The 288,358-nt window shown below is 40.8% G+C and overlaps 8 protein-coding genes across 35 annotated transcripts in view; 3 read left to right on the forward strand and 5 right to left on the reverse strand.

Moving 5' to 3' along the window:
* Positions 1 to 27,454: 27,454 nt before the first annotated feature.
* On the forward strand, positions 27,455 to 91,548 carry LOC129191424 (elastin-like). 12 transcript variants are annotated; one of them, XM_054794770.1, is made up of 57 exons: positions 27,455 to 28,026; positions 40,976 to 41,035; positions 43,059 to 43,154; positions 43,944 to 43,970; positions 63,162 to 63,227; positions 63,324 to 63,395; positions 64,538 to 64,567; positions 65,741 to 65,782; positions 65,850 to 65,924; positions 66,440 to 66,487; positions 66,566 to 66,628; positions 67,198 to 67,230; positions 67,315 to 67,380; positions 67,524 to 67,565; positions 67,659 to 67,745; positions 67,829 to 67,879; positions 67,961 to 68,050; positions 68,258 to 68,293; positions 68,405 to 68,566; positions 68,746 to 68,943; positions 69,123 to 69,272; positions 69,362 to 69,463; positions 69,633 to 69,758; positions 69,888 to 70,037; positions 70,213 to 70,308; positions 70,746 to 70,802; positions 70,930 to 71,055; positions 71,196 to 71,321; positions 71,464 to 71,589; positions 71,761 to 71,910; positions 72,688 to 72,882; positions 73,075 to 73,218; positions 75,576 to 75,704; positions 75,802 to 75,936; positions 76,050 to 76,178; positions 77,968 to 78,102; positions 78,213 to 78,338; positions 78,443 to 78,565; positions 78,674 to 78,808; positions 78,930 to 79,061; positions 79,178 to 79,303; positions 79,391 to 79,516; positions 79,630 to 79,935; positions 80,019 to 80,054; positions 82,015 to 82,041; positions 83,263 to 83,289; positions 83,436 to 83,462; positions 83,879 to 83,926; positions 84,308 to 84,349; positions 84,426 to 84,506; positions 84,632 to 84,691; positions 84,918 to 84,953; positions 85,211 to 85,279; positions 87,136 to 87,180; positions 87,572 to 87,607; positions 88,755 to 88,826; positions 90,244 to 91,548. In XM_054794770.1, exons 1-57 carry the CDS (start codon positions 27,951 to 27,953, stop codon positions 90,288 to 90,290), a joined length of 5,223 nt encoding a protein of 1,740 aa, XP_054650745.1. In that variant the 5' UTR covers positions 27,455 to 27,950; the 3' UTR covers positions 90,291 to 91,548. The 12 variants fall into 12 exon arrangements, 11 of the variants coding, with proteins under 11 accessions (XP_054650745.1, XP_054650744.1, XP_054650751.1 ...); XM_054794769.1 differs by having other exon boundaries at positions 27,456 to 28,026; positions 77,974 to 78,102; positions 78,437 to 78,565; XM_054794766.1 differs by having other exon boundaries at positions 27,457 to 28,026; positions 78,437 to 78,565; positions 90,244 to 91,547.
* Positions 91,549 to 94,759: 3,211 nt separating this feature from the next.
* On the forward strand, positions 94,760 to 148,074 carry limk1a (LIM domain kinase 1a). Of its 4 annotated transcripts, XM_054794596.1 has the most exons (16): positions 94,760 to 94,961; positions 98,659 to 98,758; positions 118,512 to 118,650; positions 134,929 to 135,038; positions 136,745 to 136,957; positions 137,089 to 137,194; positions 138,947 to 139,161; positions 139,258 to 139,444; positions 139,579 to 139,665; positions 141,722 to 141,853; positions 141,974 to 142,033; positions 142,237 to 142,302; positions 143,324 to 143,492; positions 143,587 to 143,642; positions 144,224 to 144,381; positions 145,472 to 148,067. In XM_054794596.1, exons 1-16 carry the CDS (start codon positions 94,904 to 94,906, stop codon positions 145,638 to 145,640), a joined length of 2,025 nt encoding a protein of 674 aa, XP_054650571.1. In that variant the 5' UTR covers positions 94,760 to 94,903; the 3' UTR covers positions 145,641 to 148,067. The 4 variants fall into 4 exon arrangements, with proteins under 4 accessions (XP_054650571.1, XP_054650570.1, XP_054650572.1 ...); XM_054794595.1 differs by lacking the exons at positions 94,760 to 94,961; positions 98,659 to 98,758 and adding an exon at positions 104,860 to 105,182 and having other exon boundaries at positions 145,472 to 148,074; XM_054794597.1 differs by lacking the exons at positions 94,760 to 94,961; positions 98,659 to 98,758 and adding an exon at positions 118,319 to 118,342 and having other exon boundaries at positions 145,472 to 148,064.
* A 2,462-nt stretch (positions 148,075 to 150,536) lies between these two features.
* On the forward strand, positions 150,537 to 188,790 carry septin4b (septin 4b). 9 transcript variants are annotated; one of them, XM_054793531.1, is made up of 13 exons: positions 173,964 to 179,033; positions 179,463 to 179,535; positions 179,686 to 179,812; positions 180,275 to 180,619; positions 181,215 to 181,311; positions 181,401 to 181,487; positions 183,232 to 183,355; positions 183,432 to 183,566; positions 183,967 to 184,084; positions 184,173 to 184,274; positions 184,681 to 184,777; positions 184,857 to 185,019; positions 186,503 to 188,512. In XM_054793531.1, exons 3-13 carry the CDS (start codon positions 179,717 to 179,719, stop codon positions 186,753 to 186,755), a joined length of 1,617 nt encoding a protein of 538 aa, XP_054649506.1. In that variant the 5' UTR covers positions 173,964 to 179,033; positions 179,463 to 179,535; positions 179,686 to 179,716; the 3' UTR covers positions 186,756 to 188,512. The 9 variants fall into 9 exon arrangements, 6 of the variants coding, with proteins under 6 accessions (XP_054649510.1, XP_054649509.1, XP_054649506.1 ...); XM_054793530.1 differs by having other exon boundaries at positions 179,693 to 179,812; XR_008573094.1 differs by adding an exon at positions 188,734 to 188,783 and having other exon boundaries at positions 173,961 to 179,812; positions 184,922 to 185,019; positions 186,503 to 186,602.
* A 3,203-nt stretch (positions 188,791 to 191,993) lies between these two features.
* Positions 191,994 to 204,820, reverse strand: mnta (MAX network transcriptional repressor a). Of its 2 annotated transcripts, none has more exons than XM_054793528.1 (6): positions 204,532 to 204,820; positions 202,442 to 203,036; positions 201,593 to 201,634; positions 201,344 to 201,455; positions 194,614 to 194,806; positions 191,994 to 194,101 (listed from the first exon to the last, which is right to left on the reverse strand). In XM_054793528.1, exons 1-6 carry the CDS (start codon positions 204,596 to 204,598, stop codon positions 193,350 to 193,352), a joined length of 1,761 nt encoding a protein of 586 aa, XP_054649503.1. In that variant the 5' UTR covers positions 204,599 to 204,820; the 3' UTR covers positions 191,994 to 193,349. The 2 variants fall into 2 exon arrangements, with proteins under 2 accessions (XP_054649503.1, XP_054649502.1); XM_054793527.1 differs by having other exon boundaries at positions 204,529 to 204,820.
* A 569-nt stretch (positions 204,821 to 205,389) lies between these two features.
* mettl16 (methyltransferase 16, N6-methyladenosin) lies at positions 205,390 to 220,497 on the reverse strand. Of its 2 annotated transcripts, XM_054793971.1 has the most exons (10): positions 220,245 to 220,497; positions 219,856 to 219,993; positions 214,173 to 214,360; positions 213,865 to 214,005; positions 213,523 to 213,638; positions 213,199 to 213,341; positions 210,869 to 210,938; positions 208,818 to 208,907; positions 206,224 to 206,397; positions 205,390 to 206,140 (listed from the first exon to the last, which is right to left on the reverse strand). In XM_054793971.1, the coding sequence occupies exons 2-10, from the start codon at positions 219,981 to 219,983 to the stop codon at positions 205,538 to 205,540; spliced, it is 1,653 nt and encodes a 550-aa protein (XP_054649946.1). In that variant the 5' UTR covers positions 219,984 to 219,993; positions 220,245 to 220,497; the 3' UTR covers positions 205,390 to 205,537. The 2 variants fall into 2 exon arrangements, with proteins under 2 accessions (XP_054649946.1, XP_054649945.1); XM_054793970.1 differs by having other exon boundaries at positions 219,856 to 220,497.
* Positions 220,498 to 220,639: 142 nt separating this feature from the next.
* pafah1b1a (platelet-activating factor acetylhydrolase 1b, regulatory subunit 1a) lies at positions 220,640 to 253,707 on the reverse strand. 2 transcript variants are annotated; one of them, XM_054793972.1, is made up of 11 exons: positions 253,517 to 253,706; positions 246,215 to 246,507; positions 233,985 to 234,069; positions 230,911 to 230,985; positions 230,455 to 230,661; positions 227,212 to 227,380; positions 225,478 to 225,580; positions 225,115 to 225,343; positions 224,870 to 224,971; positions 224,626 to 224,782; positions 220,640 to 223,353 (listed from the first exon to the last, which is right to left on the reverse strand). In XM_054793972.1, the coding sequence occupies exons 2-11, from the start codon at positions 246,244 to 246,246 to the stop codon at positions 223,280 to 223,282; spliced, it is 1,233 nt and encodes a 410-aa protein (XP_054649947.1). In that variant the 5' UTR covers positions 246,247 to 246,507; positions 253,517 to 253,706; the 3' UTR covers positions 220,640 to 223,279. The 2 variants fall into 2 exon arrangements, with proteins under 2 accessions (XP_054649947.1, XP_054649948.1); XM_054793973.1 differs by lacking the exon at positions 230,911 to 230,985 and having other exon boundaries at positions 253,517 to 253,707.
* A 1,492-nt stretch (positions 253,708 to 255,199) lies between these two features.
* Positions 255,200 to 279,041, reverse strand: cluha (clustered mitochondria (cluA/CLU1) homolog a). 3 transcript variants are annotated; one of them, XM_054795002.1, is made up of 27 exons: positions 278,731 to 279,041; positions 272,322 to 272,515; positions 272,068 to 272,239; positions 269,013 to 269,156; positions 268,678 to 268,805; positions 268,395 to 268,549; positions 267,403 to 267,528; positions 267,120 to 267,267; positions 266,888 to 266,980; positions 265,717 to 266,151; positions 264,396 to 264,655; positions 263,776 to 264,071; positions 263,110 to 263,211; positions 262,279 to 262,379; positions 262,016 to 262,168; positions 260,328 to 260,390; positions 259,995 to 260,239; positions 259,833 to 259,917; positions 259,599 to 259,752; positions 259,070 to 259,209; positions 258,813 to 258,893; positions 258,613 to 258,738; positions 257,479 to 257,600; positions 257,309 to 257,402; positions 257,098 to 257,232; positions 256,948 to 257,021; positions 255,200 to 256,267 (listed from the first exon to the last, which is right to left on the reverse strand). In XM_054795002.1, exons 1-27 carry the CDS (start codon positions 278,864 to 278,866, stop codon positions 256,141 to 256,143), a joined length of 4,089 nt encoding a protein of 1,362 aa, XP_054650977.1. In that variant the 5' UTR covers positions 278,867 to 279,041; the 3' UTR covers positions 255,200 to 256,140. The 3 variants fall into 3 exon arrangements, with proteins under 3 accessions (XP_054650977.1, XP_054650975.1, XP_054650976.1); XM_054795000.1 differs by having other exon boundaries at positions 263,689 to 264,071; XM_054795001.1 differs by lacking the exon at positions 278,731 to 279,041 and adding an exon at positions 277,909 to 278,031 and having other exon boundaries at positions 263,689 to 264,071.
* A 1,664-nt stretch (positions 279,042 to 280,705) lies between these two features.
* The window catches only part of ccdc92ba (coiled-coil domain containing 92Ba), a 14,383-nt gene continuing 6,730 nt past the window's right edge, over positions 280,706 to 288,358 (reverse strand). Inside the window, exons 4-5 of the mRNA XM_054795182.1 lie at positions 288,233 to 288,280; positions 280,706 to 283,506 (exon numbers count right to left, since the gene is read on the reverse strand). Coding sequence (XP_054651157.1) covers positions 282,794 to 283,506; positions 288,233 to 288,280 — 761 coding nt within the window. The 3' untranslated portion in view covers positions 280,706 to 282,793. The remainder of the gene's footprint in view (positions 283,507 to 288,232; positions 288,281 to 288,358) is intronic.

A 288,358-nucleotide genomic window follows, 5' to 3' on the forward strand; every position in this document is an offset into this window, starting at 1 on the left:
CAACCGAACAAAAAATGGCGTTTTTAAATGAAACTTTTTATTATTAAGGGAGAAAGAGCCAAACTCAAGACTCCACAACAACATCCACAGAACTGCAGGCCTCACTTGCCTCAGTTAAGGTTCAGGCCCTGGAAGACTTGCTGTGATAAATGGAACCATGAATTCGGAAGGAGAATGTCCGGCCGCCTCTTCATGACCTCAAGCTGAATCGAACTTAGTCTCTGCAGCAGGACAATGATCCAAAACACAATATTATTGGTGACATGCTGACAAACACTGGCAGATCCCACTCAGAGTGCGCTCAGATGGTAGGCAGTGCTTGTGCACAAAGCCGAGAGGAGACACTCGCAGCAGGTTCACCTTTTTTCCTTTCAGGTTTCTTTCCTGTATTTGAGCAGGAAATGTGCAAATTCTGCCATTTTTACTTGAGAAAATGTTAAAAACGATTGTAATCATACAGAAAATCCATTTGTAATACAGTTCAGTGGACAAATATTTGTATTTATTTAGTGTTATTATTCATTCTTTTTATTTTTCATCATGCCTGACGCATGTCACTGAGTTCAGTATAGGTGAATATGCTGTATTATAAGCTATATACGCTTTGTGTTGTGAGTGACAAAGCAAATGAGTGTAATTAGTGCAAATGAGTGTAATCTACTAGTACATCTCATTAATACTTTTATTTTTAGAATAAGATGAGGACCATTAAAAGAACAAGCTGCAGGCTGAATTGGCCTTCAGCGCTGCACTTTGGACTCCCCTAATTTACAGTGATTTTTTTTTAAGCCAGTGTATTGATGCAGACAAGGAACAGTGACAGTTTGAACAGTTTTAATATATTTTTATTTTAGTAAATTAAAGTTCCTTACTGCCTTGAGTGCAGCATTAATAGTTCCAGATTGTAGCACTGTTCCCAGTCTCTACTGATTTACGTATTTCACCGAGAAGGCCAAATGTTCCCAAACAGGAGACTTGACGGAAGAGGTTCTTCAGAGTCTCCTTAGCACTATCACTAGCCATGACTCCCGGTAGCCAAAGGTTGAGTTGTACAGTTTTCATCCATCTCCGTTTACACACCAAATACGCATTTATGCACATTTTCTGGGCTTGTAGAGGTGCATTGCAAAGCCAGATGTACATTTCTTGACCCTCGCTTTCAGTGTGTACCGTGTGGGAATTTGCTACGCTGCTGTGCTGAACTGAAGACTCCGTGCTGGAAAATCCACAGATTAATACGTGTACCATTACACCCCTAGTTTAAAACATAACGTACGTACATTCTCCAAGGTTCTCTGCACTTGGTTTATTAAAACAAAGTAATAACAGTCAACTCCATTCTTGATGGTGTTGAGAGCTCTTTATCCCCCTGAAAAAAACAGCATGTACTGTAGTGGAGCAGCCAAACACGACGTAATCGAACATGTTTTCACTGGGTGTTTAGATTTGCAGTGTTGACAGAAGATAGAACACTGACATTTACATCACATTAAAAAGGCCAACTTGCCAGCAAGTACGTAATTGAACGCAAGTGAGCGTACACCTGATGTTGGGGCAGCTATACTGTACCGTGAAAAATAATGATACTGTGTACGGGTAATACTAATATAGTGGATTTAGATATTTTGTCCCACCCCTGGTACTCATGAGGGTACACCATGTTTTAGAACCAGTTAATCCTCTCTATTTCAGTGTTACACTAGTCCTTCATACAGTAAATGTCACGTGTAAATTGTGGTAAATGTAGGTGTGAATGAATGAATGTTTGAGACTAAAAATACGAATTGGGAGCAGCACTCTTGAGCCAGGTCTTATTTCATCGACTTGGCTGGAAGCAGTCACCCTCTACCTTAATTCTTGCCTGGAAGCAGTTCAGACTTTACCTCACATCTAAAGGCACACACAAAGGTATCTACAGACTGCTGCAGTTTTTTTCTTACAGGCACTACTGAGGTCAGCTTTAGATTTTCAACCAAATGGCAACGAAAGTGCACAGGCTGTCGTCACACTACTAAAAAGTAGACATTTTTTGGGAATATGTTTTCAAGATATGATGGATGAATTTGGAGGAATTCTACAAAGGGAATTCAATATTTTCTTATTGTTTTTATCCCAAGCTTTCTTACAATTTTCATGGGAAAGTAAGTTGTCTTGGAAACAGTGAGGGTGCTTTTTGATTTTGAGTAGGATTTTGCTAAAAGTACTTTGATCCTTATGATGTGTATAAAATTTTGATGGGCCAACGTAATACGTTTTGTTGCAGATCCAAAAAGGAAATAAAAAGGTACAAATCCAGGATTGTTCCATTAATGATTCATTAATGTTCAGTCTGTGCTCTCCTCCTGAGTATTCCAGTCTTGTTCCAGTCTTCCAGTTTTGTTTCATACTTGATTAAATACTGTGACATTAGACCTAAGAAGTTAAAATAAATAAAAAAGTAAAGTCGACATATATTCAAAATAGGATTCAGAAACATAAGGACAGTAATGTGGTCAAATCATTAGACCTGAAACAGATGTTGGCAACAGGTGACTACTGTCATAATTTGGTCCAAAAGCAGTAACCGCAAATGGTTTTTGAGAGCAAGAGAAGGCTCAGCCTGTCCAGCAATGCTCGTCAGTAATTCCATTAATGCTTCAGAAGATTTGTATATTTCACCATCTGCGGAACTGTAATGAAAGAATTCATGGAATCCAGGGAAATTTATGGCTGCACAAGCCTGAGCTGAACACCTGTTCCTGCATTTGGAGAAATTATTCATCGAGGCTATATTCACACTGCAGGCCTGTTCCGATTGTTTTGCTCAGATGTGACCTGGATCAAATGCTTTCATGTCAGCATGAACAGTACAATCCTGATTTTTTTCAAATGTGACTCAGGCCTTGTTCGTATGTAGATATAAATCCGATATGTATCCGATGCTACTGCAGTCTCAACGGTCAGGTCACACACTGTATATCTGACATATGCGTTATTGAAAGGCATGGTTTAAGGTACTCTTGGATAAAGGTACTCACCGATGTAGGCAAAAGTTGTTCTTCTCATCCGAAAATTATTTTAAAAAGGTGCTACTGAAGCAGCTCTCGTCAATGTCCCAACACTCCTGCCTCCGAAATCCACCCACACGCTCCTTGGAACAGACATCGCAGCAAGTTGTCTACGAACTGCCATAGACCAAATTCTTGCCCTCGTTCTTTTTAATCTCCTACACGGAATCATTTGGTTGAGAAAATATTGACTCCCGTTGCACAAAATCCTTGAAATTGCCACAAACGCGTTAAGGAGAGCATGCTAGTGTTGTGCGGATCAGTACTGAAATATCAATACTTCTGATACCAGCTCTTCATGCTCTAAAGTCGATTTTTAAATCAAAATATTAATACTTAAGAAATATGATTTTGTCCTTTGTTTTTTCTGATGTTGCATATTAGCTTGGCTATATTCTAAATCGCCTCGCTACCTCAATATACTTCAGGGTTTAAAATAAATCAATAAATTACTATGATGTCTTGATTTTTTTATGCTATGATTGGAAATACTGTACACTACTTTTTAAAATTTGCCAGACACATTAGGTGTATTTGCATAGTATCGGATTGACATTGCCTGAATTTTACCCAGTATCGGATCGGAAATGAAATCAGTGGTACTGCACATCACTAGAGCACACATATTGCAGCAATCATTACTTCCGTAAACACACGGAAATACGTGTGACGTTGTGCTTTTGCGCATGCACGTCACTTTCCGGACGCTTTGCTTTCACATTAACAAGTCACATTTTTTTCGGGAATGTGAACGACCACACAAAAAATCTGATTTAAACAAATAATCCAAACTGGCCATAATACCCTCCAGTGGGAACGTAACCCTGCACTTTTTGACCCCTCATGGCTTCAAAATAAATGATGCATGTGTATGAAGTAGCCAAAATCTACCGGTATCGCTCCTGGCCTATCTGGAGAGTCTAATTGATTGATTTGATCTTTACACATTTTCTGTCAAGGTTTCAGTATGTTTTAATTAATGCAGTGCAATATCTTCATGTGCATACAAGAGAAAAAGAGGTTCATAACACATACTGACATGTCATTCTTGGATACTAATTTCATATCATTTTTAAGGCTGTCAAAAATAGCGCTTTAACAGCGGTAACTACAGTCATCCCTCGTTTGTCTCGATTAATTGGTTCCAGACCTGACCATGATCAGTGAATTTCCACAAAGTAGCATTCAATATTAATAAATGGAACATTTTTGTAGTTAAAGGGATAATTCAGATTTTTTGACATGAAGTTGTATGACATCCCCATCAGCACTGTGGTCCAATAACAGCTACTTACCCCCCACTTGGTCTCCTAAGTCCAGTTCTGGTTAGATTTCGGTGATGAAGAACGTAGTTCCACTTAGTTGCTGGGGACAATTAAGTCAAAACTTTGGCTTCTCAAAACAATATGCGTTCAAAATAGTAATACATTTGCGTGACAAAAAGGCCTTCTCAAAAAAATCAGACCTCAGTCAAACTCTTTACTTAATTGTCCCCAGCAACTAAGTGGAACTACATTCTTCATCACATAAATCTGACCAGAACTGGACTTAGGAGACCAAGTGGGGGGTAGGTCGCTGTTATTGGACTACAATGCTGATGGGGATGTCATATAACTTCATGTCAAAAAATCCAAACTATCCCTTTAAGAGCATAGAAGCTTGACCATTATTCGAGTGCCCTATAGACATGAAATAACACCCTGTGGTCACCTTCACACTACTATTATTCTTTGTTTACACCACATTGCTCAACTGTAATGCGCAGGCTGCGGAATCACTGCAAGGACACAAGAGACAACCATGTTTAACCACTAGCAATATATTATTATTATAAATTATTAATTCATGCATTAATACATTTTTGAAAAACCGCAATAGAGCCGTTTAAATTTTTTGTGTAATTAACGCATGCACATCATGGCACGCCACGCCTCTGTGGCCTAGTGTAGCGTCCCCACAGTCACACACAGTCTGACGCTCATTTATAACTTTGTTCTGATCTGAACACATCAACAGCAGTGCAATGCCAACACCAGCCATTGAACGACACTTCCTCATTGTCACTAGACAACGCAAGGTGCATTCAAGGACTCTCTGAACATCACAACAGCGTCTTTATTACGCGTGTATGTGTGGTCGAAATAAACAGGAACACAAAGAAAAAAAAAAAAAGATAATAAAATAACGAGTCAATTGTCTTTCTGTTCATAAAATACAGTAAAAATGAGCATATTTCACACGTAGTTGCAAATGGTGATCAATCATGATGCATTAATTTGAAAACTGTAGTTAAAATTTTTTTATCATATGACAGCCCTAATCATTTTGTTAAAATGGTCAAATTCAAATGCTGTATTTATCTTGACACAGCATACATCAACACATCCGTAGGGATTTAACTTGAGCAATTGATAGATATATAATAAACGCTTTAATCCCAGCCAGATTCAACACAACACATTTTTGGAAGACCAAACCAAACGCTGAAAGACAAAACCTTGGCAAATGTCAACTCATTTTTGGACCTTCTGCGAGAATAGTTCCCAGATCCCTCAGACTTGTCTGAAACATATTATTTCCTGAATAACTAGCAAATCATTTACAAAACGTGTGTGTGTGTGATTATAACTTCTTGTGTACCTTCTTGCAAAAGTATGGAAGAGTTATGACAGTACCATGGCAGCTCAGCTGTGGCTATAACTTCAAGTTATCAATCTACATACAGTATACAGTATCTCACAAAAGTGAGTATGCCCCTTACATTTCAGCAATATTTTTGTTACTCTATATCGTCTCAAGGGTCAATACAATAGAAATGAAACTTCAGTATACAGTACTTATCGTCAGTATACAGCTTGTCTAGCAGAATATATTTACTATCCACTGAAAATGACTCAGCACACATCCATTATTGGTAAAAATTTCAGGTGCATCGGATTTTACCTTGTATCGATTAAATTCGTTTTTTAATGTAAAAATATAATAATAATAATTACCCAAATTACGTCTTATATCTTAAACACTTGCATTAACTGTGGATGGTTCGACATCCATTGTTTTTATGTCCGACTTGAAAAATGTATCCTTGTACTGTTAATTATGCTGAATTTCGAATGGTAAAAATGTTCACAATTTTACAATACTCAGCACAGTGAAAGGCCTCATGAGGAAACGTCCATTTATTTATTTATTTTTTTAATTTATTCTGTATCCATATGTTTCTCCTAAAAGACGCTGGTCAAAACACCGCTATGGTGAACGGGAGTAGCGGGAATGTAAAAAAAAAACCCAGCGGAAATAGGGACAGTCGCGTCGGAATGTGCGGCGGGAAATACACTTTAATAGTGGAGAAGGCAGCAGTGGTGTTCCAAGAAGCCGCTGTAAATGATAATGATGATTGCTGTGGTTGCATGAGAGATGAGGAAGAGTATCACAAGTGGATTAGACATTTTGATGAGCTTGTTGGGTATTGTGGAGACGAGGATTTGACAATTTCTGAGCCTGGTGACATCAGGATATGCAAATTTAGATTAGTGAATTTACTCCCATCACAAACTTTGGGTCATACTGATGATTTTTATAGTTTCATTTATAGTATGCCTTTATCGCTAACCATTTTCAAGCTCCAACCGTTTGAAATAGTAATATCAAAAGGGAATATTTTCTTGAAAAAGCTCTGGCGCCTAAAGGGTTCATTCAGATGTACAATTTGCTACATTTACTGTAAGTATGCCAGTGACACGAGCCGTTTTCAACTCTGTCTTGTCAAATGCACTGTGTACTCTCCCTGGCTGTAGGGAGTTTCTCTAAGGAGGGGCGGTCGCTGTGTGTGACTGGCCAATCCCAGAGCGTGAAGAGTGAATACATAAGTAGTTACCCAATGAGGATTTTCCTTCATCAGGATTATGGGTAATGATGAGTTGTACTTGTTTCATGCTCGTACTCGGCAAAAATGCATTATCTGTAACGGATACTTGTATAAAACAAGTATCCGGCTCATCCCTAGTGATAATGGCCAAATATAAAGTTTTTTTTTCAGTCTTGCTTGTGCAAAGTAATGCCTTGAGATCTTGTTTGGACTATAAACCGGTTGGTACAATTTCATGCGCAACATCTTCCCCTTTCTGTCTTGCCACATGCGGCATCTACGTCACCCAATAAACCCGTGAGACCCCGTCAGGTTCACGACTCACTTGAGTCACCAGTCACAGAGTGCATGCGCGGAAACTCACAGATTTAATTGAAGTATGACAAATACGCAAGTTAACTACTCACTGCGAAGATCAAATTATTGACTCTATACCATTGTGGAAAAAAAATAAAGCTCAGTCTATGGTGACCCGCAATTAAGTTAAGACAAATTCACCAAGCAGTCATGCCTTGGGGGAGGGTTTTCAATTTGTTGTAGCGAATGAGCCGTTGATAAGGTATGGTTGTTGTCTTTCTCTCTGCCTGTTGGCCCCTTATGCACTGTCTCCCCCCTTGTCCTGTGAGCAAGGACTCCTGTGGAAAGAAACTTCAGATCATTTATATTAAAGTTGAATGGTTTGATACCATATTTACAGTATATACTATGAATCTGAACCGGAATCATTCAAGTTTGACAGCAACCCTAAAGCGAATATTGATATGCTTCGTGCAACTAATGATGCCCATATAAAGGTGTATTAAATGAGGCAGCAAAAAAATTCTGTATCTTCGCTTTGTAATAATTTCCACAGATTTGACTATTCATTGGCTTTTGTGATAAATTTGTTAAATTGTTAAAAGACTTCATGGACACTCCTGTACGCCTGTAGTGAATGCATCTTGGATGAACGTATGCGGTCACATTTATAGTTTGCACAGATACGGTATCTATAATGTGTCATCATCATGTGGTTTCAGTTGTAGCTTTGCATTTAATAGAAGAGTGGGCTTTTGGCCACTTTGGAGGTCTGCACTCTCCAAGGCTTTCAAGTTAAGACTTTTGTCACATTGTTTGGCAGTCCTCTAAATCTCATACAGATGCTAAACTGTACCTTGTCCATGGCTATCACAATTGCGGAGAACTGTCACTTTTAGACCACCCAGGATATCTGTCAATCTATCTATCTGTTCATCCATCCATTCAACAATCCATCTAGCTATCGATCTATCTTCTGGTTTCTACACTGCATGATCAAGCATGGTGTGTGTATTATCCAGTGCTGGCCCTGGCCACATTGGGGCCCTAAATAGAATTTTATTTGGAGCCCTGCAAATGATCAAATGATCATATTTCTACAGTACTACTGTTTTCCTCCTCTGGTACTCCTCTTTGTTCTTCACATCTCACTTCATGGTTACTCTTATGTAGATTAGAAACATTAAACATCAGTGGGAGGGATAGAAGGAAAAGAGTTCCTCTCCCATCAGCAGATGCGTTGTTTTTGCAAGAGACATGCACAAGAATGGCAGACGAGACTGATTGGCGGCTTCGGTGGGGTGACACGTGCTTTTAGCCATTAAAGAAATGTAAGTGCAGTACTCATTAGTAGATCTGCCAATATAACACTGTTGTTTTCCACAGAGGTAGAAAAGGGCCAGGCATTGATAGTAATGGTAATAATTAACAGATAAGTTCTGGCGCATCTATTTGGGGAACTGTCCTTTTCGAGAGGAAAACTGAGACGGAGTGGAGGCAAAAGTGTACACTCAGTTGTCTAAATGGAAAAGGCTGCTGCCCCACTTCAGTTGTTTTAGAGGGGAACAGTCTTCGCTGTCAATTGACACAGATGGAAACAGAGGTCTGTGCCTACCTGCCACCCCCGATGAGGGCTTCTCCTCAGAGCCATACTCATTGAGCCTGTGGTTAGCCCAAATTATGTTTTTTGTTCAAAGGAAGAGAATTTTCTTTAATTTGTACGGTGTCCCAGGCTTGAACCATTTATTTATCTATCATTATATTCATTCTGTCATTCATATCTAATATCTATCTAGCTTTCATTCATTGTAAAGTAACAAACTAGTCTATGTCCTAGCCTGTCAACACTTCGTAGATGTTACCTTTCACTAAGCCTGGTGTTTGCAGGAGTACTGTAGGTCAGTAGGCTTTTCCAAAACATAGAGCAGGACAGCACATCTGAATGTTATTACCTAACAACATAGGTTCCATGAATGAAATTAAGATGTATAGGGAGTTTTGCTGGGTTCCAGACCTTTGAATCTGCCGGCTCCAGCAAATTGACTGATGCGTCTGGTGTCGTGACATTAAACACCAGGGTTTTTGGTAGAAAAAAAAAAGATTGATCCAATGGGGACCGTGGGGAGACTGATGCGCTCATGCATTGTCAATTTGTGCGTCATGTTTTTTCCCAATCAACCCATACTGTACCTTTCTTTACAGTCTCCAAATCTTGGCAAAAACTACTACATCTGTATAGCTGCTCTGACTTTGGAGCCAGATTTAAAAAAGATAGTGTTGATCCCTACAGTGATTGATTAGGTATAATGTAATTACCTTCTCTTGTGGAACTTGGCAGAGTAGAAGCACGGGCCTGACTATAGATGGAAAGCCAATGTAATGAGTCATTTCTTGATTATATCAGTCAAAGGTACCTTTTTAACTGGTAGTTTTAGGTTAATTGGTCATTTAGTGCCCAAAAAACTCCAGACCACAGCAAAATGAAACAAATCAAGTGTCACCCCAGGTTCACTAGGTACATCTGTATAATCGATTGAGATTCATTACAAGAATTATATTAAAAAGAAAAAATCTGCCTTTACAAAGATAGCAGAGAGGTGTTTGTAATATGTTGCACCTAAGTTGTAAGGTATTACTAATGCATAATAAACAAAGATGTGGTGAAAGTTCTCCATTCTGTGTTGTAGATAACAACACATGGTTTTACTTGAAGAGGAAATCCTATTGGATTTATTTTTATATGACTTGTGCTCTTCTTCCATAAACTTCTCAGAGCGCATTGTGTTTATTATGCTTATGCATGCATCTTTGGACCAAATGGGTGTTCCAATAAGGTTATGAAAGACTGGTACATAAGAGATGATTGTGTCAATATCGCGGAAAAATAATCTGACAGACTATGGCAAACAATACCTCCATATGAGAGTGATTTCCTGATTTCCTGCTTTAAGTTAGCAGCAGCCTTTAAGAAAAAGACCCCCACAAGGCGATTAACTTTATTATAATGTTTCCCTGGTGATCATACAGTAGATAAATATAATGTTAGTCAGCTATGACAGACTTCTTGGAATAACATTACTTTAAAAATAACATTTATTAAATGGGAAAGCTTGTTGCTACTAGGGTTATGTGAAATGTTCTTTTCTGGGTAGACATTTTAGTTTGTTCATAAGATGAACACTATTTGTATAACTAGATGTCACGGAGTGTTATCAAAGTGTTATTATTTTCTTCATTTCAGCTGCTTTGAACATCTTGCTTCTTAGGAGGATTTCCAATCAGAATTTGTCACGTGTTTTAGTGATGTAATGTTTCAGTGTGTTAATCAGAAACACTTCTTGTCTTTCACTTTGCGCACCCCTACACGGGGCCCTACGCACAGTGCATCTTCTGCGTGTACAGAGGGTCGGGCAGGGGCGGTCCTGCCCGCACCAATTTCAGTTGCCATTTCTGTTTCCAAAAGAAGCAATGATCTTTAATCAGTTGGTGGACAGAAAATTAAACACCACGGTTTCGTCTGAGGAGACTGTTTAAAAATCCTATACCGTACACAATTGTGGTGATGTCTTCAGCTCATTTTATAATCTTTTTACCTGCTTATGTCCAGTGCACTATACTGTACCTTGTACCTGTCTGTGCACACATCAAAATGCACTGTGAAGCCTCTAAGGTTGAATACATTACATGTGAGAACCTTGGTCTGTTTTGAAGAACATATTTTCCCAAGGGACATAATGAATATAGAAATAATCAGAGGTGTGAATACTTATGCAAAGCTATTTGACTTTTTTATTTTTAATAATTTGCAAACATGTGAGGGTCACTGAAGTCTCATGTTGTGTGATGTCATGCATGATGGTGGTTTGTAGTCATATTTGTACCCCAAATTTTGGTTGACTTCCAAATTATACAACCTAAGGCGTGTTCGACTTTAGAGGTTCCACTGTATTGTTAGCAACATAGTGGCGCCGTTAATAAAAATAAAAAAAAAGAAAAAACGTATAAACCAGAGAATGTATGATGTTTTTACTTCTGCACATATTAGGGCAGCTAATGGGCATGAGGGATTTCAGCGTAGACTCCTCTAACCATTTTTTCCAACTGAAATTGAAAACTATTGTAATGAAGTCTTTCAAAACACACAACATTCTTTAGGGATACAGTTTCGAGATGTTTATTGACTATGCAGTGGGCATTTGTCTCAACATCTAAACGGCCAACATTTCAACACACACAGTGTTCTCTATTCAACAAAACCTTGAAATAAAATACTGAGTCTTTCTTGTGATGTTACCCAGATGGTAATCATTTCAGTGTATGTTTTTATTCATATTTTTTTACATAACCATGTTTCTCTTATAAACATTTGTTATCAAGTTAGATGACGTATTAACATCAGTGTTTATTTTCATTACATCCTGTTTTTTCCTGGAATCTTACAGGCTTTTTTTTTTCTGATCATCCATTGAATGTAAACATTTTGTAAGTGTCGCATGTCCATTTTTTCCTTCCACATTTGTGCTAGTGAAATTAACTATTGAATGACATGCTGTTGTTTAAATTGATTGCCGATACATATTTTTACTCTAAACTCACTCAACTAAAATCTATAAGATAGAAGTGTGCAGGAGTGAAGGTACAAGGTACAAATGTCTGAAGGGGTACGTGACTGTAAAAGATTTGGAAACCACTGTTGTAGATTATTCATTGGTATCCTCCCAGACATAAAAAAAAATAACAGCACTTTATGTGTTTTATGCCACTTGAGTCGCCAGTAGTGGACCTGGTGTGTAATGATTTAAGAGCTGAGGTATGAGCGGACACCGAGAGGTTTCCAAGTGATGATGTAAAGACAGGAAACAGGGACCTTAAATTAGGCCACAAGCTTTCCACTGTTGTTTTGCACCTTGTTCAGTGAGGTGACAAAGCTCTGACAGTTTTCGCTTGTGCTGTAGCCAGGGACCTCCTTAGTCAGGCATTGGATTGCCAAAAGTAAACAAAGCGCACATTTTCTTTCATTGCAGCTGGCAGAAAATGTTAGCACCTCTGAACTTTGCAAGAGACGGCTGTAAATGCAGCAAATAAATGTAAGACAGTACCGCCTTTTGTACGCCTAATATTGGTGGCCAGTATGTCTTCAACTAAAAAAGTGAAAAAGATGTTGTCTGTTTCCATTTTCATTTTGTTGACTGGGCTTGTTATCACAGGAATGACCTCTGTGCACCTGCATACCACTGCCAAGTGCAATTGGCACCACCAAACCCACTATTTGGACACTCAACAGGATAAGCGAGCAGATAGATAGAGCTGATCACTGAAAGGCTGATTACAAACTGAAAATTGAGTTTCGTATAAAAAATGCTAGTTGATGACGTAGGTTACCCTGTCTAATTAATCAGATTGTTGGGTCTGGGGAGGTGGTTGGATTAGCCAGTCAGGTTTATGCCTGTCAACCCTCCCGCTTACACCGGGAAAACACCATATCTCGCCCTTCTTTCCTTTTAATTAGAGATGCCCGATATTGTCTTACTGATAGACGATTAACAATGCCAATATCGGTAGCAGAGGAGAAGCGGTATGGAAAATGGATGGATGGATGGATATCGTTAGCAGCTCTTCCCCCAACCTAATGTTGTGTAATGAAGTGATGAGAAAATGATAAGGCAGTATAACAATGTGGCACAAAAGGAGTGAAGGTTTATAATCACTGTAAACGGATTATATAACAGTCATAATAGATAATAATAAATATATAAGTGCTGAAAGGGTTAACAGTTGACAGAAACGTAGTTGGATGATGTGTGAGTACAGACAATGTTCTCATAAAGGAATAAAGACTTAGTAAGTGTAGAAGTGATTAGACATTATGTTGTATGTACACAGTGGTTCAGAACTCTTTTTTTTTCCTTGTACTTTGTAAACATCAACTGCTTACACAGTTTCTTGAAATCTTCATTTTAGTGCATTGCTTGAGTCCTTTACTCCATCCGTTCCATAATGTGATTCTACTGGTGGCAATTTCTTCTTGGTGCTACTATTTAGGCGGAGCCGCATTACGCACAAACAATACAACTTAAGCCATTACAAACTGAATATTTGCAATCAGAAGGTGAAACTTGACCGTGGACATACTGAGCTTCTTTCTCTGTGGAGCACGGTGTAGTTTGATGAGGTCTTACTTGCGTGCCAATATCATTATATAATATAGAAAAACTGATACCGATATGATCCGGGATCAAATTTTTATGCCACTGTTGGCCGATAATATCGTTGTCCTATATTTTTCCGCTATTGGAACTTTCGTGAAATAAAAAATCCTCTCCGGTTATGCAAGAGCAGCACAGCTTCCAGTCCGCTCGGCAACACTTGGGAAACATCGGCATAAGACATCCTGTAGTCAGTAAAGTTAGGCCTTCATCATCCTGCATCACAGGAATAGGCATTGGGGTCCCCTCAAGGGGATGCTGGTGCTGGGGGTGCTGATAGAAATTCTGCAGGAAGACCTTTACTTTCACCGTACTTGTGACAAGCAACAGTTGATGATGAACCACACATATGGTCTTTAAATGTTGCTTAACGTATTCTTACTTCAGACATAATGTTGGTGGGGGAAAATGCTCACTTCATAAGCCTATGAAATCAGTGGGGATCATCACAATCATGACAAAACAGTAAAAAGATCCTGTCTCGTCAAGGGTGTGGTATCAGAGAACTGCGGGGTCAGAGAGATGACGTCCAAAAACAACATCCTTGACACATTTGGTGCTTTTCATGTTTTAGGATCCGTCACTCTTTGTTGCAATAAACACTAGTGAATTGTTTGAACCGTGGTAATATCCTCTTTCTTTTCTTTCCTAGAGATTTATGCTTGGCCTTGGACAAGAGCTGCTGTGATGATGGAACCTCAATTTTTATACACAGCTGGTTAAAGGTCAAATCTAATTAGATTATACCTTTTCCATCAGTAGTAACACTAGTAGTACTGCAGTTCTACACCACTGCAAACAACAACCACAATAATGAACATACTGTTAAATTAGTACCTCAGTCCAAAATGACATTACTTGTTGAGGTTGTCATACAGTTGTAGTCAGTCAGTGTATGTGAGAAGATAGCACATCAGTTTTTTTTTTGTTGTTTTTTTACTTTTATGGTACATATTGTATAAATACAGCATCTTAAGCAATTGTGAGTATTTGTGCCCATGATGTTTTATAGCCATACAACAGTAGTTTTCAAAGTGTAAAATCTAAAGAAAACATTTTGTCAAACCTGCTAAGCTAATTACAGTTACTGTATGCTTAAAGGCAAAATGAAGTGATTTTTTTTTCCAGAAATATTCTCCAAAAAATCATTTGAGGGAGTGTGGTAGTAGGGGACGTCCCCGCCGTGTTATTTTCCCGTCGACTCACTGTGCCATACTTTGAAAACCCCTGATGTAAGAGGTTAAACAATAGCTTAAAGAGGCAAACCTAAATCAAGTCTTTTAAACTGTACTTAAGAGATGAACCTCATCCCCACTGCATTATCTACCTTTTCCTAAAGGCTTCAATGCGTTTTCATGTATATTTGTCCTCCACTCAGACTTGTGTGCTCAATATCAAGTATTACAAATCTTCTGAGCAGACCATTTTACAGAATTACAGCTCTCGAGGGTAGCATTCCTCTTTTATCTCTTGTTGACAATATCTTAAAATAAAAAAAATGTGATCGAGATGAAACATTACTCGGAATTTATTGCAAGTTTATTTGGATTTGCAAACAGAAAGTCCCTTTACTGCTATAAAGTCAAAATCTGTTTTCTGAATAAGACCTCCTGAAGATAAGAAAACCTTTTGATGGAAGCTCATTCTTCTGTTTTTCTTGCAGTTGTTTTCTCAGCAAATATTGAATCCCCCTTTAGTGAACTAATATCCAAATATTGTGACAAATAATGCTTTTTAAAATGTTGCCTAAACTAATTCTTAAGTAGAGTTTCTTAAAGTGTAAAAGGTGCTTTTTACACTTACTTTAGAATGCAATTTTTTTTATCATAATAATGGAAGATTGAAATCAGCTCAGAGCAGCATGGTGGTGCATCTGGTTAGCAGGTCTGCTAGACAGCCAGAATGTTCTGGGATTGAATATCAGCTGAGACCGCTCTTATGTGGAGTTTGCAAGCTCTCCTCATCCTTGCGTGGGTTTATCTGTGTACTCTAGTTTCCTCCCACGGTCAAAATAAATGTACGGTAGGTGCGAATGGTTGTTTGTCTATACCTGCCCTGTGATTGACTGGTGACCAGTCCGGGTTGAACCCCGTCTCTTAACAGGTTAAGTGGTAGAAAAGAAATGAGTGACTGAAATCAGTTCAAGCTACTGGAAGTCTGATAGTGACCCTGGTGAAACATAACAAAGTGGGGAAAAAAACGTAATAATCAGTTTTGCAATACAATGGGTTAATGAGACCTGAAAAGAGATGCATAAGGAGCCGGAATGTTTGGGTTTCTCCAGTCACAACAATCTCACTTAAGTGGCATGCAGGTAATTAGATGTAGTGCATAACAATAATGCCAAACCCTTCCTGAAACACTTTCAGAGGACCGTTCACAGACATGACGCAGTGGTTGTGTGTCATTAAACATCCATATCACCATGCCAAAAACCACACAACCACAGAAATGAACATGCCAACCCAAAGTTATTTGAACGTGCGAAAACAATGTGGTCAATGGAGGGCTCGGAAAAGGCCCCTACTGCTGAATCGTGCATCTGTTTCATGAGGAAATGTTCATGGATAGGAACATTTATTGTACTGTAATTCCATGTGCTTAAAGTATTTGGAATTTAATCACAGTTTTCCTGAAAAACATGTCTTAAAAGTTGCACAAAACTTGATTGGATTTCACACGATTGCAGGAGATTTCAGCACAACAACATACCTCATGAGGAAATAGTGGTTAATTTTTTTACATTTGTAAAAGTAAAGAAAAGAGTTCAAATGTTCCCTAAAACGTTGCCTGTGCAATAATTATAAAATGGTTTTATTTACTTCTGATTTAAAAAAATTGAAAGATGAATTAATTATGATATGTAATTAATTGATCTAAATAACGTCTTTTTTGCTGTCGCCTACAAATTGCTGAGAAAAACCCTCATCTTGATGTATTTTTATTAAAATTCATTACATATACTGTATATATTGTGGCAAACCAAAATCTTGATATACTAGAGAAGCACTAGAGAAGCCAACCACCATAGTTCCCTCTATATAGTGATTCACTATTGATTTTTTTGGATTGATATTTTGTAGAACCTGTTGGAAACTTGTCCTGTATTTTTTTTGTCTAAGTGCTGACCATTTTTTGTGGTGCTTTATGCACAAATGGCAAAAATGTTACTATCTCGCAATATTAAAGAATCCTTTAAAAAATTCCTGGATCCAGACGGATCACTTGTAAAATGTAATCAGTTCTTCCATATCCTGTTTCCGACAATTCCTGAATTTCATTCAAATCCATTCAGAACTTTTCAAGTTATTTTGAACTGAACCACACAAACCGATAAACACCGGCATAAACACAACCCGCCGCGCTTGCGCTGTGCTTGGCAGAGGTAAAAATAGGGGAGTCGCAACATCTTGTGAGATTAAAATGTAACAAGATATCAAGGGCATTAGGACTGGGACGATAATCAATAAATTATTTAATCACACAATAAGCACCTTGGCGTGTTTGTTACATAAAACGACAGCATGAACGGAGTGAGCCCTTTTGTCAGTCATACAGTCTCTTTGTCTTGGTGGGCCGCTAGCATACACACAGAGCGCAGAAGCCTTTAACGTAGTAGAAAGTAAATTAGTAGATTGCAATATAGTTTCATTTTTTTTTTTTCATTGTACTTTTCTTAAAAGTAGTGTTAGTGTCTCTTAGACCCAGTCTTGTGTTTCATCTCGTGAACTGCGTGTCTCATGACACCCCTAATGTATAAGAAAAAAAATCTTGTTTTTAACAGACTTGAATACTATAATAGTTACTACTGTATAATAGATGCTGTAATAGCCATTTAATTTCCATATCATTCTACCTTTATCAATGGGGCCATCAGAATGTTTTAAAATGTAAATTTCCCATTCAGCGGACCGACAACTCTCTCATATTCCTTAATTTTCTGGTCTACTCTCCGCTACTCACCGCTTCTCACATTGCCCTCCCAACTACATTGAGAGCCTCCCAGTTTATGCTAAACAAGCCCAAACACAATGACAGCCAATCAATGTCCAATTCAGCGTGTGACTGACCATTGTTTTCCACCCCCAACAACTCAATCACAAGAAGCCCATCGCATAAAAGCAGATTTTATAAAACGGCAACTTGCATACAGAAACTGTAAATTTAGAAGTTCAAAATTAGGTTAATGCAATAAAAATGCATTAAATACAGTATGACAGTAATTAATTAACCCCTAGTTAAAATTTTTGAATGGAGAGCAAATCATTTCCATCCATCCATCCATTTTCTATACCGGTGGTCCTCATTAGGGTCACGGGTGAGCTGGAGCCTGTCTCAGAAGACTTGCGAGAGGCGGGGTACAGATTAATTAAGTTATAATTCTTTCCCACACAGTGTCCAGCAATGGAGTGTGTTCAAGCTTAGGTTCTGTTGTATTTATAAAAATCCCATTGCCTAATATTCCTCACTAAAAGCTGACATTATATTTACAGTATGTGGAAAATCCCCTTTTATCTGCTCGAAGAATCCCGTTCAGGGGCGGCATAAGGAAGTTTTAACAATGTCAAGGAAGTGTGTTTGCGTGCATGTGGGAGATGAGTGTCACAGTACTTAAGTATCGTTGAGAAGTGCTAGCCCAATATTACAGTATAGTTTGCACACAATATAAGTACCAAAATTATGCTGCAGCAGGAAATTTCACTGTTATCCTCCAATGATAAGAGAATGTTTTCCCATGTCTTAAGTTACGCCCACAATGGCTTGTCACCATCTCACTTAATGATTATGGTCCCCTAAGTGTGTCTTTCACTGGACATCAAGTGACATGGTGAAAAGTCGTGTCATCAGTGTCTTATATGGCCTAAGAATTCAGCTTCCTGCTCTCGCTTTCTCTCAGACAATCTCAGTGGTGTATCAAAGATTACTGACTGTTTGCTGAAAAAACCCTGAGAACTACGATAAGCTTAAAATCTAACATCCTACAAGTATTACATGACCAAATGCAACTGTATCTGTGCATTGTCTTTGATGGGCATGGGGAGAGGTTGTTTGGTGCCACTTGTTGGATTGCTTGTATAATTCTCTGGATCCCAAATATACGACTTTTCAGACTTTTTTCTTGGGAAAAAATACCTTCTTAGCGAGTCATGGCTTCTAGCCTGGCACTCTTTTTGACATAGCTTAGCTCAGCATTTCCGCAGTGTACCTTGTGTACGTAAGCACTCCAATTGTCCCTGTGAGGCTATCACCTGTGCACAGCCCTTTTCAGGTCACCTCACAGATTAACGTTGAACATTTCAAGCCATTAACCATACCTGTAAACTTGTAAACTCCCGCATTTTGTCCTTCTTTACTGGCACACTCCCATTTTAACAGTTTCCCGTATTTTTTGGTGTACCTTAATGAAAAACTGCACTTTTTTGGGAATTTTGCCCATCACTATTTTTTTTCCTTCAATGGTGGAAAGACCAGAATTATCCTTATTTTCCAGAAAATATCCCATATTTTCAGATGCAAATGTCTGTTATGCCATCCACTTATTCCAATAGTCGTCCCTCGTTTATCGGGGTTAATTGGTTCCAAACTTGACCGCGATAAGTGAATTTCCGTAAAGTGGATTCAATATTAATAAGTAAAAGATTTTCGTAGGTGGAGCATAGAAAACCTGTTTATGACTTTCTAAATCCATATTTTTACCATTATTCGAGCCCTGTAGACGTTAAATAATACCCCTGTAGTCACAGTTACACTATTCTTTGTTTACACCACTTTGCTAATGCGCAGGCTACGGGATCACTGCAGGGACACAAGAGATGGCCACGTCTTTAAGCATAGCATGCTAGCAAGCTTACTAGTTAGCCTCTAATTTATTTATTCTAAAATTAAGAAAGGGTTACAAATGGCGTGGGGAAGAAGAACAAAGGAAGAAGCTAAAAACTTACCACTTCCATATGGAATGGGAGAAATTTTTTCACTCTAACTTGTCGGACATGCCATGGCTGACTACAAGCAGTGTGAAGGTATTGTCATATAATGTCATGTCTCATCAGTGTTTTGTTGTATTACTGAGGCCTAGTGACCGAAATACAACATATTGTTAGACTAATAATGGGCCATAGTCAACCACAAACGAGATATCATTAATTTTGTTTTATTTTTATTTTTTTTAACGGGATAGCGTGAGGGAGCAATGTTCAACCTTCTATGTAGCGAGGGACGACTGTACAGTGAATTCTTTAACACCAAACATAATCTGGACACTGGTCGACCTTCAGTTTGTTCAGATTTCGAAACAATTTCTCCAATAGGAAATACAGGAAATACAAATATTATATTCAGTGTCAAACTGTCACACTTGTATTAACGTACAATTCTTGAAGTAATAGTTTAACCTTGTTAATCTTCATCTTCTTAAAGGGAACCTATCACATAAATTGCCTTTGTATTGAGTTCTGGACTCCTACAGAGCAACCACAACCGATAACCCACACAGAAAGCTTTCTAGATCTCCCTGACTCTGCACCTCTTCATGCAGTGTTTCCTGCCTCCCGCCCAAATGGTCTGTGTAATTTACTCCACCCCTGGCCCTCCTCCAGGTACGCCTCCCGCCGAGCCCACTCTGCTGTGATTGGTCACACTCCCAAGCGCTCCTGAGGACTTCCGGACAGCTGACGAACCCCTTTGTCCGAATACTTACACAAAATAAACACAGTTAGGACACTGATAAATTGTTACTTACAGGTTGCTCTTCTGACTCTTCAACACAACCAAGTAATGTTGAAAAGGCGTCGGACTTCAACAATTTGGCGGATATTCCAGCTTCGTGTTGGCCCATGTTTACCAAACAGTCCCGTGTGAATTGCTGTTGACCGATGAGCATATTTTTCTCTTGCTGGCCGAGAATCAGCAACTCCAACCACTTCTGCCTGATGCTTGACTCTTTAGGCACACCCGAACAAACATTTCCTGGGAGCCCTTGCTCGACGCGGTAACACTGTGAATAGAGTAAAGCAGAGCGGGGGTGCTGGGCATGCCCATACAAGGAAGTCCGGGTTACATTGACGTCAATGGAACTTGGTGTTAAAAAAACTCTGTAAAAGACAGCGTGCAGAAGAGCCGTCCAAAAGTGCTTTCATTATCTGACGCGTTGGTATCGTTAAACATGAGAATACAACATTGTAAGAACATTTATAGGCAGAAATTAGGAAAAGCATAATAGGTCCCCTTTAACTGTCAAACTATTCATACTTTTAACAGTAAAGCAAAGTCAAAACATGCACTCAAGGTGAAATTTGAGGATGTGTGTATGGACTTTAAATGAATTGTACAACCCCAGGGCTGTTTGACTGTAGTTTCTACTGTGTAAAATTCCATCTATGTTTTGTAATGCTCATGAAATCACACTCATGAAGAAATCCTATGACTTAAGATTCAAATGAGCCATAGCATGTAAATGAAAACCAAAATTTGGCACTGACAATCTCATTATGAGGACAAATGATGTGCCTACTTACAATGTGAATTTACTACCAAAAATGTACTTGATACATGACAGACCTGAGGGCAAAGACCCAAAAGATCTCACAGTGAAACAATGAAACCATGTTATGACTAAAAGAAATAATTGATAATATCCATTATGACAGTGCATACATTCCAGGTCAGTTATTTTCTTTTGGCTGCATTAAAAATGCAATCAAATTCATTAAATCGGATTGGGCACATGGACACTTGGATGTTCTGCTCGAGCGCATGCACGGACGGCTCTCCTGCAGGTTGTTTTTGAAAACGTAGATGCCAAACATGAGTCACTGTGTGAGACTGGTCTGGCCCTTACAAGAGCTCATCAGTTCTCCTCGGGTGCCTGATGTTCACTACCACATCTGGAACATAGTCCGGGGGAATGTATCACACTTTTGGAAGTGGGCCAGTCTGCTTGTCTGCGGGCATTAAAAGAAGACAATGTACAGCAGCATGGGACTTGTCACCTGCCAGTATGTGGTTTCCTCTACAAAGTATCCACTCGCTAAACACAGTGGCAGTCAGGAGCAGCTTGCTGGATGCCTCTTTTAAGTTTTGTATTGTTTAATAGCGGTGTAACTGTTCACAAGGATGTATGGAACAGTTTCGGTTCTGCATGTTCGGTTTTGTCCACTACCGTTTTGGTTATATTTCATGCTATTTTTCTCATTAAATTTATTACTAGAGTGATAACACGGAACTAAAGTCTTGTGGGTGAGTTTCCACGCGGCGCCTCAGATTGTCGGACACTATTGACTGAGGGGGAGGAACGCTAGCTCGCAGGCATAACAAATGGCATCATGGCAAATGAAAACCCCTGGTTTAAATGCTCTTCTTAATTTTCTATTACATTGTGGTGGTGTTTAAAGGCAAAATCAAACATCCATCCATCCATCCATCCATCCATTTTCCTCCGCTTATCCGGGTCCGGGTCACAGGGGCAGCAGTCTCAGTAGGGAAGCCCAGACTTCCCAGTCCCTGGCCACCTGTTCCAGTTCCACTGGGAGAACAGGCCTTCCCAGGCCAACTGTGAGACATAATCCCTCCAACGTGTCCTAGGTCTGCCCCGGGGCCTTGTGCATTACTGCAGACGCTGTGCCGATCTGCCTGTCGACCTCACGCCCCAACCTTCCCTCACTCGTGAACAAGCCATCCAGATACTTGAACTTCTCAACCTGGGACAGGATGTTATTCCCAACCTGGAGGGTGCAATCCATCCTTTTCCGACTGAGAACCATAGCCTTGGATTTGGAGGTACTGAGTCCTATCCCAGAAGCTTCACACTCAGCTGCAAACCGCCCCAGAAAACACTGAAGTTCACAGCCCGGTGAGGCCCTCAGGACCACGTCATCTGCAAATAGCAGAGACGAGCTCCTCAGATCCCCGAACTGGACTCCCTCAACACCTTGGCTGCGCCTAGAAATTCTGTCCATGAAAATTATGAACAGAATCTGTGATAAACGGCAGCCTTGGCGGAGGCCAACATTCACCAGAAACAGGCTCTACTCACTGCTGCAATCATTTATTAACTAATTAATATTTTAAAAACCACAATAGAGTGAGAGAGTGATGTTCGAACCATGACGGAAAGAGCGATCACTGCAGTGCAAAAATAGTGACACTGTTTTAGTGCAACATAACTGTAAACATGATTTTTTGAGGGTGTCTGACAAACAGTGACACTATTTTAAACTCATTCCGAACACACAGCATTTCATGTCCCTCAAGTAGATCAAATCTATCCAGTAGAAGCATACAAAAATAAATTCAGAGAGACTATTCTCCTCATTAGCCAAAGTAGCATAAAAAGGACTCTAAAGATGTTTATTTTAAGGTAAAAAAAACATTATTATTATTATTATTGTTGCTTTAAGAGTGACTATTCAGTAACTGCTTCTAGTATGAATAAACAGAAATTTGTCATTGCAAGTTTTTCTTAGTGAGACATACATACCTACTGAAGGTGACACCTTACTTAAACATACTGAACATGACATAATTGCATGAAAAGAAAACAAGGTGGCAGAGCAAGTACTGTACATAAAAAGTGTTGGTAGACTTGCTTGTTAACTTTGCATAAGTGTTATATACCTTTGCAGAATTTATGACGTTTAATCAAACAATTCAATTCATTTTTCACGCTAGGTCCCACTGCAGCAGGTTACCGCATTCAAAGCCAATCACAACTTACGTGTGCAGTACAATATTCCGAACACAAACATTACATTCAATAACAAACCACCTCGAAGCACATATGATTGCAGTAAATTATGAATTAGAAAACAAAACACAGTGAGGGCATTGAGCTAATGTTGTAGTCTGCATGTGACCATTCTTTCCATGTTTGACTAGTGACAAACTGGACCAGATGACTGGAGGCACAAGTGTATTCTGGACGTGAAAAGTGTTTGTCTTCTTTCATTTGGACCCTATTTAAGCTCCGTCTGGTCCCCTTCCTTTGGACAAAGTTGAATGTTGTTTTTGTCAAAAAGGCGGTGATTGAATGCTGAAGGATTGGGAGGGAGGTCGCGTTGGACTTTACTGCACTCCAAACTGGGACTTCTTTATGGTCATGCTGCTGTAATGGAATATTGGTATTTACATTGACCATATGCTGGAGAAAGCTGCATTATTTTGTTTGCGTTGAAAGTATGAAACTCCATTCTTCATTCAAAACGGCATCTCATTGTGACCCAAGAATAATGCATGAACATGAGGTCACATAGGAATAAGCCAACATCTGCTCCCTGAACAGAAACACATTATCTTTATTGGTAGCATCTACAGTCATCTCCCTTCCCCGACTGTGTTGGTTCCATGTTCAAATGACAAGTACGTGTGTGCAGATGGTGTCGTTTTCGTCTTTTCCTCTGTCGTGTACTTCTTGTACGCATTAGTGGCAAATTGCTGTGTAACACTAAACACATGGGTCACATTGGTACAATAAACCCTTGTTCACTGGGTAAGTGTTTGCATCTTCCTATGGGGTGCTGTACTGGATAACCACTCACTCCAACGTTATCGTGCAGTGATCCCAGAGTGGTTGAATATCAACTGAGTCGTTCAAAATTCACGTGTTTTTTAGGTGGATCGGGTCTGCAGTAATGCATTCTCTGACCGTTGTGGTGAAAAGAGAGCTGAGCCGGAAGGCAAAGCTCTCAATTTACAGGTCAATCTATTTTCCCACCCTCACCTATGGTCATGACCTTTGTGCCGTGGCTGAACGAACGAGATCGCGGATACAAGTGGCTATAATGAGTTTCCTCTGTAGTGCAGCTGGTCTCACACTAAGAGATAGAGTGAGGAGCTCAGTCATCCGGGAGGGGCTCAGCATAGAGCCACTGCTCCTTCACATCGAGAGGAGTCAGTTGAGGTGGCTCGGGCATCTAGTCCAGATGCCTCCCGGCGGATGCCTCCGGTAATAACAATAATTGTCATCATCATCATAACTACGGCTGCTGTTGTGGCTGTTCTGGAAGACATTTATTGAAACACATGAGCACAAGTTTTATTTATATTATTGTTTATTTATTTAATGGCTTTTTTTCTGCTATATATGCTATATTGAGTAGTATGAGTTTAAAGGTGGCTATAGGGGTGTTATTTCATATCTAGAGGGCAGGTAATAATGGTAACAATCGTATTAAAAAAGTCATAAACAGGTTGGCTAAGTACGAAAATATTCTGTTTATTAATATTGAATCCTACTTTGTGGAAATTCACTTGGCGCAAAACAATTAATCGCGATAAACGAGGGCTTACTGTATTGCTCTTTGCACTCAAGTTGAGTTATGCTGTGTTTGTTTCACCCTATCACTGCATCGAGATATTATCGTTATCGTCAGCCATGTATCGCAAATCGTATCGTATCGTGAGGTACTCTAACCCAGTCCTATTGGTCGTCACCTCTGAAGTTGTGTTTGCGCTAACATTAAAAATGGCTTTGGCTTACTCCAATGTTAAACAGTCATCCCTCACTACTTTGCGCCCTCACGCTATACTGTAGTGTTTTTTCAAAAGCTAATTAATTAATAAATGATCGCTGTTTCATGGTTGACTATAGCCTATTATTGGTCAAATATATTGAAAGACAAGACATATGCAGTTTTCTGGTCACCGGGCGTCAGTAATGACACAAAACATTGATGAGACATGACTTTATACATTGTAGTCAGCCATGGCATGTCTCCCATTCTGGGTGGAAGTGGTAAGTCTTTGGCTTCTTCCTTTGTCCTTCCCCACTCCCTTTGAAACCTTTTCTTAAGTTTGTAACAAATAAATAGGAGGCTAAATAGTTAGCTCGCTAGAATGCTATGCTTAAAGCCGTGGACGTCTCTTGTGTCCCGCATTGAGCATTAGCAATGTGGTGTAAACAAGGAATAATTGAAGTGTAACAGTGACTATGGAGTGTTATTTCATGTCTACAAGGCTCTAATAATGGTCAAAAACATATTTAGAAGGTCATAAAACAGGATTTCTATCCTCTAAAAACAAAAACATTCCATTTATTAATATTGAATCCTACTTCGCAGAAGTTTGCCTATCGCAAGCCAATTAATCGTAATAAATGAGGGACGACTGTACATAGAACAATTCAATTTGTTGATAAGGATGGTATTTGCTGGCAGACACAGTGATTGAAGTGAGCTTATTGATTTTATTGGGTTCTTGACTTCATAAGCAAGTGAAACATGCCTTGTATTTAGTCTGACCAGCTGAGTTTTGCCCCAGCTTCACACAAATCAGCATGTGGAAGTATGAACACTAACAGTGAATGTCACTGCTATGACGAATGTTGTGTGTTTTGGAACGCACATCCCATTAGCCTTGGTGTAACATGCAGGTCTGTCAGGTTTGTGTCAGTTAGAGTAATGTCTTTGCCTGCAGCTCCTAGTCTCTTCTATTTTAAGCCCCGAAACGATAACAAAAATATGGAGGATGACATTCTTGTCAGCGCTGAGATATTTCCAGAGTAATGTTTGGACGTTTTTGAGCCAAGACGAGCATGTAGACATGGTGTCAATGTTGTGGTAGCTCTAGTGAGTCCGAATGGCATCTTAAGCTAGGCATGCACTGTACGATTTTAGAAGTGTTCTCCCAGTGCGCCAGTTAATTGTCTGTGACAGAAAGTGAAAAGCAAATGACCAACTAAATGCATGACTGCTCACTGTGTGCATTCGAGTCGTGTGCCGTTCCACTTACGTCTTTTAGAGCGGGGCTGACAGAATAATTTAGGGGAGGCTTGAGAAAAATAAAGAAAAATATAATTTATAAAACCTGCGAATCTAACTTCAGTTATATCAAAGGCAAAGTGAATAGATTTTTAGTCCCTACAATGAGCGATTACACAAAAACTGAGGTGAGCAGAATGTTTTTCGGAGACTAAGGAAGGCCCTGAAAGTATTATATTCTCTGCTCACTGTGCCACACTATGAAAACCTCTACTTTAGATGATTGAATATGAATTTTAACCTTTTGCCAGTTGTCAAATATGTTCACATGTCAAACCTGCCAAAGACTCAATTGGTATTGGCCTTAATAGACACTCACAGCGTGATGTGTAAATGTTGGTCATCCATGTAGGGGCAGTTAGTGGGGTAAAAGGCTAAGGGTTCAAGAAATCTATTCACATCTCAGCTTTAACTATGCAAAACCACTGTTACATCAGCATTATGACTCCACAGACAGCTGACATGACTTTTTTGGGGATTTGTCTGACAGTTGGCAACAGTCTGAAACATGCATTAACGCCATCCTTAGACATAAACGAAACAGCATGTACAGTATGTGGCTCGTGTGAGTGAGTTGTACGAGCACCAAGACATTTTTCTGTCCAACAAAGGTGATTAACTTGTGCAGTTTCAAAACTGCACCAACTTCGAGATCCTTTGCCTCATGTGGCTCATTTGCAAAGACCTGGCTTGGGGACTGGAATGTTGGGATTCATGACCTGATCGACGTACAAAAAGATCCGCCATGAATACTTAAAACAGTGGACCATGCAAAGAGAATTTATTAAAGACTGTCTTTTTTAGCAAAGCAACAAAGGTCAACTGCCAAGTGCCCGACTCACTCCCAAAATCCCATTGCTTGTTTTGGTGATACTAGTGTCTACTGATGTACAGGTTAGGGACACGGGCCATCACGTTTTGGCTCCACAGAACATTCTGCACTTGAGAAATGAGTCATAAGCACAATGTGTTTATGCTCTGCTCTCTTGTCAGACAATCTCAAGAGTCCTGTAAATGTCATAATGGACCAAAGCTCTGGTGCCTCAACTTTTAATTGTTGTGACCACACTGACGGTTGCCATTACCTTAGAGAACTGGCTCTGAGATGCAGCACAAGACAAACAGGTTGGTGTTTCATACAATTGGCTGGCTTATCTCTGCGTGATGCCAATGGTGTCCTCATTTCTTTTACCATTACGTCCAAGACCGCTTCCCCTGCACGTGCCATTCACTATGTCCCTCTGTTTGCGGCGTCTTTGGGCCTACGATGACTTCATGTGACCTGTTGTCACTTTTCCTTAGTAACAAGTGTTAACACTGCAAATTCAAGCAGCTGAAAATGTAGAGTTAATTGTCTGGCTGTGTGGGTTGTTTTTTCTCTGTCTTGTAGCTGACGCTCTCAGATAAGTATGCTTTGTATCCATGCAAGTGTTTGGCAAGTAGTTCAATTCCTTCTTGATGGGGGACTTTCTCTCTCCCACTAAATGTGTCTCGTTGCCTCTCTCTCCCCCCCTGTCCTTGCTGGCAGCAGCTCTAATACTGTTGGCAAGAGTGACCAGAATAAAAACAGCAACAACAGACAGGGAAGAGGGGAAAAGCAAAGCAATCCATTGAAACAGAGCTTTTGCCGTGTTTTAATCCCATATCTCTCTCCTTTTAAAAAAAAAAAAAAAAAAAAGGGTTTTCCCTCATCTATCTTCAAGACGACGTGCTCTTGTTAATTAGGTAGCAGAGAATAAAACCAGCTCATCTGGAGAGAGGTGGTGCATTTGGGAGCGAGATGGCTAACGGGAAGGTTCGGCTGCTCCTTCATGGACTCTTCCTCGTAGCAGTGATTCAGCCCACTCTGCAAGGAGGTAAGCGTGTGTCACAGCTCAACTGAACACTTAGCTGCATCTGTCTGAGTAAGAGCAGGTGCAAGGCTTTTTGTGCATGTTTGTCCCTTTTTTAGACATCATTCCTTCAAAATTAGAAGATGGTTTGAATATTGATTCATAAGTTTTGCAGTGGCATTCCTTTTTTCATGGGTTCTCCAGTATGATTTTAATATATTGATACAATAATGCTTCTATGCAGCTTTTGTAAAAGTTGTGTTACTTGGGCTTTTCCTCTGCACACTTGATAAATCACACTGCATAGTTGTGAAATCAAACCTCTGTTGAGGACATTCCTGTTAATACATTGGAAGACATTCTTGGCACTGTATTCATATACACGGTTCTAATAAGTTGAAGATGAAGCTCAGTACTATGCTGGCCTTCTCTGCTTTTATTTAGATGTACTATACTCAACCAGAAGCTTAACAGCAGCTTAAAGTGCACATCACTAACAAAAAAAATATGTGTCACACTATTTACTTCTAATATGCTGGATGAATTATTGCAGGTCTTCAGTCAGATGTGCAATTGTAGCATGGCTATACCTTGTGTGAAATCCTTTTTTGCATGCAAAGGTGCTCTCCAAAATTCCACCACTTCACAACCTGTGCAAAATTAATTTTCCTGTTTGCAATGATGGGAATTTCAGCTGTTTTAAGGGAGCCGGTTCTTTTGCCTCGACTCCCTAAAATGAGCCGTCTCTTTTGGCTCCCAAATCACTCCTGAGATTTTTTGTTGCTTGAATTCATTTATTACCAAAATACAGTATGTATAACATGAATGTCTACTGAAAAAGTATAGGTATACTGTATGTGATATATGACTGCTACAAGAAATACAAAAACACAGACCCATCTCAGTCAGACCAAACGTCCAATCTGATTGTGTGTATTGTTTACAGTGAAATAACACAATATCAGCAAAACATTACACAATAAAATATAAATTAAAATGTACAAAACTAAAACCATCCATCCATCCATCCATCTTCTTCCGCTTATCCTTTACTAGTCATTAGTGAAGAGTGGCATTCAGAAACACAGAGTGCCTCAGATTTTGTTTCCTGATACTCATTTTCCTCACCTTCCCAGCTTGCGTGCGTGTGTGTGTGTGAAACCCCTCCCTCTCCATTCTGCTCAGTGTCTACACAAACGGCACCACACATTTATACTAATCACGTGTGACTTTAACAGAAAAACAGACCCCCCCAAAAAAGCTGGCTCGTTCATAGAGAGAGACCCATCACTACCAAATTGATGCTGCATTGACTCTATATGTGCTGTAACTACGCCTGTAAGCGGACACAACATTAGGTACGTCTGCACGATCTAATGAGATTAAAAAAAAATCAGCCTTTGGCAAAGTTTTGGTTGTAGTTGACAGTGAGGTAGAACTGCACTTCATCAAACTGAGTGGTGTTTCTAATATTTTGGTTTTAGTTACATGAGAGGGGCAAACTATTACCTCTGCAACAAGAAACACACTTGTAAGACACCATTTAAAGCAGCTTTTTATACAACTCTTGTATTAGATTTCATTTAATTGTGCAGGTGCCCCTAATATTGTGGCTCGTGTTTACTTGAGCTTTACAATATGTGGACCAATCGGGGCATCAGATTGACTCTTGAATGTCTTGTTTTCTGGCGGTTATCTCTTGTAATTACCATCTGTCTCACTTACTGTTTTATCACCACTTTAATGTAAAACAGAAGCAGCAGCTGCTTCCCATGCTGGTATCACACATATAGCATTGCCAGTGTTCTTGCTTAAAGCCACGTTTTTATTATAAACTTTACATTTTTACAAGAATGCCAGTGTGGTATTCACCTCAAAAGAGTGTCTTCACACATAAGCAGACAGTGTATGTAGACCATGTGTGTTGCTATAACGTGAAGGAGCCAATGTATACTTTGTGAACTCCCAGGTGGACAAATGGAGAATACGAGTGTCTCTATTGACTGCATGAAGCTACCTGGTCTTGCATTTGAATGTAAAACCACCATAAGGCAGAGACATGTTTATTTGATAGGTTCATTTCAAGAGCCATTTGACTTTACAGCTTATCTGTTACAGACACAGAGAGACATTGTATGTGCATGCCTTTCCTCCCACTCTCACTCAGTCTGTGTGTTTACTTTTTAGCCCTTTTTACACTACTTTGATTTGTTTCTCAATCTCTGTTTGGGCTATCTGTCCTTGTCAGCCCACAAAAAAAAAAAAAAAAAAAATGTCACATCACATCTCAAGTCAGTAAACCATTGATATAATATCTCCCAAGGAAGCATTTATTTGTGAGTGTCTCTGTGTGGGAATCGTAAAAACGAGTTGGATGCTTTTCACCAAACTCAGTGGAGGTATGTGACATCAGCCAAGAAAGGAACCATTACATTTGCAGCCAATCAATCATTTTTTACACTGAATATGGTGGTCCTTCCCTTTTCCCAGTAGGATTATAGGGATTATGTGGAAACAGGGCTTCCTTGGCGGAGGTTTGCACTCTCTGAGGGCTTGTTTTAGTATTCTCCCTTCCTCATGCAAGTGGCATTTCAAATGCAGGGAGATTAAATTATTCTCCATATAAAGTATCATTTTTCTAAGCTGACGGCCTTGAGTCCAATGCTGTTTTCCCATCAAACTATGTAGCAGGTCAGGGGACAATAATTATCAGTGTTGGCTTAGGGTGAATTTATTCAAAGTCCTTACTAGATCCACCCATAACATCATATGGTTCGCAAACCAGCTCCATCTGTGTGTGCACTCAAACTTGAAGAAAAACCTGAACTCAGCATAGTCCAAGGGTCAAGTATCTGTGAACAACATGAACATTATTAGCACTACATTCACTCATATCATGCATCTGATTTTTTTTCCTTTGACAAGTGTAAATGAGTTCTGGTCCTCAAGGAAACAACTAGAAAGGAGTTTGTTGATAAATATGTCCCCTGTTGAGTTACAAAACCATATGGTTGGACTGAAGATTTGTTTGCAGCACTCATACAAAAAATCAGATAGATTTGCCTTGCCAGGACAATTTAACAACAAACAGCATTTTCCATACTACTCAAATCCAGACATTTTGGCTGCATTGTTAATACCAGGGGTTCCCAACTAGTGGGTCGCAGGTCTTAATCTTGCGCTTTTATTCTCAAGGGCCTTTTTTTTTAATCCAGTGGAGTGTCGTCTATTAATACAACCACAGGTAATGGCAACGCTCTGTAGTGCTTTTTGAACGCTGCTGTCATGGAAAACCAACAACATTTGTTAGTACTGGACTACCATTAAGATGTTGACTGTGTCAGACCAGTCTCTTGTTGAGCCTTAGAGAGTGTTTGCTGGGATTTTTAACTTGGACTTGGAATTTGCATCTTAGTTATCTATTAATTGTGGGTTTTCTCCAGGTGCTCCAGCTCCACATTCCAAAAATATATATGTTAGTTTAATTGGAGAGTCTAAATTGTCCATAGGTGTGAATGGTTGTTTGTCTATGTGTGCCCTGCGATTGGCTGGCGACCAGTCCAGGTCATACCTCGCCCGAAGACAGCTGGGATAGGCTGCAGCACACCCGGGACCCTAATGAGTACAAGCGGTATAGAAAATGGATGGATGGATGGATGGATAAAAACCTATAGTTCCTAAAATGTTTATTAAACGTGTTTTGTGCTGGCACATATTTTGCATTACCTCAAATTCCATCTGCACTGTCTTTTCATCAAATATAAGACATTTGAAACATCTGAGTTGAAAAATTTCTGAAATTTGGGTCACTCAGGGGTGACAACAAGTGGTTTATATGTAGTGTATTAACTTTTTAATTCTTGCATTCTCTTGATATATGGTAAGCAGTAATGCAAGCCCCGTCTCAATCCTGACAGTCTCAGTAATTAGCTGTTAAAAATAAATCCAAAGTCTTACATTGACCCAAATAAAAAAACTACACCTTTTTTTTAATACTAGTTTTTTAAGACAAAACAGAAAATAAATAGTCGTTTCAATCATGTTTTGATATCAGTGAGATAATAATTGGTAGATTGCAATAAAAAAATATATTAATGGCTGCTTGACAGCTATTTGATGACTCTTCATTGATCATAAGTATCTTAAAATTGGCATCGTAACGCCTCCTCTGCCAACTTGCCCAACCTTTCAGACATGTTTTCGAGCAGCTCTCAGGTCACTGCCGTGTGTGTGTGATAAGAAGAAAAGCTCTGACTGGGGAGAAGTTAGGCGGCACCTTCTAGTTTGCATGTAAACCTCAGTTTTCGTACAGCCCAGTTTTCATATGATTTGTTTTTTTGTCTCAGTTTTCATACAGTATTGCACGTAACAAACTAGTCCGTTTGCACGGACAGCCCGCCATCAGGCCAAAGAAAGTTGCGAGTGCCAGCAAGTTCCATCCATTTGGCTTTTTTTGCATTGTTTTCTGCATGTAAAACTATAATTAATCTTTATAAAATGTTTGTTAATGTTTTTGGGTGTCTGGAACTGATCAATTGGATTGGCTTTATTACCTATGCGAAAAGTTGCCTCGGTTTTTTTTACATTTTGGTTTTCGTCTGACCTTTTGTAATGGATTAATGACAAAAACCGAGATTCCACTGTTTAAAGTTGTAGACCCCGACTATAAGAGGAAATGGTTCCATCCCTGCTAATTAATAATCAATCAATCTTGATTAAAAACAGTGCACTTGGCTTAGGTAAAAATGTGATTTTTTCCAATAAATGGTTAATGATGGACACATTTTGGGCATGGCACGAGTCATTGGACAAAAAATGAAAATTGCACTTCTCTGACTTCACTATCCTAATAAAATGAAAGTGGCTGTGGGTTCTTTTTGCACTGCTGGAAGTCAGTTTGGCTCATTTAACTCAATCAATGCAGATTGCATGGCATGACCTTGCTGTCCGAAACAGTGAGGAATGCCAACATTAGCTCATGACTGCTGGTTGATACCCAAAGTGATTGTCTCCATTCCCAAGGTCAGTGCTTCAGATTTTATTGACAGAGACTCGTGAATCCAGGTCTCAATCCCTTTTTGGCTCACGTGAGTGGCGACCACAATTTGTTGGATTCAAGTGACGCACTGGGATCCCAGTGCTCATCAAGTCCACTCTGCAATCAGAGAAATCATCTGATCGCGATACAGGTTTCTCTGTAGCTTTCCAGTGCTGCGTTCATGAATACATTTCAGTTTGATGACGTTTAGCGGCTAGGTGACTTCACCCGTGTGGCCAGGAGCCTGCTTAAAAGCTTTGAATGACTTGGATTGGCTGTTGAGAAAGAAACAGTTATGAGCATTTATGTCTCTCTGGCACTGGCTGTGTACTGGGTAAGTCCTTGTAGATTTGACAGGTTTATCCACCGCATGCAGTTTTTTATTAAAGCGTATGTGGGCTGGCTGAAGTCTCTGTAAAGCAGAAGCCAGAAGCACTTAACTTTTTGGCAAACAGATTTTTTTGCCACCAAGACTACTGTGAAAAGTGTTGGAGGGTTTAGACCAGTGGTTTGGATTGAGTTGTTTTAATATAACTTTATAGTTTCACTGTCTGGGATATAAAACATTTCTATTACCTATTTATTCAACTCTAATCTGTCCATCCATCCATCTATTTTCTATGCCGCTTATCCTCATTAGGGTCGCGGGGGTATGCTGGAGCCTATCCCAGCTGACTTTGGGCGAGAGGCAGGGTACACCATGGACTGGTCGCCAGCCAATGGCAGGGCACATATAGAACCACAACTATTCACACTCACATTCATACCAACTCTAATCTATAAACTGCATCTATAGAAATGCATAATAGCATTGTATATGTTTTTGGCTCGTCACTAAGCCAAGATGTACGCTTCTCTACACTGTGTTCACAGCAATTATGAGGATTTTTATACAATATAAATGATCACGTTCCAGCACATACAAATAATGATGTTTTTGTAAGTATAGTTTAGTTGTAACTGTAGTTGTGGATACATTTAAAATAAGTTTCAAAAGATTGTGTCTGAGTATTGGCCACCATTGCAGACTCCTTTGGCTGCATGAATCAATTGCATAGAAGTCCACTGGCATTCTGTTGTTTTGCAGCGTTATGGGTATGTGCATTATGCAGGTTGTTTCATTTTTCATTGAATGTAAGCACAGAAAGATCGGAGCGTCCATTTCAAAGTGCTGTAGAGCTAGACCCAGATACAGTATCTCACAGAAGTAAGTCCACGCGTCAATTTCACCTTTCTTGCACTTTTACTACAGCATATCTTCTCCATGGACAATACTATGGAAATTAAACGTGGATATACTTTAGATTAGTCAAGGTACAGTTTGTCTAATATAGATTTCATCCACTAGAAATGAGTCAACACATTACTGTGTTAATACAGTATCTGGCAATACAAGTGAGTAGCAAGATAAGTGTGTCTTGACAGCAGTCAAGGATGGTGACAGTAGTATTGTGGTCTGGGGCTGCCAGTACTGGGGAGCTGCGGTTCATTGAGGGAAACATGAATTCCAACATGTACTGTGTAGGGGTGTCACGAGACACTCACGAGCCAAGAGCATACACAAGATTGGGTCTACGAGGCGAGATTTTAATATTACTTTTAAGAAAAGGACAATGAACAAATATAAAAAAATATATGACAATATATTGAAATTTACTAATTAAATTTCTACTATGTTACACATTAATTCATTATCGTCCCAGGCACACAAGATTTTGTGACACCCCTAGTACTGTGACAAGAACCCCTCCCTTGGAGAACTGTTTTCCAACATGATAAGGATGCCAAGATGACAAGTGGCCAAGTACTGTATGTCTTCTCCAGACCTGAACCCGCTTGAGTACATGTGGGACATCCTCAGACTGAACGTGCATGACCGTAAGGTATCTTAACATCCACCAGCTCCACCAGTTATGTTATCATAGAAGAGTAGAAGAAGATTCCAATAACAACCTGTGCAGCTCTGGTCAATTCCATGCCCAGGAGGATTAAGGCAGTATTAGATAGCAATGCTGCTCACACTAAATATTAACAAATTTGGACATGTTCACTGTGAGGTACAGTCATGGGCAAAAATTTGGGAGTGGCTTAATGTTTGTGCTTCAACAACGTTGCTGCCTCAGTATTTTTAAGAAAGCATTTTACTTAAAAAAAAAAAAAATCACAAAAATTAATCAGCAAAATGAAGCAGAAAAAGTTCAGTCACTCCCAAAATATTTGGCTGTATACCAAGGATGTCACCAGACACCAGATCTCACAAAATTAAAACGTGACAAAATTTTTTGTTCAGAAAAAAGCTGTCTGGTGAGAACAGGGCAACCAGAAGTCAGTCAGAATGTGAACAATGGGATCGCTGCCATGAATGATAATACACGTAATATGGAAGTGGCAGTGTGTGAGGCAGGATTGGAACCGCACATTAAGTGCTTTGTGCACACTATAAACCTTGCAATCCAGCCTATCCCGGTGTTTCCAGTGTCACTCGGTGGGTGCTTTTTTTCACTGGAGTTCAATAGCTGCGGTGTTGGTAATGACCAAGCAGAAGTTGTAGTAATTCTACTTTTGATCAAACTTACTTAAGAGATGTCAAATCAAAACACAACGGCAGCATAGGACATGTGATATTAGCTTCTATTTGGGAAATGCACCTCTTTCTGTTTTGGCACTTTAAGCATCATGGGTTATTCTTTTAGAGTAAACACAAAACTACAATCTGCAGTCTGTTTTGCGTCTTTTACTATCTTTTCATAACTACACGTCAACATAAATGATTGGCAGTAGCAGCTACAACTGCCGTCATTATTTTAATTTTTTTATTTTTTCAACAGTTGAAAAGCAGGCCATGCGTGCAACGTTATAAAACATTTAAAAATGTACCTGCATTGTTTTGTGACTCAGTTGAATAAAAAAAGTCAGTTTGTCCAGTCCTATATTTTGTTGTTTTGTTTTCTTAAAAGTAATATTAATATATCCTCTTGTCTTGTTCTCGTGACCCCAATATTGTGTGAGCTAAGTGCTGAGTGTGACACACCTAATGTATACTCACTTGTATACTTATACAGTATCTCTTTCATCTGGTTTCATAGTTTCATAATGTGTGATTTTATCTTTTATTTAGTGTTTGCAATGCAGGGCTTTTAGATTTAAATGCAGCTGTAACTGCACCTCCTGTTAGCTTCATTTAAAATGCATAACCCAACACGGGTGACCTGCTGAACACCACCAAGATCTGCTTCTTGATCTAGCACCATCTATACAAGGTCTACTTTGCCAGTGCATTCGTCAAGCTGGCACTCAGGCTCAAGTGACTCTGACACCAAGTCAGAATGGAGAGTCATATTGTGTCACGATAAGATAAGTGAGTGCATTTTTTCATCATTAGATGCTCTTACCACTCTCCTCATCCAACATGCAGTGGAAGGAGTGACAGTGATAGTGGGGACTGTCACATGCTTTATAATGTTAGGGCGCCAGGAGCCACACTGTTGCTTGTTTGGATTTGTGTGAGTTCTGCCAAAAATTGGTATGTTTTAGATTTGTTTTATGGCTTGCACAAACCAAGTGTCAGGTGTTACTTTTCCTGATGATGTTGACCTGGCACTTACCAGTAATGAATGGGATTGCAAGCATAAGTATACGAGCAGTTATTGAGCAACCACAGCACAGGGTGGTGGAAATGGCACATTATGCACTAGCTTGTTTTTTCAAATGAAGCAAAGCTGCACTCCTACGGGTCACAAAGAGCAATTGTGAAAACTGTTCTTAGCATGGGAGGCACTACGGAAAAAAAACATCATTTCTATGACTTGATTCATCAAAACAAAACAAGTTGTGACTTACTATTTCCTAACTCCTCTGCTATTCATTCATGTAACACGTGCACACAGTGTAATGAATTAGTCTGTTCTCGGTTAGTTGTTCAAGCAAGATTATTGTATATCATTGTTTTATTGCCCACATTTATCCGCCATCAGAAAATAATTTACATTTAGCATTTAACAGTTGATCCGAAGCAGAAGATATGATCAGAGACTGCAAGTTGATGGGGTATTTATTTTTCTACCTTGTGGAGTAGTTTTTTTTTGTCGTGATGTGCATTGACACCAAAATATCCGATCAGTGTTTCGGATACGAATATTATTATTTTGACACAAGTACGTTTGACAGTAACAGTTGTAATTAATCATGTGATATTATCTAATTATGGGCCCGCAAGCAAAGCGTAGCAGCTCATACTACTATTCCAAATTTATTCTTTATTATTACAATGATATCTTATTCTGCTACCGCTAATGCTGGACAATCTGTCCACCGAACCCCAGCATATATCACATCATTGAAGAGGTCTTGATCATGGGTAGTGTGCTATTTATAGCGTGCAACATTTTGTGTAACCGTGGCAAAGTAATTGACAAAAAAAGGCGTATTCTGGGGCAACAGCTGTGCTGAACGCGTGGGTGACAGTCGTTTAGCTCAGTAGTATTGTTCTTGCCTCCCATTCCAAAGGTTAAGTGTCCACTTGCATCATGGATATGATATACGAAAAAACATTTATAGAGTCCAACTTTTTGTGTAACCGTGACCGGTAAACATTCCTTCAAAATAAAAGCATCTTTAAACTTCAAAATAAAGCCGAGACTTTAGTGAACTGAAATTGCAACTCTACTCTTCTAATTACAAACACACCTATCTAAATGCAACAATTATATAGTCTTTAACCGTTTCTTCACTTCATTCTGAGTTCATTCTGAAGTAAACATTCTTCAGGCAATGAACCAAACGTATTTCCATTGATGAACTTTATAATGCACACAATAAAGTAGAATTAGCAGGGTGCTACGGTAATGCTGTCTTTTTCCATAAAATAACTTTGATAGAGTAATTATTGAGGAATACCGTACTCACTGCGTCTTGCGGAGAGCAATCGCAAACCATAAAAAGAGGTGGGTGGAACGATCCCAACGTCGACATTACCGATGGTTGTGATAACTTAGTGACCTGGAAGGATGTAGTGCCGTACCGGGCTAATTGCAAGGACAGGCCCATTCAAAATTTCTACTGAATTTTTTTATAGTTTGAGAAGTACAATTTGAACACAGCTACAGGGTCTTAATGGTGAGGTTGGAAGGACCTACTTTGCCTTCTGCCTGCCATTGTTGGTATCAGATTTAGTGCTTATTCAGATTAAATTGGCCCACTTTTCAGTTCATAGAAATATATGAAATTATATATATATATATATATAACTTACCACTTCCACACTGAATGGGAGGATAACTTTTCACTCTATCATGTCAGACCTGACATGGCTGACTACATGCAGTGTGACTGTACGTCACACTGTATTTAATGCCATGTCTCAATAATGGAACATTACGCCTAGTGGCCTGAATACTACATATACCTTTGATTTCAACATTTTTTGACTAATAATACGCCATAGTCAACCATGAAACAGCGATCATTTATTAATTAATTAACATTTGAAAAAATGCGATAGAGCAAGAGAGCGATAATCGAACATTGATATTGGAAGGTACGACTGTAAATGCATAAAATGTTGAATGAAAGGGATAGCAGATGAACATTTAATGTCAATTTTACCTTAGTTGAACACTTAATTGTTGACAAAGACAGCAAGGAGACCACACGGACAACACCTTTGTGTTTTGCTAAGAGTTATTTCTTAACTTCAACAGTGGGTCTCGCCTTCTTTATCAAAGTTCTGGCACTTGCAACTTTGTTTGGCTCAACTGTGTGTTATTTTACAGCGGTGATCCATAAGAAAAGCAAAGACTTGTGGTACAACTGTATTAGTCAACCGCTGATGACATCATAGATGGGCGACAGCGCTGTGTTATTAACACACTTGAACTCATGCAATGTATAAATAACACGACAAGACACACGTAACATTGTATGCTAACCAAGAAATGTACGCAGACAGGGGCAAAATATTTGTGTACATTTTCGACATAAACCGGAAAATATATTCCACTCTATGGTTTTTGGTTTCTCAGCCAACATAACTGATATTTGTAGTGTGTTACTTTTGGACATAGGGAGATAAACAGAGTGGATAAAGAGTGCTAGTACCTAGTACTCGCTGTAGTTGATCTAAACACCCGCAGCCACTGTTTGAGGAAACTATGTTATGCCTTTGGAGAAATACCCTCATGAAGAAATACTCAAATACAGAATAGGTCACATGTCAGAGATCAGTGTATGGTAGACAAACACTGTCACTCTGACAGTGAACTTGATGCCCTCTATAAAAGTGGCACAGTAGCATGACGCGGCCCCGAAACAGAGGAACAGTGGGGCAGACACATTCCAGCTTGCCTCGCTATAGCAAAGCCCAGACAGGAAATCCTTCTGATTGTGCGACGAAGGAACAACCTCTCCAACCCCGGTTGGGTGGTGCCAGCACCTGACACATCTGTCATGGTGGCAGTGGCTCTGAACACACATGCACAAATCTTCCCAAAACATTAGGTACGTCTGCACCATCTAAGGAGATCCAATACAAGAGCTGTATCAAAATATGTGCCTTTCAAGATGATCATGCACTGTTTGATAGATGAAGTATGTTTACTACACATTCCAAAAACATGCATGTTAGGTTAATTGGCGACTCTAAACTGTCCATAGGTATGAATGTGAGTGTGAATGGTTGTTTGTCTATATGTGCCCTGCGATTGGTTGGCGACCAGTCCAGGGTGTACCCCGCCTGTCGCCCGAACTGTTCATACACACTGAATTACAAAATACACTGAATTTCAATACCAGCCAAAACTTTGGACTCTCCTTTGTCTTTCACCAGCATGAGCCAATCTGTCCAAACGTTTAACGGATAACGCTATATGTAATCTGTGCAAACATAATTAACATACTGTTAGTGCACAGACATACAGTATAACAGCATGTTAAAGTGATGGAAATATACAGTCACTAGTGTAGCATGAATATGCTTTTCTTCTTATCATAATAATATCCAGTGCACAGTATGTTACAACTTCTTCACAACCCCACCTTCTCACTTTTTTTTTTAACAGTAGGCACTTCAATAGTGTTGACATTTAGTTCTAACCTCAACTGTATTCTTATGGCAGAAAGTCATTAAATATTTCACTACTTGTTAGTGAAAGCCTTCTGCCGCGCCATAGATAATATGTTTAGATTTTGGGATTTTTCTTCTGGCACTTTTCGGTGGCTTACGTCATACATTTTCATTCCGCAGGTTCAGACAGTAATGCCTTGTAAGTGTCCATGCGGACGAAGCACAAAGTGCGGCGTTCACATAGAATGTGCTAATAAACACACGAACGCCTTTGACATGTGCTTTAAATTAATTGGCCTCCTTGCGCATGTAAGGACCATTAAACAAAACCACTGTGGTCCCCTTAGTACAATTCTCTCCATTGTGTTGTGTTTGTGGTGATACAAACCAGGTTTCTCCCTCACAACACAGAAAGCTGTCGTTTAGGTCTTAGCTCACCACTTCCTGAGGATTTTGTCCTCAGTTGTCCCACACTGGGGTCATTTTTTTTCATTCTTCTCTTTTCTCCGTGTTGTTGTAGCTCACATGATGCGAGGGTGTAGGTGACCATGCAACTCTTTTCTCCTGAACTTTGACTTATATTTTTATATAAACTTTTATAACGGGATCCTCACAGCAACAGATCATGTTTCACTGTAAAACCATCACAGCCATGACCTGAGATAGTGTTTTATTTTGCTGTCTGGGTCAAATGTGAGAAAGATGTTTGGGAAAGTGTGGATAGTAAATGTGGTCATGCAATGGGCTTCATAAATTCTCTTACAAGCATTGCAGTAAAAACATATTTCATCACTATCTCTTTGGATTTATTTTTGGTTGGGTTGCAAGTGCTGGTGACCAAGAATGACCTTTTGATTTCTTGTTGTGTGTTGCAGGCGTGTATGTACCACCTGGTGCTGGGATAGGCAGCGGACCAGGAACTGGATTCTATCCAGGTAAAAAAAAGACTCCAAAGTCTGCTGGAAGAGTTTTGAATAATAAACTTGAGCAGCCGCAATTGACTGCAGTAAAAGTAATATTTAAAAAAAATGTAATAAAGCATGAAAGTGAAACAGAAATGAAACTAATGTAGACATGTAGTGAATGGCAAAGGATTTGGCAATGCTAATCGTAACCCTGAGGACGGTGTATTATTTTTCCCTCTCATAATACATAGCTCCCAATTGAGCAATGTGAAAAAATGCCAGTACATTTTCTAAGATTGATAACTGCACTGACCACACATAGTGACATCTGTTTGTACTTTGTACATTCTTGCCCCTAACCAATAGTAAAAGACACATGGACGCATCATTGCATCGTAGAGCTTCTGCTAACATATAACAAAAATATTCATAACAGCAGGCAGTAGGGGGCAGACCTCTGCCATGATTTTACTGTTAACAAAGGTAAGGGGGAAAAAATCATGCATTGTTGGATTTGTGTCAGTTTCAGCAATCAGCAGTGTGCCCTCTGACAATAATGAGGCAATAAATGTCCTTTATCATAAAGGCACACACATTACGTATGTCAACAAAAATCAAGAAATCCAACTCTGTTAACACCAATAATAATGTGCGGTACACAAAAGCTGATGGGACTGTACCATTTTTAGTCTAGGGAGATTGCTTTCAGCTTGACCTAAAAGGCAAACAGAAAAAAGGAATTATTCTTACAGGTAACAAAAATCATATAATGCTGTATTAGTGTTCGTCTGGTCACTTTGTAGTCAGTGGCGGATTCTACAATCCACAGTCTCTGCAATGACAATACCGAAGCAGTAGATGTCTTGATTGTGAAGCCACACACATACACAACTTAAAGGGACGTATGCGGCTGGCTCAACATTTTTAAAACGAAACCAAAAATAATAATAACACCACCATTGGCGAGCATATGTTAAATAGTAACAGTAATGGTAACGAGAGGAGAGGAGGGGATCCACAACAGCTTCTTTCGTTTGTGACACCTTTACCCCGTCTTCCTTGATTTATTTTTACTTTGCTAGCATGGGACTCATTGTTGATGCACCAAATGGACTAGTTTCTGTAACATTCTCATTTGAGTTTCTTACAGGACACCGTAGTATTGTGTAAACTAAGTATTGCAAGACTTGTGTTTGGCTGCGTGATTCCTGAATAAACAAGCAATGGTAGTAGTCCGTCTGCATCGTAAAATACAACACTTTGTCATGCGCATTGTTGTACGATAACCGAGACAGTGTACGAGAACCGAGGCAACATTTTGGCAACGGAATCATACAAAAACTGGGGCATTCGAAAACAGAGGTTTGACTGTATATGAGGCTCCATATGGAGAACACCTTCACAAAGCTGAGTACACCCCTCACATATGGGGATCGTGCGCTGCTTCAGAATGTCACAGTACATGTTGGAATTCCCTCAAGGAGCCACAGTGCTGGCAGCACTCATGCAGTCCCAAGCCATTCCTGTATTAGTATCCCTTGTAAAGCTATACTGTAATGAAATGTGAGGTTTGTGTTCACTTTGTATTTCACTTATGGGTTCTCTTTGGCTTCCTCCTCCAATCAAAAAGATTTAGTGTATGTTAGGCGAGTAGCTCCATTGTCCATTGGTGTAAAATCGGAGTGTGACTGATGCCTGTCTCTGTATGCCAGCCCTGTAATTAAACGGTGCACCCCTTCTCTGTGATGAGACTAACATATCTCGACATACAAAGTTTGACTAGCCAATTGTAACATTTGTGTTAAAGACAAGCAGAGAACAGATTTCAGCTCCCTGCCAGCTTTAATTAGGTCAACCCCGGAGAAACAGAGAGTGAAACAGTGTCATGTCACTACAAGCAGAGAACAATTATGTTGAAAGAATACACTGGAGCAACCAGTGCTGTCAAGCAAAATTAATCATCAGACCATTTACTTGCTCAGTTCTCTCAACATTACACTATAAGCATGATAATGATATGTTGACTAGTTTGTTACTTTATTCCTTGCATTAGGAGGTTATGGAGGTGGAGGGCAAGGAGGCGTCCCTGGAGGTCTGGTCCCTGGAGGTGTCGGCCAGACTGGCTTTGGTCTTGGAGGACTCGGAACAGGTATGAAGATAACAACAAAAAAACTAGCAGCGTCAGTCGGCAACAATGTGCCGTCAGTGGGCATGAACTATGTGCAGCTGTACAGTGAATCTAAATTAGTGATGGGCGTATCAGTGGTATTGATATATATGTAGATGCTCACACGAGTATCAAATGAGTATCAATGACTCCCATAAAGTATCAATATCCACATCTTTTAGGGTAACTTGCTGCATACAGGCTGTCATGCTGCAACACCCCGCCAGCGTGAAATTGAACTGATCCATTTACTGTATGTCACATGACCACTGACAAGAAGAGGCGACTCTGTGCTCGAGTTGACTAGCAGCACAACAAAAGCAATGTGTTAATAAAGTACCACTATTAAACTACTCGTGATATTTCAAGTAGAAATCCTATATCACTCTATTTTAACATGTGCAACCTACTTATTTATACATGAATCTTCAGTTTTCAACATAAATACCAGATATTTAACTGATTTCAGAATTTTTAAACGTCATGATCAGGACCGAGTTGATCAAAAGATATGAAAAATGCTGTTATGATTCTCTGTCTCTTAATGGTAGCCAATAAACTTTTTATTTTGTTACACATTAAAATGGTTAAATGACCATTATTTTTCGTGTGTTTTATTGGGACAAAAATGCCAAAACTGTAATCGATGTTGATATAAAAAAAAAGGCAAAAAAGTCATCAGTATCGTATCGGAAAAAAATATGGTCGCGCCCATCACTAATTCAAATATGGGCAAATGTATAACCTCCCTTATTTGTATTTATTTAATAGGACAAGGTGGGAAAGGCCCTAAACCAGGTAAGACTATATTTTTGTGCGGTACTTAATGTTATGTCTAGTATGAGAGGACTCATATTTGCAATGGGATTTTTTTTTAAATCATCACTAACCTGCATGTGTTCCTAGCATTCATGGGTGTAAAAGCTGTGCAGTCATATTTTATTGGGTGCCATGGAAAGTTCTTGACTGCTGCTTGCTCTCAGGGTAAACGAATGCATTGGTAATGGGTGGATGAAGTACTTTACAGTTTACACTGCATTATGTTCTGACAGCTTAAGTCATGGCCCAGACACTGGACAAACAAAGGTCAACGCTTTTTAGAGGAGTTGTCACCAAAATGCTCTTATCACCCTGTGCTATAGGTTTACATTAGTGTGGTTAATATTTAAGGCATTCTGATTGGGTGTGGCTTTACAGAGATTGTACTCCTGCTACAACTCTGTTGCAGTGGGGAGTGATGATTGAGTATAAATGAACATCAACGCCTGTTTAACAATGGTGCCCGAGGACTGATTGGTGTTTTTGTAATGTCGGACCCTCACAATATCTGGAAACCTCCAAGTTCAAATTCGCCACAGCCCTTCTCTCCAGTACTGTACAATAAATATTTTCCATTGCTGTATTTGTGTCTACACCTCACCGGTTGCTTTAGCAGGTTTTTGGCCATCGTTTAATTTCCGCAAGCGCGTATTGATAGGATCTAGGCATACCTCTATGTGTTTGGAAAGATAAGGAAGCAAGCAAATGTCGTACAGGCCTGATAACACAAGGCTCCCTCTGGAGTGCCACACCCCTGCCCTCATCTGAGATTGGCAGGGCAGCCACTTTGTGAAAATGACCACATTTCCAGCGCTGGATGGAAGTGGAAGTTGATTTTGGCAGGGAATATTTGGAAAGCATTGACCACGATTTTTCATACATGTGCTGTGGCTCCTGCCACTGTTTCACATGCTTATTGCTGCTATGAGTTGAGATCATGGACAGAACAGTAATGATGCAGAGATTATGTCATGGTATTGGCTGAAGATCATAGCATTTAGTAAATAGCTAATCAGATTGCTCTGATGTCATCCTGCTCGATCTCCACTCAGATTTCTCTTTAACCGCCCTTAAAATGCTCACTGCCCCTACAGGGGACCTACAATGGAACCTCCAAGGTGGAACCATTCATTCTTGAATGCTGATCGACTTCCAAAATGTTCTAACTTCAAAACCATTTATAATCGGAATAATCCATTCCAGCACCAACTGTCCCATTCATACATTACAGTTGTCCCTCGTTTATCGTGGTTAATTGGTTCCAGACCTGACCGCGATAAGTGAATTTCCATGAAGAAGGATTCAATATTAATAAACGGAATATTTTCGTAGCTAGAGCATAAAAAGCCAGTTTGTGAGTTTTGTTTTTAACATAATTGGAGCCCTGTAGACATCAAATAACACCGCTATAGTCACATTTACACTCTATTATTCTTTATTTGCATCACATTGCGCAACTGTAATGCTGCAGGGACAAGCAAGCTACCGAGCTAACTCGTTAGCCTCTCCAATGTACTTATTCTAAACTTAAGAAAGGGTTTTAAATGGAGTCGGGAAGAATAACCACGCAATGACGCCAAATTGTTGGTTGCTTCTCTGAGACGCCTTTACCGTATGTGCACATGCCACGGACATTTACTGTACCTGAATACCAGACAACGGTAAGTGAAATCCGAAAAAGGTAATCACCTCATTCGGGTCGAACGAAAGTTGAATTTTAACTACAAATTATGACAAATATAGGCATTTATTTGTTCAGTTTGTTCTTTTTAACCACTATTGGTACCATCTGCTAGCCAAGGGAGGTGTTCTTATATTTTTTGTTTGAAAAAAGATCCAAATTGTACAGCTTTAAAAAGCATTGAACTGTGGAGGTTCCACTGCATTTAGTGCAGCATCACAAAGGGTGGCTAAAATTTCATTTTGACCCACAATTGACAAAATATTGAGAAGTAGCAGCACTGTTCTCGTGTCATGTGATCAAAAAAGATATGCTGAAAGATAAAGACAAACTTTATTCACAATAGTGCAGGATATGCTGCTGGATAATGCGTCGCTGAACTCTATTAACAATACGGATTCATTTTGTAGCTCTTGAGTTTGCTGCTACGCGACTGTCGCAAATAAAGAATGTATTGCATTTACTTGTATTATTTAATGCATTCAACTAGTAGCCTGCCTCAGGCATTTAGGCTCAGCTTTTGTCATCTGTAGCATGCAATTTATGGGGTAATTACTATTTGTGTTTTTTCATGATTCCTTGGCTTCATAGGAACAGTGCTGAAACAGTCTTAGACATACACTATACCTGTGCACATGGAGCTGCCAATCATTTTTCAATGAAAGCCCAAAAGTGATGCTGCATTCCGATGGCAAGCACCTTGCTTGACCTGGACTGCAATGCGGGGCAACAGCTGGTGAAGTGAGTAGCGTGACTACAGTGAATTTCAGTCGAGCTCATGCAAAACCTTGTAAACGTCACACTAATTGTGAAGTATCTAGTTTTGACACCGCTCTGAACCCTGGAAAGAACTTTCCTTTTATGAGCAGAGGTTGCACGCCATCATCTTTTCTGTGTTCCTTCAAAGGTAGATTCAACCCTTGATGATGTGATTGCCGAAACTTGGCGTTTATAGCTTTCTGTCTCTTTTAAGCAGTGTGAAGGTAATAGGAAACTTCCAAGTTAACATTTACCTCCACACTGATTTACAAACTAAATCACTGCCATCCCCTTTGTGGAACCTTGGTTAGCGTCATTAATCCGTTCCAGAAGTCCGGCTCTAACCAAAACATACTCTAAATGAATACATTTTTTCCCTAACAAATGTAAATCCAATTAATCTGTTCCAGAAAGCCAAAGATGTTAACACAAAACACATTTTTATAGTTTTACAATAACAGTTTTACATGTAGAAAACTATTACAAATGCATATAAATACATATAAATGGTAAATGAGAGGGGAAAATGAGCATTAAAGGTTACTTTTACCTTTATTGAAAACATGATTGTTGACAAAGACACGATGTGGCAGTGGGATCAACACGGACTCCACCTTTGTGTTTTGCCATGAGTTATTTCTTGTATTCAGAGTGTTTCTCACCTCAAGTCTCCACTTTTCTTTTGGTTACGGCTGCAAAATAACCCAAAATGGAGCCAAAGAAACTTGCAAGTGCCAGCATTTGATAAAGAAGGTGAGAAACACTACTACTGTGTCTGTGTTCATCTTGCTGCCATATCGTGTCTTTGGCAACAATCACGTCGTCAATGAAGGTAAAAGTAACCTTAAATGTTAATTTATCCCTTTAATTTGTCATTTATATGCATTTAGTACTGTTTAATGCATGTGAAACTATAATTGTAAAACTATAAAAACGAGTTTTCAGTTAACATTTTTGAAGACTTGTTGTGTAACTGTGTTAGTTAGCAAAGAACTCAGAAAGTTAACTGATGATGACATCATATATGGGCGACGGCGCTGACTTGTTGCCATTTATTAACTAGCTGCAAACAAGGATTTTGTGATAAAAATACATTAAGAACACAGTTGCACTCACACAGTGTATTAATAACACAACAAGACACGCACCATACACTAAGTGGAAAATGTACGCGACCTGAGGCAAAATTTTGACATAATTTTTTTTACATTAACTAGCTAACCGGGGCATACGCAAACCGGTCTCACTGTATTCCATTCCTCTGTTTCATCTGTCTGATCTGGTGAATGGTTGTGTGTCTACATGTGCCGTGTGATTGACTGGTGACCAGTTCTGGGTGTACCCCAACTCTCACCCAAAATCAGCTGGGATAGGCTCCAGCTCACCCGTGACCCTCAACAGAATAGAAAATGAATGAGCGAATGACCTCCACAGCATGTGACCATGTGTAACTGTTAGAAAGGTTTGGCGGCTTAACTTCTTACTTGGTGTTTTTGTAACCTTCCGAAAGGCATCCCATTAATCAATTTTAACGATTAAAAATGATTGTACTAATAATACTAATGTGAGAATTGCTATAACCACATCTGGATAACAAGAAGTTTGTAAGGGGGAGGAGTAATCCTTCACCTTCTAGTTGAGGACAGCCCAGTCTGCACTAGAACCAAAAGTTGTAGCATCGCTTTGGACTTTTGACAGCCAGTTTCCACACTTTAATCTGTTCCAAAGCTCAATGTGTCAACTGGAATTACAACCCTATCCTCAAACTCTTTCTTTTGCAAAATTTGGACCGTGTCAAACTTTGTAAGCGCCGTTCTCTGATTTGAAGCCCGGAGCACCTGCTTTGATTACCGAAGCCCGCTAGTTAATGTCAGGGTTATTTCTTTGTCTGTTTAGCAACAGGCCGAGCGGAGGAAATGAAAGGTAGCGTGAAGGTTATGACAATGAGAGGAGACAAGGAGATTGTAAATGGCAAATCCTGCACATATGATGTACATAAAGCCACGAGTCACAACCTAAAAACACCTGCACAAACGATCCAGTACTTAAGTAGAAATACATCTTCAGAAAGAATAAAACTGACAAAGAGGTATAATCTTGTACACCTTCTTCAGCGTCCCCATCAGGTAGAAAAACTACACTCCAGTTATACTTTGACTGTCCTGTATTGAATCGCATATGCTTGTTAGTGGAGCTGTCTGCATCATAGCCAGAGATCTTTCTATGTTTTGGTCATCCTAATGATCTGAGATGCAAAACAGCTCTGAGTGATGCAGTGCAAGTTTACACCGCTGCAAACTTCAACTGCAATAATAAACAAACTCTTAAATTAATGCTTCAAGGGCAGAATTTGTGATACAGCGTACCTAATAAAGTGACTGACAACTCTAGGGCACATTGCTCTTCTTATAGCGCCAGAAGTCAATGTATCCCCACAACACGTTCAACCAAACCCTCGGAGAAAGATAGAAATGTTGTGGAGCCCAGTGGTCGGCGACCCGCGGCTCCGGAGCCGCATGTGGCTCTTCAGCCTCCTTGTTGCGGCTCCCACGCCGATATAATCCTTCACTGCCCATGACGCTGGCTTACCCACCTGTGTGCTTGATATGTGGTGAGAAATTAGCAAACAACAAAGACATTTTCAAAACGAGCACCCAGCTTTTTCTGAAAAGTACCCAACTGCAGATGGGCGTAAGTGAGCGATTTCGGAACTAGTACGGAAGCTTGAGCAGAGCAAACCTACTTTCAAGAAGCGGATGACTACAGCTGCTCGTGGAGATCATAAGGAAGAGGTGGCCATTCACAGATGGAGAATAAATGAAAGAATCGCTCATAAAAATATCACAGCATCTCCGAATAAAAAAAAAATAAACAAGAAAAAATAAACAAGAAATTATTATTACTATTAATTATTCAGAAAATGACTCCCTGCAAAGACAATCAACAACAGGACCAATAGAATGTCAACAAACAAGTTTAATTCAGTGCAAGCATATTGAATTGCCTGTGCTGAGTCAAGTCATGTAAAGGATATTGAGCAGACACACTGATACACAGCTACGTCAGCTATAATGGGCTTTTTATGGTCAAACTGACTGTTTTATTTTATTTTTACATAAAGACGAGAACGACTCAAAAAAGCCTACATAGTTCAGTGTTTAAATAAATTACTTTAAAATAGGCCTCCACCTGCACTCTGCACTTCTGTTAGTTGAATTCTGTTGTTGTAACAGGTAACATTTAAAAGTTTATAAGCTGTGTCATGCTTTGCAGCTCCAGACTGTTTTTCTTTACTGGGAGAGGAGGCAAAATGGCTCTTTTGATGCTAAAGGTTGCCGACCCCTGGTTTAGCCAAAAGAAGATGAGCTTGCCTGGGATGTGAGACCCCTGGAGCACATGTGTTTTTCATTAGTGGAGCTCAGACCTGTGCTCTGAGCTGCCAGAGACGAGAAAGCCTCTGCATGTAAATGCAGCTGACTGACAGCAAACGTTCCCTAAATATCTACATGATCCTCACAGGCCTCATAATTTGTCAGCACATCTGCACACACAGACACATCAATAATGAATGAGTTGAAGACATAATGCAGAGTTCTGGGATCTGAACTTTAGCTGTTCAGCCCCAATTCAGAATGTGAAGCATACAGTTCCATGTAGTTGGTATACTGTATTTATAAAACACCAGGTAGGTGGTACTGTAGGACTGTAGCACTGCTGCCCAGAGTAGTTGCATATTGTGCCTCTAGCTCAACTTCCCATAGCCGACATCATGTTGTTCTTCTAGTTTAGACTGAATTAAAAACTTTGCTGGTTGCAGCCAAGTAATGTTCTTACACACATGCATTATTAATCACAATTCAATGCACAGGATACTTAACTATCTCTAACTTAATCTGCCTGCAGCATATTGTCATTCTTTTTTTGTGTGCTGTTTTTTAAGATGTGCTACAAGTGGTTACTGACAATTGCTAGTCAGATATGTAGCGTCATTTTATTCACTAGGTTTGAGCTGGCCTCTGCGTACATTTTTGCAGAGTACGAGCACGAAACGAGTAAAGCTCATCATTATCCGTAATCGTGATGAAGGAAAATCCTCATATCGTGTCTTTGGCAACAATCACGTCGCCAATGAAGGTAAAAGTAACCTTAAATGTTAATTTATCCCCTTAATTTGTCATTTATATGCATTTAGAATTGTTTAATGCATGTAAAACTGTAATTGTAAAACTATAAAAACGTGTTTTCAGTTAACATTTTTGAGACTTAGTTAGCAAAGAACTCAGAAAGTCAACTGATGATGACATCCGTAATCGTGATGGGTAACGACTTATGGATTTACTCTTCATGCTGTGATTGACCGCCTCTCCCTAGACAGACTCCCTGCAGCCAGAGAGAGGAGTACGTGGTGCATTTGACAAGACAGAGTTGAAAAGGACTCTTGTCGCATTGGTCACTGCCTCTACTCCGGATGTTTTTTTTTTAGGTTTTCCTCAGCTCAGCTCATATCTAAAGTTACTTGGTAAACTTGTTTTGTTAAGTACTGACAGATTATTTCCCAGTTTGCCACGACTGGATGCTTGCATGAATCACCAATTTCACGCAGATTATGAAAAAATAATTCAATAATAAAGTCTAAACCACGCCCACGTCTGGTTTATGCCCCGCCCACTCAGAGTACAGCTACGGATCCAGATAACTGAGGTGGGCGTACAGATACAGATAGTGGTGTACTTGCTCATCCCTATCATCCACATTTAAACCAATTAAGTAAAAAATGCAATACACGCATTATCATGACTATTTTACTATTACTACTGACGTTTGGGGAGGTGCTGAGATGAAATTTGAGGTCTAAAAAAGAAGGCGGTCTCGAAACACCAGAATGTTGATTACTTTTATTGGGTGCAAAGTCACTCTGTCATACAGTATGCCATACAGTGTTCAGTATTAATTAACTGACTAGTCTTTATCTAATTCTCCATTGTCCTGTCAATGAACAATGCACACATTGCAGCCTGTTTGGTTTTCTTGAATGATGTAATCCCATTTTCTTAGCATCATAATCCTACCAAATATTCTCTAAAGGTGCGGTAATTGAAAAGCAGTGATAGGAAAGCCATGGCTTTTATTAGTTTTTGTTGGTGTCTAATCATTTACACATGCTACATGTCTCAAGCTAATGTTATCCCCATGTGGAACCGAGCGTCTTGCCACAGTTGTTATTTGTTTTTTGTTTTTTTAATGTTCTCTGTGTGAGTTTATGAGCCATCCCTTGGCAAAGTCAAACAAATCTTCCCAGCTTTTGTTTTCCAGCAAGTCTGGAGTATGAAACACTGTCCTTGTGCATCTGGCAACATCATCTCGAAAAAGGAAGACGAAAAAAATATTTACAGTCAACAGGATTTAGACAAAACACAAACCTGGTTTAATTGCACTGTATTGTTGCACAATGTTATATCGTGCTGGCTCCGCTGTCCATGTCAGTGACAAAGCTGAAATGTGAATGATGCCACTGACATAGTAACTTGTAAGGTAACTTTTATATTTTATATTTATATTAAAGGTAATTACATATTAACCCTTTAAAGACACCAAACTTTTCTGCAAGCTTTGCAAAGATGAAAGGAGATGTACTGTATTTGGGACAATTTGTAACGTATGTAACAGAGTGACGGTAATGCGATCACTGCTGGCCAATTATACACTCCTGATCAACATTTTAAGACCACTTGGAAAATTGCAAGAATTTACATTATGCACTGGTGGACAGCCTATTGCAGTTTGATGGTTGTTTGAAATAAATTGCTCACTCACATTTTTTTTTTGTCGCGGTGGTTAGCATGTTGGCCACACAGTCAAGGGATCAGGAAGATCGGGGTTTGAATCTCCGTTGGGCATCTTTGTGTGGAGTGTGCATGTTCTCCCCGTGCATGCGTGAGTTTTCTGCAGCTACTCCTGTTTCCTCCCACATTCCAAAAACCTGCATGTTAGGTTAATTAGCGACTCTAAATTGTCCATCGGTATGAATGTGAGAGTGAATGGTTGTTCGTCTACATGCGCCGGCGACCAGTCCAGGGTGTACTCCGCCTCTCGCCCGAAGTCAGCTGGGATAGGCTCCAGCATACCACCAGCGACGCTAGTGAGGATAAGCGGCATGGAAGATGGATGGATGCACATTTTTTTGTCTCATTCCCTTTTCTTCTTTTTGCATTTTGAAACTCTACTTAGAACCTCCTTAAGATCCAACATTGCAAAATGCAAATTCTTGCAATTTTTCATCTGGTCATAAAATTTTGATTAGCAGTGTACAGCATATGATGACTACCACCTAAGTAAATAGAAAAACTCATAATCATCCATAAAGTGAAAATCCAAGGCCGACTACATTTGTGTCAGTTTAATGTGAGGCCGCACGGTGACCAAGTGGTTAGCATTTTGGCTGCACAGTCAGGAGATCGAGGGTTTGAATCTCCATTTGGGCATGTGCATGTGAAGTTTACATGTTCTTCCTGTGCGTGTGTGGTTTTCTCTGGGTGCTCCGCTTCTTCCCATATTCCAAAAAAGCATGCATGTTAGGTTAACTGGAGATTGTAAATTGTCCATGTGTGTGAATGTGAGTGTTAATGCTTGTTTGTCTCCATGTAACCTGCGATTGGCTGGCAACCAGTCCAGAGTGCACCCAGCCTCTTGCTCAACGTCAGCTGGGATAGGCCCCAGCTTCCCCTGATGAGGACAAGCAGTATAGAAAATAGATTGATGATTAATGTGATTGCTCCTCTCGCTAGTTGTAAATTATAACAACCATCTTGACTTGAAATAATCCACAAAGTCACGAAAGTTGCAGTAATCCAGTGGTGCACAAGTGATGCTGCAGGCAAAAGTCAAAACACGAATGTTCAGAGTGCGCAAAGACCAGAGTGGTCCTCAGTCCATTACAGTACAAATGGCGTAGTTGAGTACAGTAATCCCTTGTTTATTGCGGTTAACTGGTTCCGGACCGTGATGAGTGAATTTCCACAAAGTAGGTTTACTAAATTAGTATTATTATTAAATCAAATATTTTTGTAGTTAGAGCATAGAAAACTTGGTTATGACCTTCTATATACGTTTTTTTCACATTATTAGAACCCTCTATACATGAAATAACACCCCTGTAATCACCTTTACATTGATATTAACCAATATAGTGGATATAATCAGAGAAAATATGACATTTAAAGCATAAATAAGACTCATGCTCGTGTGTGTTGCAATAAATGTCTTCCAGGCATGTGGACAGGAAGTGACGTCTACAGGTTTACATTTGAGTCTTAGCCGGATTATGGCCGTGTAGTAGCCTGTGTTATTATAATTATTATGATTATGGTTACGATTATTATTATTATTATTATGTTTTAATTGTGCCTGTTGTGAAATCATTCAAACCTGCACTTTAAGCCTGTTACACCTGCAATCAAGTCTGGTGCATGTGTCAGCTAGTGACCAGTGTAGAACACTATATTTCATCAACATCTTCATGCCTTATCCTGTATTGGTATTTTAGTTCATTTAAGCATTTTTACACTTGAAAATGCTTAATTTAGGCCAAGAATATGTAATATTTGCTTAAATATGCATATAATATGATAGTATATAGTAGTAGTAATAACAATAGGCCGTAGTCAACTACGATACAGCGATCATTTATTAATTATTACATTTTTGAAAAAAACACAATAGAGTGAGGTCGCGATGTTCGAACCGCAAGTGGCGAGGGACGACTGTACACCCTAAATTGTGCTTTGTTTTGTCAAATTGTCATGGCCCCACACGTTTTGCAGAGGGAAGTGGGAGGTTCTCAAAGTGGAAAATGGTACTAGCTGAAATTAACTTGTTTTAACACAGTATTTGGTTGCCCTCAGCAGTCGCCCACTTACTTGCTGTATTGGGCTTCAGAGTGTGTGTGCCGGGGTTATTGGTGCTACAGTGGTCACTTTCACAATACCCCGATCAAATTTGGCTTGCAGTCTATTCTAGAATTTAGTTTGCCTTCTGCCCTAAGTCAAATGAGACTCCAGCGACTCCAGCCCCTGCCATGACCCTGAACAGAATAAGTTGAAGAAAACGTATGAATGAATGATTGTAGAGTCTGCAGATACAGATGCAATGTGGGATGACTGTTTTATTCCCAAACGAGCTACTCAATTTGACAGCCCAAAGAGCAACACAGCCAGCTGGGAAAACTCCCAATGCTCCCAGTGTCCTCTGTGCCTCTGGTCAGGAATGTATTTGGACTAAAACGGTTGAAAGGTTGAGTACGTTTTAACCTTCTGCAGGTTTCAAGGTGTCGCTGGCGGTTGAGCCACAGAGTTCAATGTGCTTGTTTAAGAACTTTTTTCTCCATCGGTGACATTATTTATCTCAAATTGTTTCCCTTTGTATTGTATTCCCAGTGATTGCGGCAGTGACATGCAACAGATGGCTGTGCTGTGTTCACAACCTCTCTAATGAGTGAGGAACTTGGAAACTGCTTTGGAGCCAGTGCATCTAACGTCAGTGTTTCAATGTGCGCGTTAGGAAGCGACCTGTCCAACACTGGTCTTCTGTCTCAACCCTGACTTGTCAGAAAAGTATTCAGCACAATGGCAGTCAGATGCACATGTGGACCATCTGGGAGAGGAAACACACTTGGCCCAACTGTACATACCATGCCTCCAGGCTTAGCATTTTGACATGAGTTCTAACCCGATTCATAGTTTGTACAATTAATCTTGCTCAGATATGTGATGTTTCTCCACATGTTTTCTGTGTTCCATAATCTAATGCTTGCAATGTGTTTCTGCCTTGTCTGAATCCCTTTGGTGAACATGCTGCATGTTTGTGTGCCAAGCTCAAATGGTTGATGAGCACCGACTTGGAGATACTGCTCAGATATGTTCAGGGGCTCGGAGTTGGCAGAGCAGCTGGGACATTCCTTCAAAGTGGATAAAGAGTTCTAACAAAAACCAGGAAAGGGCAAAAACTCTGTGGTGTGGTGTGGTTGAAAGCGTTCGGTCTGCTGTTGTCTGCTTTGAAAAGTAAACACTGACATCATAGACTGGATAATGGTGTAATGCTTGGTTTACAAATTAGTAGTTTCAAATCTAAACAGGAACAACAACTGTCACCGCAGATGGAGCGACACTGTTGGGTGGAAAACAGAGTTCTTGTTTGTAGTTCTTCCTACAATTAGGAGAAAATATTAGTGTAGTTTTGCAATATATTTTACCGTGCCTTTCAGTAAATATTTCTGCAAATATTATGTTTAAACATTAATTTTGGCTGCATTTTTGATCAGTTTGAGTGTTTCTGTGCTGTGGCTCAGTCGAACTGTGGATGTTTGTGGTGGGAAGTGAGTTTTTCCTAGTGTGTGTGAGAAGTAGCAGCACTTTGCAATGACCTCAAGTGTATTAGTTTTTCTTTTTTTTTTAAAGCTTTGGCATGGAAAGCAGCGCAAAGAACACTTACCTGTGGAAGTGCTGCAGACAGTCAGACTAACAAACAAGTGGACAACATAAACCGGAGGTAATTAAAGGTAATACACAGTAGCAAGGCTTTAAACTACCATAGGCTGTCAAGATTACTGTTAATATGGAGCCATTTTAAAGCATTGGGCAATGCATAAACGAGTTTACATGTGTGTGTTTTGCATTCCCATATTTTGGTTGATTGCAAAATTGATAAGTTTAGATTCTTGCCATGTACAGTATATGGACATACTGGGAGACATAACCATTGCACCAACTGGAAGTGACAGTTAGGCCAGGGGTGGGCAAACTGTTTGAATCCCAGGCCGCTATGAGTTAACAAAATTGGCCCGGGGGCCAGACTATATATTTGATACACACTAGTTTAAGCTTATAATTCTAACTGTGCTTGCTTGTGTCTCTTTTTTCAGCAGCACTTTAAACATCAGACCACATCAAATGACGAAATTGAATGTGACAGTTTTGTTTTCGGAATAAGACACCTGGAATGTACACGAATAAAGGATGTGTGACATACAATATGAACTATGAACGATAAAACACTGACTACTACAGAGTATGTGAACGTCCCTCCTTTTTTACTTCCCAGACAGTGCAGTGGGTAGGTTACGTTGTGTGTCACATATTTGTTGACTTGTGTTTGGCACCGTGAGTGAGGTAGTTGTCTGGATCGCCACTTAAACCACCAAAAGCTTGTCTCACATTGACTGGCTCTAATTACTTGCAAGTCATGTTGCCAGCTTGTATTTTAAAAGTTTAAATTAAATACTGTGGAAGCAACTGGCGGGCAACTTTTTGAAAAGCTGCTTTGAAATCAGTCATTTTAGGCCCCAAGAATCGGCAAAAAACCTACAAAATCCTGCAGGGACGGAAAATATTTTTTTCAATATGTCGGAGTAAATGTGTGGGAATTTTCATCCATTCATCCAGAGTTGGGCGAATCCGCCACTAAAATCTTATGTTTGTTTTCTTTTCACCGTCCTACATCTTGGACTTGGATTTTGGTCATCACTGTAGTTCTGCACAGTGGCTTGTCTGATGGGTCATTGGACGCAGTTTGCAACACTCTGCTATGTTCATCATCCTGCAGCAACGACATTCGTCAGCCTGTCAGTCGCAGACTTGCTCATACGTGGGGCGTTCTCAAGTTTAGTTTTGTCAAAGAGCTTTGCTATGGCTCGCTAAATTGCTAATGTCTTCGCTGCTAACATTAGCCGTGGCTGCACTCGTGACTGGGTGCTTTGCTTGATGTGGTAGGCTAAACTTGAGCTGCTTTGACAAAGCATTCCTTCTTACAAAGTAGGCATACCACTATACCTTTATCAATGGTGCCGGCGGAGTGTTTTTGAAATGTAAATTTCCCATTCCTTGGGCCGACGACTCTTACATCCTCCTCCATTTTCACGTCTCCTCTCAGAGAGAAAGACGTGAGACGCAGAAAGACGTGAGACTGAAACTGTGACATAAAATGATTGTTGAAGAGAACCCGATTTGCCTCCAGAGCACCCTTAGGCTTTCCATTCAGCAAGGCGCCGAACCCTTCAAATTAATCAGCAAAAAACAACATTTTTTTGTGGTCTAAGGGAGGCCCCAATTATATTATATTCTCTGAGGGGAGGCTCACTGTGTCACACTTTGAAAACCGCTGATGTAACCCAAATAACAGTCTAAGCTGAGGAAAAATAAAGTCTAATACAATGATGACAGAGTGTTTGTTTCCCCATCTGTTTTGTAGTTGGCAGGCGACTTCTTGCCTCACAGAAAATGACAAAAGAGAACAGGCCAGTGGTGCCATTTATGATTCTGGATGCCATCAATGGTTCCAGTCAGTCGTGGTTCAAATCACAAAAATCTATTCCTGATTGCATACTTTCTCTTTCCTCCTTGACCTATGCACCACCTCTCTACAAAGTTTAGCAACATCGTCACAGTGGAGCTAACAAACAAACCTACCGACAACTGAAATCATAATACAGTCATCCCTCGTTTTCCCGACCTTGATTTGTGGATTTCCGTGAAATAGAATTCAATATTAATAAATGAAATACTTCCGTAGTTAGAGTATAGAAAACCTGTTTATGACTTTCTAAATACATTTTTTTACCATGAAATTGACAAAATAACATTATTCTTTGTTTACACCACATTATGCGCGCTGCAGGGACACAAGAGACAGCCGCCGCTTTAGGCAGTAGCATTTTACCGAGCTAACTAGTTAGTCTTCAATTCATTTATTAAAGGTTTTCAAACGGAGTGGGGAAGAAGGACACAGTAAGAAGCCAAACACTTACCACTTCCACACGGAATGTGAGGAGAACTTTTTTTCACTATGTCATGTCCGACATGCCTTGGCTGACTCCATGCAGTGTTAAGGTAATGTAATCTAAGGTAATGTCTCGTCAGTGTAACATTACTGCCGCCTAGTGACCAGAATACTAAATAGGACTTGTCTTTCAACATTTTTGACTAATAATAGGCCATAGTCAACCATGAAACAGCAGTCATTTATTCCTTTTTTTTTTTTAAACCGTGATAGAGTGAGGGAGTGATGTTCGAACCGCGGAGTGGCGAGGGACGCCTGTACCTCACTTGCTTTGTGGTTTTGCAATTGTCTAAGGTAATAACCAGCCACCTGCACAGGAGCCACCCCACCGTTGTCGTTTGAAAGTCCTGTTTACTTACATCGATGAGAGTTGTTCCTACCAGAGATCTTGAAAGAAAATTAAGCAACCCCAGAAACATTTGTAGCAGGAGGAACTCACTCGGGATCACCTGACAAACAGGGAGACTGAGGGCTTTTGGAAAACCCATTGATAGCGTCATGACTCCATGGAAAAATGAAAGCAAAAACAATAGGAGGCTTGCTGCCAAAGTTGACTGGCTCATACCATTTAGTAAAGGAGAGACAATATGTGCAGTAGAGTGTGAACACATAATTAGTCCAACATGTGCACAACTTTGCACCTCACTGTTCGTTGCCCGTGACGGATAGCATGGGGAGCCTAGAAGTGACAAGGACAATTGGAGGTCACAGGAAAAGGGAGGAGAGAGAAAGCAAGGGAAAGCTTCAGTGCATCCACTTGTCTCACGCAACGTGGAATTACTACAGCACCTCGCATCACTCTACTTTCATCCATCTCGCTCTGCATCACCTCACAAAAATGCAATGTATCCACTGACTTGGAGGAGAAACGGTGTGATAATTTGATACTGATAAAAATCGGGTGTCATGACTACGGAGGATATAATGATGGGCTTACTTTTCAAAGTAAAAATGTTTTTGGGACCACAGCTAAAAGAAAGCAACCTGTCAATCAAAGAAAAATGCTGAATCTTTAGGGAATTCGCCAAGTCTTAGAAGATGAAGTTATTGACAAGAATTGCAGCGCTGCGCTTTGCCAAAGCACGTCTCTTCATTCCGTGCACCTTTTGGCGCGATGATGATGTCATGGTTAGCGTGGCTCACACGAGCAACTCAACATATGTGTCGTACTTTTCTTTCTGCATGAGATGACAGGTGGAAAGGGGCATGAGTTCAAACGGTCGCCTGCTGCTTCCCTGCAAGCTAACAGAGGAAAAGCACAGAATAAAAAAAGGGAAATGTGTGTATAACTTCTCTGAGACATTTCAGAGGTCTGCCTTCGTTGGGTTTGAATGAGAAAGCCTGCACAAGGCCCAGGTGGCGAAGGGAAGCTGCAAATCCATGGTGCACTCACTCACCTGCGACAGTTAACACCTCTTGTCTGCTCTCTACAACACCTTAGAAAGAGTGGAGAAGCATAATAGAGAAAAGCAGTGAGGGGAGAGAGTGAAGAGTGAAGACAGTGTTTTGATTAATGGCTTTTGTATCCCCACGGTTCTCAAACAGGATTGTCTGACCTCGCCCCAATGGAGAATGAGCAAGGCGTTTGAGGGGTGAGATTGAAACCAGATATTACTGTTCACACTGGCTCATATCCATCACTTAGGATGAGGACACGACCGGTGACTGAGAGTGTTAGCTACATCGTCTGGACAGCATCATTCTTCTATGGTACAACAATGAAAAACGTAGACCATTGTACTTTTAGGGCTAGACTGGCTTATCACTGGGGTGGTGCAATACCCCTTTTTACATGACTTTTACAGACTGGGAACATGGTTGTACCTTGGAAAAGGTACAACCGGTTATCTTGAAGGCCTTTGCAACCTGATGTTGCACTGTCACTGCGCTGATTTTCTTTTTCAAATGAAAACAGGCTTTGCAATTGCACTGATATCGCTCTGATTTTACAAAATCTTAATGGAAGGAAACTGTGATGCATCACAGTATTTTATCACTCACCTTCCCATTTCTCTGGCCCCCATTCTCTGGTGTAGTATCGAGTTTCCGTCCCTTCCATCTTGTACTGGATCATTGACCTGTCATTGGGTTGTTCTGTCCATGGTCCAAAGATTGTGTGGGGTTACCGAGAAATATATCTACAATGCAGATATACAGATATCCTTCATCTTGTCAGCAATGAAATAAATACCAGGGGAAAGAACCAAAGTGAAGTGATAATTTGATATCAGGTCCATTATACAGACTTTCCATGTGTGGTTCTTTGACAACAAACAAAACTGGTGTAGACTTTCAATCTAATCTGCATACTATGTTTGTGTGAGTTGAGGTCCTGCTGTAATACATGTCCAACAAAAACATAGCTGTTTAGGCTGACAGGGTGCTGTAAATATGGTCAAACAGGGAACTTTTGTTCAAAACCCAAAGCCATGATCTCGCAAATATAAAGCAGATCATTCAAGCCATCACATGTCCAGAATTGCAATTTGTCAAATAGCTCAACGGTGTCCTCTTTGACCCCTAAAATGAATTACTTCCAGAAGAGTCATTGCGTAACTCTGTGTGATATTACATCACTTATACACTATGTGTATGTATGGTCTTAATGCTCAAATGTCATCCGTGGCTACTAGAACAATAGAATAGATTAGCTATATGTTATTTATTTCAGTATTGCCCTTAATTCAGTCTTACTTACTGTATGTCTTAAATGCCTTATTTACTCTTATTATGTCTATGGGGTGTTATGTCATGTCTAGAGGGCTCTAATAATGTTAAAAAAATATATTTAGAAAGTCGTAAACAGGTGTTCTATAAATACTCCATTCATAAGTAAGGAATCATACTTGCGGAAATGTACTTATCACGGTTGGGTCTGGAACCAGTCAACCGCAATAATCGAAGGATTACTGTAGTAGCGAATGTGATAGACTGGTGACTAGTCCAGGCTGGGATAGGCCCCAGCTTACAGTTGACATTGAACAGTATAAGAGGTACGAAATGAATGAATGACTGAATGAATGAAAAACTGTGCCATAACTGCTGTCTCCTGAATGCAGCGTTACCACTGAACCTGGTGTTAAAGGCACTTCGAGATACGCTACATGTCCATGTTTAAAGCCTGGGAGAAGGAGATTACTGAGGAACTCTTAGCTCAGCGCCGAGGCTTGTGTTGCATGCTTTGTGTGTTTGTCAAGACCTTGGCAAGAACCACTGTGCACTTTTGCTCTCTGAACACATTCCTCTCGGTCATCATCAGTATCATTACCTGCACTCTGAACATTACTGAATGAACTCCAAGGTCTCATCCTGTCTGTCTAGCTCCCTTGTTCGACTTGCTTCCCATGCTCACTTGGAGTTCTTGTTCTTGTTCTTGTTCCAAAAACCAGTTCCAAAAACTGCTCCGGCATGCTTGCTCCTGCGCAGCTATTTTGAAGATACAATGTGCATATTTCCTAAAACGGTGTTCTCCCAAAGCAGCTTTTGCCAATGAGGGATACTCAATCTATGTCCTTGTGTTTCCATGTCTCTGCATATTTTACTTGCTCTTCAAAATAAAATCAGATCAAGCCAAGAAGGGACTTTGTTTAACCAACAATTTCTGTCATTGGACAGCTTGTTGCCAGAAAGTGTTTAGAATACAACATAATGACTGTTTTGATTGAACTGTAGCACTGCAAAAAAATAAGCAGAATTTGGGATTTAATTGTTAATCGTTGCCACTAACCTCAAGCTAAAGGAACTGAAACGCTAAATAAGTAATGATGAAACATGACCAAATATATTACAATAGTATATAATAAATCCTTATTATTGCATGTGAAAGCGTTTTTTAAAAATGGCTATTTCACTCGCAACATGAAAAGGTAGCACTGATGCTCCTGCTAACGAATTAAAGGAAAACTTTTTTGTTTAATTTTGCCCATCATCCACAATCCTTATATGAGACATGAGCACACGTCTTTCTCTTTTCTGCGTGTTCTAAAGATCTGAAAACATATAAAAAGAGACAGCTCAATAGTGCACGTAATGGGACACACCTATGCTGCCTAGACTGCAATTAAAACCCCTCCAAAAACTTCCAAAAAGGTTTTCTGGTTTTGTTTCTGTAATCGTGTAGTAGCAGGTACATTCATGATAACATGTAATACTTTCTACTACGCATGTAATACTACACATGTAATACTACGCATTGATTTCACATAGAAAACATAGAAACGAACACCACCACCTAGCATTAACTTTTCCAAACACAAACACAAAAACACAGCAGCAGTAGCAGCAGCTCCAATGTGTAGCGTTACCTTTTGGTGGTGCCGTGAAGCGCTGTGCACTAGTTGCTAGCTGGCTAGTAGCTAGCCGATGCGGTGTGGCAAGGTGTCAGTGCGGGAGTAACGTAGTTCAATCGGCGTAGCAGTGTTAATAATAATAATAACAATGTCGCTGTAGCTTGGTTAATATGCATGTCACATCATATGTAAATGGAGCGTTGCTGCTGCTTTTTGGAGTTCACGGTCAGAAGGATTTATAGGCGGAATAAGTGTTTCCCATTACGTGCATTTGTAGCTGTGTCTTTTTTTAGCTGTTTTTATATCTTTAGAACACACAGAAAACAGAAACCATGTGCTCATGTCTCACATAAAGATGGTGGATGATGGGTAAAATTCCCAAAAAAGTGCAGTTTTCCTTTAAGGTGAGTGGTGTCCAGACTAGTACACTAATATTATTGAACACCAAACTAGGTGACTCAGTGTTGCTATGGCAATGACACAAACTGAATTCTCATTTTAAGGTAATATTACAAACAATTAACTAACCGATCTCATCGGAACTTTACGCAGTGTATTGTTGTGTTTGCTCTTTTATTTAAACTCTGACCTTTCTATTTCTTCCTTTCCTAGGTTATGGTAATCTAGGCGCTGGCGGTCGTGGAGGTGGTGGTTATGGGACTGGAGTCCTAGGTGGTGGTGAGTACTTTTCTTTATTATTAGTAGTATTAGCTTCATTTGGATTGAACCATACGGTATGAAGCTGATTGACATTAGCGCCATCTTCCCAAATAGGTGATTATGGAGGATATGGTGCAGTCTCAGGTGGAATCTTTCCAGGAGCTGGACAGAAGGCTGGTAAAAGAGGTATACTTGTGGCAAATTGAACTGACATTCATTATTTGGTGCACCTATTCAAACTGAGACTGTATAAAACGTTGTTGGAGTGACACTCAGGTATAGGGAGAGGATTTAGCAATACAGTGGGACCCTGGTTAGCGGTAGCGTGGCATTAATTTGTTCCAGAAGGTTTGACTGTAACCGAAACGCACATTAACTGAATCACTTTTTCCCATAAGAAATCAAGTAAGTCCAATTAATCCATTCCAGAAAGTCAAAAAATATTTACACAAAACACGTTTTTATAGTTTTACAATTATAGATTTACATGCAGAAAACAATTTGAAATGCATATAAATACATATCAATGATGAATGAACATTTAAGGTTACTTTTACCTTCATTGAAGATGTGGTTCTTGACGTGATTGAAAACAGGAAGGCGATGGTGGTTGATCTCGCTGCCACGTCGTGTCTTTGGGAACAGTCACGGTAAAAGCAACCTTAAATGTTCATTTATCATTTTAATTCGTCATTTATATGCAATAAAATTATTGTATCTATGTAAAACTATAATTGTAAATGTATAAAAACGTGTTTTGTGTCACCATTTTTGAGAGTCAAGCGCTGATGACCTCGTAGACGGACGACGCAGCTGACTTCCAGTTCCTGTTTCCAAGTAGTAGTGATGTGTCGGTCGCGAGAGTTATTTCTTGAATTAGTTTCGGTTACAGTCGGACCTTATGGATTGGATTAATGATGCTAACCAAAGTTCCACAGTATTTGTTCTGTTGCTACTGTGTTTTGTTAATAAATAACCATGTGGTCAAAGAGAGCTACGGTTCCCTTTCCACTTTCTCATGAAGTCTAAATCGTTATTATTAAAATGATAAAACTAATTTGTTACACAAATGCACTTTAGGAAGTGTTGTTTAGTAAATTAATTTTAAAAAAGGATCTGTTTCAGTGTCAAACTGTCACCAATATACTTATTAGTAACTATACTGTAGTGTAGTTTTTAAGTAACTCAGCATCCTTTTAACGGAGATTGCCCATTGCTAAAACAACTGTTTTGGTGTTTTTAGGGCACGAGCATAGGGTTAGTTGTTTGATATTTTGCTAAACGTCAATTAGCATCTTCTGGTGAAATTGGTGATGTCTCCCTCACAGGTGCTGGAGGCCCACTGCTACCATTTGGAGGTGAGAGGGACAACAGTGCAAATGCCAGCACAATGCACACTTGCTTGTTAATAACCAAAAGCCAAAATGCATGTATCATAATCAGCATGGAAAAATAATGTATTGGACAGAAACATACTCCCACAGAGATTATTGTGACCTCACTGTCTGTGCTGTTTATGTCCATATGATCGACTGTAAATTAGGCAGCTTGATGAGGCATGGACTCCAGGGTGCACTCATGATGAGGGCTTTGGCGAACGACTTACACTTAAATTGGTTGGCAGAAAGAAAACTTCCCTCAAATAAGTCTGGCCTTTTTTCATCATGATGCTCAGAATAACAACTCCTTCCCCCAAACAGCGAAGATAAAACAGCGTTCCTTTGCCAAAACTTTCCTCAACAAATCTCCAGAGCCCACATACTTACAGGTAGTGCGCAATGTCTATCTGAGTAAAGTATGGGGAATGTAAGAATAAAGTCTCAAACACAAATAAATGATTGTGTCGTGTGCGTGGCCAACCTCCCCTACTAGTGAGGCTGACGGTTCATTTCCTGCATGAGAGGCTCGCCAGTGAAATGAGGCACTTGATGATGCAAAGCTAATGACATTTATGGTGGCTGCTCCTCATAGTTAGATTAAAAGTCAGCCATGTTACTTAAAGTCATGAAGGTGATGACAAGCTCTGAACGCTGAGTCAAGGCTGGAGTCATGTGATTAAGCCTATTTGTTTTCCATACCTGCACTACAGGGGCCTCTAGTGGCCAAACACACATGCAAATCTGATAATACAGTAGTAGGCCTTTGCGGTTGACACTGCATGCTTTTGTTTAGTTTCCAGGAAAAAACAAATTTGAAATAATAATCTGTCCCAAAGTCAAACTGTTGCCATCATCAAACTTTTGCTCTCAACACATAGTTTAAATTTTAACAGTCATGCAAATGTAAAACTGCTATCTGCTTACACGTGTTTCTCATTCTTTCTTGTTGCACAAGTGTAAAAAGAAGTTAGCCACCGGAAAGAGAAAAAGAACGGCACGCACACGCAGTTGATCCGTCGATGTTCATCGACTTAAACATGTGGTCAAATTATAAAATGTTACTATCTTAGGGAGATTTGACTTTACAGATTTCACTGTTCACTGAGTAGAAACAACAGGACTTTTACTTCATTGCATTGTGTTGTACCACAGGGGCAGGAACTGGAACTGGAACTGGAACTCTGCCTGGTGGAGGTACGACTTTGTATATTGTTTCATTTGAAATGACATTAGTGTTTTAACATTCTGTCTTTGTTTTCAGGCCCTGTTATTCCTCAGACAGGCCTTCCGGGAGGGGCTGGTGCTGGATTAGGGAAGAAAGCTTCCAAAGTACCAGGTTCTGTAAAGTTGCTTCAAATCTTCTTGGCAAACAGGATGTTATTTCATGATACAATAGATTATATTATATACTGTATATAGTGGATAGGAAATGTATCAAGTTCTTGTGCATTGGAGATGTTTGATGTAAAACCAAATATGTGTCAGTTTGTCAGAATGATCCGACAGTTTGAACTCCTGATATCAGACGGAAATAAGGAAGGTCGACTCGTTCCAGGAGTCAAGCGTATTACAATGTAAAACAACTACTTTCTCTTGTCATGCCCTGTTTTAGCACTTGGTCCAATTCTGAGTAGTTCATTTGCTGAACTATTCCAGTCCCAAGGATCAACTGGAAGGGCAGACTAAAGAGCAACTAAATAAAGACAGAGAATGAAATATATAGAGAATATTTTGGAACACTGGTTTGAATCCATACATACAATATCCCTAGAAAGACTGTTTCTGCATTTTCATGACACATTTTAATAAACATAGAGTTGCATTAATGTTGTCCCATTGGCTGTGTGACAGGTGTGGGTGTACCTGGGCTTTATCAAGGTGGACTGGTACCTGGAAATGGTATGTCGCTTTCACTGGCAGATGGTCAATGTGTTCTTCTCTCATGTAATGCAAGCGTTTTGTAACATGCTCTTTAAGGCTTTGGTAGTCGTGGAGTTCTACCAGGAGTTGCTACTGGCACCGGCCTCAGTCAAAAATCACGTAAGAATTTAACACCTATTCATTTCAAGAGATGGCATAAAAACGTGAGGACTTTGGCAGCTTTGCAGATGGTATTACGCAGGCATTCCCAACCTTTTTTGCCACACTAAAACTGTTGAGGTCGATAGGTGGTGTTTCACACCCATAAAAGATACCCTTGTATGAAGGAAATGTATGAAGCTAAACCATATAATGCTTACTTACTGGACACTTTATTAGGTACATTTTGCTAGTTGCAAACCTTCAGAACTACCTTATGATGTAATTCATGCATTTATTATCAAATAAAAATTATAATATTTATTATTTATTATATTTTTTCTGATAACTGTACACACAGAAAACAGTCATACAGATGTACTCCAAAACACCACTAGGATTATAACATATGTTTCTGGATGTACATTAATTTTGCAGCATTTTGCTGGAGCCAGTGGGGCACCAGATGCCTTTTTAAAGCTCAAAATAAAGTCAGACATTGTCATAATTATTACATCATTTTTTATTTTTCAAAGAGTGTCCGTTTGATTTAACAAGGTAATTGGGATGACGTGTTTTTCCTTCTGCAGTTGGAGGAGGAGGACAGGGTGGTGCAGGAGCAGGTCAGTTCTTGCAGCATATAAAATTCATATACAGCATCTTATGTCTTATGTATTTAAATATACAGTATATTTTTCCTTGATCAGGCTATGGTGGACAGATGCAGCCTGGAGTGTTCCATGGATATCCACTCAAATCACCAAAGACACAAGGTGGGAATCGTATTTTTGGGAATGCATTGAGCTTTATGGAGGAATGTCATTACAAATAATGGCCCAAATGAATTCTTGTATTTTTGTTGTGGTGTTTTTCACCACATATATCATCTCATTAATGAGCTTGTATTTGTCCTTAGGTGGCTACGGAGCAAAACCTGGAGGTGGCAAACTTCCCTTTGGTACAAAAGCTTCTGTTTCATTTATGCATAATGCCAAAGTATTCATACATCAGCCGGATGTTCGTGATGATGTCACCTTGCAATGTTTCCCAGGCTATGGGGGCTTTGGTAATCAAGGGGCTGGGCTCCCAGGAGGTAAAGGTGGCGCTGGATCAAAGCCTGGGTATCCTTTTGGAACTGGTGTGTATTCTAATGTGTCATTTGTTCATGTGGTGCAACACAAGACCCGAAAAGAATGTCATATTGTGTTTTGTTTTTGTCAGGAGTGGGCGCCGGGGGCATCTCACCTGGACAGGCTAAATCGGCCAAATATGGTGGTGTTCATCTTCAAAACCAAAGAGAATGTTGTGGACCATCTATCAGTTTATATCATATCTGTGTTTACTGTGCTCTAGGTTTGGGTGGTGCCGGTGGTTTTGGAGCTGTCGCTGGTGGTGCTGGTGCTTATGGTGGCGCAGGTGGACTATATCCAGGGCAGATACCAGGTGGTATCATGTTTAATACTGAAATGATAACACTATTTAAAAGCACTAGTTGTCTAAAGAGATGTACTGTATATTACCAATGTATATGTATATAACCAATGTATATGTATATTACCAATGTATATTTATATTACCAAGGTTTATGTTTCATCTTTTGTATGTACTGCATCTGAATTCATACACTGAAATGCATCCCTGTTTCACCAGCTGGCTATGGACCTGGAGCCAAAGCTGCCAAATATGGCAAGTAAAGTTCCAAGTCTTATCTTGATTTTATTTTTAACATGAAAACATTACATTTGACATAATTACATCTTTCTATCCATATTGACATACTTGTTGACCGCAAACCAGGAGGTGTACCAGGTGGTGTACCAGGTGGTGTACCAGGTGGTGTACCAGGTGGTGTACCAGGTGGTGTACCAGGTGGTGTACCAGGAGGCGTACCAGGTGGCGTACCAGGTGGCGTACCAGGGTTTGGTGGATATCAGCCATCAGCCAAAGCCGCTAAATACGGTATGGGTGCAATGTTATGTGTGATTTCTCCATGTTGATTAAGTATGGGCATACATATGGGTGTAGGAAGTGCTTTAGCAGTTGTAATTCTCCTTGGTAGGGCAGATACCCTAATGTTCCATGTTTAAAAATGATGTCAAGATTGTGCATTTATACAATCAACATCATTGTTTTGACAGGTGGTGTGCCTGGTGGTGTAGCAGGTGGCATACCAGGTGGTGTGCCTGGTGGTGTTCCAGGTGGCGTACCAGGTGGCGTACCAGGGGGTGTACCAGGTGGTGTACCAGGTGGTGTACCAGGAGGCGTACCAGGTGGCGTACCAGGTGGCGTACCAGGGTTTGGTGGATATCAGCCATCAGCCAAAGCCGCTAAATACGGTATGGGTGCAATGTTATGTGTGATTTCTCCATGTTGATTAAGTATGGGCATACATATGGGTGTAGGAAGTGCTTTAGCAGTTGTAATTCTCCTTGGTAGGGCAGATACCCTAATGTTCCATGTTTAAAAATGATGTCAAGATTGTGCATTTATACAATCAACATCATTGTTTTGACAGGTGGTGTGCCTGGTGGTGTAGCAGGTGGCATACCAGGTGGTGTGCCTGGTGGTGTTCCAGGTGGTGTACCAGGTGGCGTACCAGGGGGTGTACCTGGGGGTGTACCAGGAGCTGGTGGATATCTACCATCAGCCAAAGCAGCTAAATATGGTATGGGTAGTGTACTGCTAGTTGTACAGTACATATCATGTGTGAAATGTATGCACTTACACAATATCTTTCTGGTATCCCTTTGGCAGGTGGCGTACCTGGTGGCGTGGCAGGTGGTGTACCCGGTGGCGTACCCGGTGGCGTACCAGGTCTTGGTGGATATCAGCCATCAGCCAAAGCAGCTAAATATGGTATGCGAAGTGCGACAGCATTTTCAATTGTCTCTGTTGGTAGCGTTGCTATTGAAGATAGCGTTGATCATGCGGGTAAACTGTATCTAGGATGGATACCTTAATGTTTCATGTTTATAAATAATGCAAAGATTGTTTATTTATACAAGCAACAACATCTTTTTCACAGGTGGTGTTCCAGGTGGCGTACCAGGTGGCGTACCAGGGGGCGTACCAGGGGGCGTACCAGGGGGCGTACCAGGGGGTGTACCAGGAGCTGGTGGATATCTACCGTTAGCCAAAGCAGCTAAACACGGTATGGGTACTGCACTGTTAATTGTTAATGTTGATTATATTGCTTGTGGAGCATCTGCATCTTAGGCAGTATGTATTATGTGTGAAAAGTATGCACTTATATACCATCTTTCTTGTATCCCTTCGGCAGATGGTGTACTTGGTGGCGTACCTGGTGGCGTACCCGGTGGCGTACCCGGTGGCGTACCTGGTGGCGTACCCGGTGGCATACCCGGTGGCATACCCGGTGGCGTACCAGGGTTTGGTGGCTATCAGCCATCAGCCAAAGCAGCTAAATATGGTATAGGAAGTGCCATAGCAGTTTTAATTCTCAGTTTTAATTAATTGTTGGTAGCGATGTTATTGGTGATACGGGTGAACTCTATCCAGGACAGATACCATAATGTTTTATGTTTCATGTTTTTAAAAAATGTAAAGATCATGCATTTATACAATCAACACCAACTTTTGCACAGGTGGCGTACCAGGTGGCGTACCAGGTGGCATACCAGGTGGTGTACCAGGCGGCGTTCCAGGTGGCGTTCCAGGTGGAGTACCAGGTGGAGTACCAGGTGGCATGCCAGGGGGTGTGCCAGGGGGCTTACCAGGAGCTCACATCAGCCAAAGCAGCTCAATACTGCAGTGCTAGTGATTCTCAATTTTGGTGATATTGCTTGTGGAACAGTTCTCAGGGCATTGAATTGGACTGTTCAGGTTGTCTTAGAAGAGGTTTTGAGTAGAGCTGTCCTATCATGTCAGACTAGTTTTCCCACCTAGTCTTTGAGCCTGAACTGATGAAGCCTGCTCAGATGAGAGGTGAAATGTCTTCTACGACAACCTTAACAGTCGAGTTGAAATCAATTCCCTGAGAATACAATTACCTGGCAGAATGAGAATATTCAAAGGCTTGTGGAACAGTTGAACTGCATCCAGGGCAGATGTACAGTTGTCATTTGTCAAAAGCATGCACTTACCAGACACCATTTTTCTTGTATCTTTTCTTTGGCAGGTGGTTTACCAGGGGGTGTGCCTGGTGGTCTACCATCAGCCAAAGCAGCTAAATATGGTATGAGCTGCTGCTCTGTCGGTCGGAATTAAAATTTGTATTGGCATTACTAGTGGTGTTGGTGTTACAGTTCTGTCATGTGTTGAAATCATGTCAGTATTCACACAGCCTTGTGTCTTCTTGTCAGGTGGGGTACCAGGTGGTGTACCAGGGAGTGTGCCCGGTGGTGTTCCCGGTGGTGTACCAGGGGGTGTGCCAGGTGGTGTATCAGGGCTCGGTGGTTATTCGCCAGCAGCCAAAGCAGCTAAATATGGTATGCGGCACTGCTCTGCCAGTCAGAATCTACAATTTTGCTGGCAGTAGGGTTGGGGACTTACATCTTTGGTATATTCAATGATGAATTATGGCTAGAAATCATGTCAGCATTCATACAACCTTCTTTATCTCTGACAGGTGGAGTTCCTGGTGGTGTGCCAGGTGGTCTACCAAGTGGTGTGCCAGGTGGTGTACCAGGTGGTGTGCCCAGTGGTGTACCAGGGTTTGGTGGCTATTCACCAGCAGCCAAAGCAGCTAAATATGGTGCGATCCGCTGCTCCACTGGTTACAATTTACATTTTTTTCCGGCATTTGTGTTACTGTTGGTGGCATAGGTAGACCACTGTATCATGTATCATGTGTAGAAATCGTATCAGCATTTGTTCCGCCTTATGTATCAATCCAGGTGGTGTACCAGGTGGTGTGCCAGGTGGTGTGCCAGGCGGTGTGCCAGGCGGCGTGCCAGGTGGTGTACCCGGTGGTTTCCCAGGCTTTGGTGGTTTTTCACCAGCAGCCAAAGCAGCTAAATATGGTATGAGCCAGTGCTCTAATAGCTGCAATTTACAGTTTTGCTTTCATTGCTGGTATTGTTGGTGAAATAGGAAAATGATACCCTGGTCATATACTGTACAATAATGTATCATGTGTAGAAATCATGTCAAAACTGATACAACCTTGCATATCCATACATGTGGCGTACCAGGTAGCCTTCCCGGTGGTGTTCTCGGAGGCGTTCCCGGTGGTGTTCCCGGTGGTGTGCTGGGTGGTGTTCCCGGCGGTGTGCCAGGTGCTGTTGCTGCTGGTGTGCCAGGATTTGGTGGTTATTCACCAGCAGCCAAAGCAGCTAAATATGGTATGAGCCACTGGTCTAACAATTGCAATTTACAGTTTTGCTGGCATTCCTGGTTGTGTTGGTGGCACAGGTGAACTACTGTAAATTGCAGTCATACAGGAAATTATATATTATGTGGAGAAATCAGCATTCATACAACCTTGCGTGTTACCTTCCATAAAGTAGCTGCAGCGTGCAGCACCGTTCTCATCACTACTGAACAATGGCAGTGCGCCGCTTGCATCGCATGCACTCATCCTTTGTCCTGTTCAAAAACACATACACCTTTGAGGTAGGGGCCAAGAGGCGGGAGGCCCGGCAGGCACTGTAGCTGAGGAGATCCACCAGGTCTGAGTTGCCTCCGTGCATCGGTGACACAGTCGGGCCGTGCGGCTGTTGTCGCCTATACTCTCCGCTTCAGCGCTTCGCCTTTTTGTCCGCTTTTCCTTCGCTCGGAATATGCACAGTGTGGGAAATGGGATGTTACTTCGCGGGGAGGGCTTTTCTCTAACCTGGAAAAGCATGTGCACACATACAGTGCAAAATTAATTGCAAACCCAGGGTCCTTAAAGGGCAGATTGTCCCATGTGCCTTGTCCCATGCAGGGCTGACCGAAAGGTCTTCTATATTTCCATGTACCGTTACATCCCTAGCATGGGTATATTAAGTGTTGCTACTTCCTTTTGGTGGTTTAGGTGGGGCACATGGACTACATCCAAAGCAGACACCTCTATGCATCATGTGTAAAAATCATGCATGAACACAATCAACATCTATTTTTCTTTTTCTCCTTGACAGGTGGCGTACCAGGTGGCGTACCTGGTGGAGTACCGGGTGGCGTACCTGGTGGCATACCAGGTGGTGTACCTGGTGGCATACCAGGTGGCATACCAGGTGGCATACCTGGTGGTGTACCTGGCGGTGTACCTGGCGGCGTACCTGGGGGTGTACCAGGCGGTGGATATCTACCATCAGCCAAAGCAGCTAAATATGGTATGAGAAGTGCTCTAACAGAAACAGTTGTGCAATTGTTTTTTAATTTGTTGTACTGCAGTGTTTCCCAATGATTTTCTGTCATGCCCACTTCCCCAGTCAACACGTTATTACATTTATTACAATTTTTTTATATTTAGTAGTAACATTTTCTTATTACCAAATACCATCTTTCATGCGTCTGCTTGACAGGAGGCGTACCAGGAGGTGTACCAGGAGGAGTGCCCGGTGGTGTACCAGGTGGTGTTCCAGGAGGGGCACCATTTGCAGTACCAGGAGGATATCCAAGACCAGGGACTGGTACATATTCTCCAGCAGCCAAAGCAGCAAAATATGGTATGGGCAGTGTCTACCAGCTGTAATTCACAGTCAATATTAGTCAAAGCAAGCACATTAGTCAAAGCAAGGGCACTATTTATTTTTTATAACAATTAGTAAAGTAAATATACTGGATCCCCACATATTCAGCATTCACATATTTTTTACATTTTATTTTTTTTCTGCAAAGATAGTTTTTTGCCGAAAACACAAGTCATTCACTTTAAATCAATAATCATTTATAAGATTCAAGATTCAAGATTCAAGATTCAAGAGAGTTTTATTGTCATGTGCATGGTAAAACAGCAGTTATACCATGCAATGAAAATCTTATTCTGTTCATTCTCCCAAGAAAAGAAAGAAAACAAATGAAAGAATAAGAACATAAGAAACATAAACACATAAACATATATACCAATAAATTAAGCAACAACAGAAGAGACATTAATACAAGTAAATAATACAAATAAATAAATAAATAAAGTGCTATGAGTGTGTGCGTGTGTTGCGTGCGCCGTGTGCGAGTGCTTCGTTGAGGAGCCTGATGGCCTGTGGGTAAAAGCTGTTTGCCAGCCTTGTGGTCCTGGACTTCAAACTCCTGTAGCGTCTGCCTGACGGTAGGAGTGTGAATAATGAGATGTTGTGGATGTGTGCTGTCCTTGATGAGGTTGTGTGTTCTGCGTAGGACTCTAGATGTATAAATGTCATGCAGTGAGGGGAGGGCTGCCCCAACAATGTTCTGTGAGGTCTTGATCACACGCTGGAGTGCCTTCCTATCACGTGTTGTACAGTTACCGTACCAAACAGTGATGGAGGCGGTAAGGACACTTTCGATAGTGCATCTGTAGAAGCAACTCAGGATTGTGGTGGACATGCCAAATTTCCTCAGTCTTCTCAGGAAGTACAGTCTCCTTTGGGACTTCTTCATAATTTGTTGGGTGTTGTGAGACCAGGTGAGGTCCTCGCTGATGTGTGTGCCAAGGAACTTGAAGGTTTTCACCCTCTCCACCTCAGTCTCATCAATAAACAGGGGTCTATGCGGCTCCTTTTCCCTTGTTCTTGGGTCAATGATCATCTCTTTAGTCTTATCTGTATTGAGAAGGAGATTGTTATCACGACACCAAGCTATGAGGTCCGCCACCTCTCTTCTGTATGATGTTTCAACACCACCAGTGATCAGTCCGATGACTGTAGTGTCATCCGCAAATTTAATGATGCTGGTGTTGTTCTGGGAGGCCACGCAATCGTAGGTGAAGAGCGTGTAGAGGAGTGGACTCAGCACACACCCCTGTGGGGTCCCAGTGCTCACAATTCTTGAGCTGGATGTGCGGTTGTGGACTCTGACTGACTGGGGCCTGCCTGTGAGAAAGTTAAACACCCAGTTACAGAGGGAGGGAGACAGGCCAAGTGTGAGGAGCTTATTTGTGAGTTTGTGGGGGCAGACTGTATTAAAAGCAGAGCTATAGTCTATAAATAGCATTCTGACGTATGTGTCCTGGCCCTGTAGGTGAGAAAGGGCTGTGTGGATGGCAGTGTTGACTGCATCATCCGTGGACCGGTTCTGGCGATATGCAAACTGTAGAGGGTCCACAGTTGCCGCCGGGATGCTCTTTTTGATGTGGGTCATGACTATTCTTTCAAAGCACTTCATAACAATAGGAGTGAGTGCTATAGGGCGATAGTCATTCAAGCAGGTCACGTTCCTCTTCTTGGGTACGGGCACTATGGTGACTAAAGACATGTTAATGGATGATTGTAAGTCAGACCTGAAGTTACAACAGGAAAGTAATAGTAGGCTATTCGTGGATGGTCTTAGATCGTAACCCCCGCGAATCTACAACTTCTGTACGATACATACTGTATACCACCCTAGAATCAGCTATTCTAGGTTCATGTTTAAATTGATTTCTAATAATTGTGGCTTCCGGGTGGCACAGTAGCAGGATTTGGAACAGGAGGCCTGGGGGGAACAGGAGTAGTGGGAGGAGCAGAAGTAGGAGGAGTACATGGTTTGGTGCCAGGGGGTGTTGGAGGAGGACAATACTCTGCTGCTGCAAAAGCTGCTAAATATGGTACAGTAGTTTAAACATATAATATGTAATTATATATAATTTATAAAATATATAAATATATTATATATAATTATCATAATTATTATTATAATTGGCAACTCAATATTGCCCATAGGTGTGAATGTCAGTGTGAATGTTTGTTTGTACCCTGCGATTCACTGGCGACCAGTCCAGGGTGTACCTCTGGCCCGACGTCAGCTGGGATAGGCTCCAGCATACCCACGACCCCAGTGAGGATAAGCAGGATAGAAGATGGATGGTTTAGGTTTTAAAAACATGCTTGCTCATAATTGTGTGTTACAGGAGGAGCAGGAGCAGGGTTAGGGGCAGGAGGACTGGGAGGAACAGGAGTAGGAGGAGGAGCTGGTTTGGTACCAGGAGGAGCTGTCGGTGGACAGTACCCTGCTGCTGCTGCAAAAGCTGCTAAATATGGTACTATATATAAAACACATAATACTCTCGTATAGCTATTTGTCTAATTTAATCTATAAAAACAACATTCTCGATTTATCTTTATTTGGAATTACAGGAGGAGCAGGAGCAGGGTTTGGAACAGGAGGGCTGGGAGGAACAGGAGTAGGAGGAGGAGCTGGTTTGGTACCAGGAGGAGTTGGAGGTGGACAGTACCCTGCTGGGGCTGCTGCTGCAAAAGCTGCTAAATACGGTATAATACATAAAGCACAAAATACACAGTTATAGTACTATTCACTGGTAAAACTATTTGTCTTATTTGAACCTTAAACAACATCCTTCATTTATCTTTACTGGGAATTACAGGAGGAGCAGGGTTTGGAACAGGAGGGCTGGGAGGAACAGGAGTAGGAGGAGGAGCTGGTTTAGTACCAGGAGGAGTTGGAGGTGGACAGTACCCTGCTGGGGCTGCTGCTGCAAAAGCTGCTAAATACGGTATCATACATAAAGCACAAAATATACAGTTATAGTACTATTCACTGGTAAAACTACAGTCAAACCTGTCTTAGCGGCCACCTTTATAGAACGGTCACCTGCCTATAGCAGCCACTGAAAAATCCCCCGCAGCAAATTTACATGTTATAGAGCCTGTGTATAGCAGTCACCTGTCTAACGCGGCCAGCGGCCACCCATTTTGTTTCCCTTGGTCAAATTACCAACTCAAGTAGAAGCTTCATGCACGAAAAAGTTTTGTTTTTCAATCAATGAAGCCGTCGTGTGTAGACTTTAATTACTGAGTCCTAGCTCAGTCACAATCATTCACAAGATCCACACAAACTGTCAGTTGTTCCACATAAAAAAAACGTCTTCTTTTGAGCTTGCTATTTCCTGGTCAAACATGTAACTTTAAGAGCATTTGCACCAAAACATTACTGCAAAGTAGGCTGGGAACAGGACGTGCTCCCAGCGACGCTACAATAAAAAAAAACACACGCTAGCATGCATGTAGCAGCGGGAGCAAAACTGAGTTCGGTTGTACTCGGTTCGGTTCTAAATATTTTAGAATGTACTCACGTTATTTTTGATCAATCCTCATCCACAAATCCATCAAAGTCCTCATCTTCTGTATTCGACACAAACAAAGCCGCCTTCTTTTCCGTTCGCTACTAGTCTGTTAACTTGTCAGTGTTATTCAGCTCCGAAGCAAAGAAGGAAACTTCTCCTGTTGCTTCTGCCAACTTTATTTATTGAACGCGGCCACCAGACAGCAGCTCAGAACACACACACATCTCTCAGCATCGTCTCTCTTTCCTGCTTGCCCACAAGGCAAAGGTTAAACAAGCCCCACTACATAGCTGTCCCGGCAATGCCTGTAAGAAATGACACAGTTTATTTCCTGGTGTGCACCGGTCAATACTGTAATGCCGCTTGTTGTGGGGAAGGAGAGACTCACGTCGCCGATGCACTTTAATGGCTTTATTAACAGCGGAGAACACTGCAGGACTTTACATCCACGCCAACGTAAACACACTTCCCAACTCTCTCGAAACTCACAGCTAGCACTGAGCCTAGCTCTCCTGCATGGGATGCCCACCGTCACTTCCCGTCACTTCTTGATGAACTAAAGCTGTAATGACACTCTGCCGTATAAAAAGTAAAATATTAAAAACAAGCGTAAGACATTACTAGCACAGCTTTGTTCTGTGGGTTGTGGATATATTCTATCAGTTATTATTAATCCTCTAGCTTCCTTTTAGGAAGTAAAAACCTTGGCTATGATTGCACTACATTGTCATGTAGACCTACAAAGTACACTTGGAAGAACAAGAGGTGAATAAATGTATTGCAACTGATGTGAAACTGATGAGGGGTAGGATTAAATAAGCTTTGCTTCTTCATACTCCTTTTTGGACATGCAAAATTGTGAATTGTACTATTTGATGTGCTACTGTCTGACTCATGCATGTTCAGGATTAAAACCATGAACCATGAACCATGATCGTAACAAGCCTAGCAGTGCTGTACAACTTTTATCCGCAGTCCGCAGTGCCCTCTACTGGTCAACATTATTATTATTATTATTATTTTCCCTTTTTTTTTTCTTCTTTTTTTTCCTCTACTGGTCAACATTCAAACTGGACGCCAACCTGTCTATAAAGGCCACCTGTCTATAGCGGCCACTTTTGCAGACTCCCTCTAGTGGCCGCTATAGACAAGTTTGACTGTATTTGTCTCATTTGAACCTTAAACAACATCCTTCATTTATCTTTATTTGGAATTACAGGAGGAGCAGGAGCAGGGTTTGGAACAGGAGGGCTGGGAGGAACAGGAGTAGGAGGAGGAGCTGGTTTAATACCAGGAGGAGTTGGAGGTGGACAGTACCCTGCTGGGGCTGCTGCTGCAAAAGCTGCTAAATACGGTATCATACAAACACAAAATGCATAGTTATAGTACTATTCACTGGTAAAACTATTTGTCTCATTTCAACCTGAAACAACATCCTTGATTTATCTTTATTGGGAATTACAGGAGGAGCAGGAGCAAGGTTTGGAACAGGAGTCTTCGGGGGAACAGGAGTGCTTGGAGGAGCTGGAGTAGTACCAGGAGGAGTTGGAGGTGGACAATACTCTGCTGCCGCAAAAGCTGCCAAATATGGTACAGATAACATAAAGTGCACATTCATCTACATCAATACATTCATAATCATCTTGTGTTTACGATTATTGCTGTGGCATGTTCCCTTCATTTTTGAGGTCCAGGAGCAGCAGGAACAGGGTTTGCACAACAAGGACTTGGGGGAATAGGAACAGGAGTTGGGGGAGTACCAGGTTTAGTACCAGGAGGTGGACAATACTCTGCTGCCGGAAAAGCTGCCAAATACGGTACAGTAACGAATACAGTAAAAGCACCACACATACGCTAGCAAATGTATGTACAGTTGTTCTAGTTTTAAGATTTGAAACATTGATTAATTCATTTTGTCTTTACAGGAGGAGCAGGAGCAGGGTTAGGAGGCGGAGGACTGGGAGGAATAGGAACAGGAGTAGGAGGGGGACCTGGTTTGGTACCAGGAGGAGTTGGAGGTGGACAATATCCTGCTGCTGCTGCCAAAGCTGCCAAATATGGTAAAGTATGAACAATGTATTGCACATTCTGTAAAATATACACATGCATTATTATTATTATTATTATTATTATTATTATTATTATTATAAATTGTCATGTTTCCTCCCTCTTAATTGTGAGTTACAGGAGGAGGAGGAGCAGCGTTAGGAGGCGAAGGACTGGGAGGCACAGGAGTAGGAGGAGGACCTGGCTTGGTGCCAGGAGGAGTTGGTGGTGGACAATATTCTGCTGCTGCAAAAGCTGCCAAATATGGTACAATAAATAGATCAAAAGTATACCTAGATTATCATATGTGATTTTTTTGGGGATATTTAAGTTTAAATGAAATGTTCAATTTATGTCATAATTCATTTGATTGTTTGTTACAGGAGGAGCAGGAGCAGGGTTAGGAACAGGAGGGCTGGGAGGAACAGGAGTTGGAGGAGGAGCTGGTTTAGTTCCAGGAGGATTTGGAGGTGGACAAGACGCTGCTGGTGCAAAAGCTGCCAAATATGGTACAAAAAATAAAGAAATAATGCACTGTACATAGATTATCATGTGTGTACAATTGGCAACAACATTGATGACTGATTGGGTTACAGGAGGAGCAGGAGCAGGGTTAGGAACAGGAGGCCTTGGGGGAACAGGATTAGGAGGAGTACCTGGTTTGGTTCCAGGAGGAGTCGGAGGTGGACAGTACTCTGCTGCTGCAAAAGCTGCTAAATATGGTACAGTAAATAAAACACACTAACTTTCCAATCTTAATTTTCTCACATTATAACAGTTCATTTACTTAAATGAACTTCACATTTCTTTGCAATCTCGTAATTTCCTGAATTAGGGGTTTCAACAGGAGCCGGGGCAGGGGTTGGAGTAGGAGGAGCAGGAGGAGTAGGACCAGGAGGTATAGGACCAGGAGGCGTAGGACCAGGAGGCGTAGGACCAGGAGGCATAGGACCAGGAGGCGTAGGACCAGGGGGTGTAGGACCAGGAGGTGTAGGACCAGGAGGAGTGGGCGGTGGTCAGTACTCTGCTGCTGCAAAAGCTGCCAAATATCTGCCAGGAGCAACGCCGTATCCAGCTGTTCCGGATGGTTCTGCTGGTGTGTTGCCAGGTAGCACGGGTGTTCCTGTAGCTGGAAAGCCACGTAAGGCATACTGGAGAGTCACTTATTGTCTCAAATGGGTCGTTTTAGACGTATTATCAGTAATCTTGCTGTTGTTTCTACAGCAAAGGTTGTTGGTCCTTCTGGAACCAGTGGTCCAGGTACTGTTAAATTGCATTTACAACTTTTACACATTATTATTAGAAGTAACTTTTAACAGACATTTTAAACGAGGCATGCATTTAAATTAATAATGAATATACAGTCATCCCTTGCCACATCGCGCTTCGAATTTAGCGGCTTCACTCTATCATGGTTTTTCAAAAGTATATTAATTAATAAGTTTTGTGGTTGAATACAACCGATTAGTAGTCCAAAAATGTGCATATTTAAGCAAATTTTACATATTGTTTGGCCTAAATTGAGCATTTTCAAGCATAAAAATTACTAAATGAACTCAAATACAAGTATAAGGCATTCAGAAGACGCATTCAAAGACAGCATGAATGATATGTAGTATTCTACACTAGTCAGTAATGTTACTGTAATGTTCAGTGAGACACACAAGCACCAGACTTGATCACTGGAACAACAAGCTTTTATGCAGCTTTGAATTATCACACAACAGGCACAATAATCCCTATTAAAAAATTCAAATAAAAACACGGACTACTGTTGTGGCCATTACCCACGCCAAGGTGGTAGAACTCTGAATCATGTTGAGAGGGCTCTAATAATGTTAAAAAACTTATTTAGAGGGTCATCTATCTATGAAAATACTCCATTTATAAGTAAGGAATCCTTCTTTGAGGAAATTCACTTATTACGGTCGGGTCTGGAACCAGTAAACCGTGATAAACGAGGGATTACTGTACTCTAGTTTCACACATTGAGAAACACTCATGCAGTAACAAACACACCCACCTGACCTACTACCACACTGGCTGGAACTCACATTTTTATTGCTTCTTTTCCCACCTGTTGACCACCTTTAGTTTACAGCCTCGCAGCTGTGGCAGCGACAGCTTTCTACCTTTGTAGTCAAACCAAACTGTGCTCCATTTCTTCTGGCAGGGCCCACAGCTATTGCCACAAATGGCAAGGCACCAGACCTCCCACAGCCCAGTAAGACCATTTGTTTGCATGCAATCTATATTTTCTTCCAGCATCTGTATATAGCTTGTGCATTGTTCAAAAGATGGAGTTCAATCAGCAAAGACCACCAACCAAGTGATGGTTTTCATTGGAAAAAAAAATGGTGGGGCAGCAGTCCGTCCTTAATAGCACTTAATATCTAGTAGACACAGCAATTTGATGAACTAAACCATTTTAAACTATGGGCTGGCTGCACTTTAAAGATTATATGAAATGCATATTGTAGGATTGTCAAAAATAATGCTTTAACGGCAGTAACTAAATTATTTATTTAACTGCGTTACATTTTTTAACATAATGCATGCACATCATGGCATGCCACCTCTCTGCCACCTCAAGCACCTCTCTGTTCTGACGGCAGAAGGAGGCACAGTGGAGCGTCCCCACTGAGTCACACATAGTCTGATAGTCTTTTATAGCTTTATTCGGACCTGAAATACACCCAAAACATGCATGTTTGTTTGAAGTTTGGTTTGACAATGAGGATGCTTGCACTTATGCAAAACAGAAGGCTACCTGCTACCTTTAAAATTCTACAGCAGGGCTATTCATGACCTTCAGTTTCATGCACCATTATGCGTCTCTTAAAATAACATTTTTTTTTGGATGGCCACTGGAAATGTGATGTCCCTGCTGTAGGACACTGCAATATTTGCTTTATGTTATTTTAAAAGCGACTTATATTCTGCTTGTGTTTGTTTGTTAGGCCCATACGCAACAGATAAAACAGCAAATCCAATCATATTAAAGCACCAATCAAAACAGTCATTCAATCATTTCAACTTTTCAAAAGATAAATTCACTAATTTATGTTTTTTATTGTTTTGTTTTGCTTTTTTGCGCCCTTCTGATGGATGTGAAAAAATAAGGCGGTAGGTTCATATTCCTATCCTATTCATTATAATTGTGTGGTAGTGGTAGTTAATAGTTGCTTTAATATGCGTTCATTGCTTCCTTTTGTTACAGCTGGTGCTGGAATTATTCAACCAAGTGGTGAGTTGAACATCTGTAAAACAATCATTGTACTTACAGCAAATCCTCATTAGGGTCGCGGGGGTATGCTGGAGCCTTTCCCAGCTGATTTCGGGCAAGAGGACTGGTCGCCACAGCCAATCGCATATAGACAAACAATCGTTCATGCTCACATTCATACCTATGGACAATTTCGAGTTGCCAATTAACCTAACATGCATGTTTTTGGAATGTGGGAGGAAAGCCAGTCTCCTGACTATGTGGCCAACATGCTAACCACTTGGCCCCCGTGCGGCCCCTAGTGTGCATAATTTGACTCACTGACTGTATTTATTTAAAAACTTTGTTATTAGCTCTGAAAACACTGTTTTTAAATTTTTTTGTAAATGTATTCATTAAATTTTAGGGGTGTCACAAAATATTGTGTCACGAGATCTCAAGATTTCTTGTTCAGAACAAAAATGTCTAAAATTATAAATAAATACATTAATTAATTAATGAATTAATTAATCACTCGATAAATGAAAATGAACTCGAGAATTTTGCCAGCCTCCATATATTGCCATGTGCATGCTTGCTTGTTTTCCTCGTCTCTCACCTTCAAACAGGCAGGAGGAGGTTTCACTCTGTGCATTGGTTCAGTACCTGGACACTTCATAGAACAATGGCAAACAGAGTGAGCCCTCTTGTCAGTCATACAGATGCTTTGCCTCTGTGAAGGGAGGCGGGGTCTCTAGCACACACACTGCAAAAGAGTGAAGCTTGGTGAGGAGCAATGCAAGGTAACGTAGTAGAAGTTAGGAGGGAAAAAGGTGCTTACAAAGCCAAATGCCACAGCCCCCCGTGTGGAAATAATAATAAGCAAGGTGAGCCCATCAACACGATCCAGCCAGAATGCCAAATGTATTTCAAAGTGGTAGCAGCATAAAAGGCCACAAAACAAACTTGCCTACCTTAGACATATCCAGCCGACCCAGTTTTCCCATCTGGGGGGAAAAAACATCCACATCAAGATGCAGAGCCTCCGTCCCAACAGTCAACACTCACTGAGACGTTTGGTCGGCATAGCAAATACAAACGGAACAGCGCAAAAATTGTGCACGTTCACACAACGCTTCGTCCCGTCTCGTGAGTTGGTTGTCTCGTGTCGTCCCTATTAAATTTACAGGCAACATCATGCATCATCTCCTACCGTATTTATTACTGCTTGAGTTTAACTGTGATATTATCTGTCTTTTTTAGCTGATACTAAAGGCCAAGGTCCGCCTGGTAAGTGTGAACCAACTCTTATTGTCATTACAACTCTGTCTATGCCAATTACAGTATCCTCATCAACATTGCAGGGGGTGAGGTGGTCATTGGTGTCAATATTTTAGATGTCGTTCATGATTTATGTTAAGTCTCTTCTCTTACAGTTGGACCTGGGGGACAACAACTTGCAGGTAATTAATTATACATTTTTGGGCTGCCCCTCCCGACATGCAGATCCAGCCAGCCAGCCCACGGCTGCTGCCTAAGGCAGAGGGCGAGGGTTAGATACCACCCCTGAACATTTGTTTTTCTATTAATTTGTTATATTGCTAAAAAAAAATTATAATTTATTGAACAATTTGTTTAAAGAAAATACATTTTTACATTTTATTCATTTCAACCCTAAACATACATCTAACTACATTTGGGAGGGGGCGTGTAAAAAAAAAAATGTGTAAAAAAATAAAATTCTGCTACAGTACATTAACTTGTACAACGTCGTTTCCTTCCATTTTGATTGCAACTTTAAGAGATGCAATACACGCTTGTGGCCACATGATGGTAACATATACCAAGAAAACTGCTTTGGCTTTATGGCTTCCTGCAGGTGTTGGTGTTGGTGCTTCAGGCAAAGGACCGAAACCAATCCCACAAGGTACAGAAGAGCAATGTTTACTAAATAATCTCATGTTTCAGTACAGCATCATGCATGCACAAAATGTATCCCCATGCTGTTAACTCATCACAGCGATGTTCATTTTCACCATTAGTGCCATTTCAGCTCCTTCTCTTTACATTTTGCCTTTATTTTTCAATTTTTTGCTGGGTTTTTTGGTTAAATTTTATTTCTACAATGAAAAACAAGCTGCGGGCTGCAAATGGCCGCCGGGCCGAAATTTGGACGCCCGTGCCATACAGTGAACACACGTCATTTCTGATATAGTAGCACTGATATACACACTCAGATGTGTTCGTTGTAAGACAAGGTCTTCAGCAAAAAGGAACTACTTTACACTCGTAGTCTTCTGCTCCACAGGTGCTGGAACAGGTATTGGTCCAGATGGTTATCCTTATGGAGGCAGGTTACCCTTTGTTGTATTTTCACCTCAAAATGTATCCTTTGACTAACTAGCGTATGTCCTTGTTCCTGTTAGTTCCTTATGGACCTGGAACTGGTATTGGAACTGGAACAGGAGCAGCGGTGCTCCCTGGTGCGAAGCCTTTGAAACCTCCTGGTGTGTACGCATGCAAGGCAAACATAAAAGCTGTTACTCATTTCCAGTATATTTTATTTGAACAAACAAACAAAATGCAAGAACTGGAGATTTTCTACTCATTTGTTTTATTTGGTCTTTCAAAGCTGTCGGTGGAGCAGGAGGTGGTGCAGGAATCCCACTGTCTGGAGGTCAAGGTTATCAAGGTTGGACGTCACATGCATTTATGTATTGTAGCATCAGTTGTGAGGTTTAATTGAATGCCTCAAACTTATTCTTGTTTTACAAAAAACACATTGACATTCTAATGAGATGAAATGTCTGATCTGTTTAAGTAAGGGAGTCACAAACACATGAAATACAAACGGTGCTGTGGGAGGTTGGTTAACCTGCCAGACAGTCACGCTCCTTTTTTCTGTCATTGTGATTCAGCGGGATACAGTCCATATCAACGAGGGTATAGACAGGGTATGTATGAATGGAGAGGTTTTTTCAGAGAGTTCAGATTGTTATTTCAGATTGTTCTGGCCACTGACTAAAGTGACAGTTGGTCAGGAAGAAGCCATCACTTTGGCATTTCCTATGCAGGGAACAGGCCGACATGCTGATAGGTTTTTTCTTTTTACAGGCGTGAAGTCAGAGTAAACAGTTTTTTTAGATCAACCTTTTACATATTTTCATTCTAATCAGCTTAGTAATTGTGTTTTGTTTTTGTTTTTTGACAGGTGGTTTGTCATATCCCTCTGCGATTGGACTGGGCGGTGCTGGGGGAGGAGCTAAAGCACCAAAACCAGGTACTTGAAGACACCTGCAGCTCTTGTACTGTTATTATCTACCCAGAAAATGTGTTTAAAATGCACTTTATAGCTAAATAGAAATAGTGCTTGCAGTTTATTTCTATAGCAAGTATGAGGTTTGAGGTATGAGGTTTATTCGAGGTAAGGCATTTATCACAGTACATGGGCTGCCTTTATTAGTATTACAGTTTAAAATTATATTTAATTACATCATATTCTTCAATTATATTTCATATTATAAAGAAATAATATAAAGTATATTATCATAATGTGTATTAGTACGGACATAACACCTTCATCATCAGTACATCATCCATCCGTCCATTTTCTTTCCCGCTTATCCTCATTAGGGTCGCGGGGGTATGCTGGAGCGTATGGGTACACCCTGGTCTGGTCGCCAGCCAATCACAGGGCACGTATAGACAAACAACCATTCACACTCACATTCATACCTATGGACAATTTAGAGTCTCTAATTAACCTAACATGCATGTTTTTGGAATGTGGGAGGAAACCAGAGTATCCGGAGAAAACGTGCACACGCACGCAACTGCACACAGAAATGCCCAACGGAGATTCGAACCGATCTCTTCCCGATCTCCTGACTGTGACTGTGTGGCCAACATGCTAACCACTAGATCAGGGGTCACCAGCGTTTTTCCTTGCGAGAGCTACTTTTACAAAATGAAAACGGCCACGAGCTACTCATTTTTGTAGAAATGATTTTCACACCTTATTTCAACCCAAACAAATCAAATATGCTCTTTTTACCAGAACATTCCCAAAATGCTGGTATCCACAACTCACATTTTATGTTTCAGAATACTTTTCTTTCTAGTGTTCTCACATTATTAACTGAAAACCTGAATGAAAAGTAGGCCTGCGGGCGCCTCATGTGGTCGTGGGGGGGGCTACCTGGTGTGTTGGTGACCCCTGCACAAGACCACCTCACTTCATAATATTTCACTATAATATTATATTATTATCATGCCAGCTGCATAGCTGAATATTTTTTCCACCATCCACCTCTTCCAAAGATTCCTGAACCATTGCAGTGTTTGTTAGGTTGGGCAAAATGCATGACGTCAACACATTTCCCCAGTAGACACTGATGACTGTTAGATTGTGCACAGCATCAAAGTGTGACTGCTCGAAGACTGTTTGAAGATCCAAGCCCTGGAGAGTCCTGCCCTAAATTACCGGTAGCCAAATCTTGACTCATGTTGAGTCAATTCAGTTGAGATAAAAACACAACAAACAAATTACACAATCTTACTTATTTATTCAAGTACAGTAATCCCTCTTTTATCAGAGTTAATTGGTTCCAGACCCAACCGTGCTAAGTGAATTACCATGAAGTAGGATTCCTTATATATAAATTGAATATTTTCATAGTTTCTAAATATGGGTTTTAACATTATTAGAGCCAGGAAATGACAGCCAACAACACCTCTATAGTCACCTTTACACTTGTATTATCCAATATCGTAGATATAATCTGAGAAAATAAGTCGTTTAAGACATAAATAAAACTTGAAGTGAGTTTTTGAGTTTTTGCTGGATTATGGCTGCAACAGTAGCCCGTGTTATTATGATTATTATTATTATTGTGTTATTATTGTGCTTGCTGTGAGATAATTCAACCCAGCAACTGTGTAAAATACTGCATATTGAATATGTCTTCTGAATATGTCTTCTTCAGCCTTATATTTGTATTTTAGTTAATTTAGCCATTTTTATGCTGGAAAATGCCGTGATGTAGAGTCAAGCCACTAAATTTTAACCCCCCGATGTGCCGAGGTACAACTGTAATGCGTTCACAATGGAATGACCGTTTTGACTTGTTTTTGCAGGCTATGGAAATCTGGGAGGTGGTGGTGGATATCAGCCTCAGCCAGGTGACGACCACGACACATGTTTTGTACAATGTTCTCCATGTTGTCCCCATCAGCTTTATCCATTCCTCATTGCCCTAATCCTCCTCTCAAAATGACACAGATGGCTTCAATAAGCTGTATGTCATTTGTGGATATGTCCTATTAAAGTATGTATTATTGAAGGTTATTACTAACTTGCTCAAGCTCCAGTTAATAATGAGATCCCATACAAGAGCTGTATTAGGAATGTCATTACTGCCACCTACAGGACTGGAGGTGAATGTATTTCATGAATTGTACTGTGTGTCAAATAACAAAAGTAAAACAAATTACACTAAATGCAACACTCTGGCAGGTAACATTTAACTTGAGATTAATGGCAATGCCTTTTTGTCCCCCTGCTTGCACACAGGTGGATATGTCCCAGCCCCGCTGACTCCTCAACAAGGTACCTAGGGACCGCCATTTTCCTTACACCAATTGTCCAATTTCAGTTAGCTGCATGTCAGATTCCACCCTGCGTCTTGTGTGTTTTTCCCCTGCTGATTTTCAAATTTGTCCTAAAAATCCCTTTTTTTATTTGATTTGATTTGATTTGATTTTTTTTGTACAAATTCTGAATTTATCTGTCCATATTGATAAATAGGAATACAATAGTAAAGCGGCATAGAAAATGGACGGCATACAATAGCACCTCGGTTTTTGCACACCCCAGTTTCAACAAAAATGATTACCAAAAATATGTCTTCCTTGGCACACTTCCACAGAATCAAGTGCCCAAAAAAAGCAACCACGTTGGTGACTGAAATGGAGAGTGTTTCTTTTAGAGCTGGGACACTAAACAGGAAATCCTTTAATCATCTTTATTATGCATGTAACTCTGTGTCTGTCTCCTTGCTTCGTATCAGTCAGGCACCGTTCTCCCTGTGCTGTCAGTGTGGCTGTTCATGTGATGAAGCCTTCCAGTGCAACTCTGAGTGTGTTAGGCAAATCAGCTTTCAGACAGTCTGTGCTTTTTTTTTATGGAGTACGGCTGCAAAATAACCCACCATAAAGCCATAGAAACTTGCAAATTGTACAGACACGACTTGACATCCAATCACGAATGAGATGTTTGGGTTCAGCACCCAAAAACGACTTTAAATCAGCTCTTAGTCAGCAAAATCATGCAGAACAGTGTTGTTTGGATGAGTCTATGCAGTGTGTGTGTGTGTGTGTGTGTGTGTGTGTGTGGTGTATATGCTCAACAGTGCAGATGGCACGACACAATCAGTCAGTGTGAATGCATGATAATCTGTATTTTCCTGAACATTGGAGATTACCGCTAGTGGGATTATTTCGAGGAGAACACGTCTCCTTTCTTGCTTTGCTGAATTGATGTTTTACAGGGTTGCCCCAAACTTACCAAACTGCACAGCTTGACTTGTAGTCTTAAAACTTGTTGTTAGCGTGCTGATCAGTGTGACACTTATTCATGTCACACTGCCTCTGTGTGTACACAGCCGTAAATTACACAGTCAAATAAACAATACTGTACTGTATGTACTAATTGGGATCAAGTGTTCTGATGATTTGATGTTTTTGTTGTTTTGCAGCCAAAGCCGCCAAGTACAACGGAAATCCATTGCAAGGCTTCCTTGGTGGGGCAGGAGGAGGAGCCTACAGAGGTAATACATTCTACTGTATGTACAATCCACAAATGAGTTTACAATATGTGTACATATCGATTACATTCCAGTGAAACATTGTGGGAAAAAAACTGCTCAGTTTTGTAATATAGGACTGACTGTCAAATGATTGCATTGCATTTGCATCAATGACAACAATAACATCATATGTATACGCAGCAATGCCTCGTTTATCATGGTTAATTGTTTCCAGAGCCGACCGTGATCAGTGGGTTTCCGCGAAGCAGGATTCCATATTTATAAATGGAGCAGTTATGGCAAAGACAAACCTTTCATGATCTTCTAAATAAGTTTTAAATATGATCAGAGAAAATAAACAATCTAAGACATGAATAAGACTTACCAATAAATATGTTGCAATAAATGTCTTCCGGCCGCATGGACAGGAAGTGACGTAGGGGCTTCACAGTTGAGTTTTAGCTGGATTACAGCCACAACAGTAGCGCATGTTGGTATTACTGTATATCAGTATGATGATTATTATTATTAACTCATTTAATCCTAGACATTTTTCAAAAGACAACCCCTTGATTTGTCAAGGCACACAGAATATAAGTTGTTCTACCTTTTTGCCATTCTTTAGAATTCAGCAGTAGAACATACGTCAGTTTCAGGGAAATGTCAGTTCCCAACAAGAAACGCTACATTTCTAGCATCACTTTCACTTTGACACTTTTTTTTTTGCTTTTGTGACAGCTCAAATATCTAAACAACTGTACCACAACGTAAACAACACAAAAATGTTTCTTTTACATCAAAATAACAATTTATTTACAAATATATCACCATGAACTATTTACAGTTTTCACATTTGGAACTAAACTGCGTGTGTGCACGAGTGCGTGCGTGCGTGCATGTGCATGCATGTGCAAGCATTAAAACTTCCCTGCTATGCATAACCTTCTGCTCGCTACACTCCTCCATGCTCTTCCACTTCCTCCTTGCTATCAAGTGTGTTAATACATGCAAATGATTCATGCTGAGCTCTTATCAAATGCACTTCTGCCACCTTGTAGCCGTTTTTATGGCTTAAAACTGCTTTAACAGCGGCATCTCTTAGTGTGCACTTGCATCACCACCTCTTTTTGCCTCTCGCGCGATCGGGCAAACGGGTTTATAATAACTTCTAAATACATCTTTGTTATTGAATGAGTTAGTATGATCCACTCATTTTCCATGCCGCTTATCCTAATTAGGGTCGCGGGGGTATGCTGTATAAGTCACATGTCATGCAAATGTACAAATAAGTCGCTTCCAGCTTAAAATGACTTTTGATGCAGTGGTAACTGAGCCCAGGTGAAGTATGCACATGCCATGCATCACGACGGTCAAACTTTGATTTCAGCTTCATTGTAAAGCGCTAACGTGCTGTGTTCATGTCGATTGTTTGCTCCAGGCGGAGCAGGAGCATGCCAGGGGAAATACTGCGGGAGGAGGAAGTAGATGACCTCCCGGTGTGACCTGAAGAAACCATGGTGCTACTGCATGAACTAGAATGTACATTTTATACACAAACGATTTTTTTTTTTACTTGACTTCTGCTCTTATGCGAACCCACCGACCAAGAAATAAGTACTTTTTTTTTTTTACATTTATCACCGACAGTGCCTTTACTCATAAGTGTGTCAAAATAATTGGCTTAAAGTTCCCCTTTTTCTCTGTGCTGTCTTTCCTAAGCATACAACTGTGTGTTCTTTATGCGGCACGCACACGTAGTGATGCTGTTGTGTGAAACGCAGCGCTGAACCTCTTAAAACAAGGCCAGCTGAAAGCACACCACCTCTCTGACCCGTCAGAAGGCTTTTTTGTTTTGTTTTTGTGGCCAATCTGAGCATCGTCTCCAGCCCTCTTCCTCCCTCGCTGCTATTTTTAGCCCCATTGGGTATAAAGCAGTGGGAAATGGGACTCAGGCCAGCCCATCTGTTCTCATTGACTTTTTGCTGATTCTGTTTGCTGAAGCGATTCTCAGCACTTCCACGCGTTTTAATGAGATAAACTGTGTTGCCATTAATATTTTTATCCCTTGGATTGTTTGATTTGCAGGTGAATGCTTAGTCATGTGTCACTTTTCCACTTCAGGAGTTATTTTCATGTATGTGATGTCATAACAGGATTATCCACCATGCTTTGACGCATATCTTATTGTTATTATAAATGAAGTATCCTTTCATTTATTCACTGTCGTAGAATAACAGTTTGTTTCATGAGGCCACAGAAGCCCCACTTGTTCCTTTACTTGAGCTGCTTTCGGGAATTTCAAAAAGAAGAAAATGCTTAACTGACCAAAGGTTCATGGGTGCTGTTGCCAAGTGACCCTTTTTTCTTTGTGTAATTGTGTACTGTATTTTGTACTAATATGTAGGTTGCTGGCATATCGGTTCGTCCACCCTGAGCTGTGTGAGAACTGTCTTTGAGCCTCACTGGGTCAAGCATGTGCCATGGGATACGCTTCATCTTTATTTAAAACTATTTCTGTAAGGAGGAACAGTGTGGTTTTGCACTTTTTTATTTGTTTCCATGACACACACACACGCACACACACACACAACTTGATATATCCTACCTTTGTATTTGCTTTAACGAAATAAAATGTGTTCAAACATGTCTCCTTTGTGTCAATTCACAAGCTAAAATGTCTTTTTCCTTCTGTTTTGTAACTTTGTTGGTCCAGCTGGAAATAATAAAACGGTGCTGGTGAGAGCCACTGAGCCCCGGCCCTGATGTGTACAGGGCTGCAGGAATCAAACCTGCGGCCTTTCAATCACATGCCACACTCTTGACCATTTAGCTGTTTATTAGCACACGTCATTCATTTGTATTTACATGGATTATACAGTACAAAATGTGACCTCTGCATATAATCTATACTGTTGTGCCTCGCCACTCAGTTCGAATTTTGCGCTTTTTTTAACAGTTTTTCAAAAATATATTCATAAATATGCTGTTTTGTGGTTGAATACAGCATATCATAAGTCAAAATATACATATTGAAGCAAATTGTACATATTTTTGCCTAAATTAAGCATTTTAGAGCATACAAACATGTAAGGCGTTCAGAAGCCGCTGTGAATCATATGTAGTATTCTACACTGGTCACTAGGTGTCAGTAATGTTTGGTGAGATATAAACACCAGACTTGATTGCTGGAACAGCAGGCTTTTATTGCAGGTTTGAATGATCTCACAACAGGTACAATAATCCCTGATAAAAACACGGGCTGCCGTTGCGGCTCTAACCCACACCAAGCTAAAACTCAACTCTGAACCCCAAACGTCACTTCCTGTAAGACATTTATAGGAACGCACATCTGTCAAATGTTTTGTTTTCTCTATATATGTCTACTATATTGGGTAATACGACTGCAAAGGTGACTATAGGCGTGTTAGTTCATGTGTAGAGGGCTCTAATAATGTTAAAAACCATATTTAGAAGGTGATAAACAGGTTTTCGATGCCCTAACTATAAAAATATTCATACATAAGGAACCCTGCTTTGTGGAAATTCACTTAAGTCACAGTCGAGTCTTCAACCAATTAACCATGACAAATGAGGGATTACCTACAGCAAGTGCACTTTGTCAGGGACTCACAAATGAGAGAGGGAGTCAAACATGCGACATACTGATTGCAGGCCATATTTTTAAGTATTCAACTAACTACCCCAAAGACGCAGATGTTAATTTGCAATTACTGCCTGCATCCAATGCAGTTTCAGTAAATAATAAATAAGATTCTTGTTTATAATTTGAGCATTACAGCACCTCTATTGCAGAAGTGTTCAGTTAAATGTTTGTTTATGTAGTTTACAGGTTCACATTGGCAAAATGTAATTAAAATCTACTTGTATAATGTTACACATTTCATTTGTCAAGCCATCTGGCTTCTGTCAGGCCACAAGCGGCCGTGACGAGGACGATTTACACGTATCCTTGCTCTTTCAGCACGCATAGTACAGGGCAGTCACACGCCACAAGGGGGCGGTATAACCTTTATGACGTGCAGGATTACATTGCACATGTTTTGTTAGTGGATTTTCGAAGGCTTGAAGGTAGGTAATTGCACTTTTTGGCATTTTAAAGACGTTCTAACATAAAATGTGTCCCTAGGGTGTGTTTACGAGCACCAGATGTGAGAAAAATATATCAGTTCCCTTCACTTGTTTGCTCCAGTTTTGAGAGAAGAGGCGATCAAATGCATTTGAAGTTCCGCGTTTTTATGACGTCATGTACACAATACCCCATACACACGCACTGTAGCCTATCCGTGGGCTAACTATGGTTTGTGAATTGTGTTTTAAGTTTGATCTCACAGTAGTGGATATTAAAAGGCAGGCCCCTGAAATAGACTATGACACAGCTATTGTCATTTCAGGTTACTTCAAAAGAATCACTAAGGCTACTGTACACTAATAAACAACCACACGAGACTCACCAGTCTGTAAGATTTTACTTTCAAAACAAACAGGTTTTAGTGTGACAAATGTGCATCTATCAACAATAAAATTCTACATACCCTTATAGGAAAACTGCACTTTTTAAAATTTTTGCCCACCATCCACAATCCTTATGTGAGACATGAACACATGTCTTTCTCTTTTCTGTGCATTCTAAAGATATAAAAACAGATAAGATGCAAGTAATGAATGCACATAATGGTACACACCTATTCCGCCTACAAAGCCCGCTATTAGAACACCTCCAACAAGGTTTTATGGTTTTATATACTGTACATGCTGTGGCCATGCAGTAGCAGGTACATTCATGACAACATGTAATACTTACAGTGTTTTGCTGTATTTTGGTCATTTTAAGCATTACCGGAACTCACTCCCCGGGCGCATCGAATTCACATAGCAACATAGAAACGAACGCCTACACCTGGCGTTAACTGTTCGAAACTCAAGAACAAAATAATAACAATGTAGCAGTAGCAAGACGGGTGTGTCTGCAGTCTCAGACAGTCTTCATTTCATGAAAGCAACCTTATTATTGAACTTTCACAACAAAATGTATTTTATCTTAACATTTATGACGTCGGTCTTTCTAACTTTTATAACACCCTTTGACACTCCTATCACTTCTGACTTGCCCCTAGCCGAATGAGCCCACTTAATACTTTCTACACATCTTAAAATGAATCATGGCGCTGTGCCGCACGGTGACCTAGTGGTTAGCATGTTGGCCACACAGTCAGGAGATCGGGAAGGTCTGGGTTTGAATCTCTGTTGGGCATCTCTGTGTGAAGTTTACACATTCTTTTCTTTTACTCCGGTGTCCTCCCACATTCCACAATGCATGTTAGGTTAATTGGCGACTCTAAATTGTCCATAGGCATGAATATGAGAGTGAATGATTATTTGTCTATATTTGCCATGCGATTGACTGGCGACTAGTCCAGGGTGTACCCCGCCTCTGGCCTGAAGTCAGCTGGGATAGGCTCCAGCATACCCACGACCCTAGTGAGGATAAGCAGCATTGAAGATGGCTGGATGGAGCTGTGCCAGCTGTCTGTCAGTCAGCTATAGAGCTTTAGGTTTGTTGTTTTTCAGCGAATGGGCTAAACAACATGATAAAAATGTAATGCAGCTGTGAAATGTAAAATGGGTGGGATGTGGGAGGCATGTTGTATGGTTTACAATACTGCTTCAAAATATTGATATTGAATTGTGCTAATTGGTATCACCTTAATAGCTACTTTTGATTTCCTAGACTTACTTTAAAAAAGAGCCATTGACAGTGTGTCCATTGTTTAGTAAGTACACAAAAAGTGTAACTGTTAAACTCCAAATTGTATTGAGTGCCCCCCATGAAACCAGGAAGGAGGGCTCCTGTTTGGCCAATCAGCGTCGTCCTGAGGCTGGCAGAGTATCTTTATTGGTCGGCGGCCCTCTTGAATGAAACTCCGCATACACGAACCAGGCAGCAGGACGAAAGGAGAAGCTGACTACGCCAAAGTGAGAAGCGAGCGACCCGCCGCCAAGACACCGCTAGCCGGAGGTGGTTAGTCACCACCGGTTATCCTTCTACCAGAGGCAGCTGGCTCTCTAGCGGAGAGTGAATGCGGTTGATGCTGCTCTGCTGTACCTGGAAGGACGAACGAATGGGAGAGGAGGAAGGTAAGAAAAATAAAAGAGGGATGTTTGTAATATGTCGCCTGCATGTGCCGCTTGGGCGGAACTTGCACACATAATTGAGATGCTGGTTTAAAAAACAAAAAACAAAAACAAGGCTAGCTTGTTCTCCACATATTACTGTACATTTATTTGCAAAGAGTCTCCAGATGGTTGTCTAAATGTGGCCATGCTGTCTCCTTCGTCATGCTTGCGTGCAAGTGTTTACCTCCAGGTCATACACACTCCTTTTCTCAAGCAGATTGTCAAGCATATTTTCTTTATCCTCATGACTGAAACGGTTAGTACACTGCATTGGGTATGTGTGCACATACCATTGAGATCCAAGAGAGTTGTATAAAAAATAGGTCTGTAATTGACGGACAGAGGTTTTACTGTAATTGTTTTTATATGTTGCTGTGGCCTGAACTGCAACTACAGGATGTTTGTTCTTCTCTATCTACCTGGCAACCTATCCACTGACCCAGCTAGTCTTGCAATAGGTACTGTATGCCCTGCAGTAGGTATAGTACCTATTAGGGGGGTCATGAGACACCCAACTCATGAGATTGGCTCACGGAGAACGATACAAGACGAGATTTTAACATTGCTTTTAAGAAGAGCACAATGAAAAAAATATGACTGGACAAACAACCTTTTTATTGAGCCCAGTCACAAAACAATGCGGGTGTGTTTTGAAATGTTGATTGTCCCACAAATTGACGCTAATAATATATCATAATAATGCAATGTTTCCTTTTAATATGTCTTTCACTCTGTAAAACTGTGGAATTGGTGTTTGTGACATGTATTTTCTCACAGGCAATTTGTGCTGTCTGTCAAACATTTGCAGCATTTCCTGAAATGCTGGCTTTTCAGCTGTAATAAAGAGCAGCATTTCTTTGGCCGTGTATTAAACTACCCCCTCTGTGAACGCACACCATTTTGCGCTGTTCTCACCAGTGTTGACTGTCCATGTGTATTTTTTTGGATGGATATGTTTTGGTGGGCAGGTTTGTTTTGTTTATGTTGCCACCACTTTAGAACAAATTCGGCATACATGCTCTTTCGGTTTGATGGGCTCACCTTGCTTATTGTTAATATTTCCACACGGGGGCTGTGGCATTTGGCTTTGCAATCATTTTTTTTTCCCTTCTAACTTCTACTTGCGTTGCTCCTCACGAGGCTCCACTCTTGTGCTGCGTTTTGCTGTGACAGAACGACTGTCTGACTGAGAAGAGGTCTCACTCTGGCTCACAGCGCCTCAAGCCGTTCTATGAAGCGCCTAGGTGCTGAAACCAGTGCACAGAGTGAACTCTCTTCCTGCCTGTTTGGAGGCAAGATATGAGGAAAACAGATGCACATGGCAATATATCGAAGCCTGCAACATTATTGAGTTCATTTTCGTTTATGTTGTGGTTAATTAATTTATCTATTATCACGAGACAGTTTTTCTTGAATGTGGAATCTTGTCACTTCTCAAATCTTGACACCCCTACTACCTATAGTAGGTAACTGGGTGTCTATTTGTCCAGCTACTCACCAAGCTAGTTATCCTCCTCCATGCCCATCCTGCAATCTAGTTTGATAGCCAAACTGACCTTTGTAGCAACCTGGTTTACTACCCAATCTTTGCATCTGAACTCCCTAGCTGCTCATCAGAATATTTTACCGTCAGTGTCTTCCCCCCCATCGCATGTTGTGAGTTCAGAACACCAAATAGTGAGTAATTGTCCTGCAGTGGTGGCAACTCAGGCGGGACCAAGTTGAATGTGATGACTCACTATATGTTTCATGAGTCAGGAGGAATGAAGTGTGTCCACTGTTGTGTATTTGTTTGCATTTTACTGAGCTATTAGTGTCTTTAGTGGCCTTCGCAGGCACGTGAATCTGCAATAATGAGCAAGTGAAGTGCTCCCTAATAAAGAGATGAGGTGATAAACATAAATTAATGGAGGTCTGACAGTGGAGAGGCATTAGTGGGCATCAGCATGACCAACCTTGTCAAGCTGATCAATAAAACTACTACAGCAAGCCATTACAGAAATAAGCTGTGGATACAAAAGTGGTACACAAGGACTTTTACAAATGTCTCCCCACCATGATATAAAACATTACAGTACCCTATTTAATATACAGTCGTCCCTCGCCACGTTGCGGTTAGAATTTTGAGGATTCATTTATCATGGTTTTCAAATATATACTAATTAATAAATCAGGCTGTTTCGAGGTTGAATACAGCCTCTTAGTTGTCAAAAAATACACATATTTAAGCAAATGTTACTTTTTTGTGCCTAAATTAAGGATTTGCTAGCATAAAAATTAGGGGTGTCTTGATACAACTTTCCCACCTCTGATCCGATACCGATTTTGCAGCCTTGAATATCGGTCGTCACCGATATTGATCTCATTTCAGCACAGATCACACATACTTTTATTTGTTTAGTAGCGTGGGATGTTAGAAAAGGCTTGATCAAGTGGTATTACTCAAACTGAGAATAATAATTAGCAACAGTAGGTATAAGAAAAATGGATTCATTTACTTCAGGATGCATCTGGTGTATTAGTTTATCCACCGTAGGTATAATTTAGCATTTCAACCCGACATTACTCACCACCGACAGGGACCGCCTCTTTGCTCTTCCAGCCGGTGACTTTTTGCCATCCCCTGGGAGTTTGTCACGTTTTGCAAATGTTTCAAACTGCAGTGGATGTTTCAGGAAGCCGTGGCGTTTTGCGAAAATCCTTTTTGAAATGCGCGATGAGATTGGTCGCGTTCGACTTCACGGTGAACCTGTGCGTGACAAGTCTTGCAAACAGGTTTTCTATGCCATAATATGACGTTATTCCATTTATAAATAAGGATACTTGGCGGAGGTTCGCGTATCACATTTGAATCTGGGGCCAGTTAACCGTGATAAAGGAGGGATTACTGTATAGAAAGTAGTACGAAGTTACTGTACTGACCCAAATATAAGACTATTTTATCTAGAAAAGGGCAAATGTTCTTATATTCGGGGTCTAGAGCTTTATGAACACAAACCAACAGTTGTTGCCACGTGATTTCTCCCCAAGTGAATCAGAGCTTTTCTTCCTGTCATTCACACACACGCACACCATCTACGAGTTGTTATTTCACTGATGTCGAAAGCATGATTCAAATCATTTTAAATGCATTTTGCTTCTCAAGTATTTATTTTAAATGGGTCTTCTTCTGGTCAGGGTTGTCTTACATTCAGGCCAACAACGTACCGTTATGTTGGTGCTCAGCATGTAGCAACATATGTATTCAGTACTGAAACTCCTGTAAAGCTTCAAGACTACAGTGGACCGCACCATTCACAACAAAACTACATATTGAATGATGCGGTACACTAACATCTCTTACTTGCCTTTAAAAGCATTTATGCCTCCTCGTGGCCTCAGATGTAAAAGGGTGTGTGATGTGCTTTTAGCTCAATTAACTTTAAAATGCGCTTTAGTAAATAATGCTTTGCTGTCTCTTGGCTCGTTCCCATCATGATTTACATCAGCATTTCTTTAATGTGACTCTGAAAGAAACTTTCCCAGCACAGCTAATGTTACTCTTTACAAACTTAACTGCTTCCTTTTTAAATGAAGGAACTAACGATGAGACCGTCCGAGAGGTATGCATTAACAATGTGTTCATTATTGTGGTTTTAATGTGTTCCTCTTGTTCCAGCTGGAGGAAGTTTGCCCGTGTGTACAGCGTGCAAACAGAGGATCTACGATGAGCAGTACCTTCAAGCTCTCAACACTGACTGGCACACCTTCTGCTTCAGGTACATGAATAAACATGAAATCATTAAAGGACCTATTCTGCACATACACTTGTTTGGATTAATACAGTTAGCTTTGGGCTCATGGGCCACTTTTGTGGCTCGGGCTGTGGAAAAATGAGCAAGCAAACTTGCGAGCTTCCACGTTGTTAATTGCATTTTGGCTGCATTTATGTAATGCATTTGTCCAAAGCACTTTCGTCATTGCCTGTTCGCTCACATTTTTACACGAATAGTCAGCACAGCAAGGAACCCGCACACACTCACTTGGAACCATTCTGACACTTGAGCAGTGTCTGTTGACGATGTAGATCTTGATACATGAGTGCATGTGCACGTGTGGGCGGTGCGAGTGCACGTGTGGCTTTGTGAGAAAGACATCTATTCATGCTTTTTAATATGTATGTAAAACAGAAACACAATACTGAAGAAATCATGTTGATAGGGCAGCGCAATGGCCTAGTGGTTAGTACAGCTGCCTCCCAGTCGGGGGATCAGGTTTTGAATCTTCATTGGAACAGCTGTGTTTCCATGCTCTCTGAGTAGAGAACCTTGTGTGGGTTTTCTCCTGGTACCGTATTTTCCGGACTATAAGTCACTCCAAAGTATAAGTCGCACAAGCCAAAAATACACAGTGAAGAAGAAAAAAACATACATAAGTCGCACTGGAGTAAAAGTTGCATTTTTGGGGGGGAAACAGAAAACAGGCTAAATAGGCGCCTGTTAACGTAACGTGTATAGTTGGTATGTTAACGTAACATAAGTCGCTCCGGAGTATAAGCCGCATGACCAGCCACACCATCAAAAAAAGTGCGATTTATAGTCCGGAAAATACAGTACTTTGTCTTCCTCCAACATTCCATGCACGTTAGGTTACTTGAAGACCCTAAATTGTTTAGAGGTGTGAATGTGAGTGTGAATGGTTGTTATATGTTTGTACAGTATATACAGTATGTGCTGGGGTAGGCCCCAGCGGACCCACGACTATAATGATGACAAGCACTATAGAAAATGGATGAATAGCACACTGTGTACTATGTTAATTTATGTGCTGTTTCAATACAAACAGGAGCAATCTTATTTTCAAACAGTACAAAAAAGGCATTTTATATATTTTAAAAACAAACTTGGTGGCAAAATGTACTTTTAGTCTCATCAGTACCAAAATGTACACTTCCTTGTTACATTACACCTTTTTGCTGTTTTTTTTATTGTTACAGTTGCTTTTGGAGTTTTTTTTGTAAATTTTGTAAAAAAAAAAAAAAAAAACTTTAAAGGCTGCAAAGAAAAAAAATAGCCTGCATGTCTGCTGTGTGTTATAGGTGACATAGCGTATTATTCTTATTCTTATTCTTATTCTTATTAAGCCTTTTTCTTCTCTTTTTAAAGTTTTATTTTATTTCTTTGTACTGCAGGCCAATTAAAAAAATAAGCTTTCAGTCGCAAATGGCCCTGGGCTTACAGAAACAATAAAACACTTACTTTGGTAATTAACAATGCTGTTAATGTTGGTCAGCTGTGGCATGAACTTTTTCTCAGAACCTTTTTTTGTCTTTTCACAATGTCTCCTAAAACTCCTTGCAATGTTCTGATGCGGGCCATCTTTAATTTCATTCTTAGTATATGCCGCGGGCCAATGAAAAACGAGCTGTGGGCTGCAAATGGTCCCCGGGCCGCACTTTGGACAACACTGCAGCCCAACATCGACCTACTGTATATTTGTGTTTGTCCGATCGCATTGTGCAATCAGCAGTGTGTGCTCTGACAAGAACTAGGCAGTAGACGTCAATAAGTAGCCTCGAAGCTACACACAAACACGAAAGGAAAGGATCACTGTGCTGCTCACAGCAACTTCTGATGCGACATCAAATCGGGGAGAACTTGGAACTATATGTGGAGTTCAGAATCTATAATATATGTATTGCTTTCGCAGCTCTGGTTCAGTTTCCTCTTCCTCCCCATACTACTTTCCCTTCCTTTCACTTTGTTCATCCGAGCCGCTCATCTAAATGACTCTCGCTTTGTGGAAAACTCACCTCATTACATCATAAGTGACTTCCATCAACATGGTGGGTAATCTGAGGAGGGTGTCTGGACATGTGGCAGCGATGCTTTTGTGTGAGCTTCAGCAGGCGTGTGGCTTCACTATTGATAGTCATTATTCTCCATCACTGCCTTTGTCAACAGGCTGCTGTTGCCTGGTGTGAGTGTTGCATCGGCTCCTTTACACTCGTTTGAGGTGTCAGGTGTCAGCCTGGAGCGTCTGTCCATTCTAGTTTAATACATTGGAACAGATTTAGTAGGGGGAAAGCAACAGTATGCACTTGACGTCTGAGAGGATGTGTAATTCTTTAAATTCTTTAAAAATCTGTCTTGTTTTGAAGTGCGGCATGTTAAATACTCATAATTAATCAGAAGCTTTTTTAAAGAATGACAGCCCCACATTCACGTCCTGAATGATTGTCATGGCAGTAGACTTGGCTTTGCAAATAAAGCCTGCACAGAAAATGTAAATCCAGTTGGACAGAAGCTTACATTTAAACAAAAAATGTCCTGCTCGTGCAGTACGGAAGTGAGCATTTCAGTTGAGGTGAGACATTTAATAAAAAAAAACAAAAAAAACCGTAACTGACTTCTGCCTAAACATGATCGACAGTACACAGCGTGGGACTGAGCCAAAGCATTGTTTTTATTTGGAATGAACAACTTGTACTATAATAATACCTTGCTCGTATTTCACTGCTAGTATTGTATTATTACCTCAGCATTCTTGCCACCAAAATTAAACATTTTTATATGGTCTTTGCAACTGCAAAGATGGACGCTTTCATTCTTTTTTCAGTGATGTCCTTGCATAGTTTGCCCAGCAGAGGGCACACTGCAACTGCATCGCCACAGCATCGCATAAATGCTGTATAGTGATGCATCATTTCATGTGCGAGTCAGAGTTGGTACTAGCAATACTCGGGTGTTGTTTATTACATATCACGGCATCTATTTTGTCATCTCATTTTCAGTTGATCCGTTGGAATATTTATGGCATGCATTTATTTTAAAAATGAATTTGTTTGGCCGTGAGTAGTCACTGACACACATTTTGTTTTAGCGAGGCTCAGAAGCTTTCATAAAAACACCACCCGATGTGGTTCGGAGGTGTAAAAACATAACTAAATCCCAGCCTCCTCTTACAGGGTTGGAATGAAAATCTTATGAGATTTCATGTCTTCTGTTGTTAACAGCTTGCAGACCATTTGTTTCTTTGCTATAGACTTACAGCACACCCTGTGAGATGATCCAGTACAAGAGTTCCTTTTAATGTTAATGTACAGTATGATACATATTGTACAATAACAATACAACAATACCATACGATGGAACCCAGAGCCGCCCCTGGCCAAATTGAGGCCATTAGCAGTATTTTATTTGGAGGCCATTTATCTGCCATTTTTGGCATTTTACTCTCTTGTTCTGCTGCATGCTTTCAATCAGTCCAGCAGCAATCATGGTGTCAGATTGTGTTTCTTTTTTTTTTCTTTCCTGCCTCGGGCTGACTTGGTGCTCGATGCCTCACTGCAGCGATGCACATCCTTTGGGCATTTGCTGTCAATGCGCCCCTTTGCACAAACTTCAGCCCCACTTGGATTGTGGGGCCCTACGCACAGCGCGTGTTCTGCGTGTAGGGAGGTGGAACCCCTAATGTCTGACATCCCCGAAGTTGTACACAATTTTACCAAATACTTGCTTTGAAAAATACACAAGACATCACTGTAGTTCTTGAGACCTTAGTTCAATCATTATGCCCATCCTTTGTTTATATCATTTGCCTAATTTACTTTAAAGATTGAAGGTATAGTTAATAAAGGTTTGATGATGGCTACAGTTTGAGACGTTTTGTTCCGCATGTTCTCCTATGGGGAAAACTGTTAGGAAATGAGACATGGAACAGCAAGAATTGGACCTACAAGGTGTAATTTGTATTGATACTGTTCATTATGGTTGCAGTTTGCAGTCCTGCAGTGTGACCTATTTAGTGGTGTTTGGAAATATCCATTTTGCAGCATTCTGCTTCCATAAAGCTAAGCCAGCTCCACACTCAGCACTTTGACAGTCATCCCTGATGATCATGCCTTGTTTGCACTTTTGTCTTCATTGCGTTGCTTGTGCTGCTGGTTTATAGGAAAAAGATGTCCTCTGATGACACTAAGGGTTATCTTACTGATAATAAAATGTCAAAATGGCACGGCACGGTTGAAGATAGTGATGTTCATCAGAACCTGTCTGATGTCGCTTTGGGTTACTTTGAGGTTTGCCTCAGCAGCAGAGAACAAGAAGAGGCAGCAGTGACTCAGCTGTTTCTTGCTGCGCACCAACTCTGCCTGGCAACACAAGCTGCAGCACATCAACAAGTCACTGGGGAAGATGTGAAGCTGTAGCTGTGAACAGTGAACCTAGAATAATAATTGCGACATTTTGTACATTGTATGGTCTTCTTGTGTCACAGTTACAGTTCCACAATTAGTGCAGGCTTGTGTGTGTGTGTGTGTGTGTGTGTGTGTATGCGTGTGAGTATTGTTATATATATATTGTAGCTATAGTGATGCTTAGATGGGATTCTTATACCATCTTTTCCCTCCGCACATCCTAGTTCAAATGTGCATAGTCAAACTTGTTGTTAGATTGAATATACACACACTAAATGTGTGTTTCCTTCAATTTTCTTGAGAGTTAGCGTTTGTCTCATATAACGTCTTATTCGACTAAATTTGGATCATTTTCTACTTTTAGCTAATCACCTGAGCCTGACGAATTTGTCACAGATTTGTGACTTAAGCCTGAATTATGCGCCAGGAATGCCAGCAGGCTCCGCCTCCTCCCCCGGTGGAGGTTGGCGTGCACCTCCAAAAAAACTCTTAACTTTGGTGAACGGTGTTGCATACCGTCTAGCTGTGATTGGTTGGCTTTTCCATGTTCATCATTTACAGTTCTGCCCTCTCACAGAAGCGCCAAACAGTCAGCGTTAACAAAACAAACAATGGAGCAAGTTGAGGAGCGTCTGAGCTACTTACTTGCATCAAACCAAATCTGCTCTCCTTGAAAATGTACCATTGTTTACTACTACAACGCTAAAGCTAAATAGCTAGTCAGAAGAGAAAAGGGAATTGGGGTTGATTACTCTCAGGGAAACACTGCCTCTAGCGTTTTGGTGGAGAATTGAACATCCAGCGCTCTCCCCCCAGCCAAAGAGCTATAAACAGCCGGCGTAGTGACTTTACTTTAGCATAATTCAGCCTTAAGGGCATGGGTGGCCAATCTTTTTCGACCGAGGGCCACATACTGAAAAATGATTGCAATGGCCACTTTTGATATTTTGTTAAAAATTACAACTTTATTTTGTTTTGTTTGTTTCTCATAATATTACAATAATACATAACATTACAAAAATACATAACATTACCCTGCCTCTCGCCCAAAGTCAGGTGGGATAGGCTCCAGCATACCCCTGTGACCATAATGAGGACAGGCGACATATTACGATATATACGATTTCAATGTTGCACCCTATTGGTGGACATTTACATTACATGGAAAAATTCTGCTTATTCTGTGCACAGTGGCATGGCTCCCGTCAAATGAATAGGAGCCCCTGATTGGTGAAAAATCCTTTTACGTTACCGTAACATTCAATTTGATGTACAGGGGGACATTTCTCTGATATTTCTACATTCATTCTACATTTCAGTTCAGCATTCACGCTCAATTTCTTCACAAATTGCTTCATGTAGTTTTTATTGTTTTTGTTTTGGTTTTTTTACTCAAGTTTATTTAAATGTCATGGGTTTTAGAGGATGTTTTTCCTCACTTGAGGCCTGAACAAAGAAAGAAATATGATGGTCCAAAATGCACAGTCATGGAGAATATCTAGAGAATATGACCAGAATCCCTTAAGTTCTTACATAGCTATAGAATTGCACTGCCAAAAAATGTAACGCTTATGAGTTATTTTTGTTGTCATTGTTATGTTTGTCCAAACAAAGGTACCTTTAGTTGGATCAGGCATTAAAATGAACAAGAAACTGAAGAAACAAGGGTGGTCTCATCATTTTTTTCCGTGACTGTATTTTCCACTGACCGAGCCTGTGATGTCACAGAGTCAAGTGTGCTCCCACTGGACCGGGCCGTTACAGGAAGTAGTTGAGGACAAAAAGGCATCTGCTTTGTGGGAGGAAACAAAAGGAGGGAGAGATAGAGCAGAGAGCAAGAGTGCAATTGATGACAACGAGGCTGTGAGACTCGTCACGCTTTGTGAGTTCAGCATCAGCACGGTGGACATGAGTGTGGTTTTTAAGTGCCAAAATAACACCCTTGGTCCTGTGGGTGAAATGTCAGCAAAGACTGAGCACAGCAAGACGCAGCTTCAGCGCACCAAGTAAGTGGAATGGCTGGAATCGTGTCATGGAGTTAACTTTTTGATACTAGAAAGTTTTTAGAGTTAAAGATTGTAATATATCATGAATATGAACATGAGATTTAAGTATTTTTTTGCTCATGTCATTTCAATGTTGTAATTTTAATAGTACCAGTGTGTTAAAATGTGGAACACCATTTTTTAAAGCAAACTTCTTCCCGTGACCCAGAATCCCCCCATAAATACGTGTACATGCCGTAGCATCAAAAAATACATACAAATTAAAGATAAAGAACACATTTGAGGGCCGCACGGTGGCCGAGTTGACCACACAGTCAGGAGATCAGGAAGATCTGGGTACGAATCTCCGTTGGGCATCTCTGTGTGGAGTTTGCATGTTCTCCCCGTGCGTGCGTGGCTTTTCTCCGGGTACTCCGGTTTCCTCCCACATTCCAAAAACATGCATGTTAGGTTAATTGGTGACTCTAAATTGTCCATAGGTATGAATGTGAGTGTGAACGGTTGTCTATACTGTATGTGCACCGCAATTGACTGACGACCAGTCCAGGGTGTACCCCGCCTCTCGCCTGAAGACAGCTGGGATAGGCCCCAGCATGCCTGCGACCCTAATGAGGATAAGCCACATAGAAGATGGATGGAACACATTTGAATTTATTAGAACAAACATGACTGACTCCATATCCGTTTATCTTAATGCATGAATAAAAATACTGTATGCATTATTCATTGTAATTTCTTGAATTAGCACTCACCAAAAACAGCACATTAAATTATGATGAAATGTGTGCTTTTAGAGAGGTTTGGACACGCATAGCCCAGCCGTTTGTCAAGTTTCAAGAACTATGTTTCATAAAAGGTTCCTCATGGGCAACACAAATGCTACAGTCATGGACAAAAATATTGGCATTGCCATGGCCATAAACATTGGCATCTTCCATCCATCCAGTTTCTATGCCGCTTATCCTCTTTAGGGTTGCACATTGGCATCTTTGGCATGCCGATATTTTTGGCCATGACTGTATTTCATGTATTTTGGGCACTGATCTTGTGGAACTTTCAAATGTTACAAATCAATAATAGAGAGACATGTAGAATATAAACTATCCTAATCTAAAAATTGATCTGTGGTGGTGACTGCCTTCAGGTGATGCAGCTGACTGTGTCTCACTTCCCTTTGTGGTTTCACACTTACGGGAACTGCTTACTTAGGTTATGCTGTATGGTTATAAGGACCAGATGGTGCAGAGTGTAAAACTGAAGGCATTCGGCTATTAAAAAATGTTTGCGTGTCTTTCCAATAGGGTTCTTTCAGAGGGTTGTAGCTACTGGAATGGTTCATTGTGTAAAGATCATATTTTCCTTCACTTCCTTAAATTTGTTGCTTGCCTGGCATCTGCTCTTTGCCACTTCAACTTTGCTCATCTGGATGCAAAAAAAAATTCATTGTTATTTTTAATCTCCCTGGTGTCTTTTGTAGTGTATTATTGTGTGTCATTTCTTGATTGTTGCTAAAACTTCTTCAGTGGCTGTGATTAAATGTTGTGTACACAGCTGTGTTCTAACACGTTATAATCCAGTTTTAGCAGTTAGAGATTATATGCAACTCGCTCCAAATTTGATTTTTTTTTTAACCCAAAAAATATAAGAACACCACCACCAGCTAGCATATGTTACCAATAGTGGTTTAAAAGAACAGATTCTACAAAAAAAGTGTTTAGATTTTTCACAATTACGAATTGAACTGCATAAAAATTGTCGTACATTTTCGTTCGGCCCGAATGAAATAACTGGCTTTTATGGCTGTCTGGTATACACGTACATTTCCATGGCATGTGCACATACACAAAAGCAGTCTCAGAGGAGCAGCCGGAAATTGGTAGTCATTGCGTTGTTATGATAGGCTACACATTCAATGATAGCTAGCGTTAGTTAGTAGCTAAACTTTGCCAAATTGCTATCATGAGCTGACAACAAACTTAACTAGTACATGCGTTACAGTCCCTTTTTAAAAGGTCAAATTAACATAAACATAAAGTTTTGCATTGTAGAGTATACTAAAAGGATGTTTAGTCTCAAAGTTTATTCCAAGACAAGTAAATGCTCACTTCTAAATCATGACAGGAGCCCTGGAGTAAGACTGCATAATTCCTTACTACAACTTAAAAGTTTGGGATAATGAAAGTAAAAAATGTGTCGACTGTTTATTTGTACTTTGAAATTTCTGAAATTCTGCTCTTCCTCATTGTTACTTCCCAAGGTCCGTAATGTCTGATAACATTTGCACAGGCTAAAAATTAGTCATCCTCTCCTGTGTGTTAAGTCTTGTTTTATTCATCACTTCTTGAAAATACAAATATGTCATGTATGTTAGAAAGCCACATTCCTGAATATTCTAGTCCATGTAAAAGTAATATGAAAATAATATTTCATGAATAACAATTGAGTTGTTGTTGTTTTTGTGTGGTCAAGTAAATTTAGTAGGAACGAGTGGAGTTGCCGTCTACTGGACCTTAACTTGCTCACTTGAGTTGCATTACAACAGTAATTTGCAGAGGTGGGAGCAAGTCTTTTGCAAGTCCCAAGTAAGTGTCAAGTCTTTAATCACAAGTCTCAAGGAAAGACGTGCAAATCCATGTCAAATCTCAACTAAAGAATGACAGGTCGAGCGAGTCAAGTCCCAAATCATAGGCTTCAAATTTTCAAATCCTATCCAGTCATAACCAATGTTTACTGTCCCAAATAAAATGCAATTTTAACAATCTATTAATTTTTGCAAATACAATGAATGCATTTTTAATTGTTTTATTTTTTAAATAAAATAAGACCAGTGTGACAAGACTTACTCTCAGAAAAAAAGAGTACTGACATAACATTCAGGATTTAGAGATTCAGGATTTTTAGTACACAGAAATCTAATCCACACATTTGTTGTTTGTTCTTAAACCTGATTGGACGTTAATAGATGCATTCCACGTGGCAGATTCAAAGGGGAAAAAAATGCAGTCTAGCTGGAAATGACATAATAACGATCATGTTGTTAATACTTTGAATGGGGACACATTTTACTCAACACATTCACAGAACAGCACAGAACAGTATTTCAAGTCATCAGACTGAAGTCCAAGTTAAGTTGCAAGTATTTGTCAAACGGAGTCCTATGTCATCAAACTTGTGACTTGAGGTCAAGTTGCGTGACTCGAGTCCGCACCTGTGGTAATTTGTAATGACGCTATTTCCAGGTTTGTTCGCTGGTGATCATTATCGCTCGTGTGTTCTTGCAAAAGCTGATTTGTGTTTTGTAAAAATCAATAAATACAAGCGCAGCAGGGTGGGAGGGGCAACCGGAAAGAAACTTGCATTTCCCTTTAAAGGTTTGTTTTGTGTATTCAGGTGATCTTTTAGCTCCTAACAAAATGCACCCATTTAAATTTTGCACAAATGGAGGAACACGATGTCAACAAAATGCTGTAGGTTCAAAAATATTTTATTATCGCCTATGATTCTTATGTCTCTGGTGGCAGTCATAACTATATGTGCAACCAATGGCTCTTTTCACATATGTCGGTAGCCGCTTGTGGACGTGAGTCAGTCATTCTGAGGGATGTTGACTTAAACGCCTTCCACTGTATTACCTTTGTCTTCCCGTTGTCTCTCCTGAATCCAGCTGAACCACAATCACAATTACCAGAGCTTGCTTTTATTGTTTCCCCTGCCAATGGAACAAGCGAGAAGGACCCAGACTGACCAACAGCTTAACTCGCACAAAGAAAACTGCTGCTGTGCAAAGCCTTTACTCATGGTTTTCCCGTGCTTCTGTTGACCAGCGAAACGGAGCCACGAATACAGACATTGTCACCCTGAAGCGTTTGTTCACGCTTCTCTCAGGGCAAAGGCAGTGGTAACATGGACGAGCTATTTCTCTCCTGTTTGGTCTCAATGCTTGAAATGATGCACATTTTCAACCATGAATGTAGATTTGCCCTTTGATGTGCCAATGTCACAAGAGTCCTAAAGTCATTGGCTGAGGGATTTCCTGGTTTGAAGCCACCCAGTAGAAAAAAGCATGATGAGCTGATGCCTTTTCTCAGTGAGGGGGGTGACATCATTGCTGTGGCATTTCTGGTTGCCATGGGGAGAGAGAGGAGGAGAAAAAAGGGGGATAAAAGATGGGGTGCAGAAAGGGGCACAGTGATTTGGGGATGAATCTTTGGGAGTGTGTGAGAGCCGAGTGACATTAAACCTGAATTTTAAATGGTGTCCCTTTGGGAATATTGTTGTCTGTGTTCAGGAATCCTCCCTGCATTTATGCTAATGTGGATATTTTGGAATTGATGCCTTAATCCTCCTTAATTTAGATGATTCTAAAAAGGGGAAGAAATGTCTTCCCCGGGCAGAATGTGTGTGTTTTTGTGTGTACATATGTGAGTGAGGAGTTAATCTTTGCAAGAAACACCAGTCACACAATACTACATTTTCTAGAGCAGTCACATTTGTTTTCATCAACAAATGTTGCAACAATGCTAAACGAAAAGCGAAATGATACCGGCCCTGGAAATCCGGGTTCGAAATCAGAAACAGGGCCAGTCTGGCTGTTGGATGAGGAGGATGGGACCTCAAATGTAAAACCTGTTCCAGAATTGGAAGATCTTCTCGAGAGCAATATTTGATGCTATTTCACGCCTTGAAGCGGGAGATGAGAGAGCTACAAGAGCAAACTGCAGCATAAACAAAGCTCAAGATCTAAGAGGCCAGCTAGTACAGATTGGATATGTACAATCGCAGAAAGACAGCCTCTACGAAAAACTCATGGAGATCCATGATGAAGTCATAAACCTCAAGGAGGAAAATAGACCACTGTGCAAGGATACAAAGGCACTACGATATCAAGGTACTACAGTATGATAATGCTGCCTTGCGCGCTACTCTGAAGGAGGTTATAAACCCTTTGGACAAAAATAGTGCACTACGTAATGATATCAAGGTTCTACAGGACGATATCAAGGCACTATTGGAAGATAATGCTGCCTTGCATGGCACTCTTGAGGAAGAGAAAGAAGCAAAAGAAAATATCACTGAGCAAATGAAAAATATAATTGATGAGATGGCTCAGCATGCACGAATGAAAGCAGTGATCCTCACAGGGCTCCGAATTACACCCAGGTCAACAGACAGGGCAGTCCAAAACAGAAGCGAACCAGATTATGTTTCTTCAACAAAGTAACGATCAAATTTGGTGGAGATAGCTATGGACACTATCGATACTTGCATCCAACAACACCACACCCGTCATCATCGTTATGTTCACCACCAGGGATTTCAAAACTGCACTGCTGAAACATGGAAAGAAGCTGAAAGCTACAACCGTCTACATGGATGAGCATCTTACAAAACGCAATGCTGACAAGCACAAGACTTGAGGAAGCAGGGAAAGATACAAAGCACTTGGAGCACCAACGCAAAATCTACATCAAGCTAAAAGGAGGACCAGTAGAAGCAAAAGTGCAAAGATATCAACGATCTGAATAAATATTAAAGATCACATTGCATGTTGAACGCAGGAAGTGAACAAATGTCTTAGCAATTGACGTGAAACGGAGAGCGGACAGGATTAAATAAACTCTGCTTCTTCCTGCTCCTTTTCGGACATGTGGAATTGTAAATTGTAACATGAAGCATTTCAGTGTAAACTGTATGCAAGTTAAAATAAATTAAACCCTAGCCATAACATCATTCAAATAATGTATACTATACATTCTTTATATGTACACAATGTATTTCATATTTTCTGGTTCTATTGGCATATTGATCAGAAGTCCTTAGCAGCATTCCTGCATTCCTTGCAGATTGAGAAGACATGGATGTCCCTGTGGGTTTTACAGAAGATGATGGAAGCTTAAATAATTAATAAGCAGCTACATTTGTGTGTGTGTGTGTGTGTGTGTGTGTGTGTAAGAGTATGTGTGTCTTGCTATGAGTTATGTGCTGGTGAGTTTGTTGCACGCATGCTTGCATTGTGGAAACATCTTTTCAAGGCGAAAAAGAATCTCTTTGAACGTTCTGAACGCCTGTTTCCAAGCCGGTGTTAGGTTGAGTAGAATAATGAGTTGCGCTGCAGCAGAGGTTTTTGTGGATGTAGCTCAATTTCCCGCAGCTGATCAAATGTTATACTATACTCAATAGTAATTATATCTAATGTAATATTTCTTAAGTATCATTTAATCAATTATTATGCTCATCCCTAGCCTGGAATTGCTCTTCCTGTTAGTTTTCTGTCTCAGGTCACGTCAATTCCTAGTTTGTCATTCGGGGGTGTCGTGGCTACAACACACATTTTGAAGTTATACTGTGTGTGTATCAACTGCTTGTCCTTCAAATCGAGGGAGCAAAAACACAAATCACATCATGACAAAGTATTTGCATATGTGGAGGAGTTCATGCAGCCACCATTTGTGACTTGAGGACCCTACAATATACAAGTAGCTGTAATCTCCTGCACACGTTCAGAATCAGAAGTTGGCGATGTAGTACGTAACCACGAGATTGGCTTAAGAACTAGTTACAGCCACGTAGCGGAAGAATACGCAGCACGCGTCAAAAATGCAAAACTATACAGTGTGTGCCTGCGCAGCTAAACTGAGGAAGGTTTATGTTGCAAATTAATATAGGAAGCTCCGATCAGGGTTTGATGTTGATGATTCCTAGCATCGATCATCCAGGAGTGAAATCGGCCGATACAGATCACGTGGATTAACTGTACATTTTTCAATGTATTTATGATGAGTGCTATTGTTCAGGGGCACCATTACACATTTGCAAGGACCTCTGGCAAATACGTAAATATTACAAAAATAAACATTTTGGCGGGTTGTCTTTTTTTTTTTTGTGAAATTTTTGTGCTATTTGACACAAACCTGAATTTAATTTTCATGCATGTTTTGGAGTAATATGAATACATGGAAAATAAACTGTTTAATTATTTTTTACTAGTTCAAGATAACAAAATTAACAGAATAAAATCCATCCATCCATTTTGTATTCCGCTTATCCTCATTAGGGTCGCAGGGGTATGCTGGAGCCTATCCCAGCTGACTTCAGGCGAGAGGCGGGGTACACCCTCGACTGGTCGTCAGCCAATCGCAGGGCACCATTTACACTCACATGCATACCTATGGACAATTTAGAGTCTCTGATTAACCTAACATGCATGTTTTTGGAATGTGGGAGGAAACCGCAGTACCCACAGAAAACCCAACGTACGCACGGGGAGAACATGCAAACTCCACACATGCCCAACAGAGATTCAAACCCAGGTCTTCCCGATCTCCTGACTGTGTGGCCAACATGCTAGCCCCTCGGCCACGGTGCGGCCCGATACAAATAAATATCTTTATTAAATTGCAATCTGTCCTGCTCAACTTCAAACAGAATAAGTTCAGTGTCCAAGTTGCAGGGGTGTCCAACATTCATCACTATTAGAGCTGTCAGCTATTGGTGTTTTATTTATGACTGGCAACATTTAAATTGTACACTACTTTATTGACCAAGCAGATCTCCACTCAAACAGTGTGGCCATCGTCTTTATGCTATTTTGTGCTCATTTGTCATTACCCCATGAATGTGATATCCACTTGTGGCTTTCCCGTGGGACAAAAACGAGCGTTGCTTGTTTGTTTTAAAAACAAAACGTCACTGTGGTAAAAATTTGGAGTTCGAAGACCAGAAGCTAGGCAGATAATGCTAGCTTGCTAGTTAGCTGCCGCCAGCGACAGCTAGGCAAAGCGTGTAAACAAAGATGTAAAAATAGTCGAACGGAAATACAGTAGGTTTGATAAGGGTGTGATCAAACACTCTGGCATCGATTGGCATAGCATGTGGCAAGCTCATTACAAGACGTGTCATTTTGTTGGCTACCCTACTTGACTCAGCAGGCATGTAGTATTAACCGATCGGTTTTTGTGATCGGCTTTGAAATGCGTTTATAGGCATACGCCGATCACGTGTTTTTTATGGAAATTGGCCGATACTGATTGGTGGCCGAATGATGGGAGAATCCATACTTATTAGTTAACTTTGTGCACTTTATTATGTCTCCCAAGCGGCAGTGCGTCAAGGAAAAGGAAGGCCATGGAAGTGAAAGTAAACATCATAAAAAGCTCCAAGAGAGGAGATACGCCCTCCAATATGCTGTTTTGGTCTCAACTGCTCAACCGTGTGCGTGTGTGTGTGTGTGTGTGTGTGTGTGTGTGTGTGTGTGTGTGTGTGTGTGTGTGTGTGTGTGTGTGTGTGTGTGTGTTTTGACAAGTGTGTCTCCTCATAAATGTTTCAGGTTTGCATCTGTCAGCTGATAGTGATCCTTTCCACACATCTACCAGGTCCATTTGTTCCTTCCACTTCCTGTGGCAGTGTCACTGCGCACGTCATTTGATGACCCAGGCCAACATCTGTACTCACAAACTCTTGTGAGAGCTCTCTGCTCTGTAACTCTTGTGTCATATGTCCAAATGTTCTAAAATTACAATTTGAAAGTGAAGACAGCACCTTTTTATTACATATTTTTATTTCATATTGAAAAATCTTCTCTTCCACACTTTATAGTCTCATGGGAGTTAAATACAATGAATGGACATTTTCTTTCATCGTTTTTTTTCATCTAACCATCGCTCATCCATCGCACTTGGGACAAATGAATCATGTCCGCTATTGACCTGACTCTGGCTATCCTAATGATTAATAGGATGGACAGATGTTCAATATATTATTACATCACAGAACTGTCTTAAAACATTACCTCAGTGGCTGTAATAAATACGAATGGGGCAACCAATAAAGAGAACCTTATGGAGGTCATTATGTATTTAAAATGATTTTAACCAAAGCAATACACATCTACATGTAATCCTGATTGTGGTTTAGGGTTGTTTGTCATTGGTAGCTACAGCATGTCGTTAGCTCTTCTGCTATGACCCCTTTGTGGTAAATAGTTTTTACCAAAACATCTCGTATCAAGAAAACAAGAATGAAAATGGGGGATAACCATTTCTAAAAGTCTTTTTGTTGTGAATTTTTCTTGGATGGATGTGGATTCCACTTGGAGATCAATAAACAACCTACAGTATCAATCTATTTATTTAGTCATCTAGTTAGCTAAATAGCTAGCTTGTTATGCTACCAAACTAGTTGAATGTATAATGAGCAAACTTTTTTACAAAATTGAATTGAACAGAAGGTTTTTTTAGTTTGGCTTTTTTAAACAATTGGCCTAAAGAAGCAAATATGTGTACATAAGAAGCATTTTTATATCATTTCACTTTGTTGGACAATCACTGCACACAACTCTGAACAGTAAAATAAAGCCTCAATTACACTGCAGTGTCACGGCACCCGCATAAGCTACGGCGGTTTTTCCCTTCCGGGAAAGCCTCAAAAAGTCCACCAAAAAAAAAAAAAACAGTGGTGCAAATTGAGTGAAGAAATATACAAATCTGAGCAGTCATATGAATATGATATAAATATGAGCAGTTTCAGAGCAACGTGTACAATGTACAGTGACTGATGTTCCACATCAGTTAGTTTAATCTTCAACAACGATTTGGTTGTCACAGTCACCAGTGGTTGCTACGACACCGGAAGCTAAATAGCTAGTCATAGCTATTTAGTCATCGTCATAGAGAGTTGTTTTGTTGGAGAAGAGCTATAAAGTAATCACGATGCCGTCAGAAGGCCGGGGTAATGACTACGATGAAGCTTAATTAAGGCTTTAGGCTGACACTAGTTCAGTTAGCTTGCACGATGGGATCTGGTCCAACAGTATTTTTGGATGTAAGCAATCTAAGGTCACTATGACAATGATGCTACAAGGCAGTGGACAATCCAAATATATATTTTTTTAATTTAAGCGGAAAAACCTGGGCTGGCGACTTGGGACATGCCTGATTGATGGCGTGTGATCTAAGAGCTCTGCCTGATAACAAGAATATATGTTCTTCGCCACTGGTAGTCAGCAGAGTGCAGAACTTTGGCATTTATACACCATAGGAATTCAAATGACAGGAGAGTCAGTCCTGTCAACAATGCTGTATTTTTAACTGTTAGAAATTTAAGTTGTTTCTTAAAACAATAACTTACAGGGACGTTTTAAAATGGCACTTCCTGGCAAAAAGGTTGCCAACCCCTGCAGTGGACTGCCTTAGTTATATGACAAAACTCTACTTCGGTTACCCTTCGGAGGGTCTTCCAGTTTTTTTTTTGTGTGTGATCTCAGACAGAAAAAAGATGAGAGACTTGGGAGCCAAGGAATTTATGACTCTGTCAGATACTTTCAGTTCATTCCACTGAGGATTTCAACAGGAGGGAGGTGACGGTTTTAGATTTACGAACTCTACTCCTCCATTTTCATCTCCTCTGCTATTGGCTGATTTCAGACCTTTTGGTGGATTCCAGCTGAGTTTCTTAAAATCTCCTCGATTTCCCCTTTCCCTTTTCCACGCTTGTGAATTCCATCCCAGTGTGCTACTTTTCATCTTTCAACATATCATGTTTCTAACGCCCCCCCCAAGTTCATGTTGATGTTTTCACATACTTGTGCACGTTGTGCATGTGTGAGTGTGTGTGTGCACATGGAATCATAAGTGGGCAGAGACTCTGAGTATTTCACGCTGATAATCCTCTTACAGTCCATGCAGCTTCAAATTCTGTCACGCAAAAAAAAAAAATCCCCAAATGAGAGCTCCTAGAAGTGCATTAGCACACTAACCACCGTTCTACTATTATTAATTAAACATCTAAATCCTGATACAAATTATACATTGTGTACATCTTGATCTGGGTGTCAGTAATGCATTTACTCATATACCGTATTAAGTATGTTTCCGCTATTCTCAGCTGCAGAGTGTGCATATGTGAATCTCCACTAGGTATGACTTTGTAGCACAGGTTTGAAGGTTGTGTGTGTGTGTGTGTGTGTGTGTGTGAGACTCCATTGTAGTTATTAAATGACGCAGAGCAAGGACAGCAAAGTCGCTCCTGTCTGGATGCTGCTGACATCTCCTGAAAGCCTTGACCCACTTCCAGATCTCTCCCCCACCCAAACATGCTGCATACTGAAACAGCTCTGCTACAGTTTGCCTTAAGGCACTGCATGCAGATGCTCGGGAGAAAGGGTGTGTCTGTGCCAGTGCCTGATGAATAAATTGTGAATCACGGCACTAGAAGGTGAGCGTGCCAGCAGCCTTGCAGAGAGAGACGACCTTGGTCAAAGTCATACAAAAATGCTGCACTTGCAAAGTGTATGAAGTTCTTCACTGCTTGACAAGTATATACTGTATACTAGCAACACTGGTGTAGTTACTGAATAAAATAGTTTTTTTTAACCTTGAGTTACACATTTTTTGTATAAACAATTTAACTTTATGTGAGCACACAACATCACAAATAAACCTGGAAAATAAAGTTGCATAATATTTTTTAAATAGTTACATTAGAGCCACAAAAAGCAAGCTGAGGAATGCCAGGAAATGAGACGTATTTGGAAACTAGGTCTGGGATTGATCCAGACAGCCATCTGATAAGAGGGAGCCTCCACTGGGAAGTGGGGGAGACACTCACTTAGTCACAGCTGGTAGACACACAGATTTAGACAGATTACAAATAATAAAACACTAGCTAGCTTTGCACATGCACGCACGTTAGTGTATCATACAAAATGGGGATTAGCACACATTTTCAATACTCTAACTCACATTCCGTTCATCAATCCATCTATTTTCTATGCCGCCACCTCCTCATAAGCACCTAAGTGTAAGACACTACCTGAATGGCTGAGCCTAAACTCCGACCCGCACCCGCTCCATCTAAAGCGAGCATCTGGAAGCACTTTGGCTTTCACGTACTTCAAGGTAAAAATGAGCCTGGTAAGAACCAGACAATATTCAACCTTTGTTATACAAGCTTAAAATATTTTTGGAACACGACAAATATGAGAAACCACATAGCACGTTTCCACCCGAACCAGGAGGAAAAACAGCCATCGGAAGTTGCTGCCGACCAGAGAACCATCAAGAAGGTGATAACTAATTTTCCACCCAACTCGGAAAAGGCGAAGAGAATCACAAAGTCAGGCAATCGCAACTTTTATTGTCGTATTCGGTTGTTGAGAAGCAGGGCTTTTGTGCTTTGTTGCGCACTTTGGAATCCAAATACAACATCCCATCGCAACGTTATTTCACTGACACTGCAATTGTGAATAAGGGCAGCCTAGTGTTTTTTGTTATTCATAATATACTGATGTCTGCAAGCATTATTCTTGTATGTGAGCTGCCGGTACAGAAATCTATATTTTATATGAAAGCTGTTTTTGACTTTTGTATACAGCAAAAATATGATTTTGTCAGAGATTATATGCTTAGGATTTTAGTTTTAATTCAGAAGTCTATCATTTATTTGTGAATAATGGTAGATTTTTAATGTTGGTTAGTCAGAATCTTAATAGCTTAAATTTTTGTTCATTAAGCCATTTTGATACTTGAAAATGCTTAATTTGGGCAAAAAATATGTACAATTAGCTTACATGTGGATATTTTTTTACTAATAGGCCATAGTCAACCACAAGACAGCATAATTTATTAATTAATGTTTGAAAACCACGATAGAGTGAGAGAGTGATGTGCAAACCGCGATGTAACGAGGGACGACGGTATTCCCTTCGCATTTCAGCAAGCTTTTTCATTGCACTATATCTTCTCAGGGATCACATTTGGTAATAGTCAGTACAGCATCATCAAACAACATTTCAATGAATGAATGCAACCCAGTCGTTAATGTTACATTGAATGGACGATGCTGCACTCTAGTTGTGATTATGTTGCAGATGACAGCATTGCTTTGTCTTTGAAAAACAGTCAGTGCAAGCAAACACAGGCACAAAGGCCCAGTCATAGCTGTGTGTTTTTATGTGATCTCATTTGTCTGTCTGTCCACCTCATTAGAGCAGCCTTACAAAGACGCTCATTATCACCCACGGCACTATCATTTGGGACATCGTTCTCACAGCACCGAAACTTCTTTAGTTTGTGTAAAGAAGCTCATGGAAATGTAAACCGTAGCTTCATGTGGTTTACTGTATAACCTGCTGGTGTTTGAGTCAGATGTTGGAAAATGCTGCAGTGAGTCACTTTCACGTAGTTCAGCTACAAGCAAGCATGCCATCCAGCCTCGTAACTTGAGCATCTATTTGTCCTGAATATCACTGGCAACTGGATGCCCAAAAAAACATGTCACACTTCCATTAACAAAAATGTCATTGTTTTGGTTTTTTATATTCTCTTTTTTTAGGTGCTGTGAGTGCAGCAGCTCGCTGGCCCACTGGTACTATGAAAAAGATGGACAGCTCTTCTGCAAAAAGGACTACTGGGCCAAGTTTGGGGAGCTCTGCCATGGCTGCAACGACCTTATCACCACTGGCCTCATTATGGTAAGAGGATTAAACCACTAACGCTCATCTTCCCTTACCTCTGGGGCCTTGCTTTGCACAATTCGAAGCGCTGCCATTTAATGTGCAAAAAAAAAAAATGGTGATTCTTCTTCGCTAGGCGATTTTGGAGAAGTAATCCTTTTTGAGTTTACAGTCGGGTTTGCTATCGGTGACAAATCGTTACTTTTAAAACTGTCAATGCTTGAACGGTACCCAAACCTGTATTTAAAAAAAAAATGGAAAAAATGCAAATTTTGTCTAAAAATGATACGTTTTTTATTTTATGACATGCAAGTTGAACAGAATAGTAACTTAAATACTTCAATAACATATATATAAAATTGGAACTAAGTCATAAATTTACCAATAATAAAATCCACAACAGATATCATAAATATCACAACAAAACCAGCAGCAATACAGAACACAGGGATTGTGCAAAAAATAAACAAGGTTTTACAGTACTTTTAAGTTCATACATTCTGCTTTTAAGTGCATACATTTTGCGCAATTTGAGCAAAAATTGATAACTAATACCCCATTCTGGCGACCTGCTTGTTGATTTTGATGTTCAGAATCACGTTTTTTGTGAAGGCACCTTGGTTGTTGTGAATGTGATTATTATAATAATACAATTATTATCCTTTTCTTTTGCTATCTTGATACAGAACGTGGATAATTAGAATAAAATCGGATGGATTCATTGCACTTAAATACCTTTTTTGGCACATTTGCTTCCTGGTCTAATATTGTAGCTAAAAGCCCGTGGTTTTGTACGTGTGTGTTCTTTGCAGTGCAATCTCAGTAATGAAACATGGGAGGGGCACATTTACTTCTGTGTCCTCTAGTTTATTGGTCTTCTGACAAGGTAAAGACTGATGACGTTCTTTGCCCTTTCTACAATACCACACCAATATACTGTAAAGTTGCATGCTGAGTGCATGGAGAATGTAGAGAATAGAGCATTATGTGGTTTAATATGTTGTTCTGCTGCGTGTGTTCATCGAAATAAAATGTCATCAGAAGCACTGCATCTCTCATCTCTACGACAGATGAATGCCTTGACTTCTCGCACACAGCATTTCCCTGACGTTGTTGATTATTTCCAGTCTCATTTTAAGTCGTTCTGATTATTTATTTTGTGCAAGGTGGCGGCTATCATTAACTACTAGTGAGAGCAGCGGCCATATTAATTAAATGACACGTCTTTATTAAGCACAGGAATGTAATTGTGGTGAGTATGCCTGTTGTAATGTTTTGAGGATTTATTTATATTATGAAATGTGACGTTATTAGAACTTGCGAGGAGGAATTGCATTACAGTTGCTCTATGAGTCTTCCACCTTGCACATGCAATATTGCCGTGCCCTGGCCCACCTCTTCCAATTGTGCCAGAGAAGATGGAAGTGTACTGAGGCTGAGCACATGGTACTACTTGCTTAGTGTGGGTACACCCTCAAATGGCTGTGAGAGATTTTATTGGCCACTTAAGGAGACTTGTGTAGAAGTTAAGAACAGCGAGGCTTATAGTATCGCACAAAAGTTAGTACACCCCTCATATTTGAGCAAGCATTTTATTACATCTTCTCAAGAGACAATACCATAGAATTGGAGCTTGGATATTACTTAGAGTTGTCAGCGTACAGCTTGGAAAGCCGTACAGATTCACTGTCCTCTGAAAATAATTCAACAGACAGCCATTATTTTCTCAATATTTGCTTCCAATGAAGCAATTATGTAGATACTCTACAAATGTTCCTCTCAGCTTTTCATGAGATAGCAAGGTCACCATATATACTACATATTTCTAGTAAATTCCAAAGTTAATCACAGCATTGCATTATCTTATAATGAAATCAGCATAATTCGTAATAACTAATTGAGTCACCCAACACTGACTGTGCATCAGTCTGAATTGGTTTTAGCACAATTAGAATTTATGATGTCTCCTCAGCTTAAACCAATGTACATTATTCAGGATTGTAGACAGTTAGAGTGGTAAAACAAAGTATATGAAGAGTGGCTCTGCGTAGGCATTTTAATCAGACTGGCTGCAAATAAAGTTGGCCGAATGGGCTGTGGCTTGGGGATGTCATGGTACATAAATGCAAGTCATACACAATACACAAAACATTTTTATACACCGTGTTGATACAATCTTAGCAATAATTGGTGCCATCTCTATTGTGTGTACCTGCAAAAACATGTGTCCGAAATATGGAGAGCACAAACTTACTTGCCAGACATTACTCAGGTAATTTATAACCTTTACTGAGGATATATGGGCTCAACTGAGGCTTCCACTCTGGTAATTGAAGTATACCTCATCCCATCCTCGCTCTGTTCTGTCCAATCTTTTAACAAGACACATCTGCAGACTCAATGAAAAAGCTGCAGAAGGATGGTATTCTAAAATACTGCTGCGTTTTGCTTTTTGTAACTCAATATCAAGACCACCACTTGCAGACATTGTTGACATTGATTCATGATGATGAATTAGCTCAACTCCTCTTGTACCATAATTAAATGATTTTACAGTTAGTCAGGTAAAGTTGCCGACCTCTACTGGTCACCATTATTTATTTGAAACATCTCATTTAAACATTGGGACTTTCGCTTATGTCATTTAAAAAAAAGCCTCAAACAGTGGAGGGGGATTTCAAAAGTCACAGGGTTTTTTTAGCAAATTTTTTTAGCAATCCAAATCACATGAGGTAAACGTTACATCATGAGTTTTCAACTTGTTTTCTGTTTCACTCTGAAAAATGCATCGAAAATGAACTTGTTTCAACGCTGTGCCTCGTGCGTGTCACAGCGAGTAATTGACCACCAAAAAAATGTGAAGAATACAAAGTGAAATAAATCACTATTGTATTTATAATCAGTGACGTGCGGTCAGGGGTGCCAGGTGAGGCAGAGCCTCACTTGTCATGATGAAAAAAAAAAAAACAATAATAACATCAAATAAATATTAATATTTTTCCATTGAACTGTATTATAAATGTATTTTTTGTATGATTCCAATCATTTTTAACATTGTATTAAGTACAAATTTTTCACATTTCCTGATCAAATACAGGGAACAAACCTAAGGTGAGAGTTGCTTCTCGGCTTAGTGCGGAAGCCCTGCCTACCGTCTGAGTGCACACTGAGTGGGTTCATGGCACCTGCATTTCTGTTTGTCAGCATGCCACTAATATATTGTTGCAGAAACATTTAATATATGCCATGACTTTCTACCGCCTTTTTAATGTCTTTAACGTCTTTGTGACATCATTATTCTTGCTAATCAGACAATAAAATACACAGAAATGTCATACGGGAGGCGGTGCAGTACCGATGCAGCCTGAAGGGGTTAGGTGTGCGTGAGCTGGAAGGTGCTTGTCAATTGCCGTCCTCGCATAGAGATAAAGCCTGCATTTTTTTATTTTTATTTTTTACTTGAAAGACACCAACAGCAGTGCCGGCTAGAGATTTACAGACAAGTCAAAGGCAAAATATTTTTATGCCCTCCTGAATTTGACTGCCACGCAAGCTCACCAGGAGGTGATTAGACTTTTACAACAAAGTATCACAACACATCTTGGAAAAGGAGGGTGCATGTACTTCATATACAGATAAAAGGTAGGAACACAAATGGTTTTCAGTTAATAAAAAAATTTACTAGAAAAGTACTCAGAGCGTGCAGACCTCCGCCAAGCGCCATACTTCCCCCCCGTGTTGTGATGCACACCAAAATAATAATCCTACATTTTTTGGATCAGTCTTTGATATTTTGTAGAACCTGTTAGAAACTTGTCCTGTATTTTTTTTTCCAAGTGCTCTGACCCATTTTTTGTGGAGTTATATGCACAAATGGCGAAAATGGTCCTACTGTATCTGGCTATATTAAAGAATATCCAGACGGTGATCCGGATCACCTCCAAAATGTAATCAGTTCTTTCATGTCCCATTTCCGACAGTTCCTGAAAATTTCATCCAAATCCATTCAGAACTTTGAGTTTGAGCACAAACAGACAAACAGATAAATGCCGGCAAAAACATAACCTCCGCGCTTGCATTGGCGGAGGTAAAAAAACACCAAGGGAGTCAGTGCCTCACCAGCCATGAACCTCACTAATTGTCACTGTTTATAATACAACGGACCTTCTGACTTTTTCATAGGTAAAACTTAAAGAATGTTTAGTGGACAAAACAAAGGCAGCCTGATTGTCTGCTCTTCACTGTTTTATAGTTTTGATTTCACTTTCTTGTGTTTTGTAGGAGGAACACCAACACAATGTAAATGTGCGGTAAAAGTTGGGAAACTTTGGTAGGAAACTGAAACAATGGAAAGTTCCAGATGTGATACTGAACTATTTTAATAACTGCTGGGTGGGGGTGAGGTGCTTTTGTGTTTTACAGAACCTCTTAGTGATGCCTGATAACATGAAGACACATCTGTTTTTAATTGTTGAGCAATCCGGTGTAATGTGGTTGGTCAGTAATATATCATGTTAACATGATCTCATCAGACAGTGAATGCAACACAAGAGGAATATCTCGACTAAATGAAACAATGACTGAAAACATTGTAATATGTATGCCAGAACAGTAATACCTCTTTTAGCATTTACACGGGAAAGGGAACACAATATTGTTCTTATTAGTGATGGGAAACTCAGTTTCTTTTAATGACTCAAATTTTTTTGAGTCACTTATTGAATTGAATGAATGAATTGGGTACTCGATTCACTCATTTCACTCGCCACTGTCAACCGATTGTTTCTCTCGCGATACTCGGTGCATGTCTTCACAATCGATGAATCTAAAGAATTATGGCTGATTATTATCGATACAGCATTCTTTTATCGGCTAATCGGAATCGTTACTCCTCAAATCGACTATCCGGTCACATCGGTTTATCGTTCACATCCCTCGGTACAACCCACCTGTTTATAATCCCCTATGAACCAGGAAATAGCCTGCCAACAGACAAAACGGATGGATACACAAATACAAAGATGACGCTCAACCAGCTTTTCTGTCACTTTTTTTACAGTTTAGTCTTGGTGGAGTGTTATTCTAGTTGCATATTATCATAATGGCATTGGTAAAACAACCAATCAAACAAACTAAAGGAGGTAATCCGTGGTCGCCATGGGAATGAGATTAAGGTTACTTTGAAGTTGTGGTAGTCAGATTAAAATTAGCACATATTGTTTCATAGCATTTCCTCTTTTCTGAGGAATCAGTTATTCTATTAGCTTTTAGGAAATCCCCTGTTTTGGCAACAGGCTGATAGGTTTCACTTCTGAACTGCTAGTTCTTTTTCTGCCTTACAATATAGAAGGGACACCAAAATATTGAGCGTTATTTTGAACTTGTAAATTGTCCACGTCTCTCACTGCTATGTTGAGGCTTTTGAATAATATTAATTAATATTTTACTGGATTAAAAACTCAAGAGCCGTTCACAGTACAGTATCAACATTTCAGCTTTTTCTTGTTACATTGTGTCTTTTTACTCTATTTTTCCTTTGTTGCTGTGTTTTTTGTTTGTTTTATTGTTATGATGTTCCAATGGCCCCTAAAAATTGTAGTGGTCCACAAATGGTCCAGGGCCGCACTTTGGACACCCCTTACGTATTTCACCAGGAAAGCGAAGTGTTACCAAACAACATCGGAGTGTGTCCAGACTCAATAATGCTCGATAAATGCACAATAATAAATGCACAATTATTATTATTGCTAGTCATGACTGCTACTAGTGTTGTATACGCTTCCGCATCTTGTACACTCCCCGGACTTGTGGAGGTGCCCTGCATGTCTGGATACTTCGCCTTTCGTGACCGCTTGTACAGTATTTGATTACAGAGTAAATACATGATGCAAGAAACACTTCCTGTCTTTCCTTTTAGCACGTGCCGCCAACTGTAACAGGTAGCTCCAAAACCATTTGCGGCCACCCAAATGCTTTAGTGGCGAGCTGCCACAAATAAATGAATGTAGGGGTAACGCTTAAGCTTAAGTTTTTCATGAACTGTCAGCATCCCTCCCTCTGTGCAGAAGCAACCTGCAGTGTGTCTGGCCACCTATTAATATCTCACCAGTCATAGCCTTGATCCCATGCTCGTAACAAGGAGCGGGGTCAGCGCAATGTGTGACGACAAGGACAAGCCTGACACTGAGCTGGCGTAGGAGTGACACAGCAGCAAAGGGAGTGTGTGGACTATAGCTGCATGCAGAGAGGAAAAAAAGCAGAAGCAGTGCTAACGGGATTAACAGAGTGCACACACACGTTGTATATCACATGTCCGATGACATCATTGATACGGGCCGTCAGCACTGTCTGTTTTGGCTCTCTTTGCTAATATGGTGAATTCCTTCTGGCTCGTGTTGTGTTTTTGTGGGTAGGGGACACTTCCTTCCTTCTACTTCCTCTTTATTTTAATATCTGCTCTTCTAAAAACGCTAAATGCGTCCATACAACACACGTTGTATCAAAGGGTTTGCTTAAGTGTGGTACGATGATGAAGTAATGTCAGGTTTTTTTTATTGCAGTTGTTGACTACATTGGTAATATAAACACCTAAACAATAGAAACATTTGAAACAAGTATGAGTCAGTACTTTTCTGACACTATGAAAACTGAACATTTTAGTGTATTGTATATAATGTATATTTGATTACACAATACTTTTTTTCATATTTAGTACAATACATAACAACATTGGCATTGCACTAAGCTAACAACAAAATGACATTGGGACAGCCTGAGTGTAAATAGTAGGGATGCACAATGTATATCTTTTTCAAGCCGACACCGTTAACTTCCTGCTTCTCCATACCGATACTGATACTGTTACCAATAACCGATATCTTTTTATTTCTATTATATTTTTCCATTTAAATTTAACAGTAGTTTATGCACACCTGGAGGTAAGAATGACTCAAACAGAGTCGAATTTGACAAACTGTACCTGTAGATTTGTCCTAACCAAGTATCATGACATCACTACTATTAACAAGCCATTAAAAAAATAGTGCTCAGAAGTACAAACTGTGGCTCCGAGTTTACTAGCTGACAAAAGCTAGTATCTTCAACAATGGTAAAGGGCTGGTCATCCAGTGCCATTATTTATTTATTTCCATGATAAAATCACAGATAGCTTTAGCACTCGTCTCGTCTCTTACAAATGTTTTTTTCCAATTTTCAAACGCTAAGGAGGTAGGAACAAGCCCTGTGCTTGGCCGTCGTAGTGAAGCCGGCATTTCAGGTGGCTGATAAAGTTTGATGTGTTGAAGCTCGATGTTTTTTTTTCCCTCATCGTGGGTCGCATGTTTGCAGAGCATTTTGAGCATTTTGTGCAATGTCTGAAACAGTGAGATGTCCCACATGGTCGACGGCATGTGTGTTGATAAATGAGCTCAGGGGAAGTTATGACAGCTTTGCAGAACGTCACAGAAAAAGAGCTCTTGATTTGCTCACGCTAACCCAGCAATAGCACAATCATTGGAGTGTTTGTTTTTTTAATCGATTATTGGAGCTATTCTTTACTGTTATGTGATGTATCAGTATGATGTCATAATGCGTCATCGGCCCGATAATGATCGTGCACCCCTAGTAAATAGGAAAAGGTTCAGCAGGTTAAAAGGACATTTGACTAAATTACCTTGGTATTTTAAAAATATTTTTGTAGGATGGTACTGTAGTACTGTATGACGTGGTCGTATCCCAACCTTCTTCTTTAGACCACAATCCAGATGAGATGGAATCAGCAGTGCCTCAGTGCCTCCAAGTCGTTCACTCCATTTTGCCTCATTTCCTTCATAACAGGATTAAACAACAATTATGATATTGACCTGAGTGCAAGGCGCTATTTTTTCTCAAGAAAATATTCGGACAGAGTCATCTTGTATCTGGAATTTAGAGATTCATGTATGTAAACCAATAGTTGGTGGCAAACAAGAACTATTCTTCCTGTAACTCACACACAGCAGTGACCTGGAGAAATGCATCCACGACATCGAGAGACTCGCTCTACAAAAATATCTCATTGGTTGTTAATCGGTTGCTAATTATTGTTAATGTTGAGCGGCTAAGAAATAGGACTATTTTATTGCAATTGACCAGTTGTTACTTTGTGCTTTGGCTGTGTTATGTCTCTTTTTTAATTTTTTGTTTTGCCATAAAAGTATTTTTTCCAAAAACGGATCTTGAAAAAGAAGTGACGTCTGGAAAAATTCATCCTTACTAAGTAGCCATTAATGACTAGTTATTTGTATAAAGATTATAATACATTACACATTGGATATCGCATCGCAGCACAGTAAAAAACAAAAAAACATATTTAGATGTTAACTGTGTCATTTTGCAAAAATATGCTTGACTCCATATAAATGTATCAAAATTGCTTAAGACCTTTGGTTTACACTTCTGCATGTGAGTATTAAGTGGTGAGAATGTGCCTTTCAGAAGACTAGAAGAAGAATTTGCTGATAGCACGAGGGAGTGTGTGTGTGTGTGTGTGTGTGTTTGGAGCGGGGGCGGGGCCAAACAGGAAGCGATGAGGTCATTGCTAAAGTAGGAGAGGAGGGTGGGTGTGTGTGTGTGTGTGTGTGTGTGTGTAGGAGGGCAGACAGGAGGGGATGAGCTCAGCTGCAGAGGCGTGGGTTTGCTCGCCTCCCGCCCTCCCTGTGCAGCTTTCCACCACACTGTGACCGCTGCCTGCCCGTGTGTGTTGTGCGTTGTGACCGCCTGTTCTTTTTTAGAATGAAATAGAACAGCACAGAGACTCCGGCTCAAGGTGGCTGTCATGGTGGGAGACTTGTTTTTCTGGAGCTTCTGCTGTCTCAGGCTGTGGAAAAGGGATAAGAAGGTGAGTGGGAGCACTGGTGCTGATGTGTATGTACAGTATGGATGCATGAGCCGGCGAGAAGACAAGTGGCCGACGTGGTTCGCCGGCTGCTGCGTGCACGTCCTCCATCTTTTGAAGCCGGTGCAGTATATGTGTCATTTAAATGTGGGTCACTTTTTTGCTGTGTAATTCCATAGCTCCCCTCTTTTCAGTGAGGCGCTCTCTTCACGTAAAACTGATGAGCCTTGCCAGATAAGACCGTTAGAGAGAATGGATGGTTTTATCAGTATTTTTTAATTGGCATGTTTAACCCGTTTCTCTGCCTTGCCTGACCATAATTTCTTATATTATCACAGCGGATGTGAGCTCTCCAGTGCGAAAGACTCGGCTGAATACATTAGCAGGGTCTTTAAAGCCAGGCCTGTATGTACTGTGCTGCTCTACTGTTAGAAGCAAAAGGGGCTTTCCATTCTGAGCATCAATGTCGCCTACTGTCTTCTTCCTGGCTCTCTTAATTCTGTTTGCCTAAATAATGTCATCTGTAACAGCATCACTGAGGTCTAAGCTTGGTCGCGTTTACTTTTTCTAGCAGGAAATGGTTTTGACATGTTTGTCAAGCATGACTGAGGTGTAGCTGTCCCTGTGAGGCAGTATCTGTTACCACTTTGCGTGTGTTGTTTTGGCTTTAGTGTCAAAACAGCAGCAGGATGTGACTGAAGACATGGGCGCACAAATGCATCGGTTCTGCATGTGGACTTTTGTTTCTAAAGGCCATTACAACAAGATCACGTTTAAGCGCTTTAATTTGGTGAGGCCCATAAGAAAGGCCGCGTCCACTGTTAATATGAGCTCGTTTTGGTTTACTTAGCTTATGGTAGTCCATCGTATCAGATCATGACTTCAACTTCTTCTGTTGGTGAGTTTTGAGGTGTCTGAAAAGTCCAATACGGGAGCTGCAGGGTCTATTGCAATGGGGGTGTATGAAGTTAGTGTTTGTTGTGGTCTTGGCTGCAGAGACCATCTTCCTCCGTGCCCTCATTTTGGTTTATATTTAGCCAGACTGGGGTTAATGGAATTTTATGCTTGTGATAACATTATCCTGTATACACAAAAACGTCTACACCAGGGGTAGGGAACCTATGGCTCGGGAGCCAGATGTGGCTCTTTTGATGACTGCATCTGGCTCTCAGACATTTCTTAACAACACCATAAAATGTGTTTATTTTAATTTGTTTTCCTGACATTTTAAAGTAAAACATTACAGAAACAGAAACATTACAAAATTCAAAATATGCATTGTAATGCATTTTAACCCATCCATTTTTTTTTCTAGCGCAATGCCAGCTGTCCTTCCCATGTTTTCCGTGTCAGACACCAAAACTTGATTATTATTGGGGTTGTCCCTCATTTAATCAAACCTTCTTCAATCAAATAGTCAGCTAGCTAATTGTGCAGAGACAACCCTTTTGATGAAAAAGGAAAAGAAAGAAAGATACGGAGTAGGGCACAAAACCATGCAGCACCAGAAGTTGCATTAATGGTAAAAAGCAATTTATTTATTATTGGTTAGCTTCAATATAACAACATTATTACAAAGAATACATTCAGAGACTGATATTCTAAAATTGCTAGTATTCCTTAAATACTGTATTCACACATTTGGTTGTATTCGGTGTTAAAAAATATGATATGGCTCTCACGGAAATACATTTTAAAATATGTGGCTTTCATGGCTCTCTTAGCCAAAAAGGTTCCCGACCCCTGGTCTACACCCTCCTTTACAGGTGCTGATCATTGTTATTGGCAATAACACTCATTAGCTAAACTCATACATTCCCGATCAGTAAAGTAATCTAAATGATTTAGAAGTATTTTAAATGCAATGTTTTTCATTCTCCTTTTTATTAATCAATAATATTGTGTGATCCACAACATCAACCTCTTATCAAGTGTTCATTGAAATACCACCCATCCACTTTCTATGCCGCTTATCCTCACTAAGGTCGCGGGGGTACACTGACTATGCTGACTTTGGGCGAGAGGCGGGGTACACACTGGACTGGTCGCCAGCCAATCCCAGGGCACATATAGACAAACAACCATTCACACCTATGGACAATTTAGAGACCCTAACTCCACACAAGTCGAGATTCGAACCCGGGTCTTCCCGATCTCCTGATTGAAATACAAAAATGTAAATTAAAACATGTAAGCTTAAATAAAAATTTCCCACAAATTATTTGTTGTTATTGTTATAATTGTTATCCTTTTTTATAACAGACATAGTTGTAAAAATTGGTTTAGTATGCTTTTCTTACAATACAATACTTTTTTATTAACGTTTCCACCCAAATTCATAGTTATTAGTACTGTAATTAGTGCTGTAATTATATGTAGAAAACATATTAATTGGTATGATATAATATGCATTTCTTATTAGCCAAGACTTTTTTAAATGTACCCTTCCCAATTGATGCAGTGATTTTTACATTATTTTAATGATTTTTTTCAATTTTATTTTGGATTTTCCATTACTTTTTAATGGATTCCTAACTTTAAAAACAAAATTGTCATTAATTGTTTAATTTGGTTCCTTTTGTTAATTTTCTCTGATTTATTTTCCAAATGTTTGTCCTCAACGGGGGAGCTCATTGCGCTTAACCCCAGACAAGTGGTCACTCACAGAATGTTAAGATTGGCCACTAATAGTATGAAGCAGATGTCAAGCATCTCTGACTTACCACCAACATGTTTTTCACATTTTAGTGTTGCCAAGAGGCCTTATGGAGTCTGGCATAAATGACTAGTGATTGGCTTAAAAGTCATGTTTGTTCACATTCCTCAGCCAAGCATAGGTCACACATGTTAATCATTTCAAAACAAATAAAGTTTTAGGGCTCCTGACACGTTAAGTTGACCTCATCTGTGGTTGCTCGGTGTCACAATGACAGTCAAAGTCTGACTCGTATACTGTTTTCACACAAATTTTAGGTTCTATGGTCATCATCACACGTGTCCTGTTTGATCACTAAAAAGAAACACCTTTGTAATATATTGAAGTCTTGGGGGATTTTGCAGGGGTCTAGTGCTCACTTTATGTTTTAATACTGAAATCCAGTTTAGTAAATTTCAATTCTCCAAAGAAAACAAGCAGTTTTATGGCTCTGTAACGCAACATGCAGCATTTTGATCAAAACAAGCTGAAGTGAAACAGTTAAATGATCATATCCTGTCGATGTGACTTTAAGGCCAGCAGCCGTTGAAATAGAACGCTCTGTTGCAAAATAACAAGCTTTCTCCTGAACCCATCCAGCCTTCCCCTGGGGGGGGGGTGTACATTTGGTCCCACTTTGTTTAGCTGCTAATAGAAGGAGCCACAAGGCGTCATGGTCGTCCAGCATTCAGTCAGTCACACACTGATGAGCTCATAATACACAGTGGATGAAATACAGCTGCCTGAATGCAGGCATGAAATATCTTAAGGCCGTGGTGCATTAAATACATGTGATGTTTGTCAACAGTCACATGGTGGACACCACATGGAATAATGCTTTTATTTTGAAGTTTTACAGCAGCTTTCCTCCTGGTATTGCTTTCAACCATTAATGTTTTTCTCCCCTGTAATTGCCACCTTGGGATGGAAGTGTTTCCCAAACATAACGACGACAGCTGCCGTCTGTCATATGTGGTCCTAGTGTATGTGTGTGTGTGTGCGTGTGTGTGTGTGTGTGTGTGTGTGTAAGTAAATGGCAGCCACAGTGTCAGATTATATAAAGTCACACACCCTTTTCATCCTTGCCCAGCTGTCCTCGCTTCTTCCTGTATCCCATTTGGGGGCGTCTACACTCACATACATGTGCACGCACGCACACACACGTACACACGTGTCATGTTTCCTTCACAACCCAGACACTTTGTTGACATTACATTCATTTCCTGAACCCTGGATTTGTTTTGTTATCCTAATATCCCATAATAGATTACATCTACTCATCTGCCCATAAAATGATTCATTTGCTACCCATGATGTGACTCCTTTGTACTGCTCTCTCTCCTTCATAATTATGGTGTTTACATCCACGCAAATGTTCAGTGTTAGAAAATAACTGTTTTTGGCTCCTGGTTGATTATTAAACGATCAGAGCTTTTCAGTCTCTGCCAAATGTCATTTTACATGCAAATTTGACTTCCAAAGCCGTAAATAAATATGCCTGTGCAGTGTCTTGCTTCTTTGCCATTTGCTTAGCTTTGTGTGTGCGTGCGCGTGTGAGCTGGCTCATGTTATCCGTGCTGCTCTCCCAGTAGGGCGGGGCAGGAGGCATACGGCCGGGGATATTGATTTCATTGATTCTTCTTGTAATGATGCTGCACATGTTTCTTCCGCTTTGTCTCGGGTTCCAGTTTTCATTTCGTTTCAGTTCAATGAGACTCACCAGTGATCGTTTTTTGGGAGGGCAAATACTTTTTAAAGCAATTTAACACCCATTTTATTATGTTTTAGAATATTTTTCCTGTAACTGTAACTATCACCACAGAACACAAAATTAGGTATACCTGCAGATCTAATGTAGTTAATGAAAATTCTGCCTTTACAAAGATGACAACACCCTGTGTTGTAGGTTTACTATAGTTTTAGTTTCCAGTGGCATAGAACTATTACGACTTTAAATGAAATGAAATGACTTTAATACAGCTTATGCATCTTTAAAGTGTTCAGAGAGTGTGGCCATTGATTGTTGATGACATTTAGACAGTGCGAGCCAACAACAAAATTACATTTTTTTAATATGGCCTCAATATTTAGTGGTTTATCTCTTGGCAAATGCTGTAGTTAGGACAATTTAGCGTTTCATTTTGCTTAAAATACACCTGCTACTTGGCTGTTTTTTTTAGTGGCCCTCTGCACATTCTAAAAATACGATTTAAACAAGAAAAGTAAAAAAGAAACAACAGCAAAAAAAAGAGCAGTAATTTTATGAGAATAGAGAAAAAATGAAGGAAAAAAGTTGTAATATGAGAAACCAACAAAACAAAGAATAAAGTTGCAATGTTAGGGGAAATGAGGTTGAGTAAAAGTCATCATATTACGATAATAATGTCAAAATATTATGAGAATAAAGACATTAAGAGAAAAAATGTACAAGAACAAAGTTAAAATATTTGTAAAATCAAAAAAACATCAGGAATGAAAAAGTATTTAATGAGAAACATACTAATAACTAATATACCTAATACTAATATACCATACCAATAACTAGATAGATACAAGAAACCTCTTTGAATATCTACATGAGTTGTTTTAAAAAATGTCATCGTCACCCCGCATCCTTTGATTTTTCAGTATCTAGCCCTCAGTGGAAAATTTTGGACACCCCTGATTTATTTGATTTACTGATTGTTAAGGATTCTCTCAATTATGTAGAGTTGAGTACTGATGAATCCCTTAAAGAAAATGAGGTTAAATGGAGTGCACTACTTGGCTGCAACCAGCAGAGGCGCTGTACATTCACGCTGGACTAGTTTGTAATCTAAACAACAACAAAACTTCAGCTGTGTTTTTGTATGTGTTGCTTGACTGTTAAAACAATTGTAAAAAATATTCTTGAAATATAAATATACACGTTGAAAAACCCTGTTTTAAAAAAATCCAATAAATGAATTAGTCACTCATATTAAGTCAAATGTCCATCAGTTCTTCTTTTGTACTTGACTTTGTGATTTCAATGTGTCCAGCAGATGTTTTATTTTGATAGTACAAACATGGTAACTGCAAGGTAGAGAGAGCGTCTTAGACCATCAAAGGAATTGAAACCTCTTGGGAAAACTTGGGTTTAATCTTGGCAGGTGCAGTGTATTGAAAAAAGCATTTGCATAAAGAGCAGATAATTAACTGCAGTAATTAAAAAGGGGTGGTATTGATGACTTGATTGCCATTAAATCTCTCTCACAAATGAGGAAAGGGATTGAACGAGCAACATTAAAATTGGACTAGAAAAAAACAGCATAAGGTGTCACATTGTTTTTCTTTGTTCAGTTCAGGGTTTCCCCTAGGATTTTTGAAGCTGTGGTGGTGGGCTGCATGGGAGGGCGAACTGCCATCGCTGTGTCTTTCCGCTGCTGCGTCTGCATTTTTTATTTGTTTTGTTAATAACAAATAGCATTTTTTTACAACTTAGGTTTAGGCTTAATTTAAAGGTAAAGTTGCTGAGAGCACATCTCCACTCTGTGTGCTCATTTGTGATTAAATACAGGTGCCATGTTTGAATAGAACACTTACAAAAATGCTAAAAGGTAAAGCAAATATTCTTTGGTGAACTACTGCTAGCTTAAGAGCTACCTGTTGGAGACCCCTGTGATAGCATCACTGTCTAAAGCTGTTCACACTACGTGTTTCTGTTGCACAGCTTCGACACAACTAGTATTTTGAAGACAAGCCATAAGTATTATAATGATAACAAGAGCGCAAGATTGTTAAGTGACACTTTAAAAAGGTAAGTTGTGATAACGATTGTAGCTCGACAAAAACGAGCTAGCTAGATGCCGCCAGCCAGGCATGTAAACAAAATTGACAGAAAGTGGAATGAGATTGAAACATGAACGATCACACACACTGGCATAGATAAAGTTAGCATGTGGCAAGCTGTCGTCAATTGACTACACATTTTACGGGTAATTGTTCATTCTCCAGATCGTAAGAAACAAAGTGAAAGTCAACACAAGATGCATCGCATATCTGGTCACATGTGCACGTGCCAGCAAGACAGACAGACGATTCCCGTACGTGCTTATCAAAATAAAGCGCAGTGAAACATTTTTATGATATTTTAAATTGTTTTCAAACTCATTGTGCACAATATGTGCATAAACAATAAGCTATATACTGTACTGCATGTATCTTTATAGCATATATATATATATATATATATATATATATATATATATATACACACATTCATACAATATATTACTTAACATTGTTTTCAAGTTTTAAAAAAACAAATTTTTAAGGTGTGGTGGCTTTTATTCTGTAGTGGCCAACCGCCACGGTCATTTACATGAGGCGGAAACTCTGCAGTTAATCCATAGTCTGAAGCACACTGCAGTAAAATCATACAGCCAGAGCATTCATTTCCAGATTTGCTGGGCAGATTGATTCATGTGCTCATTGCCTGCTCTGTTTTTGGCCATAACTCAATTCTTCCAATGGCCCTAAGCTCTAGAGGAAATCTGGCACCATCAAACCTAATCTACCAGACCTTGCCCTACTTTTCAAGCCAGTAACATGCCTTTTGTTGCATCCTTTTTGTGCACAATACTGCTGTGGCTTGTATCCATTGTAACATTTTCATTGTATGTGATTGGTTTCATGTTCAGCAGTGTTGCTTACATGTGGTAGAAAGGCAAAAAGCCAACTTTGAATGTTTTGTTTTTTCTGTCAGGTTGCAGGGGAACAAAAGTATCATCCAGAGTGCTTCACCTGTCTGAATTGTAGGACGTTTATCGGTGATGGGGACACATATGCTCTGGTGGAGAGATCCAAACTCTACTGGTGAGTTGGTATATAAAAAAAAATGTTTTTGTAAGTCTTTTTTCTTTTCTTTTCTTTTTTTTTCAAGATTTGATTTCAAAGATAATATCTTTGCCATCTTGTGGCGTGAATTAAAAAATATGTCAGGAGGTTGCCTCCAGCCACAGCTGTTAATGCCAATATTTTTTTGTCCTGGAGCTAATGATTATTTGATTTTTATAGAGATTATTTGCTTTTCTAGACGATGCACCCAGCGACTACATAAGACTTTGTGGTTAATAGAATGCCACTGACAGTGTCCACTTATCTTTGTAAATGTAAAATATTTGATACCATACTACCTTGTTAATACTTGATAGTATTTTACAGTACAGTCATCCCTTGTTTATCGCAGTTAATTGGTTTCAGGCCCGACCGCGAGAAGTGAATTTCCGCGAAGTAGTATTCAATATTGTCTTATTAAATGGAATATTTTCATAGTCGGAGCATAGCAAACCTGGTTTGTTTTATTTTTATCATTATGAGAGCCATGTAGACCTGAAATAACACCCTTATAGACCCCTTTACACTCCTATTAATCTTTGTTTACACCAGGCTACGGTACCACTGCAGGAACATAAGCATAGCATGCTACCGAGCTAACTAGTTAACCTCAAATGTATTTATTCTAAACTTAAGACAGGGTTTCGAACGGAGTCGGCAAGAAGGGCAAAGTAAGAAGCCAAAAACTTACCACTTCCACATGGAATGGGAGAACTTTTCACTATGTTGAACATGCCATGGCTGACTCCGTGCAGTGCTAAAGTAATGTAATGTAAGTTGTCAATGTAACATTACTAATGCCTAGTGACTAGAATTCTACATGACTCGTCTTTCAATATTTTTGACTTATGATAGGCCATAGTCAACCACGAAACAGCGATCATTTATGATTACATTTTGAAGTTTGAAGACCACAATAGAGGGAGCGATGTTTGGATCGCGAAGTGGCGAGGGATGAATTTCCTTAGATTGGATCAGATTGTGCAGGAGTACACTTGGCCGCTGAGTAAATAATGCAGTTCATGGTGTGGCTCCTAAAGTGCTTACCCAAGAGCTGTTCATTTTGGGCTGCTGTGTTTTAAACTAAAATGATAAAACATGTATTGAAATATTTCTGAGCCCTTTGAAGTGCATCCAAAACCGCAAATGAAAGACCGAAAACAAATGCATTTTTCATGAGCTGTAAGCTTGTGTAATGCATGAGCTCATATTTCAGAACAGAACATTTTCTGACTTTTTCTCCCAAGTGCATTAGACACCAAACACATATTTTAGTGATTAATGATGTTCAGAAATATAAAAAACAGTCTGTATCAGTCATCTGGACACAATTTCAATGTGGCAACAATTGATTTGGGCTTGCAGTTTGAGCAAAGTTGCCCTCCAGGTTGGCGTGTATGGTTTTGTGGATGTGTTGAATGTGTGAATGTCATTAGCCTCAGGTAAAAAAAAAAAAAAAAATGCTGGTTCAATGTGAAATTAGGTGCTCTACACAAGCCACAGAGACCCTCAAGGTCTTCTTTCTGAGAGGATGTAGGTGACTAATGTGTGGTGTTTTCTGTGTCTTGGATCTATTTGTTAATATTTTCATGCTCATTAGGCCCTCATCATTTAGACGGATTAAAAAGTATTAAATAGACTTTTGCAATCAAAACTAGTTCAGTGTTTCTCTTCTCTTCCTCCAGTGGTCACTGCTACTACCAGACCGTGGTCACCCCCGTTTCATTGCCTGACTCACCATGCTCGCACATCCCTCACACCGTCACGCTGGTGTCAATCCCCGCCTCCGAAGAGGGTACCGGACACCGGGGAAGGGGCTTCTCTGTGGCTATCGACCAGCCGCTCAGCCCGACCGACAATTACAGTCCAGAACATGGCCGCACCGTCAGGGTCTCTCAGTGAGTTCATGTTTGTGAGCAACGCACCGTTATGTGATTTGTTGGCAATGATTGCAGAGAGACGACAAATCAGACTGTATCAGGTGATGAAGGTACGTTTGTACAAGTGCTTTTTGTTCCACATTTTTCAGGGTGGATGCTGACTGCATCAGTCCAGATGTGAAAAATTCCATCCATGTCGGCGACAGGATCCTAGAAATCAATGGGACGCCAATTCACAACGTTCCTCTGGATGAGGTATCCACTGCACAGCACACAAACTTGAAATTAAAATATATTAATTTTATGCCACTGGTGTAACAATTATGGTCATTCATGTGCCAATTGCCAAAGAATGTTTGTCCTGAATTTAATAAACACTAATTCCTCGTTTATCGTGGTTAATTGGTTCCAGACTGGACCACAATAAGTGAATTTCCATGATGTTTTTTAACATTATTAGAGCCATCTAGACATTAAATAACACCCATATAGTCACCTTTACGTTTGTCTTACCCAATATAGTAAATATTCATTCATTCATTGTATCGAGGGTATGTAGCCCAGCTGACTTCGGGCGAAAGGCGGGGTACACCCAATCGCAGGACACACATAGACAAACAACCATTCACACTCGCAGTCACACCTGGGCAAATTAGAGTCTCGAATTAACCTAACATGCATATTACATTATGCATATTTTTGGAATGTGGGAATACCCCGAAAAAACCCACACACGCACGGGGAGAACATGCAAACTCCACACAGATGCCCAAACGGAGGTACGAACCCAGATCTTCTAGATCTCCTGACTGCGTGGCCAACATGCTTATTATGATGATAATTATTATTATTATTATGTTATTATTATTGTGTCTGTTGTGAGATCATTTAAACCAGCAATACAAGCTGTGGTCCTTCGGTGGTGGTCTCGCCAAACAATTACAGACACCTAGTAATCAATGTAGAATACTACATTCACAAGTGGGTGGTCTTCATCGCTTATACTGTATTTGTATTTTAGTTCATTTAGCCATTTTTATGCTTGATAATGCCTAATTTGGGCAAAAAAGATGTACAATTTGCTTAAATATGCATTGTTGTGACTAATAATAGGCCATAGACAACCACGAAACAGCGATCATTTATTAATTAATGTTTGAAAAACTGTGATAATGTAGCGAGGGACGACTGTACAGCACACTGTCAAGGAGCCATGTGGGCCTGGACAATAGGTGGCAGTATTGTGCATTAGAAGCTTGGGACATGCATTGTCTACAGTCACCTGTGGAATCCATTGATTTTGGTTTTGAGACTCCAGTGTTGCATGATGTGAAGATGAACATCACAGTTTGTACTGATTGTTCAAAAATACACGTGTTATTTTGCCAAAGCCATTAACGGATGTACATAAGTCAATTTGGAGGTAAGTTATACAATAGCCTATAAATTACGCAGATATTAATATCATGAGGTGTGTGAAAAATTGTACCATGCTACATAACTTCACAAGCCCATGAAAAAATTCTCTCATGAGAAAATGTTTTACATTTCAGTTGCTATATGAAATGTTTTGCTTTGAAAGTGGATGTATTATGCCATAAACAGGATTTGGTTCGTCATATGTGGTTTCAGAGGCTGACAATATGTTTAAAAAAAAAAAAGAAAATAGAACGATTATTACGAGCTTTAGACATAAAAATGGTGAAAATGGTTGTTTTTTTAAATCATAAATGTACAGAAGAGAATGGGAGGATGACAGGTGAGAAACATTATAATAGTCTACATTCAACAATTTGAGAAGGAATTGCATATATTCACTCTTTCTCCACTCAGTTTAAACCTTGGCAGTTAATAACAATATGAAAAACATATACTACCGTAAATGCTCCAATGAACGCCTCTGTTCAATTAATCGCAGAGTTGAAATCAGCAGGAAAACAATGAGGAGCTAGTTGAATGCACTGCTTCTCTTTGTTTAGCGCTAACGTTTATTCTTATCCTCTCCAGATTGACCTGCTGATCCAGGAGACGAGTCGGCGGCTCCAGCTCACCATTGAACACGACCCTCACAGTCGGGGCCAGGAGGGAGGCTCCTCTTCAGAGACTGGGGAGCAGGTGGATGGCCCCCTGTCCACTCCACTATCTGGGGTGCCCAGCCCCATCCTGCCCATCACCCAACCTCCCCTCCCTGACATCAGCAACCTGAAATCCCGCATAGTCACGTAAGACATATTTAATCTTACTTGGTTGTACTTAATATTATGGCCATTGAGTGAATGTACTTTACCAAAAACTTATCTTATCTTCTCGTTGTCCAGGCGGAGCTACAGCATAGACAAGTCCCCAGGCTCCAGCAAAGCAGCTTCCCCCATCTCACCAAGGAAGGACATCAATCGCTCCGAGTCTCTTCGAGTCGTCTCCAACCGGACACACCGAATCTTTCGCCCATCTGACCTAATCCACGGAGAAGTGCTCGGGAAGGGATGCTTTGGACAGGCCATCAAGGTACATATAGTATGAAGCTATTTGGCTTCATTATTTGTAGTCATACTCACAATCCCCACAAGGGGGAGACTTGAAACGTGTCAGAATGGGAGGATTTAATGCCTAGGACTAATTCCAATTGCACCCACTTCCAGGTGACCCACAGGGAGACGGGGGAGGTGATGGTGATGAAAGAACTAATCCGCTTTGATGACGAGACACAAAGAACGTTCCTAAAAGAGGTGCGTAGATGTGAACAGCCTCTCATTCCTCCGTTAACTGCAGTAGATGTGATGATTTGTGTTCTGACCTCCCCTCATAAAAGAATCCATGCTGTCGTCATTGCACAAAGGCCAGATCAAGTTGCAGGGATTTTATTGTGAAGAATGACTTGAAATGGCTCGATAATATCAGGCCCTGCCTGCTGACGACAGTAGGCGGGGGTCCTCTGGGATTCAAATGTTAACGATGGCGGGTTAGAGTCAGAACACAGGATGGAACCTCCCAGAATAATTTCCTGGATATTTGCAATAAAAAGGCACCACCTAGAGGCAACAAAAAAGCATAAAGACCTTGCTGTTGACCTTGGTGAATTTAAATAGGTATTTGTTGTACCTATTGGCATAGAACTGATTAATAACGTTCGAAATTACATTACGATTATTTATGCATAGCAATTAAGCATAACTACTGTAGATCAAGTGGTTAGAATGAATGAAAACAGCATTGTGCTACTAAGGCAAACATAGGGATAGTAGTTAATTTGTTACGATGTGAGGAGCTGTCGGATGCTTGACCCCCGGTATGCAGAAACAGAAGCAGTAGCATGCAAATAAAAGTCTTTAATTATGCACGAGCAGGCGCGGGTACTCACAGTTGTACAGGAACAAACAACAAAAGGTGACAGAGGGAAAGGCTCTGTGAAACAATACAAGTGGCAGTCTAGGGCAGTAGCAACAGGTAAGAAAACCTTTTACCTGACAGCACAGGCGAGGAGAGCAGAGGCAATTAGTGGGGATTTTAAACCCCGCTAATTGCCATTGCTGCCAGCTGCACAACAAACCACTGGGGTGAAGCGGCTGCAGCTTCCTCCCAGCAGGAAGTGCAGCACACCAAAGTAAGAGCGCAGGACAGGAAGTGCTCGCTCCTGAACATGACATAATTCATTTAATGAATAAGTGAAATAGCTTTCCCACTTAACACTGACAATTCCATGTTTCATTCATTGGTAAGATGGCAGGAAGTGGCTCATTCTGTTGTGTGGTCATCATCCCCAAGTAGACTAATAGAGTATAATACAAACAACAGGTTGCACTTGGCAATGATCTACTTTCCATTGATTATTTGTGCAAAAGCAAACGTGACTGTTTTATTGCCTAAAATTAAAAAGTCAGTTGCTCAAATCAGCCATCTTCCCCCCCTCCCTCTGCTATAGCTTACTTCCAGAAAATGCCTTTACTCCAGACTTGGCTGAACTACGGCCCGCAGGTCATATACGGCAGTTAAGCTTTTGAACCCTTGCCGCCAGATGTTTCCTTTTTTTTTTTTTAAACCTTAGACTAGGACAGACTTTATTGATCCACAAGGGAAATTGCTTGGCTAAAGTAGCTCAATTTCAGAAGAAAAACACTCTTAAATAAAGTGCTATGCAATATGTATCAAATATAAACATAAACAAGATTTTCATATTTACAAATAGTGGGTAAAAATATGACTAAATACAAGTAAATTTACACTTTATACAAGGGAGGACAGACAGTACAGCGCAATAGTATTGTGAATTATCTTTTTCAGACAGGTGTGGTATTGTAGAGCTGGAAGGCGTATGGAATGATTGAAGTCCTGTAGCGTTCGCTGTGGGAACGGAACCGGAGGAGTTTGTTGAAGAATGAGCTCCGCTGCCCCTCAGCGGCTGGGAGGGGTTGTTCGTGATGGAGGGCAGTTTGTCCAGTGGCCTCCTTTCTCTCACTGTTACAAACGCCTCTAAAACTTGTTCAGCTTTCCGGATCCGTTTGTCCATCCGGTTTATGTCCTTTTCGCGGGTGCTGATCCCCCAACAAAAACACAGGTGGTTTCTGAAGCGAGAGAATCTGCACTTATATACAGATCATTACGATAATGATAGGGACTGCGTCACAGCAGCTCCAGCAAGATGAAGCTTTGATAGAAAGCAGAGTGGTATATCATATACAATTTTGGCCTTACATTACACTTTACTATAATTAAAAAGTAAAAATGCCGTAGAGTCATGAGGGCTGAGTCATTTGACATCTCTAAAACTGCCATGTGATGTCTCAGGTGAAGGTCATGCGATGCTTGGATCATCCCAACGTGCTCAAGTTCATTGGAGTGCTCTACAAAGACAAGCGCCTCAACTTCATAGCAGAGTACATAAAGGGAGGCACCTTGAGGGACATCATCAAGAAAATGGTGAGATGATTGAGTGTGTATGCAGGCATCAGCAATTGGTAGCAAGATTTCAAGTCTGTGCCAAGGGATAGGGTTCTTGTAAAATAAAGCTGTGTCTAACAGTTGAATTTCCTTTCACAGGATAGCAACTACCCTTGGAACCAGCGGGTCAGTTTTGCCAAGGACATAGCTGCTGGGATGGTGAGTTCAAAGACACAAATAAGATGGCTACAGCCACGTAGCACCCTCTAGTGGTGATAGAAGTTCAGTTTAGGTTAGCACAGTGATTAATGCCATGCATGACCAGGATTGCTGCTGTTACAATGCCAGCATGTTGAACTGAAATAAGGCACTTTTGTTCACTCTTGACAGTAAAACCTTTTGTTTTCTTATCTGTCATGTAGTCATATCTTCATTCCATGAACATCATCCACCGAGATCTTAACTCTCACAACTGCCTTGTCCGGGAGGTAAGAGCTTTTCAAGGGCATGTTTTCTTTGCACATTCAACACAGTAGTGGGCTTTGTCAACAAGAGCTACACTACGCTTACCATGCATTCCTTAAGTCTAACTCTCTCAAAGATAATTGAGAGCTTTCAAAATACGTTAGCAACACTAGACAAAGGAAACTAAGAAGCTAAATGCATAGAAGCACAATCCAGGTTAGCATATGTAACCTGCCTTTTCCAGCCAGCCCCACGCTGGGCTCGAACACAGGACCTTCGGAATGGGAGTCAAGAGCGCTGACCGTTGAGCTAAAAGGCCGGACTGTCAACCTGGCGTTCAGCACAGCTCTTAAAGCTGAGGGACTGAAGTTTTACTATTGTACACTTGTGCAGCCACATTGGTCGGCATCCGTTACACATAGAATACCATTGGTATGTGAGCTACAGTGCTTAACAGCAACCTCATGCAGAGCTTTGGATCAACATTTGCAATAAAAGTGTTGTAATTTCAACAGTGTAATAGATTAGATTGAGCTCCAGAACCCTCTCTGTCGCTCTTCAATTGCCATTGTTCACTCTTGATGAGGAAAACTAACAAACTAAATGCATAGAACCACAATAAAGGTTAGCATCGCATACAGTAGCTATGTGAGCGACAGTGCTTAACAGCAACATCATCCTGAGTTAGCCTATTCGCTGAAGAAACATGTAATTATCTCATGTACAGCTCCCTTGTCTGTAGCTAACTGATGGACAGTTGCAGAGCTTCAGATTTTATTTTAAGATGTGGAGTGAAGCCTGTTATATACACGGGGTGGAGTTTGCGTCACGTCCATGTGTAAGAAGGAATTTCGCTGACGATGTCATGAGAACTTTCAAAAGTGGAGCAAACAAGTGAGGTTTTTCATCCTTATGACTGTTGTACCATCATTAAAAAGTCAATTTTGCATACCAGGGGGCCTTTTAATAGTCACTTATATACTTACCTTTTACTCAAACTAGGCGTACATTTGTGACATGAATGCAATTTGTGTGTTTGTGAAGAACAATACCGTGGTGGTGGCAGACTTTGGGCTTGCTCGCCTCATGGTGGACGACAAACATGAGGAGAAGTTTTCACAGGGTAAACTGTCAGGTTTGAAGAGGCCTGACCGCAGGAAGAGGTACACAGTGGTGGGGAACCCCTACTGGATGGCTCCTGAAATGATACATGGTATGAATGCAGAGAGATCTCCATTATTTTTTTTTACGTGACAAACTCAGTGGTAGATGGTCACAGTCCTGTTTTTGTTTTTTCTCCTACCCAGGAAAGAGTTATGATGAGAGGGTGGACATCTTCTCATTTGGCATAATGCTCTGTGAGGTAAGTCACCTACTATCGTAGTAAAAATGTATGTGTCAATCAGTGGTGCCCTATCGGGTGTCCCCTTTCTGGCGGGCCGAGCAAAGCTATGCTGCAACTAATTGAATATAAAAAGTAAAACATGAAAATGTTAGGAAAATTAGACCCAAGTACAAACAGTACCTTTTCAACTGTATTTGCCCCACCAGATTGTGCAGTCTTCCTTAAGAATGTTTTTTATTTAATTTATAACAAACAGTGATTTCATTTGAGAATTTTAAAAACAACAAAAAAAGCATGTTACCGTTTTTCAAAGAAAGAAGAAACTTTCCAGCTGGTGGCTTCTGTTCTGGCCGCACTCCATTAACCTAAATCTGGGCTCAGTTCAGTCACTGAAGGGCTTTTCCAGATGGGCTGTTATAACGAGAATGGTGGAGGCTGAAAGTTGTCTTCATGTGGTTACTGCCAGGCAGGCAAAAGGCAGCTGCGGTCTGCTGGAAACAATCAGTTTCGGTCTGGAAGTTTCATTGGTTTAAAACCGCTAAGTAAAGGGCATGATTTCTTCTTTTTTTGCTCACTCTTATGTTTGTGGTTCCTTTTAGATCATTGGCAGGGTCAATGCTGATCCAGACTACCTCCCCAGGGCGGTGGACTTTGGGCTGAACGTGTCGGGCTTCCTGGAGCATTACTGTCCCCCTGATTGTCCTCGCGCCTTCTTCCCCATTGCTGCTGTGTGCTGCGACCTTGACGCTGACAAACGGTCAGATATCCCATGAATGTAACAACAACTTTGGGGACCCTACCATTTGTGGGGCTTATGATCTAAGACCACCCACGAGTAGCGTAATTGAGATACCTATAAAAATGTCTATTTTTCACACGAATAACCACCATATGCTAAACCTGCTCACTCCTCCCCCTCTAAAGCCTCCTGCTAGCTTGATGTTGACGCTGTCCAGATTAGATTGAGCTGCAGAACCCTCCCCGCCTCTCTTCAATTGCCATTGTTCACTCGCAACGAAGGAAACTAACAAGCTAAATGCATAGAAGCACAGTGCAGGTTTAAGCCCTCAGTTTGCGTCACACACTTATTAAACACATTTTAAATGATAAAATGTATAGGTACCCACAACGAATGAACAATGATGTAAGATGGAATCGGGACTCCTGGCTACGCTTTAGCGCTACGATCGTGCTTCCATCTGCTGCGGGGCTGTAGCGGTTCCGCTGCTCCGCAGGCCGCTAGGTTGTCCCAGCTAACTGTCGGAGACGGCGTCTACATAGTCCACTCTGCTTGCCAGTTGTAATTCCATTAACAGCTTACGTGCGATCATATATTAACTTGTGCTCACCTTGCTACAAGTTTTGAGGCCGAATTTTAAGGAAGTTGATGAAGCTGGTGCTTTTGTAGCCACACAGGGCGCTGCCATCTTGCACTGATGTCATGTTGTTACGTCGTACATATACGCTGTAATATTATGATGTACATTTTATGCTTTACAGTACTATCACGTATTTATAAATTACTACTGACTTAGGGTGAATGAGATGTGTTTTGTGCAGGGAAAAAAAAACTGCCTTTTTTCGGAGACAAAATAAAATCATGTTATTTGAACAAAAGCCCTGCAATTGTTCGGGGTTGTGAATGCTGAATCGTGAATCTGCCGTGATTCACTGTACTTCCTTACTTCAGGTATAAGGTATAATGTAACTTGTCACGTGAGCTCACCAACTGCTTGTCCTCCCGGTCGTAATCTAATTATGGTTATTTTTAGGCCAGTGAGATTCCAAAAATGATTACAAAACGGCTGATTATGTTCGAAAACTGACTGTTACTTTTGTTTTCACAGCCCGCCATTCTCCAAACTGGAGGAGTGGTTGGAGAACCTGAAGATGCACTTGGACATTGGCCTGCCGCTTGTGTCTGAAGTGGAGCAGCTGCACAAGACCTTCTGGGAGAACAACAGCGTCACACGGTCCGAGAACGGCCTGCACGTCCACCCTGAGCAGCCAGAATAAGGCCGGATTACAGAGGAGGGCCTCTCTCTGTTGGTGAAGGAATCATCGTGTATTATTGGAAACACACCTCCATGCCCCACGATGACGCAGTGGATGCAGCCTGGCTCAGGCCCGGCTGGTAGACTCAGGGGGACAAACGTGTGTCAGGAGAGCCGCTAAAAAGAAACTTTGACGACAATAGCTTGACTCGGCTGCACCTGATGCTTAAACTAGAGCATGCCGTATGCAATCAGATCCTTCTTTCAAATAATGTAGATTTCCATTGGCATAAATTGTCTAGCATAAATTAGGTCTTCAAGCTTGGGCAGAAACAAGTGTCACATAATGCAAATAGACACCCATCTCTACAGCTTACTAGAGAGTGCATGTGCGTACAGTACTGTACTTCAGGTCAAGTCCTGCTTTGTGATGTTTCAAAATTGATCCGACTGCACAAGCAGACTGGAGTGCCTCCTTTGTGATTGTGTAGCAAGTGAGTCCATCATGACACACCTTAGGCTGAAATGTCTGCTTCATCGTGATGTGGCATCCTCGATAGTCCAACGTGCACTAGTTTGTACATAGCTGGCAACATTGTAAATGTGTTAAATATTGTAAAATGTAAAGACATATTTTATATACATATTGCAGCATTGCCATATTTTTCTATGGCTGACCTATCGAAAATAATGGAGATTGAAAGATTTGACTGCAGTTTATGAGGGGTCAGCATTTGATCGACGAATCTTAACATCTCCTGCATTTAATCTCATTCTGTCATCTGGTTGATGGTCGTTTTACAGTTTTCATTAATTGTAGCGTTTGGAATAAGATAGACATCTCCTTCAAATTCTAATATAAGCGATATATATACACCGTATATCTTTTTATTGTTCTCCTTAATGGTACCAAATACTGTCTTATAGTGACTGCCCACCTACTGTAATGTCACCCCCTGTTTGTTTACATGGATACATTCTAGCTGTAAATACCACTTTATATGTCTTACGTGCATTGCGATGATAAGTGCAATGGCACCGCTTCGGAAATAATTGCTTCCACTTCCACAAATGTCTCTCCAGTATATGGCACCTTTCAAAATCTGTTGGCTGTATACTAAACGTATTTTATTTTTGGCTTATGTTCTCACAGGTTGCATGGTACAGTAGCTACAGTACGGTATGTTCGCCTTCTAAAAGCCTGAGTATTGTGATGTTAAATAAGACCTTTTTTTAACAAGACAGGTGAAATGTTGTGAAGATTTAAAAAAAAAAAAAAAAAAAAAAAACAGCATCTGTTTTATATATACAGCATATAGAACCACTGAAATCTTTTGTATGGATTTTTGTTTGCACTATATTAACCAAATGGCTGGTTTAAGCCATGATTTGTTTTATTTCCTCTCTTGGGCTACTTGTGATTAAGGAAATAATGTGGGTTCAGGTTGATATAATGATGCAAGACACTGGTCAAGCCTGTTCTGGAAAATTCCTCTTTGCATCAAACTGGACTTGATTTGTGACGATATTTGTTGCTCAACAACATCATACAACTGTGATGACAATTACTGTATTTTATGCAAGCGTGTCCAGTTTCAATGCTCCCGAGGATCAACTTTTCTGGTCTTCGCTTCTCTGAAGATGTGATGTCCCAGCTCTGCTTGCTGCCTTGCTCAATGGTCCTTTGTCAACCATGTAGTGTGTAGTGTCTGGTGGCTTGGCTGCAACCATTAACCTGGACTGTCTCACCTCTTTATCACTCTTCTGGCTCAGGGCCATCATTTCTTGGTGTTCCTTCACCCTTAAATCAATTCAGAATCCACTAGTAACAGTAAAACGTAAAGCGCATGTGATCACTATTAATGCTTGATATACAAAAGTAGGCTTCTGTAACGAAAACCACTCCTGGGTGATGTGTTCTTTGTGTTCTCTTAATTACTCTTAGAGCCATGTGAGCATGTTGGATGTCTCCGTGAGGACGTTGTGATGATCAATTAGAATGTTGCCGCAGCACTTCTTTGCAAAGGATCAATACCTCTGATCAATGCTGTGCCTTTGTTGTAAGCTAGCCTTGCCAACGACTTGAATCGTGACCTGATTTCCTGATGGGTTTTTTTTTTTATATAATGTATCTTAAGTGGATTTCAGTGGACTGAATATCATTGCTGATACTGTTTGTATGAGTTTTTCTTCTATTCATGTATCATATTTATATTTTCCTGAGCTTCACTCTGTTTTGATATTTTATTAATATTATAGTTTTTCTTTTGTTCTCTTTATTTAATTTGTACACAAGCTGTGAAAGCAATTCTGCACTTTAACCTTGAACGTGAACATTCTGACTCTTGAGGAGATGAGTGTTTTATTTTGTTTTTTCTTTTTGTCACGGCTGAAAATAAAATTGTTGCTCCTTAAAGAAACCGGTTTTCGTGTTTATACAGTATATAATAAAGAAGACACAAGAGGGCTCTACAATGAGCAGCCACATAAGGGTGTACACTTGCAAAATATAAGGAGATCTACACCTACAGTCATGGAAAAAATGATTAGACCACCCTTGTTTCTTCAGTTTATTGATCCGTTTTAATTCCTGGTACAACTAAAGGTACATTTCTTAGGACAAATATAATGATGATAACAAATATAGCTCATAAGAGCTGATTTCTAGCAACTTCCATGGTTTTCTTGATAACAACAAAATCACTCAAGTTCTTACATTAATAGCTATAGCATTATACTGCCAAAAAATCTAACTCTTATGATACATTTTTGTTGTCATTGGTATATTTGTCCAAACAAGGGTACCTTTAGTTGTATCAGGCTTTAAAATGAACAAACTGAAGAAACAAGGGTGGTCTAATCATTTTTTCCATGACCGTAAATACTGAGAATAAAGAGACATCTTGCACTATACAAATTTAATTTAGCTCTGAAAACACAAGACTCGCACTTGACTGCTGCAACCATCAATAAGGGTAAAGATCGTCTTTTAATGTCTACCCAGACATTGTAAGGATGGCGAGAAGGTTGTCAAAACTGTCTCTTCGTTGCGAAAACAAAACCGTCTACTGTCTGCCAAACCGTGCCAAAACAACATCAGCAAACTGCATGCAGCCATCATCCTCAGCCTGCAACCCCCCTCCCAACACACACACACACACACACACACACAGTCAGGACTCATGTCACCTTTACAGACACTCGGAAATCACAAAACTCTTTGACAATACACGTAACTACCAAGTCACTGATCCTCTAAAAGTGACAGAAATAAACAAGCAGTGTAGTGGTCTTATTATTGACATGTCTCTGTATTTGATGTCCTTCATGTGTCCTGTTTACAGTGTGACTGACTTACGAGTCCAACTTAACACCAAAACTCGACTTACTGTACATCGGAGTCTAGGAACGGAACTCGTACATACAGCGAGGACCACCTTTATTGTGGCTGTGCTTAATTTATTTATTAGAGCTATTTAACATTACTAATCAGTGTAAGGCAAGGGTGGCCAGACTTTCCACCAAGGGCTGCATATGGAAAAGTCAGCATACATTTTTTGTTAAAAGGCTAAAAAAATAAATTAAGTTGTTTAAAATGTATGTAAAGGCAAACCTTTGTGTTATATTTTGTGTTATAGGTGACAAAGCATATTATTGGCACCTATTATTTCACCTTTTCGCTCTTTTTTCCCCATTCTTGCTGGGTTTCTTAAATTTATTTTTTAGAATGTGCCGTGGGCCAATAAAAAATGAGCTGCAGGCTGTACATGCCCCCCGGGCCGAAGTTTGGACACCCCTGGTGTAAGGCATTACAGTTCTACAAAATACAATCACATGAATAATACATTAACTTTAATACAGCTCTAGTATTGGATTCTCATTAGATTTTGCAACACAGTGGTCATGAAGTACTTCTACCACAAGATGTCACTATTTCAAATGTTATTCAAACTCAGCCGCGGTACAGTTTGTTGCAGGCAGGTGACTTGTGATTGATATGACCAAAATGTGTATAAAATGTATCGAAAAGGAATATGTTTTACTTTTGATGTTTCTGTGGGTTGAAAACAAAATTCTCGTAACATTTGCAGATATTCCAGTGATAGGTGATTTGTTGGGGTGTGTCCAACGAAATAGAAAATCTGTCTTGCTATGGCGAACTGCATGTTCTATGGGCACAATTACATTTATATGTGTTTTGAGTGTAAGGTTTTGTTCAATTGGGGTTTTCAAACTTTTTTGAAAGTTTGTTTTTTTGTTTCTTTAGTTGAAGTTTACTTAAATATATATATACAAGTAGAGTTGTAAACTGCTTGTTTGTTAAATTTTTCCACGTCAAAACTATGCCATTCTCCACTGAGGAAATTGTATTAAAACGTTGTGTAAATTGTGATTCACACGCTACTTTTACAAAATGAAAAGACGGGTAAGCCACTTGTGTTTCATGTGTATGACTGCCAACATTTAATTGCACTTTATGCTCGTTTTTTTCCTCTTATTCTGTGGTGACTGGGCATAAAAACAGCCAACACAATCCTGAATTAACAGTGATAAAAACAGTTTATACACATATTCTTGACCCTTTTGGTGAGGTATTGCTCGCGCTGAGCTGCCTGTTGGAGACCGGCCTTAATTCGTGGCAATGTGTAGCATTTCATATTAGCCATAGCATGTGTCAGCATCCACATTCACAATTCTATAAAATACGTAATTAAAAATGTGAACAATTTGCCAATAAACCCTTTCAATGCGTTACAGTTATCATTTAACAAATAACGTTATTGCTGGTTTCCGCCGGTAAATGGTTGTTTGCTTGTTCACGTGACTCCTCTAGCGTCTTACGCACGTGCGATTGTTTTCATTCCGACGCAGCTGCGGCAAGAGCCTGCCTTGTGACGTCATCAGCCGAGACACACACACACACACACACACACACACACGCACACACGCGCGCACATCTACTCATTTAAACACACAACACAGTGACACGGGAAAACGACGGGTTTGTCTGGTCGGACACGACAACTGTCAACCTCCATTACGGCTTCTAGCTGAGAGGGAAACACCGACGACGAAGAAGAAGAAACAGAGGGAGACGAAGAAGAAGAAGACGAAGAGGGTTGCGACCGCTGACGTGAAGTGAAAGTTGGCGAGATGGAATATTCGTCCAGCCGCAATCGCCTTCGATCGGCGATGTTCAACCACGGTAAGTTCTGACTCGTATCAAGTCCTGTCTCATATGTTAAGGTTCCCTTTCAATGGTGTCATCATGGTGCCGGAGTAAAAACGTTACTAGAGTAAATTGAGTGTCAACACTACATTCAGGTGTTTGCAGCCTCTCACCGGCCTCATTAGTAAATCCTTTAAAAAAAAACATGGCAGTTTTTTCTTTAATCCTCCTGCAGTTATGCAAGAGTAGTACCACACTAAACTGTTTCTACAGCAAGAATACCGAGGGGGGGAAAAAAGAAGACTGCATTGGCATGTGTGGAATACTGTGCATGCTTGTTTAGTCTGCAGTAATCTGAACACAAGCAGATGTGTTATTTGTACACTTAAGAAGCTTTCAGCTGCGTACAATAAGAGATTTCCACTTGATTTGACCCCCTTTTATTGGTACAAGCAGGCACCGAATGACGTGACTTGTCTTCACTCAAATGTGTTAACTTTGCTGTCAAAATACTGTCTACATCTGTCAAACACTAATTCAGTATGCAGCTGCATATATATGGCATGCATTCACTGATCAATCATCATTGCTTTAAGACACATTTATTTCCATCTATAGTTGCAATAAATGATTGCATTGTCTTGTAAAAGAGCTGACCGCTGTCTAAAGTCTCTTCTTGCACATCCTAAATATTCCCACTGGAATTGCGGTCTGAAGTAGACCAGGCTTCCTCTAACTGTTTCATCTGGTGGTTCCTCCCAAGGACCTTATCTTACAGAAATGGCCAATATATTGCTGTAACATTGGCACATAGATGTGAATTAATGTGGATGTGGAAATTAACAAACGATACGGAACACAACAGACAGTCGTTTATGACAAGAACTGAAAGCCAAAACAACTTAAACGTACCAATCAATACGATGGCAATAGAAATACAGCAGTGAACACATTTTGGGGTTGCTAATTTCAGAAGAAAAAGATACAGTAGTAGTAGTAGTAGTAGTAGTAGTAGAAGTTGGAGTAGTTGTCATGTTTTTTTTTTACAATTATGATGTCAGAGTTGCAACAAGCCTAATGATAGGCATCAGCTGCTGACTCACCCCTCCCCTACCCATGTAAGAGTCCCTGTCCGTCATGCCAGTAGCCAACTATGACATCTTCAACCACAGTGTTTATTTTACTTTTTAGACTGATGCATGCATTATATGTGTACCATAAACACTCTGATTTTAGCCGGGGCGTTTATTTGCCTGAACTACAAAGACGATGGTAATTGGAGAGCGGTGGAGATTTCTGACATTTTAAACCTCATTTTTTAAAAACTTGAATAATGATTTGGGGTGCATGATGAGTTGGGAAGGAAAATGTAGCTCTCTTGGACCACACGGTCATTTATTACCAATTACTCTATATTGCATAATAAAGGACCAGAACCAATGTTGCCTGCATTAATAGCACTCATGACTTCACTGTAAACAACAGTACTGCAAGTGTAAAGTGCATGAGTTTGCCGTTTGCGTGCAGAAGTAGATAAAGTAACAGGCAGCTGCATTCATTTGAAACAAAAATGCCCTTTTGGATTGGTACTTGTCAAAACGTCTAAGTACCATAAATTGCAACGGCTTAACTCAAGCACATATTTTTTAATACTGACCACTCACGGTACTTCAAATGCAGCTACTGCCATCTTAAGGAGTTAGTTAATTTAAAAAAAAACAACATCAAAACCTTTTTTGACCTAGAGATCCTGCCAAGTATTTGCTTTTGTAGACCACCACCCCGGCGACTATAAAAGGTTAATTGAATGGAGGGGTTATGGAGCATTTATGGCAGGGATTTCCAAACCTTTTTCCACTGAGGGCCGCATACTGAAAATCCAAGGATGCGGAGGGCCACTTTCGTATTTTTATGTATTTTAAAAATGTTGAAAAAAGGCTAAAAAATACAAACTTCATGTATATTTAACGACAATGCTTTGTTTTATTATTAGTTGTTAGTATCAACATTTCAAATTTAATTGTCTCTATACAATGTGCCTCTGGACAGTAAGAAAACAATCTGCGGGACGCCAATGGCCTCCGGGCCGCACTTTGGACACCCCTTATTTATGGTATGTAATTGGACATGTGCCTTAAATGGTCAATATTGGGCTGATGGAAGAGTCCCATGTCACATTCCACACATACCTATTTTCTTAGTTTATCCAGGTGGTGTCTTTTTCTCAGCCGGTAGGAATAATCATTCCATGTTGCTTCCCATTTTAAATTGAAGGCAAAGATGTCATCAAATAATTTAGACTGCACAAAAGTACAATCAACTGCGTCTTAACAAATTGGAAAACTCTGTTAGCTCTCTGCCTGGTGTCATGGGCTCTCCATCTGGGCGGGTAAAGTTGTTTGGAGAACAGAAGTCTCATGATGCAGAGGCGGCCAGAGGCACACTGAAATGTCGTCCAAAGCGGAGGGAGGTGGTGGTTGCATGGAGGTAAATGTGGGAGATGAACAGAGCTTTAATTCAGAGAGTGGGCATAGATGTGTTCTTTCTGGAGCTATTCATCAGTTTAGTCATCTTTTACAGTCTTCTGTATCAAAAACATCTACATTTGCAAATATAATAGCACTCGATCGACAGTGACAGAGATATTCATTTAACAATATTTTTATTCATGGAGTTGTAGTTTACGTTGGTATAGAGAGGCATTCTAGTTACATGAGAGGGGTAGACATTACTCACAAAAAGTTATGGGTATTGGGTTTTTGATTGCAATTTCAAGATGAAGCTGATATACACTGTAAGCTTTGCAGAAGAACTTAATTTGACTTCCTCGAAACCTTTGAATGCACATGTCCAACTGTTCAGTGTTTCAGTACTTGCTGTAGTGATGGGAAACTCGATTCCTCTTACTGACTCAAGCGTTTATGACTCCCTCACTAATGTGAATCGAGTACTCGGTTCACTTGAGTCGGGTGTCACAGCATGCATGCTCAAAAAAAATTAAAACTCACACGGATACTCCTATAGACATATATACCCACTAAGCAAACACCTTATTGAGATTGTTGGCCCGTTGCAGTCATACGCTTTGATGTGGCAGATTGCCTTTCAAGAAAATGGACCAACCAAGGAGGCTGATCTTACCATAATCTACATTACGCCACAAAGTCAATCAATTCTGTTCATAAAATGATTTTATGATAGCCAAATACAATCAAAAGTTTTTTTTTCCAGCCTTACCTGTGAAAGGCATCTTCCCCGTTCCCCCTTGCCACATCCAATGTAGTGGTGATATCCACGTCCGATTCTGCGCTCAATGTAGCATCTGCATCACTCGAGAAATTTGTTCACGATTCACTTGTCAGCTCCCTCATGCCGGCATTGGCGAGTGAGTCTAGGCTCGCGAGTGCCCGAGTTCGTAGACAGCTCAGACAGGAGCAGGAAGTGGAAAGGAGAATTGATTTGAGGCAAGGAGCAGAACTGTTGCTTCTTCCGCGGGGTTAATACATTTATCCAAATGCGGTCAGAGTAAAAGTTGCACAATTAATGCCATGTTACCTGGTTTCCTTTTTAATTTAGCTAGCGGCAACACAGTTAGTGAACAAGTTTGACCAACACCCATCTTTCCCCCTCTGTCAATCGTTTTTGACCCTTTTAAGATTTAACATCTTGGTGATATGTTCAAATGTTAGTTTTTACAAGCCTGGCTTTTGAGTGTGTTGAGAATGCTGGAACTATCCCAGAAAACAAGCTTTTTAGGATGATTAAATGTGACATTTAGTTGAGAAACAAATCAACCGGCTATCTATGTCTGCCAGCCAAGAAACACTTGCAATCAAGGCCGTAGTAGTGCAATCAAACATCTAACCCAGAAGCCTTTTAAATTAATAAAGCATCACATTTCTTCTTAGCGTCCGCCTAGAATATTTTTAAAAATGAAGTGCGGCTGGAAAAGGAAGGAGAGCGGTATAGATGGGTGGCACAGTGAGCAGCGGCATTCTGAGATGGAACCATCCTTGCATGCCGTCTGTGGCTGCCTGACAGCATCGCTGGTTGAGTGTCTTGGCATGTAGGTCAAGGGAGGGACCGCTAGAGAAAGGAACAAGTCAAGCAAATTGCCATCGGAGAACAGCTCAGGAATGTCAGGCACACCACGTGTGTTGCAGCTCTGTTATAAGATTCGATCTTGTTTTTAAATTGGAAAGTATGTTTGCATTGTGGGATGTTTTAAAGAAAGGCAGCAATTATACAGCTCATATATTATTTATGTAACTACAGTCTGTGTAACTAAAGCACTGCGCGTCAGCTATCATCAAATGGCGTAAGTCTGGTGATATTTCTGCAAGGCCTGAATTTTCATGTAATAAAACAAACCTCCAGCCTGGCAAACTAGTCCCAATATACTGTATGTATATCTGCAGGAATGAGCATTTGACTGTCTTTGATCAACTACGAAGAAAATGAATCATATATTGTTTTTAATGGGAAATGGAACATCTCTCTCAGTGTTCTGAGCTCCTATTTCCATGCTAGTGTTGTATTGAGCTTATGTTGTTGCCTGCCTATGTGGATGTAACTCAACTTCCCAACTCCCAGGTCTGCTGGTTGCAGCCAAATAATGCACTTGTCTCTAAATTGCTTCTGTTTATAAGCAACAGAGATGTGGACTCAAGTCCTGTGACTTGGACTCAAGTCAGACTTGAGTCACATTTTTGATGACTTCAGACTTGACTTGGCAATACAATCAAAGACTTGCAACTCGACTTGGACTTCACTGGCTCGGGACTTGACTCGACTTTAGTCTGTCGACTTGAAAATACTTGAGATTTAATGTGACCGTCATTATTTCATTTCCAGCGAGACAACAGACAACAGCCATCTACCTAACGTCCAATCAGGTTTAAGAACAAACAACGAGGGTGTGGATTGCATTTCTGTGAGAGCTAGGCTGCTGGAGAGTGGCAGTGATTAACACCGGGATGTGTCAACATGCTACCAAGGATCATATCATTTGCATTCGCAAATTACAAGGTCATAAACAAAAAATGAATTGCTTGTGAATACGAGAATAACTAGACGGAGAAACGACAACTTTTAACTTTGTTTGACACCTCAAGTAGCATCAAGAACGCTAAGTTGGACTGATACCTGTTGTGAGCTAATGCTTTGCGTAACTCTAGCTTAGCATCCATTTTGTCAAAAGTACATCCTCTCTTGTAAAATAGCTGTGGCTAGAAAATGTGACACTGAAATTAAGGTAGCTGAAGTGGATAAGTAGAAGAAGATGGGATGGATGGATGGTAAATAACGTCACGTGAATGTGCTCCAGGGCCGGACAGGAAGTGACATTGGGGGTTCAGCGTTGAGTTTAGTTGCAAGTAGCCCGTGTTTTTATATTTTTTTTAATTATATACTATGAATTATTGTGCCTGTTGTGAAATAATTCAAACCTGCAATAAAAGCCTGTCGTTCCGGTGTCGTCAGTACCACCTACCGCTACTGCCCATGCGTGTGCAAAAACAGCTGTTTTGACTAGTGATGTGCGATACCACCGATTTCCTTTCCAATCCAATACCGAGTACAATTCAGGCTGGTATCAGCGATCCAATAATGTCTGGTAAATTTTGAAAGGTAATATACTTTCAAATCATAGCATAGCTCATACCATAAAAATACAATACATCACAGCAATATATTTATTTACTTTAAACTTTAGAGTGTATTGAAGTATGGCCATGTTATTTACAGTACAGCCAAGCCAAGAAACAACCGAAAAAACAGAGGGCTAAATCATATAGAATATTTGGAAAATTGTGTTTTTAAAAAAAAAGAAAATAAGTAAAATGATAAACCCATAAAAGTCAGCTAATTTATCATAGTCCTAGTGCCATCGTAAATGTTGCAGTTTTTAATAGCTTGAAAAAAAGCAATATTTCATTATAACAAGTGCTGCTTCGTGTTGTGAAAGATGGCGATTTTTGACACGTTCACATGAATAGCATCATACATCATAAATGTCATCGTTTAACAAGAGGTAGTGTATATTAAATGACAAAATACATTCATGTTGGGTTATTTTGAACAAGTATGAGCCTTGTGTGCTACCAGGTAATGTTTGGTAATGTTGCCAAACATTACAGTATTACTGGCGACACCTACTGAATACTAATACTACATTTTATCGTCACTGAATCCGTCTTTATATGAGTTTTATATTTGTATTTTATTTCCTTTAGTCATTTTTGTGCTTGAAAATTAGGGAAAAAATTCACATTTGCTTAAATATGCATATGTTTTGACTAATACGCTGTATGCAACCACTAAACTGTATGATTTAATTAATTAATATATTTTTGAAAAACCAGGAGAGTGAGACTACAAAATTAGAAATGGCATTTTATTTGGTAAACACTTAACCGTGCTTATGACTCGAAAGGACTTAAAATTGGAATAAAAATGTTCAAGTCTCTCACTTCAGACTTGACTTGAACTGTCTTGTCTTGACTTTAGACTTGGCTTGGACTTGCACGTCTTTTACTGTATTTGAGAACTGACTTGAGACTTGGAATTAAAGACTTGAGATTTGCAAAACACTGGCTTTCTCCCACTTCTGATAACTAATATTATACCATAAATGTACCACAAAACAATCACGTTTGAATGAAATTGTTACTTGTTTTTTGAATGCAACTGGGGGGAGGGGGAATGTCAGAATTTCATCAAAGTTGAAGAACGTGATAACATTTTTGGCGTACGTTAAGATCCCAAATGTGAGAGCAACTTGACCCGAATCAAACCCGTGTCAGATGACGACAGTATGAATCTAATAACCCTATGTCAAAAGATTTTGTTGTTTAATATGTTGACATTATTTTTTTTCTCTCCCATGTGCCCCCACTCCACTGGACATGGGTTCTCACATCTGGGCGTTTGCTGATGATTCAACCGCTGACCAGACGAAGAGGTAAGAAGCCAGCTGATCCCACAACTAGATGGGAAGTAGGTCGGTGTTGGGGTGACCAAAAATGATGACATGAAGGTTTGAATGGTCACTTTTGTGTCATATGATCACTGCAGCACATCTTTAGACCTAACATACATCATGTTAGTGTTTTATGGAGAAATCCTGTATTTTCCTTCCATATTTTCTCGGTGTGTCAATTGGGATTTTTTGCTTAGACGTCATCTGTGGTGCTCAGCTGACTGCACGTAGAAAAGGCGTGTTGTCAGAGCCCAGATTTTCTTGTTCTTCTTTAGACAAGGCGACATTCTGTTTGTGGGTGCGTCTTCGGTGTTTGTGTTGTTGCCTTGTTGGTGTGCATGTGGTCGGCGCTCACATTAAGCAACTCAACCATCCTCTGACACTGAGGTTTATTGCTGTTTGTGATGGTGATGCTGTTCGTCGATGTCCATTTTCCCCGAGGTTAACAGCTGACTGTCACCCCCGTGGCAAATCTGCCCTTCCTCTCTTGTCCTTTCCATGATCTCAAAGCTTGACAGCTGTGTTTGACCCCTGGATGGCCATGAAAGGAGTGTGTGTTTGTTTTCTAACCCTAGTAGTTTCACAGGTGGGTGAATGGATTTGGCAAACGCGAACCTCTTTCACATGGCGATCCTTCAAAATTGCTGCATCAGAGGCGTAGCAGTAGAGTCGGCATGTATTTTCCTTTACACAGAACCAATTGAAGCAGCATATTGGCGTAACCCTTACACATCTGTGGCATTTATACAGAACAGTGACATGGGCACATGGAAAATGCCAAAACTACTTTGTGACGAAGTTGACATGTCTGTTGAAGTAATGCTGATATTTTCATTCATTTTGGTATTGTAGTGCTTCACGTAGCTGATCTTGTGGGGGCGGCATGGCTCAGGTGGTAGGGTTAGAGTTTCTGAGACGACCCGACCTGATGGTGATGAGTTTGATCCTCCAGTTCTTTCGTGACCATGTTGAAGTATCCTTTGGCGAGATACTGAACCCCCAGTTGCTCCTGATGCTGCGTCATCTATAGGTGAATGAGGTAACATTCTCAAAGGTAGAAAAGCGCTTCGAGTGAAAGCCCATTTTCTGTTTACCTAAGTGCAACTGATGTGGGATAGATTCCCACCAATTACAATCAATAGAAAGTGTGTGATGAACTGATGACTCATTCAAGTAGAGAACGCAGGAAACTGTAAACAGACCATGGATTGCTGTTACAAGACACCAGGAGCACTGAAATCAACACTGAAGACTTTCAATGAGAGTCTGCCAAGTGACACACGACACACACAACCTTTTTAGTGTTATTGACTTGCACACCTCTGAGTCTCGCCGCATGCGCCTGTTTGAGGTGGAGAAATAACAGGTTGGCTGCTCAAAGTGAGACGTCCCTGTTGGCGCCGTTCTAGAAAAGGTCTATCCCATTTGTGGCTTGGCATGGCCATTGGTCTTTTTAAATTGTTAATTGAAATATGTAACAGCACAAAGATGCTACCTTTTTCTGGACTTTTGAAATCGGTTTAAGATGTACAAGTTCATAATGCTGTGTGGTGAAGACTCCAAAGACAGCTTGACACTTGCTATGCTTGACATCTGATTACACAAATAGATGTCCAAGTCTGCATATATCTAACAAAATGCTCTGTCATTAGATGTGCCATCTTTTTCCCCTGAATGCAATCATTCAATCCAGCCTGACATAATTGATGCGCCCTTTCTTGCGCCAACACCCTGTGGCTGAAAACCAGGACTCCGGGTGTGGTTGAGCAAGAGGGTGGCTGTGATTTGCTAAAATGCCTCACAGCAATCACTTAAATACACACGTACTGTACATGGTATGATCAACGGATATGGTGTTGGAATCTTTAATAGACTTTGGAGTGTGTCTGCGGGAATTGTCCATTCATACATTTACATCCATTTGCGTCCATACAACAGTTGTGAGGTCACTCAGAGGGTGCAATTCACAATTTCTGTTGTAGTTAATCCCAAAAGGTGTTTTAATAGGTCTTGGGTCAGGAATCTTCCAAAAACTTTCTGCACCTTGCTTTGTGCACTGGGGTATTGGTACGTGTGCCTCAAAAGCACTTGTCCATGTAGTATTCATCTAGTATGTGATCATGTCGCCTGGGCAGTACCGGCTTTGTACTGAGAAGCATGGAGAAGGAAAGCACTCGTCTCTTCGCTCACCCACACATTCAGAGTGGTGTGCTCCGCTGTGGCTTTTGCTCAACTAGCCATTAACTTCCTCGGCCTTCATTTGCAGCTGGCCACTGTATCCAAAGAGTATGCCAGGCTATACTTGGACTTTATTAGCCTGTCTATTAGCTTGCTAGCTTCCCTCCGTAGTGCTGTTTTTCAAATTTGCAACTGTCAAACCACAGTCATCCTTCAAACTGGAATAGCAGAATTTGCAGATATGAAAGGCCACACCCTATCAACCTTGACTGACACTGCACTGTTGAACCAACCAACGTGTTATTATAAAGGGAACGCCACCCAGAATTAAACCTAGGATATGTCGAAAGAAGGGTGTGATCTGATCATTTACATACTACACTCCTCTAATGTTTCTTGTATAAGCATTTCAAGCCCCTTCATAGATGAAGTCATATTCATTGACAAGTAAGTGCCCCAGGCACAGTTAGTTATGCAGACATTGAGGACAGTGGCAATGGGGTTTTGGCCTGTGGGACTGGCTCTGACAGGCGGCCCTGTGGGCTTTTACAGTTTGATGAGAGGACAAACAATTGGGTTAGGGAGCAAGCACGCAACACTTCAATGAACACGCTGCCACTGTAACAACACACATGGTGAGGGATGAATGTTTAAAGAGGGGGCATCCTCATGCATGCACCACTTCTCATTTCCATTACATCATTACAAAGATACATTTTGGTAGGTTTTGTCTTGGAATTTGGCATGGCTACGGCAAAAACATCATAAAACCCTTCACTTACCGTGCAGGCATTTTCAAGTATCATTTTAACTTTCAGAATTGTCTTAACTTTAAAATAGAAAGATGAGGGCATAATGTAAAGGTGATTTGTCACAGATAAGCCACACATCATTTTTTTAACATTCCTAATTAAAAAAAGGCCAGCCTCAGCCCTTTGCAGACGTTTTGGTCAAAGAGCAACCTTACAAATTCCTCCAAAGCCTCATAGATGTGGACCTTGCCAAGCCCCCAACCCGCTATAAATAATGTCAGCCCAGTTCCCATGGCCCCCCATCGGGTCGCGCTGCTAGCAAAGCCCAAATGCTCTGGCCACATCAGAGAATCAGATTATCTTTTGTACTGAAGGCAATTTGCAGTGTAGGAGAAAGCAATCTGAGGTCATGATAGCAGCTTTCAAACTCGTCCACCCAGTCTGACCACCATGATGACTAGAAAGAACAAAGCCCTCCTCATGCATCTCTCCAGCCGAGGAGCTTTTTTTTCTTCACTAACGTAGTGGTACAACTGACTTCATGTCTTTAATCACACTGACACTGAAATTGACACCTCTAGCAATTTTTTGTTTTATTTTACTTCACACCCACTGTTCATGTCTACAGTGTTCGCGTATTTAGGGGATATATTTACAGTGGAATTTCATTCCTGACCTCTAACCGCTTTCAGTTTTCCTTGAGTATTTCCGTCTGGCACGTGGAGTTGATGCTGTAAGATGGATAGACATTTTCATCAGCAACAGACAGTAAATGGAGCGTTAGTACTGCAGTGGAAAAGTACTGAGTTTTTGCAAAACTGTATAATGTATGTGTAATTTCCATATCTTGGAACTGAATGTTTGTGGGTATAGAAATTGTTAAAATAGACTACTGCCTCACTAAAACAACCCAATGTAAGGAAGCATGCCCAGTTTGGTACAGACCTAAATTGACTTTGTGATATTGGATACACTGTACATATTGTATGTAATTGGGAACCACCTTAATTTGCATGACTTTTACTCCTGCAATGAAGCTCCATGCATCAACCTTACTCACGCTTAATATAGGTCAGAAGACTAGATGACTTTTTAATATTATATTAAAGTCTGGGCACAAAGTATTAACTATTTATTGACTTGAATTTTGCATTAAAAAATCACTGTTGTGTGCTAATGCAAAATGGTAAAATAACAGTGTTCAGAACTAGCTTGGTCGTCAGCTTCTCAACCTTTCACTCCCTTAAGAAATGATGTCCAGATGCTCCCATGATGCCGCAGGACAGTCGGAGGAAATGCCAGGCAAGCCTAGAGGAAGAGCAGGAAGAGATGGTGGAGATGTAGTGAAAGATGTTTATTTCCCCAGAGCACAAACCATCCCTTACATTTCTCGCCCAGTTGATAAGACAGAACAAATTGACATCATATCTTCATCTGAGATCTGTGAGTATTAAAAGCAATGAATATGGGTGAACCCAGTCACCCGGTTTCTTTTTATACAGTGTATAGGTGCAATTAGTTAGGATGGCTCACCTTACCATCTTGTTGTATTCACACTGTCGGCATTGTCAGCTGACTCGCAGACAAAGCAAGCACTCCGGCGGTGTCAAATTTAAGCACTTGTAGGTAATGGGTAATTTAGAGCATATTGGCATGCGGTGTCATGATGATGATGATTAATAAAGAGAGTTGGCAACAAGTGGGAGACACAAACAAGCATCTAGTCTCTTTTATATCCGTTAGATATAAGAGATGCCCGAGAATTTTTTTTATTATTTCATTTATTTTAAAAAAGTTTTTTTTTTTTTTTTTTTTTTTTTTACACCAAAACAGTAACTTTTGTGGCAGGTTCATATCCCAATTTCTATATATAATTTACCTGTAATTTTATTGTAAAACCCTGTTTTGCATTGATTTACATAATCTGGATGATTTGTGTTGGTTTGTGGTCATTCTCTTCTGTAGTCTAGTAAATCCTTTGAAAAGTGTTAGAAAAAGGAGATGTGAGTGCACTAGTTAAGGAAGGAAGCCTCCAAAATGTGCTTCTGTGAGAATTCCAAGCCACAACATATGGGTCTCATTGAAGGATCAAAGCAGAGCATGTGGCTCCGGCCGCACTAGAGCACGCCGTCTTTGAGCCCTACCTTCTCTCCGGTGTGTGTTGTTTTTCTTCTCCCCCTGGCCTTCGCTGGTGTCTCCTTTATGGTGTTCCATGGTCTGTCTGAAATAGTCTATCACACTTACATGGATCACTCCCTTGGGTTTCAGCGTTGCTTTCTTTCATGTCCACAAAAACACGGTTACATACCTGTGGCGTACATTGACCTCATCCTTTTTCCGAGAGCTAAAGCCACACCGGGATTCTCTTTCTATACGTGGGTCTCCACCCTCAATTCCCTAAAGAAAACCTAGGCTAAAAATAGTTTCATTTATAATTCTTATCCAATTCAAGTATGACAGATTAAAAGTAAATTCACCAATAAGCACCCATATTGTATGTTCACGTAACAATGTAGTCAGTCTATTGCAATGTTTACAGCTCAACAGTCTTCTGAACTATTTGCTGTTCCTGGCTACTCTGAGCGCACAACATTTCACTAGGCAAAAAAAATCGATTTAAAAATCATTCTCGGACAGAATGCGAAGCGATATACATGTACACTGTAGCTCTGCACTTTTCCAATGTAATAGATACCATATATCACATAGAACAATAAGGTTGGGTATAGAGTCTTAAGCATTGATGAGAACTGGGACTAACATTGTGATTCAAATGTTTTTATTTGGAGTCGTAGTTTCGATGCCCACTTCGCCCATCGGAAGAAATAGCGATGAACACCAACGAAGAGAAAGCGGTTTCATAAAAATGAAAGGTTGGCTCAGTACAACATTTGCAACACAATGATATCATGCAAAGGAGGGTGCACGACCAACATGATTAAACGTCCCAGCAACAAGCAGAACTACGTTCCTCATCACGGAAATCCGACCAGAACTGGACTTGCGGGACCAATTAGCGGGTAAGCCACTGGTAAGCCAATGTAGTACACTGCTGATGGGGATGTCATACAACTTCGTGTCAGAAAATACGAACTATCCCTTTAAAAATGGGTCTGGAAACTTATTTCACACAGTGTATGCACAACATATTAACTAATGATAACTACCCACAAGTGTGGCTCGGACTTGGATCCAACTTAGCTTACGACTGGTTGTGCCCCCCCACCCACCCCAAACTCTCCAAGAGGCAGCTGCTTTCAATTCAACTGCAAAGCAATGATACTACTTAAGATACAACCCAAACCAAATTGCTGTGTTTAAGGTCCTGTGTGTTTCAGAAAATCACATACTCATTAGCTGTTGCTGTGTGTGTGTGTGTGTGTGTGTGTGTGTGTGTGTGTGTGTGTGGTATCGTTTTAATTACAGGTGTCTGCTTTATTTTGCGTGCATATGTGTAGTCTGTACGCATAGCAAACCTCCAAATAAGTGTGCACAGAGCATGGTTGCTCATTACTGACTTCTTTATGGAGCCACCTCTAGTACTTAAGTGCCATAAGCAGCTAATGACTTCCTTATTTTTACTATTCGAAATCCCCTTCCTGTATCCTTTAGACTCCCAGTCATAAGGACGACGAGTTGGAAAAACATCTGATAGTTGTAGCACTTTACGGCTTGATCTACTGTGACAGCTCTTTTTCAGATGCCTTGTAAGGTATTCATTTCTTTTTCTTTAGGTTTCTTTTCATGAAACTTTTTGACAAAAACACAGGAAACTTGGTATTTACAGCAGGTGGCCCTCTGTTTTACTGCTTCCCACTGGACACGTGGACTCATCCCACTGCCCATCTAATAGAAAGGGGATAAAGCTATAACACGATTGGGCTAAAAGCGTCTTGTTTTTTTTTTTTTTTTTTTTTTTTTTTTTTTTTTTTTTTTTTTTTGCAAAATGAAGGAAAGTTTGAACTTATTTCCAACTATCTTATGTTAATATTTTCTTGACAAGTGTTGGGGTTTTTTATGGTCATGGGGACAAAAGCCTTGTGTCACTGGTCTGAATGAGCAGTCGCAGTGTTGTATAGCCCTCCTCTCTCTCACCCGTCTCTCTTGTTTTGCTGCCCGATCTCCCTGGGCCTTGTGCCAGCAGGGGCGCCCCTCTCTCTGCAGCATCGCCATGAGAGGCAAACCTAGAATGCTTGGTTATATCATTTTGAAAGCATGCAGTTGTGATGTCAGAAGCATGGGAATTAAATGGCAATTGTCATTTTTTTGCCAGGATGCAACTAAACTGTAATATTGTCACTGAAACTACTGTAGCAGGTTGATAACTCTGTTAGTGAGTCTTGTTTTTCTTTCTAATCAACAATGTTGTCCATGTTGGGCCAAACTAAAGGGGACCCTGGTGAACAAGCACCGACTGCTGACTTGGGAGTCTTCCGCTTGCTAGAGTGTGGGCTATTATTAGATTTAGCCTGAGAATTCAGACTAAGGTCAGCAATCAAATTCTTGCTCCAATATGGTGGAAGGAAAATAAGTAGGAAAAGTAGCTCTGTGGAAGTGTGCATTTTTAACATTTCAGTTCATTTATGCAAACTTTCAGTCCTCTTTAGTGTCTGCATTGTGACATGACGACCTACGCGCTCCTTCCCTACCACTATGCATTCATATTATTAATTTTGCTCGCTCTGTGCTCTCACTTGTATTGTGTCTTTAGTTATCCTGACTTGTAAAGAGGCTTCAGTTGAGAGGACAGTATTGTCAAGCGTTATAGGGCAATGATTGTGTTATTTGTATGACAGATGTTGTACAGGTACCTATCAATGACCATGAAGGTAAGACGGACTCTTTACAGAGCCTACAGGTGTACTTTGTCCCCTTTTAATTATACAAATTGGCATTCTAGCTCTGCAACAAGGTACAACTTATATGGATGGTGCATTTGACACAGCTAAAAGTGTGTCTAACACTGCCAAATAATGTGCCAAAATCACCTACAATATTCTCTGGCTACCCACACGTTTATCTGTGTTGCTTATTCAACATAAGTGACTAATCAGACTTTCCAGTGATAGATAGATAGATAGATAGATAGATAGATAGATAGATATAGATATATATATAGATATAGATATAGATATAGATATAGATATATAGATATAGAGATATATATATATATATATACACACAGTATATATATGCATAGAATATACTACACCGATTTGTATTATAAAAGGGGAGACATTATTTGACTAATTTATTACGGAGAACTTACTATCTCACCAAAAGTTCAAGCATTAAATGCCACTTTTCTCCACACACCTTGTTTGTATGCCAACCAAAGCAGTATCCATACAACCAAGCATTTTTTTCATAATTCATTATCTATTTATTTAGTAGTTGCACTCATTTAAAATGCACGCACAGTGAGTCAGCAAGGCGTAGAGGGCTTTGTTTGCGCACTCGATTCCGCAGAATGATACAGTACAGGGCAAACGGACCAGCTTATTAGGCGGAATATATTGTACGAAAATCGAGACAGTATACGAAAACTGAGGTAAAATTTTGGCAAAAATTTCCGTCAAAAACCAAAAGTACGAAAACCAGTTTGACTGAACCAGTTTTATGGGTTATCATTTTCAGTATGTTGCTGTATAAACAAAAGTGACATTGTATAGTTGATGAGTTATGTTACAATATGTGCGGACACTTCTAGCACTTTTAATCATGTTACTTTTCGTGTTTCATTCCCGCTCATCTTTTTATTGCCTATATCTGCTATGGTATTTGATAAATCCATCCTTCCATCTTCCACCGCTTATCTGAGGTCGAGTCGCGGTGGCAGCATCAGGGGAGCCTAGACTTCTCTCTCCCCGGCCACATCGTCCAGCTCCTCCCGGCCGATCCCGAGTCGTTTCCAGGCCAGTTGAGACATAGTCTCTCCAACGTGTCACGGGTCATTTCGGCCGCATGTACCCGCGATCTTGTCTTTTCGGTCACTACCCAAACTTATGACCATAGGTGAGGGTGGGAACGTAGAACGACCGGTAGATCCTCCTCTCCAGAACCCCTGAATAGACCTTACCAGGAAGGCTGAGGAGTATGATCCCACGAGAGTTGGAACACACCCACCAAAGGGGGACCATCATCCCGGTCTGCCAATCCAGAGGCAGACCTCCAGGCACAACTACAATGGTCAAAAACATCTAAGAGGCCAGCTTTAGATTTACCTGCTGTGGTTTCTATTGTGCAGCTTTATCAGCAGACTGGCCTAAACACATAAACACACTTACTGACGATTACTGTATAGCCATATTTAACTTTGTAACTGGAGGGCTGAATGAAACTCTGGAATGTGCACGTTATGGGTGTTCTTCATGCAAGGCAATCATTTTTGTCCTTTTGGGGTCATGCTTGCAGAGGATGCCAAAGGGGAAAAACATTGTCATGTAATATATCTCCTAGTCTTCTCTCATTTGCTTGTGATTGTAAATGCTCTTTGGCTTGTCCTTCACCCACATACTTCTTGTCACATCACTGTTATGGGTAGCCAAGGTGCTACTCTCACCGGCTAAGCATCATGTAAGACTATGAAACATACATATCATCAAGCCGAGGCACACTGCCCGAGTTTGAAAGATCCTTTCTCAGTATTTGGCATTGCCATTGCTGAAAGATGAGTAAGGTCTGGTGAATGAAACCAAAATGCACAAAAGGGAGAAGCGCATAAAATAAAGCATAGATCCAAAAGGCAGTAAAACTACATATGCAGACCAAATAGCACCTTCATTTGTAACCTTCATGTTCAAATAAACTAAACTAAACCAAACCAAACCAAATAGCAGAATAGGTGCGCATATCAACAGTTTCAACTTGCATGCTGTGTGTTCAGTTCATGTAGACATGCCCACCCACTTTCTACAACAAACAGAAAAAGTGTTGTGATGCAACAGCTTTAAAGCTATCAGTGTCTTACTAGCAGCAGCAGCAGCAGCGACATACAGTACTTTGTATTACATTACTGTCTGGTATGTAGTGCTCAGATGTTCCTGGTGAACATGGTTGTATACAACTGCTTCTTCCTGTAACCTAAGTAAAATGTTGACACTGCAACATGTGGTATATTGCTAGCATTAACGTTCTTGTTGATGCAGAGTTGCCATCTATCGCATATAGTCATTTCCTCACATTAAAGAGTCCATCAGATTAGGTGAATATCAGATTAGGTGAGTATATCTTGCAGTGGCCGAGAAGTGCAAAACACTTAAACTGTGAAACACTTTAATCTTTCAGAAACCAAAATTAACATTTCAGACAGCAAATTAACCAAAGATGAAACAAATTTTATATTTCAGAAAACACATTAACAAAACCTGGAACAAATGAGCATTTTAGGAAACATGCTACCAAAAGATGAAAGAAATGACAATCACACAGACCAGAAAGGGAATGTACCAAAGCCCAGATTGACAGGAATGGAAGCCAATAATGGTGCATGTTTATAATAACCATGAGCTCTAAATGTGAGTGTGCATGTTGTGTTGCATGAAAACATAAAATTGTTGAAAACAAGTTGATCTTCCGCATCAGACATAATGAATGTAGCAAATGAAAATAAAACGTTGGTTGTTAAGATGTTTTGCACTTCTTGGCCGCCCTTTCTATGCATAGATCAAACCAGAAAAACACCATTTGTGAACCCAGGGTGGAACGTCACACTGCACGGCATCCTATGCTGTTTCCTTATGACACCTCATTCACTTAAGGTGTGAGTCCTGTTGATGTAATCCATATGCAATACATAGTCATTTGATGCTCTTCATTCAGGCTTTGCTTGTCTTTAGTCCACTTTCAAGGTACTATTTTTTCCACAATTTTAATTATATCTCCCAATGTGTAGTCTTGATGGTAGTATTTAGACAGTCTAAAAGTGCTTTTAGTAAGCCTTACCGGGAACAAACTATTTTGTATGTCACTTTAATGAGTTTTGTCCATGTGTCTCCTGTCTCCTTTTTACACATACACTGTAACTTTGCACTTGTCCAGCGTAATAGTGGCAAAAGTGGCACAAACAAGTGAGGGAGTTGATCGAAAAAGAGGCTCTCGGTACACACATTGCTGTTTATGGCATAATTTTAATGGGCAAGCCTTAAATGGACTCTGCCAAACACACTTTGTGTAAGTGTGGGATCAGATACAGTATTGAACGACCTCCACACATTGTAGTTACCTAAACACAGCAGAGGTGGTGTTGTCTCTGCATCTTGAAAACCGGAATTATATCTTCACTGACTTTTCTCAGTTTTTATGTGATGGAACAAATGGAGCATTGCTTGCATCAATTTTATTCATGACTGTGACCAGTCGTTTCTCCCATGTAGATTGTAAATGTCTGGGCTTTGTCAGTATGAACATTTTGGCTATGAGATTCTCTTTGTGGCTGATAACAAACTTATGTATTGGATTGAGTGCACAGGTTGCTTCTGAGAGACAGAGGTTTCCTATAAGACATTTATGACTATTTTATTTGAAAAGGAATAGTCTGAAGGTGGATTTCAGACTGATGTCAGAGAAAGCTCTTTTTTTAACCACATGTAGGACAGACTTTCTCGGCTGAATGTGGGCGAATCGGCCCCAGTTGACTCATCAACATGTGAAGTAAAGATTTTACGGCATGGTTCTGGTGTAAAGTTTTACTGTAACATAACATCAAGCATAGACACATATATTTTTAAGCCTGCTTTGTGGAGTTGGTCTGAGACAAACTCTATTATGGTAGAGCCTGGGGATTTATGTCCAGGACCACCAGTGAATGGCGAAAAACCATGAGTAATTGATATGCTCATTAAAAAATGTATATTTTTGACACATGTAAAACAATGACTTTCATGTCTTGGGTGCCTTGCTCAAATGCACCTTGACAGAGCATAATGGCGGCTGCTCAGCAATCTCTCCAATCTTCATCCTCCTTGTTCCAGAGCAGATTTTTGGTCCCCGCATGTGTTAAGGCATTCAACTCCAACTGTTTAAAAACAACTTTAAGGTGGAAACTTTTATTCTTTTAGTCTAATGAACCATAAACCTCCAGCTTTGCCTGCCCTAGGGACTGCTGACTGCACTTTCTTAATCTCCTTCTCAAAAAGTAATGAATGTGCGAATAATTTAGCTACTTCATGTTTGTTTCCACTCAACTTGGCACCTTGTGCAAGGCAGGAAGCTCATTCCAGACAATGATGTAATTGCTCATATTGAATCTGCTCAAGGCACAATGCAAACACTGTTTCAGCATATCCGAGTCTCTGATTTTTAGACTTCAGTCACGTTGTGATAAGACTGGAGCTGGAGCCAAACATCACACAAGGTGGTTTTGTGTTGCTTTAATACGGATCTTAGAATGGCTGGTATTGGGAAAGGCCACTGAACCGACCACTCACTTCCTTTGCCCAGAGCAAATGGAGGTTACCCCCCAGCACATGGTCCTTTTTTTTGTTTTGTCTGGTTTTACCTTTATTTCCAGGGTGGTCCCTGTTCTCTGCTCCACTTGTGGAATTATTATTGTTAGCATTGGATACACGTTATACCTTTTTAAATACAATAAATCAGTCCAGTAGGTAAAACGCTCTTCCTGAACTCATTCTGCTTCTTAAGTCATATTTTAGTGTTTCATATTGTATGAGTTGAGTGCAAATTTGCTCAAAATTCACTGGAAACATGCATGTGCAAAAGAGTGCCATATGACATTCTGTGCATGCTTCTGCTAATGATGCAGTGCGGTTGAAAGCAGTCAGAGAAGCATAACATTAAAGATTACAGGTCATTGCATGCGAGTCCTGCTGAAAATGTTGCTTAAATGAGCGTGGGACAGATTGCGTGCTGGCAGGTGATCACACTGGGCAGGCAGGGTGCACAGGAGTATCACTGGGACCAAAGGCTCCACCAGTTATGGGTGATAACAACCCAAAAATAGATGTACACAACCTGATGAAGGACCATTTATTGAGATTAACAGAAAGGCATTCCATTGATAGTTTTTAAGTCATCCAGCGGAACCTCACTTCTCCATACTCGGCATGAGCCGTCCATTGTTGCACCCATTCCACCTTTTGAAAGGGGGAAAAAAACAATGTGAGAAACAGCTTTAGCAACTTTCCTACAGGAATTCTGTGTCAGATAAAGGGGCTTTACTGAATAGCGCAGGAAGGGTAGGAAGTGTAAGTACAGGGGAACTCAGCGTCTCCTGGCTTTTTGCTATTGTATAAAAATATTTGTGTTCCTGCAGAGATGCTAGAAGTCTTTTTGAGTGCACCTCAACTTGGCATGCTACTTTGCTGCAAGGCATATTCTATCTTGCTACTTACTCTGACAGAAGAAAAGGTTGTCAGCAATAGCACCCTGCTGTCACCTGTCACTGGCATGTTCATTCCCATTCCCGCTGGCGTACATACTGTCTTTGGCCACAACTACCTTTGTTGGTTCAAAGCAGCCAATTTGATATTTTCACCATTTCAGTCACTATGACGTCTGCCCCCCAGAATCATAATGCCACCACAAAAATACAACATTCCACTTTTTCAGGCTTAGTGAAGGTAAAACATTTGGAACTTTAAACAAATTTAAACAAAAAAAAAAACTGAAATATGTTGTTTATCACCTGATCAAACGTTTAAGACCAGCCTAACAGCCTATATCTGCTCCAAAATTTCATTTTCTGTCAGGCATTCACACTGTCATACCCTCCTGATGGCTAAAGCTAAGAAGCTTTCTCTTTTTGAACGTGGTCGGATTGTCGAGCTGCATAAGCAAGGCCTCTTGCAGCGTGCCATTGCTGCTGAGGTCGGGCGCAGTAAGACAGTCTAGTTCACATGTGTCAAACTCGTGCCCTGGAGGGCCGAGACGCTGCAGGTTTTCTCTCCAACCAGTTTCTTCAGCAGGTGATTTAAGTGATGAGCTCCTTCCCTCAATTTGAAGGTGTTGATCATTAAAATCACCTGCTCTAATGATCGGCTGGAAAGAAAACCTGCAGTGTCTCGGCCCTCCATGGCATAAGTTTGACACCCCTGGTTAATTTTGTGTCTGGGCCACTGTGTTTATTTCCATGTTGATAAACTTGGACAGAAACTGAATTGAGTAAAGGCCATATTCACCAAACAGTCAAATTCACAGATCAATCCAGATCCCGCAGTTGTGAGCAGCAGGTGGCGCTGTCCCCCCATCCCTGAGGTCACCAATGATAATAAGTGACAACACAGAGAATGAGAGAGTGGCCTGGTACTGTAAACATCCAGTTAGACTCCTTATTGGGCTCTTGGACATTTGGGAACATTGGCACTTGCTGCATGTTGGGCTTTGCTGTGGTTTTGTAGAACTCCCTGGCCCTGTTGGTACACAGCCACATCATCTCGCAGTGTACACAAGATGAAATTTGAGCCGCAGACATAGAATGTCACTGTCTTTTTCATCTTAGACCCGTGTGTGTGTGTGTGTGTGTGTGTGTGTGTGTGTGGGCATAGTCAGCCCTTCTAGGCACTCTCCAGTAATCCCCATCATGAGAGGCTTGTAACATCTCCTGTTCTCTCTTCAATGTCAGGTTGTTACATTTGTCAGAAATCCAAATGTGATTGCTATGCAGTGTGCTTTACTTTGCTGACTATCTCATTAGTGTTACACCCTACACAAGCTATTACATTAGTGCACTCGGCACACTTGGGAGAGCTATTAAGATTGGGATCATGTTGTGTTTCAGTTCTTCCTCCAATGGGCTGAAAATTAATTCCCAGCTGACTTCTGCTGCTTTGTTTGTCCCTGTGCTCCGACATAACCAAGACATTCTCAATTAGTGTTTTTCTGTGTCAAACAGCTGAGTTTGTCATGTGGTGTTTTAGGTCTCTCTTGTCTAGTGTTATTGGAACAGGACAGCGTTCTAGTCCCTCATAAGCTCGGTCATAAAGGCTAAATGCCTTAAAACAGGGGTGTCCAAATATTCAAAAGTGAAAGGATGCAGGGGGCCTCTTTGATCTTTTTATAGATGTTTTTTATTTTGTAAAAAGGCTAAAAAAAACAACATCTTTAAAGCCAAAGCTTTGTGTTATTATCAACATTTCAGCTTGTTCTTCTTACATCGTGCCTTTTTGCTCTATTTTCCCATTTTTACAGGTACAGTTTATTGCCGTTAATTGGTTCCAGACCCAACCCCGACAACTGAATTTCCACAAAGTAGAATTCAATATTAATAAATGGAATATTTTAGTAGTAGTTAGTAGCACATGCATTTGTCATGTTTGCTGTAGTAGCAATAGTGATTTGGCAAGGTTAAGCTACTAACGTTAGTTATCATTGAATGTATAACCACACAATGACTCCAAATAGTCGGTCGCTTCTCTGAGACTGCTGTTGTGTATGCGCACGCGCCACAGACATTTACGTGAATACCAGACAGCAGTGAGTGAAAGCCGTACGCACCAATCTGCCTGTTCGGATCAAAAGAAATTATTACAAAGTTTAACTTTGAATTGTGACAAATTTTGTGTTGTGACAAACATATTCTCTTGGAGACCCTATACTGTAATAGATAGAAAGTATCTAACTATCTATCTATCTATCTATCTAAGCTATCTAATCTATCTATCTATCTATCGGCATTTATTTGTTCAGTTTTGTTCGTTTACACCACTACTGGTATAACATATGCTAGCCAGTGGTAGCGTTCTCATATTTTTTGGTTGAAAAAAGTGTAGTTTGTTGCCGAAAAGGAACATCACCTTTTTAAGAATGAGTCTTGCAAAGTATTGAGAGCCGCTGGGCTTAGTAGTGAAGCTTTGTGGTGTGTTTTGAGTACAAATATTTATTTCAGTGCACACCACGTCGCCTCTCCTCCACACACACACACACACACACACACACACACACACACACACACACACACACACACACACACACACACACACAAATAGTTCTTGTGCTACTGTGGGCCTGGCACTGCCAGCTGGGCGGTCTGTGTTGGATGTGATGAACATTGTAGGAGAATGCTGCACAATTCTGATACTATAAAGCTTTTCTTTTTAGACGTATGCTGATTTGGTTGGTTTATGAGTGTTTGACCACCTTATTGTTCATACAGTATTTCATTTTCTGGTGCATACAATTATAATTTAATACTTGTAAACCCCAACTTTAGTCTCATAGCATTACACGTTTTTTCTTGTAATTACATTATTTATTTTTGCTTCTTTTGTGCTGCCCTAAGAAATACCTCTTTGTAGTGTTACAGTATGTTATTACCTTTCATACAGAGTACTTATTACTCTATATCTATTTCACATGCGGTGTTGCTGAGTGCCGTTGAGTTAATGTTCTTAATTCCTTTGTCTAACAACCTTTTACATACACTGAGTCTCATGGAACTACAGTAGAGGACAGGAGCTCTGTATTTGTGTGGAGTAACTATGAAGGTTCTTCCTCAACTCAGAGCCAACTTCACACAGAGCCTTGCTATTGCTATCCAAACAACGTCTACATTCACACAGAGAGCTCATGGCTGACTTCACCACCTGCCACTGGCCTCACCACAGAGGAAACCTAAGTGCTATTCACACTGTGTACTCATTTTTTGTTTCATAAAGGGATTGTGTGGTGTGACCACTTTGCTCTGACAGTATTACATCTCACCTTATTTCTCCAAAGGCATTTTTAGGAGAAATAACTGAGAAACATTTTGAGACAAAAGAGAAACTAAAATGAGGCTGAGATGAGAATCTCAAAATATTGTCTTTTGAGCTGTAGAAGAGAAAGCTTTGAGCAAGAAAATGTTCTTCTGGGTATGCTGTTTTTCAACGTTTTTGTAAGTCTCAGATGTCCCACAATAGTGTTTTGGAAGTGTATTGCTAAAAATCTAGCCTTAATGTTAGTTTAGAAGTTCTTTTTGTGAGCCATACTGAGAACACACCATTTTGTGTCTCTGTAGCCTTAATGCTAATGAGCTGCGTGTGAATGCCTGTCTTTTATAATTCTATTGTCCTTTTTACCCACTTTTTTTCATATGCACTGTAACTGTGCACTTGTTCAACGTAATAGATGCTATTGATGCTAGTGTTGATGAAATACAACATAACATTAAGGTGTGGGGTAAGATACAAATGTTAGCAACACTATGTGGGCTACAGTACATTGCAGTCACATTGGTTAGTCTATTTGCTGAAGTAAAACGATGATCAAACTTACAGCTCCCAAGTCTGTAGCTGACTGTTGGCAGAGCTCCAGGCTTTACTTTAAGATGTGTAGCGAAGCCTGCGTTTTCACAAAATGGTGGGCGTATAGGGGGGCAGGCTCATTTAGCTAGCTGGTGGGTCAGAGTCGTTGTCATGTCTCTGAAGGAGGTTTTTTGCTTATGACGTCATGAAAACTAAGAACTTTAATATTGAGCGCTTCTTCTTTCAAAAGTGTAGCAAACAGTTGAGGAAGATGATAGATTTTTGTCACATTCGGCGGTCATTAACATTTTACTTTATAAAATCATTAAAAAGTCAATTTACCATAACAGGGGGCCTTTTTTAAAGCTAGTCAAAAGTGTGCATGAAGAATATGGTGTCCACTAAGTGAGCATTGTTGATTTTAAACTATTCCTTTTAATATTGTATGTTAGCCGTAAATGAATAATTGTATAGTCATTGTTTTTGGATTGTAAACTAATCTGTCGACTGCGTTTCCTCCTGAGTTGAAATTTGCTTTCATCATGGACATTCAATAATAACGTTATATAGTTTCCTAATGACTTTTGGCAGCTTGTGGTTGCATTTCCCATGGGGAGCATTTGATGTGGGCTTTCCCTTGAGAGCTGCAACAAATCATCATCCATCAGCACAATGGCAGCTACCACCATCCAAGAGTAACAACACAGCATAGTCAACCTCGCAACTTGTTTATTTTTCAGTTGGGCTACATGTCCCTCCATTGTTTCTCAGGGTCCATGGGGACTACCATCATACGGTTTCTCCTTGTTCCCCATCTCCTGGACATACAGTGCACATTAAGGCACATCTACAGAGGAGAACTTCCCTAATATATTGACCACCAATAAATGAATATTTCACAATGCAATACACTGCATGGCTTCAAGTCAAATGTCTGAAGAGGTACACCACTGTAAAAAGTTTGGGAACCACTGATATAGACTAATTTAAAAGAACCTGTAATGTCAGTTGGTCCAGTTAGGAAAAATTTAATTGGTTCAGGTCTGAGATGAGGCTGGTCCCTGAGGGAGCATGTGTATGATGCCCTAATTTATACGCTTGGAATTGATGTCAGAGATCACTATACTGTACAGCCATTAAGACATTTCAATCTAGTTTGACGTATTTAAATATTAGAATGCATTACTTGGTACCTGGTTATTATTATTTATAGTAGATACGCACAAATTTTTGACTCAGCATTCATGGGTCATGGGCCCTCAATTTGCAACGTTTTGGTAAAGAAAAAAAGCTGCAAACGTTTCTCCCAAAAAAGGCTCTTTTTTACTTTACATTTAATTTACGTTGGATTTATATTCATTCCCACACTCCAAGTCGATTAGCGCTCACATTTCAGCACTGCAACCATTTGAAATGAAACTTGGCTATAGATTAATCAGTGTACAGCTTTTATAGCAGTATAGATTTACTATACACTGAAAAGGACTCAACATACAGCCATTATTGTCTAAATAGTAATAGTACTAATAAATAAATAATAGCCACAAGCGATTGCCAAGATAATTGTGTCTTGCCTACAGTCACGCATGTTAGTGCTAGAGTCATAGTTTGGGGCTGCATGAATGCTGCTGACTTTCATTGATGGAAACATGAATTCCAACATGTACTGTGCCATTATGAAGCGGCTCATGATCCTCTCCCGTTGGAAAGTGTTTTCCAACATGATAAGGATCCCATACGTGCCTCCAAGATGACAAGTGTCTTGCTGAGGAAACTGACGGTGAAGGTGATGGAGTGGCCAAGCTTGTCTCCAGACCTGAACCCAACTGAGCACCTGTGGGGAAATCCTAAAGCGGAAGGAAGGTGGATGAGTGCAAGGTGTTCAACATCTACCAGCTCTGTGACATTATCATGGGGGAGTGGAAGAGGATTCTAGTAACAACCCGTGCAGCTCTGGTGAATTCCATGCCCAAGAAGTTTAAGGCAGTGGTAGGGAACAATGGTGCTCACACTAATAAATATTGACACTTTGGACATGTTGACTGTGAGGTGTACTCACTTGTGTTGTGACAATAATGGCCGGTTGTTTACTTATTTTCAAAGGATGGTAAATATGCATATTTATCTTTATATGTATATTTATCTTTATCTTATCCAGTTATCTATAACAATGCTGCTTTCCAAGCTGTACACTGACTACTCTAAAGTATATTCAAGTTTAATTTGTGTAGCATTGTCCCTTGAGAAGATGCTGTAATAAATGCGATGAGTGTACTCACTTTTGTGTAGTCACTACTGTAGATGTTCAGAAGAAATTATTGTCTGCTTATTTTGTACACAAAAAATATTGCTTTTGTGTTTGGATGCACTTTCCATGAGGAGGGAATGTGAGTGCAGATGTGACGTTGAGCTGGGCAAAGTAAAAACAACAATTGTTCCAATCACAAGTTTGTCTTGGTTGTCATGATGTCATCAGTAAAGCTTCTTTGGTCCCTGAGCTGCTGCAAGCTATGTTCAGTCATGCTTCCCTTGTTCCCATTCAACCATGGCTGTGTTTTTCCTCACAGACTTATGTCTATACATTAATCACACCATGCACTGAAAGTCAGGACATTCTGTGGGAGAGAAAAAGGTTGCACTATTCTTTGGTCTTTTACTTCCGCAATTAGCATTGGCCTTGGAAAAGATGTAGTTCTCGTAGTGTTCAATAATCAGCTTTGGTACTTCAAGGAGCAATCCCCTTTTTTAGACAATATGGCCTCTTTGAAATTTGTTTTAATGTGAATACAGGTTGCTCATTATGACGGTAACAAGAAAAGGATGCATATAATTCACTTTGGTTAAACTTTTTCAAATACTTCTTAGTCCCAATCATTTATATTTTTATAAATTGAAAAATGTATTTTCTTACCTTTTTTTTTATTATTTATGAAGTACATGTGCCCTATTCTTCTCCATGACAAGCTCTCATACTTTGTTGTAAAAGTCTGATCACTGTCTGTTGAGCTTGGATATACTGTAGAATCCTCCATATTGGCAGACAAGTTAATTAATTCACTCAGCAGAGTAGTAAAATATATTTCATGCATTTGACTGTTTGCTAAATCTAGCTCCAGCTGGTGCTGCTGGGAAAAAATGGGAAAAACTCATTGGCTTTTGCTCTCTCTGGAAGGACGGCAGCGACACGCACCTTCCAGCTCACGCACGCACGCACTGTTTGTAGAAAGTCATCGTGTGTGATAAATGTTTCTGCAAACATGTTGGTGATATGATGACAAACAGAAACGGGCACGCACCATCTGCACTCTGCAGTGAAGTGCATTCAGACGATAGGCTCAGCTCGTGCACTTAAACCGAGGGGAGAGATTCACCGCAGCCTCATCTCGGCTTTCTGCACTGTATTTGATCAGGAAACCTGCAACTTCAGCGATTTTTTTTACTTAACAAAATGTTATTTTTCTTTTTCCTTAATTATTCTTTTTTTCATTATGCCTCCCCTGATTGCACGCCACTTATATGTCATGTAAAAAGGAATGTAGAGAAGTTGACTTATTCATTTCAGTACAACCTCCTAACTTGTTAGTCAGACAATATTGCAGACAAATGCGGAACACATTTACATATCAATGAGAAAACCCTCCTTAATTCTTAATGTATGAGACAAGTAAGTTGACATAAATAGTTTGTTGGTAATTAGTGAACTCATTTGCATTGTAGTAATTTATAATTTATACTTTATGAATATGAATGCATTGCAAGAAATTTACACAAAACTGTTGAGCACGTTTGACTCAGGTGTGCTTTGCTGCTCCAACCTCTATGTAAGTTCGTATTATGAAATTGTGTAAAGGGTGTGTGATAATGAGCGGTACAGCTACTAAGGGTCTACGTATTTTGTGTGCGTACTGTGCATGTTTATGTTGCTCATCAATGTGGCTGATCAGTATCCTGGGGGTGCTGAGTGGGTCGATACAGAAGTAGGACGCGGCATCCGGTGATGGGTGTATAAATGTGCGGGGCTTATGCCCTCTGCTTCCTGTTTCCTGATGGAGCCACCTTAAGCAGAAGCTTTTAGACACTCTATGAATCACTTTGGTTGACCTTCTGTACCATAGCTGACACCCTGCATGAGAAATATCGTGGTTCTTCACAGACGGTGAGCATAATCTTATTGGTTGTGGAACTTCTTTCATTGTTGACTTTTCTAGTGAAGAATATTTTCAAGAAGCACAGTAAAGGTCAGTATGTACTTAATCCACAATGAGTTTTCTGCTGTAAAATTAAGCAAAGTAAACGGTAATCTTCTGCTCCAAAGGTTTCCAGATGGACCAACCTCCATGTTTCTATGTAGGTCACACAACTGAGTCTATTGGACATTGATCTTTAGCAAAGCAGGTCACAACTGTCAATCGTGCTTAATCCTAAAGCTAAATGACAAGTGCAGGCCATGGGGTTTTTATATAATTATTATGTTAAGGAATGACTGCAGATGTTGATGTATAGGAGGGAAGGCAGTCATTGTCAATTCTTCAGTCCAGTCCAGTGTTTTATTTGGTGATTCATTTTTTCCCCTTTAACTTTCAAGTGGCTTCACTGGAAACAACAGCCTTCCTCGATCAACTCGCCATTTTGTATCAACTGATATACCATTTCCTCTGGTGAATAGTATGTTGCTGCTACTTTTAGCGTTATTTATGTTTCTGCATCTTCCTTCTTGTTCTTATCTGTCTTATCTGATTACTTTTCATTTTCCAACTCTGTTGTTCTTTCTCATACTAAACCGCTCATTCTCATGCTCATTCCCTGAGATCACAGATTTCACTGTAGCCACCACTTGCAATGGAGGACAGTGACCATGAGGTTCAGTCTTCATCAGATGAGCGGGACTTCTGTCCTGTCTTCCCATATCCCAGTGGAGGTCAGGATGCTGACCAGGTACCGCTCACTTTCTGCCTCGTCCCTCGCACAGTGCAAGTGTATCTACTTGACTGTCCCATGATTTTGATTATTAACCCATAGTCTTACATAGGAAATCAAAGAGTTTGTAGATAGTTTTGCCTTGCAAGCTTACATTATCACAACACAGATGATAATGTACAGTTAGTGCGCCTGAAAGTCATCAGCTCAGAGTCACATGGCTTTCCCCTTACATTATTTATCTTTGTTGCATGGCTGCCAGAGAGCCTTCAGTCTTTGGTAATTAGAGCCTAGCACAGCGAAAACAAACTAGTGAGGCTACAACTCAGTGAAAGGACATCATTTTTGTACTTTTGCTTGTAAAAGTTTGCATAATCTGTTCTCAGGATTTCACACTTTTCATCATCCACCCTCCTTCACCCTATCTCTCCTGTTCTTTCTCACTGCCTCATGCATCTCATTCACTCCTGACATGTCCAGCATTCAAGCCACTCCAATGACTCTGAGGTGGAGAACATTATGCAAGACCCCTGCCATCATGTAGAACATGACCACCTTGAGCTTGACCGTGACCGTGACCACAGTCCACAGCTGCAGCATCATGGCCACGAGGCCCATGATGCAGAATGGGAAGCTGCGGGCCAAGACCGCCCACACACGCCATCGTATTTGCGTCCCCCTGTGGCTGGTAGGGCACAGTCAGAGTCAGGTTCTGAGGCCAGTTTGCCGCTGAGCAAAAGTGTGGAGTTTGACTTACCTTCCCCGGTCAGTCCCTGCAGGCCCAAAAGTCCATGGGCACGTTTCGACCCTTACAGCAATAATGAGGTAACATATGGAGGTGCAGTGAAGAGACCTTTAGGGGTTTCTGTGTGTGTGCTTGTGCTTGTGCGTGTTTCATTTTAATGCATAGTTCATTGGAACCCACTAATCTGTCCCGCTTATGTCGAACAACGCGGTCATTTCAGTGAAAATTGTTCCGTATATGCCAACATGTGTTGCATTATTGTCAACATTCTCAGTATCGCTTATCCTCACATAAATCCTTTTTCATCGCCAATTCTCCTTATGCTTCTGGCCAAAGTCGCAAGTAACTGTGCGAGCAATGGTTAGTTTTGATTTTGATACTGGCTATGTCGACAACTGCTTATGTCAATGTCAGTTAGCCAGATTGAGGGGCGTTGAGATAAGCGGGTTCCACTGTGTTAAGTGGCTGAATAGTTGATGATAGTAGAAAAACAGACCATTAATGTTGTTGTGGTGGAACAGGGCGTGAAGCTTTTTTGCTACTGTCGTAATGCTGACTTATTTGTCCTGACAAAGTGCACATAATCTCACACTATGACTTATAAGACACTTAAGCACACAATTCTCAGTATGCACTGACTGACTTGACTTGGTTTCATATGTTTTTTTTTTTCAGGATCATGATAAGGAATATGTAGGTTTTGCCACGCTGCCAAACCAGGTGCACCGGAAATCAGTCAAGAAAGGATTCGACTTCACACTAATGGTGGCAGGTAAAAAAATCCTACAGCAGTCTAAACTAATGAATCACACCCTCCTACCTTGCTTGTCTTCTCATGTTGTTATTATTATGTGCTTACAGGGGAATCTGGCCTTGGAAAATCCACTCTGGTCAACAGCCTCTTCCTCACAGATCTTTACAAAGATAGGAAGCTGCTCAATGCTGAAGGTGACAACACCATAGCCTCAATTACTATTCATCCAGTTAGTGGTTATTGTGTACACATTTTATTCAAGAGGAGACTTGGGGCCACTGCAAACGTGTAGATTGTGGAGTACAGTACCACAGCATCCAGAGCTAAGACACATCAGCAGGATAATCTCACGTTACCGTGTCTTTATTTTTGTCATTTTACACCAGTTTACCATGTCCTAGAAATTGTACCTGGTAGTACAGATTCAAGCCTTATCAAGCCAAGTAGGTACCTTGTAGGGGAAAAGAAGCTTAATAATTAGAGTGGTGTGAAAAAGCGTTTGCCCCTTTCATGATTTTCTATTTTTTGCATGTTTGTCACACTTATATGTTTCAGATCATCAAACTAATTTAAATATTAGTCAATGACAACACAACTAAACAAAAAAGGCAGTTTTTAAATGAAAGTTTTTATTATTAAGAGAGAAAAAAGTCCAATGGTCATGTGGCCCTGTGTGGGAAAAGTGATTGCTCCCCTGTTAAAACATAACTGTTGTTTATCACACCTGAGTTCAAGTGGAAAAGGTTGGGGCTCCAGCGAATCACAGTAAGAGCCAATATCCACAAATGGCGAAAACATAGAACAAGAGCGCAGCGACGACTCATCCAAGAGGTCACAAAAGACCCCACAGCAACATCCAAAAAACTGCAGGCCTCACTTGCCTCAGTTAAGGTCAATGTTCATGACTCCACCATAAGAAGACACTGGGCAAAAATGGCCTGCATGGCAGAGTTCCTAGACAAAAAACATTACTGAACAAAAACAACATTAAGGCTTGTCTCAATTTTGCCAGAAAACATCTTGATGATCCCTAAGACCTTTGGGAAAATATTCTGTGGTCTGACGAGACAAAAGTTGAACTTTTTGGAAGGTGCATATCCCGTTATATCTGGCGTAAAAAGTTCAGAAAAAGAACATCATACCAACAGTAAAATATGGTGGTGGTAGTGTGATGATCTGCGGCTGTTTTGCTGCTTCAGGACCTGGAAGACTTGCTGTGATAAATGGAACCATGAATTCTGCTGTCTACCAAAAAATCCTGAAGGAGAATGTCCAGCCATCTGTTTGTGACCTCAAGCTGAAACCAACATGAGGTCTGCAGCAGGACAAAGATCCAAAACACACCAGCAAGTCCACCTCTGAATGACTGAAGAAAACCAAAATGAATACTATGGAGTGGCCTCGTCAAAGTCCTGACCTGAATCCTATTGAGATGCTGTGTCATGACCTTAAAAGGTCACTTCATACAGGAAAACCCTCCGATGTGGCTGAAATACTACAATTCTGCAAAGATGAGTGGGCCAACATTCCTCCATAGCGCTGTAAGAGACTCATTGCAAGTTATCGCAAACGCTTGACTGCAGTTGTTGCTGCTAAGGGTGGCCCAACCACTTATTAGGTTTAGGGGACAATCACTTTTTCACGAAGGGTCATTTAGGTTTTGATTTTTTTTTTCTCCCTTAAGAAAAAGTTTCATTTAAAAACTGCATTTTGTGTTCAGTTGTGTTGTCAGTGTTGTCATAATATTTACATTTGTTTGATCTGAAACATTTAAGTGTGACAAACATGCAAAATAAGAAATCAGGAAGGAGGCAAACACTTTTTCACACTCACTGTGCACTTGTGAAATTGAAAAGCAGGAAGAAGCGGGACACATTGTGGTTGTCTATGATCCTGCTTTTCTTGTTATATGCGCTTGTGTTTGTGTCTCTCCCTTAGAACGAATCATGCAAACAGTAGAAATCACCAAGCACACTGTCGATATAGAAGAAAAAGGAGTCAAACTAAAGCTGACCATAGTGGACACTCCAGGGTTTGGGGATGCTGTCAACAACACAGAATGGTACCATCTATAGTGGTCGATGTCTACTCTACATTCAGCATGGCCTCACAAGCTGTGTGACTGTCTTCTTTTGCAGCTGGAAGCCGGTAGCCGACTACATCGACCAGCAGTTCGAGCAATACTTCAGGGACGAGAGCGGTCTGAACCGCAAAAACATCCAGGACAACCGCGTGCACTGCTGCCTCTACTTCATCTCCCCCTTCGGGCATGGGTAGGATAACGCTGCAGTGCTCTTTTAGAGACTGCTGTCCTTCTTTCTTTCCCCCTCTAGGAATGGTCACAGTAGACCAACGTGCTACTGCATGTCATGAGATGAATTACTGTGTGTGCACTGCCACTTTAGTGACTGTTCATTCCTAATTAAGCCCCAGAAGGAATTAACTTTCCCCTTAAATAGTTAATGCAGCACTTTTTTAGCCTTCAGGTGAATTTACGTCTTGTCGTCTTTCACTCTAATCCTACTTAATGCTGACGTGCTACTTTTTTAACCATATAGTGGTGCAGTGGTGGAGAAACTGCTCCCCCTTTTGATAACTGGTGGCCATTGCATGTTGCATTGCATCACAAACCACCAGTTTGCACATACAGTACATGTGTTTTTTATTTTTCAGTCTTAGGCCACTAGATGTGGAATTTATGAAAGCCCTGCACGAGAAGGTCAACATCGTCCCGGTGTTGGCCAAAGCAGACACACTCACTCCCAGTGAAGTGAAGAAGAAGAAAATAAAGGCGAGGCTCCTTCTTGTCATCTGTTTGTTGCGTCAGAGATAATCTTTGTTTTCCTATTAACACACTCTCACTACTTATGTCGATACAGATTAGAGAAGAGATCGATCAGTATGGCATCAAAATATACCAGTTTCCTGACTGTGACTCTGATGAAGATGATGACTTTAAGCAACAGGATCACGAACTGAAGGTGAGAGTAGGAAATGTATTTTAGTCTAGACCCATAAAGAAGGATGATCCAGCCAAAATGACATTAGTTTTTTTGTTAACATTTTAAATGTATGACCTTGACGAGCTACTCCTGAGTTAGCATTTGTGAGTCAGCCTTCGTCCTCCTCTGCTCGCATCCTAATCTGGCTGTGATGATGCAGTCAGTGTGTTGCAGCAACCCATCAGCACAAAAATGTCCAGTGATAATTAAACATTGATTGTCCAACCTCACATTTTTTTAATTTTTCATTTCCTGTAGGCCAGGTGTCCCAAAACCTTTGTCCTTATAGCTTAGAAAACATGCATGCATTATTCTATACTGCTCTACTTCCTGACAGATCTATGCATTAGTAGAATTTAATTCTTGTACGTGTTCCCACAATAAGGAAAGCATTCCATTTGCCGTCATTGGCAGCAACACAGTAGTGGAAGCCAAAGGGAAGAGGGTGCGAGGGCGTCTCTACCCATGGGGGATCGTAGAAGGTAAGAACTCTATTCAAGCTTTTACCATTAGAGAACTCACACACCTTTATGAGTTTCTAATCTTCCCACTGGTCTGCAGTTGAAAACTCGGCACACTGTGACTTTGTGAAGTTGAGGAACATGCTGGTTCGCACCCACATGCAGGACCTGAAGGACGTGACGCGGGAGACCCACTACGAGAACTACAGGGCCCAGTGCATCCAGAGCATGACCCGCATGGTTGTAAAGGAGCGCAACCGCAAGTATGACACTCGAGTATTTAAACCTAACAAAAATCTTATAATTCCTTCTAACTAGGGGTGTCCAGCATCCAGACAAGTTTTGTAGGCCCGTAGTATTTTTTTTTAAATAATATTAAAAACAGCCGGCATCAGAACATTACCAAAGATGATTAGGTCCACATTGAAAAGAAGACAATGATAAAGTTATAGGAAAAAAGTTTGCTGTATTGGGGGGGAAAAAAACAATTATTAGCCTGCATTTGGATATTCAAACACAATTTCAATTAAATTGTAAAGGGGCAAGAAATTGTTACTTCATAGCAAGGATTTTGTTTTTTAAGTAATCCATGATTTACTCTTAAAGAAAAATAAAACCAAAAAAAGGCACCGAGAACATATGTTGACCTACATATACACTGTATATTTAGATAACCAGGAAATATATTTATTAATTTAAAAATTTGGGATGAAAAACGGTATTGGCCTCCATTTTATTATGTAGCCAACTATATTTAAGTCCTTACCAAATGGACTGGTTTGACAAACACAAATGTGAAGAATAACAAACTGGCCCCCGATCCTTCATGTTACTGTATTTGCGACACTTGGTGGAAAAAGTTTGGACACTCCTGATCAATCAATAATTGATCTTACAGGACTAATTATTAGAGGTGGTCCTGGGGTTACAAACAAGTCCTGTTCCTACGAAGCTTTGTCAGTCGAATTTTAGTGTAAGTCAGAACTCATACCTAAATGAACACGTGCGTCATTCACACTGTACACACAACACATGAAGGACATAAAATACAGTTATAAAAACACAAAATACAAGAACAAAATGAAACAATAAAAAAAAACACACACACACAAAAGAACGCCCACTAATTAGTTATTACAGTCGCTTTCAGAGGAGCAGATCCGTGCTCAAGGATACTATACTGACCTGGCAGTTACTGTGAATTCCCACTGTCTGTGAACGTGGCAGCCTGAGTCCTGCGTGCGTGCGTACGTGTGTGTGTGTGTGTGTGTGTGTGTGTGCGGGAGGAGGGCTGCTGCATGAACAGAGATTGTTGATTGACTACCTCATCATTATCCTTACAACAATACGTTGTTTATCCTTAATAATGGTTGTGTCAGTCAAGTGTTGAGAGTAGTGTGGCTGTGCGTGAGCCACACATAGTATATATTCTTTCGTAAAAACTAATTCTCGATCGAGTCTCGCTTCGACTGATCAAAATTAAGTTTTAAATTAACATTAACATACGTAACCACGAAACTTGGTAACAAGGAACGATGTAAACCGATGACCACCTGTATTATGAATGATTTCAGCTATGAGCATGCAGTGTTGTTCATACCTGCTGTGCATCAAACACATCGTGGCTTTTACTTGTCTCATGTTGTCAATAATAACATGTGAGGCAGTCAATCACAGCAAAATAAGTGGACATGATGTGATGGACGTGTGTGTGTGTGTGTGTGTGTAACATGTATCTGTGCGTAGTAAGCTAACCAGAGAGAGCGGCACCGACTTCCCCATCCCCGGCGTGGGCGACGTCACGGACAGCGAGACGGAAAAGCTGATTCGTGAGAAAGATGAGGAGGTACGGCACACCGACCACCAAACGGAATTGCATCAGCCTCACCACCATCACCACGAGCACCACGAGTCAGAATATGCTTTTGAGCACCACGAACACTTTGAACCTCAACCCAACCCTGAGGCACGCTTGCATCTGGAAGACGAGGCCCTTTAAGTGTCGTTTGCTCACACGTTTAGCCACAAGCACCCGCCTAGTCATGTTTTATCCTCATTTGAAACTACTCACTTGTCCTCACTAGACACTTTCATTAAGGCTGCACATATGCTCACTATTTATTTATTTATTTATTTATTTAATTTGTTTATTTATTTATGCATTCATTCATTCATTCATTCATTCATTCATTCATTTATTCTTCTCTTCTTCTCTGGCTATTTTCTTGTTGGTCATCCTGTCACTGTTTTTATATTCACTGCTCATAATCACTAGTTATGTTTCTTTTGGTCATATTGTCATTGGTCATTTTCTCACTTGTCTTGTTGTCACTGATCATTTTCCTCACTGGTGGTCTTCTCACAGTATCATTTTGAGGTTTTAACCTTTAACCTTTTAACATCATACTACACTCTACGAGTAATACTTGTCAGCTACAAAGCAAGAGTTTGATTTCCGTGAATGTTGATGAGCAATGCTTCCTTTAGCCTCGAGCCTATTTAACATTATTAATCAATGGGAGCTAAATATTTTTCGTGTCAGCAAAGTTAGTCAGCCAAGGTTGGCATACTTTATGGAAAAGTCTCTATCTCTATTTTTTATTACATTCATTATATATGTATATTATATTTAACTTAATACACCCTCAACTTAATTGGTGTGATTCATTTTTATTAGTCAACAAAGTCGATGCCCATCCTTTATTCACTAAATTCTTGAGTGGGCCGTCATTCATGAATAACTAGTCACTTTTATTAAGTTTATTACTTAATGTATTTATTAAGTTACTGAGTCACGTTGGTCCTAATTTACATAAATTAATGCGCTCCAATGCCTTTATGAGGGCATAGCAGTGGAGTGGCGTGTGCACGTAATACATGTTATTTAGTGCTGGCCGGTTTAGTCAACCCCACCGCCTTCCGTCAGTGGTTTAGCATCTCGTCATATTTTTAGGTTTATACTTTGATTCTCACGATCTCAGACTTTAACCTTACTTGTTCGCCTTACTGTTAAACAGTTTCTGTAATAGTTTCACAATACTCACAGCCTAACGCGTCCTTCCTTATATAGTAAATAGGGGCGTTACCTATGCTAATTAGCAGCAGCTAGCGTAATGTCGAGTGGCACAGGTGCCCTCAATCAAGCGCCGTTTACGTCTGAATCCAATTTAGATCATTTTGAAGAGCATTGTCAGGAGTCTGTTGGTGAGTGGGGTCCATTTATCCAAACAAACAGCATCGACACTTGATATTTAAAATAGTTGAACGTACATAGCCAGAGTTGGCATGTTAGCTTTTTCTGCCATCTTTGTTTGTACGCCAGGTGACCTGTTATCACAGACCACCTGCGAAATGTGACGACGTCCCGTAACAGCTGGGTCAAAAGGTCGACATTTTCAAATATGAAAGCTACTTTGTTAAATTACGTTGTTACATTGTTGAATTTTGGTTGCATAAATTCACAAAACTGCTCTCAGTAGGATACGGTGTAACGCTACATCGCTACAGTACATACAGTAATATACTGCACAGCTAATTGTTAGTAGTTGACAGTCAGCAGTACTGCATAGTCTTTAAAATACAAACAGTGTTGATGTATTTCTTGTATTGGGCGTACCTCATGTTGTGTCCCGTGATGATTATTATTATTATTATTATTATTTACTATTTATTTAGCAAATGCTGCACCTGCTTGGCCCTTTTATTCCCACATAGCTCATATTTTTCCCATCAAATAAAAAGACAATTGCTACTACTTTTGTTTAGTTTTTTTGTCTGTGTGTTTATGAATAACAAATATGTAGTCAAACCATATCCTATGTGGCTGTTTAACTGATATGAAGAAACAAATAGTAGCGCTTATTTTACAATATTTACAGTATTGGCGCATGGCAGTGGAGGTCACATGATGTAGTCATTGATCTGTACAGTGACCATGAGAGAAGCATGTCATCTAACCTCATGTGTCGTCTGATCAGTTGCGGCGGATGCAGGAGATGCTGCAGAGGATTCAGGATCAAATGCACACTCAGAAGGACGCCTACTGACACATTGTGTCTTCCGCTTGAACTTTGACCTCCTGTCCTGTCCCACTGACCTCATCAGCTGCCCATCATGCACTCAGGAGGATGAGGTAAGAATGCTCGACCCTCCTCCTTGTAAATAGGAATAAGAAAAAAAAAAAGTGTCACATGAGTCATAAAACTATTTGAAGGTCTGCTATTGTTTTGAAGCAAACCTTTCTTGGTGCAGTTTTTTTTTTTTTTTAACTATCACAATAGACCAACATGGATATATAAATTACATTTTTATATGACATCCATATGTTTTTTTTTTCTCGACCTTTTTAATTTGTTCCTCCACTTAACAACACTGTTGTTAACCTGCTTTGCATGAGTTGACCAACTCACAACCAACCACAAAAACTACAACCTATGTTTTTCATTCCAATGTACCAAACCTCACATACGTGCATCACACACGCTAAAATACAATTGTACAAATCTAGCGGACGCAGCAGCGTAACATCTACACAAATGTCTTGGATTCTTTCTGGTCATATGTGACATGTTTGCATTGGACATTCATAGGGCTCAATCATAACTGCCCCATAGGCCTATTTAAAAATAAAAAATAAAAATAAAAAAAAGATTTGAATGGAAACGGAACCGTAAAGATTGCGAGAGGTTTGCAATCGCCGCTTCTATAAAATACATGATGTCAGAAGAGACCATTGTTACTGTACAAACACTTGACAGAGCCTGGTGATGTGAAAAGGCTTTCTGGTGTTATTTGTCTATTGGATGTCTTCTGAAGGCCACTCTGCTCGTCACAATGTTATTTATGGGCATTGAAACTAAGTGTTATATACTTAAATATATGGAGGGCAATGGACTTTAATCTATGCTTGATTGGCATTTTACTTACCGCCTTAACATACACTAATACTAACATTTTTGTCAACATCCTGGAATACTGCATTATGATATTGATTTAACATTTTGTATGCTTAATTTTAGAAACATTGTGAGTAAAAACCTCATTTGTTGAAATATTTTTTTCTGGCTGTTCCTAAATCAGTCGTTGCTTTTGGTGTCTATTGATAACATTTCCTTTTTTTTGTCTTCCTCCTCTTTGGAGTATATTTATGTTCTAAATGTACGAATGCAAATTGGATGGCTGAAAGAAATATGCAAACAGTTCTAATATGACAATAAAAATACAAATATTGCATAATTTAATGTGTCCATCTGTGCATTTTATTTAAGTTTTTCATGTGCTTTCTTTTGAAATGTTTGATTATTTTCAAAGTATTTTGGTTTCTAGGTGGACACATTGTCAGGTATGTGTTTGTGTAAGTTAACTCAAAAGGGTGAACATTTGTCAAAACATTCACCGCTACTGTGTTGCATGTGCTGTTATTTTTCTGACAAACACCACATGGTGGCGCTGCTATTCAAGGCCAAAGTTTGACTTCAAGTCGGATTGACTTGAAATTACTCACGGAGCAGCTCAATGCGCTGTACAAAACACCCACAGTAACATCAGGGTGTACCACTAAGTTTGGTGCACACCTTAAGCGGACTCGCAAGCTCATCTGGCGAATTTGAGCAAGATTGGTTGGAAAAACACTTCAAGCAAAATGTCTTTGCAGGGTCACAGGCAGGACTTGGCAAATAATTGGTTAAGTCATTGACCATTTGTCTAATGCAGGGGTGTCCAAAGTGTGGCCCGGGGGCCATTTGCGGCCTGCGGCACATTCTAAAAATATCATTTAACAAGAAAACTTAAAACAAAAACAAAACAGCAAAAATGGAATCGGCAGTAATCTTAGAGGAATAAAGTCAAAATATTAAAAGACAAAAGTTGTCATCAAAGAATAAAAAGTAATTTTATGACTGTCATATGAGGAAAAAATGTCATTTTCATAGCATGAAGGTGAAATATTAAAGAGACGTTTATTTTTAAAGTTGTTATATGAAAAAAAGTTAGTCCTAATTTTTGGAAAATTAGATTGTGGAAAAAGTTATGAGAATAAAGTTAAAATATTATGGGAATAAAGCCATAATTACAAGAAAATTTACATGAAGAAAGTTGAAATAGTTGGAAAATTACAAAATGAAACAGCAGAAATGGGGAAAAAAAACCAGCTGTGATTTTACGAGAATAAAGTCAAACTATTAAAGGGGAAATTATTAAACGAGAAAAGTCTACATTTTGCGAGAAAAAATCCGTAATATAAGGAAAATTTTTATTTTAGTAGCATATTTAAACTTTTTTCAAAGTAGTTATATATGAGGAAAAACAAAACAAAGTTGTAATTTTGGAAAATTTAGGTTGACAAATAAGTTATATTATGGGAATAAAGTCATTTTATGAGAACATTGAAGAAGAGTTAAAATATTTGAAAAATTACCCCCCCCCCCATATAACAAAATATCAAAGTATATCAAAGTGGCCCTTGGCCCTCGCTGGAATAAGTTTGGGCACCCCAGGTCTAATGGTTATAAAACTTTGAGGATGTCTGTATTGTATGTATGCTAGCATGTCTTCCAATGTATTTTGAGCGCCACAGTGTTGTTTATACTGTTTTTTTTTAACCTTCCATTGTAATGCGTCTGAGTATGCTGAAAAGCGCTATACAAATAAAAATGTATTATTTCACATCATTTACAGTTGTGAAAAAATGACGGTGATGCATTCAAATGCACTGCTTAATGACACAAATCTGTGTCATATTTATGCAAACATAAAAATAAGCTGAAGCAGACATTAGCAAACAAGTTTATTAACTCATGTTTTATATAGTTTTTTCATATAATTTTCCCAGCTTTTTACATCATAGTGAAATGTAAATTGAGCCCAGTTTTTAGAGGCTATTTACCAGTATAACTTTCTCCATAGGGAAAAAAACGAGCATGTTGTGAATGTCTTCCAAGTATCAGAATCAACTTTTAGACATTTTATGTTGGGCTCAAACATGTTTTCAAACTGAATTGGTTGCGTATCTAAAGCGCAACAAAGGTGACCGTTTTGTCTTTGCGCTTCCAATCCTTTGTGGAATCACAACAAAAACACAGACGTACACAGTTAGCACGAGTACAATGCTAAGTGGGTGTGTGCACTGCTGCTTCCCTCTGCTCTACTTGGCGTACATGGTCCCAATAAAACATATCACATTAAATGTACACTCAACATGAGAAGATACAACAACCAAAAAAAACAACAGAAAAATTACTTAACTTGACACTTTTGACACTTTAATATACTTTTAATAAAAAAAAGATAGGTCTGCTCCTCCACATCTTCTCGCAAGTCACAATATTGAAGAGAGCACAGCATGCCGATAAGTGCTATGATAACCACAGGTTGGATGCTCATCATTGAGGTTCACAGTGCTAATATTGGAAAATAATAAACAGCATGAGAGGTTTCCTTTCCACAAAAGGACATGAAATGAACTGCCAACGTCAATCTGACCTTAAATGCAACAGGACTCCTTGCTTGATTGGTTGTCAGTGGTAACACAACACTCTGTGGTCGTCTGCGCTAATGAAAATGTTCCAAATTTGTATTTACATTCAAAATCTGATGTTGGACTTGCTCAGCTCATTACTTTTAACTTGTTATTCATTTTAAAGCCAGTTCAAATAATAATGCCCTATTTGATAAAAAGGCTGTCGTGAGGTTTATTGTCATGTACAACTGCACTGGATCATATTCAGATAAATGTGATACAGTGGAACCTTGGTTTGCATCATTAATCCATTCCAGAACGTCCGACTCTAACCAAAACGTACTCTAACCAAATCCATTTTTCCCATAAGAAATGTCAATTCAATCAATCTTTCCAGAAAGCCTATCGTGTTAACACAAAACGTTTATTTTTGTTTTACAATTATAGTTTAACACGCATAGAACAATTCTAAATATACATAACCAATGAATGGAAGGGATAAATGAACATTTTAAGGTTACTTTTACCTTCATTGAAGACGAGAGACAAAGACATGATGTGGCAAATTAAACACCCTAACCGAGGTTCCACTGTATTAGAAATTCCTGTCAATTAAAAGTGAGCATTACTATCTTTCTGAAGGCAGTTGTTGATTGTACTGGTGACTTGTAGCTGGTGAATAGCGATTGATCAGAATTTGTGACAAACTCCATATTTCAATACCAACACTGTCTTCAGTGTAGATGTTACTATGCCATTAGGGGACAGCAGGGGGAGCCATTGCAGCATGCACGTCCCTGAGGACTGCAGCTCCAGTGCATCAAGGAGCATTCCGTCCATAATTTGGATGTGGCCCAGCAACATGGGTGTGTTAGAGGAAGGGACAGAGCTGGTGGTGGCTTGAAATGTGCTATTGGTTCATCTGCAGCAGGCTAGCTCCACCAGGACCTTCCCAAAGAGTCCCCTACATTTTCACTGTATGAACCAGTAAACATCACCGTTGTACAATAGTGAGTGGTGTGTGTCAGTCAGACTGCTGGTCACATGCTCTTCCTACATTCTGTGGATCTTTCCAGGCAACCTTTGCTAATGAGACGTCCTGCATGTGGTTGTCCTCCTGCTTTGATGTGTTTAAGTTCAGGCAAGCTTCAGAGTGCTGATGGGGAAGGAGGGCATGGTCACCATAGTAACGGGGTTGAGAACCGTCTGACCCACCAGCTGTGGGTGATGCGCCACCATCGTCTGTTTGCCCACGATGGTGGTCGGCTGGCCAGCCGCAGTACCGTTGACGTGGCCGAGGGTGTGCGCGATGTGGCTGATCAAGGCAGGCTGAGTGACGGCCACGGGTTGAGGGTAGAGGGTGGGCAGGTGTCGGCCTAGGTGGGCCACCGGGTGCACGGTTATGTGGCTGATAGGCGGCTGGCCAGGTGCTAACTGCACAGAGTTGGTGGGAGCGGTGGGCGCCAGGTGTGCTATGTGTTTGGGACCTGCCGTCTGGATGACGTGGTTGACCGCTTGGATGACCGACGGATGGGAAACAGACGCATGGGCAATAACTGTGGGGTGTATGCTAGGCTGGGCGGGGATGGGGGCCGGAGTGGGGGTAGAGGCAGCGCTGCATGCGGTAGATATTGGCAGGGCCACAGGCTTGGATGGTGGCTGTGGAGTGGGTGTCAGCTGGCATGGAGGCTGCAAAGGGGCTTTGTGCTGGATGGAGATATGCTGGCTGATGAAGGAGGGGGCAGGAGTGGTCTGGGTCAAGGTCTGTGTGGGTGTTGGCATCTTATGTAGCTCAGCTTTATGGACTTCAGGTACGCTGGGTGAGGTGCTCTGTGGTCTCATTGGAATGTCGTCGTCTTCGTCTTCATCATCCATGGCGTCTTCACCTTCTACAAGTACATGAACAACAATAGTATCATTGCGTTTGGTGCATGATAATGGCAGCTCATGATACTTGGCTCATGACAATATAGTATCATGATATTTGGCCAATGATAAAGTATCTTCCACAACAATAGTATGATTGTGACAGTATTGCAATATTTTTCCCGTGACAAAGATAGTAACATGATATTTGGCAAAATAGTGATATTTCCTGGATTATAACGATAGGCTAGGTGATATTTGGCCCATGATAACAACTGTATCACAATAATTGGCTCACGGCAATTACAGTATCACGGTACTTGAAAATGATAGCATCACAATAACGATACTACTGCAATATTTGTGAAGTATTTACATACAGTATATACGTTACACAATCACAGAATAACAACAGTATCTTGACAGTATTTTGTTATTTGGCCCATGATGATGATGATGATGATGATGATGATGATAGTATGGCAATATGTGGTGAATGATGATTTTTGTCCGAGTATGTGCCGTGGAAGCTCACCTGAGGCAGTGGAGGTGGAGGCCTGGTCCTCTTCAGGCTGCACCGTCTGACGGAGCACACGGTCGATCTCCACCACATCCATCCACTGGTTCAGCTCGTTCTTCAGCTCCTCTAGTTGCTGCTGCGTGGCTATCTTCTCTCGGGCCAGACGCTCCATGTCGTGCTCGTACTCTTTCTCCTTACGCTTCAATGTCTGCAAGAAAGCAAATGTGCAAAAGCCTTCAGACTATTTGCCTTTGTTTGGCAGTTAGCAGGCTGCTACCTGCTCCCTGGAGGATAACAAAGACAGGCGAGGTCACTATTCTTGGATGGTGGACAGGTCTGTATCTGTACCTTTATCCAGATACTCACCATGAGGTCATGGGGTTTGCAAACTAAGTGTCCTATTAGTTGGTGTCTAACGTCAGCCATTTTGAAACAAAGTTTTGTTTAAGGTGGTTTCCTTGGGAATGGTCTGTTCAACCCAAATGTAATGACATATAAGTTTTGGCATAACCTAATAAGAGTAATACGCAGGCAAGAGGATGTGTAGGTGGGAGGGGCTGAGCTTGTATGGAAAGTGGGTGGTGCTTCCAGGCAATGACTCTCTGACCCAGTTTCCCCCTCAGCAGACCAGTCAGCTGACACGCAACTAAACACACTTCCTCAATCAAAGTTGAAAGCCAGTAAGAACATTTCCCAAAGAGCAGATACCGTCAGGTTGTACTGGAGACGCAAATATGTTCTGACTACACATCTACATCCATGTGCGTAACTGAAGAGAACGGCAAAAACAGCACAGTGTGAAGTCAAGTTGCAGCAAGTCGATGAGTCAGGGTCATAAAAGCATTTCCTGATCAGATGGACTTCCTGCTTGTGTTCACTCTTCATGGGTGTGCATGCACGTCAGTTTTAAAGTAAAGTGCATGTGCGAGTCAGTATTTGTTTAAGTAAAGGGCAGCTTTTGTCAGGCTGAGCACGTAAACACATGACCACATGGAGTGTCAAGAGAAAAACAGTCGGGCACCTGTCTTTGCAGTGGATTAGTGGTGCCATGCTCAACACAATACAGTACAACCTCTCATGGACCAAATACTAAGAAGATTGAGTGCAAATTTATTTTTTTGGGGGGGGGGGGGGGGGGGGGAAGATATGTGTATGTATATAAAGTGTGTATGTGTATAATATATATATATATATATATATGGCTAAATGAAAGTTATCACACTCCCATTACACTATTACCTACAACACAACGCTGTAGGCTGTTATTTGGTTAAATATAGCACTTTAATTGGTGCTGAACTTCTTTTTACAATTGTATGATGATTACTGTTAATGTTACTTAAAATGGTGACTTGAGGTTTTGTGACAGCAACAGCTTGATTTCAATACCCCCTTTTCCAAAGGGATAGAAATACAAACTGTTTCCTGACGACACGCTAGTCATCACTGGTTGTCATGGAAACAGCTCAAAGCTTTCCTCAGTAGCAGACCACTGATGCCAAGCAAATAGTGACAAAAATGATTGTCCTTGACAGTCTAGAACGCTGTAACAAGCTATGAGTCACGGAGATGGCGAGAGAGAGATGGTCGAGGTGCTCCACAAACACAGAGACCCACTGAACTGGCGTGTATGCATGTGTACGCGCGTGTGGGTGGCTGAGACGACGACGACGATGGCAACAAATGTGCTCGTCACCACAGAAACGCACGCAACCTGAGAAGCTGCTCTAGAAGCAGATGGCTCCCACATGGCATCCTGCTAATCGTGTCGCTGTGTTGCTGGGACATCAGGTTCCAAGTACCTTTTGTCTCCTTGCACATGACTGACACGTCGCCCCCCCCTCACACCTTCAGCCCAACCTCTACTTTGTTTGTGCGTGTGGAAATCTAGATCGCAGGGATAGGCTGCATTGAGAGTGTGTGCGTGTGTGTCTGTGAAGGTAAACACACTAGCTGTCACAAGCAATGCAAGTGGCGTGCACATGGCTCACAGATAAGGAGAGGGGGGAGGGGCAAGGCAGGCCACTCAACTCGTGCTGAGGACAAACTGTGCTTTGCGCATGCTCTTAAAGGGCCAGCAGCAGGGCGTAAGGCCACGTTGCAGACACGCTGCTGAAGCCTCTCGTCTCGGGCCGAAGCTTGACTGGTCTTGTGACTGTGTGCTGACCGTAAAGCCTCCCCTTGCTGCGCCTTCCAGCAGGAACACTTCACGTGGTGCCTGACAGCTCACAATTAAAGCTTTGTGTGTGCGTACGTGCGTGTATATAAAATCACCTTGCCTCACTTTTCTCTGTACAGTTCAACACTACGCTAAATTTTCAGGTCACAATATATTTGCCTGTAGAGAGTAGTTTGTTAAAGCCTTACATAAAAGCAACAATAACAATAATGTGGCAACCTGGAAGTTATGTGCGGTGTTAAGTTGTCCGTGAGGCCGTGAATGGGACAGGCAGCGCTGTGTGTGTTGAGACAGCTACGTTCGCTGATATTCTTCTAGCTACATTTGCTGATATTCTTTTGCCGTGGTTGCATATTGAAGCAAATAGAGCTCTGGTATGTGATATGCGACATGTCACTTAGAAAATTGTCTTTTTGTGTGATTGGATTCTCATGCTGAGACTGAAATGACTACATATGATTATGATAGCATTGTCTTTTACAGTCAGGCCTCAAACTAATAAATGAAGTCATTTTTACAGAGGTCAGTGAACACGTGGATTTTGTGCAGAAGAAACACGTTCAGTGTTTTTGGGAGGAAGGAGAAAGCGAGCCTCGTGTTTACAGCTCTGCGTTGCCTGCCTGCTGTTGGCAGCTAAGCCTGCGAGTACGCGGAGTCCTGCTCCGCTGCTGCAGCAGCACCGGAAAAGGGGAAAGAGCACGGGGGGGTGACGTCACGCGGCCCAGACTAGCCATGTGCTCACTCTTCATGTGCCCTTAAAAGCTCAGCGAGGCCGCGAGGGAGGGGCTGAGCAGGTGGGAGGACTTCTACTGCAGCGAGAATTGTTTTACAGCTTCTAGAGAATGGATGACTATTTCACATTCCACATGAATAGGAGGCAAGGCAGCAGACTGGCACACATCAATGTATTGCATGTTTGTACAGTATTTGTATATGGTGCAAAAACACCAGTTGTGTTTGGTCAGATGTCATCGACATACACAGCATATTTGCGATTTGTGGAAATTTCATCGTTTTTCTCCGTATATAGGCCATTTTTCTTCTGCAGAAAACACAACCCTTTGTCAAAAATAGACATTTTTATGGGTGTCATTTGCAGGTTGTCTGAGAAGGTACCTCCTAGTGTACTGATGAATCATCCTTTTAGGTTATAGCCTGCTTGCATTAAGTCCACACTTCACCACAGCTGGTCACCACTTAAATACTCAATACACATACAAATACAAATATAAGGTATTCACCAAACTGAAGACAGACCTGCCAGGAGGTATCTTACCCGGCTAAAACCCTCTGTTTTAAATTAGTAGCCTATGTGTAATAAGACACATGATTTTTAAAAAATATATCAGATGCTTCATTGTGTGATTTGCTTCTTAAGTGTGTGACCACCTTTGCCGTATACCCCGAGGCAGAGCATCCATCCTAAATGTGCTCAATGGGTGACATGTCGGGTTATGCTGGCCATGCAAGTACTGGGATGTTTTCAGCTTCCAGGAATTGTGTACAGATCCTTGCAACATGGGGTCGTGCATTATCATGCTGCAACATGAGGTGATGTCTTGTGGATGAATGACACAACAATGGGCCTCAGGCTCTTGTCACAGTATCTCTGTGCATTCATACTAGCATCAATACAGTAAAATGCTAATGTGTTGTGGATGAACTGGCCCATTGTGGCAGTGGGGTTGTGGTATAGGTAGGCCCGTATGTTTTATGGAGAAAAAAGGTGCATTTTATTGACGGCAGTTTGAAGAGAGTGAGCATGTTTGGGATGCTCTGGATCGGCTTTTATGGTATATGAGGTAAATGGTGGTCACACCACATACTGACTGGTTTTCGGACCCCCGGACCACCCCAATACGGTACATTCTGCAGAGGCCTTTTGTCGCGGCCAACCTAAGCCACACCTGTACAATAATCATGCTGTCTCATCAGCATCTTGATATGCCACACCTGTGAGGTGGCTAGATTATGAATGATGAATGCTCACTAACACAGATTTAGACAGATTTGTGAATAATATTTGAGAGAGATCGGCCTTTTGTGTACATAAAGGTTTTACATCTTATCAGCTCATGAAAAATGGTAGCCAAAACAAAAGTGTTGCATTCATATTTTTGTTGAGTATATATATCACACCAGACGCTGGGGCGGACGTCGTCACGTATCTAATCATTTGATAGCAGGAAGCCGCGTCCTGCATTGATGGGTTCTGTGTGACAAATGCTATGTTGCGTCTATTTGCAGGAATCTGTGTGCAAGAGGCTCAAGGGTTGTGGCCTCTTGTGACCATCTCAATTCTGCCAACAGAAGAGATAAGACAGCACATCAGCTGAGCCTAAAGCCTCTTAAGTCAAACCTCACCTGAGCTACTCACTGTAAGCTAACGTGTGTTATTCATGTGTGCATGCTTATAGACAAACATTCATACATGCTAAAATATGAACATGTGATGGCATCGCCATCACTCAAGACAATCATATCTCTTCTTAAAGATGGGTGAGCTACACAAACACTTATTATAGAACATACAAGTATTATAGGTGAGCTTGTGGACAGTAGTCATAGCACTTACTAACATCCCATCAGATTATACCAATTTCATTGTGACACCACTCACCGCACCGAGGACTGCAGTGCAATATAGTCAAGTTGATCCTTATCAGAACCTTTCATTTCTATTATCTGCAAATGAGCTTGTTTTGGTGAAACAGGATGACTTGTTACTATTTTAAGTAACAAGTCCAGTTACTATTTCTCACCCATACTAAAACCGTGTCTAGGCTGTCATATTTTTGGCCCCTCACTGTTTTGTTTTGCATCTCTGGTGCTCATTTGTAAAAAGGGGTGGGGGAGTGGGGTGTCAACACCCTCCCACCATGTTGCCTAATCAGAGAGGGAGTGTGCAGCAGGAGGGAGATAGGGTGACGAGTTCTGTACCCACACTGCCCTACTTTCCCTCCATATTCACACTGCAGCTTCTTAGCATTGAGCCTGATTGTTTTTCCACAAGTCCTTATTAAGAATCTTCTTATTGCGTGTATAGACACCACATCTCCACTGTCTTCAAACTAGTCACAGCCGGATTGTGTTTCTAATATCTTGAGTGTGTAAGAAACAGGAGAAGATGTTTGACAGGTTTAAGCTGTGCCCCCCAGAACCTACAGATAGGATACAAACGAAATCCTCACAACTTACAGGAAAAAAGTCCAGCTGTGAAGCTTTGGACCAGCTGTTCCACACATCATGAGTCATAGACACTAATGGGAGTTGGGTAGTAACACAGCTCTTGTATTAGATCAGGGGTGCCCATTACGTCGATCGCGAGCTACCGGTCGAATGGGCATATTTCACACAATTGCAAATAGTGATTAATCATAATTAATTTGAAAACCGATTAATTTCATTACAATTTTTAATCATTTGACAGCCCTAGTGTTCGGTATAGTAGTTTCAAAGCTTACCAGTTAGATTTTAAAATTTCAAGTTTGGCTTGTAACTTACAAGCTGAAAAAGCGTGCACCCCTGATATACACGTACAATGTACATAAAATACTCATATTTCTAAATATACTAAATATACATATTCTCTGTTTATAAGAGGTGGTAGATTTTGGAACTTGGTCATTTTAAAAGTAGCTCACAGGCTGAAAAAGTGTGAACATTACTGTATTAGATTGTGTACCTACCAAATTGTCCTATAAGATAATTTTTGCTGCTACAAAGATAACAATTATAGTACTATGGGAAAACAAAACAAACAATGAACACAAGTACAAGTACAAGTACAAGTGTGTCTATGTAGAGACAGTTATACAAGCTCTGGTGGCTTTGTAGTTAGCGACGACTGTCAACACTGTGAGCCAACACAAAGAGGAGCGGGCAATACTGACAAACATGTAAAGAAAGCTTCTGCCTTAATGACAAACTATGCGACCCACTTTGAAATTCTGAGACAAGAACGATGACAGACTCAAAAGCTGATTAGATCCTTTAAACGGGAAGTCACAGGTCATCTTTGAAGTCCGCTTTTGTATGTTTGGAGCACTGCATTGCATGTGATCTCAGACATCTACACATCAACTTTTACTCCCAAGGTATAAAATACCTGGAGCACAGTGTCTTAGATCTACAGATATTTTTAAAAATGCATATTTTTTAATGCATTTTGGCCTCTCGTCCACGTGTGTGTGTGTGTGTGCGCAAAAGTGAGCTTTTTGGTTTGGTTTCACAACATGACGTTAAAATCTTACAAGTGTTTGTTTCATTTTGTGCAGCCGTAGACATGCGTGCATGCGGCTTGTGACAACCTGCACAGGTGATTGGAAAAAATCTAACAAAACAATGATGATGTTTCCTGGGCTCCATGCAAGTGTGTACTGTATTTTAATTTTTTTTTTTTTACTCCACTCATGTGGAAGGACATTTGTCTTAACACCAGTGTGTAAATGTGTGAAAAATAATCTTTGTCCAGATACTGTATTATAGATAATGTATTGTACAACTTGGAACCTATTTTGTCCCATAAGAAGTTTGGAAAAGCAAGCAGTGTCCACATCCTCTTACCTGGATGTACCTCAGAGCACTTCTCAGCACGCTCAGATTAGAAGTCTTCTTCTCATCGATGTTGGGAATGTTCTTCTTCAGTGTCTCGAAACACTCCTTCAGGTGGGCTCGTCTGACAGACAGAACACACACTTGAAACAACACACCAGTGGGACTTTAGTTCAGCCGTTTCTTAAAAGATATCCTACAAGAAGAATCACGTGCTTTTTAAAAAAGGACCACTTAAAAGGAGGAGGAGGTCGAACTCACCTGTTCTTCTCAAGCTTGTTATGCACTTCTCTTGTGCCTGCCCTGTAGGAATATATACCACAACGCATTACAACAGGAGCACTTCAGTTATTTATATTATTATTCTTAAACACCAAGGAAACCTGCATGCTGCAAGCCCATGTCATCAAGACAATACCATCATATCATGTACGACATGACGTGAGACTCACAAAGACGTGTCTTTTTTTGTTTGTTTTACAGTGGTTAACTTAGTTTTACACTACCATTTAAAAATATTACATAATACGTTCATTATTGTTTAACACAGTATGAGTGCTTTGTTTCCACCTGTTACAATTAACAGTGGTTAAGTTCTTTTTAAGCTTGTATGAGTTAAAAGGAACACGGCACCCATCATCCACAATCCTTATGTAAGACATGAACACGTCCTTCTCTTTTCTGTGCGTTCTCAAATTAGAAAAACTGATCAAAAGAGGCAGCTCATTAATGGACAAACCAATTCCGCCTAGAAATAGTTGCATCCCATTACGTCCCATCTTGGCTGCCTCTTTATCTGTTTTTATATCTTTTGAACACACACAAAAGAGAGACGTGTTCATGGCCCACATAAGGATTGTGGATTATGGGCAAAATCTAAAAAAAGTGCACATAATGAAATTAATCACTTAAATCACAAAACCACAAAACTTTTTTGTGTTTGGGCTTCCCAAATGCTAATATTGTCCGATTTGTCTGTGATTATCTTTGGATTTGTGCATAGATTGACAGCACAGATGCATTCACTACAAATACAAATACAAATACAAATACAAATACACTACCATGGACCGGCTGAATGTCATTTTATTTAAATGTAAAAACTCTTACCCCCCAGGCCTTTTCTTGAGGTCGAGCAAGCGTCCGTCGTCAGGACTCCCTCCCCGGCTAGTGGGGCTGTTGGCTAGGGCGGCCGGCTGTAGTGCCTGGGGGGTTACAGCGGGCTGCTGTGGGGGTGTGACGATGGACCCAGAATATTCTTGGAGCGTCTGCTGCTGTACATTAGTGTTACTGGCGTGGGGGAGAATCTGCGAGGGGTGGTTCTGGTGGTTCTCTCTGGGCTGCTTGTGGTTCAGGTCATCAGATTTGGATTGGGGAGAGCGTGGGGCAGCAACACTTTGCTCTTGAGGAGAAGGGGGTTCCCTTTTGGGGGAGGCCACCGGTGGAGCAGCTGGATGAGAGAGCATGGCCACTGGAAGGGCAGGTGAGTCTGCTGGATTGGGTGTGACCAACGGGATGGGGATGACTGCGACCGGCATGGAGGGGGGAGGCAGAGAAGGGGGCATGGGTGCAGGGGGGTGCTCAGAGGAGAGTACCTCTGCTTTAAAGACATTGTTGATGTAGCCCATAGATGTGTAGTTGTTCAGATGGATGTGTCTTTGCTCTGTCAGCTGATCCAGTCGCAGTTTTTCTTTCAGTTCATCCTCTGTGGAATACAGTGAACACGCGTCATCTATGTTACACACTTTAAAATGACACCATTTAACAACACAAGTCATCTGTCTCAGCTCATGCTGGTCATTACAGACATTGCACCACCACTGGCATACACCTGCCCTGTTGTCTGTCCAATAACATTACTCCTAATCGCCTTACTGTGCCATAGCACAGCTCAAAACCCACACAGCAGCTCCAGATGAAGTAGGGAGTTAAGCTCAGGTGATTAATAACAAACGCAGGCCTGTGATCAACTTGTTTACACTATTAAAAACCTGTTTTCATTGCACAAACACACCAGCGGACAAAATGTTAAAGTATCAGCTTCATATTAAATTTATTAATGTCCAATCACATTCACGTGTACTTGTGACGTATGGATTTTATGAAAGCCTGGGTCTGGTTGCTATGGCAGCTGTGATGTCAAACACTGGCCTTGGTAACTAGAATTGCACCCTGTAGACTCCCGCATGGTGTCACACTTTTCAATCTGATTCATTGTGTGTGTAAATAAAGGGTAATGTTTGGTGTACATGCCTCCATACATGGCAGAATCCATGTGAAGGACTTCCAAAATAAGAGCGATTATATAATGACTGTCCTAATTTCCTACATACAGTGACCTGCTCCAGTACACACAGCAGCTCTGAGGAGGAAGACTTCTTAAATGGCAGACGTGTGGCAGGAGCCACAGAAAAAACGCAGACTATGAGGTGTCACTCCAAGACTATCCTGACCACCTCTCTTACCCGCCACACACTCGATTAATGCTACATCATAATGTATTCATAATGTACTGTTCAACGCCCATATTTTTATATAACTTGCATTGCGCATTAATTATTTGATTGAGGAGCAGCTAGAAAAGCAAATTCACGCCATAGAAGACAGTATTTGTATTCAGTTTGACATGTTCAACTGTCCCCAAAGCACCCATGAAGTTGTTTTCTTCAAAAGGTTTCAAATCTGTGTGGTAGTGACACATCTTGCTGTTACTCAATCTTCGTAGAGGGCTTGACTAAGCGCGCACGTGGTGAAAAAGGCGTGGTTTTAACGGGGTCTTAAGCAATAGGGGCGTGTCTGGTCGCTATACGTCATGGACAGACGGCGCACTCGGCGGAGTTTATTTTCTCTAAATACAAACAAAGCAAGGTTGTAACCTGTGGCGCACTGACTTGTTTAAAAGCTCATGTCCACGTCGTGACTGGCAGACAACACGGGCGCATGTGGGGGAAACATGACAGGAAAATGTCATTTGATCCCGGCCACGCAAAAAAAGCGCTTGGCACTCCAGTGACACCGCCCCATTAGCATTATCACCCCTTTCAAAACGTTACTAGAAACACGACAGCTTTGCTTTGCAAGCAAAGAAGAAACAATTCACACATAACGTGTTTGTCAATAAAGCCATATCATAGTGAAAACAAACTTAAGGAGTAAATGTATGGCGGCAAAAATGCCAATAAAATAAAACATCTTACCACCTGCTCTCTGTTGCTGGGCTTGCAATTCCAAAAACTTGGCAGCTTCCAGAAGCGTTTCGATGCTCATTTCTGGTCCCCTTACGGAATACAAGCTAAGGTAAAACCGAATAAAGGAAGGCCGATGTAGTGAACGACTGTGAAGGAGAAAGAGAGAGATCCCCGCGCTAAGGAGGCAGGAACGGGGTAACCGGACACCCCCTGAGTGGAAACTAGCACTGGGGGGGAGAAGTTCCTAACAAGATGGCGCTCAAAGTAGTAGGAACAAATAAGGTTTGTGAATCACGCAGCGCTAGTAACCGCCCACTGACACGAACACTCCCTCTGTGAGCACGCCGAGGGACTGCTACAAAACACGGAATTTTGATCCGGGAATCGACGGATGACTGATGTAATGAAAACTACATCATATAAAAAATGTTTGTTAGCGACATGCTAACAGAAGCTTGGCCACGCGCTGTCTTTTGCAGCGACTTTGCAAAATGTTTAGTTGATACAATTCATCGTTGTGTCACAACCCATAAGTACTATCGACAAGCCCGGAGGTACTTTCGTAATGTACGTTTGGTAGCGTTTCACGTAACTATAGTGACGCACTTCGACGCTTTGATATGCTTTATCACGTAAAAAAATGCTGACTTGTGTGACGGAATTATAGCAACAAAAACATGGAACGCTGACTCTGTCGAAACCAAAAACACCAAAGCGAAACAAGTCCCTCATGTGGCCATTCAGAGGTACTGCATGTGTAAAACTAGTAATTCCAGTGTGGCTTTTGCAGTCCACTTATAAGGTCGAGAAAATCCTACATTAGGAAATCCTGCTTTCTCACACGCAAACAATCAGAAACAAAACAGACAATTTCATAAACACATTTATTCCAAACGTTTTGGCATTTTAAAACATACAAAAGAAAATAGTGATTGCAACAAAGTTGAACAAATGTGTGGTCACAGTATGGTAACAAATAGAATAGTTTCCACATGCAGTATAAAATCACCATGACGGATCAGGAATTTGCAACAGACTTTAAAAGCGTGTTCCTTAGAAACGTGCACAGCTGGTTCATCAGGTCTTTATTGTGACCCTCCACCCAGTGCAACTCGATCACTGCATTGCTGTCTTCATGCAACACATTGAGCAGACACTTAAACAGGAAGTGTTCCACTGACCCCAGACTGCCTGATGGTTTTAATGGGGGCTCACTTGCTGCTGCAGGGCTGTCCTTTGGCCAACAAGTTTTTGCAGGACAGGCCCCAGGCTCTGTTTCTATACGTTCAGCTGCAATCTTTTCCAAGATCTCCTTTTCTGCTCCACCTGCGGCGTGTGATTCTACCAAAACACTTTCAGCTGGAGGGGATCCATTGCCAATATGCTCTGCAGGTGGCCGCTGGTCAGCTGACTGCTGTGAGGGATCCTCCCGCTTGTTTTGGCTAAGTGGCGGTGTGGATGTAGCAGCTGCTACCACGGCACCTTGAGGTGCTCTGGGCAGCTCTCGCAATTGGCGAGTTTGCTCGCGTCGCTTCTGCCGTCCGTGGATCCAAGTGTTTTCCACAGCAGTCAGGAGGAGGCTCTGCTCCTGCTCTCGGCACGGAACACGTTTGTGTAGCACCTACACGTCCAATAAACAAAGTGCATTTCAACCAAGTTTCAATACAGTAACTTCCTGGCCTCAGTCAACAGTGACTAACTCACCCGAAGCTCAGTCAGCGTCTTCTCAAGCAGGGTTGTGATGGCGTCCGCAGGATGGCATCCAGTGCAACCCAGAGCACGGGCTCTTATCTGGAGTTCTTTGAGAGCCACCTGTGGGAGTGTGAACGACAGAGGCTTCCGCGCTTTCTCCAGTTTGCGCTTCTTACTGGGAGGCGACTAACATAGACCCAAGGAGAAACCAACAAAGGAGAGAGAGTTTGAATACATTCTTCAATAAATAGACAGGATTTTCAAGATGGGCAAAATGATACATTCAGGTTAAATCTTGGACACCTACACCTTTTGCTGAAGGTTCTAGCAGGTCTTTTAACTTGACAGTGCCAAGCTCTATTAGCTTGCTTCTTGTTGGTGATCATGACTGACTGCAGCTGGTAGTTTTTCTACCAGCATAAAGCGGATGTATTTGAATGAAGCAATACCCACAACAGTGGGAAAGTCCAAGGGACTCACACAGAGAGGTGCAAGCCCAAACTGAAACCCTGAGCCACCTGGCTGTGAGGCAGAGCGGCTAGCCATATGCGCCACCGTGCTGCCACTATCCTGTTTCATGAACCAGACACTGAAAAAGGAACTTGTTGCAACGTGTCTATCCTGGCTGCTCCGTATAATATGGCTTGGTCCACAATAAATTACAATAACACAAAAAAGCCACATCATAAATAAATGTTTTGTTGTTGTTGCACAGTCAAACCTCGGTTTTCGTACGCCATGGTTGTCAGTCCAAATTTTTGCCAAAATTTTGCTTCAGTTTTTGTACAATATCACATTGAACAAACTAGTCCGTTTGCCCTGTGCTGTATCGTTTTGTGAAATCCCTTGCCCAAACAAAGCAATTGGAAGAGGATGGAGGGCTCTATCCAACATGGACACAAGAGGGAGCTCCAGCCACACGGTCACCACCTGGACGTGCAGTGACTAACTGCTCCTTCTAATGCCCTCTGATGTCAACGCTGTAATGGCGCTTGTGTTCATTAAACCCAGCCCTGCAATGCCACAGCCTGGGTGTTACGTGTCACTCAGGATGCTCTGTCGGCTGGCAGGAGGGTGGGGAAGGAGACCAGAGGGTCCGCAGTGATGGGGCAGACGGCATGGCTGACTGGCCTACAACCAGCAGAGTGAAGGAGCAGGCGGTGACCTTCACAGGTCGCCACTGTTGTGTGAGGCAGGCAGACTTGTGTTGCGGAATGAATAAAGTCAGCAATATTTATTTCCTCTCTTCCAGAGCAAAGTCTTTTACAGACAAAAGAATTAGTGGGAGAAGCACGTTTCACTATGACACAATGCAATGGAACACCACTGCAAAGTGTCAACTACAAAACTAATCAATTAATACCTCTCAGACCGTGTCAATCAAAGCCAGAATTACTAATCTGGTCATTTGATGCTCTTGGTTTTAGGCCAGTTATGTTCTCTGGAGACATACAGCACATTTACACACCACTGACGTGCTTAATTAGGGGCTTTGTGAAGGATGGTGCCTTATCTTCATGTTAATACAGCTTCTTCCACCTGTCTTCAACCCCCTCACATCCTCAGAGCTATTATTATTATTATGACAAACACAAAAATCAATTAAATCTCTCAAGCAAAACCTGTTTGTCAAAGGCAAGCTTGACGTGTATACAACATGTGGTCCTAATGCAACCGTTTTGCTGCTTTCCTATTCCATGAACAAACCTACTGTCTATATCCAACACAACAGACCATCTTGGCCATGACACGTGCGCGCACACGCACACAGAAACAGCAGTGTTCGGCCCCACGGCTCAGATAGACCAGCGTCTAATGTGTGTGCGTGTACACTTACACTGTAATGTGTGGCCATCCATGTAGTCGTGTATTGTCTGAAGAAACGCTTCTTTAAGGCTTCATAGATAAATGGGAAAGTGTCCACTGGTCTGATTGGTACTAAAGGGGTTAAGTAGGTCACAGTTGCATTGGATTCACATACAGTACGTTTAAGACTACAATACTACATCTAATATTAATGAGCCTGCCGCGTGCACACACACGTATAGCTGACGTCCATAGGAAGACAGAATTAGTCAACCATGATGCATGGCATTCTGCGTGCAGCAGCCACTGTCAAGTAAACATATGTGTGGATGTGGGGCGGGGGGTGGGGGGCTTCACAGGAAGAATGTAGGCCAATCATTCTGCTCAACTGCTTTTCTGCTAGAAAGGCCAAAACAGTCTAGTGGAACAACGCACAAAAACACCACCACTCCCCACACAACTCACTTCCAGTTGCTTCTCTTTGGTGACATCACCATCATTCCTGATGATGTTTACTGCTTCGTACATCACCAACACTCTCACTGTCCACACAAGACAAAAGCCAGTGTGCGTGCACATTTCTCGCCCTGGCAACTGTTGCCAGGCTACTGCAAAGCTAAAAGCACATAAAGCTCTCCCTGGAGGAGGAATAAGAGCGTGTGATGGAAGAGTGAAAGGCACCGTTAAGAGGAGGTGTGTTACAGAAGAGAGATTGATTTGGGATTTTACAAAAAGTTAACCAGCAGGGGGAGACGAGCCTGAGCACTCAAGTGACCCACCACAGGCCTGCAAAGACTTACTGGAACAATGACATCATCATAGAAGCTCCAGGCCAGCGCCCACCGCATGGTGCGTCCCTGGCAGAACTCTGTGTGCGTCACTTTGGGTACCTGAAAACAGACAAAACTGTCACCACTCTCATGCTAGCTCTAGCTGAATGCTACAATAACAGCAAGAGGTTTGCTGGTTGATAGGTTACTTAGTCTGCGAGATTACACTACACGGACCTGCCAACCCCCACCTACTTGAAAAAAAAATGTCTTTTTACAAAATAAAAAGCCTTTTTATTTCGTAAAAAGACAAAAAGACACATATTCCAAGAGAAAGCTTTGTGTTATTATTACAAGTAGTTCATATCAAGTTTATCTATTCCTCGTTACATGAGCCTTTTGTTCTATTTTTTTTACATTTTTGCTGTTTTTTTTGTTTACATTTTATTTCTACAGTGTGCTGCGGGCCAAGAAAAAAAAAAAAAAGAGCCACGGGTCGCAAATGGTCCCTGGGCCACACTTTGGACACCCCTGCTTTTTTCCAGCGTTGTTAGCTTCCTGTCACGAGCAAGCGAGAGAAGGGGAGTGTTACTGCAGTCAGAAGAGATCAGAGGAAATCGGAGGATAAGGTGTTTGGCGCTGGGCTGTCCGTCCTCTGAGTGAGTAATATACACACACAGGAAATACTGTACCACAAGCAGATTCTTAAAAGTACTCTACTTTGTATCATAATGTCACAACTGACTTGCTATGCACGCATAAAATCACAGATAAAAATCTGAACACTGATGGAGCAGACAACCTCTCAAGTGTATACGTGATGTGTGAAACAGCGGTGCATTGGAGCATTTAGTGAACCATTGCTTGATGGCAGAGGCACTGGACGTGCTCGGTCGTCGGCCCATCGGGGTCAGTGAGCTCTGTGCTTCCTAACTGTGGGTGAGAAGTAGGAAGTGTGGAGTTTTGATGTGACAAAGCAACACACAGTATCGTGGCAAACGCCTTGTGCAAATGGAGCACTTTGCAACCTGACAAAACTGCTTGAGAGTGACTAAAGTGACATTTCCACCGAGCAGTGCAGTTCAGTTCAGTTCCACTCAAAAGGGCACAATTTGGAACGGTCAAAGAACATTTGCTGCACAGAAACACACAGGGGGACATGAAGACACTCAAAAACGCACTAAGAAGTGATTAAAGAATTAGCATATTAACACCGCTTTTACATTTAGATACAAGTCTCCTCCCTGGATGCTTGCCAAAGCTGCACTCGTGCTGATGAACAGCCAGAGCAGAAGGAACCCTCATGAGGGTGCAGGTGCAGGGTACCAGAGGACCGGGTGTCTCCATCTTTGAAGCATGTGAGAGAGGTGACTGGCACGGGACTACAAGGCTTATGCTTTCAGGAGTCATGAGCTGGGCTATTAGTTCCGGCTAATGACACTCATGGCTGTTTAGCTGCACCGTGCCTTGTGAGTCAGTCATGCACTGCTAGCAGAAATTAGCTCATTCATGGCTCGCTTGTGACACGTTAGTCAGACGTATTTGCACATTTTGGTCCCTCTAACATCAACAATAGGAAGTGCTATCTATATTGTGTGTTTACATGCACAGTCATCGTGGTACTGACACTCAAGTTGGCTACTATTGTTTTAGAGTGGACTTGCATGGAGTGATTTATTTATTAAGTATATCCACCTCCATGGCCGCACGGTGGCCTAGTGGTTAGCATGTTGGCGGGAAATCAGGAAAATCTGGGTTCGAATCTCCGTTGGGCATCACTGTGAGGAGTTTGCATGTTCATGCGTGGAGTTTTCTCCGGGTACTCCCACATTCCAAAAACATGCATGTTAGGTTAATTGGCGACTCTAAATTGTCCATAATGAATGGTTGTTTGTCTATACAGTATGTGCCCTGCGATTGACTGGCGACCGGTCCAGGGTGTGCCCCGCCTCTCGCCCAAAGTCAGCTGAGATAGGTTCTGGCATACCTGTGAAAATGTGTAACCACTTTCATAGGTTTGCCCTCAGGTACTGGTGCAAAGATGGCACAATGAAAACATTTGTATCAGATGGACTACTCACCCCTTGCTTCCTCAGCTCTTCTTTCAGCGGTGCCAGGCTACATTTTTTCCCAAGCATGCAACTGTACCACCTGCAAAAAAACATCCAGAGAAGTAAAACACATGATGCTTTAAAGCTATGGAAATGCTTTTGTTGTTGTTGGGTTTTTTTTGGTGTTTTTTTTTAAATATGCCCCCTACCCACAGTACAAGGTCTGTTAAGTATTCAGGTATAATATGAAGCACATTGAGGCTACGCCATGTGACTCTTCAAACTGGGAACATTATCGTCATCTGGCTGGTCTTCAAACATTTGAAACATTTACACTTTGTTGCTGTAAGCTGCGCCTCCCTCAGGGTTCCAACGGATTTGACATTTCAAGAATTCAGACTTGTTCCAGACACAGTAGATAGACGTGCATCATGAGAGCTGCAACAATTCATTGATGAATCGATGATTCATTGCTTCATTGGATAAGCAATAAGCAATTCATCAAAAACAATTTAGGCTCTTATTTAAAAAAATATAAATATCCTCTGATTTTCGCCTGTCCAATACGAATATATTTTCCTTTGTCATACATGAAAGCAGACCTATTGTCTTTGTGTTTTAGCAAAGAAAGATGCACACATATAAGCTTTGACTTTGGACAACAGCGATGGACATGTTTGCCTCTTCTCTGATATGTTATGAACTAAACCACTGCTTGGGTTTGGTTCATATTGATTTGGTCCATCGAGGGCATAACCGATACCTCCACAGTTGCAGCGCTAGAATCATGTAAATAAATTATGGAATGAATCATTTGTTGTCATTATTCGGAATATGTATGCCATTATGTTGTCATATCTTTTCCAGAAGATTATAGCTGGGTAATGTAGCGAATACAAAGGGTTGGAGGAGGATAAGAGCAGAGGGCTGGACATTCAACTTGTCCATCTTCCCAAATGTTGTCGTTTCTGCCGATGTTGACACCAGTGTACAGCAGTTTGCAGTAATGAATTGGTGCACGACATCAACTAAGGAAGTATGGGATTTGTGAGGCATTTTCCCAGTTGATCAAATAAAGAAGCCAGTTACTAATGTCTGCAAGCACAATCACATTCACCTCATTCATATTAGAAATGTGCTTGCGTTACCAGGCTCTGAACGGATGTTTTCACTGAGGTCAACTAATAAATGACAGTGAGCCATCATTGGACTACGTGGCGTAGTGTTCTGTGGAGCTGTACATGTGACGTCCCTTTTAATTAGCAGCGTCAATACAAACTACTATATTGGGGGGAAAAAAGGTCATAATGTCCATTTGACAATGAAAATGCTGAGTTGAGTGTGTCGGAGTGTGTGGCTGCGTGCATGAGGTGACACAATGAAAAAAGTAGCATTGATAGTGCCAGATGTGGAACAGCCCCACACTTTTTACTTTTTGAGTGTGCAGCTGCAAAAAAGATGCTGATCATGAACATGCTCGCTTTTTGAAGTGCAGCTGTGTCACCTTTTTTTTTTTTTTAAACCAGAGAATATCATCATATCAATGGTATGATAAATTGAGATCATTATCTTCTTCTAAAGTGTACTTTTGCACATGTTGTATTGAAAAAATGGGGGCAGGGTGGTGAGGGTGTTGAGTCTCAATGGGCCAATTGGTGTAGCTGGCGGTGTTGCCATGGACACCTGCTGGCTCTTTTTGTCCCAACATGCCTTTTAGGAGTGACAGCCGGCTGCGGTTGGCTTAGCCGGAATGCCAAACCTCAAAATGAAGGGTTTGTTTTTACGCTCTGTCTTGCCTGTTAACAGGCATCAGAGTCACTAGGGCAGACAGGTGTTAACATCTTCTGACATTTCTCACACACACACACACACACACACACACACACACACACACACACACACACACACACACACACACACACACACACATGTGTGGCATGTCTAATTTTTTTTAATAGTTGAATACAAGAGCTCCCTCTCCCTCTGCTTCCCCGGTGACAGCACTGTGACAAAGGGGGGGTGGGGGGTGGGTGTTGAAGTGGCGCCGGTCGGAGACTTTCCCTCCCACCCAAACACAGCTGTTCCCTGTGGGCTCCCAGATACAGCGTGGGGTGATTATGTGCCAAAATCATTAAAGCCACTGTAAGTGACAGCTCCATCAATTTGCCCATTTCCCACTTTGGAGTCTCCTCTACAGTGGAGCTCTCAGGAGCGATTTAAACCTCTCCAAAAAGTTACAGTCCATCTAGCACATAACACATTTTTACCTCTCCTATCTGTGATTTGGCTTCATCCAGCACACACACCCACCTTTCAAAAAAACGTGAAATCAGAAGGTGAAGCTTTCTTTTGTTCCTCACCGCAAGCGTTTCTTGAGCTGCAGACTGTCATGAATGATCCTCTTAACAAACTCCAGTTCACCACCCTCCGCCATGATTTCCGTCACCCCGCCTGTGTTCACGGAGCTGGGAGGAGGCCGCCGTGCATTCCTTGAATTGACCCCCTGCAGTGAGCAACAAGACAGACAGTGATTAGGATCAAATCCTATTAGATGTCTGTTACTATATGTGTAAACAAATCCTGTTTAGGGCGGTGTTATATTCAAACTCGACCAATGAAATCATTTCATTCAAAATGCTCAACCCTCCACGAGTAAACCAGTTGGAAAAAAAGAGAAGATTCACCTTGGCCTCAAGCTGGTTGGCAAAAAAAGGAGGGTTGCACATGCAGAAGTCGTACACAATCTCTGTCTCTTCTTTCAAGGCGTCCATCAGCAGTGTCTTCTGGGGAACTTTGACCACTGAGGTTAGCAGAATGACAAAAATAAATCAAACGACTACTAAATAAATGTAAAGTTGAGTATCATTTCAGTTTAGTGCATGCACAGGAGCACCACGCTCTGACCAGTGTGCCAAGCAACCAACCAGCAGGAGTGTGGATTGACACTGTGCAGAAACATCAACACACACTGTGTAGGTAGATTAGTGACACAAATAGACACAGCAGCCACAGGAGCACACAGTCACCTTTAACAAGGTCAGACAAACGGTTCTGCTCCACGTTCCTGGTAGCGTAGTCAAAGCAGATATCGTCCACCTCGGTGGCAAGGAAGTACCAGCCGTTCATTGTGGCTCCCAGCAAGGGGTAGATACAAGATGCACCAGTGCCTATGGGGAAAAAATATTCTCAAAGTCACTATTAGCAATTCAATATAACAACAATTAAAGTCAGCTGTGGTCTATCTTCTTGTTAGGCCAATGTAATGTCCTTTCAGTCTCAAAGAAAGCATGTAATGTGACCCAGAAGACTACAGAATATCACAATGTGATGGTACCGATGTCAATGCCTCTCCGTGGTTGCTTCTGGCCATCGATGAGATCCTCCACCCAGTGGATGTAGTTGAGGCGAAGAGGCACGGTGGGTATGAGGCGCTCCAGAGGGATCTCAATGGTCAAACCAAAGTCCTCCTTCAGTAGGGTGCATGTCAAAGCTCTCACAGCCTCCGGCTCCTTGAAATTCACTCTGAGTTACACAAAGGACTCTTGTCAATATTACAACAAAAGGCTAGTAAAGAATACTACGTCAATGAATTCAGTACAATACTCAACAATGACATGAAAGCCAATGGGGGCGCATGTTGACATGTGTGTAATTATTATGTGTCTGTTTGCTCTGAATTTCAATGTCAATACTATTTATCTGTTCAAATTTAGTAATAGACTAAATATTTCACCACCTATGATCTGTAATGTGCCCCATTTGCAGGGTTGCAAGAAAATTATCCAAACTATTTTAAAACATGTGCATGAAAATGACAATTCTACTGTGTCAGCAACAGTAATTTACCCGACTTGCTCTATAACTGCACCTCATTAACCATCCAACCTCGTGCACACCCTGCACCATACCACACACCATAGATAAGCAGCCCATTAATTATCCATCCGCTGATTAAGACAATGAAACTCACATTTTCACCACAAATAGGACCTCCCTTCCATTTTATTGTCAATTCTCCTAACAGTGTTTCCTGCAGCACATTGAACCATTGCAGCTGTCACAGGAGCAGGCACGGCTGCAGCAGACAGAGGGAGTGGGGGCGTAAATGCGAATAATTAAAGCTTTGCTGAGTGCTTTTGCACCTTGGCAGATGTAATTAGACACATCCCAGTGCTGGCAGCGTCTGGCACCCTGGCAGTTCAACACCAGCAGTTCTGAATGGAATACAAGGACATTAAAACAAAAAAAACAAGAAACAAAGACAACCTAAACAGTGAAAAACGTTCCATCATCTTTTGAAAGCTTTCACTGTTCGTCATCCTCTCATAGTACAGTACCTCCCTTCTCTTGAATACTATTAATGTATAGTTATTTGTAGCACAGAGAAAGCATCCAACAATTACACAGTAAAGCCTGCAATGTGAAAATAAAACAGCTCACCAGTGCCCACGTAAATGCTAGTAACCGGACTGGAAAACTACGCAACTATCGGTGCTAAATGAATGCAGACTCCACCTGCAACAAGTGTTTGAAGGTGATATTGTGTAAGTAACGTCTTGTAAGTAATGCAGCGCCCCGCCAGACACACAGAGTCTGACGCTTTTTTAAACTTTATTGCTGTGCAGTGGTAAGTTCTATCACTGCACACACGTGTTGATGTCGCTCTCCACATCAGCAACCCAACACTTCCTCATTATCCACCAATCACCGTCACGGTGAGCAAGGTGCATTCACAAACAAACATAATTCTGAACATTAACATTACAACGCAAGCAGGTTGTTCTGTATTGCTGCTTGTTTTGCTGTGATAATTACGACAATTTGTTGTGGATTTTCTTTCTTATTTTCTGGAGAATGTATTACTTAGTTACAATTTTATATTATCGAAGTTTTGAAGGGAGGACAATACAATTCTGAATTCAACCAAATTTGAGAAAAATACACCTCCAAGTCGTACAAAACTTCAGAAGTAGAACTTGTGTAAAAACCAGTGTAACCTGGGTAAAAAAAAAACCCAAAATACTCTCTTGTTTCCTCTCATCATTTTTGGTCTGCTCAATGCCCGCCGGCGACATCATCACATCATATCATCAGATGATTGGACCGGCCAATCACAGCATTATATAGTCCGGTAGCGCCGGTCTAGTGGGCATCTACTCAGAGTGGGACATGTGAACATGTGAGGGTAAACGTTTGCTACAGGAGCCATTGACGGAAGCCTACACACACCGTTGTATTAGACTCGATCAGAGGAATTGGCAAAGTTGTTTTTAATATGGCGAGCTAAGAACACGGCACCACTCTGTTTTATGTTGACATGTCATAGTTCTGTCAAATTCCTCCTCATCGCTAAACAGTGTGAAACCACACCAGCAACATAACTACTGCCTAGTTGCACAGCATTAAAATGTGCTAGCCACCGGAAAAAACATCTGCAGCAAAAAATTTGTTGCGTTTAGTCGTAAAGTTAGGTGCGACACTCGTCACTAATTTATTGTCGTTTATGTTTTATAATACAGCAGTAAACTTGTTTTTACCATTCAGCAGGCCTACGTCTCCAGTACCTTCCAGGCTGATTTTCAAACGGTAAGTTGTTTTATGGCAGTTTCAATATCCGTTTTATATTTATATGGCAATTAAAAATATAATAATGTTACCTAAAACATTGCCTTTCAGTTAATAAGGTTTTCTGATGACAACTTGGTAATGCATTAGTGAATGGAAATAAATATGGGGGAAAAACAGAAGCAAATGTAAGGCCAAATAGCATCTGGGAAAGGACCTCGGAGCTGCCACTATACAGTATTTTGTAACCAATTTGCATTTCACAATACAGAACACCACACCTTTTTTTGTGATTGAGCTTGAACTTGTCAAATGATGGCGCTATTATTACTATTATTTGTCATAAAATTGAGTGGAATAACAAGAAGAAAAACAACAGTCTCACTAATCGTTATCTCTCAGATGTTCCTCCATCTTTGCTTCTTCCTCAGTGACTTCATCACAAAAAGATCAATATTCAAAGAGCAGGCCTGCTCAGACCAACCCTCTATTTTTAGCCCTGGGGTGTATGTGTGTGTGCTTGTGCACTGAAAACCCAGTGCAGCGCTGTATGTCTCCATGGCAACCCCACCTACTGAACAGAAGATGGGAGAGCACGCAAATCCGGCCACGTTGGAGCAATGGCCGATGCCAGACGGAGCGTGAGCGTGCCCGCAGTTTACGTCTTTGCTGCCACGTGGGTGCACGGCGGCGTTCTTACTGGTCGTGGCTGAGGGAATACGACATTGGACAATGTATAGTTATCAAACATTATTTTGAGGGATGACCTTGTATGTATATCCGGGTATATGACTGCACATTTTTATAAGACACCAAGCTCTAAAAATGCAAAATGCAAGCTAAATTGACTACGAAAGCTCTTATGAAGACTGATGTTATTACTTACTGTCGACTATATATTATATATACATACAGTATGTCTGGGAAAATACATCATTTAGCATGTGGAGTATTTCACACTAAATACAACTAAACTACCTCATACCTTCTCCAATTCATATTTAAAGGAACAATTTTTTAACAATTTTTTTTCCAATTGCTAGACAACCATTCAATCCCTCGTCCCTACTTAGGGAATTAGAGAACATAGAAATCTTTACACATATAATCACCACCTTGCCCAAGAAAAAAAATGTATGTCAATTAAATGTTGCATTCTTAATTCTCATCATTGCCTTCTACGGCATAACTCACTACCCCCCCCCCCCCCCCCCCCCCAACCAACTAAAATCAATTTCACCATCCTAAGCTTATCATGCAGTCTGCTATCAGTCCTTTGCACTGTCCATCCCAAAATGACAGGAGACTTATCCCCCCCCCCCGCCAAAAAAGAGTGAGTCCCCAACCAAAATTACTCTGATCCCCGTGCTCGCTACTTACCTACTTAAAAACCCAGTAGACTCACTGCAAGCACCCGCAAAAAACCTAATCCCTCCACTGATGGAATGACAGCCTGCCGACCAAGATTTCCAAATTTTCTGCACAACACAAATCTTGGTCATCACGTTTTACTGGCAGAAAATTGAAGCTTGTGGAAAATGTTCTTTCTTATGTCCTGTTTCTACAGTATCCTTCATTGTCGGATGTTGTCAAGGAACCAAAATACCTACTAACATTACCGGTCATTGAATGTAGGGCTGCATGTAACTATTTTCTTAGTCGATTAATCTGAAAATTGTTGTTTCCATGAACCGAGTAATCGGTTAGGCCAGGGATCAGCAACCTTTACTACCAAAAGAGCCATTCTGCCCCCCTCGCCATCTCTGGCACGTCTCAACGAACACAGGCAGGCAAATACCGGCTCTCCCTCCCTTCCTTGCGCTCATCCAGTCATCAGTCAGGTTATTGCACTCAGCCAGGTTGCATTCTGGTCTTACAGAAAGTCGGATATTTTTAAGTCTTTTTAAAAATACACATTTTCCCCAATCAGCTGTAAAAATCCGAGCATTACCAAGGGACCCACAACATGGAGGCTGAAGGGCTATGGAGCCGCGGGTTGCCAAATCCTGGGTTCGGCCCTAGTCGGACCAAAGCAATACGAACCAAACAGTGGTTTGGTTCACAACATATCAGAAAAGAGGAAAACATGTCGACCACTGCTTTCCAAAGTCAAAGCTGATGTTTGTGAATATCTTGTTTTGGCAACAATACAAAGATAATAAGTCTGCTTTAATGGATGACGAAGGAAATTCCAAAATTGGCAAACTCCACATTTAAACCACCAAGTCATGCTGGTCATTGTAACTATAAGAATTGTTAGTTGTTTGTTTTACGCCAACAACTTAAAAGTGACGGACCAGTGTTGAGCATTGACTGCTAACAGTATGTACAGTATATCGGTGCACCTAGACAAATGAAAAGGTCCTGTGAGCAAGGGTAATGCTCAATCGTCCAGTTTATAGAGTCAGGAGACAGAACGAACTGAAACAGTCCTGACTCTCTTGGCCTCTGTCTGCGACGACGTTTCACACTCTTTTCTTGCCCACTGCGCTTGTAAAATCTGTAGCTCATCCGCCGTATATTCAGGCTCAAAAAGATAAGGTTCTGGATCCTCATTTGTCCAAAAGCAGTTGTCGTCATAGACGCTCACGTAGTCTGCCATGATTAGTGATAGCAAACACAGAACGTGCACTCTATGCTTCTGTTGTTGACAGAAGTAGTGTTTGTTGCAATGGGCTCTGTGAAATCAATGCGCCCAGGAAAGAATTTCCTGTAATGCTGAAAATGACCAAAATACTGCAAAATACTATATTACGTTATCATGAATGTGCCTATTACATGGTCACAGCGTAAATAAAAATCACAAAAGGAGTTTAAGAGGGTTTTATAGGCATAATAGTTGAATCCCCTTTATGAGCATTTATTGCCTCCACTTGCAAACAGTTTTTCAATATTTAGAACACAGAAAAGGGAAAGACGTGTGTTCATGTCTCACAAGGATTGTGGATGATAGCATATATATATTAACCTGCCAACTAATATTTAACCTGCCAACTAATAATCATACAGTACATCCTTTGTACAGTATGTGTTTCACGCAACTCCACGTTGAGTGTGACAAAAGTGACAGTAAACAACACTTGCCATGGAGTGCAATGAAAACACGTGTGGCATGCCGAGATCATGTAAAGCACACTAAACCTTCCATAATGACGATCGACAAGCACACTCGAAGATGAGCCGACACCAATATGCTGCACACAGAGGCTCACACTCTGCAACAAACATCACGTCTATACTCATTTGAATAGTATGGAAAACAGCATCAACAGCATATTGTTTCCAAACTATCCACAAGTGGTAGCAGTACCATATTACCAGATTTTGTGTTTTAAGTGCTGGTTAAAAGTGCATGGTTACAGACTGCGCAACTTGTGCCAGTTTCAATGAATCAACCAATGTTGCGACTTGAGGGTGATGGGTGGATGAATAATATATTTTGTAGTACTTACACGGCTCGTCCACTCAGACTGGTGTTGACATGCTGTTGGAATTCTGGATATTTCGAGGCCAGGTATGCAAAGTCTGGTGGTTTGTCTTTGTAGCGGTTTCTGGGATGCATGGACTTGTTCAGAGACATGACTCCCGTCCTATTACGGCAGCACAAAACCGAGGGTTGTGTTCAGTTTTCGCGTAATTAGATTCCAAAGCTTTAGTTTAATTTCTAAGAGCTGACAGGCTACAAGAACACGCTGAGCCTTTAACTTGGGTAGCGCATATTTCAAATGTTATACTATATCTAAATATATTCTAGCGTAAGGAAACGTTATGTAAGAAAGACTGAAACTCGAGTTATTATAAAAATCATTCGTATGTTCAGCTACAATTCAGTTAAACATACCTAAATAATTATTGTGACTGAATGCTAAAGTAACTCAACTCGCGTTCTCTAAACGTTTTCCAGTCTCCGTCGTGTACTTCCTGGTTATGTGACGTCATTACTATGCGACCGCGCTTCACGATGCCGTCAATGAGGGCGAACGTCAACAAGCTTAAAACGAACACTTTTTAGTGTTTTTGGCATCGTATGCAACATCTACATTCTGCTACCCCCATAGCTTTTAATTTTTAATGTAAATATTATCGAGGGAAAATTATCTTATAAGTGGACGACCTGTAAAATAAATTTATAGCATTTCCTATGTAGTATAAAATTAACATTTTAAACCAGTGTATATATTCTGTGCAGTGACAAAAGTCAAATACAAAAACACATTTAACAAGCAGACAGCAAAATTATGCAATTTCTTTTTATTATATTGCAAACAATAATGACATCCAGGTATATTGTTAACAGTTTGTTGAATGTAGAGTGAGACCATAGTGGCAAAAACATTATGAACTCTCCTGTAAGAGCTTGTTGTGCAGTCTGAAGCCCTCAGTGAGGTTCACAGGCATGTTAAGAGGCCTGATGGACAGAGCAAAAAATCATCAATGGGCCCACTCACAAGCCAGAGCAGAGAGGAAAAGGATTGTTTAGGACTTGCAAAAAATCTTAGTCTACAGGAGACACACTTGCATACAATACAAGCAGCTCTGTTCCACAAATTCTCAGAAAAAGGGCCCCCTACAGTTGGAACAACCTTTGAATATAGATCATCGCTCTTTGAAAAGCAAAGGAGGAATGAGGGCTTTTCAGTCCAACATGTCATTGTGAGGCCCTGAGGGAGTGAGCATATTTATTAGTCACAATGCTGGACCAAATGGGGCTGGTGTCTTGAGCTAAACCAGATTGTACAGTCTTAATTTTTGGCATCAGCTTGAACTTTGTAGTTAAATTTGGCATAAAAATGCCAAAGTTTGCAGAATCGCCACTCCCATCTTTACTCTGGAAAGTCAGTCCTTTAGAAGAGGCCTACCATGCAAAACGTATGGGGAACACCAGAGGGAGAGCTGTAATATTCCCTTTAAAGATAGTGGATCTCCTTTGGGACATCACGGCTCGACACAATACTTTCGAATTTGTAGTAACTGCCTTCAAAATGTCACATTCCCAACAAATCAGTCCCTCCCATAACAGAGGCATACCAAGCAATATTTTTTCCAGTTTGTGTCCATCAAGGCATTTCTTTTCCTAAAATAATTTTCAGACAACTCACCCCCTTATGTGTTATGCTATATCAATAGGTGATTTTTACACCTCTAGCCGGAGCTTCAGCAGCAGAGCACCACATCCAGTACACAAAAGAATAATGCAGCAAAGTAGCCAAGAAGTTTATTTATGCAATGGAATTCTTCAAGAACGGCATTGGGAAAAATAGGTTTATGCAATTACCACCATCAGTAACTTTTGTCTTTTGTCATTATTAAAAGACCAAAGGGACGTACAAACCATTGTTTTCCTACAACAGTAAAATAATGGTTGTGTGTATATTTGTCTTCTCATGTTATCCAAAAAGACATGAGGTGGTCTGTGGGTTTTTTCAGTGGAGAGGATCATATTATAGCGCGTGTTTGTAGTCAACATCAGCATCAGACCATTCACCATGTCCGCTGCTAACATTGCTGTTTTTTTTTCCCAGCTCATCTTTTTTGCACATTACAAAACTTCCAAATGGCTTAACAAGCTAAATTTCCCGTTCATATTTTCACAGAAAACCGATTTAATTTTTTTTCTTTTAATTCAGCCCTCAGATATTCAATCTCTTTGCACATCCCAGGTATCAAACCCAGGGGCTCACCTTTGCTCATCGTCTTGCTTTTTTCATTTTTTCCTTTTTAAAACGAGTTCATGTTTGTAGCCTTCAGAAGTTGCCAAGAGACAACCAAGTATCTTTAGTCTATACATAATTCCTATATTACACAAAAACCCTACCAGGGCTAGATTGGCCGGCAGTTGAGGAGGACAGAGGAAGGTCACATCAAATGATCTCCCAAAGGAGAACACAGGCAGGGTCTTTATCAAATGCTTGAATTTACAAATTGTGGAATCCCTGACCTCGGCTCAGGTGATGCTGTGACCAGGGTGCACACTGACAGCCTCCACCAAGCAGGCCTAGTTTGAGCTTCAGTGGAAACTTTTTAGTACTGCTATTCTCAAATTGCAGATGGGAGCCTAATATTTGTTCGTGTGCCACCATGACAAGAGTACAAAGCTGTAGTTTATCCCGTCGAGGTCCAGGAACAGTTTGAAGCATTTGTATATACACAACCATTAAAATATTACCTAGTTCCACATGAAGAGATAAATGGTATGCACACTTGAGAAGTGATGGTATAAAGCTACAGATTATTTCAATAACGAAGGCTGGCAGACAGTCTTATTGTATATGCTTTTCCTGCCTTATCTCTCAAAGGTTTTACCAAGCTAGGCACCAACAGACGAAGACAGAAAGGAGGGAAAGAAACAGTAGAGGAGAAAAAAGTTCTAAATAAAAAAATAAACAAAAATAATCTTACACATAAAGACACTGTCAATTCTTAAATTATTTTTTTAGTGCCCTACATTTTACACCCAGTCAAAAACATCTGCCTTCGGTGGTCAGTAAGGCTGCGTGACAGACGGCCAGCCCTGTGTTAAACCTATTGTACTTCTAGACGTTATGCAAATTTACAGTATACAAGTTTTGATTACCATGCAAGAATACTTTTTTGTGTAACATTTAATAGCTTGATCTACATCCAGGAATAATTTACATGAGGGGAAAGAGGGGGGCGGGGTGGGGGGGCAAAGGTTATAAGACCAGGGCATAATGGGTAAGTAACCATGGTGGTAGTAGGTGCAGCCGAAGATGATGAAGATGTGCGGGTGAAGTTTAGCTTAGGTGAGGTGGGGCAATGGAATGACAAGGTGGGGGAGAAGGGAGGCAGGATCCCAAAGAGCAATTGGGCAGTCAGGGGTGGTGGTGGTGGTGGTCCATTCTTCAGAGGTTGGAATCAGCGGCACTCCCACACTTTTAATGTCTGATCTACACTCCCAGTGACCACGTAAGGAGCAGCCTTGTGGAAATCTGAAATGAACAATCAACAAAATAAAATCGTCAATACCTTTTTCTCAGTTGTCAACCATGTGGAATAAAATGGAAACTTAGCATGCAATTTGATTCTTAAATAAGCTTGTATGCGTATGTTTCAGTCTGTACAGCACAGATAAATAAATAGATATTAGCAGTTTGTCAATAGTATTTCAAATTGGGGGGGTGTGAAAACATTTTTGTCCCCCAGTGGGGGCATGACAGAAAATAATTGAGAACCACTGCTCTTAACTGAAGTTAGTTTTTTTCATTTTTCTCAAGCTGCTGTACCTCCCCCTGAAACTCCTCTGGCACACCCAAGGGGAGGCCCGCCTCTCGCTGCGCAGAACGTACAGGCGGTTTCCTGGTTATGATGCACTACCATAAATTAATACTGTACAAGCAGAAAAAGTACTAGTTACATGCGCTGAGCGGAAAAATACTGCGACAGAAGAAGTGATAAAGAATACGTGCGTGGCTACTATACACTGAGGAAGTATGTCACTTTTGTTATTTTTTGTTAACCGTTTGACCTTCATTAAATCTTCCAAGCATAAAGCATACTCTTCTGAGAGCAACTGCCTCAAATTAGCAGCTTATTGTCATTTATTCAAGTTAGTATTTGCTGCACAGCTGTTAGACCACGCTGATGATGTGTATTTTGTTTCTTTACAACTCAGTTGTCATGGCTTGTTTTTTCTAAATAACCTTTGTGTGCTTCTTTTGGACCAAATGGAAGGAAAACAAAGGTGCTGTTAAAAAAAAAAATGCAACGGGTGAACACAGAGTGATAAACATTTGTTTCTTGTTTACAGATAATGTCCACTCCTGGAATAGTCATATTGTCTTATTAAAACGGCTCATGCAGATATCAGTGCACAGTTATTGTATTAGTAAATATCATTCCCGATACCTAGTTGCATTAGGAGGTGTCTATGTGAGGTGAGGTGTTTATTCAAGTGGAGGACCAATGTCTATTAGAGCACAGGCCAACATTTGAGGCACACTGACTAAAGCAAACAGCAGCAGCATATAGCCACAGGGAAAAATGGGCAATCACAATTGTTTTCCAAAATGTTCAAGAATTCTCTTTGGTCTCTGGTTCAGCCTGGTTAAAGAACTCTTCAAGAGAACACTTCAGCCGTGATCTAAAGAAAAGCTACAATAGCTCAATGGACTGAAACCCTCAGGATAATTCAACACACCGGCCTTGTTTGCAGCAGCTGATGAGATAATAGCAGGGGATAAGACGGCAGGAGAGCTGCTTACCCAAAGAGGTAACAAAGTGTTCGTGGGCACTCAGGGTTTTCATGCAGCGCTTGTTCTTGTAGTCCCAGATCCTTAAGGTCTTGTCATCTGCACAGGACACAATAAACTTGCCTCCAGGGTGGAAAAGGATGCCACGCACCCAGTTGTCATGGCCAACCTATGACAACAGACGTGAAAGAATTCATTAAGGAAGCAAGATGTTTCTATGATAAATGAAGATGTATTAGACTGAGATGGTCCTCACCAGCGTCATAAGGCACATGCCTATGCTAACATCCCACATCTTGATGGTTTTGTCTCTGGAGCCAGACAGCAGGAAGGGGCCTGGCTTACCACTCTTCTTGCTCTGTTTGGACACAAAACAAATTGAATGACAGAGATTCAAGTTGAAGTTTATGGTTTGGGGGGTGAGTGTTCACACTCTTTATATTACTTTGCAACAGACTGTCCAGACCTAAACATCAAGGGACTTGTATTGCAGGTCCTTACCTCAGAGCCTGTGGCATCGAGAATGGTGGGATAGGCGCTCTCTGGTGCCCAGGAGATGCACTCCACCACATGCTCATGCTCCCGCAGTTCAGCTTTGCACTCCTTGTTGGCCACAACCCACACACGCACTGTCTGGTCATTGGAGCAGCTGGCAATTAAAGTGCCGTCCTGGTTGGGTCGCACCATGCGAACCCACTCCCTGTGGCCTGTGAAGGTCTTCACACAGTAACTAGTGGATAAAAATATAGGGAGGGAAATTATCGGCCAGTGACAGTGAATGTGACTAAAAGAGAGAATATTTAGTTTGAAACTGTTTTTTTTTTTTTTTTTTTTTTTTTTTAAGAATAGCTTTAAAGACTTTACCCAGTTGCCACTTCCCACATTTTCATGGTTTTGTCCCTCGAGGCGGAAATTATGTGATCTCCATTGGGCATTATGGCTACAGATGAAACATTGTGATCATGTCCTAAAAAGATATTAAGAGAATCATTGGAATGGGAATCAGAGATTTTCAGAGGGAAATACAATCAGAAACCATATACATCTGCGATTTTAAAGTCTCCAGGTACCAAAAGGGCAAGATGATGATGAGTTGTTTGGGCACAATGAGCTAACAAAAAGGGGCCATTTACAGAGGAATAAAAATGAATAACAACTGTTTTGTTTTGGTCATTTTTGCATGATAATTTGGAGAGCAAAAACATTTAAAAACAGATAGCAAAGTGAAAACTTTTTAAACCAAAATCAATACTGTTCATGTTTCAATGAAAGACGCTTCTGTTAAAAAAGAGGATGTCTGCATGCACAACATCCGATCATGAACAGCAGGGCTGTTGCTTGCGTGCCTCTCAAGATAATGAGCTTGATAAGGCTTCCCCAGCTCAGGGTACATTTATTGTGATCAACGGAGAAACATTACTCCCGTGACTCAAATAAACGCTGTGTAGAGCATTAAAAATACATATTGCATGAGTGGCAGAATAAACTGGCATGGTATACACATTTCAGTGTCATTTGCAGTGCCATCTGAATAGAGATGGTTGGAAAAAAAATCTATGTTGAATTCTTCAAAAATTATGCAAAGAAACTTGTTTTTACATTGTTCTCATGCAGACATGCGCTGGAAGACAAGCAATCTGCTGGGCATTAGTTTCTTTCACAGGGTTTAAGAAGTGCCTAATTAAAGTTGTTTAGCCTTATTAAAGCTGCAGAAAACACAAATATATCAAGTACACTCTGAAAACCATGCTTATTTGTGAGTATGTGTTTTTAAATATCAACACAACATAACGCTACAATAAATGTGGAGCGCCACAGAAAGCAGCTGAAGAGTATAATTAAACACATGAGCAATTCAACGCTTACATTCAGCAGTGGGATTCACAAAGGGTTGAGAAGTGTGAATTGAATGGGAATTAAAATGTGGGCCAATGTATAAGAGGGAAAATAGTCAAGCCTTTTGAATTTAAAAGCAAGTTCCAAGCAGTTATCTTCAACAGATTTTTTTGTCCGAGGTGCAAGCAGCTCACAAAAAAAAAGAAAAAAAGACTGGAACGCACTGCTCACTTGCTAAAAATGCAAGACTAAAACAGCTTTGATAAAGTAACTGTCAGTCTGCTATTTTTAGCTTTATCAGCTGGGATATTCAGTCCATTTAATTACCATCACTTATTCTTATCCGTCAGATATTAATGATCGACTAATTGGAGCTTTGAAGGTGCGAGCAGAAAGTGTTGCTGGCTGAATATAAAAAACTGTGGTGGCCCCCTCAATCAGGAGTGTGCATAATGTGTGTGTGTGTGTGCGTGTGTGTGTGTGTAATTCTCCTTGCAGTTAGGGTGTAAAAGATAACTAGTATGACTCAGTCATGACATGACCATTGATGGACCTCGGATATGGCAACATTTAAGTATTTCAATGCATAGTTATATTGAGAGATGGATCCAAGAATCTTGGCTAAAATAAAAAATAATAATTATGAACTCATAATAATAATGAAAACAATAATAAAATATCAAAATCCATTTAAGACAATCCATTATTTTTGTCTCTTAATTTTCTTCTTTTTTTAAGATGAAAATGATTACAAGAACGTACCATGCATGGTCCTGATGCACTCAAAGCCTTGGAAATCCCACAGCTTGATAGTCATGTCTGCAGAGCAGGATGCAAGCAGTTTTCCAGTCTGGTCAAAAGAGATGTCCTGCACCGAATCTGTGTGGCCTTTAAGTGTGCGTTCAAAGTCTCCTGCCTCATAGTCCCACACCTGAAGAACACACAACAGGTCCACATCAAGAGCACAGCAGCTTTTTATTTCAGACTGTTAACTGTTCAGACTCTTAACACGTCTCTCGGTCTTTAAAATACCTACTACTCCCCTGTCTTTTTTAAGAACAAGCCGAGCAGGCACATCTTGTGTATTTAAATTATGCACATGAGCCAGGGTGCCAGGGAGGGTTACATAGTATGGTATTGCTTCAAAGCACAGACAGAGCAAGCGTTGATCAGAGAAGAGGGATGGATTTCCAAGCCAAAGAAAGCTGATAATGTCTGGATTCAGACAGCCACAGAAGGATAAACACCCCTTGGTTCATTTCTTGTGGTGGAGGATTCTGGGCAGACGGTAAAGGGGGGTACCCCCCCCTGCCCCAACAACACCGCTCGGAACTCCACTAGTGCTTCTTCCCCCTCCCCTTCATGGAGTGGCTAAAGATGCCAGATGGTTGCGAGGTACAAAATGCACAAGGGGGTTGTCCTGGAGGAGATCAGCGGTGTTAATGTGTTTGGAGGTTCACTTGATCGGCACCATTTAAGCATTTCATCAGCATCTTCAGCAAATAATCCATTAGAGCAACCTGTACTAAAGCTGCCATGACAGACTGTGTTTTCACTGGCTCTGTCAAACCACAAACTGTGTGAAAATCCTGTAAGCCAAAAAAAAAAAAAAAAGGAACCTCTTTTTTTGCTCCTAATTAATAACTGGGTGGTACCTTAGACGGTAAACTCCTCATGTTACGGACTTTACAAAACAATTCCGATTTCATCTAAAATTGTGGGGGGTTTTTCTGGGTTTTTTTTGGCGTGCTAAAGCCTATCCTGGCTGGTGGAGTATACCCTGGACTGACATACAACCATTCACATTTATTGCTGATTTTGAGTCTCGAATGAACCTAACATGACTCACTATGAGACGAGATCGGAATACCTGAAGAAAGACCAGGCAAGCATGGGGAGAACATGCAAATTCTAAATAGAAATGTCCAAGATTCAAAATCCAGAACCATCTGGCTGTGAGGCAGATGTGTAAACCACATGCTCTAACTGCTGTACAATATATCAAGAAATAAGTTTAAGATACAATAAAACAAAGTGCACCTTTGTAGGCGACCTCCAAAACAAGATTGTTCTCTTTCCTTATGTCAATTGCCGTATGTCTTGAATACAGATCCTACACACTCAATGTGGGGCACACATCTTATCTTGGCAATCAATTTTATGCCAAAGTAACTAAAATATGGTTTTCATCCGCCTACAGAAAGCAGAAAATGTGTGGGTCCAATTTCCATTTTCACAGTTACTCGTCCCATTATCTACCAGTAGGTCTGTCACCAAGACAATTGCAGTGAACAGAACAATAACACCCAATGAAAATAACAACTGTATTAGATCACAAGGAGTAGTGAATTTTTAAAATTCAAGCAACAGTGAGCTAGCAAAATGGTAGTAAAGGTGGTAGCATAATTAGTGTCGTGGTTATTTTGCAATATGATAAAATGCTTTGTGGTCATGATTTCTAGTTATGCTAGAACTTTTTGGATTCAGTGCCCCAAAATCACTAATCAGAGATTTGCTCTCTAATATTAATGCAGAGTAGTGTTACCAGTCTAAGAAGGTATATTGGATTGAAGTGTTTGTCAAAAGAATCTGAAGCGTGCAAGGTCTACTTGGTTAAAAATTCAACAGGGCTGTTCGGAGGTAGAAAAGTAGGACACAGACGAGAGAGAGGCAGAGGAGCATGAGTATGAGGGTGGAGCAGAATTTTAGATTTGCCCCATAGCTGTGCTGCTCCAGAGGGGGTGATGGAGGGCTCTAATGGCGGGTAGCCATGGTGGCGCAGATGCTGCTTAAGAGGAATATAAATGTGGCACAATGCTGAGAGGAGGCGGTGCACTTGGAGAAAAGGGTGGTATTGAGGAGTGAAGAAGATACCAAAACAGGGACCTGAACCCCTGCTGTGTGGGTGTAGCCAAGGAGATGATGTACATGTGCTTCATGAATAAAATATACAGAACAAACAGCTTAATAGAGTATTGGAATTGTCTAGTGAGGCAAAGAGTCGCTTCTTAGCCAAGAGGCAGACGGTGGAGTTTGTATATGGAATCTAGACATACAAAGATGATACGGGTGTTATCCATAACAGAGGGATTAAGAAAGTCACAGTCCGACAAGGAAGGAAAACATAATAGATGATGAAACTGTTTGACATGTTCAAGATGCAGTATGTGCAATGTGTCGGTAAACAAAAACTTAATTTAGTATAGAAATCAGCAAGCCCCATGGAGTTGGGCTTTAGATTTCCCAAGATGATGGAGCAGGACATGGTGCACTGAAAAATTGTTTTGAAATAATGAGATTTGGGGGGGGGCATGTTCTGTCTATCATCTCATCAGAAAAATGAAAAAACACATTGGCAGCATATTGGCAGCCAAAAGAATCAGAAAACTGAATGCAGTTGAGGCAATTTGCCTGATAAGATTAAAATAATTCTATTAAATTTATCCCAGCATTCATCATCAGGTCCAGTGTTCTGGCTAACTTTTCACAGCAAATTTATTTTATCACCATATTATTCTTCCTCGTAACGGTTGTGCAAGACATACTGGAATCTGTGACCTCAGTTTGACTTTCAATTATTTTCAACTATGGCTGGTTTGCGGAATATCAGTTGACTCCATTTCTATTTAATTACAAACCAGACTTCCAACAGTAACCTTCTGGCTACTGTCAACATTAGCAATTTAAATTATCTTTACAGTCTTAAGCAAACATTTACCTTTAATCTATATGAGCACATTTTAATACAAAAAGCACATTTAAGCACCATTTTGAAGGCAATGCTTGAGCAAGCTTCTTAAGGTTCTCATCATGGAACACATATGACCCGTAGGGGTATGTCCTTCAAGATGTGAAATTTTTAGCGTTTGGTATTTAGTAGTTCATGTACCATTTACAAAAGTGCAGTGCTACACATTTTAAATAACACTTTAAATATTTGACTTAATGTTAACACACTAAAAAGACATGACAAAAAATATCTTTGTGCCACTAAGCAGCACTGACCTTTATTGTTGCATCCTCTGAAGCAGAAACCATCACACTGAAGACTGGGTGGAAGATGACACGGGTAACTGGACTGCGGTGGCCACCTAGTGCATATCTTTCCGGGGGACGAGGGATCCACTCTTTGGGGTCACGCTTTTGACTGACCGGTCCACCCAAGGTGATTTCCTCCTTTGCTTCATTCAGTTTCGATTCAAGTTCCATAACCTGTCCAGATCAAACACGTACGTTTGCTGAGTACAGGATGATACAAGTGTATTCGCTTTCATTTGAGGAGGAAATTCATTATTGTTCAGAAGCTTTACTGGTGCCATTTTGGCTTCAGTTAGTGTTCTTAATAGATTATCATACATTCACAGTCAAAAGTACTGTGCATCCACTGGTGATGTCACAAACCATTCACAAGACTGCAATCCCCACAAGCCTTTTAAGAAAAAGGGGTGGGGGAGAACAAACCTTCTTTTGTAATCTGATGACTGAAGTCCATTTTTTTTCCAAAAGGCCAGCATACTTCTTGTCCAATTCTTCATTCTGCAGGGAGAGGGACAAATATAGCACATAAGGCAAACAGTTGAAGAATCAGCATAATCGCAGAGGCCTGTGGCACTGAGCCAGCTGCGGTGGCAAGCAGACAACGTTGGCTGTTATATGAGAGAACAGAATTATTTACACATCCCCTCACAAGCTAACGCTGACTTGCCTAGACGCCACTACCACCCTACTGTACAACACATGTACAAACACATACTATAGTCTTAATCCGTCTCACAATGGCTAATCTCCTACAAACAACAAGGTTTATGCATTTTACAGTACGGTAAATTGAGGAAAATAACCTGTGGCAGACCTGCAGGCTAACAAGATGTTTACAAGTCCTTTGCTAGCACACAGTCTTTTTATTTCTACAAAGAATTATGAAGTATGACAACATGAAACTATAAAAATTACATTATTATAGTGCTCAAATGGCATTCTTGACAAAGCTTATCATCTTTGATATATCATTTCTGTATGCTGCCCCCAACAAAACAGTTCAAGTGCTCATGACACCAAAACACGTTATAATCTTGTTATTTTCACAGTGACAAATAACATTGACGTGTGTGCTTGAATGTGGAAATATTTACCTTTTTTTTTATTATTTTCCTCCTTCCAGGACTGGAGGAGAAGCGAGTGGTGTTTAAACCACAATTTCCCACCCGGAAGCTATCCTCCAGTCCAATGTGTTCTCCATTGTTTTGGTCCAGTTCTCTGTGAATTTATGTTGTTATATATATTTTTTATATTATGCCTGCTCGTTGTGTTGAAGGCTTTTGCTGGTACACTCGAGGAGACGGAGTGAGCTTGTTATATTTCCAAAAGACACCATTCGCCTCGCCAGATGCGCTAGCAAACTTCAAGGCACAAATGTTTTCATATTGCCCCACAGATGGAAATAAAAAAAAGTCAAAAATCCACAAGACGTTGGACCGTGGAAAATCTTGCCAAGGTGGCAGTAAGTGAATCCCTTTCTTCTACTAATATTCTCAATAGTAGCCAGCCTAGTGCTGGCTTATGCAGTGTTGATTTGTAACTGGCTTGGTTATGACGCGCAAGCTAGGCGGCTAATGTGCTAATTAGTTGTAGTGTGCAACAATAAATCCAGAGGGTCGTCTTTGATTGCAGCGTCACTGCCAATCTTAGAATAATACCGGTTTTCATGCCAAAATGCTAGCTAAACATGAATCGTTATCACTCGTCTTTCTAGTCTACCTTGCAGACAATATGTCAGTTTAAGTAAGTAAAACTATATATTTTTTACTACATCTAAGAATATTATAATAATAGTATGGGGTTTCATGCCAGGGCTCGATAAGCAGCAATCTCTGTTTACTGGTATTGTATTTTGCGTTTGCATAGACTTAGACTAACAGTAAAAAAAAAACTAAAACAAACCCAACAACAACAACAACAAAAAAACATACTTGTTTGTGTGTGTGTGTGTGTGTGTGTGTGTGTGTGTGTGTGTGTGTTATATCATAGTCATCACAACACAATATCAGCGAATGTTATTTTTGTATTACTGTTGTGAATATGCCACTTTGTCCTTTCTGTGAGTTGTTTGCATTCGGTTCCCAGAATGTATTCTGGTGGTGACGTCACAGCCAAGATGGCATCGGTTGAGAAAACTTGCTGGACGATGTGTCAAAATAACCACTTAATATCAATCATATTTCATCGTTGTTTATCTATGAGAGCAGTATGACCAAAAAAACTGAATGCTTTTATTGTTAATGGGGGTTTTTTTTCAAACTTTTTGTGGTGTCATGAGCACTTCAATGTAAGACTGTCTCTGTTTGACAAGCCTCATTGACAGGCAGCCATCTGTGTAAGGGTGACGACTGGAGGTACCCTACAATTTCATTGCTACCGCCTCATCCTTACCAGGAAACAAAAGCATATATCCTGAAGTAGTCAGGGGATGAGGCCAACCCTAGTACTCAGTTTTGAAAACTTTAATTGGTGAGTGGGGTTAAAAATGCGATACTCAAACTAGGCCAATGGAGAGGAACGATAACATTAAAGCAAACAGGGAACCCAATTTTAAACAAGTCTGCCATCATCTAATCGACCATCTGCCTGGACACTCACCAGCATACAGGAGACTCACGCACACAAAGAGTGCCAGACTTCACTACAGGATGCCAGCCAATTACCAGTTGGTAGTATGGATCCAAATGTTGGCATGTGTGTTGAATTCAGTCAGACTTAATCCTAACTACATTTAACAGGAAAGGAAATACCTTTATGCCAAACATTGCATGCTCAAGGAACAGATCCAAATATTATCTTGGTGCTGCGCAGGTTTGTTTTGGGCAGAGCTATAAAAACCCAACAGGGTGCACAGATCCCTCTGTGCCATTCATCTATTATTCACCCTGCTTGCACTGAGAAAATGTCTGGCAGAGGAATGAATAAAAGCACAAAGCAAAAGGTGGTGAAGTGTTATGTGAAGGGAGGTTCAAGCAAGTGTATGCTGTAGGAAGGTAGATGGGGAAGGGAGAAATGGCAAGACAACGACTTGTTATCTGGACAAGTCAGAGGGTAGAGGTAGGTCCTTGACGGTACCACATCTAAGGATGAGCATAATCGTTAACAGATTCATTGTCAACTAGATTGTGGACTAAAGAAGAACATGACATCTATGAGAAGTTGAGACACAGCCACTACAAAGCATCATTCATGATTACAATTATACATAGATGTATGAAGAACATGAACAAATAAAATAAGAAAATAAAGATCCAAAATATGCAAATTAGTAGGAAGCAACAATGGGATTGCAATATTTATGTTGAAAATCGTTTTATCCAGACAGTGTGTCTGTGGTGGTATTCAGATGCGCCCCCATTATTATACTGAGGTGCTCTGAGTTACACTCCTGTGTATTGCAACAGCTATAGAAGGTTGTTTAAATAAATTGAAACATGATTGATTCACAGACAGTGTGCCTGGTTGTATGAATGTTTACGTGCCCTTTGTCTACTCACCATATCTAATTCAGCTTCCTTCTTGAAAGTAGAATATGCGCCATCATATCCATTGGAACGCAGATAGTCAGCTATGGCTCGATTTCTGCAACACACAGAGGACCCTTGATTACTTCTCCTGATTACCAAACAAGATAATGCGAAGATAATGTGAATCACGTGGGTAGCAAAATATGTAATCAACACTGTAAAACAAAGAAGTGTGTTTAGGGAAACAGCACACAAAAGGTGTGCTTTCAACATTTAAATGTGTTCTCATATCTGTATAATAGAACAACATTGCATGTATAGAATCAGACATACATGTACTGTATGTACACTTCCTGACACATACACAAAACCACACATCACTGCCATCTGCCCATCACAAATGGATATCACATCTGTCTCCTGTCTATAATGAGCTCCTGTGGCTGTGGACAAATAAGATACCACAGTATGAATCCCTCTGGTGTGAATAGGGGGTGCGATCATCCCATCATCACCCATATACACACACAAAAGAAAGAAAAAATACACATGAAGAAACTGGAACGCTTAGTCGGTTGAATCTCGTTTCTACCAATAACTACTGGCATTCAAAACACAAGATATTCTGTCACAAGTCGGAAATCTGCCAGAAATGTCTGTCAAGTCTGGAAGTTTGAAGTTAAGACTTTTAGTATTACATTTCTACTCAAGGAAAAATTATCTTTGGGCCTGGGCAGTCATTTTTAATCGACCATATGCCCACACATTGCGGCCAGAGAGTTTATTTACTCCACCACAGAGAGTACCAGACGTCTATTAAGTAAGGTATTGAGTGTTTCCACACAGGGCTGTATTCTAACTGTGTCGGTGGGGTAGATGACATTGTCAAATTTGCATAATTGATTGTGACACATGTGCATGTGATAATTATGGTTCCTCCCCCTTTTCAATTGGCTGCTGATGTATGTGGTAACATATGAGCCCAATGTTATATGATATATGTACATGGTTATTCAGGTGCGCTCAACGGTGCAGAAATTATGGTAACCTGCTCAAAGCGACACTGGTGAACGATAAATACTGTAAATACAAAGTCGATAACTTTGCCGGCCTCGATAAATTGACATGTGCATTCGTGTTTGTTTTCCTGTCACTGGATGATGAGAGGCTTCACTCTGCATCTTTCTTGGTGCGTTGGTTCTCTATTGTAATGAACAGAGAGAGTAAACCCTCCTCTCAACCATTCCGCCTCTTTGTCCCAGTAGGTGGAGGCGGGACATGTTATTCTGTTGACTTTGTTGATTTTTTGCCAGTGCCTTACAGCATACTTGGGGATATGATGTGCTCTTTTACAAAATACTTTAAGAATGACACTTTCATATAATTGGCATCTTTATTTTATAATGTAAGATTAATGTCAACATCAACAAACTTTAACCGTAGAATTGAACCGAACCGTTTGTACACTGCATCAAATTGTATCGCTCGTTCTGTTTTAAAAAAATATCGTTTTAATCGTATCGTAACCTGTGCATCTAGATTCGAATCGAATCGTCTATCACAAAGAGATTTACATCCCTACCTTTGATACAATGTACTTGCATTATTATGTCATATAAATTAATGAAAATAAAATGGTCTCAAAAATGTCAATAATTTTGATTATCGAAAATGTGTAGGACAATTATCGTCCCGTAGGACAGGCCTATCGTGACAGGCCTACGACAAAGGCACAGCAAGGCACTATCATATTAGTAGCTAAGCACAGCTGCTTATGTATCAGTGTGTCACTATGGTGTGTGCTGTGTTCCTTAAGAGTAGGCTACAATATCAAAAATATGTTTAATTGCTCATATAATTTTGCTCATATAATTTCAGTTAACATCAGTAAAAATAAACTAATGAAACTAAACAAAGACATTGAATTCATTATTGTAATAAGGAGCCAAACAAGGACACTGATTTCACTGTAATAAAAACGCACTCCCCCCACCTTCCACATTAATACCTTGACTCCAACTAGCCTGCGTACAGTGCAGTATACTGTATACACAAACACCTTCTAAAGCCAGGAAAAGCCAGACAAGCTGTAAGGCCGGCCATGCTTTGAGGAGAGGACAGGGAGTTGCAATCTGTCAGACTAGTCTGCACCCCCTGCACCTCACCTTCTGCCCACCTGAATACTTATGACAACAAGAGGGGGGCTCATTAGAGCTCAAGGTTAGTAGGAGGATAACTACTCCTCTGACAAGCTGCCTACTTAAAAGCTTAAGAAGGGATAACTTTATGTTTGTGTTTTCCCGATTCCCACTCATTTATCTGGGGCAGGCCGCCACGATTAAAAATGGACCACCATGGATCATAGGTCTGCAATGCCAGCAGCATTTCAGCTCGCAAAAAGGTTCCGTTCCGTTTGCTAGCCATAGCCACCCATTACCTTGGCAACACTGCGCAAAACGGGCCGACGAGCAGCCGGTGCCGTAATGATGTAATGTAATGATCGGCAACTGGAGTAAACATGAAACTGATTAATTTACTTCCATTATCTTAATAATTTGAAGGTTACATCTACCATCATATTTCTCATTGTACAGAACCAGCAGGAAAAGTAAAGTGCGCCAATAGCAGCAAGTAGAAAATTAACACAAACTTCAGCATATTCTGAAGAACCAACATAAAAAAAATCTGCCATTATTCATAAATAAATAGCAAAGACTTAATGGTTTTTCGTATTTGATGTGTTTCCAAAATATCTTAAGCTTGTATGACAAAGCTTGCATATTTTCTGGCTCTTGTCCAGCTTATTTTTACCTTCTCAAGTATATGAAAGCCAAAGTGCTTCCAGGCGCTCGCTTTAAATCCAGCGGGTGCGAGTCACATTTTACGCTCAGCCATTCTGGTAGTGTTTTAGGTGCACCACCGTAAACTGTCCCGACGGCACTTCCGCTTTCCGTCTTTCTGTTCCGTCAGGATCGATTATTGACATTTATGAACGGATTAATAATCATCAATGTCTGCATTGGGATGCATCTAAGAATCAATTATATCCCCCACCCCTACCGGCAACCCGCCGCCACATCGCTGCTTGACGTGCGTAGTAAAAGGCAGTGTGCTAGCATGAATTAACTTGAGACAAATGTGCACATTAGCACTCAATAAGTCATCGAAATTACCTTTATGCATTCCCACATAGTATCAGCATTTGAGACCAAATATGAGGAGAAAGAAAAATGGTAAAAATACAGCAGCAGTAGAGAGAAAGTTAGCACACGCACAATGGACATGCGTCAGCTGAGATGGATGTAACAGAGAGAATCCTGCCACGTTTCAAAATAAAACATCATGGAAATTATTTTTTCTTTCTGTGCGGCCCAGTACCAAAATGACCCACGGCCAGGTACCAGGCCATGGCCCGTAAGTTGGGGATCACTGGTTTATGGTGTCAAACATAATGATGCAAAATAGCAGTCAAAGTAGACAAAAAGTACAAAAACACTACGCCCTCAAGACCTACCAAAGGAAAGTAAATATAGCCTTCAGTAGAAACAATTTTAAAAAATGTTAATCCTCGGAAGACCATAAAAATAGACAAAGAAAATAGGGGGAACAATTTTTACTAATGTAGACAGAAGAGGAGCAAACTGGCTGGTTACTATGGTTACTAGCAGCCTACAGCTAAATTGACTATTGTAGTGGGGAGGGAGGAAAAGAGATGGTAGGGTGAGCGGGCAGACATTGAAGACTGACTCAAGACATGGAAGTAGAATACAGGGACACAGCACACAATCTATGTTAACATTAAAATATTTCCACAAGACTAAAAAGAAAAATCTCAACAATCATCATCATCAATGAATGTTATGAGTCTTTCACAGAGAGGACAATAAGGATGATAGAGACATGAGACGGGGTGATTTCATCGAAGAGAAGTGAGTCAGCTATCCTTCCAGTCTTCATTTCCTGCCCAAATTGTGGTCCACAAATCAATACACATCTCGACAACTACACCACTACCAGTGTTGTGCTTTTGCATATATTCCAACAACTAACAGTCCCTGAAGTTGTTAAATGTTTTGTTGAAAGTGTTCTGGACCATGTAACAAATTCAACACTGCCTGCAGAGTTTCTCAAATCAGCAGCTTAGACACAATTGTTCAAAATAATCATTTTGTTTGTTCAATGAACACATTGCATGCAATGTGTTAGCTTTACTTGTCTGGGCCAAGCTGTGCCACATGCTGCATCTGTCTTGAGGCATTTACGTCTAAATAAATTGAGTGGTTCGGGAAAAGGCTATGTATGCATGTGTTCAATCTTTAAAGCCTGCTGCTAAATGTTTGATAGCAAGAAGGTGAAGAAGTCCTTCTGAAAGGTCGGAGGGTATTGAAAAAACTCACAGCCAATAGTTTTTTTTCCTCATGAGTAGACTGTTCTTGCTTAGCAGTGCTTTGGTCGAACACAACAATATGACCACCGTATAATGGGATAATGAGATCTTCTTTTTGGTTGCACCAGTCAGTACGCTTACATGCAGATTCCTAAAATAGTTTGGTTTCTCCATTTTTTACAGTTCTGTGTGAAATCCCAGTTGACATGCACTCTCTCTAATTCAATGGCGCCTCTGATACACTAGGGGGCGATTGTGGTCATTCATCTGTTTAGCAATTAGGGTTGTGTACAATAAACCGATAATACAGGATAGGGCTGGGTGATATGGACCAAAACTCAGGTTGAATATCAATAAATGATATATATCTAAATATTTTTAAGCAAAGTGAGTTTAGACAAAATCAGAGCCAAATATTTGTGTCATGCTTTATTAAAATAGATACTGAACATTATGTTTTTTAAAGCACATAAAAAAAATCTGATCTAAAAACACTGTGGTCTTTTACACATTTGAAAATACTGTAAGAGTGTCTCTTTTATAGAATTGGCTTCTTTACTTTATAATGTAAGATTAATGTCTACATCAACAAATGTTAACCTAGAATCGTATGGAATCGAAACGTATCGTTCATACACTATCGATCGTATCGTATCGTTCTGTTTTTAAAATATATCATTTTTTAATCGTATCGTAACCCGTAGATGTATATGCATATGGAATTGTCTATCACAAAGAGATGTACAACCCTATTAGCTATGTGGGTAGAGGAACCAGCACATAGCTGTCACTAGCAGAGGCATGGCGTATAACGAGTAACAACTTTCCACAGCCCTTTCGCATTGTTGGTAATGTTTTAATGTGTGCCTAAATGACATGAGCTTTGCCTGCTTGCCTGTTGTAATTCCAGTATGACTTATGATCATATATTGACTTGTGTTCAATTCGATAGTAACAAGTTGACTTTAGAATCTAGTGCTTTCGAGTGTGCAGCCATCTTGCACTGATGTTGTCACATTGTACACGTATGCTGTACTTTTTATGCTTTATTATTACATACATTACCAATCAAAACACAATTTCCTCATGCATTCTGCGTGGGAAAAAACGGCATATTTTCTGAGGAAAAAAATAAAAATAAAAAATATATATTTTGAGCAAAAATCCGCAAATTTGCGTGGTCGCACATGCTGAATCACAAATATGTGGGGATCTACTGCATTTCTGGCTAGAGTGACAAAGGGGAGCCCCAAGCTGCATACGACAAAAGAAGATTGTCACCTGAAAAACGCTGCAAACCTGTAATTCCTCTCTTTCATTTGCAAATTTTACCAATCAAAAAAGCCTCTTGTAGACGTGACTGTCATAATTTACTTCACATTGATGTGAAGTAGGTAGGTTAAAAAGAAAATGAAAATGATTTCCCTTTTTAAATATTAACACTACAAGACGGGGCAAGCATTTAATCCAGAAAGTAAGGACAGAAAGGGAATTCCTAAGTGGCACACAGAAACGAAGAGGTTCATCTATTAGCCGGAGCTCATAAATCCCTAACTACCCCTAATCACAACTTGGAATGGATTTCAACGATCGGCCTGGTTCCCAGTCTGAAAATTTCCTGGATTACCTTTTTCTTGGCTGGAGAAGACTGAGAATAGGGGATGGACACATTGGTGCCATTGGATATCAACAAACACCCATAGGCGATGATGTAATAGTTGGTGTCACATGAACAGTCAGTCCACAGCCATGGCAGAAACTCAGTGACATGAACACTTTCACTTACAATCAAACTACCAAAAGTCGAATTTATTCGTACAACGGACTTTAATAAGAGGCGATTTGAGAACATATTCATCTCTGGTCGCGAGCTAGCATACGTGAAATGAAGATATCAATGTCACAGGGACTACTTTTACATGCAGTCAATTTTCAGGTTAAGGTCAATATTCCGGTTTATGAAACATTTGGAAGAACCCGTTTACATGCCTGACATGGGAAAAAAACCCTGCACGGACAAGTGCGTCATTTCCGCTTCTTCCTGTATCCAAAAACAAAAACAATAACAACACCGGCACAGAGGATAATGAATGCCTTTGTTTGCGTTTTGGTGCTGGTACTGACCCACCACCAGTACTCAACACTATTCTGTCTCACTTTCTTCATTAATGGAAGGTGAGAACTGTGAGGGTGGGACCCGAGAACAGCATAATAAGAGTAATAAGAGTATGCACTTCCTAGTTTTGGGGCTGTTTCTACCCTTTGTTTCCTAAAGTGTTGGGATGAACGCCTAGGTGCTGAGCTTTGTAATATCTTCCAGAGGGTTCACTATAAGATTGAAAACTCAGAAATTGAGTCTCTCTCTCTCTCTCTTCAAACTGTTGTCAAATGACCTGCAAGCTGCTGTTTTGACAGCACTAACAGGCATTTGTTAAAAAGTATATTTCCTGACAATAAATCATTTCAATTTCTTCTGAGGTGCTCGCTATGCTGCAGCTTTCATCTTTTCTCACCAGACAGTATGTCTTAGCATTCACAGCCACAGGATGATGTACACAATTGTACACATAGTACGAGTCAGTGAGAGGGCTGGGGGGATTTTCTTTGTAGAAAGAAATTTAAAAAATAAATAAATAAAACGACAAGACCCATCAGCACACGGGTGCCCGCCAGGTCTTTCAGGGAAGTAGCCTGTTTGTGTTCTTCAGCTATTTTTATAATATGCCACAGGCGGTGAGTCCCCTGACCCTGTAAAGACACAAATATGCTTTTCATCGGTTATGCTTAAAACAAAAAAGTTGTTTTCCCGATGCTATGCAATCACACGTCTGACTGTGTTGCTGACAAAATAGCACCATATTATTGGACAATAGACCAATAAAGCCCCAAGAGGTCCAAGACTAAAACATGCTGTTTGTTACGGTGACTTTAAGATAGAGCAGGCTTTTTATAACATGGTAATTTAATCTGGCAAAGCCACTGAATTGTTTTGTGCTGTGCTTTAAATTGTAAGATCAAAACCAGTGAATAAGGTTTTGTGTCCAATGTTTCCTAAGGCATAAGAAGATGGTGTTATATGCATTGCTGTACTGGCAAGAAAAAACAAACTCTTAACCTTAATAGATCTGTAGCAATTAGTTTTAATGACGATTCGATCCGTATTACAATTTGTGGTTGCCAATACGACTCGAGGACGATATCGGTTCACTTAGAACGATACGATCCAAAAGGATTGAGTAACTTTAAAAGCAATTCATTAACTTTTTAGCGCAAAATTCAACCAGTCTGACCGTGAAATAAATACCTGGATACTGGACAGAGCAGGAATCAGGTATAAATTAATTATGGATATAAACAAACGTAAAAGTAAACAGAATTAACATTTTGTTTGAATAAAGTGCAACCAACACTCCAGGTTGAATTAAATCAAGCCTGTGATTAATTCTATCTGATAAAACATGACCTGAACTTTAATTTCATACCTCATTTTTTCTTCCCTGGACTCTTTGAGTCCAGGGAAGAAAATCAAGTGTCATAATTTTCATGTAGGCCTCACATTGTATTAGCTTCCATGCCACACAACAAATTGCAAGTACACAGTAATAAAAATTTACATTTTTCACACAATTGGATCATAGAAATATAAATCGATACATCGATGTAGTGAATGAATCGTTACACTCCTAAAAGTTAATAATCATTTTGCCAATAACCTTTACACTGCCTCTCAGATAAATGTACCGTCACACAAACAGATACCATTGCTGCAGTTCCCAAAATAAAAATCAACTGGTTGCTTTCAATCTTTGTGAAAATCAGATTGACAGAGGAACACAATACGTAGTCGGAATTCATCCAACAACAACTCTAAGACAAGCGGCATTTGTAACACCAAAAAGGGAATGCACCAGATGCTTGAGCATGGTGACACCAGTTTCCTGTAAACTGTGTCCACAGACTGAGAAATAAGGGGCGAGGGGTGGGTTGTGGAAGCATCTACTGAATAGTACAGAGCTAATGAAAGATTAGCATTCCAATAGAGCTCCCCATACCAACTGGCCCCACCTCACAGTGCTAATCTGAAAACATAGACACATTGTTGGGAATGTTTGGTGCCTTGTCATGTAATGCACACATTGAAAGCAGGCAAATTCCTCAATGACACTGCAAGATTGACAGCAAAACCAACATTTGTTCATTATAACCAGTGGGAAATGCGAGAAGTTAGCAACCTTGTAGTCACACATTAAAAGAGCAATAAATAAATAAAACAACCCATCTAGAAAACTAACCATTTTTGCTGTTACATGCAACTTTGGCCCTGTCCACACGGGAAGGCTCCTGAGATTGTTTGGGGGGTTGAAAAATAATGAGTCTACACTGTACCGGATTATTAAATAGTTGCATCCAGACGGGAACGGATCACTGAGTGACAACGATGTAATACACAAGGCACATTTACGTGTGGCACTGAATAGACACGCAGACGAAACCATGTGACACATCAAACCATAAAAGAAGAAAGAATGCATTCGTATAAATCCGTCATCTTCCGCTTTCTAAGGCTCATCTTGACTTACGAGAAGTGGAATTACTTCTGCGAGTCATTATAGAGTATAGGACGGCATAGAAGATGGATGGATGGATGACCACAAAATATCACGAGAATGTCGACTGGGGTGAGTCATGTCAATCGAAATTTTCAGGTATTATGTTGGCTTGTCATCAAAGCTCACTTCTGATCATGTAACAGCGACGGGTGGGTGACGTCATCGTTTCTGTCTACACCAAAATGACAAGCCAGTGTTTTCAGATTATCCCACTCTGCCGTTTACAAACAAAAAATATAGTTTCGCGGCACCCACAACACCGTTTTCCGTGTGGATGAAATGCTGAAACAATAAAATACTTCGCCATTTTGGCCTGAAAACGGTTCCATGTGGATAGCCCCTTAAACATAACTTAGGTTACTTTCACACTGCAGGTCAATTCCAATTTGTTTTGCTCATGTGTGACCTGCATCTAACTTTTTCATGTCAGAGTGAACAGTACAATTCCGATTTTTCATTTATTTCTAGAGCAGGTTTGTGTCACATTTCAGCATTGTTATTGCTACTTAGACATAAAAAAGAAGAGGTAAGCTATTTGGGTTTTATTTATATGACTGGCAACATTTGAAATTGTACTTTATTTACAAAGCAGATCTCCACTCAAACTGTAAGGTCATTGTCTTTATGCTATTTTGTGCTCATTTGCATTCAATTGAGGCTTAATGACAGCCATAAACAGTGGAAGCAAATATTCTTTGACCCTTTAGCGATCTATTTGTAGCCCCCGAACTATTGGTTGGAGACCCCTGGCTTTGCCTGTTGCTAATCATTAACTTTGTTTTTTTTCACTAATGCTAATGTTGTTGTGGTCCCTCATTTCATGTGTATTTCATGGTATACAAAATGAGGATAGTGTTTAACTTACCAGAGATGACTTGAACTGCAAATACTGCTGTTGTGTTTTGTACTGCTCTAAAAGCAACATTTCTCCTCAGCTGTTATTTGGGGTACTTGTTCTTTCCGACTCGTGTGCCCGTTTGTCGTGCTGGCAGTGTGTCAGATTTTCGTGAGACGCTTCTTACAGACTGCAAAGACCTTATCCAGCTTTGTCTGATCCAGCCATACTATAAAAGCCAAAATTAGTCCATACTTTTGATTTTACTATGCTGGCGCATTGCTGCTTGCATCTTTTTTTTTTGTTAAAATCCAATTGGGCATAATACCCTGCAGTGTGAACATAGACTAAGACCTGGCACATGTAATAAGCAGCAATGCACTAAGTCCACTGGAACTAAAGAACAAATGTGCTACTAGTAAATGAAGGCACCAGAAGTACTGAGGGATTTAAGCAGCATGGCAGTGCACCAGTGAAATGTGAGTAGGTCCAAAAAAAGAGAAATAGCAGCACAATAGCAGCTTGCAGTTAGCATTATAATATTCACGGCTTGTCTTCAAAACACTAGTTGCGTGTCTAATTTGTTCAACATAAACACGTAGTGTGTCCAGCTTTAAGCTCTTGACGCCACCACAGGGATCTCCAACAGGTAGCTCGTAAGCTAGCATTAGCTTGCCAGCTGATTTTGAGTAGTTGACGAAATAATTTTTGCTTCACTTCTTAGTATTTCTGTAAGCGTTCTATTCAAACTTAACATCTGTATTTAATAACAAATGAGCACACTGAGAGGAGATGTGCTTTGTAAGTGCAATTTCAATGTTGGCAGTCACAAAACACAAATAGCTCACTTCTCCTTTCTTTTTGTCAAAGCAGCTTTAATAGTCCTGCAAGTTGGATACACCTGTGCTATCATAACCCTGGACTCTAAATGCATACCGTTTATACAGGACAGACTTCCATAACAAAAATATTGAAATTGTTATTTTATTTTGTTAATTATGCGATTTTGAACTAAAAAAAATGTGGATTGAACAATTAATTTGCCATGTATCCGTATTACTGTAAAAACAGGCATCAAATTAAATTTAGGTTTGTGTCAGAGTGCCTGAAAAAAAGCCTTGTCACTTATCCAAGCTGTAGAAACAATAAATAACTTCACTTTCAGTTGCTCATTTGGATTCAGAAATTGCTTATATGAAAAGGTGAAGGCCTCTCGATTATGCTTATTGTAGCAAAATAAAGTCTTGTATCATTCACTGAGTTTTATCATTTAATGAGAGCAGAAAGGTCAGGTTGTGCTTGTTGCATACCACAATAATGTACTGTAGAGATTATATTTTCCTTTGAAAGCACAAACATGCTACAAAAACATCAGAACATAAAGTCTGGGTGCCTTGGTAAGAAGAACTACTGTGTCTGAACTTCCATGAGCTTGGAGGACTCCATCCATGTCTCAGCAATGACTCTAATAACTAATTGATAAAATAATCTGAAAGGGCAAAGAAAGCAGTCTTGCATGACTTCCAGACGTCATCAAAATTCTTTGGTTTCATCTCATTCGTCTAACTCCAAACTTTCTCAATAATGTTCAAGTCTAGTGTCTGGGAAGAACAATCCTGGAGCATCTTGACCTTCTTGAACTTTGACATAAGGCTGAAGTATGCTGAAGAATTTGCCTTCTTTTACTATTTGGAAGGTTATAGGTTATTATTATTATTATTATTATTATTTATTGTTCCTACAACCTGGATAAGCAACGAGACTGGATAAGCAACTTTGCCATTCGAGTAAATTAACAGTTTTGCAATGTTCTCGGTTCATGTTCTGCTGGTCGCTGAAAAAAGTTAAATAAATGAGTTAATAAATAAATAAGTCATAACAATTTGTATTTGTCATATTAAAAACAAAAAATTGCAGACACAGCAGCGGCGGTCCGTCCTCCCGTGTAGACCACCACCACAGCTTCAAAAAATCCTATGGGAAACCCTCAAACTGTACCACTTGGTGGAAATGCAGCTATAGGGGCAAACTCACACCAGGTCATTCGCGCCATGTTGGACTTGGGCATGATGCTCTCTCCTGGCTCCTGGAACTTACAAGGAGCGATCGCATTACTGTACAGTCATTCTATGACTCGGCTATGTTGCATGCGGGAATGCTGTGCCCTGGCCCACCTCTTCCAACCATGCCAACAAAGGAGAAGTGTGGTGTACCTGTGCGCGGATCAGTGTGCTTAGAGTAGCCAAACATGCCACACTTCAGTGGTGAAGTGGGCCCAGGCACAGTGTGATTGGCCTAGTGTGCGTACACCCTTCGAGTGTTCATAAGAATGAATGATGACACTCTATACTGCAATATAAACAGTTTGAAACAAAGACTGGACTACTGCACTATTGGAACCATGAATAAAAGGTGTGTGGTCACTTACAGTTCATCTCGTTGCCGTTGTGAAAGCACCATGGTGACAGGACGGTGTGAACGGGGCAAGGAGGGAACACTTGGCAGTAAAGAGTGCAGCTGCTGCACTCTCCTCAGTCAGGAGATGAGCTGTGCTGATCCGAGCAACGCGAGCAAGGGTGATCCGTGTACTCCTATGGCGGGCTGTTCATGTAGTCCAGACAAAAACTTAGATCAAGTGGGGACCTCACAAATCGGGCCCCCTCCAGGGACAAGAGAATCAGAGAGCCTGCAGACCAGTCAACAGTCGAGTCTACACTGCATCTGGAAGAGAGAAATTAAGGTCTGCATTAGGTATGCATGGCAGATTATATGGAGAGTGGGTGGGTTTGGAAATATTTATAGGTCAAAGAAGCAATGCATCAATGCTTGCAACAGATTCTATGCAGATAAAAACACATGGATATTATGTGAGTAATAATTAAAAAAAGAAAACACTAAGATTATTCTTACAGAAGGTCAATGCAGCACAAACTGAAAAATATGTCAAAGTCATCAGTGAGCCAAATCAAATGGCATAAAGTCATCCATCAGCCATTGTAAACCACATTTTAGGTCCTCTTCTTTCAATATCAACATAAGCTGCTCTGAACACTTCTTTCAAAATTCCTTTTACCATGTACATGCAAGCGCTGACCCAGATTCAGAGGGCATCAATCTTCTCCTCACAGGTTGCCGAGTGAACAGAAAAACAGGACACAGCCAGGGAGGCCAGAATAACGGCCGTTCACTTGTCACATTCCAAAACACTATCTTGTCATTATCGCAGCTCTTTAGGAGCTGTCCGGCTACGTGATGAGTGGGGAACTCAGTCAGTCATTGCCACAAATTTTTACTAGTGGGGAGGTTAATAACTTGTCAGTAGTGGGATATTTATGCAAAGTACACTATAGTACAGTATAGTGGGGGAAGATATGAAGACTATTTACACACTGCCTTGTAAAAAACAACCAAAAAAACCCCCACCAAATTAAGTAGCCAATGGAAGGCCAACTGTGAGCCACGATAAGCCTCTTAGTCTACTGGGACCAAGATGACTAAATCTCCAACCGACCAGTAAATAAAAAGGCATAAACAAGGCTAATTTACTCATTTTTGAGGCCCTTACAATCCCTCTCTCTCTCTCTCTCTCTCTCTCTCTCTCTCTCATTCACTGACATCTTAACCGCTACTGAAGTTTTACACTTTAATATTACCTTTCACTGGATAAATGAAAATTACATATTGCAATTAGGGGTGTACTGATTACAATGTTCTGGCCAATAACCAATCTTTAAAAAATCTGACCTGCTGATTCTGATTTTGGCTGATACTGATTATTTAAAATAACTGACAGCACACACCTTCAATGTACCAATCTTATTTTGTTGAAAAACATTGAACAATACCTGTGAAACAATACAAACCTGTTGTTTGAGGTAATTCTCTCAAATACGAGAAATGAATGGAAAATTGCTGTCCAAACTATTAATTTATAGCAGTTCCTTTAGTCTTTTATTTTTCATATTTTAAAAACAAACAAAACTTGCACAACAGGTTATACTGCAAACCTGATTTGAGCTAATTACAAAAAATAAAGTGCACAGTGACCGAAAATGGTTGGTTGTCCAATGCCATGAACTCCATAATTACAGTATCCTCGTAGTAGTGCTAGCTTTTTTATGACACCCTTATTTTTTTACCACATGTAAACAGGATGTGACGCACAGCGCTCTTATTGTGAAAACCGGAAGTGTGTTGTGTGTGTGTGTTGAGAAAGTATCGACTGTTGCAAAAATGTGCCTCCTGCAGCCATGGCCCTCCGTCCTTTATTGACACCAGTGGGCATCCTGAAACCCTCGGTTACAGTAGCTATGCTGTTTTCACTGCTCATAAGCGCTAAGAGCGGGCCGCTGCCTGGCTCTTTGCTCCAGCAAGTTTTAGCTTTGGCGTTCACTGGATTACTAGCTGTCAGTCTGGCAGGGCAAAAGGGGACAGTGGCTGACTTTCAGACTTTTGAGGCAGTAGATAAGATTGGTGGATAAGATCAGTTTCATATGTAATGATCGGCCAATCACCAATGCCCCAAAATTAAGAAAATAATAACTGGTACCATGAAATTTACAAGTATTACTTCCCTGTTCAGCAGTTTATTGTACAGAACTGATAAAGCTAAATATATCTCTCTATCGGACACTTGAACATTGCAGAGGACTTGCTCCATGGATAGTGACAGCCAGTAGCCTGCTATTGAGCTGTGATGTCAGCACCTGACATCAGTCCAAATGACAGCTAACCTCTCACCGAGTGTATATTACAGCATGCCTTTGGTTTCTGGCAGGTTTTCAATCCTCTGTGGTTTGAGGGGACAGAAATTCCACAGTAGCGTCGATTGTGGTAAAATAACCCAAAAATGGCAGTCCCTACAACCTACCCAAATAAAACAACTTCTAAAGGTAATACATTGAAGCGGTTACAATGTTACAATGCCATCGACTCTACGCAGTTGGAACAACAAGCTACATTCACAGACAGTCCGATCATAATGTGTTTATGAATGAGGGTGAAAAGGTAGCACCCAATCTATCTGTGGCCGTCCAAATTTATTTGTGGCAGGCCGCCACAAATAAATGAATGTATGGGGAACACTGCTTTGGCTTTATTTGGTTGCCACAGTGCCAGTACAAGTATCCCCAAAAACAAAAAGTGTAACAGTTACCATATATGGCTTAACATTGGTAAGGGGGTGTCTGTCTGGTGGAAATGGTGTTCTGGAGTTCTTTAATTTAATGATAAATCCTTACAGGGATTGAAAAGATACTGTGGTTGGAGTGTGTCAGGAATTCGTGGATAACAAAAACATCAATGATATTGACTGTCCTGCATGTTTGCCTAGACCTGAGTGCAATCGAGCACCTCTGGGACATCATGTATCATTTTATTTATCGTTGCCACGTCGCACAGCAAACCTGATCTCTACAGTGTGTGCAGTACTGCACAATGAAATAAATCATATTAACTACCTGTGCATAAAAGGTGATAGTGGTAGTGCAGAGGGAATAAGCTGCAGTCGTGATGCATCCATAAATCTGTCCCTTCCTCCTGCCATTGATTTTGTTGTCTTTGTACACCAGCAGGAACCACCAGAGAAATTGGTGCAGAACGCTCTGGGGGTGTCATGTAATTTCCTGATGAATCCTAATGGGTTACCGTCTCTTTGAAAGGGCTTTTTAGATGATGAAAACAAACATCCCCTGTCACTTTAAGAGTGAAGCAGTCAGCCACAGAGTCACAACTGGACTGGACTGGACCACACCCGATGTATCACTGAGCACATATTTGTTGGTTTACGTAGCCAAGCTTCTGACATGGTGTAGGTTGTGAGTGTGGACAAGCAAAATTCAGGATTAGGGTTAGACAAGTATGAATGGTTCATGAATATGATAACTATATCATTCATAAGAGTAACTGTTCTGAAAATGCAATGAATAACTGAGGTTCACTCCAATGCTTTCTCAATTGTTATCGTCCAGTTGTGGATGAATTGCTGTTTATTATACATTTTTTTATCTTATGCTTGCTCGTTGTGTTGAAGGCTTTTACTGGAACACTTGAGGAGACGGAGTAAGTTTGTTCACGTTTCTAAAAAGATACAATTGGCCTCAGCAAACTTTGTGCGACAAATGTTTCCATACCACTCCGCAGATAGAAATAAAAAGTCCAAAACCCACAAGACGTTCAACTGTGGAAAAGCGTGCCAAGGTGGCAGTAAATCAATCCTGCTAGTATGTTCTATAGTAGCCAGCCTAGTGCTAGTGCTAATGCAGTGCTAATTCCTAACGGACGCGCAAGCGAGACAGCTAACGTGCTATCTGTTGCAGCTATCACACCTGGTTGCCAGTGTCACCCATAAGTGTACTAGACCTGAATTGCTTGCAAAACATGGCTTGCAGACTTCTGCAGTCGAGTCGAGTTGCTGTGAATATGTAACTTTCTTGGCTTTGCTGTGAGTTTATGGCTGCGTGTGTTTGAATCTGGTTCCCGGAACGTAGTCTGGCAGTGCCGTCACAACCAAGATCGTGTAGGGGGGCGTGACAAAATCGTGTCAAAAACACCACTTCATTTGTTTATTCATCCATGACAGCAAAGTATGACAAAAATGTTTTATTAAGTGAATACTTTCATTTTGTTCTTGTTTTTCCAAACATTTTTTGGTGTCATGAGCGCTATAAGGCCATCTTTGAATTACAACACAGATAGCTGAATCCTTTTCTACCAGCACCGTCATCACCTTTCAGAAAGAAGCATCCCAAACATCTGGAATCTGGACTGCCTTCATTTCCAAGCAGTGAAAACAAAGTCCTATGTTATAGACAAAGTAAAATTGGTATCAACTGCCTATACTGTAACACATCTCAAGATTTCCACAATCTCCATCTTAACTGCACATGGTAACGCCCCCATGAAGTCCATTTTATTTTTTCCTCAAGTTCCGTTTTTTTCCATTTTTAATTTTTTAGAATTCTTTTTTTACATTTTACACTTATTTTTACCAGCCAAGAGTGTGTGCTTTTTGGGTTTGTTAATTAAATGTGAAAATCCTTACATTTTTTGATGCAATACATCACTGGCCAATTTTACCTAGTAATTGAAAAATGGATGTAGCCTGGCTAACTTTCTAATGGGACGTCAACCTCTGCACACATTGCTACAGAATCTTCAAACTGTAATGCTCGTGTTTATGAGTAACAAAGATGTAGTCATCAATGCAATTCCAACTGCATATTTGAGATGTTTTTTATGACACGCTCACTTTGTTTACACGGTTAGACGCCATGGGGCAAGCAGCGTTCTTATTTTGAAGGTCCGAAGTCTGTTCTGTGTGTGTTGAGAATATCGGTTTTAGGTTAAGACGAACTGGGTCCATAAATAAACATGCTCTTCTTTTTTCACTCAGAACTTGCACGTCGACATTGGGCATTGTAAAACGCTCCTTATACTCAAACACAAAGCAGTGAAAATATACTCACTCAGCCTGAATCGCAATCACACAACCGCACTAGCATGGCCAATGATGATGATCCAATTTTTAGGCCTCTGATCTGATCCAATTTCGACTCCTGAGCCAATACTTTGACAATGTTACTACAGATTATTGAACTGAAAATGTTTTTAGCAAATAACTACAGTAAACACAATAAAACATTTTATAAAGCTTATTTCATCTAAAACGAGTATCCCTAAGCTCTAGTACAAAGTGTGTATGATAAAGACACTTATTTTGTAAAAATAAAAACAATATACCTCACAGACAACAACACATTCATGATTCATTGTAAAATTTCACTATTGAAAAAAATATAGCAAGTTATCTAGCAGATGTAACAACAGAGTTCAACTACTTTTTCCAGGTCCTTTGTTGCCAGACAGTTCTTCGGGCCCAATTATAACTGCCTCACCGGCAAATTAAAAGATTGGTATATACCACTCGGGACACTTGGGGTTGATAAAACTCTGCCCCTTGACATAAGACCAGCAGGGACAGGACACCAAAAATACTGCAACAACATGTGACAAACTTATATATTATGCTAATTTCCCAAATGAATCAGTGCTCCACATATACAGAATTACAAACCACGTAGTGTAACACATTATTAAGTAATGCACATTCATTCTTTTTCCCCACTATTAAAAATGGTTGTTAAACACAGGAAGTGAACAGACTATCAGTATTTGCTGCGACATGGAAAAGGAGTAGGATTAAATAAGCTCTGCTTCTTCGACATGCTGAATTTCCCCAGTGTAAACATGATAAAATTCCATTCCATTCCAGCCACTCCAAGCCTCACTCACTTATTAAAACATTTTAAATTGTAAAATGTACAGGTACTTACCACTAATTAATGAAAATGAAAAGATCAATGACGCTCCAATGCCGCACATAATGCAGACTGCTTGCCTGTTGTAATTCCAGTGACGACTTACGATACTACCTTAATTTGGGTTCGCCTCACTGCAAGTTTTGAGGCCGCACTGTAACAGAGTTGACTGTGCTGCCACAGCTTCACTGGGCACCACCATCTTCCACAAACATCAAGTCGCTATGTACATGTATGTTGTATTATTTATGTATGTATGTATGTATTAGCAACTTAGGGCGAACAAGTAGGGTGAATTTCTGCAAGAAATTGACTGTTTTCAAAAGAGAAAACACATGAATGTGCAGGTTTCCCCACAAAAAAAATATATTTTGATATGCATTCTAACAATATGCGTGGTTGTGAATGGTAAACAGGCGCAGATCCACTGAAAAGTGTTACCATGGTGGGTCACTTCCCCTCTGCTCCTCAATGCAAACTGTGCAATCTGCATCAGGCATGACCTCTAATGTTAGTGTAAAATACCCACGGATATGCAAAATCGCAGCATCCCGGAATCCTGACTGGGTAAACATGTAAAGAGAAAACAAGTTGGCTAATGAGAAGACGAAATTCCAAGAAGACCATCGCCTTCGCCGAGCTCCACCCTGACTTCCCTGCACACATGACCAAGGAGCGCCAGCTGAGCCTGATGCCCACCCGTGAGACAGCAAAGGGGGGCGCACACCTTACACCGTCTTGTACTTCAATCACATTAACGTCTACATTTTATCGGAACAACAAGCAACCTTCAAGACAAGTCGTGCCTACGCCATGCTAATATTATGCTTGGCACGGATGCTCCAGCAGGACGAGCACTTCTAACATCAAGACGCAAACATGTCATTTGATATTTAGCCGTAATGACGGGGGTTGTCAAACTGCAACACGCACAGAATCAGCGTTTGACGAAGCCAAATGCTACTGTAACCTTCCAGCCCTGCGACATGCTGTCACATAATTTATGACATTTGCCACCAAATGTGAATTACAGCAGCTAATTGTGCTAATGTAAACGTTATCTTCATTAGCTTCCTGGTTTTGCGGTCATAAAGTTAGCTACAACAATGTTAACTCGTTACACTTCCAAAACAGACGCCACCATTGTGTGCGCTTTAAATGAATTACCTAAATTCAGCGTCGTCATCGCTTTACAGGCCTCACTATTCAAAATGAACACACTGTTGTAAATGCAGACAGAGACCTAGTCTAGTGCTGACATGCTACCTGCTGCTCCAGACCGAGCGGCCTAGCCGCCATTTTGAGGCATAAAAAGGAGGTGCAAAAATTACAGCCACATCGTCATTTTCCCCCACCTAAATCGGCCGGATTTCTTCGACCTCTCGCCGGCATAGTAAACGAGCGGAACTTACCCTATTGTCTCGGTCCGTGAATATCCTCAGCAGTCTCCGGCTGTAACACAACCCAGCAGGGCGTGAAATGTGCGTTCCAAACTGAGATCCTGTTAGCTGGAGGTAAACTGCGCCCCTCTTGTGTCTCCGGCGCCGCTCGCTTGTTTTTTCCTAGGCTACCGCATTCGCCTTCGCTCGGGAGCGCGCACGGAACTCGCGTTCTCGGAGAGCCAGGAGCGCGCACGTCCTTGACAGGAAGAAAAAAATACTGTACTGTATCGCCTGTATAGCAACCTCTGAGGCTGTTTTGTTTGTTATTTGAGGTACTTTCACAACATGTATCAATATGAGTGCACACAGTTTGTTTAAATTATGATTTACAATTAAATACTATTTTATACCCAAATACACTGTAATATGGGATTTTGAAATGTGAAGTTTTTTTTAAATGACATTATGGCAAAGAGTTCGGGTTTGTACTACTTTATTCGTTTGGACCCAGAGCAGCCTCCATTTCAGAGAAATATTGATCTACCAAATGACTCATCCTCAACTTCTCATTTTCCTCAATCACCCTGACGTCACTGCTTTTAATTCATGTGTTATTTTTTACAGAGATACAACAGTAATTATCAGTTGTAGTTCGCGGCTAAAGATCAATACTTCTTCCCCCAAACTTCTTCGTAATATTTATATATAAAAGCGGACAGACGAAAAGAAAAAATAGTAACGACACAATTGCCACACATCATCAAAAGCACACTCTTAAAAACCTTCTGCAAGACAAAATCCAATTTATTAGTCTTGCTCTGTCGCCTACTAGGGAGGAGGGTTAGCTTGCCCCCTTGTGGACATTGTTGATAGTGAGCATGGGCTAATTACTTTACATACCTGTCAACCCTCCCGTTTTCCCCGGTCGGACAAATGTTCCTTATTTTCAAATGCAAATGGTGACTGGTATGTATACAGAAAACTGCAACGTAATAGACAAAACAATTGCATAAATCACCTTTATAAAGGATATGTTCATTTGTCACCACTTTGCCCCTGCTTGTGGGCATCAACAGGTACACCATTTTGTTGACTTGGTAAAAAAAAGATTGCAATGCCTTCCTTACTGTGTGAGCGGCTCATAAAAGTTTAGTCACTATGCCAGTTTGCATTTCTAAAAACAATCATTTCCAGCGCCGTCTCTATATTGCTTTAATCACAAACATTTCTACACGGCAACTATGAAGTTACACATTGCACGTATACAAGCGCAAACAAACTGCCACTTTTCTTTGTATTTTTGGTAAAACCTTACTTTTCTCTTCCACTTCAGGCTGCAAATGTGCTGATGACACATTCAAAACAGCGCAGAAAGTGCACTACATACTGCTTTGTGGGCAGGGTGACAAGAAATAGTACTAGACAGAAAATGGAATCACTACACCCCTTGTCAAGCAGCTTTTCCATTAGCAAGGAGGAAAGGTTCCTTTCGGTGCCCAACACATTTCCAATAACTCCACGACCACGGAGAGGTGTCAGCCATCCAAATTGGTAACTGCATAGAAAAATAAAACATTTGGAAAGCCAATGTTCAAGTTGCGCCTCTTTTTAGCAGTCCTGTTGGATTAGACAAAGACTCACACCGTCACACGTAGAAACATACATGCACAGTCTTTTCCATGTGTAAAAATAGAAGATTGCACACAGCGAGGATATAGTGGAATCTGCTTTAAAGTGGACGGTTTTTGATCTGTTCCATGAAAGCATGATTAAATCTGATAGACGTATACATTTTTTTTCTCCATTCTATACATTTTGCTATAAAACAGACATGGCTTAAATTAACAGGTCTAAAATACCTTCTTAACTTTCCTGTTTGTGTCGCTGATAGAAAAACAAAAAAAAATCCAGCAAAAGAAATAGAACAAGCGCTGCATTGTTGTTGCTGTTTGCTTGTAGGACTGGCAGGCACCTAACGAGGAGGTCGTCAGCACAACTGACTGAATTTAAAGAACTATCAGGAATGACTGGGAGGGTGGTGGTGGGTGGGTGTGTGTGTGTGTGTGTGTGTGTGTGTGTGTGTGTGTGTGTGTGTGTGGTAGGGGGGGAATACATTCTAAAAAGGCCCACTTGAAACATCTCTCAAATTTGACATGTAATATGATTTGAGTGCACAGTAGAAAGTAGCCTTGAGCTCTTGGTCGGCTACATGCCCTTGGCTCTTCAAGGCTCCTTGAGGGAAGCCAAACGTGGTCCTGGGCTAACAGTGCTGTGTGGTGGTGGTGGGGTACGAAGGGTGTGGAGTAACTAGGCCTTGCAATACAGTGGATAAGGCTCTGGTTTAGAATGACATCCTTGGTCTCTCGTCCTTCTGCACGTTACATGATTCAATCTTTGTACCTTTACCCCTCCCCTGTCTTCCTACCTTGTAGGAATTCCTGCTCAGTTGTCCTTTGTCCTACAGTTCATAGTGTGTGTTCTCTGGAATACCTTGACACATACATCCCCCTGTTTTTTTTCCCCCCACTCTTATTTCAATGCTGATCTAGTGTGCTCAGTTCCCGGGTTGACGGGTTTAACGACAAGGCCGTTACAGTACGGCCTCCACCCTTCGCAACAGAAAAAAGTAGCTGTGAGTTGAGAGCTTTTAGATATTAATCGACAGGGATTTTGTCCTCTAGTTCCAGTGGGCTGTCCTCAGTGGGCTGCTCACTCTTCTCCGGTTCCTGCAGCTGCTGTCGTCGCTGCACTTCTGCCTTCAGGTTCTCCAGATCTTTTTGGCTGAAAGGGACAAATCATTCAACAGACTATAAGTAACTGTTAATACATTGACAGGGGGTGGGATTAAATAAACTCTGCTTCTTCCTACTTATTCCATTTCAGGCATGTTGAATTGTGCAATTGTAAACATGTTCCCTATTGTACATTTTTCACAATTACCAAATCAGGGTCAAAACTACCAGTTACAAAAAAGGTACAGTGGAATCTCTGCTGGTCAACCTCCGATTATTTGAAATACTATTGGGAACCTAATATTTATTTGACTGTACATTTCACTGTATGGATTGCTGGCACCAGCATTGTTCGAGCATGAATCAAGGCACTAACAGACCTGCCAACCTTGAAGAAATTTTATGAGTAGTCCCCATTGCCACTCACATACCCCCCACACCTCACCGTCACCCAGGTGGGCCTGCCCCACTATTTGAAAAGCACTGTTCTATGGTCATCCTCACACTTGTTCCTCTTTTCTATCATCACTACCCTACCGGGGTTGCAATACAAAAAGAAAAAGCTAAACACACTTGTGAAGGTGCCTTTAGAGAAGCATTTTAGCTGGAAATTGTGTTTGCATTTTAAATAGTCTCACTTTAGAGGTTCCACTGTAATAATTTATAGGGGATGCTGTTTGTTAAATTGTGTTAATTTCAAATAATTTGGTATTGTAATCATGCAAGTACCTGAGGGGTATAAATATAATGCCATTGATGATGTTGAGCTGTTCCAGGATGTTGGCCATGCTGGGAGCGGTGAACTGGAGGAGGAGGAGGAGGCAACATTGTCAAAACGTTTATGGCCACATGTGCAGACAAAAAGCACACAGCTCTCACCTTGAGCGGCATGATGCTGGCACTGGAGCCATTTTTGTAGATCTCATTCATTGTTCTCTGCAGAGCCACAGCTTGTTGGGTAAGGTACTTTAGGTACTCTGAACTCTCTTTGGTTTTCTCATGTGCCTCACCCATCTGAAAAGTCAAATATATTTAAGATGACTGCAGACAGAGATGATAAACTGTAAGAACAAGAGTCTCAGAGGCCTACCTGATTCTTGTAAATAGTGTAGCCCTCCTTTTCATGTTGAAGTGCAGAACGGAACTCCGCCTTGCTTTCGTAAACTCTGGCGACAAGATGGTGGCTGGAAAGCAAACCATGGAAGATGATGGAATCTCCTGTGTGTATGGATCAGGATGGTTGGTACACTTCTTGCTTACCTGAGGGCCACTTTAAGTGATCGGACTCCATGGTACTTTGAGTTGAGGGCCAAAGCATTCTCCAGGAATCGCAGCGATAAATCGTACTCCATCACTCCATGTAGTACTAGGCCAATGTTACTCTGAAAATAAACATGAACAACATATTAGTGTTTGAAGACAAGAAGATTGTATTAGCATATTTTGTAGTCATTTTCATAGTATTTAAAAAAAAAAAAAAAAAAGTAGTACTTCGATAGAAGAAGAACTAAAGTTCCATGCAGATCTCAAATATTTACCGGATCCATAGGATTCCAAGTTTCTAACAATATATTTACTTTACTGCTATATATTGTGGCCTCCTTTTCCCTTTTTGCCGATGAGAGGTTAGGATGCGTTTTGATGATGCGTTTAAACAGAGACGAACAAAATCTCTTTGGTGTGGTGATCTGACCAAACCACGATGGCAAACAGATACTTTGCCTGTGGTAAGTATGATGCCACACTATATTGTAGTAGTGTAAGAAAATGTGACAAAACGTAAGAAAACAGTCAAGAAAAATTTTGGCTTCCCAACCTTTCCTGTCTCCTCCTCCCTTGACACAAGCAAGTGCACGCCCTTTATAGTTTCCGTGTACGTAAGTGCACACCCCCACCTGCGCCCACACATGCAGACTAAAACACAGTGCTCCTCACCAAACATATAACCTGTCTCCTACATGATAAAAGCTTCTGAACATCTTCCAGTCACATTCAACTTTATTTATTTATTATTATTAAACAACCAATTTCCATTAAACTTTGCGGAAGGTTGTCACAAGAGCCCTTTTAATTGTGGATCAGAAAAAAAATACCCTTCTGTTTTTTCTTCCATTTTTCATAAACTGAACTTAAAGATCTAAAACAAACGTACACAAAAGGCCTGCTTTTCTCAAATATTGTTCACAAATCTGTGCACTTCTCCTTTATAGGAAAATAATGATTGTTTGCCTCAACTCAGGAGCTCTTCTAGATGATGCCATCATCAATGCGTGGTTATAAAAAGAATCATCCTTGACGTAGTTTACTATACATACAAATCTAGGTTTTATCTTAAAAACTGTAAGCAGGAAGTTGCACACAAACAAAACAAGTAAACGCACACGTAAAACTCACATCTAGCAGCGCCATCTCTGGGTGGTCCTCTCCACACACCAGTAACATGAGGTAACGTGCTCTGTAAAGCAGCTTGAGGGCAGTGGACAGTTGACCGTTGGCAAAGCAGTACAAAGCCAAATGCATCTGACAGAGCAAAAACGGAAAAAGGATGTCAAACATGTGGGACACACGTGTCAACAACAAGCACGGTATCTTACATATTCTTGAATTGTGTTTGGGTGCTCGATGCCAAGAACTCTTTCACTCATCAGAACAGCCTTTTGCTGGTTGCTGAGTGCCTGCAGGCAAGGAGGAGATGGTCATTTGTGAAGCAGAAATCAACAGAACGTAACATCCAGAAATGGTCGCCGTGTTGCAATGGAGACCATCTACATGTCATGCAATTTTTTATTTTTATTTTTTGCAGGATGCATGGCTACTGCACACTTTGCACGCTACTGCTGGTGGTGTCTACCTCAGCGTGATCCCCCATGATGTAGTTAAGGCGAGCCAAGAGGCGCAGGCAGGCACAAATCTCCACATGCATGGCTCCGTACACGTTGTTGAAGAGGTTGAGAGCCTCGTTGATCAGCTCGCATCCCTCCTTCAAAAATCCTAGAAGTAAGATCAAATGGTACATAAAACTTCTAAGGCATCGATGTAGAGTCCCAATGGGTACATGTGCTATAAAAGTTGCTCAACAAAAATAATCACATTCCAAAATAAACGTCAGAGCAAATAAACCATCACAGGGAGGAATGATTGCACTGATTAGAGACCATCATAGCTGGTCCATGTTGGGAGCCCATGCCTGTGCTTGAGAATGAGCAAGTATACCATGCCCAAGTTCACCTCTTCCAACTGTGCCGAGGCCAGGGAACTGTACTGTACTGTGCTTCAGACTGCTCGCATTCGTCAAAACAATCCAGACTTTAGGTGTCAAACAGCCACAAGCATAGCAGGGATTGCCTATCGTGAGCATGGTGGGAACAGGCAAGCCTCACCTTGCTGCACCTTCGCCTGGCCGCTCTGGAAGAAATGGAAGGCATCAGAGGCTTTTGGGTTGACGTGCTTTACAACAGGGAAAATATTAAGGATGTCTTCCTCTGTGAAGGTAGGTTTGTGGCGGCTGTCAAAGTTGTACTCCTTTATCAGAATCTGCAGAGCACATTCAAACTTTTAGAAAAAGAGAGGAAAAAAAAGACAAGTCATTTCGAGGAAAAAAAAATAAGTCTTACTTGGATGCCTGCTTTGACTGAAATTTCTCTGAGCAGAGTGATTTTATGAAGGCCATATTTCTCCACCACCTGGTCCACACTGTCACTGTGGGGAGGTCATAGTGTCATTAATAAACATACAACAGATCAAAATAGACATTTCCACATCCACAAATTCCTTACCATTGGATGGTGTAGTGATAGTAACTCTGAGCCTCAGAGGCAATGTTCTTCCACAACTCGCTGGGCGTCAGACTGGCCCATGCCGTGTTGTCTCCGCTCCCAGGCACTCTATTGCGCCGCTTGCGGTTTTTGCGGCGTGACACAAGCTCGTCAGGTGGTAAGTGAGCGACTGCGTCCGGGAAGGAGCTCAAGAAACAGTTTAGGAAATGGCTTACGGCAGCAGAGAGAGCGGACAGCTCCACTCCCTTCATGAGTCATGAAAAACATGTAAACTTGGTTAAAACGCAAGGGAGCAAACCTTACAAAATAAAATGTATGTTGTGTGCTACCAACCTGGAGGTACGTCTTGAAGATATGTTTCGCACATCTGGTGATAAGCTCAATGATTCCTATTCTCTACAGATACAGGAAAACAATGTGGGAACAATGTCAGGTTTGCTTAAAGCCAGTGTAAGATACAAACAATAAACATCTCATACAGTGGAACCTTGGTTTTTCTACACCCTGGTTTTCAACAAAATTTTTATCCATCCATATTCTATACTGCTTGTCCTCACTAGAGTCACGGTCAACAACAATTATTGCCAAAAATATGTCTCTGTTTTCAAACACTGTCTTGGTTATCATACAGCCAAACAGGGAGCCTAACAAACTAATCGCGTGCATGTGTTGGTAAATAGTGGTTCTTTTAGAGTTGGGGCACTATAGACAGAGTCCACCCAGGGAATCCTTTAAATTTATTATGTGTGTGGGTACTTTTTTTTTTTTTAGGACAACTGCAAAAAGAAGTTGCAAGTACCAGAACGTTGATAAAGAAGGTGAAGAACACTTTTAATTCAAGCAAGAAGCCACAGCAAAGTACAAAGGTAGCGTCTTTTACAATAGGAATGTAATGTAAAAGTTCATAAGTTAACACAGCTTGCAGGTCGCACGCTGTCAGCGGGACACGTAACAGATAGTGACCCGGGCGAGTGTGTGTAATGATGATTGTACCTGCTGCTGAAGTTTACAATAAGGTTCAAGTGAGCAAGTACACAGTGCTCACCATCCACTCTTTAAAGTTAAGTTTGTAACGGACAACACGGAAAACAGCTTCCATGGGGCTCCTCCGTCCGTCCACCCCTCCTCCCTCCACTCATCTCTGTGTTTGCTTGTCTTCAATAAAAGGCAAGTCATGTCAAATGTTCATTTATCCATTTCATTTGTCACTTACAGTCATGGAAAAAATGATTAGACCACCCTTGTTTCTTCAGTTTATTGATCCATTTTAATTCCTGGTAAAACTAAAGATACATTTGTTTGGACAAATATAACTATGATAACAAATATAGCTCATAAGAGCTATATTTAACAGCCTTCAGCATTCATTTAACAGCTGATATCTAGCAACTTCCATGGTATTCTTCATAATAACCAAAATCACTTAAGTTCTTACATGAATAGCTATAGCATTGTACAGCCACAAAATGTAACTCTTATGAGCCATTTTTGTTGTCATTGTTATATTTGTCCAAACAAAAAGGCACCTTTAGTTGTATCAGGCATTAAAATGAACAAGAAACTGAAGAAACAAGGGTGATCTAATATTTTTTTCCATGACTCTATATGTATTTTACTTGGTTTTCTGCATGTAAAACAATAATTATTCTCTATAAAATGTGTTTTTTTTCATATTTGTGGGTGTCTGGAATGGATTAACTGAATTGACATTTTTTTATGGGAAAAATTGATTTGGTTTTTGTACGTTTCGGTCAACATAAAAATCAGATTCTGCCTAGAATGTTGCACTGCTGCCCTGCAACGTGTGTGAGCCTAATGTGACCATTTAAACCAGGGATGTCAAACTCGTGCCATGGAGGGCCGAGACACTGCAAGTTTTCTTTCCAGCCAGTCACTAAAGCAGGTGATTTTAATGATCGAGTTTGACACATGTGATTTAAACTGTTGCATCCCTTCCAACCAGCGCATGACCTAAAAAGAATAGAATAACTGCAGGTTTATATGTCAAACATTACACTCACATAGAAGTGTTCCAACTGGGCTTTGGCAGGAGTCTTATCCACAAACTCTAGAACGTTGCCCAAATAGCGAATGTTGATGCCTCGCTGGTGCAAGGCCTCTGTCAGAGTGGCTCCATCCATGGGCAGAGCACTGTGGTCCAAACAGTCTTTGACCTTGTTCGGACATAAAGTATAAAAAAACTTCAAACTAAGACGCACTCAACCTGTGATTTGATCTTCTAGAGAAATCCAGTCTGAGGCAGCAACGACTATATTTCACTGACCAGTGATGGGATCTGGCAGGAAACGAGAAAGGCAGCAGAATCTTTGAGAAGCTGCTTTTGCTTCTGGATGTCATCTGCACTGTCGTCTGGGAAACGTACTCCTGGAAATAACACCACACATACGCACACACTGTTACTACTTTGGGACAAATGCAGTTTGAGGTGGCAATATTGATGACATCCAAGAAGTCGCTGTGCTGCAACATAGCCATCAATGTGGATACAAATTCAACATAAATTGAATATCCGCCAATGCCACTATGTCCTAAAAAGGGACAAATCTGATATTCCATGTCAATGTGAGCCTGACATCATCAAAATATGCCAATCAAAGCACGCACATCTACCCAAAACTAAAGCTTCAATTGTACCGTAAATTCCAGTGTATACAAATTTGTACAGAAATAAGATGCACCAGACTATAAGCCGCACATGTCCAAATCATAAAATGACGTATTGTGGCACGCACAAGTCCGTGAGAACCAGGCAGCTCTTTGACAGGAGCAAATCATGAGCTATGAAAACAAAGAGCTTGTCAACCCACTGGAAATTGCAGTAGGTCATTACTCAATGTAACAGTCTGACTCCTGCTACTGTTTCCTCACGGACTCAGTGTTTAAACAATTCGTAGTAGTTCTGGAGTAAAGTAGATGCCACGAGATTAGAATTTAGGCGCACCGCTGTATAAGTTGCTGGGTTCAAAGTTTAAGAAAAAAATTAGCGGCCTGTACACCGGAAATTATGGTAGTCACACACACACATAGTAGAGTTTCTTTGTTTGGGTTCTGGATTATGCCAACAGATTCCTGTACAAAAAAATGGTGATTTTACCTGGAGAAAAGATGTCAGGGTTGAATCTGATGTCGAAAGATGTGTTGCTGATGGAGCCGACTGCCTTGCAGGCATTTAGGACGACCTCACGGCTTTTTGGGTCTGTTTGAGAATGACACCCGTTACATCAGGGGAGACCAAAGACTGTCAAACCTGAGACATTTCTGTCTACCAATCTTGTACACGCAACAAACATGCAACAGTCATGCACAAGTGCAGACCCAGCACCATCCAAAATAATAAAGTGCGGGATCTTAAAATGATTACACACAGTGAATGTTAGATCATTGTGGTTAATGTGCACATCATGTGAGAAAATCAAGTGTTTTGTCATTCTCAAAACACATTTTGATGAACACGAACATTGAACATGATTCTGATTATGTGGTTATTTCATTCAGCAGGCTGGAACACAGAGGGCGGGGCTGAGCAGGGGTGGCTAGCCAAGTGGAGTGAAGCCTCTAGGATATCTGAATTCTTCCAAATACATGTGATACCACTTCTCTCTTTGCAACGGTCCACCAGAGTAGCTGTCCCTGCGCTGCCCTGGCCTCGCTCGCAGGGCATTTCTGGACGTACCAATACCGGCTCCATCTTCGGCAACTAAGGTCTCCGCCAGCTCTTTGGCCTGAGCTAATCCCGGAATACTTTCCTCAAGCTCCTTACCCTCCAGCGGGCTCTTGCACTCTCCATTCTGTGTGGCTGTGGGCTCCAGGGGCCCGTTGGTGGCGACGTTTGAGAGGTTTTCATCCATTTCAGTCACAGCCAGGTTGCTGTCAGTTTGGACTGAGCAGTCTGTCGACACCTGTTCACCAGAATCTGAGGGAGCGCTCTGTTTTACATCAGCGTCGGTCTCTGTTTCTGAGGTCTGAGTGATGGCAGGCGTTTCGTTCTTGTTGGCGTCCTTGCTGGCTTTCTGTTGCATGAGTTGAAGTGCGGCCATCTTCATGAAGAGGAGATATCTGAACAGGGGGGCGGAAATCCATAATTACAAATTACAAACTACCAACCAGGGATGGGCAATATGGCCTAAAATCCATATTGCAATGTGCATTACAGTGTCTTGCAATAACAATGTGTCATGATATCTTCTTTGTAGGGACATCCCAATCAGCATTTTTGGCAATGTGTTGCAGATTGTCGCTCTCAATTTTGCGGCTCGAGACCAAATTTCGGGGGATAGAATTAAAATCTATTGTAGGCCAAATTTGGATTGTTTCCATCGCGCAGTACTAACACAGACAGCAGTGTTTTACTGAGCAGCACAACAGAGAACAAACACTAACCTGTGCTCAACAAAGGCCTCAATGAGTTCCTGGCGAAGGCAGGCCAAGCGGTGGCGGTGTTGGCGAGGGAAGCCCTGGCGATGACACTCTGGAGGTAACTCCTCTCCCTCCACAGGAAGGAAGTTGAGGTCAGGTGGGAAGGTGCGAAGAAGGTCCAAAATATAGTGACGGCCATCATTTCCAATGATGCCCTTACATTCGACGGATGAGCACAGCTCCACCGCGTCATTCTTCTCGTTGAGTACGTTGTGCCTCTGGACCTAAGATGTAGAGGAGGGAACTCATTTACAACAATAATCCACACTTCACACAGTTACATGACTTCAGCAGGGGCTGCCGTTTTGGTTAACATAAATTGGCTCATCTGTTGACTTTCATGTTCATGTGTGCACAATAGCATCTTTGAACTGATTTGAACTTTGAACTCATTTTTAGGGATGGCCGATTTTGCTGATAACCGATATGCTGTTATAACTCTCAAATTCCGAAAGGAAATTTTATTTTCGGATATCAACCGATACAGATACCGATGTGTAACATTGCATATCTTTCTTGAGTAAAATTGTTGTAAAGTAACAATACTCTTAAATGAGTACAGTTGTTTTGTTGGCTACTCCACCCATCTCCCAGTAGATAATTAATGTATTACATATTTTTTATAAGAATACATTTTTAGTTATGTTATTTTTGGACAGATTTTATTTTTTTTAGTTGAAGGGGTATTGTTTAAAATACATGAATTTGCAGCGCTTCCTGTTTCCCAGCAAGCTTTGCTGTACTATTGTTGTAAATGGCTGCTAAGTTCATGTTTAGGGCTCACATAGTTGTAGATTATTCAGCATTATTCGTTGGTAGTGTCTTGTCTGTTGTTATCTACCTATTACATTGCTGTGTGATGTTTTTTTTTTTACCTTTCTTTAAAGACACCGGGAGTAAGAATGATATGTGGAATGCTAAGTTCATTGTGAGCCCTCTTACTCTGCTTGCTAAATAAATAGTTACTTATTCCTCACAGGCTTGTGAGCGGCATAGTATTAACTACATGAGTCAGCAATGTTGCAATTTTGTGGCATTGGTGCTCCATGCTTTACATCTGCTTTCAATGTAGGTACAAAACTGATACAGATGTTGGGCAATATCACATTTTTATGCCAATATCGATAATTATCGGTGGCTGATATTTAACTACTACCCATAACAGCAATTACACAAAGCTTCAATTCCAGGAGAGCTGCTTATGTGTTCAAGTAGACAACTGAGACACGGCATTTAATAGCGTCGGGGCCACTACTTGAGGAAATACTGTAGTTGTGTTACTGACTTTGAGTGGCCTGCTGGTCTTCTCCAGGAGCTCCAGATATTTGCTGTGAGACACGACTGTCTTTCCAAAGTCGATGGAGCCGTAAATGACGCTCTGCTCCTGCTCACGCTCCAGGATGCCTGGAATGATGGACTGGGCCGTGACACGGTAGCCTCTATAGTCCACCACCACCGTACCCAAGGTGTAGAGTCCCTCCACGTCCACTGCCCCGTACGCTCTCACACCATTCAAATCATTGGTGGGAGCGGCGTGGGCAGCCGCGTCGCCGCCCAGCTCGCGATAATGGTCCCGCACATCAAAGCCCAGGCTGAAGAAGATGTTGTTCCAGATAAACATCTGCATGTGTGTTTCGTCACCGGGATTGATGGCCATTACGTTGCCATCGATGACGGCCATGGCTCCGCGAGTGGCCGCTGCTGCAAAGTCACTATGGACCTGAGGAGGAGATTTAGGACAAGTGGTTAAAAAAATATCACCTTAATTCCAAGAAAGGGAGCTCAGGCAGTCATTAAAGAAGACATACTGTATTTTGTGATTTGGCCTCACCACCCACACACAAAATACGTTCATAAAAATATATAAGGTTTAGCAAAATGCAGATTATGGTGTTTTTTTCGGTAAAAATGGGGAAAAAAGATTGTACTTTTCATGCTGTCAAAATGTGCACATTTCTAGTGACTGGACTGCATAACATAGCTTTTTCTACCTTCAACCACTATGTGAAGCAAAACTGACAATGATCATGTTTAAGTGAAAATAGACCTAACCACGCCACCGGCAAGGACTGCAAGCCAAGTTTTGGTCAAAGAGGAGCATTTTCATCCGTTCCAGTTTTCTGATACTGTTCTAGGAGGATCTCTAATTGTGCAGACACACCATGGAGCTACTAATGGTCTAATGGACACATGAGATATGTGGACTGGATTTCAGTGACGTGGGTGTTTTCCCATATAAACGAATGGAATGGACTGCATAGCCACAAACTTTCCACCTTAAACCATTACGTGACCTGACTGTTATGAATAGTTATGTCCCCTTAAAATAGGCCTCACAATAGGCCTAACAACGCCTCTGGTCAGTAGTTTAGTTTGTATACACTGGACATGAAAGTATTGTCAAGCTCTTTTGGATACAGTTTATTCAGTGCAACAAGAAGAATGAGGATCGGTACCTTAAAAATGGCTCGTTCCCTCAGCAGGCGCTCAGGCAGGTTCTTCCGAGGAAGCTCTCTTGTGGTCTGAAGTTCTTCATTCCAATCTCTAGTCTGAAATTGTACAGCATACAGCAGAAATGATAACAACATTGTTGGATAAATACCTCTGATTGTGTCAAAACTGAGCATTATCATCCTGTAAATGAAAAATTCCTTGTATGTATTATTTGACACTATAGCTAGATCCCACCTGTCCTGGTATATGCTCCTCATAACCCAAGCGGGAGGTGTAGGCATCCTCTGCACGTACACAATCCATGGCGTGGTCTACCTGTGGGGATGTCCAGCTGTACACTTGGAAGGGTGTGGCTATTCGCTCAAATGGATGCCTCTGGACTCTGCGAGACGCACCAGTAAGAAGACTAGTCTGATCACAACTTATATTATGCAATATTGGTCTTAAAATTTGGGACAAAAAATGCATTGGCATTGAAAAGATGACTCAAACATGCAGAAAATGGAGATGTGTTCACCTTTTCTTTTGCAGGGCAGTAAAGTTCTTTTTAAATGCAGGGCTGATCTGGCTCAGCAATTCCACCAGAGAATGGCTCAGGAAACTTGGGTTGGCTGGTTTCGGATTGAAGGTGTAGGTAGTTGACCTGAACGACACACACAAACCAAAAAAACACCATGTATTTTGCATGTAAGGAAGACAAAGAAAACTGTGTTCTACATTAAACAGTAGCTGACCTAAATTCAACTTCCGAATGTAATCCAATTTGACCTAAATTACATGTGTTTTGGCATCCACAATTAGGATGCCAGAAAGTGCACGGTGCATGATTTTGAAGCACCACTTACAACATAACCCTCTGCTGAGTCAACGCTGATACACTCGCCCTAATTCTCATGAGGCACAGCTGCACAACTGGAACACAATCTGATACAAAAGCTGTGTAACTGTTCTGGTTTTTAAAAAGAAAATTATGCTCACTTTTGACTGACATTTGATTGTATATAATGTTTATTATTGTGGTTGTGGTTATGCACCCACCATTTTACAAAGTACAGCACTGTAACAAACAAAAATTTAAAGAGGCTTCGCTGCACATCTTTAAAAAGGTCTCTGTAGCTGTCTATTACATTGGGTGAGTGCTACAGTGTACATGTAAAAAGTGGCCTTGGAGCCACACAAACACAGCGCATTCGCATTAAATCTACAGGCACACAAAGCAGCGCATTCCCAGTAAGAGTAGGGCTTACTAAAAGTAATTTTAAACCATCTAAATTCCTGCATCAAGCTAGAATTTTGGAAACCACTTTAAGTAGACTATTGTGGGACCTCGGACACTTATTTAACTGTTGAAAGAACAGTATACTACAGCACCTTTAAGAGACTTTTAGTCACTGCTGCAAAAACAGCTCCACCTGAGCAGATATTTTGGTATACGTGATATAAACTTAGTCTTAATTACAGTATATATGAGTTGTCTCTAGTTGATTGATATGTGAAAAGTTGACTAACTGGTTGAGGTAGAAGCCACGTGTAGAGGCAGTGACGCTGACGTGGCGCTCCTCTACTGTCACGATGTACAGATACATGAGGTCACCGTGCATCTTCCTATTACCGGGGGGAGGGTTCCAACCACTCATGGTCAGGACCTTCAGGCACTGCATCGGCTGGTAAGAAAAACATTGTGGGTCCACATGCAGTTTTTGTTAAACCAATAAAATGTTAGTATATTTGTAACCTCAAAATGGTATGCTATATTGATCTGAACTGCATGGTGGAGGAAACGGGGTTTTACCTTCCAGTCCTTGTTCTGTGGCTGAAGGGGCACCAGGGGTCGGTCTTTACTGCCAGGTAGGATGTGCTCTGGCGGAGTGCAGTCAATCTGCTCCAGCTCACTGCCCTTTTTCTTCCGCTTGCCACTTTCTGCAGTCAAAGATCCACAAAACATGTCCATCTGGATCTTGTCAACATTTTTACAACAACGGTGCAGCAAACTCCACAGCACAGGATGTTGATGAAAGTAATGAAAAACAAAAAAAAAAAGACTATTAGTCGACTATGGACAAAATCTAACGAATCAGATTCAAAATTAAAATTTGTGGTCGGAGACAGCCCAAGAAAGTATGCTACCTCCAAGGTCTCCATCTGTGAAGATACTGAGGAAGGAGAGAGAGTTGCAGTCCACTCCATTGTAGGCATCTGAGGGGTCCAGACTCTTCAACAGATCTCTGATGTGACGCACGTGGATCCGGGCTTCACGCACCGTGTATGGCTCTGGGTAATAAGCAACACACGTTAAGTATTTGTACAAAGACCTTTCAGACTAGTTTTTATTTTGTGTGTTTGTTTTTTTTATAAATAGGGACAGTACATATTCAGTGGAGTGAAGATGAGCCACTCCTTCAGATGACATTTAAAAATGTAGCAGAACTGTAGCAGTTGGCTAAGTATTCCAAAAGTTACTACCTTTGAAGGAGGAAAAAAGTAAAATCAGGCAAATAAGTACTTCTTTGTCGCCGTCACCCCTGGATAATGAAGACATTTGTATACCAAACAACCACTTTTAAATTTCATCAGATCTTCAAAGTTAAGTAGGCTGTATTTAAACAAAATTTGACAATGATGGCAAGTTCTGTGTTTTTTCCCCCCAGAGCTCTGATATAGCAAGTCCATTTGGTTGTGAAGCCGGCCAGGAGACCAGCTAGTCATGCAATAACATATATACAAAAAAAAAAAAAACACACACACAATGCAGGAATATCACAGCTGCTATCATCTATCAGATATGTCCTTATTAGTGTAAAATTGTGTAGAATAGTGTATTTTACAATCTTGGATACCACTTAATATAAGGAGAGTCCTGAGTCGAACTACACACCTAAGTATTTAACCTAAGTTCTTCATCTCTAAAGAATACATTGACTCAAGAGAGGTTAGTTGCCCTTTTTGCAGAAAACTGCAAACAACTGGTGCCCTGCGATTGGCACAATAGCAGCTTTTTTATGATTTTTGGCCACTTCTTCACAGACTTCAGGAAGGTTATTGGTGTACAAACAAAATACTACTGGCCCCAGGATTGATCCTTGAGGGACCCCTAACTTACAATTCATAAGCGATTATCTCATCCTATTAAGCGGGCACACTGTTTTCTATTAATTAGATACAATTTGTTCCCATTAATAGGTTCATGTGAAAAATGTAAATGGGTCAACTTTGATAAAAGAACTTTGTCATTTACAGAATCAAAAACTTTTTGCAAGATCTAAAAATACAGCACCTGCACTGCCTTTGTTAAGATACGCTTCTAACAACACAGGAAAAGAAACGCAGGAACAAGTTCAGCAGAAAAAGGCCTTTTTCGCTTGAATTTGCCCTAACCTCAAGGCTATCAAACAACTCTTCGATGAAGACGACAAGCTACTGACTTAAAAGGAAAACTGCACTTTTTGGGGGAATTTTGCCCATCATCCACAATCCAAATCCTTATGCGAGACATGAACGCACTTCTCTGTGCGCTCTAAAGATATAAAAACTGATAAAAAGAGACAGCTCATCACTGCACATAATAGGATCCACCTATGCCGCCTACAAAGACCGTTATTAAAACAACAACTTTGATGGTTTTAAATACATGCTGTGACCATGTAGTAACATGTACATTCATAAGTAATACTTACAGTATTTTCATGTTCTCGAAGTGTCAATGCGGCAGTAACGTAGTTTGATAGGCATAACAATGTTAACAATAACAATAATACCGCTGTGGCTTGGTGATATGCACATCACATTATATGTAAATGGAGCATTGTTGGCGCTTTTTGGAGGCTTTTTCAGAAGGCTTTATAGGCGGAATAAGTGGTTTCCATACGTGCAGTAATGAGCCGTCTCTTGTCCGTTTTTATATGTTTAGAACGCACAGAAAGAGAAAGACATGTCTTCATGTCTCACATAAGGATTGTGGATGACGGGCAAAATTCCCCCCAAAAAGTGCAGTTTTCCTTTAAGAATTTAGCAGTTTAAATTATGGTACTGGTCGTCGCTCACTACTTCGCTGTTTCGAATTTTGCGGCTTCACTCTAGTTGTTCAAAACTTAATAAATCTTGCAATTTTGTGGTTGAACACTGCCTCTTATTAGTCCAAACATACAGTATGCACACGTATGCACACCAGACGTGATCACGGGAACAACAGGCTATTAATTGCAGGTTTTAATTATTTCACAACAGACACAACAATCACTAATAAACACACGGGGTAGTGTTGCGGCCATAACCTACGGCAAGCTGAAACTCTATTCTGAACCCTCAACACCACTTTGTGTCTGCCACTCAATCTGCTCCCCTAGGGAACACATTTACAGCAACACATACAAGCACAAGTCTTATTTACTTCTTAAATGTATTTCCTACTTACTTATTATGTCTACTATATTGGATAATACAAGTGTAAAAGGTGACTATAAGGTGTTTAAAGGGCTCTAATAATGTTAAAAGGTTGTGTTACAAGGTCAAACAATGTTTTCTCTATGAAAATATTCCATTTATAAATACGGAATGTTAGATCATGGAAATTCACTTATCACGGTCGGGTCTGGAACTGATTAACCGTGATAAACGAAAGATTACTGTACTTGTCTTAAAATGTATCATGCACCTCTTACAAATATTTCGCAGCCAAGCTCAACATTTTAAATACACTTCTTGGTTAAAAAATACACGAATTATGACAAAATTCACTCATATGTAGGAAGTCTGTTTCTCTGTGGCCTTGTTGCAGGGCTCTACACTCCACTGAGATTCTGCCGGTCAATCAGTAACAGAGGTGGGCAAACTTTTTGACTCGCGGGCCGCATTGTGTTAACAAAATTGGCCAGGGGGCCAGACTATATATTTCATACACGCACACAAGTGTAAGCTTAGAATTCTAACAGTCCACCTGGAATTACTTGTCTTATTTTATCTGTATAAGTGTCATACACTCTGTTATATGTGCTTGTGTCCCTTTTTTCCCGGAGCAACTGGCGGGCCGGATTGAAACGCTTGGCGGGCCATAGTTTGCCCACCCCTGACCAATAACATTTGTGCTTTGTCATCAAACAGCAACTTCATGGAACAATTATTTTTATACAGCAGGCAGTTAAAAGCTGCTCCAACATGCAGAACTTTAGACACAGAATTCGCTAACCTTCCACCACTTTGAGCAGCGATCCTTCCTGCAAGCCTTCAATGGACTTAAGCTCAGCAAAGTTGGCCAGCACATTTCCGTCCAGTTGCAGCGAAAAGCAGGTGCGGTGGCAGGTGTCTTCTCTGTCTATCAATACCTGATGGATCTCCTGCACCATCTCCTGGGGAGACACCTGAGGGTAGCAAAGAAGAGGAGGAGATAACAAGTAAAGGCAAGGATAACAACATCCAGCTACTAATCAGTTTCGTCTGTACCTGGAGGTCAAAGGGCTCCGCTCCAGGCGCCTGGATCTTTACAGTGAAGCCAGTGTCCTGGATAACTATCACCTCCTGTTCGTTGGACTCATCAATCCCATTAGCCTCGCTGTGCCCGTCCTGCTTTGATTCCACCTCCTCCATTTGCTCGTGTGTCCCTCCACCATTCACCATGGCTGTGTCTGCACTGTGTCCTGTACGGGGACAAACGCAAAGCAATATTGGTTGGGCAAAATTAGAGTTGGGTATCGTTTAAATATTATCCAATACCAGTGCCTAATTGACGTTTTTGAAACGGTACCCGAACTTGTACTACCAGTACGAGAACTACCATAAAAAGTATTAATAAAAGTAGCAGATGTAGAAATACTCACCATTAATGAATGATAATGTAAGATGGTGGATAAACATATGGAATCGGAGTCACGATGTAGCCTTTAGCCTGGCCGTCAGGCTAGCGCTAGAGGCCGATGAATGGATGGCTTAAATCTGAACCAAGTCCAAATGACGGACATTACATGTTTTTTTTTAATCACCAGTTCCTCCTGTTTGCTTTCAGCCATGTTGTAGCTTGTTGCTCAATTTTGGAGTCGCAGCTAGACTGTTTAATCAACAGGCTTTATTGCGATATAGTGATTCAACTCTCTATCATATGCCATCATATCATATGAGGCGACCTGTGGTGTTTTAGTGACTTCGATGCCCAAAAGAGTTAAGATCGTGTTGGGAAAAAATAAATGGTATCCACACATTGGACATTTTCATGAAGAGTCAGAGTCAAACATGTTTTCACTTTCAATGTTTTTGATGACATCATGGACAAATGAATAGTGTTTTAGTAAATTTACACTGTTATCCATGCTGTACACTGACTCCTTTACATTGTACCAAAGTGTTGTTTCTTGACTGTACTTACTTTACTGGAATGATAGAATGAAATATTTACTGTAATTAAAACAGGCAAGCAGTGTGGATTACGTAGACACCGCCTGGAAAAACACCTTCCACGACAGCTAGCCAGGCCGAACCAGTCGCCTGCGGAGCAGCAGAGCACTTTTAGAGGGAGATGGATGCAGCAATACAGCAGACGGAAGCATGGTTGTAGCGCTTGTCTGATGATCAGGCTAATGGCTGGACCACAACTCTGATTCCATCTGTTTTATCAGTATCTTTCGTTATCATTCATTACTGGTGAGCGCCTATACGTTTCACATTTTAAAATGGGTTTAATAAGAAGTGTGTGAGGCGTATTTAGGGCTTGTGCTTCTATGAATTTAGCCTGTTGGCGTCCTTCGTCATTAGCACTCAATGGCAACTGAGGAGAGACGAACCTAGCCTAATAACTACAACAGCCACTTTTATTGCAAATGTCGATCCAAAATCAGAGAACAACGTCAACGTAAAGCCAGCAGGAGGCTTTGAAGGGGGAGGAGCGGGGCAGAGTAACATACAGTGGCGCCTCTATGCAGCAGCATTGTCCAGGTGTCAAAAACAGACATTTTTGTGGGCATCTCAATTACTCGCCTTTATGTGCTGTTCGCAAAGAGGAAATAGCGGGGTTTTACTGAATTATGGAATAAATAAAAGTGACATAGAACGTAATTAGTATGAAAATCAAGCAGCACTAAGGACTGCAGACAGCGTTTCAACCCTGTGGGACTCAGCTGCTGCCAGACGGTTGTCCTTGCTCATTGTCAAGGGTAAACCAGCGTCAGGGTTGCCAAAGACAGGAGGTGGGGCTTCATAAACTGGACCGCGACAGACTCTGGAAACAACTGAAAGGAGGGAGGGCAGCGGGGGTCACAACAGAGAACAGCCAGCAGCCGTACGCTGAATACCAAAACAACTGCTTCACAACTGTTAACTGTCACAGGCCAGGGTAAGAGATTGGCTCAATCTCCTGTAATTTCTAATAGCTGATCTATCACACATGGATAATGCTGTAACAAACGGATCATCTGATATGTACATGTCCCACAGTTCAGTCCATAAGCTTTGACTGGGCAGCAGACGGTAAACCGAGAAGCGCATGGCGTCTTTGGACAACACACCGATAGCATGCATCTCATTTGTAATCCTAGTACATACAGTGAGACTGCTGACGTCTGATGCCCTTGAAGGCAAACAAATTGGTATTCAACCAACATTTTCATGAAAAGCTTATGAAGACGCAAAATACTTTCGATTACTTCAGATAGAAGTCAGCATCTCTCAGCTCAACAAATGTCAAAGGATTAATTTGGGTCTGTTTGTTTGTACTGCAACACTTGTACACAACACTATGTGGGCCCGATACTTCTCTTAACGCTTGTATGCCAGTTAAGAATGTTAAAGTGAAATGCTTGGATTAATCTTAATAGTGGTTAACTTATGTTTACACTTGTACAACTGCTAAGAATGTTAAAATGTGACTGTTGCCTGAACAGTTAAAAGGTTTTATGGTGGTGACAGTTTGACCGTGTAGCAAACAATTTCTATTAAACTGTAGATCTATAGCCTATAAGTATAAACATACAGAATGTACAATTTACAGATTGTAGTGTACAGAGTAGTGTATAATGTATAGAGTAGTATAGAGTGTATATTGTGAAAAACAAATAGACCATGACCTTTTTTTTTTGTTGTTGACAATATACACAAGAATTCATAACACTCACTTCATAACACAGTATTCACTTGGTCATTTTAGGGCTCCAAAATTTTTCAATGCAGATTTTTGGGCAAAAAGTACCCCCAACCCCCCCTCCAAAAATGTACAACATGCCATCAGCATTCCAATGATGTAGAAATCCAGCAGCGTCAAGATTACCAAACTGACCTATTTCTACAGAGGAAAGCTAGCTGGATGTCTGAAGTAGAAAACCCCCCAAAAAGATGGTCTATATCATTTTGAAAACTGTTAACTGCATGCAAGTGGAATGTATTCATACGTGCGCTGTGTCTAAAGGGAGGATTTTTAAGTCACGCAATTGGCTAAAATCCTGATCAAAATGTCGGTAAAGGATGTTCTAGTCCTTGTTGTGGAACTGTGAACCAACTCTACGCTCTCGGCAGGGTCCTTGAGGGTGCGTGGGAGTTTGCCCAACCAGTCTACATGCGTTTAGTGGACTAGGAGAAGGCATCTGACCACATTCCTGGAGGAATCCTGTGGGGAGTACTCCGGGAGTATGGGGTACCGGACCAGCTAATTCAGGCAGTTCACTCCCTGTATGACCGGTGTCAGAGCATGGTCCTCATTGTAGGCAATAAGTCGGACTAGTTTCCAGTGAGGGTTGGACTCCGCCAGGGCTGCCCTTTGATTGTGTTACCTTTAAGGACAAAATTCTAGGCGCAGTCAGGGCATGAAGGGGTTCCGGTTTGGTGGCTGCAGGATTGGGTCTCGGCTTTCTGCAAATGACGTGGTCCTGATGGCTTCATCGGGCTGTGATCTTCAACTCTTAATGGAGCGGTTCGCAGCCACGTGTGAAGAGGCTGGGATGAGAATCAGCACCTCCAAGTTCGTTGTGGTGAAGAGGGAGCTGAGTTGAAAGGCAAAGCTCTCCATTTATCAGTCAATCTACTGTACGTTCCTACACTCACCTATGGTCATAAGCGTTGGGTAATGACTGAAAGGACAAGATCGCAGGTACAAGAGGCCAAAATGAGTTTTCTCCATAGGGTGGCTGGCCTCTCCCATAGAGATAAGGTGAAAACCACTGTCATCTAGGAGAAACTTAAGAGTAGAACTGCTGTTCCTCCACATTGAGAGGAGCTAGATGAGGTGCATCTGGTCAGTATGCCTCCACGACCCTCCCTGGGGAGGTGTTCAGGGCACGTCCGACCAGTAAGAGGCATTGGGGAAGACCCAGGTTGGAGAGACTGTCTTTCAACTGGCCTTGGAATGCCTCGGGACCCCACGGGAGGAACTGGACGAAGCCGCTAGGGAGAAGTAAGTCTGGGTTTCCTTACTTAGGCTGCTGCCCCCGCGACCCAACCTCAAATAAGCAGAAGAAGATAGACGAATGGAAGGATGTTATATTTTAATAAAATATGAATTATATTAAGACTCACAGGAAACAATTTTTTTGGCCTTTAGCTTAAAATTATATATCACACCACAATACTTCTTGACGTGTTACACTGTCATCATCTCTGCATTTTCCTGAGGGGACTTGGCCAAGGGACTAATAGTTATATCTAATCTAAAATAATCTAACAATTTCAACAGTTAACACATTTACAGTTTGGGATATCCTCATATAGTGGCCTTTTTTTTTTTTTTTACTCAAATGCAGAGAATAGCAGTTATCTTTTAGGGGTAGGGTGTTAGTAGGGTTAGTTAGTAGGGTATTAGTACCTACATTTGTCCAAATGATATTTATACTATGACATAAAAATCTATTTTACACTAATAATAATAATTACTTTAATAATAATAATAATAATAATTACTTTTCAATCAGTGGTAATAGGTTTTTAGGCACCTTGTCTGTAAATGTAGTAAGGACATCTACTGAACAAATTCTAGTAAAGGTAATCAATATCTTTATATTTCCTGTGAGGATAGGCATTTATTTAATGTATTCAAGTAGACGTTGCATCTGGTGATTAGCAGAGTCATGACAACTTTTAGAGCAAAGGCCACTTTTTGAGGAAATCAGGTTGTGCTCATATTGGTTCATAAATAACAGTAACTGCAAAACCGTGTGCAAGTGCACATTGGGCAGTACTTTGTCAGTGTGTATTGGGCCTGTTACCAAGTAGGAGGCCAAAAGCAAAGAATGAATTGAACATTAATCAGACCTGGAAGCAGCCAAGTAGCAAAAACAAGCCTAGGAACCTCAGAAACTGTGCTGTGAGACATTCAGAAAATTCTCCATGAAAGCCACAGAATATCAATCAAACAAAAAAAAACACACACACACACCTATACAGCGGAAGGCCCTTGCCACAGGGGACACTGGCAGCAGCCATGACAACATCAACCAACAGGTCAACTTGCAGTCTCTACAAATCATTTGCTGCACCCCTGACTATCTATAATACCTATCCGTCTATTCAATGGAAAAGCGTATAATCATTACAGCCACACTGACAGGACTGGTTTATTATCTGGCCGGATGAGATGACCTGATGAGCAGAGCAGTAGTGCCAGTGATTCCTGAGATTAACCCAGTCACCCTTCATCCCGTCAGGAGCATTACAGCCAGGAAGCATCACCCTTGACTGGTGCAACATGCTGGCTATGTAATGCAGCATTGTGAAGGTGCTATTCTCACATCCTTGCGAGTGATTGGAAGATTATACAATCATGTGCTTCATCATCATATCACTGAGTCAAATGTTATCTCTAATGCGAATCCACAACGTATTCCATTATTAGACACATTTAACGGGGTTTTATTGTTAAACCAGCCCTGCGCCGGCGAGTCGGGGGACCACATGACAGACACGCAGGCTGCAGTGAGTTGCAGCCCAAGTTGTGTAACTTCTTCGCCGGCTGACAGAAACCCTCTGCTCGATGTTAAACTGCCGACAACACGCTGCTCCCACTTCTCAGAGAGCCACCCCTACTTGATCTTTACCTGACTCGGTAGTAGGTACTCACCGGGTGCCTTGTGACACTGCCTTGTGTCTGCGTAACCTTCCCTCTCACCGTGGACGCACTTCATGACTTTTTCTGCGTAACCACCAGCTTCCGCTTCCCGGTCGAGTAGGAACACTCGACTTGAGCCTTACTGGCGGGGGAGGACTGGTCGCCGGGACAGTTTTGCATACACACTATCGGGGGATTCCCTCGCCTATCACCCATTGGTGTTCCCTTTCAATTCACGTTATGATCATGTATAAACTAAATTCATACCGAATGGGTCACGCATTTAAAAGGCAAAATTGTAACGATGACCCCCCCCCAGTTCATGCGGAAAGTGTGCGACGCCACTGAAGGTGACCTTCAGTTTACTCCCTCTTGTGCGTCATTACGAGTTTGCGCAAAAGAACTAACGGGGTTCCACTTGTCATAGTTGACTACTTTAGTAATCAAAACCACGTCTTTGGCTACCATATTAATTATGTCGCAAGCTCCCCTTGGCTAAGCTATGCTATCTGACAGCAGAGCAGGATAATGTTAGCATGACGGATAACTTGTTTGGGTGAGCTACATTGAGAGAGAGACTACGACACACACACACTATAGTACGCACTAATGAGTCTGCCATGAGTTTAGTATGCTTACAATGCATGCGAATATGCTTTTAATGAAAGTAAAGGCCGATTCGGTTTAAACCGCACGGTAAACACCTGAAGATTAATGTCAGCACAGATGCTAACTAGTGACATTAGCAATGAACAACCTTGCCAATGAGTGCACAAGAATGCCACCACATAGAAGAGCCCACCGTACGAGTAAGTCAAGGAAAACCATGCTCACCGCAGCCGCACGACTCTTTCAAATGTGTCCGGCTTCCTCCATTGGCGTCCTGAGCACCATCCCCGGCTTCGTCCGCAAGTTCAGCTGGACCACAACCGGGTGCTGAAGCCGGGATGTCATCCGTCTTGCTCACCATGTTTCCAGTCAGGAGAAAAGTATGTGTGTTGAGTGTGGGTTAGGTGTGCAAAGGCTGGTTAGCTGGCTACATGCGCAGAAGACAGGCTCAGATAAACAAATGTGCTCAGGAAGGACAATGCTGTATGGAGTACACGTGCTTTTCGTCTCTCCTCCTCTTGACCTCTTTGCCTTTGCGTTACTTGGCCCCGCCCACTTATTCAGGCTGCTACGGAAAGTTACATGCGTCAAAATTACTTCAAAGTTTTTTCCTGGTATGTTGAATATATGTTGTACCAACGGCCTACAGATAAATACTTTACTATAGTTAACTGACGAGGATGAATGCCAAGACAAACACTGATAAAAGCGATCTACAGACCAAGTACAGAGTGCATCCACTCACGACCTTTGACCTACTTAGACGTCACGCCATCAACTGTCAAACTTAAATGTGGCATGACTTCAAAAGTCTCTACAAAGGGCACATAGAATTCCCCAAGAGAGTTGAACGGTTTTTTTATATGCCCCTGCCAAATATGTATTAATAACTGGTATTTATGTTATGTGCATAAAACAAATAGTAGTATTTTGGTACAGCTCTTTTGTGTGGATATGAATTTGCATTTATTTTAGTAGTTTTGTTCTTGCTCTGCATAGACCTTAAGAGGTCCTTAACATAGCCTCACACATCCATCTATTTTCTATACCGCTTATCCTCACTAGGGTCGCGGGGGCATGCTGGAGGCTATCCCAGCTGACCTCGGGCGACAGGCAGGGTACACCCCGGACTGGTCGCCAGCCAATCGCAGGGCACATATAAACAAACAACCATTCACTTTCACATTCATACCTATGGACAATTTACAGTCACCAATTAACCTCACCTGCATGTTTTTGGAATGAGCCTCACACATTGGCTCCTAATTGAAAAATATTGTCAACCACCAAAAAAAACATATACAGTATATATTGTATATGAATATTTTCAATCCACTTCAGACTGAAACATGGATTATAATTTGTTTTTTTAACCCTCAAATAAAGGTATGTTTACAAGGTATGATTAAAAGTCTCCACGTGTAACATGTTTTGATGTAAGCAAAACTAAAATAATTTTCATAAAATACATTTCAAGGACTACCTGCTTACAAAAACTCTCGCTCGAGTTCCAAAGGACATAAAATGGAAATATATTAAATCTGTTTTTATTCCACTTTAAGAGTCAATCTTTTAAAAAAAATACTTCAGTTTGAAATATTCATATGAAACACTACTTATATGGTTGGTATTTTATCAGTCATGTAAAAATCTTAATCTTTTTTGAATGGTTTCAAGCAGCAGGTGTCAGAAAGGTTCCCACAGGAAAAACTGGCTTGTGCCAGCCAAGCATTCATAGAGGGTTGCTTTTTGATCCTTCGACGTCGGCTCTTCCTATCATTGTGAAGCAAAATTCACCAAGCGTTAGACCAGGGGTGGGCGAACTTTTTGACTCGAGGGCCGCATTAAGTTAACAAAATTGGCCAGGGGGCCAGACCATATATTTCATACACGCACGCAAGTTTAAGCTTATAATTCTAACAGTCCACCTCGAATTATTTGTCTCATTTTATCTGTAAAAGTATCATACACTCGGTTATATGTGCTTGTGTCCCTTTTTTCCGGAGCAACTGGCGGGCCGGTTGTGGCCACCGGGCGGTAGTTTGCCCACCCCTGCGTTAGATAGTTCACCCACCAATAGGGAACCGTGAGCTGGGTCGTGAGACAGGTTAGTTGTACTCTACTGATGTGTTGTTGCAATAGTAATTCTGCCTACAGAAGTGTCGAATGAGTGTAGAATAAAGCATAAAAAACACACAGAGAAAGGTATTGGTTTTTATTCCAATCATGTTTACAGTGCAACACTATGGGAAGCTCACACAGATGATGCAGCTATCAATCAATATCCTCTACTCACCCAAGTAGGCCTACATACAGGAAAATCCTCTCATATGTGGTTCATGGTGGAGACCACACATCAAATGACTTCAAATGTGAGATGCTTTATGGTGTTGACAACAGTTATTTACTTCAAGAAGACGTAGATGATGCTTCAGGGTTCTTATAACGATGGAAGACATTTTCTCAGGCTGGGGGAGGGAATAATGATGGCGTGGGGATGTATTGCCATATACTTTTTAAAAGTAGTAAATTGAGGATTATAGTCTCAAAGCTATAAAAAAAAAAGAATTGTGAAAGTCTGTCATCACTTTAAAAGAGGCTCTCTTTGGCTTGTTGCATCCATACTGTGAGCACAGACAAAACAAGAGCTGAGAGCTGAATACAGTATAATACAGTATAAATCCTGAACGCGGGACATTTAGTGCGACAACAGCTTTAATCTACCTGACGTTTCATTTTTGGATGGCGCCTAGCGATTGTAACAGTCTTAATTCACAACTCCTGCTGTCAAAAGTGTATAAGGAAAGACAAAGCAGTGATTTTATCCTTCAAAGAATAGTGCACAGTCCCTTTTTGTTTGCTCAAAGAATACAATAAGAAAATGGTTTTAGCGGGCAGTCACGTGTTGCATAACATGTTTAATGCTACCACTTCTGCAGCATGTCATCATTCCCTCCATGTTAAGCCGTCAGCGAACTGCGCCTATTTAACAGCTCAAGCAAAATAGACAGCAATGAAATATAAATACATTTTAACACTTAAAATGTTTTGGAATAGCCGTCAGTACACAGATATAAATATATTGCTTCACTGAAGACAACACATGACGCTACTGTCCTCTCAAGAGGAGATGTGATGCAGTTTGGATGAGCATCACAACATCGGAAACCAAATTCGCGATGACATCTTTTGTTCTTTTACAATGCTAACTTTACAATGGAGCTCTGGATGTATAAAACAATATTAAATTATACTGTACCTAAATTAAATAAAGAATAAAAGATAACAAAAAATACTGTAAATATATGATTACTTAAATAATAAATACATTAAAAAAATAACAAACGAAAACAATGACAATGCAACCGTTCAGCTTCTTAAGTGAAAGCAACTAGCAGATCTCCATTGTTCCTGAGACGGAAATAAAAAGGACGTCCTCCCACCCCCCCAAGCAAAGTTGCTGTAGTTGCGTTTGTGTTTAGGACACTGAGTCACACCTGAATAACCACTGAGCAGCTGTTTATACAAAGCAATTGATGTATCAAACACACACATTATGTAGACACATGCTAACTACTGCTGCGGAAAACTTGGCATTTCTATTCAAAATATGCAAACTTGTCTTAAAATGCGTTGTAAGAAGTGTTTGTTTGAGGATGTGTGAGGCTTTTAATGGGATATGTTTGACATTTTACAGTGCGTATTCTACAAAATGTGTATAATATTGCATATAAGTGTGGCGTGTGTTAAAAATCCAAACATTTAATGAGTTGAATCATTAGAGTGGACTGGTTAAAGAAGATTTTTAGTAAAGACGTCTCCTGGACATCTAAATCATGTTTTGGTATGACGTAATATGGATGCAGTGGTCATGGCTTTAACATTTCTGATCTGCCGTTGGACGCACACATCTCAGCAGATATTTTCAGCCACGACTCTCGTCAGAGGTCATGCTAACACAGTGCAGGCGCTGGAGCTGCTGATTACGGTTCACCTTGAAAGGTCACAATTGGTCAGGGCCTGGCGAAAAGAGCTTTCCAAAATTAATGGAAAAAGAGATTGCTTTCGAATAAGGCCCCCGCAGTGTAAGAACGACGGCCGTGTAAACACATCCTTCTCGTTGATTCAAACACTGACTCATTTAAAGTGACAGGTTCTGAGTTTTGTCGGTTTGTAGTTTATGGTATTTTTAAAAAGGTGTAATTACGTAGCTAAAATCAGTCAATTCAGTCAAGGTGCAGAAGAGCAATAATAACAGTGTAGACGGAAGCTAAAAGTAAGGTTTTTGCTACTCTGCCTTTGTCTCAGCAGCAGGGGGCGCTGCAGCTGAAGATACCAGTCTGGCTGCAAGTTCCTGTGGCTTCACTGCACTTTGGTCACCAGATTCCTCTTCATCCCCTTGTTCCACACGGATTGGAGGTTGTCTCTGTGTCAGAGATTGCCTGGAACGCACTCTGAGCCTCCAGGGGTGAAGGAAGAGAGCGGGGTCCGGCATGGCGGCGGGCTCTGCGGGGCCTGTCACTTTCTCTATGGGCACACATTCACGGGCGCGCTCCTCCCTGGAGGAGGCTCTCGTGCTCTTACGCTTGGGTTTAACTACAGGAGAGGCAGGTGAGGCTCCTGAGGGCAACTGCGGGGGGATGTGCTCGGCAACGTACTGGGGACCTTGACTGGAGGCTCTGCACAGGAACGCCTGTCTCTGCTGCAGCCGCTGATGCTGCAGCTTCTGCTTGGCGGCGTGCAGCTGGAACGAGAGGTACGCGGCCGCCTCGGTTTGTTTCTGCAGCTCTGTGTTCAGGACGGTGGAGCAGTGGCTGCGCCGTTTCAGCTCGTCCAGGAAGTGGCGCTCTTTTTCCTTCAGATTGGCTCGAAGGGCTCCCACCAGAGCGCCTTTGTGACTCAGCTCCTTGCGTATCTCTCCTATGGTGCAGTCCTGCTCGGCCAGACGGTCCTCTACATCCCTGCAGCGGGCCTCCAGGAGCTCCTCTTCCTCCTGTATTTCTAAACATAGGGAAAGACCAATTAATGCTCCACCCTCTTTGCGGTTTAGGTATGTAAACGTCCCATATAATTACAGCATTAACGATATATATATATAAAAAAAAAAAACGATATATAGACTGAAGAGTGGTCATCCTCCACGGTCCAGCCCTGCATACTGGCTGGGCTCAATCCTGCGACCACACACCCCCTCCGAACAAGTAGAGTGATAGTGGGCGAAAAGCCCAGGCTTTCAACCCACTGACCTGTGCGGCCCTTAAGATGTTGGAGGGTGAGGTTTACTTAACGTACGATCCCACAGCTACACTAGCTGGCATTCGTTACACAGACAAACTACCATTCACACTTATGGACGATTTCGAGTCTTCAGGTAACTCAGCGGTTCTCAATTATTTTCTGTCATGCTCACCACAGTTACAAAAGAAATGGTTGGGAAAACCCAATGCCATCATAGATTGAAATCCTGCAGCACACGCAAAGTCCCCCTGCTCAAGAAGACACATGTGCAGGCCCGCCTAATGTTTGCCACTGACCACCTGGACGACTCAGAAGAGGCCTGGAAGAAGGTGATGTGGTCAGATGAGACCAAAATAGAACTTTCTGGGCTCAGCTCCCTGTGTTTGGAGGGCAAAGAACACCATCCACCTACCGTCAAGCATGGTGATCGCAACATTAGCTCTGGGGGTGCTTTTTATCCAAGGGGATGGGACAACTCCATCGCATTGAGGTGAGGATGGGATTAGAGACCAACAGCTCCTTGCCTCAGTGAGAGAGCTTCGATGGGTCGAGGATGGATGTTTCAACCACAACGGCGACCCTAAACACACTGCCAAAGCAACAAAAGAGTGCCTGAAGAAGCAGTACATCAACGTTCTGGAGCGGCCCAGCCAGTCTCCAGACCTGAATCCAACTGAAAATCTCTGGAGGGACCTTACATTTCGGGTTGCCAGGTGACAGCCTCGGAACCTGAATGATTTGGAGGCTGTCTGGGCCAACATCCCCGCCGAAGTGTGCACAAACCTTGTCACCAACTACAAAAACATCTCCTTTTCTACAAAATATGAAGATACTTTTTGTCCAAGGGGTCAAATACTTACTTTTGACCAAAAAATATGCAAATAAATTGCTAAAATACAGAATGTGTAATTCCACTGTTTTGGCGATATTCAGTCTCTCACTGTCAAAATGAACCTCATTAAAATTATACACCGTTGTAAATGGGCAAGGGGGTCAGCAAGGGGTCAAATACTTATTTCTCCCACTGGGGGAGGGGGTTGTGAAAGGCAACGGGGACTATACTCATAAAATGTCTTCAAAGTTGGCAGGTCTGTTTGCATCCTTATTCATGCTTGAACAATGGTGGTGCCAGCAAGTCTGTCTGGTGGGTGTTACTAGTGACACCCAGTGTCCAGTGTAGCGAGGGATGTCTGTACTCCTAAAAATGTCTCTTTGTGTCTTTAGTCCTGCCCGAACGATGCCAATGCCAACAACTCCTGCAGATGTTTGTAGAAATAAAACACAAAATAACTAACAAGTTCTCAATGGTATTACAAATCAGCGGGTATGTAAAAAAAATAAAAAAAATCTGCCCCCTAGAGGGCATGACAGAAAATAAATGAGAACCACTGCAGTAGTATTGTACATGCCCACACAATTCTGCACATCTTAATGTGTGTGCTTATCAGGCGCCAACAGCTACAAATAACATTTTAAAAAGGCACAACTCCCAATCTATTTTGGATGGCACCCACTTGGCTAAATTTCATCCACCCTCCAGTCAGTTCTGATACATATTGTCCCAAGAGATAAGAGTGCATCCATTCTACGTGAATTTAAAGCTGAACACAGCACATTCTTTTTGCTTTGTATCCTTTCATTGCAGTTCAACTCTCCAGAGAGGGAGAGGATGAGGACGGGAAGGAGTCTGCATGCAAAGAGCAGAGTCAGAGGCGGGCCTCGGGGCTGACTGAGCACAAGCTGGCCTAAGGAAGAGATTACATCCTTTGAGGCCAGTGCTGATGGCTCACCACCACAAATAGGTCACATTTGCTGGAGGCAGAAAATCCCGAGGGTGGGGAGAGGGTTGGTCATCCCTCAAGGAGAATCGCTAAAAGCCTGGAATCCACATTTAAATGTAATACTGTAATACTGTAAATGTAATACTGTAATACTGTATGGTGTTTAGTGTGCTAACGGAAAGCCTTGTCTTCAAGCTCATTAAACAACAATAGTGACCTCTGACCTCAGAAATGGAAGAGGGGGTCACTTGATCTCTAGCTTGTCGGAAGCAGAAGTAAATATTTTAGTATTCTTTCATTCCAAAATTCAAACGGAAATGTACAGAAACCGAGGTTTTTTTGTTTTCCCCCACAGAGGAAACAATGTAAATCTAATTAATCCATTCCAGACACCAGGACATATTAACCCAAAAATGCATTTTATTGTTTTCATTTAGAAAACAGTGCAAAATAATTCTAAATGATGAATGAATGGAACTTATTGTTGATGCGGACCTCCACTACACTCCGGCAAGACTGAATTCAATCGTGTTTCTTACCTTTGATATCATATTGCTGGCACTCGCAACTTAATTTGGCCCCATGGTAGGTTATGTAGAAGTCACACTCAATAAAAAATGAGACAGTGAGTCAGCGATGCACACGGTGCTTTCTTTGGGCAGTCGATTTCACATAATACAATAATACGGGGCAAACGGACTAGTTTGTTATGCGCAATACTGCACAGAAAACGAGGGAAAATTTGAGGTAAAATGTTCGATAAAAACAAAATCATGTAAAAATCGGGGCGTATGATAACCGAGGTTTGACTGTATTAGACCTACAATGGTGTGAAAAAGTGTTTGCCTCCTTCCTGATTTCTTATTTTTTTGCATGTTTGTCACACTTAAATGTTTCAGATCTTCAAACAAATGTAAATATTAGTCAATGACAACACAACTGAACACAAAATGCAGTTTTTAAATGAGCCTTTTTATTATTAAGGGAGGGGAAAAAATCCAAGCCTACATGGCCCTGTGTGAAAAAGTGATTGTCCCCCTTGTTGCCCTGTTCGGGACCTCAAGCTGAAACCAACTTGGGTTCTGCAGCCGGACAATGATCCAAAACACACCTCTGAATGGCTGAAGAAAAACAAAATGAAGACTTTGGAGTGGCCTAGTCAAAGTCCTGACCTCAATCCTTTTGAGATGGCGTGACCTTAAAAAGGCACTTCATGCTGGAAAACCCTCCAATGTGGTTGAATGACCACAATTCTGCAAAGTTGAGTGGGCCAAAATTCCTCCACAGCGCTGTAAGAGACTCATTGCAAGTTATCGCAAACGCTTGATTGCAGTTGTTGCTGCTAAGGGTGGCCCAACCACTTATTAGGTTTAAGGGGAAATCACTTTTTCAAGTAGGTTTGGATTTTTTTTCTTCCCTTAACAATACAACGTTTCATTTAAAACTGCATTTTGTGTTCGGTTGTGTTGTCATTGACTAATATTTAAATGTTTTTGATGATATGAAACATTTAAGTGTGACAAACATGCAAAACAATAAGAAATCAAGAAGGGGCCAAACACTTTTTCCCACCACTGTATATTGTATCTGGCTTGTACGTTTGTGTCCTACTTACGTTGAAGTTGTAAATGACATCACTGTCATATTGCCGAAGGTGTTGGGGATCCCAGGAGCCATTGCTCAGGCTTTGTCGGGTTCATATACTAGTAGCTGCAGACGGCCACTGCACTGAACTGATTGGGAAGTTCATATTCCTACACATTTGCAAACACATTTCTCTTTTCCCTTCCATACTTGCATCAGTTAAAACGTTTGTGCTCCAATTGCATTTGCAGCAAAAGGATGCATTCTTGTATGAGTTTCAATACCTAAGGTTTAATGGAGTTGTCGGTTATATTCCTTGTTTTCCTTCCTCTTTTGTATTCCGGGAAAGGTCCTCTGCCAGCCATCCTCACCACACCCAGCTCATATGCCAACTATAGACTACATAATGTGATCTTTATATCACCTCCGCCCTGTCTGTCTCCTTTCTTTTCCCTTCATCATTCTCCTCTATACCTCCCCTTTCTTTGCATCTTGCTATCTCTCTCTCAGTGTTGTAAACAGACACCCCCCACGGGACCACAAAGGGAGATGAGAGGAACAAAAAAAAAAAAAGAGGACGGATCAATTTGCCATGGCGGGAGCAGAGCAGATTCTTCTGATGGATTGGCACATAAACTGTCTCGGTAAAAGAGATGGCTCTAATGGCTAACTAATGTAGCTACGCTGGCCTCACTGCCTCTTGACCCTTTAAAATGGTGCACATCTCCGCATGGTGTCATGTAGACACAATAATGAAAGCATTCAGATTGCGTGTGCCAGGAGGAGACTGTGTCGTTGCTCTAATAAAGCCATTTGCTGTCTTGGCTCCCATCAAGCCATTAAAATAGATGTACTAAGTATATGTGAAAAGAAAAGGGAGGGCTTTGTGTATGCTTTGTCATCAGATAGAGAAGCCTGAAAGAGATGTGTCCCCAGGGGGATGGGGAGGACAGTAGCGGCAGGCGTGTTGCTGATGCTGCAATGGTGTGTGTGTGTGGTGAGGGGTGGGGGTGCTAGAATGGGGACTGTATGTTGAAAAGCTGAAGAAGACGCAATATTTACATATTACAAAATGTATTTGGAGGTTTGCATGCAAAAAAAGGAGACTATACTTTTTAACATACCTATTTGGCTTCTACCCGGAGGCTTCACCTTCAGCTCATTTGTCAACTCTGGGGGGAAAAAAAACACAAAAAAACGGGAGTTGAGGAAAGGTAAAATAGGGAGAATCACATAAAATTATGTTAGAG

The sequence above is a fragment of the Dunckerocampus dactyliophorus genome, chromosome 12 (assembly GCF_027744805.1).
Source record: "Dunckerocampus dactyliophorus isolate RoL2022-P2 chromosome 12, RoL_Ddac_1.1, whole genome shotgun sequence".
Taxonomy (NCBI): domain Eukaryota; kingdom Metazoa; phylum Chordata; class Actinopteri; order Syngnathiformes; family Syngnathidae; genus Dunckerocampus; species Dunckerocampus dactyliophorus.

Excerpts from the sequence above, each read along its gene's own strand:
- limk1a (XM_054794595.1), top strand. The coding sequence starts at position 104,896 with ATGTCACAGAGTCAAGTGTGCTCCCACTGGACCGGGCCGTTACAGGAA. Across the intron at positions 137,195-138,946 it reads ACAACGTTCCTCTGGATGAG|ATTGACCTGCTGATCCAGGA; the intron begins GTATCCACTGCA and ends TATCCTCTCCAG. Across the intron at positions 141,854-141,973 it reads GGGACATCATCAAGAAAATG|GATAGCAACTACCCTTGGAA; the intron begins GTGAGATGATTG and ends TTCCTTTCACAG.
- LOC129191424 (XM_054794766.1), top strand. The coding sequence starts at position 27,951 with ATGGCTAACGGGAAGGTTCGGCTGCTCCTTCATGGACTCTTCCTCGTA. Across the intron at positions 66,488-66,565 it reads TGGACTGGTACCTGGAAATG|GCTTTGGTAGTCGTGGAGTT; the intron begins GTATGTCGCTTT and ends ATGCTCTTTAAG. Across the intron at positions 75,937-76,049 it reads TGCAAAAGCTGCTAAATACG|GAGGAGCAGGGTTTGGAACA; the intron begins GTATAATACATA and ends TGGGAATTACAG.
- mnta (XM_054793527.1), bottom strand. The coding sequence starts at position 204,598 with ATGAGCATCGAAACGCTTCTGGAAGCTGCCAAGTTTTTGGAATTGCAA. Across the intron at positions 203,037-204,528 it reads CCAGCAACAGAGAGCAGGTG|AGGATGAACTGAAAGAAAAA; the intron begins GTAAGATGTTTT and ends TGTATTCCACAG. Across the intron at positions 201,456-201,592 it reads AACAAGCTTGAGAAGAACAG|ACGAGCCCACCTGAAGGAGT; the intron begins GTGAGTTCGACC and ends TCTGTCTGTCAG.
- septin4b (XM_054793529.1), top strand. The coding sequence starts at position 179,717 with ATGGAGGACAGTGACCATGAGGTTCAGTCTTCATCAGATGAGCGGGAC. Across the intron at positions 181,488-183,231 it reads GAAGCTGCTCAATGCTGAAG|AACGAATCATGCAAACAGTA; the intron begins GTGACAACACCA and ends TCTCTCCCTTAG. Across the intron at positions 184,778-184,856 it reads CCCATGGGGGATCGTAGAAG|TTGAAAACTCGGCACACTGT; the intron begins GTAAGAACTCTA and ends ACTGGTCTGCAG.
- mettl16 (XM_054793971.1), bottom strand. The coding sequence starts at position 219,983 with ATGTCTCTGAACAAGTCCATGCATCCCAGAAACCGCTACAAAGACAAA. Across the intron at positions 214,006-214,172 it reads ACGGAGAGGCATTGACATCG|GCACTGGTGCATCTTGTATC; the intron begins GTACCATCACAT and ends TTTTCCCCATAG. Across the intron at positions 206,398-208,817 it reads ATGATGATGTCATTGTTCCA|TCGCCTCCCAGTAAGAAGCG; the intron begins GTAAGTCTTTGC and ends GGTCTATGTTAG.
- pafah1b1a (XM_054793972.1), bottom strand. The coding sequence starts at position 246,246 with ATGGTGCTTTCACAACGGCAACGAGATGAACT. Across the intron at positions 234,070-246,214 it reads CAACGGCAACGAGATGAACT|AAATCGAGCCATAGCTGACT; the intron begins GTAAGTGACCAC and ends TGTGTGTTGCAG. Across the intron at positions 224,783-224,869 it reads GCATGTGCCTTATGACGCTG|GTTGGCCATGACAACTGGGT; the intron begins GTGAGGACCATC and ends CTGTTGTCATAG.
- cluha (XM_054795000.1), bottom strand. The coding sequence starts at position 278,866 with ATGGTGAGCAAGACGGATGACATCCCGGCTTCAGCACCCGGTTGTGGT. Across the intron at positions 268,806-269,012 it reads CACAGATGGAGACCTTGGAG|AAAGTGGCAAGCGGAAGAAA; the intron begins GTAGCATACTTT and ends CTTTGACTGCAG. Across the intron at positions 266,152-266,887 it reads GGGAACGAGCCATTTTTAAG|GTCCATAGTGACTTTGCAGC; the intron begins GTACCGATCCTC and ends TCTCCTCCTCAG.